Below are 285,101 nucleotides of genomic sequence, written 5' to 3'. Positions count from 1 at the left end.
GTAGCTGCCCAGGTAGCGGGTATCAGTGGAGGGGGTGTGGCACTCATAAATGCCAGCATCCTGGGCCTGCAGGCGGGCAATCTTGAGCACCACGGCATCACCTTGTAGGCGCTGCACCTGCACCTCACCCGCCACCACTCGGGACTTGAAGACAGCATAGGAGAACTGGGTATCCTTGGTACTGACAATGCCCAGTGCAGTATCTGGGGCCTCGGGCCTATACAGGAACCACTCGAAGTTCTGCTGGGCAGGGCCCTCATAGCCGGTCACATTGCAGGAGATGGAGACAGCTGTGCCAGCCACGCGGTACAAGGGCCCCTCGGGGACCAGCACCTCCCGGGCCCAGCATCCCATTCCTGTAGGGAAAGGCAAAAGGAGTTGAAGATGCCTAGTTCCTCATTCCATGCCCTCTGCTGCCACAAGCACCATTCTTGATCTCTGCCTACAAAAGGAAAGGAGACCTGGGGAAGCTTGTCCACAGCTTGGACCCTGTTCTGAGAATAGGAAAGGGATGCTGTGATATAAGACACCTGGATCTCAGGGAGGTGGCATGGGCCCAGAATTGCCTTGGCACCCAGATGCATCCCATTTCTGGCGGACTAGAAGCAGAGCGCCTGAAGGCAGAAAGGGGTACATCTGATTCCTGACCTAACGAGGCCTTGGTTCCAACTGAACCTTGATCTGTCCCTGCCACTCACCCACCTCCATGTCTGCCATTCCTTCCTCAGCACCTGGCAAGGGGAGCCTTCTAGCTAGGGGACTCTGAGACTACATGTCCCTCTCCTTTGCTTGAGGGGAGCTGGCAGTCTTGCTCAGAAGTGCTAGTTGGCTCAGCTGTGTCACCTGGGCCAGACAATGGAGCCAGTGACCCTAGCTGGAAAGGGCACAGGCCCAGTCAGTTCTCACCACACAATGCCCTCCCCCCTCCAGCTGCGCCATGAGCTCACTGCTTCTCTCACCCCACAGGGCTGCCCAGGCAGCTGGGGCTTCTGGGGCAAGATCCAGGCTCTGCCCTGGCCATTGGGGGCAGAAGATCCCCTCCTCCAGTGCCTGCCAACCTTCCGGGCTAGCCCAGCAGACTCACAAGGCGCCTGCCCCAGTTCCTTAACAAAAGCCTTCATTTGCACATGATATGCATTCATTTACATATATAGCTCTCTTTCTGTAGGGAGGCACTAAATCCCCAGCTGCCCCTTCTCATCTCTCTCCCTTCAGAAAGGCCAAACCTCTCTTCTTCACCCTACTCCACCCCTATGCCCAATCCTACCCCAGCAGTTACTCCTGGCAGACTTAGAGGGCTTAGCTCCTCCCTTCTCTCCTTCCATAGCTCCCACGAGATAAGAACACAGAACCTCAGAATGTAAAGAGGGTTAGGCCACCCCTCCCCACCTCTCCCCATTTTACAGATGAGAAAGGTAAGGCAGGAAAAGTATAATATCTTAGCCAAGATCATGCTGTCCCTAGATGGCTTCTACACACTCCTCCAGAGGGGCAAAACCAGAGAGGAAGATGGGGAAACTCCAAGGCCAGGCCTGAAGGGACTGACCTCACCAACCAGAGTGTCACTTTTAGGCCTCCCAGGGGGATACCATGGACTTTCTGCAGGAGCTAAAGGAAAATGCCCAGGAGTCTGTGGTCAAACTCTACCCTCCAGCTTCTCTAGAACGGCTCCTCTGAACTTCCCCACCCCTGCTGCTGTGCTCCTAGCCCCTTCCTTCATCCTCTGGCTGAGTCACAGGGAGAACTCATGGTCTGTTGTTAAGGGCACAGGCTGCCAGTCAGGAAGTGGGATTCTAGTACCATCCCCATGCCCAGCTGTGTGGCCTGGGATCCAGTCTCTTTCTGTCCTAGGCCTCAGTTTCCACACTGGAGGAGAACCAAGAGCTCCAGCTCTGACTGTGTGTGAGTGCGTTAGGTGACTCAGAAGAGCCCTGCCCCAGGCCAGGCAAGTTTCATAATCAGAGTGATGGTGGAGACAGCCAATCTGACACCTTCCCTGACTGCCTCAGGGCAGACTGCTCAGAAGGCCCCCTCCCATCTTCCTGGCTCCACAACTGCTGATGCTTGGAGATGCCCATGGGAAAGTCACCTCCACAGCCTTAGGAAATCAGTTGCCACACAGCTCTCCCTCCCCTCCTCTGTATGAGTCGCAGCAAGGAAAGGGAGAGCAAAGAGGCCTGCTTTGGAATCAGATATGTGTTCAAATCCTAGCCCTAACACTCACTAAATGTGCTCTCTGGGGCAAGTTACTTCATTTTCCTCATTTGTGAAATGAATGTAAGTGCTCACAGGCAGTGGGTGCTCAGACCTCTGCGTGCTCCTTTTTCAAACACAGGCCAGCACTCCCCCACCTCCCTGGGCTCCTCCCTGCTCCGTGCTGCCCACTGGGGAAAACACACCAAGTGCTAGGCAACCCAGGCCCCACAGCGCCTTCTTCTCTGTACATCCTCCTGCCACCTGCCCAGGGACCAGGGAGAGGACTCATCCTAACCCTGCAGGGCTCAGGGACCTGCAGCAGGGGAAGGCTTTGCTTGGTGACACTCTGGAGCTCTGGTCTAGAAACAGGCAGCTGGGGCTACCTTCAGCTTCTGCCTTGACGACAGCAGCTCTGAAGTCACCATCCCCACCCCCACGCTGCACTCTCATTTCAAGGGCTTCAGCCTCATCAACATCTGTACCGGCAGTTTCACTTTCTCCACGCCATACTCTTCCCCAGACCACCTCCTACAGGGATCCCTCCAGTTCAGGCCAAAAACAATTCCACTGTCATTATCCCCACGCATCCATGCAAGATTGGCCCAGAACACCCCACCATGAACACCCACCACAGCAGGCACAAGATGCTTGGAGATCCCAGGATCAGTCTCCATGGAACCTGGTTTCTCCTGAGGCAAGGAAGCTGGAACTAAGCGGTGTGAAAACTGATGGGTGGCTGCAGAGCCAAGTGCCATTTGGGAGAGAGGAAGAAGGGCAAAGAGGGACCCAACCCAGGATGGAGATGGGGGTGAGAGAGGGAACTGCCCCCAGTTGATGAAGTGTGTGGAGCGCAACTGGGAGAGACTTACTTCAAAGATCGTGGGCAGAACTGGCCTCTGGGCCTCCAGCCAACTCTGGGGCAATTATGAAGCTGGGCAGGCACTGCCCACGTAAGGCGGGCACCCAAGGCCAGGCCTGGAGCTGAGTGTGGGGCAGAAAGGAGTCGCAGCATTTGGTGCAGCGACCCCAGGACGTGGGTATGCTAGCTGAGAAGTGGGGCCTGCCCCGGGAGGCCGAGCAGCGCCTGGGGCAGCACCTTAGTGGGTCCTCTCTATGCCCCAGTCCCTGGCTTAGAGCTGGGGAGCCTGCACTCTTCCCAAGACTGGTTCGGAGGGCAGCCACAAAGCGCAGCTGGCCGCCGACTCCGGGGAGGCTGGAGGTAACCCTGACGGAGGAGGATGTGAGGAGCCCGGAAATGCTCGGGAGGTGCTGGATGGCAGGCACCTGCCCGGCAGGGCCGGGAACAGGAACGGGGGCCTGGCTTACCTAGCATTAGCAGCAGCAGCAGCGGCAGCGACGGCGGCAGCAGCGTGGGCCTGAGGGCGCCCATCCTGCGCGGCCAGCTCTGGGGAGGCTCCGGGGGATGGCGCGGGTTCTGGGGGGCCGGAAGGGTGGGGGGCGCATGCCCAGGTGGGGGGCAGGAAGCGGGACAGCGAGGCGTGGGTGCACCGAGCGAGCTGAACTGGAACTGCCGAATCCCCTCCCTCCGCCCCTCCCGCTGCTTTCCCTCCAGCCCTCGGCAGTTCTGAGACCATTCTCGCCCCGGCCCGCCCCGGCACCGCCCCTTCCCCCGCCCCGTCTAGGCCCGCCCCGCCCCGGACCCAGCCCTGGCCCCGCCCGCCCCATCCCGCCGGACTCCGGCCTTTGCTCCGCACCTGGCCCCGGCCCCGCCCCGCCCCTCGAAACTCACCTTTGCGTCGCATCGAGTCCCAGCCCCGCCCCGGCCCCGCCCCTCCCCGCCCCTCCCCGCCCCGCCCCGCCCCGCCCCGCCCCACAAGACTCCAGCCCTGGCTCCGCCCCGGGCCTCGGCCCAGACCCAGTTCCGGCCCCTTCCCCGCCCCGCCCCACCAGGACTACTGTCGGACTCCAATCCTGGCTCCTCCCCGGGTCCCGGCCCCGCCCCAGTCCCAAGCCGCACCCCTTCCCCGTCCCCCTAGAGCTAACGTCAGCCTCCAATCCTGGCTCCGCCCTGGACCCCGGCCTCGCCCCGCCCCTGGCCCTGGCTCCACCCGAGGCCTCCGCAGGAGTGAGCTAACTGCACCTCGGTGCATCGAAATTCCCACCCACCCTCGCACAGAGCGCATTCCACCCCGCACCTGCCAGCCTTTCCTGGAGAATTGGGTGCAGGGTCCCTGGGATTGGCGAGGTGACTGTGACCACGCATTTATAATTCAGTTATTTGCTCTGAGCCATAGTCCTCGCTGCAAACCCTACTGAAGTAGGGGTTGGCGGAACCCAGGAGTTCCTGAATGCGAAGGGTTTGAGCTGAAGGGCGCTTCCAGGATCCAGAAGGTCACTGGAGACCTGTTTTTCACCCCCTCAGAGGGCAAAACCAAAAGAAAAATGGATTAGGAGAGGGGGCCGTCCATGTGACGTCATTTCTGGGTTGGGTGATCCTAGCCCAGTTGTTTAACCTCCTTCAACTTCAGTTTTCTCCTCTGCAAATTGAATTGAGGTTGATCACATCACCCAAAGGGTTATTGTGATGATAGGTAATGTATATAAAGTGTTTGGCACAGGAAACTAACACGAAATGGGAGATAAAGAAGGATTATTTTGTTTTAGGTTTTGAATTATTATTTGAACTGCTTCTTAAGAGGCTTAGTTTAGACCTAGTTTAGACCTGGCATGTAGGTGAAGGAGTCTCTATGTTCAGTGACAGTGGGAAGAGATGAACATTACTCTGTTCTAGGAAGAGTGGGGCTTGCCCTGGAGGTGGGAGAATGGAGGAGGCACCCTTCCCAGGTGCTCTGTCTCTTCCTGAACTGTAAAGATGGGGAGTGGGGAGGGGCAGGAAGGATGAGGCCAGAATGGGGAGAAGAGATGGCCAGGTTTGCAAAGCCAAGGCTGTCAGAGTGGCTGTCAGTGGGAGGTGACCCCAGAGCCCATTTACCACCCTCTACCCTCCAACACCCTCCCTCTCCCCTCTCATCCCCCTTCTCTCCCACTCACTCACCACCCCTTTACAGAAGAGGAAACCGAGGCCCAGAGAGGGTAAGTGGCACAGGCCAGACCAGACCTTCCCTGACAATGTATTCCTCAAGCGTGGCACAGTGCCTGACTCTGAGAAGATGCTCACGGGATTGCCAGTAGAAGCCACATTGAGGAACCCTGGAGAAGCCAGAGAAACTGAGGCCTTGAAGGGAGATCAGAGGTCCAGCCCTCACCTCCCAGGACTGCCAGCACTGGCCCATGAACAGGGCAATAGGGTGCCTGTTTATTCCCACTTTGAAATATCCACAAGGTTGCTCCAGAACCTCATCATCTAAATCCATCCACAGGCATATCGAGCTATGTGAAAACTGAAACTCATAGGGGAAGCTTTTGGAAGAACACGTCTCTCCCTTTATAATGGATTTAATTATCGAGTGGATTTGTTGCCTTCATGATGCTTGAGGGATGAAAGATGTTACCAATTGTAATAATGATAGATGTCATTTATGAAATGCTTACACAAAAAGGCCCTTTTGGATGTTAGCCCTAGTCCTTATAGCATATTTTGCAAGGTGGTGTCATTTAACAGAAGAGAAACTTGAGGTTAGGCAGGTTAAGTACCTTGCCCAAGCCACATAGTTTTTAAGTGGCTTAGGGGTGACTTCAGCCCAGGCTTGTCTATCTGTCCCCAAAGCCCCCAAATATTCCTACACCTCACTGTCCCTCCTCCCAAGCCTCTCCACCCTGTAAACTCAGTCATTCAACAAATACTGATTGTGCCTTGTACTGGGCACTGGAGATGCCATGGTAAACAAGGCGGGCCTGCTCCCCTGCCCTCAGGGAACATAGTTCTGTATGTTAGGGATACATTTCATAAACAAGTCATAACCAACCCCCAGTATGAGCATGATGAGAGGGGTCTTCAGGGAGGTGAGGTATCCTCTCTTACCCCGTGGCCTGGGGCTGGGAAGGAGCTGGGGGCAGCTTGGCGTTGAGAACTGGGTTGGTATCTCCCTCCAGAGGGCATAAGTCCAAAGGAGAGAACAGTGTCTTCGGCAGGCCCGTCCCCAGACTGCGGGTTCCAGAGGCGGCCAGCAGGGGGAGCCCACAGCCCAGGCCTGACGGACCCCTCAGCTGCTTATGTAACGTAGGAAAGCGGGGGGGAGGAGAACAAACCCCAGGCACGAGGCACGTCACACACACAGACACATGTCCCCACTGTAATGGAGCGGGGATCAGACAGAAAGACGGCTCCCAGAAACACACCCCCACAGAGCCATGCGCAAACACACACAAGCTGCAAAACAGCGATACATGGTGTAGATTGGAGAGCACTCATCTCATCCATTAAAAACACACACAGGCCTCCCAGCACCTAGGCTGGTGCCCTAGGGTGGGGTGAGCAGAGAAAGGAGGAAGGAAGCCCTTCAGTGAGTTTTCAGGCCAGACTGAGACACGAAGGAGGAGGGAGCCTGGGTTTGCAGAGAGACCTGGCAGGTATGCAGTAGTGACTGTGAGGGACCCTGATGCCCGGCTGGGCTGTATTGTCACTGCCATCACCAGCTTCCCACCTGCCCTCCATGTACTACCCCAGGCATGGGCCTGCATCTGAGACCCGTCCTTTTTCAATGAAACAGGTTTCATTTCACCTCAAGATGACATATACACAAGACACCAAGGTGACACTGAGGTGTCATGAGTATTGTTAAAGATAATTGAGACCCACACTCTGCCCAAAAGCAGTTTATAATCCAGCTGAGATGTGACACACTGCAGTCACAACCAAGGAGTCAGCTCTCAGAGAGGAGCACGTTCAAAGACAGGACCATTCACATATGCTGACCTGTGTCGGGCACTAAATGTGATCTCATTTATCCTCATGTGCTATTATTATCCCTGTGAGAAAACTGAGGCATAGAAAAGTTAAGAAACTTGTCCAAGGTTAATGGATTAGTTAGTGTCCACACAGGGATTCGAAACGGATCGCCTCACTGTGGAGCCTGTGCTTCCAACTCCTGTTATGTTGCTGCTTAAAGACAAACATCACCAGGGACACAGTTAAATATGGGCTTAGCACACATGAGTATATACCAAGCTGTAGACACAGATACTGCCATGGGGACAAAGTGACAAATACATCAAATACATAAGCACACATGCTTGTCAGACAGTCAGACATATAGAAATGGCACAAGCATACACATAGGACTCAGCTCTCTCTCTTTTAAATGTGTATCAACCCTAGCTTTGTGGGGAGCTAAGGATCACACACAAGAATGTCCTGTGATTTGTGTGTGTTTATAAAGCATTGGCCCATACTGCCCTGATGAGCTGTATTTTCCCACCCTCCCAGAAGGGAAAATTCTCTCTGCTGAGTTGCTGAGAGGCTCAAGCAGAGTCAGAGACAGAAGTAGCGCAAAAACCTACCCTTGCCCTGATAACAAACTCATTCTGAGACACACTGAAACAGAAGTGCACACACAAAGATAAACACAGAGACATGATGCACACCCAAACACCAAACACACTCACAGAACCACAAAGCCATCTCCCCCCGACACACACACCCACACCCACACACACATTCGCTTTCCACACTCTCCCTTCCCCCTTTTCTCCCTGAGCCAGGCATCTGCACCTTCATAGTGGACTGTATGTGTGTGTGTGTGTGTGTGTGTGTGTGTGTGTGTCTACTCTCTGAACCCTCCTCTTTCCCTGGCTAGGCCCACACTCCTGCCCCCATTCTCGAACCCTATGCCAAGGGGAGCAGCACAGCTGTTCAAGAATAGCAGAGCCACGATGCCACTGGGGCTTTGGCACGACCTGGCCCTGACTCCTGAGGGGGCCCTGCCACTTCTGAACCAAGGATTCGTGCCAGCTGCCACCCACACTCGAATGCCACACATGGATTCCTCAGAGCTGGAATCCCCTTGGTCTCCCTCCTGACCTCCTGACAAGTTCTTTGTTCGGGTGGGCGCTGGGAGCCTGGGCTCCGCCCCAGAAGATCACCCATCCCACTTCTCCATTCCCAGTCTGCTAAGAGGGAACTGACAGCTCAGATATATGTCTGGAGGGTAGCGTGGGACTGAAGCAACCCCCACTGTGTGATATTACTTCTTCTCTACCCTGAGCAGCCTAGGGTGGGGTGGGGGTCAGCCAAGGGCAGGAGATGGCAGTGGTTTGGTTAGACAGAGGTTTGTGGGCTGAGTGTTGTAGATGAGCCTCAGGGGGCAGGAGGCGGGTAGCACCAGGTGACTGCCAGTCATTTACGAGTTTGTCTCCACCCAGCTCTGAGTGGGGTGAGAAGGGAACAACAATTGCTAATACCTGTGGAGCACCTACTTCATGCTGGGCACCGTTGCACATACTCTGTGCACATTCATTCATTCAGCTTTCACAACAACCCCATGAGGTGAATACTACGGGTATCTCTATTTTACAGCTGGGAGACAGAGGCACAGAAAGCTCATATAATTTACCTGAGGTCACACAGCTAGCAAATGGTAGCACCCAGATGCAAATGCAAGCTACCTGACTCCCAAACTTCAGTTTCCCAAACATTCTTCTTCCCTTCTTCCTCCTGTTTCCCTAGCCTGCCCACATTGATTCATACATACATGTGCATATATTCAGGCACACACATGCATATCTGGTGCCTATGCAACCCTCTGAAATAACTTTTTCCACTACACAGCTCCAGCTTCCAGCACATAGTGAGTGTTCAATAAATATGTGTTGAATGGATGAATGCAAAATTGAAGGCCCAGGGAACAACGAGCGTTGTGTGTGTGGTGGTATGGGGAAAGAGGGAGGGGAAAGGAGGGATTTCAAACACACACACACACACACACACACACACACACACACACACACACACACAGCCTTTGCTGCGAATAATGTCAAAGACTCACTTCTAACTCTGGGGTCCCAGCCCTTCACAGCTACCTGGGTGGCGAAAAAGCAATGTAACCAGGCTTTACAGGATTCTCTGAAGTGGAAGAAGTCTCAACTCTCTCTTCTAATCAGAACAGAGGACAGGAGATGCAGAGAGAGCTCTGGAAGAGGACTTGAGGCACACAGCCGCCTGGGCCTTTCAGCCAGGCACAGCTCATCCTGTGTTTTCACCTCTCCCTGCTCATGCCTGCCGCACTGCACAAGCTCCCATGGCTCCCTGGGGACAGTCCCTGCTTCCTCTGCTTGTCCACCTGGACTCTCCAGGAACCTGGCACCCCTTGGCTATTTTGGCTGAAGAGTAGACAATTCTCCTTTTCCCTGTTCCAACTGAAACAAGGGTGGAATTTTTCCAAAGGCTCTCTATTAGGAAAGTGAAGGGAAAACAAAGCCAGAAATAAAGACTCTGCAAAAACAAAGAAACAGATGGAACAGTGGGGGTGACCGAGCTGGCCATGGGAGAGAGCGGGGGCCCAGAGTTTTGATGCTAACGCGACCCACCCCCTTGCTCCCACTGCACCCTGTTCTCAGCTCCTTGGTAGAGTTTCCCACTCTGCATTGTAATTACAGGGCTTGTTTATATCTGCCTCTCTATCCTGGCTGTGAGCTTCTCAAAGCCACTGTTAACTCTTTTTTGCCCTTCCCCAAAGCCTACAGAGTTTCCTGGCAAGGAGTAGAAGATCAACAGACATTTGCTGAGTGACTGAGGAAGTGAGGACACGCCGAATGACAAGAGAGGGAATCTGGGCCCTTTCTCTCTGGTGGTCATGTCACCTCCACAGTGGACACTGTTATTTCCTCTGGAGTCCATCATACACTAGTCACTTCCATTTACAGCTGATAGAAAATTCCTCCTCTTATTTCAGAACCTGAATCTTCCACCCCTCAGGAAACAACCCAGGCTGGCTTCCTAAGCAGCCTAGGAAGGGCTGAGTTCTGTCCTGTAGGGCGGGAAGGGCGCTGGAGATCAGATCAAGCTGAAAAAGAAATTACAGTCTGAAGGCCAGGACATTGGAAATCAAGGGCATAAAATAATTGCTAACCTTCACTGGGCATTGTAATTCTCAAAATGACTCTATAAATTAGAGGTGTTAAAAAAATTGAAGTTCAGAGAAGCTAAAAAATTTGCCCAAGCCAGGCACAGTGGTTCACACCTGTAATCCCAGCACTTTGGGAGGCCAATGCCGGAGGATTGCTTGAGCCTAGGTGTTCAAGACCAGCCTGGGCAACATAGCAAGATCCTGTCACTACTAAAAATTTCTTTAAAAAACAAACAACTAGCCAGGCATGGTGGGCACCAACTGTAGTCCCAGCTACTCAAGAGGCTGAGGCACAAGGATTGCTTGAGCCTAGGAAGGTGAGGCTGCAGTAAGCCACAGTTGCACTACTACACTCCAGCCTGGGCAACACAGCAAGACCCTGTCTCAAAAAAAAAAAAAAAATGTGTCCAATTAGTGGTAGACCTAGGATTTCTTCTCCAGGCATTCTGACTCCACAGCACAAGTCTTCAGCCATGTTGCAGGCTGCATCTATACCATACAAATTATTGTCCTCAGAAGGAGCTGGGAGACGACAAAGATGTAGAGGTCCAACCAGCCAGCAGGGCAGGATGACAGGGAATCCAGTTGGTACTGAGGCCCTGAGCACTGGCATGAAGGATCTCAGCTCCTGAACTGGATAGCCCTGGGGAAAGGGGACCGGCCAGAACGAACCTGGAAATCAGGGGATGAGCCAGATTACCAATCAGGAGCTCAGGCGTAAGAAATAAAGCTTCTGTGTTTTCAATTAAGTAAAAAGCTTGGGGGCTGGGATTTCAGAAGCAGACAGCACAGACCTGAATTTGCCAGCTGTGTAGCCTGAATCCTGTTACTCACTTTCTCTAGCCTCAGTGTCATCATCTGTAAAGTGAGAATTACTAGAGTACCGATCTCATTATTTTTTGAGGATTGTTGTGAAGATGAAATGAAAACATGTGTATCATGGTGCCCCATTATGATCAAAGCTAGGGCCCACAGGCGGAGTGGGACTAGTGGCAAAGGAGAGGAGACTTCTAAATGGGTCTCTACTGTTCACTGCTTCTCCCATCTGCTGTCTCAGTTTACCCAGTCTTCTTTCCCCTTCCATCTCCCACAATCCCCTTGGGAGAGGATAACCTACGCCCTGCCTCAGCTTCCTCACCACACTCCTCAACCCTTCACAGGTTTATTTCTAAACTCAACCTGACATGGAAATGGTTTTCCCAAAGGACCCACCAGTGACCTCTGAGTTGACAAAAAAAAAAAAGTGACCAGCTTTCCTTTCCCCCTGGCATCTGAAATCTGAAACTGTTAGTTTTTTGCCCCTTAAAACTTGTTCCTCTCTCAGCTTCCTGGCCCCTGTACTCGGCCTAGTTCTCCATCTCTTTGGCTTCTCTACCTTGCCATCTTCCAGATCCTCTTCCTCTACCGTAGGTGTTACTATCCAGGATCCGCAGACCTCTGTCCTCTAGCTCCCCTGCCTGGGCCATCTCCTCTGCTCTCCTGGCTTAGTGTTCATCTCCATGCAGGGGATTCCCACGGCCCATGGCCTCTCCCAAGCTCCAGTCCCCATTTCTATCACCCACCAAGTGCCTTCATTTGAAGCCCTGCCTGGAGCACCTCAACATTCATATGCCCCCAAGCAAACTTGTGGCTTATTTCCCAATCTCCTTTCTCCCCTACCCTTATTTTAATTAACTTTGCACCAACGTCCTCACCACCCCCACCATCTCCAACTGCTTCCTTCCTTACCCTGATGTCCAGTCAGCTGCCAAATACTGAAATTCTACCTCCCAAACATCTTTTTCATCCATCCCTGTCTCCTCTGTCTTGCTCCAGACCTTCACCACCTATAGCCCCCATCAGTCTCTCCCTTCCAGCCCAACACCCCGTCCACGTACAGGCACACACCCTGGCACCAAATGAGCCTTCCTAGAACACAATTTCAATGAGATTACTCCCCTGCTGAAAAACTTTAAGTGGCTCCATATTGTTTATAGCAATATTTCTCAAACTTGCTTGGTGGTAGGAATACAGGTTCCCACTCTCCACGCCCACCCTCATGAATCAGAATCTTGAAGAAATGTGCCTGTTCTTTTATAGTTTTAACAAGCACCCAGGTGATTCTTATCATCAGAGCCTTTTTAGGAAACACTAGCAATTAGAGTGGCAATTACTCTGGCATTCAAGGCCCTCCATGAAATGGCTCCAACATCTATTTCCAGTATTACCGCCCATATTTCTTCCTTGTGCACTGAGTGCTTCTGCTCTCTGTGCCTGTGCTCACATTGTTCCTTCTCCTTTATCTCTCTGAGTCAGATCCTACCTATCTGTCCAGGCCCAACTAGAATGCCACCTCCTCCATGAAGACCTTTTTGATTCTTCCAACTGAGAACTGTCTCCCCCTTCTCTGGGCTCCCACCACCCTCTAAATGCTATGGTGAGCAACCAGCAGCCAGCAATACCTGGCTCAACACAGATGCACAAGAGTTGGCACTTTTTCTTTCCCTTTATCTTCTGGAGCACTCCTCACTGTCGCCACTGCATCCAGACGGTTCTGGTCATTTACTCCTGGGGACAAGAACCCAAAGAGAAGCTTCAGTGGGTCCTTACAGCGTGGAAGTTAAATGGGCAGGCTCTGGAAACAAACTAACTAGGTTTGAACCCCAGCCCCCCTACTTGGGTAAGCTTAGGATCCATGTGCCTCAGTTTTCCCATCTGTAAAATAGAGTTGTGAGGACTAAGTTAAGTACTACATGCTGTCTTCATTAGTTCTGGAGACTGGGAAGTCCAAGATCCAGGGGCTGGCAGATCCAGTATCTGGTGAGGGGTCCCTTCCTGGTTTGCAGATAGCCACCTTCTTGCTGTGTCCCCACATGTTGGCCAGCAGAGAGAGGAAGCAAGCTCTCTCATGCCTCCTCTTAAAAGAGCACTAATCCCACCGTCATGACCTAATTATCTCCCAAGCGCCCCACCTCCTAATACCATCACATCAGAGGTTCAATCTGTAAATTCTGGGGAGACACAAACGTGCAATCTACAATAAGTGCTCACTAACTGTTAGCTATGATGAGCTACAGATCTTAGGGACAATATAGCTCAGTAGTTCTCAAATCTGCCTGTTGATTCATCTGGGGAGTTAAAAAAAATACTGATGCGGCTGGGTGCAGTGGGCTCACGCCTGTAATCCCAGCACTTTGGGAGGCCAAAGTGGGTGGATCACGAGGTCAGGAGTTTGAGACCAGCCTGGCCAACGTGGTGAAACCCTGTCTCTACTAAAAATACAAAAATTAGTCAGGTGTGGTGGTGCATGCCTGTAATCCCAGCTACTCAGGAGGCTGAGGCAGGAGAATCGCTTGAACCTGGGAGATGGAAATTGCAGTGAGCCGAGATTGTGCCATTGCACTCCCGCCTGGGCAACAGAGTGAGACTCAGTCTCAAAAAACAAAACAAAACAAAACAAAACAAAACACTGATGCCTAAGCCCCACTTTAGATCAATTAAAAACATGGTACCTGAAGATGAGGCCTGGGCATGGGATGTTAACATGCAGCTAAGGGTAAGAATCCTTAGCTAGTCCAACCCTCCACCCCCTACTTTATTGACTAGAGGTAAAGGACTTATTCAAGTGCGCACAGCTGGTTAATTGTAGAGCAAGTCCCACACTGAAAGCCTCTGCCCTCCCTCTAGTCTAATCCAGAGTGATTTCCAGTACGATTTCCAATACGCCATTGCCCAGCCTTTGCTCCCGCGTCATTGGGTTGGGAGAATCATCTAGGCAGGAGGCAGAGCCAGGCCCACTCAACCTCACTTAGCAAAAATAGAGGTAAAGAAGTGGGGAAAATTTGAGGAAATGGAAGTGGGGAGTCCCTGAGAACTATGAGCTTGGGAGGACAAGGTCAAGAATGGGTGGGGGGATTTAGTGACTAAATGGCATGAGATTCTGAGAGAAAGGACAATGAGGGTGGGGATCTTGTTTGCCTTGATTGTAACTGTCTTTCTAGTACCTTGCACAGAATATAGCATATAGTACGTGCTCAACAAATGCTTGTTGAATGTCTAAATGATGCAATAACATCAAAAAGCACATGTTCTGTTTATTAAGTCACCCAGAGGGCACTCACATTCCTCAAGGGGGCAGTGGTGAGAACATCCAGAGGAGAGCACAAAAGTAAAAGAATCTTGAACTTTCAGAGACACTGAGGCACAGAGGAAGCCAAGCTCCCTGAAATTCCAAGGAGAGGCTGCTATGTGGGAGGGAGGCAGTGGCCCTGTGTGCCAGATGTTTGCAGGGCATGCTGAACTCTCTGAGCATACAGAATGCCACAGGGGACAGGCAGATAAACAGAGCTGTATCCTGGGCCAAGTGGAGGGGGCCTGGTAAGGGAAGAAGGAGGTAGGAAGAAGGAGGCTGGGGGCCAAGCCAGCTGCCTCTTGATAGGGGGAGCAGGGAGGCGGGATGCTCTGGGCCAGTGGCTGGGTCAGATCTCTGGCCAAAGCAAACCTGCCTCAGGGGGCGGGGGGGCCTCTCCCTCCCTGCTCAGATGGAATCAAAGGCTAACAGGAACCCTGGAGGGTCCAGCTGTGACCCTTGCTCCTCACACTCAGCAGGGCCCATTAACCCCATCCTCCCCATATCCTCAGCACACTTTTCCCAGCCCAAAGAATCTTTGCAAACAGACTCCACTGGTATTTGCTGATCAGTGCCAGCCAAGAGATGTCAGGTTTTCCCAGTCTCACCACCAGCCCTGCCTTTCTCCCCCAAAGATACCCAGACCCTGTCCCACCTCTCACAGTGATGCTCTGTAAGAAACCAGGGTAGTCTTTGCTCAAACCAGAGCCCTTCCTTTTTTCCATGCCAAGAGTTAAAGAGATTCGATTCATTTCTATGAGTCATAATAATAAACAAAATAGGAGCACCTGCCTCCATGCTAACAAATAAGACAGGACAACCTACCCCCTTGGATCTCCTTCTGAACCCAGGTCTCCAACTGATGGTTCTCACACAGGTACAACCTGCAGGTAACTCCTGCTGTTTACCTGAGCTGAGCTGTGTGCTGAGGAGGAAGTAGCCTGGAATTTGGGGATCATCAGAACTGGAGAGGGATCTCAGAGATTTTCTTTTTTTTTTTTTTTTTTTGAGACAGAGTCTCGCTCTGTTGCCCAGGCTGGAGTGCAGTGGCGCGACCTCGGCTCACTGCAACTTCCACCCCCCAGGATCAAGTGATTCTCCTGCCTCAACCTCCCGAGTAGCTGGAACTACAGGTGCCCGCCACCACGCCCAGCTAATTTTGTGTGTGTGTGTATTTTTAGTAGAGACGGGGTTTCACGCGTTAGCCAGGATGATCTCAATCTCCTGACCTCGTGCCTCCCAAAGTGCTGGGATTACTCACAGATGTTCTAATCCCGTTCCTTGTCATTCAGATGAAGATGCCAAGGTCAGAGTAGAGACGCCTCTTGTCCAACATCACACAGGTGGTTAGTGGCTTCAGCAGGACTAGCCTCAGCTGACTTGACTTTCAGGCAAGAGTCCATTGCATTGGACCACAGTAGGTAGGGACTGTGAGAGGACAGGAGGGAAAGCAGAGGCACAGAATAGCCCGGGGCCTTCATGCTCCTGGGAAGGGTTGACACTGGCTCCCTGGGCCACACCATGGGTCCTTTCCTTTTTCTCCCTTGGGGCTTCCACCTGAGGAAGGCACAGGCAGAACACAACATGGAGCTATCTGAATCCAGAGAGAAGTAAGGACAAAAGGAGGTGGGAATGCAGCACAGGCAGAGACTGGGGAAAATGCTTCTGGGTGCTTTTTCATCCTATTTTCTAAATTCTATACAGTGTGGTTTTAACAATAAAGAGGATAATAAAAATACTCAAGGGGAGTGATTAAAATGACAGAACCAGCTGGGTGTGGTGGCGCGTGCCGATAGATGCAGCAACTCTGGAGGCTGAGGCAGGATGACAGCTTGAGCACAGGAGGTCAAGGCTGCAGTGAGTTGATCATGCTGCTGTACTCCAGCCTGGGTGACAGAGTGAGAATCTGTCCTTTTTTTTTCTTTAAGGGAGAGAGAAGAAGAGTTGTTTTTTTGCTGTTGTTGTTGTTGTTGTTTTTGAGACAGGGTCTCACTTCGATTGCCCAGGCTGGAGTACAGTGGCGCAATCTTGGCTCACTGCAGCCTCTCAACCTCCCTGAGCTCAGGTGATTCTCCCACTTCAGCCTTCTGAGTAGCTAGGACTACAGGCGCATGCCACCACACTCAGCTAATTTTTTCATATTTTTATTAGAGACAGGTTTCACCATGTTGCCCAGGCTGGTCTTGAACTCATGGACTCAGGTGATCTACCCACCTCAGCCTCCCAAAGTGCTAGGAAAACAGGCATGAGCCACCGCACCCGGCCAAAAGAGATTTTTAGAATCTACATTGAGTAGACTGAAAAGAAAGACCATGTTGAAGGAATGGTTTAACAGATAAAGAAAAAAAAAGAAAAGAAAAGAAAAGAAAGACCAAAAAGAAAACAGAGGAGCAGATGTTAAAAGAGAGATGGGGAGAAAATTCAACACCATCCTTGTAGTCCAGTGAGGAAACTGAGACAGCAGAAGGACTGGGACAGCCACTCTGGGGCTCTGAGCCCAACTTTTTATTTATTTATTTATTTATTTTTGAGACGGAGTCTTGCTCTGTCACCAGGCTGGAGTGCACTGGCACGATCTCAGCTCACTGCAACCTCCGACTACCTGGTTCAAGCGATTCTTCTGCCTCAGCCCCCTGAGTAGCTGGGATTACAGGCATGTGCCACCACTCCCAGCTAATTTTTATATTTTTAGTAGAGATGGGGTTTCACTATGTTGGCCAGGATGGTCTCAAACTCCTGACTTCGTGATCCGCCCATCTCGGCCTCCTAAAGTGCTGGGATTACAGGCATGAGCCACCGCACCTGGCTGATCCCAACCTTTTAACAGGACACTATAACCTGAGGGAGTGGGAGGACAGAGGGCTGGAGAGGCGGGGAGAGTGAGAAGTCATCTTTCTTGGACACTTGTCATGGCCAGTCCAGGCATTCCCGGCTCCCCTAATCTCATCCCCCAAGATGGGCTCCCTTTGGAAGCAGAAAAACTCCACCCACACTCCCAGAAGACCTCAGAAGCCTGACAGCAGTGACAAGACCACAGGCCCTAAAGAAAAAAAGAAAAGGAGGGTTAGAGGGAATGGAAGAAGGAAAAGAAGGAGAGACGCCCAGAGCGGGGTTGGCAGCCGAGAGGAGGTCTGGAGGAGCAGGGCTGGAGAGCTGGGCCCAAATCAGGACTGGGGCAGAGGAGTGGGGTGAGGGGGTGGAAGGAGGGATGATGGGGGTGATAAAGCCTCCCAGCTCTTCCTTCCCTCCTACTCTCCCTCCCTCTCTCTCTCTTTCATGATCTTGAAACAACCTTCAAGTCTGGGCTGGAGGCCCCAGGAGGCCAGTCACTTAGGAAACAAAACTGTTTCTTGGAGACCTTGAAAGCCCATCTGCAGCTGAGCAGCGTCCCCACCCCCTCCCTGTGCACACACACATTCTCCCAGGGACTCTCACGTACACCCACACCCAGCTTCACATGAGTTCCCCAATGGCCCACATGCATGCACACACGGACTCCACATTTGATCTTAGCCAAAAGGCCGAGAAGCGATGCGCACTCACGGACTCACACGCACCTCTGTACTCATGCTTGCATACAGACAACCGATTCATAGCAGATTGGCCACGCATCCGAATGAGTGTTGTCCTCTCCCCTGAGGAGCTCCTCCTTTGGAATGTGGTTTGGTACCACCACTCTGTCTCATACCTCACACAGGACCCAACGCTTAGGTCCTCCCAGTCATTAACTAGCACACATCTGTACACAGGCACATGCACACTCCTGTCTCTCTCCAACTCTCTTGGTCTCTCTCTCTCTCTCTCTCTCACACACACACACACGCACACACACACACTTCTTACCAACCAAATATTTGATTCAGGACCACTCCATCTCCACTCTGCCCTTGGTGGATCCCCCTCCTGATCTGTGACTTTCTCTCAGCCCAATCCCCAGCCCAGGCATCTTGGCCTTCCATCCTCCTGCTTTCAAGTCTTTCTTTCTCTCTCCTTTGCTCCTCTTACTCCAAGGGCCTTGATCCAAACTGGTATCGCTGACTGTGTTTGAAGAAACAGTAGCCCAACCCAGGCGCTCCAGATCAAAGGATCAGGTGTCTACACCTGTTAATATCCTAGAGCCTGAGGTTCATGGTGGACAAGAAGGAGGTAGACCACCCCAGAGCCTCAGCTCTCACTGGGCAGGGAGGGTGGTCGGTGATGCACGGTGGAAGTATAGGCCCTGGGTGTCCTGCCCACTCTGATTTCTCTGAGCCCTAAATATGTGAGCAGCAGGGCCCCTCGGGCTGTGCTCTAGCCCAAATGCAGGGCATGGCAGGGAGCCCCAGCAGGCTGTAGGGGCAGAGGAAGGGCACATCCTTTCCGGTATTGAGCTTGGCCACAGGGACCAGAGCCAGGGCCTTTGGAAGGACTGGGCAGTACTGGGAGGTGCCAGCAGGGGTGAGGAGTGGGATGAAAACTGTTAGAGTGCTTGAGGTTTGCACACCTTCAGATTCGGGGACTGACGTTTTCTCTTCCATCTCAGTTTGTGTTCTGGAGAGGACTGGGCAGAAGATTACCCAGGAATTCCAACCCAGGAAACTAAGGAACAGGTGCTTCCTAAATCCCAATTTATGTTGTTCCCACAGCCCCCAGGCAAGGCTGCCCCAGTGTTGATAGCCCTAGCTGCCTCGGGGCCACTCTGGAGTGACTTTGCTTTAGACAGTCTCTCCTGGTGTCTAACCACAGGCTTTCCCGCTACTCCCCTCTCACTCTCTCCTTAACACACAGGGGTTGAACTGGTATCTGTTCCCTTCATTGTTTCCTGCGTCTGCCCATTCTCTCCCAAGACCAAATCTGAGCTCGGTGAAGGGGGCCATGAGAAGGCCCTGTTGGCCCCATCCTACCCACCCTTTCTGACTGTAACCCACAGAGGGAAGGAGCGTGGAAGTGAGATGTGACCTACCAGGTCCCTGTAATGGAAAATCTCAACTGCAGGCCTGGAGGGGGCCAGTTATTTAGGGAATTCAGATGTTAGCCTTGTGCCCTGAGAGTGGATTTGCTAGAGGAGAGGCTGATAATCCCTCTGCAGGGAGTTCCCTCTGGGGCCAGAGACGGACCCAGCCCAGCCAGCAGACACCTTAGGCCTCTGGCCAAAGCCCCCCTTCCCTCCCTCCCTTCCTCTCTGCTTTCTTTGCACTCAGGACACTTAGACCTGCCTCACTCCGCTGGCTTCCCCTCACTCCATCTCTGTGCCCAGAGAAACAGGGGTACTCCAGGGGAATCCTGTCCTCTGACTGTTCCCAGTAGAAGGCGGGAGCAGAATTTTTTCTTTTCTCTCTGCCCCTTCTGGGTTCCCCTTCCTCTCTGTGGCCCTCATCCTTTGGTTTTCTCATCAAATGAGCAGCAACAACACCCCTAGACCAGCTGGTCCTGTCCTGGGTCATCTCGTTGTCCCCAGTTTCTAGCTGATATAAGGTTAAAGATACCCTTTCCATCCCCAGGCAAAGCCTTAGGCATTTCTGGAATTGCTCCTGACTCTGATGGGCATCCTCACTCCTCAGACATTTTCAGTCTCCCCCACTTCACTGCAGAGAGGCTTCTTCTCCAGCCTCAGTCCTGCATGCTGCAGATTTGCTTCCCCTTCCCCACTGGAAGAAGGAAACAGTTGCTCTCCTTTCTCGTTCACATGTCTGATATTTGCTATGATATTGACCTTCACACACATCTTAGAGGTTCTGTATTTTTCTCTTTTGACTTCTCCTTGTCACTACTCTACTCAGGCATAGATTCAGTCTAGAGCTCTTCAACAGCAATGAAACGATAAACGAGGGGTAAACAAAACCAGAGATGTCATCAGATGCCTGCTAGGAGTCCCACCGTTCCCCTCTAGCCCTGGCCTGCCCCTCCCTACCAGAGTCTTGATTCTCTTTCAAAACTTTGGAGAGGTTACACCTGGCAGCATTTGGGAACACCCTCTTGCCTCCATCTCCAAACTTCCCGCTGCCTCCCGAGCCACCTTTGACTCCTCCTGGGCCCCCCTTCCAGGTGCCTCAAGTGCAGAGGTCAGCCTTCAGTTCAAATTCTATTTCTGGGCTTCAGTGTCCCTGCAACCTCTATAATAGAAGGAACAGAGTAGTCTATGTTTCTTTCTTTCTCTGGGAGATTGGATGTAGACTCAGGAGACCTGAGTTCTGGCTCTGTCTTATCAATTCAAATTGTTTAATCTCTCTGAGCCTCAGTTTCCCCACTTGAAAAAGAAGAGTTAGGCCACATGGTCTTTGTCATCCTGGGATTCTGAGTCAACTGCTCCCCCTCAGCCAGATCCTAGGGGGCATAACCCCCCAACCTGGGACCCGGGCCCCCTTCCCTTGCAGCCTCTCTCAGTTGTGAGTGCCACATGACAGAGGGGGTTGAGAGGAGCGGGGGGCGGGGGGGGGGCATGCTGTGGGACAAATGGGCTGTCTAGGACCAGTGGCTAAAGGGGCGGGAGGGGAGGAGTCCTCAGGGATCCTGTTTCAACAAACGTTTCTTTCGGAGGAGGGGAAGGCGGGGGAGAGGGGGAGAAGGACCTATTTAAAGCTACCCTGTTGCTTTGGCTGTCTCTGTCTGCCAGGGTCTCCGACTGTCCCAGACGGGCTGGTGTGGGCTTGGGATCCTCCTGGTGACCTCTCCCACTAAGGTCCCTCAGCCACTCTGCCCCAAGATGGGCCGTGGGGTGAGTATCCCTAAAGAGCAGGGGTCACACTCTAGAGGGTGAGGGAGGCTGCCGAGGAAGGATGAAGTGGGAATGGGATGTGGAAGGAGCGGGAGAGAGGAGCTGAGTGGGATACTTTGAACTTGAAACTAACAGTCTCCAAACTATCAATGCGTGTACAGATCCCACGGCGGTCACATACCCTAGTGCTCTCCTCTCCTCTGCCCGCCCCAGCCCCCTGCCCACAGTTAGACCCACAGCCCACCACACAAGCCCCCTCCATCTCTCCCTCCACCCCACTCCCACATCTCTAGCTCTTCCCTGAGGCAGTCCCTCCTCTCACTGCATCTCCCGGCCTCCCAGCTGAAAGGATGTTTGGCACTGCGAGTCCTCCTGTCTTTGCCACCTCCAGAAAATATCCATTCCTCTGGGAGTCCTAGCCTGAGAGGCTGGGGGTCCATTTTGAGGTTAGAGAGGGGCAGTAGAGCATCCAGCTCCCAGAGTCACCAAGCAGTTCCGGACACCAGCTCCAGGGGCCCTGAGTGCCAAGGAGAGCTGGGCGGGGTGTGGGGAGGAAGAGTGATGCCCCAGCCCCCACCCCAGCACCCCTCCGGATGTCCCGAGCAGCATTGTCTGTGGGTTCCAAGCCATGGGCTTTGAGGACTTTCCCAGAAGCTGGTGACAGTGACCCCCCCAGTCCACCCATCCATGGCATTCTGCAGCAATGGCTACACCAAGAGGAAGATTAACAACCACAATGGGGCGGGCAGGGAGAGGGCTTTGAATTCTTGGAAATGAAATTCCCATATGGAGAAGAGTGGCCCAATCCTTTTACATGCTGTGCCTGGCTGCTTTCCTTTTGTGGAATACTGGCAAAAGAGGACACAGAGGGAAAGGGCATGCTGCGGAACGGGAGGGTGTGAGGAAGACTGTGCCTAGGGGGAGCCGTGGGTGTTTCTGGGCCCAGGAGGAGTCGGGCAAGGACATGTTATTGCACTGAGTTGAGCAGCTGGGAAATCCTGAGCCTGGACACCAGGGTTCCTGAGCTAGGATCGGAGCCATAAATAGAATTGGAGTGCATGCATGTATCTGTGTGTCTGTGTCTGTGTGTGTGTGAGTGTGTGTCCTTGAACACGTGTTCTCCATAGGCAGGGAGTCCTGCAGTTACTCATGGATGAGTACCTGTGTTTGTGTCTCAGCAGGCAAATTTGTAAATGTACAAGCCTTCAAGCCTGCACAAGCATAAATGTCACTGTGTGGGGGTGCTTGAGAGTCTGTGAGCCTGCCCTTAGGAGCTGTGAGGTATGGGCTTCATGGAGGAAGAGGTCATAGCTGCAGGAAGATATACTGTCTTGGGAGCTTCAGCTGCATCTTGACATCTCTGGCTCCCCATGGAAAGGGCATCCCCAGCTGAGATGCAGGGCCTCTGAGAAGAGGCAGGGGTTAAAAGATCAGATAAGCCCTCCATTTCCCCCATCCAAGTGAAGAGAGAAGGAGGGGAGGTAGCCCCCTACCCTGCTCCATCTTAGAGCAAGGTAGACCCAGATCAGGAGGTCTTGCTTGGGAAGTGAGGAGACCTTGACTTTTCCAGTCTGTCTTTTTCCCCTAGCACCCCCAAACTCCCCTTAATCACCATCCTCAGTTGCTGTGGGTGATGCAATAGCAAGATGAGGAGCAGATCTGGGCTGTTTAAACTGAGGTGGGGGTATTTAGGGCCTGGAGCTTGGAGTTCAACCTACCAACGACCCCTGAAGGGTGAAGGCATCTGTTACGCACAACCTGTTCTAGGGATGATTTTTCCTCCAATCCCTTCTCCCCTGCATCTCTACTGCAGAGGCAGGCTTAACTGTCCCCCCATTACCCAGTGGCTGTGAAGGGCAGCGTGGGAGCTGGGGGAAGGGACGACACTGGTGGGAGGGAGCCCAGCCTGCTCCAGCTGCCACGGAGAGGCTGAGATGGGGGGAGCGTTGGCGGATTCCCAGCTGCCCCCACTCTGTCCCAGCCTCTGGCTTTCTCAAAAAGGACTCTCTGTTCTCCTTCAGCATTCAAGACCCAGAGAGGGGGACTTGTGGTTGGGGGAGGGAGGAGCGGAGGGAGGTTGGGGGGGTCCTTGCTTCCTCTCTTTCTTTCTTGCCTGGGCAGCCGCTGGCCCCAAATCTCTGCAGGCTCCTGGCTGCAGAGCCTGAGATCTTTGCCAGGACAGGAGGAGGGGGAAGGGGCAGTGTGTTTCAAGCTCTAAGCCTGCCGGAGAGCAGGGAGGGAGCTTGGGAAAACGAGGCACTGCGTGGAGCTGCTTAGCTCAGCCACAATCCAGCATGCCAAAGTGCATGGACCAGCAAGTTTTTAAAAAGCATGCATTTTATTCCAATTTTTATGAAATTTATTTCACATCTGAATATACAGAAATTCCTCTGCACCCTGCTCTTCTGCCCACAGACCCAGCCCTGCTCCTCTGTGTATGCCCGGGCCCCCTTCTGTCCCTGAAGTTCCAGAGGGTCACACTGAAGCTCAGCCAGCCTGATCTCTTGCCTCTGGTCCCTTGATTGCATTTCATCCTTTTCTCAGCTCTGTCCCACCACAGACAGTTAGTGAATCTAAAGCACTTCAATCCACTCAATTAAATGAATCCTCTTAGGTCACCCGAGAAAGGCAGAGGTAGAACCACTCACAAGCCTTTCCCCACCCCTTCCAATGGGCTGCTCGGTCTCCCCAGGAAGATCTGCCTTTAGGAGGCCAAAATTATACCAGATTCACAGATGCTTCAGGTGGAGACAAACCCATGATTTTACTGGTCACCTTTTCTGAGAAGAGAACTTCTGAGCAACACAGCCTCCAAAAGCTCATATCTTTTTAAATCATTGGTATCTTGGGAACAACAGTGTTGACTTCTGCTTGCATCCCCCACCCCTACCCTTGCTTCTGATTGTACTGGTCAGACTTCTACCTCTCAAGATGCTGAATTGGTGACCTCTTATGAACAAGGCAGCTGCCATACTTCTGGGATTGCTCCTGACTCTGATAAGTAAAAAAGGCATTACCCTGGAGCACAAAAGACTTAGGGCAGTGACGCTATTCCATACGATACCACAATGGCAGATACACGTCACTGTACATTTGTCCAAATCCATAGAATGTACACCAGGAGTGAACTCAAACTTGAACTATGGGCTTTGGACGGTAAAGCTGTATCAATGCAGGTTCATGATTGCAGCAAATGTACCACTCTGATGCAGGGTGTTGATAGTGGGTGAGGCTGTGCATGTGCGGGGGCAGGAGATATATGAGAACTTTCTCTACTTCCCACTCAATTTTGCTGTGAACCAAAAAATTGCTCCAAAAATGTATATTTTTTAAAAAGCAAACAAAACCCCCAAAACTGCATTATCCTGAAAAAAAAAAAAAGGCAAACACCTTGGCTGTGGATCCTACCCAGGTATCCACTCTTTATGGGAAACAAAAATTACATCATAGTGTGGGAAAGCCAATTCCTGAAAGCCTAGTGCAGACTTTGCAGAATCCAGTGGAGAAACAGGCACCAGGTGAAAACTGAGCAGCCCCTCTATGACAAGGACTCTATTCCCTGAGGGAAGTGGGAGGAGAGAAGACTGGGGCAGAAGAGGAAGTAAGAAGGTACCTTTTTGGGAACTTTTCATGGTTACCCAGGCCTTCCTCAGCCTCTATCCTATTCTATCACCCCAAGAGGGCCTCCTCTTAGAAGGAAAGATTTCCCACCCTCTCCCCAAGAAGTTTCCTGTGAGACCCTGGAAGGCTGGTGGTGGTGAGCCCACAGGCGCTGGAGTGGAGGGGAAATCAGGAGCCTCATAAGGCTACAATTAAAATGTCCATCTGCTCAGGCGCAGTGGCTCACACCTAATCCCAGCATTCTGGGAGGCCGAGGTGGGAGGATCACTTGAGCCCAGGCAATATAGTGAGACCTTATATCTAAAAAAAAAAAAAAAGAAAGAAAGAAAGAAAATTGTTTTAAATTAGCTGAGCGTGGTGGTGCATGCTTGTGGCCCCAGCTACTTGAGAGGCTGAGGTGGGAGGATTGCTTGAGCCCTAGAAGCGGAGGGTGCAGTGAGCTGAAATTGCACACTGCATTCCATCCTGAGTGACAGAGTGAGACCCTGTCTCAAGAAAAAAAAAAAGTCCATCTGATTCACCAGATGACCCAGGAATGTCTAGACTTAAAAACTATATAAATTGTAGTTTTAGATGTACTCTCAGATACAATTTCTTATGTTTTGGGACAAACGGGGCTCATTTCCCATGTTACCCAATTGTGCTTTGGGGGTCCAGTCCTGTGAGTTGCCTCCCGTCTAGTAACGGGCAGGCCTGCCCAGCAGGATGGAGAGGGCTCCCAGCACACCCCATGTCTCCACTTCCTGGACATGCCCTGACTCTCCAGCTACTGCCTCCTCTCAGTCCATCAGGCCTGCTCTTTCCATCCCTACCATTCCACCACCAGACCTGGCTCTCCTCTGGAAACGTTCCTGCCTTACCCCCTGGCTCCCCAAAGACTCTTACTCCCCCAAGTTCCTGAGTATTTCTACCCCTCTCTAAGTAAAATTGCCATGGGCTAAGACATTCCTACAGAGTGATTCTACTCCCTCAACAACCCCCCATAAAACCCTGTCCACTCCCTTCCAGAATTCTCCGAAATAGTATAGGATACAGGTTTTCAAAATTTTTGTTTTGTTTTGTATTTAGCAGCAGGGTCCTTTCAACAAACAAAATCTTAGCAGAAGCCCAAGCATTAAACCGCTCAAATGGTGCTTTTCAGTCCTGAGCCCCTCACCCTTCTCTGAAACTCACATGGGAGCCCCTGGTTCTGCCAATAGTCTACAAACTGAGGGCCTAGGGTCCCTCACCCTCCATCCCCCCATCTCCCCCAAGGGAGCCGCTTCTTTTGAACCCACAGCCCCACTGCCTGGGCTCCCTGGCTGAGTGGTGGGAATGGAGGCTCCAGCCCCTCTCTTCCCTGACTCTCCGGCTCTCCCTTCCTCCCTCAGGCTGGCCGTGAGTACTCACCTGCCGCCACCACAGCAGAGAATGGGGGCGGCAAGAAGAAACAGAAGGAGAAGGAACTGGATGAGCTGAAGAAGGAGGTGGCAATGGTGAGGGAACCGCTGGGCCGTGGAGGAGGGGCCCCACGCTGGGAGAGCTGTCCCTGCAGCCCATTGCGCTCAGAGAAACTCCGTGTCCCCCATACTGCTCAACTCACCCCTGTGCCATGCAGTGCCCTCATATGCATCTTAGATACCTCCTCCCCAGAGTAACTCACCCTCCCTTCCCCAGGATGACCACAAGCTGTCCTTGGATGAGCTGGGCCGCAAATACCAAGTGGACCTGTCCAAGGTGAGTGGAGGGGCTTCTAGGGAAGGAACAAAAGAGGCAAGAAAACCACGCAGCATCAAGGTGGCAGGAGCCTTAAAACTGTAATCCAGCCTTCTTTACAGATGAGGAAACTGAGGCCCAGAAACAAGGACTGGCCCAAGGACATGTGGCTAGTTGGTGGCACACCCAGAACTAGAATTTGATCCCCTGCACCCTAGCCCAAAGTTCTCTCCCTGTATACCCTAGAAGCCAGGACTCCCTATGACCCAGGTCCCAGAGGGCCTCCAGGCAGGGCCTTTCCCTATATCCCAGGCAACTTCAGTTGCACACAGCCTTCCACAGAGCTGACAGCTGACACACATGGGCTGACAGCCCATTCCTGTGGTTACAGTGATTTGCTGGGCCCCTGCTACATATGTGACATTGTGATAGACGTGTTACATACATTTCTCTAATCTTTACAACAACCCTTTGAGATAGGTATTGCAGACTTGTTTATCAAACAAAGGAGACGCAGAGAGAGAGAGTAACTTCCCAAGGTCACATGAACAGTAACTGGTACAGTCAGTTGCTAAGCTCTTCAATTAAAAATTTGTTTCAAAGTCATTAATCAAAAACTGCTGGGTGTGGTGGCTCATGCCTATAATTCTACCAGTTTGGGAGGCCAAGGCAGGCAGATACTTGAGGTCAGCGGTTTGAGACCAGCCTGGGCAACATGGCAAAACCCCATCTCCACTAAAAATACAAAAATTAGCTGGGCACAGTGATGGGCGCCTGTAATCCCACCTACTCGGGAGGCTGAAGCAGGAGAATGGCTTGAACCCAGGAGGCGGAGGTTTCAGTGAGCCGACATCATACCACTGTACTCCAGACTGGGCGATAGAGTGAGACTCCATCTCGAAACAAACAAACAAACAAACAGACAAATATTTAGTGGGTGTATATCTCCTTTATGGGCCTTCCCTGACTGCTCTTTCTAAAATTCTATGCCCGTCTTCCTTTACCTTACTTTATTTTCCTTAGTAACACTTTTCACTATCTGGTACTAATATGTATTTGTTTATTGTGTGTCACCTCTCCAGATCATAAGCTCCTCAAGGGCAAGGACTTTGTTGGTCTTGTCCATCTCTGCATCCGCAGAGTGACAATTGTGCCTGGCACTGGATATACATTTATTAAATGAATGAATGAATGAATGAAAAAAAAAAAAAAAGAAATGGTCCCTGCTTTAAAGGAACTCAAAGTCTAGTAGCAGAAAAAATGCAATCATAGGATTCCAATGCAATATGGTGAGTGCAGCTCTAGAATCAAGTATAGAACACCATGGGGAACCAGAAAGAAGCATCTGAACCAGCCTGGGGCTGAGGGAATAGGGCCAGGCAAGGCTTTCTGTGGAAAGTGACAGGTGATCACCAAAGTTGTGTGACACTGATGGTCAATAATGTAGGACTTGAGCAGGGTGTGGAGGTGCCCACCTGTAGTCTCAGCTACTTGGGAGGCTGAGGTGGAAGGATTGCTTTAGCCCAGGGTTCAAGGATGCAGTGAGCTATAATTGCACCACTGCACTCCAGCTTGGGCAACATAGCAAGAACCCATCTCTTAAAAAAAAATCTAGGACTCTCCTAGAATCCTTGATAAAATAATCTGAAGGAAGAGAGATGGGGGAAAAACAGTTGAGGTGTCTTTCCAGGGAGCTTATCCAGACTGCCTCCAGGGGAGATGTTATGGCCCTAACCATAGGTGTTGTCTCAATCCAATATAATTAGGGGTCGAGCCCAGTCAAACCCTTCTCAGCCCTCAAGCCCTCCAAGTTGCATCACAAATGCCACTTCCTCCATGTGGTCTCTCCTGATGGTCCCCCACCCCTTCCAACTAGGTGGGACTTTCCACCTGGGCATTCTTCCCATGCCCAGGAGCTGAAGGGATGGGCATGGTGACGGGCTGGGTTGGCTCTGGATGCGTGCCCCTACGCCTCTCCTTGCTTCCTCAGGGCCTCACCAACCAGCGGGCTCAGGACGTTCTGGCTCGAGATGGGCCCAACGCCCTCACACCACCTCCCACAACCCCTGAGTGGGTCAAGTTCTGCCGTCAGCTTTTCGGGGGGTTCTCCATCCTGCTGTGGATTGGGGCCATCCTCTGCTTCCTGGCCTACGGCATCCAGGCTGCCATGGAGGATGAACCATCCAACGACAATGTGAGCCCACAGGCCTGACCCGGGAACAGCCCGTGACTGTCCTCCAACCCTGAACCCCCAACACAGTGGGGGGTGGGCAGGGAACAAGGCCCTCACTCAACAGTCCTACAGATGCCCCTGCATCTTAGTCTGGAAAGGGGTGAGGCTTCTATACATATCTGTAAAGTACTCCCCCGCAACAGCGCATACACACTCACATACTCATTAATTAATGAAACAATCTCTCCCTGTTCCTCCCCGCTTAAGTGAGCCTGTCTGCATGCCTGGGTCTTCACCCTCTAGCAAAGTCCTAACCCTGGGAACTTCCTAAGACTTTCCCTCCCATTTCTAGTCTTAACAGGCTTGAGGTTGGCAGATCAAGGGGGAGGTTAGTGAGAAGGGCTTTCCCCTACCATCATCACTCTCAGTCACAGACAAAGGTCTGGGCTGTCATCTTGAATGGCACTGCCTGCTCATCCCAAGTGGCAGCTGCACCTTTAGGGTTGGGGGTCCCTGAAACTCTTTCTCCTTACCAGCTATATCTGGGTGTGGTGCTGGCAGCTGTGGTCATTGTCACTGGCTGCTTCTCCTACTACCAGGAGGCCAAGAGCTCCAAGATCATGGATTCCTTCAAGAACATGGTACCTCAGGTAATATGGCAGGGCTGGGCTCTGGGCTAGGGTGTAAGGTTTTGGCAAGAGTCCAGCTCATCTTCTGTCAGCTCCTGTGCTCTAAGATGGAGATGGACAGAAAAGATCCTCCAGCTTTCCATGGCAGCACCTAATTGTTCATGGGGCTTCTCCTTCTGCTTGACGGGGTGGGAGACCAGCAGGAGAAGAAGGCAGGGGCAGAGACAAGCATTTCATGAGCTGCCGGTGGCTCCCCACAGCAAGCCCTTGTGATCCGGGAGGGAGAGAAGATGCAGATCAACGCAGAGGAAGTGGTGGTGGGAGACCTGGTGGAGGTGAAGGGTGGAGACCGCGTCCCTGCTGACCTCCGGATCATCTCTTCTCATGGCTGTAAGGTGAGGAGGTCATACCGGAGCAAGCAGTTGAGTCTAAGGAGAAGGCTGTGTGCAGAGCTGAGAGGGGCCCAGTGAGGTTTAAAGGTGGAGAGACCCAGGTCCAAATGTCAACACCATGCCTATGCCCCTGCTAAACCTTCTCTCAGTGTGGGGTGCTTGTGCAGTGCCTCCTTGCATCTATGTGTTACGAATGCTCTATGCCCCAGGTATTTCTTTGTTGTCCACTTTTTAGCAATCATGTATTGAGTACCAATTATGTGTCAGCTGCTTTATATATGTTCGATGTGCTATCTGATGTAATTCTGAAAGAGTGGTGTAATCATGCAGGGCCGCTGCATGTGGCCACACACGTTGCATCCTGAATGACCCCAGGAGGTACATTTTCATAAACTACAGTGTTACTGTCTCCGCCTGTGGTTGTGCAAGGCAGAGATTCTGCTTACATTCACCATTTTACAGTTGAGTACATGGAGGCTCTGTTGGTTAAGCAAGTAACCTGAGGTCACATAAGAAGTCAGGAGGAGTCAGAATTCCAAACCAGGGCAGGGGCAATAGATGAGTAATGCCATAAATATGTGATGAGGGCAAGTGTGACTTTGTTCCTCGTGTCATGAAGATTGAGCGTGGTTGGAGGTGGTTCAGGAGACAGCTGGGTGCATACAAGTGGCTCTGCCAGTCTGATGACTATGCACTCCTTCCTCCTCAGGTGGATAACTCATCCTTAACAGGAGAGTCGGAGCCCCAGACCCGCTCCCCCGAGTTCACCCATGAGAATCCCTTGGAGACCCGCAATATCTGTTTCTTCTCCACCAACTGTGTTGAAGGTGAGAAGCCAGCCTGCCCCCTGTAGGAAAGAGTCTGAATCCTGAATCCACAGTCAGGATGAAGGGCTCTGGTAGTACTTACCTGGCAAAGGCTCTGCCATTGGTGGGGCAATTGAGGGGTCAGGGGGCCCTGAATATTATGGAAACACCCTCCAGAGAGCAGGGTATTCACTGGGCGCAGCCTGACTCCATGGGAAATGTATCTCCCTTCCCCAGGGAGATCTCTGTTCTGTCCACCCCAAGACTGAGTGGATTCCAAAGCTTTCAGGTATTGGGTTAAGAACCCCTTACACATGCGCACACACAGATGCACATACGCTCAGAACCAACCTGGATTCTTAGGAGTCTTTGGATTTGATTGATGCTTCTATTCCTTGTGGTTCTGGGCCTAGCTGCCTCCTTCGATAACCTTTGCTTTGGCCAGGGCCCCAGGGTCTGGGAGGGCCAAGAAGGCATTCCAGCCAGGTGAACACTTTCAGGCTGCTTCTAAACCTTTGTTACACCAAAAGACATGTTTCACCATGCACAGACTACCCAGTTTGCCCCATCCCTGTTCTGGGTTCCAGAGATAAACAAAGGTCAATAAGAACTCCCAGAGCTGCCATCACTTAACGGCAGGGGTCCAAGCACAACTGAAATCTGTGCCCTCTGTGGTCAAGCCAGTGAGCAATCAGGGCTGAATCAGAGAAGGAGTAGGAGGGAAGAGACAGAAAGAGGCCTCACTAGACCAATGGCCTCTGAAAATAGGGCAAAGGAGGCCTCATATCCCAGTCCACACTTCCCCTATCCATTACTCATTTCTCCTCAGTGTATTATGTTTCTCTGGGTTTTTTTTTTTTCCTTCTTCGACAAGTTGGAATTCCACTGCTTGGAATCCATGAGGGATTGGTTCCAGGACCCTCTTCGTTACCAAAATCTAAGGATGCTCAAGGCCCTGATATGAAATCGCATATTTGCATATAATCTGCGCACATCCTCCCATATACTTTAAATCACCTCTAGATTACTCATAATACTGAGTGCAATGTAATTTTTATACTGTTTTGTTTTTAAATTTCTATTATTTTTATTGTTGTATTGTTATTTTTATTTAGCTCCAAATATTTTCGATCTGAGGTTGGTTGAATCTATGGACATGGACTCTGTGAATATGGAGGGCCAACTGTACAAATAAAAATCACCACACATTACATTTCCTAAGTTTGTTTTTTGTTTTGCTTTTGAGACAAGATCTTGCTTTGTCACCCAGACTGGAGTGCAGTGGTGCAATCATAGCTCACTGCAGCCTTGACCTCCCAGGCTCAAGTGATCTCCCACCTCAGCCTCCAGAGTAGTTGGGACTACAGGCGTGTGATACCACACCCAGCTAATATATATATATATATATGTATATTAGAGATGGGGTCTCACTATGTTACCCAGGCTGGCCTCAAACTCCTGGGCTCAAGTGATCCTCCTGCCTCAGCCTCCCAAAGTGCTGAGATTACAGGCATGAGCCACCGAGCCTGGCCAAATTTCCTAAATTTTTAATGTACTGAGATTTTGAAATTTCCATTTCCCACAATTGATTTATTCAGAAACGCCTAGTAATATACTCCTATTGCTTACTCTGCAATTGGCTTTGAAAAGAGGAAAGGAAATAAATGAGATATTTGTTGAGCACCCGCTATGTTCCAGGCACTGGCCTAAGTATATTAGAGCATGATCTCACCTAAATATTAAAACAGCACTGAGATAGGAATTCAAATAAGGATTCAAACCCAAATTTGGCTGGCTACAATGTGCATACTTTTTTCAATACAACACCCTTCCTTCCTGGAAGACCCCTGTAATGTCACACAAGGGTTAACAATTGCCTGGCTTCCTCTATGGAGATTCATGCCTAATGTTGAGAAAGAAAATCTTAAGACTGAATGGAAAATCCATAATGAGTGCTTTACTTTGTGTTCATAATATACTTTTGTGATTCCCATAATATACAAGTATGGGAATGATTTTACCAAAATGTCACAGGCAATTTTTATTTATCGAATCTCGTCTATTTGACCTTTGAGATTATTTGCAAGCTTCTCCCCCTGCTCGAGTACAAGAGAAAATAATTTGCTGTTGTACTGATTCAGGGATTGGCGATCTATCCAGGGAAAGGAAGGCCAAGTGGGGTCAATCTACTGAATGTGGCCTCCAGATCTGCGGCTTTGGCTCACCTATCCTGTGATGGTTTTCCTTGCTCAGGAAATAGGATGGGACTGCAGTCCCTGGGAGCCACAAGGCACCCAACCTGATGTTTCACGATGTTGCAGGCACTGCCAGGGGCATTGTGATTGCCACAGGCGACCGGACGGTGATGGGCCGCATAGCTACTCTCGCCTCAGGCCTGGAGGTTGGGCGGACGCCCATAGCAATGGAGATTGAACACTTCATCCAGCTGATCACAGGGGTCGCTGTATTCCTGGGAGTCTCCTTCTTCGTGCTGTCCCTCATCCTGGGCTACAGCTGGCTGGAGGCAGTCATCTTCCTCATCGGCATCATCGTGGCCAACGTGCCCGAGGGGCTTCTGGCCACTGTCACTGTGAGTGGGTCAGGCTGAGGTGCCACCAGGGGAGGGTCTCACTACTCTTTCCTCAAAGTGATAGAGGCACAGTTGCTTGTAGCTTCTCAGTACTTTTTCCCCCTAGAGTCACATATTGATGTGATACTCAGAGATCACTTAATACATGGCTTAGGGTGTGAGTTGAGAACATCTCAGGTGGGGCTATTCTTAGGCACTCAATTTCTCTTTTGGAGCTTGTCACGGCTGCCTTTTCTCACAATCTGCCAGCAGTCTGGGTCTCATTCTGGCCAAGTCTCCTGTAGAGGCTGTCTCAAAGGTCACCGGTCACTAGCTAGCAAATACAGTGACCTTTTCTCAGCTCTCCTCCCTAACTCTGCTGCTGAAACAGATACTGCTGTCCACCCTCCTAGCATTCTCTCTTTTGTTGATTGCTGTGATGTGTCGCTATCCTGGTTCTCCTCTCCTCTGTCCCTTCCTGCTCCCCCTACACTGATTCTCAGGCCTCAGCTCTGTTCTTCCTACACCCTGAGCAAGAGCCAATCTCCTCCCAGTTTCCAGTGTCCCTTCTGTGTTGATGACTCGGACATCCCTATGCTCAGCTCTGCTCTGGCCCTCTCTGGAGCTTTCAAATGTCTTAAACCCCCTAATGGGCATTTCATCTTAACAGATACTCATGATCTCAACACATCTGAAATTGAACATTCATTATTTACAGCTAAGTCCCACCTATTCAAGTTAGTGGAGTAGAATCGGGGAGGAGGAATGGAGCCACGGTCTAGGGTAAGGTTATGGCCATCTCTGGCTCCAGCCTTAACCTTTTTTATTCTCCTCTTTCTCTACCAGGTGTGCCTGACCCTGACAGCCAAGCGCATGGCACGGAAGAACTGCCTGGTGAAGAACCTGGAGGCGGTGGAGACGCTGGGCTCCACGTCTACCATCTGCTCGGACAAGACGGGCACCCTCACCCAGAACCGCATGACTGTTGCCCACATGTGGTTCGACAACCAAATCCATGAGGCTGACACCACCGAAGATCAGTCTGGTGATTGGGTGCTCCAGAGGGGGTGGATAGGATTAGAGGACGCTGAGGGCAGTGGCGTGTTTGGGTGGGTGGGTGAGATAAAGGCTCTAAAGGGAGCCACGCTCCTGGTTCTCCCTCATTTCCTCCCAGGGGCCACTTTTGACAAACGATCCCCTACGTGGACGGCCCTGTCTCGAATTGCTGGTCTCTGCAACCGCGCCGTCTTCAAGGCAGGACAGGAGAACATCTCCGTGTCTAAGGTAGGGGGTCAGGACACACAACAGGTATGTTTTGGGGGTGTCTCCAGAGGCCTCTTGCTGGCCCCAGCTTTCCTTCTCACATGACGTGGCTGCCTTGGGGGTTTCAGTGCCCCTTTCACCTGATCCTCCACTCCCTTCCCTCCCATGCTGACACTGAATTCTTGTCTCTTCTGGCAGCGGGACACAGCTGGTGACGCCTCCGAGTCAGCTCTGCTCAAGTGCATCGAGCTCTCCTGTGGCTCAGTGAGGAAGATGAGAGACAGAAACCCCAAGGTGGCAGAGATTCCTTTCAACTCAACCAACAAGTACCAGGTCTGCTAGGGTTGCCAAGACAGAGGAAGAGAGAGGGATATAAATGGGTGAGGGTGGACAAAGCCAAGGGGAATCATCACTAGGAGGAGTGGGGGTGTCTAAGGGTCACGTTCCCTCCCCCTGCTAAGCTCATATGACTGCATGTCTGATTGCAACTAGCCCCAGCTCCTAAACCTTACTCCATCCCTTACTACAATCTGTCACTCTCTCAACTCTTCTTCCCATAGCTCCGCATCCTCTGGCCTAGCCTTCCAACTCTTCTACCCCAGTCAGTGAAACCACAATTCTGTAATTCCTTTATGGTGCCCCTTAGCCTTTAGGCAGCTGTTAAATGCCAAGAATGCAATCTCAGCATTCCTTATTATCCATAGAGGTAAAGCCCCCTGAGGCCAGGTGGTGGTGGGGATGCTGAGGAGGGAGCCGTTCAGCCCCTAGCACAGTGCCTGTCTTAACCTGACCTCAATAAATATTTGTTGAATGAATGACTGTCCTATGGAGGTGGCTCTCAGGTTATAAGTGTTGGAACTGTGAGGTCCAAACACCCCCCTGCACAAGGAGATTCTCTTTGTTGACAATCTTTGGTGGGTTGGGGCTACTTTTCTAAGATGGTTTCCTTACCAGCTGCTGCTCTATGCTGCGCTACCAAGACAAGTATGGCCCTCTCTGTAACTACCTGTTGTCTCTCCAGCTGTCCATCCACGAGCGAGAAGACAGCCCCCAGAGCCACGTGCTGGTGATGAAGGGGGCCCCAGAGCGCATTCTGGACCGGTGCTCCACTATCCTTGTGCAGGGCAAGGAGATCCCGCTCGACAAGGAGATGCAAGATGCCTTTCAAAATGCCTACATGGAGCTGGGGGGACTTGGGGAGCGTGTGCTGGGTGAGAGGCCAGAAACAGGAGGCCCAGAAGGGGATTCCCAAGCCTCTGCGGCATCCCTGGGGTGGGGGACTGTGGGGGCGTCCAGGAAGCCACTCTGTGGATCTCACTGCTCCCTTCTGCCCCCCTTCAGGATTCTGTCAACTGAATCTGCCATCTGGAAAGTTTCCTCGGGGCTTCAAATTCGACACGGATGAGCTGAACTTTCCCACGGAGAAGCTTTGCTTTGTGGGGCTCATGTCTATGATTGACCCTCCCCGGGCTGCTGTGCCAGATGCTGTGGGCAAGTGCCGAAGCGCAGGCATCAAGGTACTGGCCTCCCTTCCTCCCCTCCATCCTAGCCTCCCCCGTGCCAGAGGTCAAGGAGCTGCAGTGGCTGCTGCCATGGAAAGGCCCAGGCCACGGTGGCCTCCTTCCCACTGACTCAGAGAAGAAGCTGTCCATCTGCAAGGAAAGGCCCACCCCTGCCTTAGAGCACTCACCCTCATCCTTTTTTCTCAGAGAGGCCAGTGTCCCATGCCCCCTCCTCTCCCTGCCTGGCACAGCTCATTGTCCCATCTGCATGTGCACCCTTCCATTCTGATTTGAAGCATAATCTGGCACTCCTATCTTGGAGACCTAGTTGTCCTACCCTTCCCAACTACTGCCCACTCTCTCTGTCAACTTAGGGTGGGATTAGCAGGCTCTTGTATGCTCCCAGTGGCTCAGCCCATAACCCCACAGAGTGCCTCCCACTCAAGGTTCTCTTGTTCAACTACAATTGCTTCTCACTGACCACTCCCTCCTCTGTACTATGTTTGCTCTTCATTCAACAAATATTTATTGTTTACTGTGTTTCAGACACTGTGCAAGGTGCAAACTCTAGCACCTTGCACAGTGCCTGATACATAGTAAACAATTTGTGTCACATGACACATCCAGATGGGACAATGAGCTATGCCAGGGAGGGCACATATAAATCAGGCACTATTCTAAGCACTAAACCTGTATGATTTCATTTAATCCACACAACAACCCTGTGAGTAAGCACTAGTATTTTTCCTTTTTTACAGAGAGGGAAACTGAGGCACAAAGTAACATGCCAAGGCCACACATCTAGTGTAAGTCATAGAGCCAGCACTTGAACCAAGGCAGTCTGCTATTTCTTAACTATCGTACCAGGAGACTTGGTGCTGTGGGTATACGTGGTTTCTGAACCCCATAACCACTCTGTCTCTAAGGCAGGCATCATTATCCCTGTTAAAAGTAAAACAAGGCTGGACACAGTGGCTCATGCCTGTAATCCAAGCACTTTGGGGGGTCCAAGTCTGGTGGATCACCTGAGGTAAGGAGTCCGAGACCAGCCTGGCCAACATGGTGAAACCCCATCTCTACTGAAAAAAAAATACAAAAATTAGCCACGTGTGGTGGCAGGTGCCTGTAATCCCAGCTCCTTGGGAGGCTGAGGCAGGAGAATCGCTTGAACCCGGGAGGCAGAGGTTGCAGTGAGCCGAGATTAGGCCACTGCACTCCAGCCTAGGCAAGAAGAGCAAGACTCCATCTCAAAAAAAAAAAAACACAAAAAAGTAAAACAAATGGAAACTGCAAATGGGTAAGTCTTTTTCCCAAAATAAAACCGCCAGTAAGCGATGGACTGGGACTATGACGCATGGTCTGCTTGACCGGAAAGCCTGAGCTCCTGCTTCTTGGCCAGGTGCCTCTCTCTGTGATCAGAACCATCACGGAGGCCTGGGCAGAGGACCTCTATGGGAAGTCAGCTCAGGGAAGTATTAATTCTGCCTCAGAGAACTGGACAATGTTTCACAAAGGGAATGATATTTGAGCTGGGTTTTGGAGGTCAAAGAGTATTCTGCAAGGCAGCGAGGGAGAGGAAGGTATGTCAAGATCAGGGAACAGTGCGTACCCTGGCGTGGCTAGACTGTACGGGGCGTGTGTAGGGGTTGGCAGGGGAGAGGTGGCAAGGAGCACTGGGGGTTGAGACTGGAACATTGGGTCAGAGCCAGTTGGAAGGACTTGGCTTAAATGCCAGACTTGGGCTTTATCCTGCAGGCCACAGAGCCACCAGTGTCACGGGGGACATTGAGCTTTTAGGAGACTACCTGGGTTGAGGGGGGACAGGATTTGGGGAAGAACTGGAGTCAGGAGAGACAGGTTAAGAGGCCATTGCCGTAGTTCAGGCAAGGAATGATGACCTGAACTAGGGAAGAAACAAAGGGAGTGGAGAGGAATAGCCATGTTTGAGAAATGTTTTGAGAACCTGGTGACAAAACTGGATATGGAAGGTGAGGAAGATACAGGAGAGAAGGGGACAGGATGATTAGAGAGGACAACATCTAAGGTAGGGAGCAGTAGCAGGCTTGGTGGGGTGGCGGGAGTAGAGAAAAGGAGTTCAATGTTGACCTTAAGCTTGAAGAGTCTACAAGATATCCCAGGAGAGACAGATGTTCCAGTGAACATTGGAGTATGGTTTAGAGCTCATGAAAGATGGTCGGGACTGGAGATTTGAATCTCATTAGCACAAGGGTGCAAACTAAAGGCTTACAGTATGTTTTATTATATTGCCCAGGAAGAGCAGACAGGTCAAGTGAAGGGAGGAGAATGAAACCCTGTGCCAAACCAACATTTAGGCACAAGAGGAACCAGTGAGGAGGGGAGAGGGTGGTAGGACCCAATGCCATTTAATCTTCATGACCACCTGGAAAGGCAGGAATCATCTCTGCATTGTACTGAGACCTCAGTGCTTGACTTGCCTAAGGTGCTGTAGCTGGAGAAGGTCGATGTTTAAACTTGAGCCCCTCATTCAACTCCAAAGCCACTGTTTCTTCCATCCTACTAGGCTGCCGCCCTGAGAGGCTGGGAAAGAGCATGCAGAGGAGTGGAGGGAAAACAGGAATGCAGGAGTATGTGGAAGCCAGGGGAGGGCAGGGTTTCAAGGAGAAGAGGTCAACGGTGCCAAATGCCTCAGAGGGTTCAAGTAGGATGAGGACGGCAAAGACACTTGTCATTTTTCAATTGAGAGGCCCATATGGCCTTTGGGTGGCAGTTTCAGTGAAGTGGTGGGAGTGGAAAATAAGGCAGTAGGGACCTTGGAGGCTTCCTTTTCAGTATCCATAGGACTTGCCCCACAAGCCCACACATGCAAATGCTATCCTAACCCAACTCTGCTCACCTCATAGCTTCTTAGCCCGTCAGATGCCAGCCACCCTCCCCATCCCAACTCCATTCACTCTGCAACAATAGCAATGAACATTATGGTGAAGGTAGGGACCACCGTGCTCACCAGGGGTGATGTCAGAGGCAGATGCTCAAGGTGGTGGAGGCAGGGGTGTTGTCTCCATCTTATTCCTGTTCTGTCCATTACATTGCTGCAGTGATCAATATTTGACACTAAGAACCTCGTGTCCTATTTCCAGGCCCCTGTGCCTTTGAGCAAATTGTAGCTCCTCTCTAAGTCTTGGTTTCCTCATGTGTAAAATAAAGGAGTTGTTAAAGGGTCCTTCCAGCTCTGACTGCCTTGAATCCCATGAAATCCAAAATCCTAAAATAATCTCCTAAATAATCCTAAAGATTTGAGGCTTCTCTTCCAGGGAATCCTCATGAACTTGTTATTCTGTTATGGATACTTTCCTGCCCTTAAGCAAACTCTCTCTAACCCTCTGAGCATAACTCAACTTGCCATTATCTTTCCTCCTCACCCACCCACTCAAATTCACACACATACACACACAAATCCCCACCTCACATACACACACATCCCACACACACACATAGACACACACAATCCCTACCCCCCACACACACACATCACAGACACACACACACACACAAATCCCCACCCCACATACACACACACACACACATCCCCTCTCACACACACACACAATCCCCACCCCCCCAGGCACACACACATCCCACACAAACATACACACCCCCCCCACACACACACACACACAGACAGCCCCCAGCCCCCCCCCACACACACACACATGCCATTATTTTAGCTGGGATCTGCCAGCCCCAGACATCTCGCTATCTAGCTTTCTCTTACTTTGGGAGAGGAACAGGAGGGGGATAAACCCTTAATACTACTTTCCTTTTGTCTCCTCTCCTTCCCACTAGGTGATCATGGTAACCGGGGATCACCCTATCACAGCCAAGGCCATTGCCAAAGGCGTGGGCATCATATCAGAGGGTAACGAGACTGTGGAGGACATTGCAGCCCGGCTCAACATTCCCATGAGTCAAGTCAACCCCAGGTGAGGTCTCTGCAGGAAGCCCCTGCCCCCCAATCAACACGTCCTCTTGCACAGAAGGCTTGGGTGTCCCCTGGGGGTATTTGGACAGCATTTCTGGGACCTTTATAGGCCTTACCTCTGACACTATTGTGACTGGTTCCTCAGCCCTGAGCTTGTATCCAGGCTGTGCCACTGAATACCCGTGTAACCTTGGAGATGTCACATTCCCTTCCTGAGCCTCCATTTTCTCACCACAAAATTAGGATGCCATCTCCATTGCTGTAGGAGTGGGATGTGAGTAAAGAAGCTAGCCCAGGGCCTAGCAAACTGCACTTACAACTGCGATGATCCAATGGTGAGGATTTAGAGTCATATCCTCAAAGAGAAGTGGGGGAAGTGAGTACTGAGGAGATGAGAACTGAAGCAACAGGGGAAGCAGGCTCAGCAGGGAGCCTGCAGACCTCGGTGGTGAAGAGAGGCAGGGTGCAGGAGGGGCTGGTACAGGTGCCAGGGGTCAGCTGTCTCTGCCCCCACCCACCCTCCAGAGAAGCCAAGGCGTGCGTGGTACACGGCTCTGACCTGAAGGACATGACATCGGAGCAGCTCGATGAGATCCTCAAGAACCACACGGAGATCGTCTTTGCTCGAACATCTCCCCAGCAGAAGCTCATCATTGTGGAGGGATGTCAGAGGCAGGTGAGCACACCCATGGGAGGCAGATGACAGGCAGGGACAGGGGAGGCAGGGACAGGGCCAAGACAAGCATGGAGTGAGGGGCGAGGAGCCAGGCTTGGGCAGGGGTTTCGTCCTCAAGTGTGGCCGTCTTCCCTCCAGGGAGCCATTGTGGCCGTGACGGGTGACGGGGTGAATGACTCCCCTGCACTGAAGAAGGCTGACATTGGCATTGCCATGGGCATCTCTGGCTCTGACGTCTCTAAGCAGGCAGCCGACATGATCCTGCTGGATGACAACTTTGCCTCCATCGTTACAGGGGTGGAGGAGGGTGAGGAGGCTGCATGGGCTGGGATGGTTCGCAGGATACTGAAGCCAGCACCTCTGTTCCCTGTCCCTTTACCCCAGTTGAAGAATCATTCCACAACTCTAGGCAGCCCAGCCCACTGTAGCTTCCCTTGAACACAGAATCTTCCTCTCTTGGGAAGACAGGCAGCCATGCTTCAGGGGCTGGGGGTGGGGAAGAGTCCCTCTGACCTCCCTGATGCCCTCAGAATCTCCCCACAGGCCGCCTGATCTTTGACAACTTGAAGAAATCCATCGCCTACACCCTGACCAGCAACATCCCCGAGATCACCCCCTTCCTGCTGTTCATCATTGCCAACATCCCCCTACCTCTGGGCACTGTGACCATCCTTTGCATTGACCTGGGCACAGATATGGTGAGCGCAGGAGGTGGAGAAGGGGACAGGCAAGGCAATCGTGATGGCACAGTGGCAGGGAGGAGAGGTGCACTGGGGCAGTGGCCCCAGCTGTGGGGGTTACAGGAGACAGGCACAGGCCTGGAAGACAATGGGGTCTGAATACACGCTTTTTTAACTGCATCAAAGATTGTCACTGTCGAAGATCAATTGCTCCTGTCATCTCCTACATCCCTTCAAATGCCCCCCCTGCCCCATTTCCTACCCCACACAGGTCCCTGCCATCTCCTTGGCCTATGAGGCAGCTGAGAGTGATATCATGAAGCGGCAGCCACGAAACTCCCAGACAGACAAGCTGGTGAATGAGAGGCTCATCAGCATGGCCTATGGACAGATCGGTGCGCCAAGCCCTGGGCCTCGGGAGGGAACCCCAACAGGGTTCTTTTCCCAGCTTTCAGAGGAATGAGCCCCAAGTGAAATTCCAGGACAGGGGCCAGCTACCCAAGAGTCAGGGACCTCCATCTCTGGCCCTGAGGGGCTGTGCCCCTTCTACTTCCTGCTCTGACCCTGCCTCTGCCTTTGGCCCTCTACCCACAGGGATGATCCAGGCACTGGGTGGCTTCTTCACCTACTTTGTGATCCTGGCAGAGAACGGTTTCCTGCCATCACGGCTACTGGGAATCCGCCTCGACTGGGATGACCGGACCATGAATGATCTGGAGGACAGCTATGGACAGGAGTGGGTGAGTGGTGCTGTGTAAACACAGTGCACATGTATGAAGGTACAGGAAGCTGAATGCCTGGCAGGAGTGGCCAGTGGTGGCCAACTGGGACTGGGGGTAGGGGGTGGATCAGGAGAAACCATGCTACCTTCTGGTACTACCCTTTCCTCTGGCACTCTCATCTGTCTCTGCCCACCCTCCCTCCAGACCTATGAACAGCGGAAGGTGGTGGAGTTCACGTGCCACACAGCATTCTTTGCCAGCATCGTGGTGGTGCAATGGGCTGACCTCATCATCTGCAAGACCCGCCGCAACTCAGTCTTCCAGCAAGGCATGAAGTGAGTGCCCACCCCCACGGCACCTACCCACCCAGGCTCTGGGCACACTCACCAACCCACACAGGCCAAGCTTCCAACTCAGCCCTGGACCAGAGTTATAAGGAGGGCATCAGATTTTAATCTTCCATCTGTATATCCATAGATAGGTTTCATATAGAAGAGAGAAGCCATGCTTCAGGCTCCTAATTTTGCATTTTGTTATCGTCTCTCTCCACCTTCCTTCTCTCCCTCTCTCCCTCCCTTCTTTCCCCCATCTCCTACTTGAGTGCCACCTGCTCCTATCCTTTGCCCAGCCCTAAATCCAGTGTCTTCTGTGCCCAGCTCTCCCCTGGCCTTCTGCAGGCAGCCTAGTTTATAGCACTTGCACTGTGGTTCTGGAGGCCACATGCTGCCGAGGGTCAGGTTCAGTACTTCTTGCAGTGTGAGTTACAACGTGCCAGGCACTGTGCTAAGTACCTAACACATTGTTTAGCCTCATGATAGCTCTATGAGGTGGGTATTACTGTTTACATTTCATGGATAAGAGGCCCCAAACAGGTTAAATGATGTGCCCAAGGTCACCAAGATGGTAAGGGTTCACCAGATCTGTCTCTAAAACCCAGCCCTGGCTACTACCCAACATTTCTGTGCTCACACCATCTGGCACTGTTTGGAACTCAGTAATGACTGTGATTCTAGTATGGGTGGTGGTTGAGCGCTGAAGGTTTCATGCTGGTTCCTTTTATTTTCTCCTACCATAAACAATGGCCACAATTCCTCACATGAGTTTGTCACAGTTTCTTAGTTTGGGGCTGGGGAGGGTGGGGAGAAGATGCCAAAGTGAAGTTAATAACACTTAAGATCCAAGGGAGAATAAAGTGAAAAGCCTGTTAGATAAATAAAGGAAATATGAAAGAAGGAGATTCCAGTAAGCTAAAAATACTAATGGAAAAAAAATGCAATTCAAAGAGAACAAGGAGCAGAGAGTCTAAGAAATTGGGTATAGTTCTGGGGCCTGGGACTTGCTATGCACTGCAGGGATGACATAGGAAGGTGGGAACATGGCCACAGTGGCTACATCCAGCCCATCTTAGAGGCAAATGGGAAAAATGGCAAATGAAAATTGGGCTGGGTAGAGAGGAAGAGTACTAATACCACCACAGGCCTCACCTTAGGTCCCTGGGCCACTGGGGATCCTCAGAGATGCTATTTGCCTTATTTTGAAAAGCTTTATAAAAATAAAGCACTCACCTATGAGAAGGCAACCAGGTTTACTAATGTGTCATTCTTAGGCAAAAGCCAAGAGCACATATCATGAAGTGGTGATCAGATGCTGATTCACAGTTCTGTTTGGAAGCCATGGATAGTTCTAATTAATTTTAAATGGGGAAACGTATTCAATACTTATTCACAAATGTAGCTTGAGAGACAAACAATTAAATGTGGCCTTTACAGAAGAAAATAAGGAGGTCCTTAGTGAGTGACAATTTGGAAATCATTGGCTTGAACCAAAAAGAGGTACCTTGTGTAAGAATACAAAAGATGGAGTAGCCGGGGACAGTGGTTCACACCTGTAATCCCAGCACTTTGGGAGGCTGAGACAGAAGAATCACTTGAGCCCAGGCATTTGGTACTAGCCTGGGCACATGGTGAAACTCTGTCTCTACAAAAAATATAAAAATTAGCAAGGCATGGCGGCACACACCTGTAATTCCAGCTACTGGAGAGGCTGAGGCAAGAGGATTACTTGAGCCCAGGAGGTGGAGGTTACAGTGAGCTGTGATCGTCCAGCCTGGGCAACAGAGTGAGACTCTCTCAAAAAAAAAGTGGAGTAATAATGTGACTGAACATTTTCCATGTTTCAGAACTTTTCACATGCTATCTCCCTTAATCTTCCCAGCAACCCTATGACAAAAAGGTAAAATCTCCATTTGATAGAGAAGGAACGTGAAGTTCAGAGAAATTCAACATTGCCTGCAACCCAAAGCTAGTCAATGGCAGAACTGGGAATAGACGCCACCTGTCTGACTGCAGAAACTGCCCTCCGAACCTCCTTATTCTATCCTGCTTTTCAATTCTGATAAAGTGAACATATATTAACCACTTATTATGCAGTGATCCCCTTTACATTCTCTGAATTAAATATCTATGATGAAACCACCACCAGGAACTGTGGGAGATGCTGAGACGGTAGAAGACATACATGGGCCCTGCACTGAAGGAGCTTTCAAGCATCTTGCTGGGGAGATGACACTTTCACGGGCCCTGTGCCTGGAGCAATAACAAGATCATGAGACAGGCCCCATGTTGACCACCGTGTCTCCAGTACAGAACACGTCACCCAACACCTAAAAACAATTATTTAATGAATGAATATACGTGCAATAGACAATATTCAGAGGTAAACTCAGTAAGCAGAAAAACAAATAACATCTTCCTTTGGTTACATAAAGCATGAGAAAAGGCTGTTGGAAGAAGACATGCGACTATGTCATTTAGAATTCTCTCTCCTCTTTCCCTTGCACCCCAGGGGTATCCCAGGATCTCTGCCTCCTTGATCCCCCTTCACCTGCCACCCTCCTTTCTTTGCCTTTCAGGAACAAGATCCTGATTTTTGGGCTCCTGGAGGAGACGGCGTTGGCTGCCTTTCTCTCTTACTGCCCAGGCATGGGTGTAGCCCTCCGCATGTACCCGCTCAAGTGAGTGTCTCTTTCGGACTGCCTGAGTAGTCATACGGGGGGCCTTCAGCTCCCTCCAGGATCCAAGTTCTTATCGATTTGAATGCTCCTTTATATGACGGCCACCATGCCAACCTCTGATGCTCCTGACACTCTCCTCCATTGCTTTCAGAGTCACCTGGTGGTTCTGCGCCTTCCCCTACAGCCTCCTTATCTTCATCTATGATGAGGTCCGAAAGCTCATCCTGCGGCGGTATCCTGGTGGTAAGCCCCTCCACATCCGCCCCAGCAAAGTGCAAGCCCCACCACCAGCTTCTCCCTCCAGGACCCACGCAGATCCCACTCCCACTACTGGTTGCTGCTCCTGTTCCTCAACACCCTCAGATCCTGGGGTCCCAGGTCCCAGGAGCCCTGACTCTTTCGAACCTGTTGTCTCTGCCCTCTTCCCATCAGATTCTAAGTCCCGCCTAACTCACAGTTGGTCTCCGAGGCCCTCCACCTTCCACCTGAAACCACAGAACATCAGAATTAGAAGGGCCTTTCCAGGTCACCTAGTCCCACGTCCGTATTTTACAGATAGAGAAGGCTCAGAGGTGAATCTGTTCAGGGTCGTAAAGCAAAGAATAGCAGGACTGGTACTAGAACCCAGACCTCCTGATCCCCACGCATCAACTGACAAGTTATTGGTTTTCCTACAAGCCTTTTTTTTAAATCACTTAGTAGAGGTTAAAATATGATGGCTTACAAACCAAATACTGTCGAGGAATACTGTTTGGTTTGACCTGTCCCATATTTTGTGTATGTGTGGGGAGGAGGGGGGATTAATTGGTCCGATATAGAAAATTTAGGGTCTTTCACATAAAATCTGAATGCGACTTCTCCTGAAGATCACAAGAGCTGTTAATCCCATGTGCACATCTCTGCATAGCAATAATGGACAGCTCCTCCCTTAGACTCTCATTCGTTACCTGAAGAGGCCCTTTGGGCATTTGCATTTTCACCCCCAACCTATTCTGCCACAGCCTCCACTGTGCTAAATACAAGTTTCCCCTAAAGGCAGGTTCACCCTCCCTTCCTTTAACCTATGGCCCCAGCTCACTGGACCTCCCTCTCCTCCCTTTCTCCTTCCTTTTTTTTTTTTGAGACAGAGTCTCGCTCTGTCACCCAGCCAGGAGTGCAGTGCAGTGGCACGATCTTGGCTCTCTGCAACCTCCTCCTCCCGGGTTCAAGCAATTCTCTTGCCTCAGCCTCCAGAGTAGCTGGGATTGCAGTCGCATGCCACCACGCCCCACTAATTTTTTATATTTTAGTACAGACAGGGTTTTACTGTGTTAGGCAGGAGTCTCGATCTCTGCCTGCCTCAGCCTCCCAGTGTGCTGGGATTACAGGCGTGAGCCACTGCACCTGGCCTCCTTTCACCTTCCTAAGCCACTTCCCTCAGTGCCCTTCACCAAGCTTCTCCTTCCACCTGGCGTCAGCGACCCAAGCCCCTAGAAATTAATCTCTTGCCTCCTTTTAAGCTCATGCTGCAATCTTCACTCCCAATCTCTCTAACAGGCTGGGTGGAGAAGGAGACATACTACTGACCCCACTGGAAGAAGAACCAGGCATGGAAAGATGGGGAGCTCTGGAGGTGTTGTGGGGATGGTGATGGAGAGGGATGGAAATAACGGGTGGCATTGGGTGGCAACATTTAGGGAGAGATAATGAGGCAACTCAACAGGCTAAGTTGCGGGGTATATAAATTGAGCTGATGACCCCATAGACCTAACTGTGAACAATCAGATTAGACACTATGTGTTAGAGTCCCCCCCCACACCAGATCCTTTTCCATCCCACTCCACTATGTTGTCTACTTTTTCTGAGGAATTAAGGGTTACCCCACCCTCCCCACTCCCATCCCTTCAACCCCACTTCCTACTGTAATAGATCAGCATCCAAAAGCAGGAACCCATATAAACCAGAAGGAAGCCCTCTCAGATCACCCTAGCCTCACTCCATTTCCCACTTCCACCCCTGTTAGCTTCCTGCAGGACTCTATCCCTGGCTTCCCCTTCAGACCTTGCAATCACAAAAGGTTCTTCGGGTGAGTGCAAGAGCCTAAGGCTGGAAAAGGCTGACTTGTCTCCCAGTTGAGGCTGGTAAGGGACCTGCAGGGAGAGCTGGGCAGACAGGTGGGAGATGGGGGTAGGGCTGGCTGGAGGAAGGAAACAACAAAGGAAGCGAGGTAGTGCCAATGACAGGACATTTGACATGAGTCTCCAGATAGATGTCGTGGACTCCAGCTCTATGTCCCGCCTTTTAGAATACCCCACCAGCAGAACAAACTCAGATCTCATCAGGGTAGCGGCAGAGGCAGGACCAGAAGGCAATCAAGAGCTTCCAGAAATGCCACACTTGTGTGCCACAGAGTTCCCCGCTGACCCTTGGTTAGGGGTCCTCTTAGTCCACAAGGTCCAGATGTCACTCATGTACTTAATAACACTTCACCTTTTGTAATACTAAGTCCTCAGAGCTCCGTGCTGTTCTGAGAGGGATGGCCACAAGTTATTTCCCAACTCCTTCCGTTCCCTTTCTTTTCATGCCCATCCCGATGAACCTGCATCATTCCCCGGCACTGCCAAGCCAACCCTGGAAAAGGAGTTCCCCGGCCATTGGCTAGAATCAGGGTGGAGAAGTTCCCAGAACCTTCCTGTCTCCCAGGGACATGTATGCTTCCAGGGACAAGCTTAGGTCATGAACATGGTCAGAACCTTTGGACAAGAGGAAAAATACTAAGAGATTTGCTTTTGCTGGGCGTGGTGGTTCATGCCTGTAATCCCAGCACTTTGGGAGGCCGAGGCAGGCAGATCACGAGGTCAGGAGTTCGAGGCCAGCCTGGCCAACATGGTGAAACTGTGTCTCTACTAAAAATACAAAAAATTAGCCAGGCATGGTGGCACACGCCTCTAAACTCAGCTACTCGGGAGGCTGAGGCAGGAGAATTGCTTGAACCTGTGAGGAAGAGGTTGCAGTGAGCTGAGATCGCGCCATTGCACTCCAGCCTGGGTGAAAGGGCGAGACTCTATCTCAAAAAAAAAAAAAAAAGATTTGCTTTTGACGTCTTAGGTGGCAGGGCTGTTCCCTCCAGGCAAATGCCCTTCAAACCGACGATCATTGTGCCCACTTTCGCTGGGCTGGAGAGTTGGTTTCAGGTTCCTACAGGAGATACCTTTCTTTCCCTTACTCCCTATCTAACACTTTTGCTCTGCAGGCAGCCTTGCCCATTCTCTAAGCCTGGCTTAGAAGGCACTGGGAATGTCCTGTAGAGAGAGACCTAGATAGGTCATGCAAGTGCGAGAGACATCTGAGGAAAATGGAAGACCTAAGGCAGACAGGAAGGAAGCACAAAAGACAAGCATTGGGTCAGACCCATAAACCACCTCCCAAATGCTGTCATTTCATTGCACTGGAATTTTGCTTTATCAGAAGCACCTGGAAGTAAGGGAGTCATTGCCTTGGGTCTGGGAATCTAAGTGGGAGACCATATTAATTTGGATCCGATTAATTGGAGATTACTAACTGTGGACAAAAGTTTATCTTTGCACAATCAATAAAAATGGCATTTGTTTAGTAAATTAAAAGCATAAACAATATTGCTAGAGGTGGCATGTTTAGTCTACCGAAAACAATACTTTTCAGGCACTTTAGAAATATCCTTTTAGAAGCAGCGAGTGCATGGGCTAATTATCATCAATCTTTATGTATTTGTTAAAGAAACATCTACAGGATCTTTACTGGTGACCTTTTGTAAGACACTAGTTTGAGGTACTACCTATGTACTTGAAAATAATAAAGTTGCATTTCTTTATGAAAAAAAAGAAATTCCATAATTCAGATTTCTACACTTTATACTTGCCTCCCTCCTAAATCGTGATATTGAAATGTGTGCTGTGGCAGAACTTGGCTTGTAGGGAAAGCAACAAAGAGATAGCAAGTGTCAGGGATGGGAGTGAAATGGTCTGGGAGCAGATGATGTCCATGGAGAAAGCAAGAGGGGAAGAAGTTAGGTTGCAAAATAACCTACAAGAAAATATAGTAGGAGCCTCCTTCCTCAGCTGATCCCACCCTAAGAGCCACAAGGGTTTGTCCAGGACAGGGAAGGGCCTGTGAGTCTATTAAGAACAAGATCCTCAGGGGCGCATCTGCTTTTTCTGTTCCAGACCAAAATCAGGCCACTCTTGATCTGATGGGATGGGGGAAGGAGATAGTGGGTTGAGGGGCCCAAGAGTCAACACCAATTCACAATCTGTACTTCACGCAGAGCTTTGTCCTGGGTGCTCTCTCTAAGGGGTGGGGGTAAAGTGGATGCAATCCTTGAAATTCACCTGAGTAGTAGACATCAGAAACCATCATGGACAGAATGTAATGGGCTGTAGGGGGGATGCTTGTGTGCTGGAGATGGAGGGGTGGGTGGGTGGGTGTGCATTGCTCCAGAGGAGCCCTGGGAATGGGAGAGAGAAAGACACCAACTCTTACAACCTATGCCAGGATTTCAGAATAACGGTCAGAAGTCAATTCTTGCCCAGGCCATATTGCAGCCCCTTTATTATGACTCTTAACAGTGTCATTAATGACAGTTATAGTTAGTAGTGATTATAAGAGCATTAACCGCAGCTCATTTTGTGCCATAACTATGCCAAAATTTGATTTGTATAGTCTCTGTTCATCCCACCACGGGGCCTGTATTCTTGATGACCCCTCTGCCAGGAACAGTTTTGCCTAGTTATTCACATGCCTGGCTTTGTCACTTCATTCAGATCACTCCTTAAACATCAGTAAGATCCTCACAGAGGACCTCAAATAAAATGACTTCCTGGAACCTCTTTCTCTGTTCTCTTTGTTTTTGTTCATAAATACTTATTACCTTAAATTTAGATAGAAAGACAGCTAGATGTAATATTTAGAAAGATATACATGTATTTTGTTGTTGTTTATGCTTTTGTTTGTCTGACTCCTCCAGTATAAGTTCCATGAAAACAAGGACTCTATTTCTTTTGTTCAACACCTTTATCCTTAGCACCTAAAACATCTGACACACATTAGACAATTAATAAATATGTGTTGGATGATCCTCACAATAATTCAGTATGATGGAGACTATTATTATCTCCAATTTACAGATGAGAAAACCGGTGCTCAGAAAGTTAAATTATTATTCAAAGTTTCAAAGGTAGTAAGCATCTGAAGCAGGATTCAAACCTAGGCCAGTCTGACTCCAGGGCCTGCCCTCTTAACCATGCCATGCTCTGCAACTGCAAGAACAGAAAGCCCATGGGCATGGACAGAGCCTGACTAGCCCAATGGCTCAGTGAACTGGGGAGGCTGCCAAGGGAGCCAGGAATTTGTGGACAATCAACATTTGAGCAGCAGGGGCAAGGCAGACCCGTGAGAAAGGGAGAAGACATGATCTCAAAGATGCAGTAGGGGGTTAAGAAAAAGATCCAGGCCAGGCACAGTGGCTCACGCCTGTAATCCCAGCACTTTGAGAAGCCAAGGTGGGTGGATCACTTGAGGTCAGGAGTTCGAGACCATCCTGGCCAACATGGTGAAACCCTGTCTTCTACTAAAAACACAAAAATTAGCCGGGCATGCACCTGTAATCCCAGCTACTCAGGAGGCTGAAGTAGAAGAATGGCTTGAACCCAGGAGGCAGAGGCTGCAGTGAGCCGAGATTGTGCCACTACACTCCAGCCTGGGTGACAGAGCAAGACTTCATCTCAAAAAAAAAAAAAGAAAAGAAAAGAAAGAAAGAAAAAGATGCAAAGAGATTTGATGGTCTGCTAAAAGATTTTAGCAAAAAGAAGAACCTTGCTATTGAATGTAATCTGAGAAGCTAAGGCCAACTTTTGACCCAGGCAGAAAGTCTTTCCATGGCATTTTCTTTTTATCTACAGAATAGGAAATGTGATCATGCATCAGAGATAATCAGAGATAGTCACTAAATATTCATAATGCTAAGAATGCAGCAAAAAATAGGAAGAAAGTAGTGAGACCAATATCAAAGGAAGCCATTTAATACAAAGTGAGTCTTTCAAAAATATCCTTGGCTCCAGTGAATTCAATGAAGGATTTTTTGCAAATTCCTCAAAGAATTTCCTTGTATTATTTAAAATGTGCTGGAATATAAAAAATTATTTTGTGTTTTGTGTTGCCCAGCCTATTTTATGAGACAAGTACTATTTTGTTAAAATTTTATATTTAATATAGATAATAAATTGACTACCCCAAATGGTGGAATGCAAGGATAGCATATTACAAGGAAAATGTTACAAACAACTAACATTAACTAGACAAAGCATTAAATAATCATTTCAAAAAAGGTTGAGGAGGCTATCAGTAAAATTCAGTATCTATTACTGATAAAAATGTTGGAGGAAAAAGCGTATCAGAAAATATAATCATGGGCCAGTCACGGTGACTCACGCCTGTAATCTTAGCACTTTGGGATGCCGAGGTGGGTGGGTCACCTGAGGTCAGGAGTTTGAGACCAGCCTGGCCAATGTAGCGAAACCTTGTCTCTACTAAAAATGCAAAAATTTGCGCGTGGTGGCACGTGTGCCTGTAATCCCAACTACTCGGGTGGCTGAGGAAGGAGAATCACTTGAACCCGGAAGGCAGAGGTTGCAATGAGCTGAGATCCCGCCATTGCACCTCCAGCCTGGGGTACAAGAGTGAAACTCGGTCTCAAAAAAAAAGAAAATGTAATCATGTTCAGAGAAGAGAGGAAAGGGTGTAGTAAGTCTGGAAAACCAGTAACAGCAACTATAACAAATAATTGCAATAAAACATTTGAAATCCTCGATAAGGAGTTTGTGTTTAAAAGTTCTACAAAGGCCGGGCGCAGTGGCTCACATCTGTAATCCCAGCACTTTGGGAAGCCGAGTTGGGCAGATCTCTTGAGGTCAGGAGTTTGAGACCAGCCTGGCCAACATGGTGAAACCCCGTCTCTACTAAAAATACAAAAAAAAATTAGCCAGGCATGGTGGCAGATGCCTGTAATCCCAGCTACTTGAGATGCTGAGGTCCGAGAATCACTTGAACCCAGGAGGCAGAGGTTGCAATGAACCGAGATGGTGCCACGGCACTCCAGCCTGGGCAACAGAGACTCCATCTCAAAAAAAAAAAGAAAAAAAAAAGTTCGAAATAAGCCAGGTGCTATGGTTCACGTCTACAATCCCAGCACTTTGGGAAGCTGATGCAGGAGGATTGCTTGAGCCCAGGAGTTTGAGACCAGCCTGGGCAACATAGTGAGACCTCATCTCTACTAAAAAAAAAAAAAAAAAAAAAAATTAGCCTGGTGTGGTGGTCCACGCCTATGGTCCCAGTCACTTGGGAGGCTGAGGGAGGAGGATCGCTTGAGTCTGATAGGTTGAAGCTGCAATGAGCCATGGTTGGACCACTGCACTCCAGCCTGGGTAACAGAGCAAGACTCTGTTTCAAAAAATAAAAATAAATAAATAAAAGTTCTAAATAAAAAAAACTTTGTTTTATAGTGAGCATAACTCCCTAAAAATCCAAGAAATTCGGCCAAAACAAAGCAACAGCATCAATAACAAAAAAATCCTAGAAGCAATAAATTCAAAGTTACAGGGTACATGGTATCAGTTTTCAAAGAATCAAATGTATCCCTAAATATTAGGGAGACAGAAAATACAGCATAAACTTCTATTTACAATAGAATGAAAACAAATTACGCTCAAGGTTTACTGTGTGCAGCATATAGTAATTATTAAAGAAAATTTAAAAGTACAATGAGAGAAATAAAAAAATATGAATTCATGGAAAGCTAAACTTGACTGCCATTTGGGAAGGCAGAATGTAGTAAAGATAAAAATAAGTTACTATGAAAGAGTCAATTCAATATCAATTAAAATCCTCACTGCATTTTTATAAAACATGACATATTGGTTGTGACATTCAGCTGCAAGAGTAATCAGGCAAGAATCTCAGAGATTTTTTCTAAGTAATTATGAAGCAAATGAATAGATCACTGATGCTAACATATTTACCCCAACAGATTTTAAAACACATCAGACCACTGGCCGGATGCGGTGGCTCACACCTATAATCCCATCACTTTGGGAGGCCAAGGTTGGCAGATCATGAGGTCAGGAGTTCAAGAGCAGCCTGGCCAACATAGTGAAACCCTGTCTTTACTAAAAATACAAAAATTAGCCAGACATGGTGGTGCATGCCTGTAGTCCCAGCTACTTGGGAGGCTGAGGCAGGAGAATTGCTTGAACCTGGTAGGTGGAGGTTGCAGTGAGCTGAGATTGCGCCATTGCACTCCAGCTTGGGCAACAGAGTGAGACTTCGTCTCGAAAAAAAAAAAAAAAAATCAGACCAAAGTGGCAATTATCAAAACCTTGTAGCACTAAGATAAAACCTGAAAACTCATCAGTCATTCAACATCTATTCAGGGACTATTTGTGGACCAGCTGCCCTGTGCCAAGTACTATCCTAGGAGCCGGGTATACAGCTGTGAAAAAAACAGGGAAGGTCCCTAGGGTCATGGAGAACCAGATAAGTCAACAAGACAAGTCAATCAGACAAGTCAACAGTTAATGGGCAGGATAATTTCAGAGGGAGAGAAGTGTTGTGAAGACCAAAAGTGACAAAGAGAGGGCTGGCGCAGGAGGGGCTGTTTTGGATTTAACTATGAGAGAACGCCTCTCCTAAGAGGTGGACTTTTGAGCTAAGATCTCTAGAACAAAACAAGGTTTCTAAAAATAATTTCAATTGATTGTGTCTCCATAAAGTTGCTTTTGGGCAATCCCCATCTGCAAGACTGAGCTAAGTGTTATTGTCACATAGATGATGCATAGAAAAACAGGAATTTTAACTTTAATTCTAACCTTGTTCTTAAGAATTTTATGTTCAACTACATTAAACACAAAGACTGGGAGAAAACATTTGTAATATATATGACAAGGGTTTAGTACAAATCAATATAAAAAAGAAAACAATGGAAAATTGGGCAAATTGTAAGAATGACAATTCACAAAATAAATAAATAAAGTCCAAGACCAGGCATGGTGGCTCATGCCTGTAATCCCAGCACCTTGGGAGGCCCAGGCGGGCGGATCACCCAAGGTCAGGAGTTCGAGATCAGCCTGGCCAACATGGCAAAACCCCATCTCTACTAAAAAAATACAAAAAAATCAGCCAGGTATGGTGGCGTGTGCCTGTAGTCTCAGCTACTTAGGAGGCTGAGGCACGAGAATCGCTTGAACCCGGGTGGTGGAGATTGCAGTGAGGTGAGATCGCACCACTGCACTCCAGCCTGTCGAAAGAAAGAAAGAGAGAGAGAGAGAAAGGAAGGAAGGAAGGAAGGAAGGAAGGAAGGAAGAAAGAAAGAAAGAAAGAAAGGAAACCAGAAAGCCAGTAAACATAAGAGAAAATGCTCACATTGACAATTTAAAAATGCAAATTAAAACTACAAGATATCAAAGTTCACTGACTATAATAGTAAAAATCAAGGTCATCTAGCATAATCAAAGGTGTGGAGGGCGGACATTCTTGCATCCTGTTGTTGGGATGTAGATAGATAAACCCTTTTAAAGCCCAATTGGCAGAATCTTTTAAGATTGTTAATGAGTGTACTCTATGATTCAGCAACAGGAACTGATTCTACAGAAATAGAAGCTCAAGGGCCTAATGATATCTGTGTGCAAGAATGACACTCTAGCAATTTTATTAATGGTTAAAAAAATGGAAAATATCTCATAAATCCATCAGCAATGGGAATGATTGAAGAGAGCATGGTCAATACAGAATATGAAAGCCTCACAGCACTGAAAAAAATAAGCTTTATGTACATGACAGGCTGGTAGAGAGTTGAATGATTGTTTAAAAGTTGAAAAATATCTCCTTTTAGATATCTATTTGTATAAACATAGAAAAAAGACTGGAAGGACATGCAGCACATTGTCACCAGCAGTAACTTCAGCAGTAGGGAGAATCTGAGTTTGGAGGGAGGGAAGGTGGGGCTTTCAATTTTTATCTTATACATTTTTAATAGAGAAGAAAAATCCAATCTGTTAAAGAAATAGACGATCATTTATCCCAGCTGGGAAGGGAACATTTCTATTTCTGAATATTCAAGGAGGATTGCATCAGCACCAAGATGAATGTTTCCAGATACAGTCATATTTTTAAAAAGCATGCCCAACCAAAATGCAATTAAATAAATATCAGGCCAGGCTTGGTGGCTCACTTATGTAATCCCAACACTTTAGGAGGCCAAGGCCAAGGATTGCTTGAGCCCAGGAGTTTGAGACCAGCCTGGGCAACACAGGGGGACCCCATCTTTACTAAAATAAAAAAAAAAAATTAGCCGGGCATGGTGGCACACGCCTGTGGTCCCAGCTACTTGGGAGGCTGAGGTGGGAGGATCACTTGGACCTGGGAGGTTGAGGCTGGAGTAAGCCATAATCGCACCACTACACTCCAGCCTGGGCAACAAAGTGAGATCCTGTCTCAAAAAGTAATAAACAAATATCAAACAACAGAATGGGAAAATCTATGTGACATGAATAATTGAAAAATATATATAATGGTTGATAGAAAAGTATAGATGCTTCAGATTATTCTTGGAAGGAGGTAGAATCCTATGGACATGCAAAACATATATACAGTTAATATAGTCAAAGCACTTACTGAGACATCAGAGAAGGTCAATAGAATAGACAAGTACATCATTTTAGAATGAGAAAATGCAACGCTATCACATAGAAAAGCATATTTTTACTCTCACTGAGAAGAGCTGCATATTAATCCACAAATAAAACTACTACTGAATTCAAGCTACCTATTGAGCACATGCTATATATGTCACATAGTGCTTTTTGTAGAGCACCTCACTTACGGTAGAAGGTATCCTCTTTTACAAATAAGAAAAAAGAGGTACAGAGGTTAGGTAACTTGCTCAAAGCCACACAGCTGACAAGTGGAGGAGCCGGGATTGAAATCCAGGACTGGTTCCAAAGCCCAAGATCTGATCTATTCTGCTAACTGATCTCCTAAAATTAAAAGATCAAACCCAATGTTGGTGGAAAAGTGTGCCTTGCTAAAAAATACACTCACACACAGAGTACCTGCTTTTTTTTTTTTTTTGAGTTGGAGTCTCAAAAACAGACTGGAGAATATTAGTCCAAACTGCAACTGCACCATTTTGTAAGCTCCCTGCTATGGTTTTTTGTTTGTTTGTTTGTTTGTTTGTTTGAGATGGAGTCACTCTGTCACCGAGGCTGGAGTGCAGTGATGCAATCTCAATTCACTGCAACCTCTGCCTTCTGGATTCAGATGTTTCTCCTCCCTCAGCCTCCCAAGCAGCTGGGATTACAGGTGCCCGCCACTGCACCTGGCTAAATTTTGTATTATTAGTAGAGATGGGGTTTCACCATATTGGCCAGGAAGGTCTCTATCTCAGCCTCCCAAGTGCTGGGATTACAGGCGTGAGCCACCGCGCCCGGCCAAATACCCGCTTTATTTTTGAGTCAGCTATTTGGGATAACTCTAAGCCTCCAAAGTCTGCAGGACCACACAAGAACTTTGTTCTAGTTCTGCCCTCGGACTGAAACTCTCTCTGTAGCAGGGCCTGCTCCAATCGTCCTCAAACCCAAAGACGGAGACTTCTAGGTTCTTGGTTAAAACCTTCATGAGGCCTTTGTGACAGCAGACCCGGACCATCGCCAAGGCAAGACTTCTGGATTCTTGGTTAGAACTTTCACGAGGCCTTTGTGATGCCAGACCTGGGTCATTGCCCCAGCAACCACAAGGCCTGGGACTGGGGGGTTCCCAGGTCCCTGAAGCTCACTCCGCGTCCTCACTCTCACTGCATTTCCCACCTGCCTGTGGGCCCTGCAGCATCTTCATCACTGAGGCACCTGGTTACGCTTCACCTCCTGTTTCCTGAGGCCCTCACTGCATTTCCTCACATCTACCTTTTCATCCTTCCGCCCTAGGCTCCTCTCCTCCCTCCTCCCTCACTCCTGACTCTTCCTCTTCCCAGCGGACGGTTCGAGGACCGCTCAGTCTCTCCTCTCTCACTTCCCTTCCTCTCTCTCACCTTCACCACCCAACACCTCCCTCCCTCCCTACCTCTTTCTTTCTGCTCCCTCATTCTCTCCCCACCACTCTCTTCTGGTGGCCCCCTTGCCCGCGCCCCCTCTTCCCTTCCCCTTCCCTCACTCTCTCAGCTTTCTTCCCACAGTTGAGCTCGGGCAGCTCTTTCTGGGGATAGCTATGGGGCTTTGGGGGAAGAAAGGGACAGTGGCTCCCCATGACCAGAATCCAAGACGGAGACCTAAAAAGGGGCTTATCAAGAAAAAAATGGTGAAGAGGAAAAAACAGAAGCGCGATATGGCGGAACTGAAGAAGGAAGTGGTCATGGTGAGGTCACCCAAAGTGGGCGCTGACAGCCACCCTCTGAAAACTCTCCTCCACCTATCTTTAACATCTTACTTTGAGAATGAAACACACAGGCCAGAGCCACATCTCTTCTCTGTTAGGCTTTGGAGGGAAGGAGAGGGTTAAAAAAAAAAAAAAGATACACACAGAGAGACAGGGCAGCTCAACAGCAAACACAGGTGTATTGCAGACACCTGAGGAAGTGGGGGACCAGCTTAATTCCACAGTCCACTGCCACTTACAGGCTGGGGTACTTATAGGGATGGGCGGGAGGGGACTGGGCTGTATGGCCTGCTGCCTGGCAGGATATCGATAAGATGTTCTCATGATGAGGTGATTTTTGGCCCTTGTTTCCACAGAATATAATCATGGCATTCCTTGGACCTTTGCCCAGCAGGATGTGATAGGGATGTTTCTTTAGTGGGGTCTTTGTCTTTAATTGGGCCTTTGTCTGCCCTGTGGTCAGGTGGTTAGGCAGGCTGTTTCTCCAACCCAAACCCCCGTGAAATGTTTCACTTTGACCAAGGCCTGTAAAATAGTGGGGAGCTAGGCCGGGCATGGTGGCTCACACCTGTAATCCCAGCACTTTGGGAGGCTGAGGCGGGCAGATCACCTGAGGTCAGGAGTTCGAGACCAGCCTGGCCAACATGGTGAAACCCCACCTCTAAAAATACAAAAATTAGCTGGGTGTGGTGATGGGCCCCCGTAATCCCAGCTGCTTGGGAGGCTGAGGCAGAAGAAACACCTGAACCCGGGAGGCAGAGGTCGCAGTAAGTCGAGATCTCACCACTGTACTCCAGCCTGGGCAACAGAGTGACTCCATTTCAAAAAAAAAAAAAAAAAAATAGCAGGGAGCTCACAAAATGGAGCAGTCACAGTTTGGACTAACATTCTCCAGTCTGTTTCTCCCCCTCTCCCTGGAAATGACCTGGGCCACCCCCTGTCCCTCAATGCCTCTACTGTCCCCTCAGGATGATCACAAATTAACCTTGGAAGAGCTGAGCACCAAGTACTCCGTGGACCTGACAAAGGTGAGTAAGAAGCTCCCTGAGGAGGCAGAGAGTCTCCAACTCTGACTGTGAGGCTGCCAGGACAAAAGCTGAACTAGGAATCCAGCCCCCTAACTTCAAGTCCAATGTTCCCACCCCTCACCCTCTGCCTGGCCACGTTCCATGGACACTACCTGGAAAAAGCTGAAAATGGTAACTACCCCCAAAGAGAGTTTAGGACTAGATAAGAGAATAAGAATGCTTTAGGGCAGTGCTGGTCAAACATCTTGTCCTTAGGTCTCCTTTACACTCTTAGAATTTATCGAGGACCGCAGAGAGTTTGTGCTTATGTGGCTTACGTCTGTCTACATTTACCACATTAGAAATTAAAATTGAGAGTTTTAAAATGTATTTCTCAATTCATTTAAGAATAACAAAAATAAGGTTATCATATATTCATATATAATATGTTTTGACAAATAACTATTTTTCAAAACAAAAAAATTAGCAGCATCTTACATTTTTGCAAACCTCTTCAATGTCTTGCTTTTTAATAGAAGATAGCTGGATTCTCAAATATTTTCTGTATAAAATCTGTTGTGATGTTATGCCAGTTGGCCGTCAGAAAATTCCACTACATACTCTTAAGAAAATGAGAATAAAAAAAGGCAAACAATGATTTAGTATTACTATGAAAATTGACCTTGTGGACCCCTGAAAGGGTTTTGGGGCCCCTTGGGTGTTTCAGGCAGAGGTTGGGGAGTGGCTGGTGGGGATTGGTAGTTTCTACTATCATTTTCATTAACAGGAAAAAGCACATCAGCTTGTGCACAAGAGTGGAATGAGAATCTATGCATTCATGTTTTTTGTTGGTTTTCTTTTCGATTTATGTTTTTTAAAAATTTATGGGCCAGGTGCCGTGGCTCACACCTGTAATCCAAGGCAGGCAGATCACTTGAGGTCAAGAGTTCAAGACCAGCCTGGCCAACATGGTGAAACCCCATCTCTACTAAAAATACAAAAATTATCCAGGCGTAGTGGCACACACCTGCAATCTCAGCTACTCGGGAGGCTGAGGCAGGAGAATCACTTGAATGCAGGAGAATCACTTGAACCTGGGAGATGGAGTTTGTAGTAAGCCGAGATCATGCCACTGCACTCCAGCCTGGGTGACAGAGTGAGACTCTGTCTCAAAAAAAAAAATGGATAAGTAGATGTACATATTTATGGTGTACATGTATTATTCTGATATAAGCATACAATGTGTAATGATCAAATCAGGGTATTTAGGATACCCATAACCTCAAACATTTATCATTTCTTTGCATGGGAACATTCCAAATCCACTTCTCTAATTATTTTGATACCTATAATAAATTATTAACTATAGTTGCCCTATTGTGCTACCAAACACTAGATCTTATTCCCTCTAAGTTGGAGAGTCAAAGCGTGGTGTTAATATGTTATCAACATTAAGTATTATATTTCATCATGACATTGGCCCTGCACATTATAATTATCTGTATGTATTTATCTCCCCACTGGAGCACCTTAAGGGTAGGGACCATTCTTATTCATGTTGGTATCTTCAGCACCTAAGACCCAAGATAGGTTCTCAAGTTCAAAAAAGTTTGTGAATCAATCCATAAACAAAAACCTTCCTATGTAAGCATGCTAAATGACATCCCTCCTCTAATGCAAATTTTGAAACCTCACCTTATCCAGGAAGAACTTCCAGACTGACCTTCTGAAAGCGTCTTTAGTCTCCAGACCCATCCTGGGGCTCCAAATGTCAGGTTCCCCTTTGCTATGGCTGTTCCTCTTTTCACAGCTCTCTATCCAACCCTATTTCTTCTCTACACAGGGCCATAGCCACCAAAGGGCAAAGGAAATCCTGACTCGAGATGGACCCAATACTCTTACCCCACCCCCCACCACTCCAGAATGGGTCAAATTCTGTAAGCAACTGTTCGGAGGCTTCTCCCTCCTACTATGGACTGGGGCCATTCTCTGCTTTGTGGCCTACAGCATCCAGATATATTTCAATGAGGAGCCTACCAAAGACAACGTGAGTCTGTTCAGCTACTACTAGCCAGCCCTATCTCTGCTTAGCCCCAGACACTCTTTTGCTCAGCAGCCTAGCAATCCTGAAGTCCTCTGGCCCAAATCCCTAATTACATTATTACACTAATGTAATAATGTAATAAATGTACATTAATTATAAATGTAATTGATTGTAATTAATTACAATGTAATTGATTAATTACATTGTAATGAATGTAATTAATTGTAAAATGTAATTAAATGTACATTAATGTAATAAATGTACATTACATAATAATGTAATAAATGTACATTAATGTAATAAACCAAAATCCCTAATACTCCACTTTCTAAGTGCCATCTTGGTTCCTCTCACCTTTTATCTAAAAAGCTTCTGGTCCAGTTCCCTGAGATGCACAATGTCCCCGAAAAACTTGCTGTTCTTTGACGACCTTCCCAATTGATCCCCAAAGCATTTTGCAGTCCCTTTCTCTTCTCCACAATTTTAACCTCATCTCCTTCCTCCCAGCCTCCCTCACGACCCACCCCCTCCATCCAGAGATTAGCCTTCCTGGAGAGAAAGATACAGGCCTTCTCTGACCAGGAATTTTGCTGACGGCTCACCATGGCTCAGGGTTCCTTCACCAGGAAGCCAAGTGTACTGGCTCCACCTCAGATTCTTCTCTATCCCTCTGCTCTCAACTCAGTCTTATGGTCTCTTACACCTGGTGAAACTGCTGTGCCCCTTGCAGACTGATTTTCTGAGGATGAAGAAGAAGACAAGGTCCCACTGATAAATGCTTTCTTTCCCCACCCTCAGCTCTACCTGAGCATCGTACTCTCTGTCGTGGTCATCATTACTGGCTGCTTCTCCTATTATCAGGAGGCCAAGAGCTCCAAGATCATGGAGTCTTTTAAGAACATGGTGCCTCAGGTAGGATTGGAGTGGGAGGATCTAGTGGGAGCAGGAGCAGGATGTGGCCAAATACATAATGATGAAGTCCCATGGAAAATTATATCCTACAATAAGTGAGCTGAGTGAGGTTGGTGATGAGGGGATCAAGGTACTCTATCAGTCCTTAAAAGTGCCTGGAAAAGCTGTGAAACCCTGAGAAAGACATAACATCACCTATGAAGTGCTCTGATCTAGAAGGCAGAATCTGAATCTAAAGAAGAAACACCATACAAACCCCAAATAAGAACATTCTATTTTTTTAAAGAGACAAGTGTTGGTGGGGCTGGGAGGGGGGTGCTGTGGGGGGGGCTGGATTCTTCAAATGTCAATGACCTCAAAGACAAAGAACAGCTGTGGGGATGTTCCATATTAAACATACCAGGCATAGTGGCTCATGCCTGTAATCCCAGCACTCTGGGAGGCTGAGGCAACAGGATCACCCAGGAGTTTGAGATGCTATCTCTACAAAAATAAAATAAAATAAAATAGCTGGTCTACATCTGTAGTCCAAGCTACACAGGCAGCTGAGGCGGGAGGATTACTTGAACCCAGGAATTTAAGTCTATAGTGAACTATGACCAACCTGGGCAAGACCCTATCTCAAAAAAAAAAAATAATAATAATAATAAAAAGAGGCTAAAGAGGCATGACAACTATTCCAAGGGTGGTGGCTCCTGCCTGTAATCCCAACCGTTTGGGGGACCGAGGCAAGAGGACTACTTGAGTCAAGTTCAAGACGGGCCTGAGCAGTATAGTGAGACCTTATCTCTACAAAAAAAAATTTAAAAATTAGCTGAGCGTGCCTGTAGTGCCAGCTACTCAGGAGGCTGAGGTAGGAGGATTGCTTGAGCACGGAAGGCAGAGATTGCGTGCCATTGCACTCTAGCCTGGCAACAGAGAGAGAGAGACGCTTTCTCAAAAAAAAGACAGGGACATGGCAACTAAATGCAATATCTAACCCTAGATCTGATTCTGTGCCAGAGGAGGAAGTAATGCTTTATTTTTACTTTTTATTTTGAGCTTTTATTTTAGGTTCGGGGATACATGTGCAGGTTTGTTACATAAGTAAACTGTGTGTCACAGGGATTTGGTGTACAAATTATTTCATCACCCAGGTAATAAGCATAGTACTTGATAGGTAGTTTTTCTATCCTCACCCTCCTCCCACCCTCCACCCTCAAGTAGGCCTTGGTGTCTGTTGTTCCCCTTCTTTGTGTCCATATGTACTCAGTGTTTAGCTTCCAGTTATAAGAGAGAACATAAGGTATTTGGTTTTCTGTTCCTGTTAGTTTGCTTAGGACAATGTCCTCCAGCTCCACTGAAAATAATGTTTTGAAAGATGTATTGGGTCAATTGGCAAAACTGGAATACTGACAGATTAATACAGTAGATTAAAGTATCATTGTGAAACATACTGAAATTGATAACTACATTGTGGTTATTTAAGATAATGTCTTAATTCTTGGGAAATGCACAACGAAGTTTTTAAGATAAAAGATCATGATGTAGGTAACTTACCCTCAAGTAGTTCAGGAAAAGAGTATATACACAGAGAGAGAGAGAGAGAGAGAGAGAGAGAGAGAGGATGAAAACAAATGACAAAGTAACTGGGGTGAAATGTTAATAGGTGAATCTGGATAAAGGTTATATAGGTGTTCTTGGTACTATTTTTATTCTTGCAACTTTTCTGAAAGTTTAAAATTATTTTCAAGTTAAATGTTTTTTAAAGGTACCTGGAAAGAATACGACGATAAATAGAGGTTCCTAGGCACAGGGCTGGAAACTTGCAAAGGAATAGGCTCCACATTTTCCCAATAGTATGATCATGTTCCAGTAGTAGAGCCCAGGATTTCCTTCTCTCTTTGGTATCGCTTAATTCCTTCCTTGGGTAAGAGTTTTGGGACAAAGTGTTTGGGCAGTTTTGGAGACTAGGAGTTTAGGGATGGTCGGTTAGCTTTTGCTACCTAACAAACTACCCTAAAACTTAGTGGCTTCAAATAGCAAACTCCTGTTTCTCATAATTCTGTGGCTGTGCTGTTCTGGTCTAAGCTGACCTCAGCTGGGGCTGGATGGTCTTAGATGACCTCATTCACATGCCTGGGCCCTCAGCTGAGATGACTGGGACAGCTGGGGCCTTTTTCTTCGTGATCTCTCTTTTTATAGAGAGGTTAGCTTGGGCTTGTTCGTAGGGTGGCAGAGGATTCTCAGAAACAGGAATGCAAGCCCCAGCATGAAAGCACTTTTTTTTTAATTTTTTGAGACAGGGTCTTACTCTGTCACCCAGACTGAAGTGTAGTGACGTGATCACGGCTCACTGCAGCCTTAACCTTCTGGGCTCAAGCGATCCTCCAACTTTAGCCTCCCAAACAGCTGGGACTACAGGTGCATGCCACCACACCTGGCTAATTTTTTTTCAATTTTTGTAGAGACAGAGTCTCACTATGTTGCCCAGTCTGGTCTTAAACTCCTGGGTTCAAGCAATCCTCCCACCTTGGCCTCCTAGTGTGCTGGGATTATAGGTGTGAGCCACCAGTCCTGGCCTGAAAGCACTTTTTAAACTCCTCTTTCCATCACATTCATTCTATGGGCCAAAGCAAGTCACATGGCCAAGCCCAGGTTTAGGGGTAGAGAGAGAGACTCCACCTCTTAATGGGAAGAGCGTCAAAGTCACATTGCAAAGGGCCCTGCAAACAGCATCATGGGAATTTGCAATCTGCCGAAGACACCTTCAAGAATGATGTGGTGGGTGATAGTAAGAAAGGGGAGTAAGGAGGAAGGAGACCAGTAACAGAAGGTTTTAGGCTAACAGCGGGATGGGGAAAGCCAAAAGTTTTGGAAATGATCCTGCACTATCCTCCCATAGCAAGCTCTGGTAATTCGAGGAGGAGAGAAGATGCAAATTAATGTAGAAGAGGTGGTGTTGGGAGACCTGGTGGAAATCAAGGGTGGAGACCGAGTCCCTGCTGACCTCCGGCTTATCTCTGCACAAGGATGTAAGGTGAGGGGATGCAGAAAGCTATGTGAGGGACCCAAGCATGATCTCATGGCAGGGTAGACACCTGGGCTGTTAGAGAAAGTGTAAGCTTATTACTCAGAATCTTGAGAAGTTACAAGTGTAGATTTGATGTTAGAGACAACAGATGTGTAAATTTGTTTCTCTCAGTCTGTCAGTGATGATGTTGGTGACCAGATGAAGACATATTATTTTTGTAAATAAATCTGCCTTTTTTCCTATGCTCACCTTACAACGCATCCCCTCTCCCATCCCAGGTGGACAACTCATCCTTGACTGGGGAGTCAGAACCCCAGAGCCGCTCCCCTGACTTCACCCATGAGAACCCTCTGGAGACCCGAAACATCTGCTTCTTTTCCACCAACTGTGTGGAAGGTGAATATCGAACCATAAGTAGCATAGATTCAAAAGCAGGCACCAAAACATAAAGATTTTAATAACTGTCTTCTCAAGGTAGCAGGGTAGGTAAGAGCCAGTAAACAGTCAAGCTTCTCCATCACGAGCTGTATGACCTCTGGTGAAAGGTCAAGGTCATCATTTCCACATTTGCACAATGATGACAGTAAAAGTCGTTACTCCGTAGATTTTTGTGTGAATTGAGGTAATATATGTAAAATGCCCAGCACAAGGCCTAATACATTGTAAGTGACCTACAATTATTAGCTATTATTTTAGCTTGTGAATGGACTATGCTGTTTAGCTGAAAATGGCACAGAAGGGAGGAAAATTGTTCAGCCCTGCTAAGTCATTCTTCTCCTAAGGTAAGCCCTAACTTCTAACTATTCCCCTATCCAAGAGAAGATATTGGCATTGGAAATTTGAATTACCAGAGGTGCCACTTAGACTTTACCACTTAAACTTTGGCTTTGCTCCTAGAATCTAGGAATCCTTGAACTGGGAGACAGTTCTGGCAAAATGGTAATAAAAAGGGACTGAACATCATTCTGTCAATCTCTCCTTTGCCCTTTCCCCTTAAGGAGGCCTGAAGACTCCATGGAGCACACTTGAAAACCATTATTCATGCTTAAGAACAAATGTTTGGTTATCTAAAAATAGTTCTTTTGTTTGTTTTGTGTTTTTTGAGACAGAGTCTCTCTCTGTTGCCCAGGCTGGAATGCAGTGGTGTGATCTCAGCTCACCGCAACCTCTGCCTCCCAGGTTCAAGCAATTATCCTGCCTCAGCCTCCCAAGTAGCTGGGATTACAGGTGCCCACCACCACGCCCAGTTATTTTTTGTATTTTTAGTAGAGATGGGTTTTCACCATGTTGGCCAGGCTGGTCTCGAACTACTGACCTCAAGTGATCCGCCTTCCTCGGCTTCCCAAAGTGCTGGGATTACAGGCGTGAGCCACCATACCCAGCCTAGAAATAGTTATTTTTTTATTTGAATGCATAATATTTGTTAAATATTATAAATATTATCTCTAATTCCCACAATGCGCACAATACCAGATATTATCCCTATTTTACACATAGCAGACTAAGGTTCAAAGAAATTAAGCACCATATCCAAGAGTACAACTCAATAGAAAGGAGGCGGGTCAGGGATTCTAATGTAGGTCTGTCTCCATATCTCATGCTCCTTCCACAGACCCTGCTCTGTGCTGAAAGATTGCTATTTAATTCGAAAATACCTTAAAGAAGAAGAGTAATGTTAAGACAGAATAGACTATGAGAAAGAATCCAACTAGAAAATAAAATACATATATTAAAAATGTTTTAAAATTGATTGGACAGAAGCAAGTTAGCAAGCTTTCCCCCAAAACACTAGATGTCTACTATTAGATTTTAGGAAAAAATTTGCCCAAGTTTACCCTTACAAAGTAGGGTTTTCATCCGCTAAGTATATGTTCAGATAAAGGGTATGGAGGAAAGTGGTGGTGGCATTTCGACTGGGAAGCAAGCATCTATTTAGATAGAAAATAGTTTTGTAGGAGACTAACAAAACCCAATATGTGGCCAAGAAGGTGGAGTTAGGTTGAAGGAGCTGGGCCGAAGGACTTTCAGTTGAGGAATTTCTCAGCAATTCGCAGACCGATAGCATTTACCCCAGACCAATTTGCCCTTTAACCTTTACCCTAGACTTTTAACCTTTGCCTTAGACCAATTTGCAAATTAGTAGCATAACTTTAACCTTTACCCTTGCCTCCCATGTCTCATCACTGTAGACCTTGACATGGCTGTGGCACAGACTTCTGTTTGGGTTCTCATGCATCTTCAAGGGAGCCCAAGCTATTTCTATGGCAATATATGGAAGGTGTATGAAGGAGCCAGTCTGGCCTGGGGTGCCGGATGCTTGGCCTTCTCAGCCTTCCCCAAGGTTGACATCAACTTTAGACACACTGAGACTAATTATTAAATCCTGTTTCTCCAAGAGTGAGGAAACCATAGCAGAAGGAATATAATAGAAGAACTAGACTAAACCGTGACACAAGATATATGTAGGTGACACCATACACTACCCACCCTCCTCCACCCGACCCAAAATAGGAAACTCCTCAGCATCTCTCAAGTATTTCAGCATCTTCATTCCACAGGACCCAATATATGCCTTTGGCAACCAGTTTGAAGCCCATCTATAGAATGCCTCGGCCTGGGAACCTTTTCAGGATTCCTCCTCCACATAAACACTGACCTGACCTGTCTGCTCCTTGAGTAGGACCCTGCTCTCAGACTCACACAGCTAAAGGCAACCTTAGAAAACGGAGACCACCACGTGCAACAATGTTCATGGGAGCTCCCAAATTAGAGCTGCTCCTACTAAGTCACAAGTATGATTCTATATTGGTTCTACTGGAAACCCTAAGTTCATCTAAATGATGAGAAGAAAGAAACTAATTTTCAAGTGCCTATGATGTGCCTAACCTTCTTCTAGACTCTTAAAAATATTCAGTCCTCACAGTTTAGTAAGTGCTTTCATTCCATTTTAAAGATGAGGAAGCCTGACTCTCAGCGTTTAAGTAACTTGCCCCAAGGAAAAGAGCTAGTAATTTAGAAAGTTGAACTTCCAGCCCTGAGTCTTTCTGCTTTTAAAATAAATGCAGTTTCAGTGATATGCTGCCTGTCTGAGTGATTCTGACTCTGATCTTAATGGTAGAAATTTCAGCCATTATGGTAAAGCAGGAAGAATTACTTTAAGAAAAGAATTTTGTTATGCCCCTCATTTCAAGGTGAGTGGCCTGCATCATGTGTGTGTAAAGCTAAACATGATGTCCAAGCTGCCCTTCTGACTGGGGCAGTGCTGGTGGAGAGGAAACAGGGACCTCATAAGTACAGAAGCCCAGCTGTTATGGCCCATGCTACCCAGCAGAGGTCAGACTGGCTCCAGCCAGCAAAGCAGGGAGGGGGCGCAGGTTAGAGCAGGATTTCTCAACCACTCACATTTGGGGCTGGCTAATTCTTTGTTGTGCAGGACAGGAAGGCTGTCCTGTGTGTGGCAGGATGTTTAACAGCATCCCTGGCCTCTACCCACTGCATGCCAGTAGCAGCCTTCTCCCACCCCAGTTGTGACAACCACAAATGTCTCCAAGCATTGCCAAATGTCCCCGGGGAAGGGGGTTGGTGGGTGGGGAAGGGGGTTGGTGGGTAAGGATTGCCTCCAGTTGAGAACCAACTGGGTTAGGGGATAAGGGGATGTTGGAACATAGGGCACTACCAGAAGGGTAACCACTATTCTTGGGATCTAGAAACTCCTCAGCTGCTGAGGGTAAGATGAGAACTATATAGGCAATAGAAGATACTCAGATTAAGTATAATAAAGGCCTTCTTGACAGTGAAGGCAATTAGGCAATAAAATTGGGTATTTCAGGAGAACTGTGAGACCTCTTCAGAGATTTGTCAGACTAGAAGACCTTTATTTGTATAAACTAAATATGAGGAGAGCACAACATAATGACCTCTCAGAGGGCCTTGAGTCTCCACTTTGTTTTTGACCATTGACAGCTTCCTCTTTGTAGGAACCAAACCAAACAGCTTCCTCAATTCAGACATGGCATGTCTTGGGTGACCATCTCTGATGGAAAAAAAAAAAGAAACAGCTTTTTTTTTTTTCTCTACACTTACACTGAACACAGAACACTTCTGTGTCCAACATGTGTAGACAGTTCTCCCCACCAACAACCAGTTCTTCAAAGGACGATGATTGGGTGTCCTATAATTCAATTCAGCTCTGATACAATCCACCTGGAGATAGCATCAGATCTCACAGGTTAGGGCTCAGCCCCACAAGACAGTCCCTAACTCTAGACCCCAATCGCAAGTCCTAGGTTATGGCCTGACTATAAATTGGGGTTCCCACGACTCCCTCTTCAGGTTTGATTAATTTGCTAGGATGGCTCACAGAACTCAGGGAAACACCTTACTTAGGTTTACCCATTATTATAAAGGATATTACAAGGATACAGATGAACAGTCATACGGAAGAGACGCATAGGACAAGGCACGTGGGAAGGAGCATGGAGGAGCGTCTGTGCCCTCTCCTGTCCAGGGTGCCCTCCGGTAACCCTCCACATGGTCATACACGTAGACACTTTCCAAACCCAGTCCTTTGAGGTTTTTAATGGAGATTTCATTACATAGGTATAATCGATTACATTATTGGCCATTGGTGATCAACTCAACCTTCATCCCTCCTCCCCTCCAAAGAGGTCAGTCCATGAACTGCAAGTTCCAACTCTCCAATCACATGGTTATCTGCCCTGGCCACCAGCCCCATCCTGTGGCTATCCAGGAACCCACCGAGAGTCACCTCATTAGAACAAAGATACTCCTATCACCCAGGAAATTCCAAGGCATTTAAGAGTTCTGTGTCAGACACTCATATCACTCAAGAAATTACAAAGGTCTCAGGAGCTCTGTGTCCAGAACTGGGTCAAAGACCAAATATTAGAACAAAAGATTCTCCTGGCACCCCTACCTTTAAGGGTTTTAGAAGTTCTATGTCAGGAAGTGGGGGCAGAGACCAATATCTATACTTCTTATCATATCACAACATCACATTGCCCTCTCCTGCTTCATCCACAGGAACCGCCCAGGGTATTGTGATTGCTACGGGAGACTCCACAGTGATAGGCAGAATTGCCTCCCTGACATCAGGCCTGGCGGTTGGCCAGACACCTATTGCTGCTGAGATCGAACACTTCATCCATCTGATCACTGTGGTGGCCGTCTTCCTTGGTGTCACTTTTTTTGTGCTCTCACTTCTCTTGGGCTATGGCTGGCTGGAGGCTATCATTTTTCTCATTGGCATCATTGTGGCCAATGTGCCTGAGGGGCTGTTGGCCACAGTCACTGTGAGTAGACAGGGTGGAAAATGGCCTCAGGGTGGACAAACCACCCCAGGGAAAAGGGATCACTAGCATCTCTTTTGTTGTTGAACCTTTCAAGTGCAGAGTCTTCCTGATATGTACATAGGTATCAGGAAGAATTTAGTTCTCAATATTATACTGACTCCTTCTGCCCATATATTTTGGTGTCTTCTCTTTCCTCAATGAGAGAGGAAGCAAGTTTCAATGGAAAATGCATTGGATTATCAGTCACTGAGAGTGAGTTCTAGTATTGGCTAAATCACTTAACATCTCCAGACCTCAATTTATTCATCAGTTTATGGAGGAAGATTAATTTGGAATTATAGAATCCTACAGGAAAGGACTTCAAAGATCATATAAATTCAACCTTTCAACCAGTGCTGAATATCCTTTATAAAACCCATGGGAGATGATTATTATTTCTATTAATTGGGAAGCTCACCCCTTTCTATCTCAATTCATTTCATTGTTGGCTTGCTGTATTTAAATTTCATTGTGTTAAGCAGAACTATAAATCCCTGTTTGTCCTAAGTTTCCCAGCTGAAGAAACACAAAATAAGTCAATTCTTTCTCTTCCACAGACTAGCCCTTTAGATTTTTGATGGTAGCCATTATGCCCCCTCAAACTCTTGTGGTAGCAGGTGAAGTAATCCCTCTTCCCTTAGCCATTCTTCCTATGACATGGTCTGTAGGCCACCTGTCTTGATGATCACCTGTTGAGGGTATGCTCTAGTTTGTCAATATTCTTAAAAGAGAAATGACAATAATACTTGGGGTGTGTTTGGACTAGCACAAAAATGTAGGGACTAGTGATATTATGTAAATAAATTATAACCCCTAATCCTATTATTAGAAGTCCATACTTACATAACCACAGCCTAAGAATTCATTAGCTTTTAAAACAATCTTGCCTCACACTTGACTTACATTGTCTTTACAATCAACAAAAGTCTTTTCGTTTAAATGATTTTTCAAGTCCTTTTCAATGCTGTGATATTATTGTTATCTCCTCCACATTCTTTGTTTAAACTATTGGTCTGCCGGGCGCGGTGGCTCTCACCTGTAATCCCAGCACTTTAGGAGGCCGAGGTGGGTGGATCACGAGGTCAGGAGATCGAGACCATCCCGGCTAACACAGTGAAACCCCGTTTCTACTAAAAATACAAAAAAAAATTAGCCAGGCATGGTGGCTGGCGCCTGTAGTCCCAGCTACTCGGGAGGATGAGGCAGGAGAATGGCTTGAACCCGGGATGCGGAGTTTGCAGTGAGCTGAGATCATGCCACTGCACTCCAGCCTGGGCGACAGAATGAAACTCCGTCTCGAGAGAAAAAAAGAACTATTGGTCCAACATCCCCTCCACACCTAGCATCTTATACCACCATAAAAGATTAGCTATCTATGTGGTCCCTGGAAGGATTGGACTTAAAGAGGTGTGGCCTAAACTTGAATGAAAAAGAGACTGCTGAATAGGAAAGATGCAAAGATCCTGAGGGAGCGGAATATTCCAGGGGAGAATAAAGAGGATCCCTGTCTATGATACCCTGGTAAAGAAATACACTCTTTTTTGGCCAGGCACGGTGGCTCACATCTATAATCCCAGCATTTTGGGAGGCCAAGGCGCGCAGATCACTTGAGCCCAGGAGTCCGAGACCAGCCTGGCCAACATGGTGAAACCCTGTCTCTACTAAAAATACAAAAATTAGCTGAGCATGGTGGTGCATGCCTTTAGTCCGAGCTACTCGGGAGCGAAGAATTGCTTTAACCTGGGAGATGGAGTTTGCAGTTAGCCAAGATCATACTCTGCACTCCAGTCTGGATAACACAGAGTGAGACTCTGTCTCAAAAACAAAAACAGAAAAAGACATTTTTTAAAAAATACACTCTTTTTTGAAACTCTTACCATAAAGCACAAACCACAGTCACTTTCCTAATTTCCTTTACCACAGCCAGAAATGAAATGTTTAAAGAGTAGGTGGGAACAAAAGGGAAATAAGTACAAAAAATTAAAATAGCATTAAAAATGATCAAATATCCACAATGCAAAATGGTGTGAGTATTACATCTCCCGTGTGTATTCTCTCCTCTCTTCTTGGCTTTAGGTGTGCCTGACCCTCACAGCCAAGCGCATGGCGCGGAAGAACTGCCTGGTGAAGAACCTGGAGGCGGTGGAGACGCTGGGCTCCACGTCCACCATCTGCTCAGACAAGACGGGCACCCTCACCCAGAACCGCATGACCGTCGCCCACATGTGGTTCGATAAGACCGTGTATGAGGCCGACACCACCGAAGAACAGACTGGTGACTAGTGGTATTGGTGGAACAAGAGTGGAGGGATTTGGGGGATGTGATGAGTGAGCTGAGAGAGAATGGTGAGTCCAGACAGACAGGAGGGAGCCTGAAAGTGGAGTGGAGAAGAGGGAGGTGTGAAGGAAAAGAAATGCTGCTCCTGTGAAGTATCTGGGTGCCAAAGAGGATGTGAATAACCGCTTGCTTAAAATTCTCATTCCCTGCTCACAATTCTTCTTTTCTTTCTCCCTAGGAAAAACATTTACCAAGAGCTCTGATACCTGGTTTATCCTGGCCCGAATCGCTGGCCTCTGCAACCGGGCTGACTTTAAGGCTAATCAGGAGATCCTGCCCATTGCTAAGGTGTCAGGCCCAAGGGGAAGAGGGTACCTCAGTGTCCAGGGTGTAACCTGCCCTCTCCCAAAAAATCCTCTCCTGGAGCTCAGTAATTTCCCCCCAGGTACCCGCCCTCCCCATTTGTCCCCTCTCCATGTTGCCACAGGTATGCCTCATGCCCAGGTAGCATGCCCCTGGGGCTTACTATACAAACCCCATCCTGGCAGAGAGCCACAACAGGTGATGCTTCCGAGTCAGCCCTCCTCAAGTTCATCGAGCAGTCTTACAGTTCTGTGGCAGAGATGAGAGAGAAAAACCCCAAGGTGGCAGAGATTCCCTTTAATTCTACCAACAAGTACCAGGTACAGAACCCACAAAGGTAGGAGAATGGTGGTGGGGAATGGGCTTATCATTGGGAAAAGGGGAGCTTTGCCTCTGCCTTCAACTTCATCTCTGAGCAGCAGAGGAGCTCAGTAGAACCTGCATCCCAATTAACAGAAGACTCGCATCAAGAGAACGTGACAAACAGGTAAAGAGAGGCGAAACAGGTGATAAAGGAAGAGGCATCAGTCAGTCCTATGCAGAGATCTGAGCTGTGCCACTTGGGGAAAAAGCGAGTCATAAAATTCTCTCTGAAATGTCTGTAGATAGCAAAAGCTGGTTGGTGAAAGTCATGTTAGAGTCACATGGGCAGCTGTTAGGAGGCCCCTCTGTGTCTACTAGGAAATTTGCCACTGCGGAATTAGGTTGCATTTGCAGACACTTTATTTCATTAGCCATCAAGTATTTCCTTTCACCCCACACTTGACTTGCAGTTCTTGTGGCTGCCAGTGGTTAGGCGATCAGGGGTCTCTGCCTGCATTGGCACCTGATCCTCTCCCCTGTGTGTCTTGTATCTTCTTTTCTGATAAGGACGCAAATCATATTAGATTAGGGCCTCCCCTACTTCTATGTAACCTTAACTAATTACGTGTGTTCGTGTTTGTGAAGTTTTTCATTTCCCAGGAACATTTTGGTCCACTCTCTGGGGAGGAGTGGACAAGAGCAGGGGAAATGCTGAGTGAGGGACCATGAAGGGACAGGAAAGAGTCTTTCTCTCCAAAGTAGAATCTGGGCAGACTGAAGAGAGGGTTATGGTAGGAATCAGGAATAGTGGCATTATCAGAACTGGAGCTTTGCCAGGCGCGAGCTGAGTTCCACAGGGCAATCATGATTTGCTCAGGGAAGTAGATTCTTCAACTCCATGCATTACTGAAAAGGTCAGATATTCAGGTGTGGGTAAAATGTCTCAGAGAAGATGACAATGAGACTCCCAAGTCTGCTGGTATCTTTTTTTTTTTTTTTTTTTTTTTTTTTTTGAGATGGAGTTTTGCTCTTGTTGCCCAGGCTGGAATGCAATGGCACGATCTTGGCTCACTGCAACCTCCACCTCCTGGGTTCAAGGGAGTCTCCTGTCTTAGCTTCCCAAATAGCTGGGATTACAGGCATGTGCCACTGCGCCCGGCTAATTTTTTGTGTTTTTAGTAGAGACAGGATTTTACCATGTTGGCTATGCTGGTCTCGAACTCCTGACCTCAGGTGATCCACCCCCCTCAGCCTCCCAAAGTGCTAGGATTACAGGCGTGAGCCACCGTGCCTGGCGTCTATATAAATTTTTTTTAACTGAATTACTCATAGTTTTACACTGAAAACTGAGTAAGTAAGGGTTAAATAGATCTATCCTTTTCTGTCTCAACTGGTTTTTAGTCAATGTAATTAAAATAGGTCTCTTAGGCCCAAATGGCAAACTTATTCCCATTTTTTTCTGATGTTTAGTGGCCTCACTAGTCTGACAGGAATTCTGTGGCTTGGCAGGGCCTTTGACGGCAGCATAGCCTTTAACTGGAAAGAATTAGGTACCTCTCCCTTCATGTGATTCAAAATAAAAGCAAAACATATTCACAGCATTTGTTGGGGCACCCAACAAATAGTGACTTTCTCTCAAAGGACTCTGTTGGTGCCTCTTCTGAGCTACTGAACATGCGGCTCAAATGGCAGACTTGTCCTCAGTGGTTCACCGAGTGTGACAGGCTGTCCCACTGGCCACCAAGCTCTGGCAGGCACTTGCTCTGGGAGGCCCTCAGTTTGCTGCCTTCCTTAGCTTGCCCTAAAGGTGGAGACTCCAGTCTTTGCAAGAGACATCTGAGACTGCTGGCGGTTTGCAGAGCTTGGTCTGTTTCCCTCTGAGATAAAAATGAAACGAAGAAAATGCTCTGTTCCAGCATTTCCAGACTTCTCCCTCCGTCTCTTTTATATGTAATTTTCTATCAAGATGTGATTTTCTTCCGTGACCAGATTACTAGTAGGTCTTGCCATCACCTCCTGGGCCCTTCACTTATTCAACACATTTTACTGAGCACTTAGAAAACTGAGCTCTTTAAACGTTTTCCAGCTTTCTGCTTAAGTGAGTTACGGTTCTTCCTCTTAATTGCTTAAGCATATTTTGAATGTAACTGAACAAATGAACAGAACAGTTGTAACCACGTTTCTTGCACTGGTTTCCCACCCTGCTTACCCTGTGGGCAGTACAGTCTGGCCTCCTCTGCACTCCCGCTGTTCCTTTCAATGCGTCGATTTTGTTCTCAACAGGCGACCTAGCGGGCATTTCCTGTCCATCACAAGAGGAACCCCATGGAGAGCTCCTTTTCATACATCAGAGATCAAGAGGAAATGCAAAACCCACATTTCTCTCTCCTTGCTGCGGGTTGTCCCCTCGGGTTCATTTCATGAATGTGCCCTTTCCCTCCCCGACCACAGCCACAAGGACTCCCATGCCCAACCGCACTAGCTAGCCCCTCTCAGGAGACTTCTCACGCTTTTAGGAGACAGAGGCCCAGGGACTAGAATGACTAACTTATTTTTGGATTGTATTTCACAGTTTTCAAAGTATTTTCTACACTATCTCTTATAAAAATCCAATGAAGGGTCAGGTGTGGTGGCTCATGCCTGTAATCCCAGCAGTTTGGGAGGCCAAGGTGGGCAGATCACCTGAGGTCAGGAATTCAAGACCAGGCTGACCAACATGGTGAAACCCCCGTCTCTGCTAAAAATGCAAAAAATCAGCCAGGCATAGTGGCGGTGCCTGTAATCCCAGCAGTTTCGGAGGCCAAGGTGGGTAGATCACCTGAGGTCAGGAGTTCAAGACCAGCCTGACCAGCATGGTGAAACCCCCGTCTCTGCTAAAAATGCAAAAAATCAGCCCGGCATAGTGGCAGTGCCTGTAATCCCAGCTACTCGGGAGGCTGAAGCAGGAGAATCACTTGAACCCAGAGGCAGAGGTTGCAGTGGGCTGAGATCACACCACTGCACTCCAGCCTGGGCGACAGAGTGAGACTCCATCTTCAAAAACAAAAACAAAACACAACAAAAAAACCCATGAAGGAGGCAAGGCAGAGGCTTTTATGTTTTGTCGAAGGAACTAAGATTTTGCAAAATTAAACGGACTGACCTGAGGTCATAATGCATTCTTGCTGGCCCCCAGAACACAGGTCTTTGGATTTTTTTTTTTTTTTTTTTTTTTTTGAGACAGCATCTGGCTCTGTCACCCAGGCTCGAGTGCAATAGCGCAACCTTGGCTCACTGCAACCTCTGCTTCCAGGGTTCCAGCGATTCTCCTGCCTTAGCCTCCCAAGTGGCTGGGATTACGGGCACAAGCCACCATGCCCAGCTAATTTTTGTATTTTTAGTAGAGACGGGGGTTTGCCATGCTGGCCAGGCTAGTCTTGAACTCCTGACCTCAAGCAATCCACCCGCCTTGGCCTCCCAAAGTGCTGGGATTACAGGAATGAGCCGCTACACCTGGCCTTCAGACTCTTTTTCTTTCCTGTCTACTCTGCTTTCTTTCTTTGCCAGCCCTACTGTTTCTGCTCTCTCGCCATCCAGTTGGCAAGGATGCAGGGGAAAAGTGAGAGTGCCTGGTTCTGCCCCCAGGGAGCTTCAGGCTGAGAAGATAATAGAGATTCCTGTGCAAATAATACCAGGCTGCACTTTGCTAGAAAAAGGAGGAGGGGCTGGGCTCAACCTGGGGCAAGATGTGACTGGGGAGGGGAGGGAACAAAAGAAATGGGGGTATGAAACACATTGTCTGTCTTTTTACCTTTGAAACCTTCCCCTTCTTTTTGCCCCTGATCCTTGGTCTCTCCTCCTGTCCCATCAGTGCTCCCTCTGCTCTCCCTAGATGTCCATCCACCTTCGGGAGGACAGCTCCCAGACCCACGTACTGATGATGAAGGGTGCTCCGGAGAGGATCTTGGAGTTTTGTTCTACTTTCCTTCTGAATGGGCAGGAGTACTCAATGAACGATGAAATGAAGGAAGCCTTCCAAAATGCCTATTTAGAACTGGGAGGTCTGGGGGAACGTGTGCTAGGTGAGGAGCTTTGGGAGAAGTTTTTAAAAGAATGGCATCAAAATGGTTATTATCCGTGGGGTGAGAAATCAAGGATGTTGGGGTAAGCAGATAGGAATGTAGAATGCTGGATGACTACTGGTCCCTCCCTCTGTCTCTCTCCAGGCTTCTGCTTTTTGAATCTGCCTAGCAGCTTCTCCAAGGGATTCCCATTTAATACAGATGAAATAAATTTCCCCATGGACAACCTTTGTTTTGTGGGCCTCATATCCATGATTGACCCTCCCCGAGCTGCAGTGCCTGATGCTGTGAGCAAGTGTCGCAGCGCAGGAATTAAGGTAAATACTTGCCCAGCCCAGGAGCCCCTCACCTGTCACAAGTTGAAGCATCTACTAGAAGGCCTTGTGCAGAGTAGATGCTTAATAATCTTAGTTTAATTGAGCCGATTTCTGTTTCCTTGGGCTTATGATTTTTACTTAATAGTAAGTTTCCTCTCTAGTTAGAATTCTACTTGCATTGAACATTAGAATCACCAGGGAGGCTTTAGAAATCGGATATCTAGGACACACCCCAGACCGATTTAATTAGAAACTCTCAGGGTAGGATCCTGGCAACAGTATTTTTAAAAACTTTCCTGGAGATTCCAGTGAGCAGAGAAGTTTGAGAACCAGTGTCCAGCCCAGTGCTTCTCAGACCAACGTGCGTGCAGATCCCTCAGGGGTTGTTTTGAAATGCAGATCTGGCTTCAGAAGGTCCAGGGAAACCTGAGAGACTGCATTTTTAACGAGCTCCCAGGCGATGCTGTTGCTGCTGGTCTGCAGACCACACTAGGAATAGCAAAGTGCTAGAAGACGTCGTGTAAATGTGATGCCGAGATGGGTGGTAAAAGGGTAAGGCTAGGAGGGCTGGGGCTCTGGATCAGGCAATAGTGAGAATGAGATATTGAGAGCTGAAGGATCTTCAATGGGTGTGAGCAGCTGCCCTAAGAGGTATATGCCCAGGTGTAAAAACTGGAAACCAAAAATCAGTCAGAGCAAGAGTGAAAGTTCAGCTTCAAAACAAACCCAGAGGTAGAAAATCCTCTTTGATCAGGGTGGGCCTTGAACTTCATGGGATGGCAGCAATAGAATTCTTCAAATTCTGAGATGTTCTGTGTCTCATGGTTTCCCAGGTCAAATTCTAAGACTCATCATATACATCTTTACAGCTTAGATATAGACACCTTCCTTGCTCATACCTTACATTCTGGATTACCTGTATATTCCGGCTCCTAGACTTGGGGGATTGGAGTTATTTAAGGAGAACTAGGTGTTCTCTGTTGGAACTGGCTTTATGTTAGACCTGTGACCGTTGGCAGTTTGTCCGGGGTCAGTCTGGGCCATGTGTGCTGGGAGGGACTTGGGAACCCTGGGCATTGGTTTCCAGGTAGTGATCATTCCTCCATTCCTTCATTCAGTAATTTGTTTGTTCATGGCTTACTATGTGCTAGGCATTGTGCTACGGCAGGAAACTTTACAAGGAAGCCACCCTTGCAGAGCTGTCAGTCCAGTGGGGAAGAGAGATAAACAGGCAATCACCATACAGAGAAGTGTGGCAAGTGCTGAAATATGGCAGGAACGGAATGCTGTGAAAGCACGCGGCCTGGGTATTCATCTTTGGGTAGAAATGGGACAGGACTAGGTACCAGGTATCCAAAACCAAGCTGAAACAAAGGCGCAGGGTGAGGCCACAGAAAGAAGAAAGGTAGAGTGAGAATTTCAATGCACTGGGCCTTAGATGAAATTTTGCTAGGCAGATGGATTATTCCAGACATTCCTTTATTACCACTTGTTCTATGTGTAGGTGTTTCTGTCTTTGCACTTAAGGAAGCAGAATAGCTTCTGGAGCAATTAAATGAAATTCTGAATATAGTCAAATCTCTGGCTTATTCCTGGTAAATTTAGGACCCAAATTGTCCTGTTTTATGGTCTCATGGTCTTGACCCACTCCCAAGGGTTGAAATCACAGTAGCATGGTTTTTGGTCTACACCACAAGTTCTTGGGAATGAGCGACTAAAACCCTTGTTGAAAAAAGCAGTGGTCTGTCAGTTCTTAGAGGAGAAAAATGAAGGATCCAGGCTCTGAAGATGATTCTGCTCCTCTTCCCTCCCCTTCCCAATGCAGGTGATCATGGTAACAGGAGATCATCCCATTACAGCTAAGGCCATTGCCAAGGGTGTGGGCATCATCTCAGAAGGCACTGAGACGGCAGAGGAAGTTGCTGCCCGGCTTAAGATCCCTATCAGCAAGGTTGATGCCAGGTGAGATCACTAAAGAACTCAAGATCTGCCATGTTCCCTCCATCCCCAGCCTGCCCTACCCAGATGCCACTTTACTAACGTTCTTGGAGTCTCCTTCAATAGGTAGGATGTGTGGGGTTTACACTACAAAGTAAAACATAATAGGAAAATAAAGTGAATATGTCAGTGGGTTTTCAAAGGAAGCAAGATGAAGAAAGAGGTAAAGAGAGGAGTGGTTGGCAAAAGTGTGGGGAGAGAATAGGATGTGTCAATTTTGGGACAATATAGGGCTGAGGACAAGTGAGGAGACTAGGTTGAAAGAAGAAGCAATGAAGCTATAGTCAAGATTGGCACCGAGACCCCTGGTGAATTCTCAACACTCAAAACTAGCTTTTTGAAATTATTTTCCCTCAGTGCTGCCAAAGCCATTGTGGTGCATGGCGCAGAACTAAAGGACATACAGTCCAAGCAGCTTGATCAGATCCTCCAGAACCACCCTGAGATCGTGTTTGCTCGGACCTCCCCTCAGCAGAAGCTCATCATTGTCGAGGGATGTCAGAGGCTGGTAAGGAAGGAAAAGGAGCCCCAAGGAAACTGGCAGAACACCTGTGGCTTAGCCCCGTTCCAAAACAAGCAGAGGAACATGTGGGCTGGGCTAGAGGAGACTCCAGAGAGTACCCCATCTGGAACCTCCATGGTGGCCTTCAGTTTGGGGGCTCCCTGAAAGTTTAAATATCTCAGGAGGAGTGGGAGAAGGACAGGAGCCCTAGACCAAGCATGGTTACATCAGGAAACAAGGGATGTAGAAAGCGTACTGATCTTTGGGACTAGTTCTGGATCTAATGCAATAAATTTTTCACTCCCTCTGTCTGGACTTCCTCAGGGAGCCATTGTGGCCGTGACGGGTGATGGGGTGAACGACTCCCCTGCGCTGAAGAAGGCTGACATTGGCATTGCCATGGGCATCTCTGGCTCTGACGTCTCTAAGCAGGCAGCCGACATGATCCTGCTGGACGACAACTTTGCCTCCATTGTCACGGGGGTGGAGGAGGGTGAGGAGGCAGGGTGACCAGGGTGGAGACTTCAACCTTGGACTCAGGTGGGGGTTGGTGTACATCCCCTCTTTCCGTTTTCCCGTCATCCAACCTCCATGAGCCTGTACAGGCTCAGAAGAAAATCACTGTAAGACTAAATTTTGCAAATTAGATCAGCTGGTACATAGACCATCACTATCTGCAACGCCTTTTGATGAGATTGGAGAAAAGTCCCCTTTATTCATTTTATTTTCCTATCAGGGAGACTGAGACTCTGGTATACACAATATCTTCATTGTCCTCTCACTGGAATTCAAGTAGGCCCACAGCCAATTCCAAGACATAGCCACACCCCTGGGAATATTCCATGCACCGCAATCTTTAGGAGGGTCCCCTAGGAACCTGTTGCCTAAATAATGGTGATACATCAGGATCAGCTGGAGCTTGACCCATGAATTGACTGCATAAGCCCAATTACACACCCTCTTCCCCAGAGAATTGTGAAGAGAATGCCCTCCTGCGAACAGGAGGGACCAAGAATTCTGCATTCCAGGTTCCCTGCTTTCTGCCTGGAGCTATCTTACTAAAACATATGGCAATCCACATCATAATAATGATTACCATTTTATTGAAACCTTGTATAATCCTGACACTTTGCTTGGTATTTTATATCCACTCAATTCAGTAAGTTCGTTTGAACACTGATTATGTGGGAGGCACTATGCTTGATGCTGGGGATACAACAGTAGGGAGAACAAAGACACAAATCCCTGCCCTCATGTAACTTAATTTCTAGTGGGGATGACAGACAATAAAATAAGTAAATTACATAGTATGGTAGAAGGAGATAAGTGCCGTGGGACAGACCAAGCAGAGAGTGCAGAGAGGGATTTGATCTTTGAAAAGGCAGTCAAAGATGGATGCAGCAATCTTACAAGGCAGGAGGAATGAAGCTCACAGAGGTGAGGGTGCCCAAGGTCACAGCTAGCTATGGCAGAAGATGGGATTTGAACACAAGCCTGTCCCAAGCCCTGGATGTTTCCATTTCAGCCTTAATCTTGTAAAGGCTTTTATACTGACATTCTCAAACATTGCAGGATTAACCAGGCCCAACCCTGCTAATTTTCAGAGATCAGATAACGTTAACTAGGGTGAATCTAAGAACAAAGAGTACACAGACAGCATGGCTCTGATTAAAAGGCACACAATTTAGGAATACTGGGACCCTGGAGGTCTAGGACCTCCAGACCCTTTCCTGGACTGTGACACTTCTTTGAGGTGGCCTGTCTGTCCCGGAGCTGGTTTGAGGGAGGCGTGTTCTCCCAGGGCTTCTCACAGGAGGTTGTCCATCCTCCCCAGGCCGCCTGATCTTCGACAACCTGAAGAAATCCATCATTTACACCCTGACCAGCAACATCCCCGAGATCACGCCCTTCCTGATGTTCATCATCCTCGGTATACCCCTGCCTCTGGGAACCATAACCATCCTCTGCATTGATCTCGGCACTGACATGGTAAGGGCCAAGCTGGTGAGAAAGAGATTCCTAGAATTCTGCCTCCTAAGCTCCCTGCTTTCCGCCTGGAGCTATCTTACTAAAACTCATGACAACCCACTTATGACCCGGCTCTCGCACCTCCTGCGAGATGGATTGAGGCTGCATCAAGACAGGATGGTAGAGCTTGAATTACTGCTGGGTTTCCTTCTGAACTTTGTGACCGCTGTCGTCCCCACCCTCCATCCTCCAGGTCCCTGCCATCTCCTTGGCTTATGAGTCAGCTGAAAGCGACATCATGAAGAGGCTTCCACGGAACCCAAAGACGGATAATCTGGTGAACCACCGTCTCATTGGCATGGCCTATGGACAGATTGGTGCGCCCAGAGGAATGAGGGGTGGAGGGAGCAGGGAGTGGTTGCCCCTGCCTGGCAACATGAGCCATCTCAGTTTGGAAGTCAGGGAGATATTTTCTCAGCAACAAACTGTGCTAGGCCGTGAAAACACAAAGAACCACTCATCTCTGATCTCCCCTTGACTTAGAGTCCAGTACAAAAGGAACAAACATACATAAAATGATAGCATCTCCAAGTGCCAAGTAATGAGTATAGACAGAACATGCTACAGGATTACAAAGCAAGCAGGCTCACCATTATGAGGATAGCTAGAGAGGCCTTATGCAGGAAATAGGACTTAAACTTGGTGTGGGAGAGTGGGGCTTAGACTAGTAAGTGTGTGGTCAGGTGTGGGAGACCAAAGGAGTGGGGAATTTCATATGGCACAGTTAGAGAAGAATGAATAATCCTTAGTCTTTATAAAGTAGTGAAAAATAAGACTGTAGACAGAGATATCATTTGTGTTGGGGTCAGCCTTGACAGACATTTGAGAGTCATTAGAAGTCTTTGTTCTTGAGTTTCCAGGTGCAATGATATTTCAGAAAATAGGTCGAGTGATGAACAGAGTAAGATCCTGTCTCAAAAAAAAAAAAAAAAATTGGGAGAGGGAATCAGTGGCCTCTAAAGTCCTTTTTAGTTTTAAGATTATGTGATTCAAAGCTGACTCTGGGTCAGAATTTAGAAACAAATGTCAGAGCTTGAAGGAAAGTCCCACAGAGATGAGAGATGACAGGCTCAGGGAGCTGATGGTAAGATTCTTCCGCATTACTCTTCAGACACACACCAGCCCAGCCAGAAGCAAGTCCCAGCCTCCAGCCCTCCCCTGGCCTACCTTTTGGGGCCCTTCCCTGAACCAGGCTCCCTGTCCTGCAACTCTGTCATTCACAGGGATGATCCAGGCTCTGGCTGGATTCTTTACCTACTTTGTAATCCTGGCTGAGAATGGTTTTAGGCCTACTGATCTGCTGGGCATCCGCCTCCACTGGGAAGATAAATACTTGAATGACCTGGAGGACAGCTACGGACAGCAGTGGGTGAGTAGAAGGGATAAGGTAGGAGCTGAGACCAGTAAGAGTGAGAGTGACAGGGGAGAGTGGGTCTAGCAAATATTTTAAGAGGGAAGAAGGGAAGCACGACACAAACAGAGCTGATGCCTTTTCTTCAGTCCTCTATGAGCCTTCTCACACTTGCCCTCAGTCTTCAGCCACAACAGCAAATCTTCTTCTGTTTAGCATAGGCTCATTCTGATTGGCTCCTCCTGTCTGTTGTCTGGCCCTGCCTATCTGGGTCCTTTGGCTCCTTGGAGTCTTTGTCATATCAACTTTTCTGAGCCGGTTTCTCTTTTCCCAGGTTTCAACCATGATTGCCCCAGAAATAAATGCTGGGTCCTCTCCTCTTATACTCTTCCTCCACGAGAGTTCAAATGATATGGTTTAAAATTTGAGGCTGGGTGCAGTGGTTCACGCCTATAATCCCAGGACTTTGGGAGGCCGAATTGGGAGGATCACCTGAGGTTGGGAGTTAAGACCATCCTGGCCAACATGGAGATACCCCGTCTCTACTAAAAATACAAAATTAGCCAGGCGTGGTGGCACGTGCCTGTAATCCCAACCACTCGGGAGGCTGAGTCAGGAGAATCACTTGAACTCAGGAGGCGAAGGTTGCAGTGAGCCAAGATCACGCCATTGCACTCCAGCCTGGGCAACAAGAGTAAAACTCTGTCTCAAAAAATAAATAAATAAATATAAAATTTGAAAACCAGCTGGGCGCAGTGACTCAAGCCTGTAATCCCAGCACTTTGGGAGGCTGAGGCAGTTGGATTACAAGGTCAAGAGATCGAGACCATCCTGGCCAACATGGTGAAACCACATCTCTACTAAAAATACAAAAATAAGCTGGGCATGGTCTCGAGTGCCTGTAATCCCAGCTACTCAGGTGGCTGGGGCAGGAGAATCGCTTGATCCCAGGAGGCAGAGATTGCAGTGAGCCAAGATTGCTCCACTGCACTCCAGCCTGGCAACAGAGCAAGACTGCGTCTCAAAGAAAAAAAAAACAACCCTGAAAACCTATTTTCTTTCTATATCCCTTCCTAATCATTCTAAACCTTTTTAACCTAGAGGATACCTCTCTATAGTTGTCTTTTCTAACATCCAAGATGAATGAGGCTCCAACCAAAGCCCTCTCCCCAACAATATGTGTTCAAGAATTTTAGTAGGTATGCTTTTTTGGTATCTGTGAATACTCCTGTCCCAATTTCTAAGACAGTGGGACAGGTGACATGTGACAGCAATTATTGCTAGAATTGTAGTGTCATAGAGGACACAGTCAATTATCATCATTCTATAGATGAGGAAACTGATCTAGGAAGATTCTGTAACTTGCTCAAAGTCCCACAGTGAATCCCTAAAAGAGCTGGACTTGAATTCTGGACTCTTGATCCCTGACCAGCACTTTCCCACTTCACCATGATGTCTCCAAACCAAGCCAATTGCAGGTTTCTCAAATTGTGTTCAAATCTGAATTGTTGGGAAGGTGCCCCTCACATACAGTTGGCTTCCACTAGCTGAGTCTTATAAGGCCATCTGATGTCAATATTCCCAGCTGTCAACACTGCTGCAGGATCCAATGACACCCAAAGTTCTCATTGCTGTGCACCCTGACAACATCTCAACTCCCAGCTCAAGCCCTTGTTTTCCATCTTGATACTTCCTCCCTGCTGCCAAGATGCAGCATGACATAAATTTACTGACAATAAATTAAAGGTAATTGAAAGTAATTTGAGATAAAAAGTTAAGAATTCCCCCCTGTACATTGAAGACATCTTGAAGTATCACAAAAATGTGTGGCGAACAGTTGCCCTGAGCAACAAACTATAAAGGCGCGTCTGTGTCTCTTCTATGACTGTAATTTTCAGATAATCTAGTACAGAGCCACCCACCTGAGAAGTGCATGATGCACTGCTAGAAGCAAGGACCGCTCCTTACTTTCTAAATATCTTTCATTAACTCCAGTGATTCCCCCACTCATTTGTTCATTCGGACAATATTTACTGAGCATCTTCTATGTACCAGGTCCTGTTCTAGGGCCTGGGATATGATAGTGAACAAAAATCATCAAGTTATTGCTCTCATGGAGCTTATTTCTAGTTAGAGATGGGAAGACAGATAATAACCAAATATATAATATATTTAATCAAAATATTGTAAGTCCAAGGGAGTCCAAGAAGTGTTGGAACTAGGATACTAGAGTGAGATGGAATTATAAAAATGCTGGTCAGAGAGAAAAAGATGCTTGAAATTACAGAGAAATAATAGGTATTGGAAAGGATAATATCTAGAGTTTAAGGACGGGAGCAAGCAGCCCAGGTGGGGAGTGGAGGACAACATCATTGGAGGAGAAGATCAAGGAACTGTGAGACCACGGCATTGGAAGGATCATCAACATGGACATTTCAATCTCCAAAAACAAGGACAGAAGTAATAGTGGAGTAACAGTGTCAGAAGCTAAAATCTTCAAGAAATGATAGGGAGTGACACAGGTAATGGCAACTGACTGATTGGTCTTATTCTAAGTTCCATGCTCGGCTCATCAATTTCCAGCCTTTGTCTTCTATTGTTTAAGGCTCTATATTGCTCTCCAAGTACAACTTTACCGCATCCCATGGGGTTTGATATGTAGTATTTCATTATTGTGTAGTCCTACATATTTTCAAATTTATTTGATCTACGAGTTATTTATAAACATATTGTTTTGGTTTTTAAAACATAAGCTTTTCTCTCCAGTCTAATTTACGTGCACCTCTTCTGTGTTCCCATAGCCCTCTGCAATCTCTCTTTTATAACCTATCTATTGTGCTGACATGGTTAGCATAATTATTTTCCCCACTAGACTCTAAGTTCCTTATGTGTAAAGTGTGAATGAAAGAACAAATGAATGAATGAATGTCTCCTATCTGATACCACTCTTTGGGGTATTTCTTTCCCCCCTGTATTCACATTGTCCTCTGGCCCTACCATCTTTTCTGACCCATATCCACTGACTCTGCCTTCTTCCCTTTTTTTTTTTTTTTTGAGATGGAGTCTCGCTCTGTCGCCCAGGCTGGAGTGCAGTGGCATGATCTCAGCTCACTGCAAGCTCCGCCTCCCAGGTTCATGCCATTCTCTCGCCTCAGCCTCCTGAGCAGCTGGGACTACAGGCACCCGCCACCACGCCTGGCTAATTTTTTGTATTTTTAGTAGAGACAGGGTTTCACTGTGTTAGCCCGGATGGTCTCGATCTCCTGACCTCGTGATCCGCCCGCCTCAGCCTCCCAAAGTGCTGGGATTACAGGCATGAGCCACCACACGCCCAGCCCTGCCTTCCTTTCTAATTCCACCTTCTTCTCTTACCCTCTCCTTCTTATTAATTCAATCCATATTTATTGAGACATGCTACATGCCATCCACTGAACTAAGCACAGGGAGAGGACATAAAGCTAAATAAGGCAAGTGCTTGTTCTTGAGAAGCTCTCAGTCAGGCAAGGAAAACATAAACAAATCATAATACAACATGAAAAGCGCTAAAACAGACATCTGTGAAGTGCTGTGGGGTCTAAAGAGTGAGGACCTGGCTGGGCACAGTGGCTCACGCCTGTAATCCCAGCACTTTGGGAGGCAGAGGCCGTCAGATCGCCTGAGGTCAGGAGTTCGAAACCAGTCTGGCCAACAGGGTGAAACCCCGTCTCTACTAAAAATACACAAATATTAGCTGGGTGTGGTGGCAGGTGCCTGTAGTCCCAGCTACTTGGGAGGCTGAGGCAGGAGAATTGCTTGAACCCAGGAGGCGGAGGTTGCAGTAAGCAGATACCACACCATTGCACTCCAGCCTGGGCAACAAGAGTGAGACTTCGTCTCAAAAAAAAAAAAGAATGAGGACCTGACTCAGCCCAGGGGTCCAGGAAGGTGGGAGAGGAAAGAAGCCTTAGGGTGTACGGAATCCCCTTCTGACACTGTCTCCTCTCTCCCTGCGCTCTCTAGACCTATGAGCAACGAAAAGTTGTGGAGTTCACATGCCAAACGGCCTTTTTTGTCACCATCGTGGTTGTGCAGTGGGCAGATCTCATCATCTCCAAGACTCGCCGCAACTCAGTTTTCCAGCAGGGCATGAGGTGAACATCCCACCAAACAGCCCCAGCACTCTCCCAAGCCCCACACACCAGGACGTACCATTTCCCCCTGCCTTTTCCTCTCCCTCACCGCCACACCCATGAATGTTTCTTCCCAGAAACAAAGTCCTAATATTTGGGATCCTGGAGGAGACACTCTTGGCTGCATTTCTGTCCTACACTCCAGGCATGGACGTGGCCCTGCGAATGTACCCACTCAAGTGAGTAAGGGAAGGGATGCAAGCAGGGGATGTGCAGGCACGGGGGAGCATACAGAGGAAGGGTGTGTTTCACTAGGATTGTCATGAGCCAGGAGCTGCCTGGATACATAGAGCTACATGTACACTCAGTGATACAAGGAGAGTCATCTGTGCTCTGATAAGTGGATCTTATTTAGGGAGATATTAGAGACTGTGCCAAATGATCACAACCCACTAGACACACAAATTTAGCAGACTTACCAGTGTTTAACAGAGTGAAATCTTTTTCGTGATGATGTGTGCTGTAGTTGTCCAAGGATACATATTGCTTGGAGCTGAAGTAACCATAAAAATAGCCTAATCTATGCTTAGCTAATTCTGTTGTACTTATGCAAATATGTTTTAATGTGTATGTATGTGATCGTGCCTACTGAAATTCTTATTGTCTGGTGCCTTGTCTTGTTCAACTCCAGGTTTTTGCTTTGCATTAACATTAGTATATGCTTGATGTGGAAAAATTTATATTTAAAAATGTACAGAGAAAAAAGCAAATGTTCCATTCCACTCCCATTCCCATTACCCAACCCAACTTGCATAGGTAGCCTCAGTTAAGGATTTAGTATGTATTCTTCCAACACACTTCTTTATTTTATTTTATTTTTTATTTTGAGATGGAGTTTTGCTCTTATTGCCCAGGCTGGAGTGAAATGTCACATTCTCGGCTTACTGCAACCTCCGCCTCCCAGGTTCAAGCGATTCTCCTGCCACAGCCTTCCAAGTAGCTGGGATTACAGGCACCTGCCATCATGCCGGGCTAATTTTTTGTATTTTTAGTAGAGATGTGGTTTCACCATGTTGGCCAGGATGGTCTTGAACTCCCAACCTCAGGTGATCCACCCGCCTCTGCCTCCCAAAGTGCTGGGATTACATGCGTGAGCCACCATACCCGGCCTTCTTCCAACACATTTCTATGCATGGCTGTACTCTGCTCACCTTTTCATCCCTTGTAATGTTTTACACCATGCTTTATACAACGCAGGCACTCAATTAATGTTTAATAGGAGACATTGGCACTGGCCTTAGACACTCACAGTCCAAGGTGGAAATCTCAACTCTACTATGTATTATTCTGTGGCCTTGGACAAGTATGGAACCATTCTGAGCCTCAGCTACACCTGCAAAGTCTCAATAATACGCTCCAAGTATGGACCTTGCAGAGTGTTGTGAGATTTACACGTAGAAATGGGCATAAAGCACCAAGCATGCTTAGGTCATGGTAGATGCCTTGTTACTAGTAGCTTTATTCTTGTTGTTATTAATGCGATTATAGACATAATAACAAATGTGGTTGGTATTATCTATGCTTTCAAACACTCTGTGTACACATTAACCATAAAACTTAGCACCTAATATTGCGATTCTGTATTCTGTGTGTGTGTGTGTTCACCCTCTTTTCTCTGATTTCCCTGAGCTCCTTGAGAGCTACATGAGACCAACATGGTATCATTTTTATTTCCCCAGTACCTAACACAGACACAGAGTACATAAAACAATTGTTTGTTGAATGAAGGCGGGGGGTGGCTGTTTGTGTAGAAATGTTTATATTTGTGTGTGTGTGGAATGAGCCATGGCCTAGGCTTGTACTGTCCAATACGGTGGCCACTATCCATATACGACTATTGTGCTTTTGACATATGAGACTAGTGAGACTGGGGAAGTAAATTTGTAATTTTATTTAATTTTAATTAAAGTCAAAAACTAAAACAATGTTTTTCTATATTATAACTTTATTATTTTGGATGGACTACATTCCCCTTCAACTGTTGAAAATAATTTTGTATCTGAGTTCAGACATTCTGTCAGTGAAAAATATTCACTGAATTTCCAAGACTTAGGATGAGAAGAAGAATGTAAAATATCTTCTTGATAATGCTTTTTTTTTTTTTTTTTTTTTGAGATGGAGTGTCAGTCTGTTGCCCAGGCTGGAGTGCAGTAGCGCAATCTTGGCTCACCGCAATCTCGGCTCACTGCAACCTCCGCCCCCCTGGTTCAAGCAATTCTCCTGCCTCAGTCTCCTGAGTAGCTGGGATTACAGGCACGCGTCACCACACCCGGCTAATTTTTGTATTTTTAGTAGAAACAAGGTTTTATCATGTTGGTCAGGCTGATCTCGAGCTCCTGACCTCATGATCCACCTGCCTCGGCCTTCCAGAGTGCTGGGATTACAGGCGTGAGCCACCGCGCCCAGGCTTGATAATGCTAATATTGAGGCGGGGGCGTAGTGGCTCCAATCACAGCACTTTGGGAGGCCACGGTGGGGGGATCGCTTAAGGCCAGGAGTTCAAGACCAGCCTGTACAACAAAGTGAGACTTCGTCTCAATAAAAAAATTTAAAACTTAGCCAGGTGTAGCGGTGCACACCGATGGTCCCAGCTACTCAGGAGGCTGAGGCAGTAGCATTGCTTGAGCCCAGGAGTTCAAGACTGCAGTGAATTATGATTGTGCCACTGCACTCCAGCCTGGACGACAGAGCGAGTCCCTGTCTCTAAAAAAAACATTAAATGTAATTAAAATAAATAATGTTTATATTGATTACATATTTAACTGATAATGTTTTTGATATATTGGGTTAAATAAAAATATTATTAAAATTAATTTCTTCTGTTTCATTTTACTTATGTTAATGTGGCTACTAGAAAATATTAAATTTTACATGTGGCTCACATTATATTTCTATTGGACAGTGCTGGTCTAGGCCATTTCTTCTGTCATCCAAGGGAACAACTGCTGTCCTGATTCAACCCCTCCCCAGAATCCATCTTCCTGGTCTAATTATAAAAAGAGGTTGAGAAAGAAAACAATGTCCCTATCTTTGTAATACAGAAGCATCAATATATTCGCTGACAAAGTATCCCCACACTAGATGTCTCAGATAGTCCCCTCCTGCTCAGACAACCTCCTGTTTGTGGGCACAAGCCCTAGAGTGTGCAGAGAGCACAGGGGTCTCCCTCAGCGGCTCCACAAAAGTTGGTAGAGAATCTTGTGAACATTGCATGTACCGCTAATATGACATTTATCATATTATATTATCATTGGCTTTTTTTTTCCCGACGAAGTCTTGGTCTCGCTCTGTCGCCTAGTCTGGAGTGCAGTGGTGCGATCTTGGCTCACTGCAACCTCTGCCCCGGGTTCAAGCAATTCTCCTGCCTCAGCCTCCTGAGTAGCTGGGATTACAGGCGCACACCACCATGCCCCGCTAATTTTTGTATTTTTAGTAGAGACGGCGTTTCACCATGTTGGTCAGGCTGGTCTCAAACTCCTGATCTCGTGATCCGTCTGCCTCGGCCTCCCAAAGTGCTGGGATTACAAGTGTGAGCCATCACACCTGGCTATCACTGGCTCTTTATGTTTCTGTCTCCTGCCTCTCCTCTCCACTCCCGATCACTAATCCCACAGGATTTGACCTCCTCAAAGGTAGGGCTCAGGCCGGGCACAATGGCTCATGCCTATAATCCTAGCACTTTGGGAGGCTGAGGCGGGCGGATTGCCTGAGCTCAAGAGTTCGAGACCAGCCTGGGCAACGTGGTGAAACCCTGTCTCTACTAAAAATACAAAAAAATTGGCCAGGCACGGTGGCTCACACCTGTAATCCCAGCACTTTGGGAGGCCGAGGCAGGCGGATCACAAGGTCTGGAGTTCAAGACCATCCTGACCAACACGGTGAAACCCTGCCTCTACTAAAAATACAAAAATTAGCCGGGCATGGTGGCAGGCGCCTGTGGTCCCAGCTACTCAGGAGGCTGAGGCAGGAGAATCACTTGAACCTGGGAGGTGGAGTTTGCAGTGAGCCAAGATCAAGCCACTGCACTCCAGCCTGGGTGACAGAGTGAGACTCCATCTCAAAAAAAAAAAAAAAAAAAAAAATGCAAAAAATTAGCAGGGCGTGGTGGTGCACACCTGTAATCTCAGCTACTCAGGAGGCTAAGGCATGAGAATCGCTTAAATCCGGGAGGCAGAGGTTGCAGTGAGCCAAGATTGCACTCCAGCCTGGGCAACAGAACAAGACTCTGTTCCAAAAAAAAAAAGAGGAGGGATCAACCAGATCTTACTCAACTGCACTGTCTCCAGCACCCAGCACAGTCCCAGGCACACAGTAGATGCAAGCAATGAAACATGCAATTCCTGTGCATTGCTCTCTGCACCTGTCCTCTAGCATCTGTCTCTCCTGCCATGCTGACTGGCTCTTGCTCTCTACAGGATAACCTGGTGGCTCTGTGCCATTCCCTACAGTATTCTCATCTTCATCTATGATGAAATCAGAAAACTCCTCATCCGTCAGCACCCGGGTGGTGAGGCTCCCCTGGGCCCCGCTCTGACTGAGTGGTCACCAGCCCCCTGACTAGCTCTCCCATCCCACCTAGTCCCTCCAGACCCACCACTGACTTTCTCCCTTCCTCGCTGCCAGCCTTGACTGTGCCTGGAGCCCAGACCTCTCTACCCCTTGGCTGCACCCCTCTGTTCCATCTGACCCTCAGTGCCCTGTGTTCCAGACCTCCCGCCTCTAACCTTGTCCCTGCTTTCCCTTCTGCCTGTCTCCCCTGGATGCCTCTAATCCCTTCTCCCAGTTCACGCTGGCCTCTTCTCTTCCACAGGCTGGGTGGAGAGGGAGACGTACTACTAAACTCAGCAGAGGAAGAGCTTCATGTGACACAGGGGTGTCGTGAGAGCTGGGATGGGGCCAGAGATTATAAGTTTGACACAACATCTGAGTCACTAGGATGAATTATCTTGGATGAGAAAGATGGGCAATCCTGGGCTGGCTTGAGGGAATCATGGGCAGAGGATGAGGTGGGCTGAAGGGAAGCCCAGCCTGCATCTAGCTGGAGCCCCACAGAGAGGGGCATGGTCCTGCTGAATCCTGTAGCCAGTCTAGACAGTAAATGTCTGGAAAAGCCCTCACCAGCTGGAAGTGTCAAATCTGATCTTGGGGGAGTGGGGATTACTATGAAGCTCCCTCCACAGGTCTTCATGATGACCAGGCTGGGGAAGTGTTTTAAGGACCAGAATCAAGGCTGGGATAGGATCAGTATCAAGCATCCTTGCCCTTTAAAGTCACTCTCCGAGCCACTGGACAGCAAGGACAGGGCAAATTCCAGCTGAGATCAGAGAAATGGAAGGTGGGGGAGAGAGGAGCAGCTGAGCCACACGTGGGAGAGGGTCCACAGCATCCACACAGGGGGTGGGTGGGGTGGAGTCATCCGACCCCACCTTGCAGTTCCTGAGACCAGCTTGCAGACCACAGCGCTGTGGTGCTAGAAGAGATCAGATTGCATCAGTGAAAAGCCTGAAGTCCAGAGAGGTTAAATGACTTGGGAACAGCCATGTGCTGAGTGTTGTCCCTCATCTGAGAAAGGGACAGGTAGGAGGGACAGTCTCCAGGCATACTGGTGGTCCCTGCTCTCTACCCTCTGTCATCAGGTCTCCTCAACCCCATTCCGACCCTCAGCCTGTTTTCTCTGGTGTAGCCTTGAGATAGAGGCTATAACAAGACTTTCTGAATCCCTGTGGCCTTTACTGTGAAGCAGCCGCCCCTGCTCTGCACGGGGTGATGGACTTTCCCAAGAGCCTGGCCTCTGTGCCTGGGCCCAGGTGCATTCTCAGATGAGTGAAAAGTCGTGGAGGGCCTTTCTCTCCTGCCCACCTTCGTCTCAGCATTTCTTCCTTCCCCTTCACCCACTCATTCACTTTTGCTCTGTGAGCCCCTCCACTGTGCCATGTGGATCAGTTCATTCTCAGGCCTCTTTCGGAGTAGAGCATTGGCTGTGCCCAAATGTGTACAGGGTGGAAGAGAAATGCTAAAGAAAGCTAGGGGAACACCATCAGCTATTTCCAAAACAAAACACATGTACTAGGTGTCTGCACACTACACCTAACACTGGGACGAGGGCTTTATATACACCATCAAGTAAGTCACATAAATGTTTCCCTACCACCCACTCCATGTTACCCAAGAAGAAACCAAGGTCTGTCCATTTTCAGAACGTGGGCCCTTAATCACTTTCAGACTAGTCTTTCAGTGAGGGCTGGGCCAAAAATACACAAAAACAAAACAAAGCAAACAAAAAAAAATAGGCTAGTGATGGGGAAGGACCCCGGGTGGGTCTGGAGGATGAGAGGCCATGGGCTAGCAAAGAGAAGGCCATCATGAGTATTACCCGCCATTTTCCCTACATCAGGTCCCTCCTCAGAGGTCTCTCTCCCTCTTCTCCCTCTTCCATTACAAGGTCTCCTAGGAACAGTGCTATATCAGCCTGGGGTTCTTCCCCAATTGCTGACATGGCTGAACCAGACCCTGGAAGATCAATGGGCCAGGGTGTATGTGAGTGAGGTGGGAAGCAGGAGCACAGAGGGGCCAGCTCCTCGGGTTTCAGTAGCAGGAGCTTCAGGTGTCTGGTGGGTTAAAAATACAGAGGCCCCAACTCACGGTCATTTGATACCAGTGGCTGAGTCTTCTCAAGTCCAAGGGCCTGAAGGGAAGGAGACTGAGTAGAAAGTAGAGAGAGTGAAGCATCAAGAGAGAGAGCAGTGGGGGCGGGTGCTGGAAAGGGGAAGGGTGGGACTGGAGCCAGAAAGGGCAACGAGAGGGAACGGGATGGATGGCAATGTCCAGTAGCTGTAGGAAAGGACCAGGAGATGGAGCAGACTCGCCACCAGAGTCCCATCTCACACTCTTGGGGGTGGAAAAGGTCAGATTCAAGATGGAACAAGTTTTATGTTCCAGCATCTCTGTCCCAGTGTCTCCCTCCTCCCCTGGAATGCAGAAGTGAGAAATCGGGGCTGGACATCACCTAGGTCATCTGCTTCTGGGCAGGCCTCCCCATCTCATCTGGCTGTCTTCGCTCTGGCTGTGGGGCTTTCCCACGTTAGTCACTGTTCAGGGAGACCAGGATATGGGCTTCTGAGGTGTCTTCAGCTCCAGTGTGCTGTGCTTAGGCTAGCTCCGACCTCTCCTGCTACAGTGACAGCTGTCCCTCTTGGCCTCACTCCTGCCATGCTTTTGAGATTTTCTGTGGCCTTTTTTGTTTAGCTGTGTAAGGTCCACGACACAGACATATGGAAAAGTTATTCTGCTAACATAATTACATGCCCCTCCCTGGATGCAAAAAAACACAAAAAAAACACCACTGTCCCTCTAGAATCAGAGATACCTCAGGGTGCGGTGGCAGCATGTGACTTTGATCTGACCCTCTATGGTCTCCCTCATGCCTCAGTTTACCTGTGCATAGTAAGAACCCTGGAGGGCCATGAAGAGGATCCTCCCTTCCTACGTATCCAGAGTTAAACTCACTACTCTGTCCTCACCCCCAAGCTGGATCCAGAAGTTTAAGCCCCTACCCGCCCATCTCTGCTTTGGATCTCGGGTGCACAGAATTAATCATCAGTCTTGGTTCAGGGCACAGGGTTCACCTCTTCATGCTTACCTAATGTTAATTTTTTTTGCCCTGGTGTCAATACCTGATGCTCTTTGTCTTGTCAAAGACATGGGAATAAATAGTAGCTATTCACTCTCCTTGGAAGCATGCAGCCTGGGAAAACCTCCCTTCCCACTGTGCCCCAGAAAACCGAGTCCCATAGGATCAGGGTAGGGAGTGCACACACAGGTGGCAACCAAATGACAGTCCCCTTCTCATTGTGGGCTTTATGGGCAGAGAAACCCCAAACCCACATCTCTACAGGACAGGATCCGGGCCAGCCCTGTCCTTCCCTGCATTCCCAAGTTAGGAGTGCTGAGTGAAGCAAAGGAAACTGGCTGGAGCTGAGCCAGGTCGCCAGTCTTGGACGCGGCTCCATCTTTTATTCAGAGAATGACCTCATCCTTGGTCCTGGTTCTTTAAAAGAAAGTGGAGGGGGCCTCTTTCCTGCAGCCTGGCTTGCACTTTTATCACCCCACTCTCCTACATAGGATCAAAGAATCAGAATCAGACTTCACCTACAGAAGATTCCCAGGCTTTAGGACATAGAGTCAATATCACATTTGTCCCCCTTTTGTCTTATATTATCAACTTAGCCTCTGACCCAGTTAGCTCCTCCTCTCCACTGCATTTAACTTCTAATTACCCTTTCCCTACCCTCCACCCTCCCTAATTACCCTTATACCTCCCCTCCCCCAGCCCCAGCTTCATTTACCTCCGACTCATCTGGTCTTATTTTTAGCTCCGGCATCTCTCCTTTTCCTTTCTTAATATGGCGATGAGCTCTTAGGCCAGCATGGGGACCGGGGCTAAGGTGCCCTGGACACCGGAGGAGGGGAGGGAAGGAGCCCCTGGGAGCCTGGGGGAGAAGTGTAGGAGGTGGGAGGATTCCGGCCCGCATGGAGCTGTCCTGGCCTCAGAAGGTTATCCATCTCTCCTGCCAACCATGGAGACATATTTAGACAGGACCAGGTGGGGACTGAGGGGTGCCAATTTCAGGGGGCAGCTCCGGTTCCCTCCCCGCCCCCTGCTCCTATTCCTCCTCCTGACCCTTTTTCCCTTGGCTCTGTCGGCAGTTTCTCCAGGACTCAGCAGTGTCCTCTGTCCACTGCTCTGGGTCATTCCCCAATCCCCCCTCCCACTTGAGCCCTTAACTCAGAATCTGGGACCCAGGGGCCCCTCCCTACCCCAGCTAACCTCTTCTGGACTAGGAGAGCCAACCCAGATCCCACTACCTCCATGAGCACTACAGACAGGATGGGGCCCAGAGCTGTGCCGGGTCTGCGGCTGGCGCTGCTGTTGCTGCTGGTGCTAGGGACACCCAAGTCAGGGGTACAGGGGGAGGAAGGGCTGGACTTCCCTGAGTACGATGGTGTGGACCGTGTGATCAATGTCAATGCAAAGAACTACAAGAATGTGTTCAAGAAGTATGAGGTGCTGGCACTCCTCTACCATGAACCCCCCGAGGATGACAAGGCCTCACAAAGACAATTTGAGATGGAGGAGCTGATCCTGGAGGTGAGTTGGGGGCACTGCAGGCCTGCAGAGCATGTCTAGCCCCTCTCTGGAATCCCCTATCCTACACCCATGTAGCTCTTTGAGGATGGGATCTGGGGGTGAGGGGCAGTGTGGTAGGACCCCTGTCTTGACCAACAGGACGCAAGTGGCATGTGGCTTTAGTCAAACGAGAAACAGAGCCTCAGGAACCCAAAAGTACTATCATCCTCAGGTAATCCTTTAGCGGGGGTGCTGCAGGAAGAGCTCCCCTCCCTGCTATAGGAGGCTGGTAGTATTTGACTTAGGTTTGGCTAGGACAGTGGGGGTGAAAAAGGGAGGTACTTGGAGGGCCAGGGGAGAACAGCTGTGTATATTGCACTCCCCTACCCCACCCATCTACTTAGCCAGAACACGTCCTCTCCACATACTTCAGGGGCTGCACCCCAAAGAGATCCAAACTGAGTGTAAATGTAAATGTTATGATACTTGCATGCCATGTTTAAATATCTCCTAGAGATCATGCCTCCCATTGGACTCCCAGTCCCCTCTCTCTTCCTTCCCCCTCCCTAATTCCCCATTTGTCTCCATTGGATAAGCTGGATGCCCTCACTGGAAAATTCTTATAGTTGCAGGAGGTGTCAGAATGTCTTCCCCAATCTTCTCTTTGTGGGAAAAGTCTTCTCACCTCCAAAATGACTTCAGGCTCAAAGGAGAAAGGAGTTATCATAAGAAAAGAAAAAAAACCTATGTTTGGGAATGTGGTCATACACACCCACCTTTAGGAGCTGGGATGTGTGAGTTTTCTTGTCCAAGCTCCTGTGGCCCCTTCTCTGGCTTGGCATTCATATAGGCCTCAGCTTGTCCAGAGCTTGGAGCATTTCAGGGTGAGATACCAGAACCACAGGCTCTCATTTTGTGCACCCCTGCTGGGTACTAGAACCTGCCATCTGATTAATGAGCCGAGTATTTTTATCCTGAGTGCTCAGTATCCCTGGCCATCCACCTGCCAACCGCCTCCCTTCCCCGCCCCTCTGAGAATCACAGTGCCTGAGTCTGTGCTGAGTGGGGGTAGAGCTGCAAGCTGTGCCCACAGCAGAGAGAATCAGGGTTGAACGCTAAGCTGGAAGGCTTATGGGGGCAGGGACCTCCAGCTGTGACTGTCCACAGCCTAAGGACAGGCTGAAGTAGAGTGCAAAAGGGGAAAGTTGGGCCCTGATGGGGAGAACTGTCCGGTCGCTGTCAGTCTCTCTCCTTCTGGGGGGTAACAAATGGTGACCTATTATCTCAGCTCTCTGGCCTTCCCCACTCCTCAACAACATGACCAGACCCACCACTACTCTCCCACCCTCCAAAATTCTTCCCATTGGGAGTCACTCTGAAGAATCTCAGGGACTTCCAAGATCAACCCCACAATGAGCTTGGCCCTTGACCAGGACAGGGACCTCCAGGTGTGACTTGACCAGGATGGAATGCAGGACTCAACCCTGAAGGAGGGAAGGGGCCCTCAGTCACTCTGAAGCCAGACTCCTCAGCACCTCTCAGGCACTGGGAAGTATTGAGTGCAGTGTCTTCAAGTCCAACCTAATAAGCACATTGCAAATGAGCAATCAATATTCATGAACTAGTTGAGCCAAAAACAGAACTGTGTGGCTGTAGGGAATTTGGGGGATATTCTGGATCTTAGCAAGGGGTCAAGGTCAACTCTTATACCTCCTGCACCTCAACTGACCCAACTTGAAAGCATGAGAGGGAGAATAGGGGATAATAAAAATTACAGGGGCTAATTTTAATCATAATCCTTCCCTCCAGTTAGCAGCCCAAGTCCTAGAAGACAAGGGTGTTGGCTTCGGGCTGGTAGACTCTGAGAAGGATGCAGCTGTGGCCAAGAAACTAGGTAAGAGAGGGGAGGGCAGGGGAGGGGAAGGTGGCATTGAGACAAGGGGAGGCTTAGGGCGGAGGACCTGTCAGGCAGTCCTTGGGATCCAAGGGGCTTGGGAACCTCTCAGATTTATGTCTATTCTAAAAGACGGGGTGAGAATATATGAGGTTGGGAGGGTTATGGCTCAGAGACTCTGCCTCTCTATTCCTTATGAAGTTCCATGCTCAAATCCCAGAAAGAGGTGGCGGAGGCCTTCTTTATACTTACCTAAAAACATGGCTAGGTGCTGGAGGGAAGGGGAGTCAGGGAATACAGGCTGGGCTGGCCAGACCTCTGCAAACTCCGCTTCCAACCCCTCCCATCCAGAGCCATGGTTGTTACAGAAGCCAGCCACTAGGGGGCAGCACAGGCTTGAGACGGGATTCTACACATGAATGGGGGAGGGGTGGTCAGTAATAATGAAGTCATCTGGTCAGTAATAGCAATTAAAGAGCTTGACTGCGAACCAGCTACTAGAGTCCTCAGAGGGGGTGGCACGAATACTCATCTCTAGTCGTTGCAGTCAGAGAAGGGGAGAAATGCTGCTAGAATCTACACCTCTCTATTCCCTCCCCTCACCCTACCTGATCCCCCAGCTCCTCCCTAGAAAGCTCTGGGGCCAGGCTAGCCCCCTGGGCTTAATCCAGGGGCAGAGACATCAGGCCTGTCGGCCTCTGGGTCAGAGGAGGTGGGTGGGGCAACGGGCCCATGAGGTGGAGCATGTGGGGCCCCGGTGATTATCAAATGGGCTGTGGCCGAGGATTTGGACCTTGGATCTGTGGGAAGCCTGGGATCATGGCTCACCACCCCACCCCTGCGCCCGGCTCACTCCCTAGGCCTAACTGAAGTTGACAGCATGTATGTATTCAAGGGAGATGAAGTCATTGAGTACGATGGCGAGTTTTCTGCTGACACCATCGTGGAGTTTCTGCTTGATGTAAGGACTCCCCTGGACCTGACGCCCTTGCTTGAAAACTCCACTGCCTGCCCCCTAGTCCCTACCAACCCCAACCCGACATTGCACACACACACCACACGCACACACATACACCACACGCACACACACCATACACACACACACACACCACCTGCATACACACCACACATATGCATGCGCATGCACACAATAGGCCACAAATCACCTACACACCACACACTACACATATGCACCACATGCACACCACACACTCCACACACATCACACACCACATGCACATACACCACAAACACCACACACCACACATGCACACACACCACATCCATGCCACACAAATGCACACACCACAAACGCCACACATGTACACACACACTACACACATGCACACACATCACACATATGCCATACATGCACACAATAGGCCACACATCACCTAGATACCACACACTGTGCATATGCACCACATGCACACCACACACACTACACACACCACACACACACACCATCCATACACACCACACACACATCATATACATGCCACATACCCACCAGATATATCACATGCACACACACCATACATGCACACACACACCACATGCACATACATACCTGCACACCATACATGCACACACACTACACACATGCACATACCACATGCACACTCCACACATGTACACACACATCACACACATCACACACATGTACACAATAGGCCACACATCACTTACATACCGAACACTACACATATGCACCACATGCACACCACACACATACCATCCACACACATCACACACACATCATATACATACCACACACCCACCATACATATATATCACATGCACACACACACCACACATGCACACCACACACTGCACACATCACACACTATACACACACACGTGCATGCAACCCCCCCACACACACACACTGTCAACATCTAGCCCCCTCCTCCAGTTCCCCAGCCTTCTTTTCCCTAGGTCCCTTTCTGGTTCTACTTGAGGATAGAAACTCTCTTCCTGCAATGTCCTCCTCTTTCAGGTCCTAGAGGACCCTGTGGAATTGATTGAAGGTGAACGAGAGCTGCAGGCGTTTGAGAATATTGAGGATGAGATCAAACTCATTGGCTACTTCAAGAGCAAAGACTCAGAGCGTGAGTAACCCTCAGACTCCACTGTGCCCCTCTCTGGATCCCCATCTCACCCATCCTCCCACCTCCCCACATCACCCAGTGTCTCAGCCTCTACCTCCGCACTTCCCACCTCTTCCTCTGGCTGTGGTCAGCACCATCAACAGCTCTGACCTCCCTGTACTCTGGGGGTTCCCAGACAAGCACCTCCAGTATTCCACCTTCCCCTCACTCTCGAAGAACTAGAGGGGGTAGGTCTCAAAATGAACCCTGCCTGCAAAGAATTGGGGACAGTAGTGGGGGATGATTCTCGGGCAGACCCTGGTTTCCCCAGAGACCGACTCTGCATTCCCCCCCCAGATTACAAAGCCTTCGAGGATGCGGCTGAGGAGTTTCATCCCTACATCCCCTTCTTCGCCACCTTCGACAGCAAGGTTCTCCTCCCCGCAGCTGCATTGGTTCTGCCTCATGTCCTGAAGCTGTCCTCCAGTTTCCTCTCCCAGAATCGATGGCTGACCTGGTCCCTTCCTACATGCTGGCACTCCCTACCCCACCCCAGCTCCTCCCACTCCATAGATTTAGAGCTGAAGAGGGGCTTTAGATGATCTAACACCCCTCTCATGTTAAACCCAACCCCAGGGAAGTTAAGACACTTGTCAAGTGTCACAGTGGCAGTGACAAGGATCCTGGCTTTCTGACTCCCTTCCTAATATTTGTTCCCCTGTAATACTGCTTCTCGACATGACCCTGTGTCTCCTGCTCCACTCCTCTCCTATCCCCTCTCCCAAAGGTGGCAAAGAAGCTGACCCTGAAGCTGAATGAGATTGATTTCTACGAGGCCTTCACGGAAGAGCCTGTGACCATCCCAGACAAGCCCAACAGCGAAGAGGAGATTGTCAACTTCGTGGAGGAGCACAGGAGGTGGGGACCAAGGGCAACCCTCTGAGCGGGATCGGCTCCTCCATGGGCTAGAACACACTGCGTGAGATGGGCTGGGGAAAGCTTAGCCAACCGGGAAGCCAGTCTTGCCTGGAGATGAATACACATTGGGCACCAGTGCTCTCTGATAGACTGATAATTTTGCACAATATTTTACACCCCAGTACTTAGCCCTGAGCCCTACACAGAGAGGGTCCTTCATAAGTGTGTATAATTCAGTGTGAGGTTGATTGAGACTTAAATAATCTTTGTCAACAAACAAGTGTTGACTGCCTGTGGTGGGGCAGGAACTGCAAGGTACTTTCCATCTCTATGATTATATTAAGTCCTTTTAACCTCAGTGAAAGGTTCTACAGGTAATAACTGTCAGAGCTGGGATTTTAACCCTAAAGCATCCCATGTTTGTTCTTTTTTTCTTCTTCTTCTTCTTTTTTTTTTTTTTTTCGAGACCGAGTCTTACTCTATCCTCTAGGCGGCAGTGCAATGGCGCCATCTTGGCTCACTGCAGCCTCCGCCTCCCAGGTTCAAGGATTCTCCTGCCTCAGCCTCCCAGGTAGCTGGAATTACAGGCACGCCACCACACCTGGCTAATTTTTGTATTTTTAGTAGAGATGGGGTTTCACCATGTTGGCTGTTGGCCAGGCTCGTCTCAAACTCCTGACCTCAAGTGATCCGCCTGCCTCGGTCTCCCAAAGTGCTGGGATTACAGGCATGAGCCACTGCGCCTGGCCCCATGTTCTTTCTAATACAATACCGTATACCAATGGTTCTCTACAAGGTGGGAAGGAGTGGTGAGGTGGGCATAGGTTTTTGCCCTCCAAAGGATGTTTGGCAATGTCTAGACACATTTTTGGTTGTGCGGAATGCTACTAGTATTTAGTGGCTAGAGGCCAGGGATACTGCTAAACATTCTACAGTGCACAGGACAGCCCCCTACTACAAAGAATTATCCGGCTCCAAATGGCAATAGTGCTGAGGTTGAATAACCCTGCTGGGCACTCACACATAATTCCCTTCCTTCATAGTAGTCCACAGCTGGAAATATCCAATCACTCTGTCCCCCACGCTAGTGTGCAGTGGTGGATCACTGCAAGCTCCCTTGCAGTATATACAGTACTTACTCTCTCCCATACTACTGGCTCCCTTCATCAAGGCAGGAACATGCTTGTCTGGTTCAACTGTATGTACCCAGCACCTTGCATAGTGCTTAGAACATATCGGGCACTCAATCATAGTGAGTGAGTGAATGAATGAATAAATTAACGAATATCCTGATGTCCAGTTCTTGCCTTTCTCCCCCAGTCTCTCTTCCAGTCCCTTTGCCCCACCCTCCCCTCTCCCACCGCTTTAACCATGCAATGAGCTGGGCCTGGTGCCCAGAGTTGAGGCCTTGCCAGATGGCTTTGTTCTAGGCTACAAGCTGTCTGTGCCCTGGGCCTGACCTAGAGGCAGCCTCTGCTATGGGACCCTCTGGAGGGGGCGTCCTTCTAACCCACTGAGTAATGACACTCTGTCTGTCTCTTCTAGATCAACCCTGAGGAAACTGAAGCCAGAGAGTATGTATGAGACCTGGGTGAGTGCCCCTGGCCAGGGTCAGGCCCTCAGGGAAGCATGGGTACCAGAAGACTCAAGTCCTAGAAAAACCCCACCCTACTGCTCCTCATGCCCATTTGTAGAAAAAACAGTGCACTGACCGGCCGGGTGTGGTGGCTCACGCCTGTAATCCCAGCACTTTGGGAGGCCAAGGTGGGCGGATCATGAGGTCAGGAGATCGAGACCATCCTGGCTAACACAGTGAAACCCCGTCTCTACTAAAAATACAAAAAAATTAGCAGGGCGTGGTGGCAGGCGCTTGTAGTCCCAGCTACTTGGGAGGCTGAGGCAGGAGTATGGCTTGAACCCAGGAGGCGGAGCTTGCAGTGATCCGCCACTGCACACCAGCCTGGGGGACAGAGTGAGACTCCGTCTCAAAAAAAAAAAAGAAGAAAGAAAAAACAGTGCACTAGTAGCAACTGAAGGATTTCTACGCTGAAGAATGTGTGAGGAAATGGGAGACAGACATAATTGAAGATGACAAGGGAAGAGCCTCAAGCCTGGGGATAAAGGGATTATCAGAGGAAGTGTGGGGCCTTGGAGCTGAAAGGAGTGTCACTTGGGAAAAGGTCACCATCACAAGAATATATCTGGCCAGGCGCAGTGGCTCACGCCCGTAATCCCAGCACTTTGGGAGGCTGAGGCAGGCGGATCATCTGAGGTCAGGAGTTTGAGACCAGCCTGACCAACAAGGTGAAACAATGTTGTACTAAAAATACAAAATTAGCCAGGTGTGGTGGCGCATGGCTGTAATCCCAGCTACGCAGGAGGCTGAGGCAGGAGAATCGCTTGAACCAGGGAGGCGGAGGTTGCAGTGAGCCGAGATCGCGCCATTGCACTCTACCCTGGGGGACAGAGTGAAACTCTATCTCAAAAACAAAAACAAAAACAACCCCAAAAAACAAAAGAATATATCTGGTCCCGAAGCTGGACTTCCACAAAATTGAGGTTCAATGAACATCTAGGATCCGTTCTGGGCTCCTCAACTTCAGGGAGTATAGTAAGGTCTTCTCCAAAACCCTGTTCTCCTTCTTACCCCCTGACAGGAGGATGATATGGATGGAATCCACATTGTGGCCTTCGCAGAGGAAGCTGATCCTGGTGAGGGAGGAATACCGGGTTGGACTGGAGGGAAGGCAGGGGGAGGTGGGTGTGTTTATTGGAGCATGGGCCTCACTAGGAGGCTTTCCTGGGAGTTTGCAAACAGCCTAGGGCTAGACATGTGAAGCTTCGGGAGCAGGGAGGTAGCTCTGCACTCCTGTTTCATCTGGGTCCCTTTCCTCTCTACACACCTCACACCTTGCACTTGTGTTCCCTCCAAGATGGTTTCGAGTTCTTAGAGACTCTCAAGGCTGTGGCCCAAGATAACACTGAAAACCCAGATCTTAGCATCATCTGGATTGACCCTGATGACTTCCCCCTGGTAAGAGGAACAGCTCAGGCACTGCTATCCTAAGGTGGGGCCTTGGACTGTGACAACTTCTTAGTGAGGGCTTTGTTTCAGAGGTCCCATCCCCACCTCCTAGCTGGGGGGCCCTGGGAGGGTATGCATGTTGCATGCTTAAGGGCACTGTTGGCATGGAGGGCATCCTGAGCAAGGGGAAACAGGACGGACATCACACACATTCCCAGAGCAGAGGCTGGACGGGTAGCTCAGGTGCTAGGGCTGACTCCTAAAGAAAACCAATGTTTTGAGGCACAATAGCCCTGCACATGGGTATACACACTCAATCATAGAATCATAGCACAGAGATTCCCTGTTTCAGGAGATGATTTTGTTCTCAGCTACATTCCCAACACCTAGCACTCACTGTTGAATGAGTAACTGAAAGAACAAAAAGAAACGTGAGAAACATTGGCACTTACGAGGTATACTTGTCTTATTTCAGAAATGTAAGATCTGAGGGCCAGAGAGAAGTGACTTGACCTTGAACACAAGGATCTGATCCAGGATCAGAACAGGGTTTCCTATCCAGTTTTCCTCAGAAAAGAGGGGCCAGTGCGCCCGGCTGACCCTCCCGATGCTCTCCCTTTAGGATTTCTCCTCTTTTGCTGTTTAGTTCTACCCTTGCCTTGATGCCCTTGATGACCTGTCCCCATCCACTGCCAGTTCGCGCTGTCCCCTCTCCATCCCTGGGCTGACCCTCACACTCATCCTCCTGGATTCGTGTGCTCCCTAGTATCTATTAAGTTGCCATATTTGGATCTCTCTACAGCTGGTCCCATACTGGGAGAAGACGTTTGACATCGACTTGTCAGCCCCACAAATAGGAGTCGTCAATGTTACTGATGTGAGTTTCCTGTCCTCATCCCTGGTTGACCCCCGACTCTACTTCCTAGCATAGCTAGCTCTCCTCCTGTCTGCTAAGTAGGAGTTGGGCCCTTCTCACAGGATGCAGACATGCCCAGTCTAATGGCTGGATGGAGGGGGAGACTTAGGATCTCAGTGTGGCCCTGTCCCACATGTTGGAATCAGTGGCTCATCCTTCAAGGCCCAGTTCAAATTCTTTCTCCTCTGTGAAGTCTTTCCAGATCTCCCATTTAAAATCATTCCCTCCCTGGCACTCCCAGGGCTCAATAGCCATTGAGAACATGACCTTTAAATGGCTATTTATGTATTATGTGTGTCTCTTCCAGTAGATTTTTGAGCTTGTTCAGGGCAGAAGTCTTCTCATGCACACACAGTAGGTGCTTCAAAACTGCTAAGTTGAACTGAATGAACCACAGTCTCTGCTTTCATAGAATTCTCAGACTAGAGAGGCAGGTATTCCATTAACTACAAGGCCAGATCTGATAAACTTTATAATAACAATACAAATAAGACACAGGAATCACATTGATTTCTGCTTGACAGAATCAGAGAAAAGTTTAAGAAAAAGTGATATTCAAAATGGAGATTCTACAATGTATACGATTTCAACAAGTGATGATTCAGGGAAGTCAGTTCCAAACTGAGGAAAAAGCAAGATCAAAAGTTAAAAACAGGAAAATGAATATCAGGTTCCCGGAAAAGGCAGGTAGACTTTTATGGTTGAGAGTCTAGAGATCACTGAGAATGGTACTAGAAAAGCAGGTTATGAAAAGCCCTGGGGCCGGGGTGGTGGCTCAGGCCTGTAATCCCAGCATTTTGGGAGGCCAAGGCGGGAGAATCACTTGAGGCCAGGTGTTCAAGGCTGCAGTGAGCCATGACTGCACCTCTGCACTTGAGCCCGGGCAATAGAGTGAGACCATGTCTCTTTTAGAAAAGAAAGAAAGAAAGAAATGTCCTGAATGCTGAAGAGTTGCTAACTTTATTCTTATAGGCCATGAAGAGCTACCAGTGGTTTTGCACCAAACGCATAATAGGGAAGTTCAGTGTGGCAAGAGCACGGAAGACAGATTGAAGGGAGAAGGTCTATTTGCCAATCCAACTTTTCTTCCCCCTCTCATCTGTCACTATTCTAACCCATACCTTCACCTGGACAGTTTCCCTGGCCATTGACAGATGAAAGGAAGGGACTGAGAATGTAGGGAAGGATGTACAGAGTCCAGTGAGTGGGAAGACAGATCCTAAGACCTGGGCTGGACTTAGCTTCCATCCCCTGCCTGTGCCATCTCCTAGGCGGATAGCGTATGGATGGAAATGGACGACGAGGAGGACCTGCCTTCTGCTGAGGAGCTGGAGGACTGGCTGGAGGATGTGCTGGAGGGCGAGATCAACACAGAGGACGATGACGATGATGATGATGATGATGACTAGTTGCTATGGCAACCATCTTTCAGCCCCAATGGTCTTTTCATGCTCTCTCCTGCCTTCCCTTGTCCTTCCCTGAGTTCCTCCAGGGAGACTAGGTTATCTCTGCCATAGAGCTAACTGGGGTCTATATGCTGGGTGCTGAGACCCTGATCCCCCTCATTTGATGAGGAAATGAGCTACTTTTCTCTAGACACCAGCCCAGCTCTCTCTTACCTGACTTCTGTTTCTTATCCCATAACTTACTTGTATCTATTATGTGTCTCTTCCATCACTCTCCATACTCTTTCTTGTGATTCTCCTCTAGCCATATATATGGGCCCCATCTCTGTTCTGTTCCCTCCATCTATGCACAGCTTTCCCCCACTCTCTCTAATCCTGTATCTTTCTGACTGTCCTGTCCTTGACCAGAAGGAAGGGAGAATACTGTGTTTGGGACTGTATCTCAGCAATCACTTGTTAATGTATTTGGGTCAAATGAGAGGCCTCAATAAAGACATCTGGGGCAGCATGAACAAGTGTATGTTGGTGAAGTCTCACTCCTGTGGCAGGAGGAGATGGCCACTGATGGGGAATTCAGATGTGGGTGCCTTGCTAGGGATGAGCTGGGGGACTCTTATAGTGGGGGCTGGGGTTCCTCCAGGCAGCTTTCCCAGAGAAGCCTGGATTGTTTATCTGCTTCAAGTCAACAAGCCTTTTCTGAACACACGGTGTTTGTCCAGGGCCACTGTTAGGCTCTGGGAGAACAGAGAGTGCCAGGCCTGTCCCTGATCTTGAGCTGATTAGCCTCACCGAGAAGTCAAGACAAGCATACTAAACAATCGAAGAAGAATACAAAGCAATATGTAATTAAGTGATTATGTGCTGCTCGATAGCACCCTCTCTGCAGCTCTTATTTAAACATCAAGACAGAGCTCCAATTATACTTCCTTGGTGAAGCCTTCCCAGAGGTGTCCTCTCCAGCGATGACCTCTTCTGAGTTCCTGCTGCACTTCCATTCCAGTACTCAGCACAGTCTATTATTGTTCTTCATTTACATGTCTGTCTTCCCCACTCAACTGTGAGCCCCTTGAAGGCAGGAACCCAAGCTTTTTCTTTGTGTCTACAGGGTCTGACACTCAAAAGTTGTCCCTAATAAATGTTTTTTAAAGGAAGAACAAAGGAAAGAACAGAATGGACTCAGAAGAGAGATCAGAGTGGGCTTGATGACTTCACAAAGGAAGTAAGCTTTACTAGGCCTTAAATTGAAGAATGGGATTTGGTTGGAGACAAAGGGGCTGAGGAGGAGACATTTCAGTCAGTGGAAAACACCAAGTACTGGCAGGATGTGTTTATCATATTGGGGGCATAGAGACCAGAGAGACAAGAAGAAAAATTCAAGTTGTGGCCATGAAGTTGGGTAAGCATAATGGGGTTGGGTTGTAGAGCTGTTTGAATTGAATCCTGCCAGCTGAGGAGACAGGGCAAAATTTAATCTGGTAGTGATAAGCAGGATGGGGAGGGGAGATGATGGAGATGCCAGAGGTAAGGAGCCCAACCCACAATCAGTGACTGTTATAATAATTGGAGTGATGTTGGGAGAACATGGACCCAAGTGGTGGTCTTGGGAATGGAGAGGAGATATTGTATACAATGCGGATCTCCCAGACCTGGGCCTACTGGAAGTCTTGGCAAGAAGGACTCACAGTCTTTCCAGAATAGGCCCAGGCTGGGGTAAGCAAAAAGGAGTTTAGGGGGTTGGGGATGGGAGGGCCAAATAGCTAAATAAGCCCATAAATAATAAACATATATATATATAGTTTTGAGATGATGCCCATAAATAATGAACACTTCATATATATATAATATATACAAATAGCTAAACAAGCCCATAAATAATAAACATTATATATATATTTTTTAGATGATGCCCATAAATAATAAACATTATATATATATACATATATATATATATATTTTTTTTTTGAGATGGAGTCTCACTCTGTTGCCAGGTTGGAGTGAGTGGTGAGATCTCGGCTCACGGCAACCTCCGACTCCCGGGTCCAAGAGATTCTCCTATCTCAGCCTCCCAGGTAACTGGGACTACAGGTGCCCACCACCACACTCGGCTAACTTTTTTGTATTTTTCGTAGAGACGGGGTTTCACCATGTTGGTCAGGCTAGTCTTGAACTCCTGACCTCAGGTGATCCACCTGCCTCAGGCTCCCAAAATGCTGAGATTACAGGCGTGAGCCACCATGCCAAGCCAGCATTATATTTTTCATGGATCAGGTGTAAAGTTGTTGCTGAGAGACTTAGAGGATTTCTAAGTATGGAAAGATGAGACCTGAGATTAGATATATTTTCACTCTCCACAGACAAGTCCAGGAAGTGTTCCTAGAGAATGTGGCAGGGGTGTAGAAAGCAGAAACTATGTATTCATTCCAACTTGTAGCTATTTAATAAATGTTCAATAAGTAGTATGGGCACTAAGCTAGTATTACAATAATATTGTGGAGCTTACTGTCTAGCATAGGTCAGTGGAAGGCCCCGGTCTAAATAATAGCTCCTATTTTTTAAGCACCCATCTGTGCCAGTCCCTAGAGACTTACTATTTCTGAATCTCAGAAGAACCCTCAGAAATAGACATTGGCACCCTGATCTGACCGGTGAGGACACTAAGGCTTTCAGGCATAACTTGCCCAAGGAATGGGTGGAACTAGCACGTAGCCCAAGGCCCCTGTGTCTTGTTGCCTCCAGACCTGAGCCTTTCACTTAGAAACTACATGAGACTCAAAGATGGGTCAGCGAAATAGGTTTTGTCCCTACAACACAGAGCAAACATGATATATACAAAGGCAAATGATTAGGGTGTGACAGGGAATGCTGGGAAGAGGAAACAGCAGAGAAATGCTATGAAACCCAGAGCAGCAGGAACTTGGGCCTCTTCTAGGAATGGTGTAGACCCAAGAAAGGAGGGGCTCATTTGAGGTTTCTGGAGGAGTCTCTGCCAGGTAGGAACTGAGGCGAGATGGTGATCCTGGAAGTGGCACAAACACTGAGGGGAATCTCCCAACCTGGGCCTGCTGGAGTTCCTGGCAGGAAGGACCTACCCAAGGTCAGACTTCTTTCCAGGGCGAAACCCTGCCCAGAGCTGAGGCAAGACCCCTTAGGCTATAGAGATGGGGGAGAAAACAGATGCTTCTCCAATTCTTCCTTTCCTCTTTTCAGTCTGGCTGAGAATCTGGGGGAGGAAAGTCCCTGGGGTAGAGGGGAAGTGAGAGCTGCCACATTGGGCCTGGGCAGAGGGGCAGAGCTAGGAGAGATGGAGCTAAGTGTGGCTTTGCAAGTTGTCTATATTTGCATGCTGAGCTCACTGCTGCTCTTTTTCTCCCCAGAAAATAAAATTACATCATGGTAGGGGGAAGGCAGGAGTGGGGCACGTTTGGGAAAGGTGAGAGGAACGCAAGAGGGCCTGCAGGCATCATCCTGGAAAGAGAAGATCCAGGGCTCCTCAAGTCCCCATGTGGCCCCAACCCCTCACTCCCAATGTGGATAAGTCTGATCAGTCATTTACCACTGCGCCCCTGACCCTTAAGGCAAGGCAAGAAGTTTTTACAAATTAATTAAAGCCAGCAGCTAAGAGAATCCAGCCCCCAAAGGCTTTCCAAACCCCTAAACCAAACCTACTCTGTGCCTCCCAGGGGTCCTAGGCACCGTGGTCATCCAAAGGTCAAAAGGGGAGCAGGATGCCCTACTGGGTAAGAATTAAATATGAGAATTGTTTCGCAGTTCAGGGGGAAGAGACCGTCTCCGCTCCAGCCCTCCGCCCAATTCTGTCCCCCATCCTAGGAGTCTTCCAGAACCCCAGCCCCTCGGTCCCCCGCCCCCTTCTGCCTCTCCATCCCTCCCCCTCCTCCCGCCATTCCCCGCCCCCCGCCCCTCCCCGGCTCTGACATCACCGGCCAGCCGGGTGGAGTGAGCGGCGCTGGGCTCGGGCTCCGGCTCCGCGGGCGGAAGAGGCGGCGGCGGCGGCAGAAGCGGCGGCGGGAGCCGAGGAGGAGGTTCCGGACGCTGCTTAGGAACCGGGGACTCAGGAGTGCCCGCGCCCTGAGCGCTCAGCTCCAGAGGCGGTGAGAGGGGCGGAGAGGAGACATGTCGCGGGGAAGGGGCAGATTTGGGGGTCTAGGCTTGGAGGGGCAACGATCTGGGACACCGGGGGCCAGACGGGGAGTGTGGGGACCCCGGACGAGTCCACTTTGTGTCAGGCCCCACGGGGTCCGTCCCTCTGTCGGTGCGTCCCGAGCGCCGAGCGTGTGCTGGAGGCGGCGTGGCTCCGGCCAGCCCATTCCACGCTGAACTGCAGTTTGGGAGTCGGATCGGGGCCTGTGGATTAGGATGTAGCCTGCTTCCCGCCCAGCCGGCTCGGCCAGGCCAGCGCCTGCCCCTCCCTCCCCGCTCAGGCTTCGGACTCGCCTCCGCTGGCGGTCTCCCGGCCCAGCCCTGTCTCGGTTCCGCGGGCGGCTGGTACCATGTGCCCTCACCCCCAGCTCACTGCACCTGGGGAAGAGGTGGGCTTGGCGGAAAGCTTGTCCAGAGGGAAGGAGGAGCTGGGGGTGTAGAGAAGTGATGTATCTAACGTAAAAACCCTTATTAATTTCATATAATCCGTGTCAAAACTGACAGGGAAACACGCACACCTATAAGGCACGCCAGCACACACAGTGACACACACCCATGTGACTTACACACATAGTCTAGCACACTCCAAATCACAAACGTCCCTGCACTACGCATCCGGCCGCCCACCACACCCCCACTCTGTGGGGTGGGGCATCCCATGAGGAGTCTTCTGAACTGCAGGCTCCAAGTCATCAGTCCGACAGGACAGCTGAGTGGACAGAAAGGGCCACTGTCCCCAAATCCATCCTGATTTTCTGGCAGCTTTTCCCAGCCCCATGGCTTCAGATTGTTCCTCTTTAAAACTGTGGGGAAAGATGGGAGAAAATCTTGGCCTCATTCCTCTAAAACAAGGAGACAGGATTTTGCGGACTAATGAGGGTAGGGGCTTCTGGTGGTTTCTCTTCCTGGGTCCAGTTAGGGCTTAGGGTGCTGGGAGTGGCTAGTTTCTGGGTAAGAGTGGCCAAGGGATGGAGGAGGAGGGGGTGGAAGAAACGGAGAGGAAAAAGAATGGGTATGAGTCAGCCAAGAATGGAACCCAAGTCAGAGAGAGAATGAGAGGAATGTGTGTGAGAAGCAAACAGACATCTCCAGAGAGGTCTAGAGATAGTCAGGGAACCAGGGAGAGGGAGGAAGTGAGAGAAAGAGATGGTCAGAGAAGTGCAAAGTGTTTGAGAGTGCACTAAACAAATTAGGGAGGATGAAGGTTGGGGGAGACCACTGGGAGTTAGGGAAAGCGGTATGTGTGTCTGGGCCCCAGGCTGTCAGAGTGATTAGCTTTAATTGCTCTTCCCTTTGTGGTTAAATACTCCATTGGGGAAATTGCCAGTGATGCCCTAGGCTGCAGGCTTCCCTGGTTGCCTACTTCCTCAATTCCATGCCCATCATGTGTGGATGTATTATCATGCATGAAGAGCGCCACAGAATCACAGAGCGCCTCACTCTCTCACACAGATCCTCACGCACAATGTCATGATGGATATCTTCACCAGCTGGTAGGCAGCCAACCACTGAATCTCCAAGCCACTCCCACCAAACTTACTCTGTCTTTTGTAGCAGGGATGCTCACCCCTTCCTAATTGCAGCTCTGAGTATTCAGATGGGGACAGTGAAGCACAGATCTCAGGAGTCCTAAGTATTCATGGCTACCACTAAGTTGGATAGGTGAGTAGGAAATGCTAGAAGGGGTGAAAGCCTATAGAAAGGAGGAAAAGAGAGACTGAAAGATGAAGTAGAAAGGAAATGGATGACAAAGAGTGAGAGAGATGGAGAGAGACAGAAATAGAAGCAGGGAGTGCCACACCAGAAGAGTGGAGGCAGAGATGGGCTGGGGAGAGTCCTAGGCCCCATTCCCCTCCTCGCCATCAGCCGGCCCTCCTCTGCTCTGCCTGATCCAGTGCCAGCTATCTCCTGATGCCCCATCTTGGGTCTGGCTCCTTCTAGACCAAGGGCTGAAGGCTAACCCTTGTCCCCATGCCCAAAGGTAATCCATTTTGCTTCTTCGACTGAAGTGAACATTTTGGGGCCCAGATGTCCTGCCTCTCGTCACTTCCAGGCTGACCCTGGAGCCTCAGAACCCTCAATTTCCTTGTTACAGGAATAAAGACAATACCCTCCTCCCCCGCAAAGCTGGAAAAAAAGCTTAAAGAAGAAATCAATTGAGAATGATATTAAAGGAAATAAACTACAGGACTGCTTGAATTTGGGGCCCAGTTATAATTTAAAATAGGAAAGCTGGACCCCTACTCTCTCCCTTCCAACCCCTCTGCCTCTCCGTGATTACTTCCAACTTCAGGCAGAAGACTGACAGACTTGAGTGCCTGGGAGTCCCCTCCTGCCCAATACAGGGACCTCTAGGTCCTTGCAGCTGTGTGGGATGGCCCCTCCCCTCAGGCTTAGGCAGCTGCAACAGATGTGGAAGAGGGACGGGCAGCAACTCTTAATCTTCAGGCTTCCTTCTCGAATTTACAGAGGATTTGGAACCAAACGTTAGAGAGAAGGGATAATCTACCACGACTTAATGTCAAAATGCACAGAAATTCTTTTGGTGCTGCCACCTCCTCCACAGGTGGTTATCCCAATTGCCAGGCTTCTCAAAGCACTCCCAGGGCCTGGCTCTTCTTACCCCAGTGCCCATGGAGCTCCCACCTGTCCCACCCTAAAAGGTCAGTATATAATGGTCCTTACCTCCTGCCCCTCTTCCCCAGCATCCTCAGTTGGTTTGACCTTTGTCAGGGCTGTGCCTGGGGCCAGCTTGGAAGGAGAGGGAGGCAGGAAGGAAGGAAGGTGTGAGGAAGCGGTGAGCCTAGCACAGAAAGCTGGGAGGGAAGAGGACTGACTTCCTGGCAGCCGGGGCTCCGGTTCCTGATTCCTGCCCTGGTATCCTGTCCCAAGAATGGCCTCCGCCCAGACTGCCTGGTGATCCCTGAGCAGCTCTCTGCACTGCTCCAGAAATCAGGAGGATTTTTCAGAGCCCAGAGAGCAGATTTCTCCACGGGCCCTAAGGAAATCTGAATCTCTGGTGAGGAAAGTGACATGGAGGATGAAGGAAACAAGCTCTGCCAAGCCCCACCATGGCCAGGCCAGACCAGCCCAGGTACAACTGTTGATCAGTGAGAATTGAGAGCAGTTCCCCTAAACAACACTCCATTTGCTTCTTCTGCTATACTAAGGCCTAGGCAAATGGATCTCTCCAAGAAGGGAGGCAACAGGGCTGCCTTTCCTTGTACCCTCAGGGGGCCTTATTCCTATCCTTTCTGTCCCTTCTTACTCACCATTCCCCACACTCCTCCCATCTAGTGGTGTCGTCCTAATGACTGGGGGTGGGGGCACCCAGAACTGAGGTTGCTATAGTAACAGATGAGCTGAGGCTACAGCCTTCTATAGTTGTGGACTGTATGCTGTCCTCCCCCTCGCCCCCCATGCCTCATTTGCAGCCTTAGTCTCTTTCTGTCTCCCAACTCCAGCTCTCTTCCTCCATTCTGTAGGCTCCGCTCACTCCTCTGGATGTGAGCCTGTGGTTATATGCCTTCTTACACATGCTCTTGGCTGGTTTAGACACATACAAACACACACACGACAGATACAGCCAGTGCACCCACAGCCATATATCCAGTGCTGGCACATACACCTCCATTACCAGAACATCCAAACACACCCACAGATACCCAGCCACTGCTTCCTCCAGAGCTGTGCCCACAACCCAGGGATTAGCATCCATAAGATCTGAGCACACACACATTTCTCCTCCGCCACTTTAACATTCCTACCCCCATCTCTCTTAGGGGCCTCCTTGTATCTTTCACTCTCTTAGAAAGCTCCTACCCACTGCCCCCAAGTCTTTGTGGGTGAGTGTGTTACACACATTAATCTCTTCCCGCCTACCTCCTCTGTAGATCTGTTTTAGATTCAAAGCCCTAAATCTGAACTCCTCCCGACACACACACACACACACACACACACACACAGATGCACTCTTTCCTCCCGCAGGATCTGTAATATTTACAAACTCTCCTTCCATATGAAAGCAGGGAAGTATAACCCCCAATCCTGCCCCCTTTTCCAGCTGAGGGCTTGGCCCCAGATTTTCCTCCATTGGGGCAGGGTCTTCTTGTCTCCTGCTGCGCTTTCCCTTCCAGTTGTACTCACGCCCCCCCACCCATTCTTATCTCCATCTCTAGTCCCCTTCCCATCATCCCCCTCACCCGTACCCCCCTCCTTCTGTCCTTGGATTATCAGTGAAGTGAGGGGGGTTGGGCTCCAGAGCTTGCTGCTGTGACCTAGATTTCAAGGCAGAGACAGTTCCTGGTGCTGACAGTCAGAGAGCATTGTTCCTGGCCCGGCCTGGCAGGGCCACTGCTGGGCTCTTCTGTCTGGTTGCACCTGGGTGTGCAACTGAGCATGCCTATGACTGCCTGTTTCTTGCGGGGGTCATGGTAGCCCTGCTGTCTGGCTCATTGTCTGCCTGTGTCACGGTGCCTGCCACCAAGGGAGGCTTGTTTATTCTGGTCCAAGTAGGGGGCTGGGAATGGGGACTTCTGGGTCTGCATCTCTTATTTTGTGACCACCATGCCAATCTCAGTTCCCCTGCAGTAGAGCAAGAAGGAAGGAAAATGTGAGTGTGTCAACCAAGCCCCTTTGATCTGCCACATTCCCAGCCTAATGCTGGGGTGATTTGCGGGCAGCCTCAGTCAGGGACAAGGTCATCTTGCTGCTTGCCCACCTCTTGGTCTAGTCGCATACAGAGTGTTTATGATACAATTTACTTTTTAAAACATGCTTTACTTTTCTGACTAAAAGGAAATAGATACTCATTGTGGAAATAAGTTCCATTTTTGAGCTCACCACTAGTGTCACATTTTATCAAATCCAGAAAGTTCATTCAAACATCTGACCTTCTTTCTTCTGTCTCAGCCACAGTTCCTATCTTAGTGGAAGGAAGGCCTTGAATGTTCTCTACTTCTCACCTAAGGATCACGAAAGAGGGATGGGGTGAAAGCCTAGGTGAGATCTGGCCTTGCTGATCTCATCAGACCATGCTGAAGGTAGTGCCAGTAGGATGTTGATATGAGAAGAGGGGGCAGTCCCCTTTTGCCATTCTCCCAGAGCCGCATCTAAAGTCCCCTCCCCCCACCACCCAGCCAGCCTGGGAACTGGGCAGGGCGCCAGAGCCAGTTGCTTGGTATTCTTGGGCACGGGGGCTGCAGGCACAGCACAAAGGGTAGGAGAGAGAGCTGAGTGGGGGCTTGGTAACCATCAAGGGAGAAAATGGGCTCCACAAAGGTGGGGGTGGTCCATTGCTTCCCCCACCTCGAATCCTAATGACTGAATACAAGGCTAGCATGGAGGGGCCAAGGAACCATCAGCCCAAGCAACTAGGCATCCATCCAAAATGAGTCATTAGTGGGGTGGTGGGGAGTTGAAGTGAGGGACCCCTTTGCCTCTGAGGCAGAACGGGGAAGCTAGAACACATGAGCTCCTACCAAACCCTCCAGCTCCTTCTCAGCTTCTCACTGCCACAGCAAGCCTCGCCCTGGTTGTTTTGGAGTTTTTTTTCCCTGACATGGGGAGGGGTTGGAAGTGGGTGGGGCGATTCTGGGGGGGGACTTGGAGAGAGCGGGTGAGAAAGTCGGGAGCAGGTTGCTATGGTAACCGCCTCCTCAGTCAGGGGAACTGTTGCCAGGGTTACTGTTAGAGGGGGAAAACAGAAGAAAAAGATGGTGGGGAGAAGGAGGTATGACTTGTCACTCTAGGCTCCAGCCTGGCTCCTAGCTTCCCGTCTACCCTGACCGCCTCCCCTAAGTCTTACTTTTCTCCCTCCAGCCCTAGCCACCTCCAGCCTCCATGTTCCAGGCACATGCCTGGTAGGGCAGAGTGGGGAGTAGGAGGGTAGTGCCAGTGAGTAAACCAGACTCCATACCTTAAGCTCAACTCCTATCCCTTTGTTGCCTCCCAACCCCAGTCATGGCTGAGTACGGGACCCTCCTGCAAGACCTGACCAACAACATCACCCTTGAAGATCTAGAACAGCTCAAGTCGGCCTGCAAGGAAGACATCCCCAGCGAAAAGAGTGAGGAGATCACTACTGGCAGTGCCTGGTTTAGCTTCCTGGAGAGCCACAACAAGCTGGACAAAGGTGGGGGAGGGGAGCACAGGAGTCCTGTCATCAGTCATTCAGGCTTAGTTCATTCAGCAAATAGAGATGAGCTCAAAGCTTTTACATCCACAATGTGTACCCCTCTAAAGCAAGGCAGAAGAGAGGTGCTCTAAGAGTATGGGGGCCTTAGACATTTTTCATTGTGCCCCTCATCAGTAAAAAACGTTATTCAGATACTCCTGTGCTATTATCACATATACAACAGAACACAAAAACAATCTAAAAATAGTAAAATTTTAAGTGGCAAAAATTGGGAAGAATTCTAGACAATAAAAATGGAAGAATACCTGAATGAGGGGAGAACTCGAAGTGTAACCTAATCTGGTAAATAATAATACTAATCTTTGTTAAGCACTTTTTAAAAACTGGTAAAATTTAAAACTACAAGTTCTATCATTTTCTTATCCACTTTGAGAGACTACTGCTTGGGGAGTGGGATCTATGGATTAGAGTAATCCCACACAGCTGGAGGCTTTAGGGAAGAATTGGTGTTTAAGATGGCCCTGAAAGGTGAGTGGGATTTCTAAGGCAAGATCCAAAGGAGGGCACGCCAGGCAGAGGAACACTGTTACAGAATATCTAGTGTGTTTGGAAATGCAAGCAGTCCTGCTTGGCTTGACTAGGATGTAGGGTGTTTAGAAATGGCTGGGAAGGTAAGGTAAGACTGTGTTGTAGAGAGCCTGGGTATTGGATAGGTGAGGTGAGTGAACTCAGGGCCCTTCAGATATACTATTCTGACTGCTGTGTGGCTGGCAGGGAGAATGTATAAAGGAGGACGTGTTACAGTTAGACTATGGCAACAGTCAGAGGGAAGGAGCCAAGGAAGAAGGTCGAAGGGCATCTATAATCTCCTGGAATTGGCCAAGCCATGGACATCGTCCTGGTGGTGTCCATACCTTCTCTCATTTAGAATAACCTTTCTCACCAGGCCCAGAATCTCTCCTGGGTTGCCTAGAGATTCCACCCTGCTGGTCCTACACGTGCTGTCAGCAAATTCTGATACTTACTTGGATGGAAAGTGGAAAAGGATGGGGGAGGGGGTGGGGTATCTGGAAGTCAAGTTGATTTTTCTTTTGTCCCCTCCCCACAACATATGGGAGCTAGTATCTAAGCTAAACCCCTCATTCTAACCACAATCTAGAAACTTCACTGACCAACTATCTGCCCTTCCTGCGAACAGTCCTCTGTATTGTTGTTTGGGTGCCTTAGCTTTCTTCTCCTGGATTAGTAGCCCCTCTTCCTCCAGTGTTGTACCCTCCCATAACCAATGTTAGCAACTCAGCTTTGGTTCTAGGTCACTAGTCTGGTGGAGTAGGGGAAGCTGACCTCTACAGCCTAGCTCTGACCCTATCTCCTGCCTTCCTCCAGACAACCTCTCCTACATTGAGCACATCTTTGAGATCTCCCGCCGTCCTGACCTACTCACTATGGTGGTTGACTACAGAACCCGTGTGCTGAAGATCTCTGAGGAGGATGAGCTGGACACCAAGCTAACCCGTATCCCCAGTGCCAAGAAGTACAAAGGTAAGCGGCCACTCCTTTAATTAGCTGCACCTCTGCCTCGTCCCATTGACTATCATTGGAGTACTTGAGTTTTGGGAGAGTGGAGGCAGATGCCCAATGGGCCTGCCTGGCATCTCCCACACTGCTGTCCCTGGACACATCCCTTTTTGCCCCCAGACATTATCCGGCAGCCCTCTGAGGAAGAGATCATCAAATTGGCTCCCCCGCCGAAGAAGGCCTGAGCAAGGGGGAGGAAGAGGAGGAAGGTTGGACCTTCATCAGACCACTCCCTTTCCCCATCCTCCAGGAGAGGGGGCAAGGGCAACCCACCATCTACCCACTTACTAACCTGGTCCTAACCCCCTTACTGTGCGCGTGTGTGTGCGTGTGCGCACGCTCTGGCTGTTTGTCTATATGTCTAGCTCATCTAGTTCCTCTTCTTAAGGGGATGGGGGTCAGGGGCTAGGGGAGGGGGCTGAGTTTCCCCACTTTAGGAGGAGGTGGGGGCTATTTCTATGCAAATAGAAATCAGCACATTCCTCCTACTTCCCTTTCCTCCACTATCCCCCCATATCTTTAAAGTGTGGAAGCAGAAAGGACCTGCATTTTCCTACATTGAGGAGCTGACATAGGGGTAAGGTATGGGAGAGGTAGGTGGATCCAGGGAAAAGCAGTGGGGAGGGAAGGCAAAGAGACCACTCAACCCCTACCTGGAAGGGGCAAAGAAAAGCCAGAGTTCCATGTTTGTACTCACTCCTGTGCTGGACTAGCTGTTATCCTGAGTACCAGCAGGTCCCTTTTTGCCTCTCATGGGCCTAGCATAGGTATGAGCCAGGGATCCTTTCCTGGTCCCTAAGATCAAACCCCATGGAGCAGCCAGCATTAGATGCCCCTACCCACCTGTACTCTGGAGAGACTGTGCTGGGAACATGTACCACTGAGCCTGAGATGGGGATGAGGGCAGAGAGAGGGGAGCCCCCTCTTCCACTCAGTTGTTCCTACTCAGACTGTTGCACTCTAAACCTAGGGAGGTTGAAGAATGAGACCCTTAGGTTTTAACACGAATCCTGACCCCATCATCTATAGGGTCCCAACTTGGTTATTGTAGGCAACCTTCCCTCTCTCCTTGGTGAAGAACATCCCAAGCCAGAAAGAAGTTAACTACAATGTTTTCCTTTGCACCGATCCCCACCCCAATTCAATCCTGGAAGGGACTTAGGAAACCCTTCTTTACTAGATATCCTGGCCCCCTGGGCTTGTGAACACCTCCTAGCCACATCACTACAGTACAGTGAGTGACCCCAGCCTCCTGCCTACCCCAAGATGCCCCTCCCCACCCTGACCGTGCTAACTGTGTGTACATATATATTCTACATATATGTATATTAAAACTGCACTGCCATGTCTGCCCTTTTTTGTGGTGTCTAGCATTAACTTATTGTCTAGGCCAGAGCGGGGGTGGGAGGGGAATGCCACAGTGAAGGGAGTGGCAGAATCAAATTGCTACATAGTCCAAACAAAAAAGAAAGCTTTTTCAAAAAACATTAAATTCACATGCAATCTCAGAGACTATTTAGAGAAAGTTCAAGTTAGGAGCTTTTAGGATGTGGGAGTAAAACTTTAATGGGAGGGGAGGGCTGGCTGCTGGAAGAAGGAAGAAGCCAGACTGGTTAGACAGTACTCTTAACTCCTAGCCCAGCCTAGCGTGCCCTGCCCCTCTGGCCACTGCTGCAGACACCTGCCTTAATACACACACCTCTAGGACTCCACAGTTTTGCCTTAAAGGACCTTCCCAAGTCTCCCTTTCCCTGTCTGGCTTCTCCCTTAAGAAGAGAGAGAGATACTTGTAGAATTGGGTGGAGGGAATGAGCATGAACTGTCCTTCCATTTGGGATATGTTACATTAGAGTGAGAGAGAGAATAAAGAGCCTTTCTTATGGAAGAAATGGGAGAAGAGAGACAGGGTTCTTTTCAGCAGTCTAGTAGTTTCTCTGTAAGGCAAAATAATCTAAAAAGACTAACCTGCCCACCCACTCCTTATATTGCTGTGAGATTGCCCCTATCTTGTGCTCTTCTGTCTGCAGTGTGCACGGCCTTGTTCTAACCCGGAATAAAGGTGATTGATTGTATTGCAACTAACTGATTTTAAAATTTCTGTGAGTGACCAGGATTTTGCAGCCTTTGAATCACTGGGAAGGGAGGGGGAACAATATTTATGCCCCAGAACAAGGACTGGGAAAATACCCCAAGTGTATACCCTCACCCCACCCAATCTCCTAAGTATCACTGAGCTAAATGGAGTGTATCCTACTTCCAACAGTCTCCAATTGGAGCCTAAGCACTGGAAATACGGGTCTCCCAAAATGGACTTTCTAATGCTGTATCATGTGCAGAATGAGAGGGGAAGGCTAGGTACCTACATTAGTAGGAGCAAAAACCATCTATTGTGAATAAATGGACCACATACCACACAGAGCAGCAGTTGGGAGAAGAAAAGCTTTACTGGGAGAAAATACAACAAATTCCAGAGTGCATGGTTTTTAGCCCACCCTATCACCCCACCAGCAATAGGAACACAGACCACTCGATCACCACACATTCCCTACCTCAGGGAGTAAGTACAGCAGCCAACATCTGGTCTGAGAGCTGCTGGGAAAAGGGGCAGGAGGAAGAAGTATCTGGGAATACCATTCTCTCACTCTTTTCCCCTCCTTCCTGGCCTGATTTAGTAGAATCTGACTGTCCCAGGATACAGAATTCTTGATTGGATCTTGTGGAAACTGGGGGCAAAAAAATAGCAGCAAAAGCACTTAAGGGCAAGAATTCAGCTGGGACTTTCAGACTCAGTGACCAGTGATAAGACAAGTGCCCAAGCTCCAGCCACTGTAATCAGTCCTTAGATTAATGACTTATTCCTCAATCCTAAAATATCAAGAGGTGGACAAGGTTTAAGTCAAACCCAGGAAGTCTTTCCCTTCACTCTTCTATAAAGAAGGGAACTGGCATGAAGTTGGATGGCTTAAAGATCAAGCAGCTAAAGGTAAGAGAGACAGAGTGAGAGAGTGTGTATGTATATGTGTGTGGTGTGTGTGTACATGTCTTCTGTCACAAAGTACCACAATAGTCTGCAGTGGTGGTACCACCCTAAAGTAGTTAAGTTTTAAAGACAGGCCAGCCTCTGGTTAGGACAGCCATCCTTGGAACCCCCTACAAGACTTAAGGAGAGGTAGGAGATCTGAGGCAGAGCTGAGAGGAATTTCCTGTTTTTCCCAACCCCTACACCAAAGCAGGGAACCAGGAAGGGCAGAAATGAGGATCCTTCCATTCTCGAGCCTCCTAAAACCTAAAGGGTAAGTCCCAATCTCTAGTGACCATACATAAAGGTAAACTGACCCCAGGTGTCACCTCCACACCATTACTCTTGTTCACTCTTAAGTCCCTTTATTGCATTCATAAAGAATATATAGGTAAACTTTGACAATAATTTTACCTTGATACATCCAAGTTTGACTTGCTTTTTAATATATTTATAGATATAAAATTAGGCCTCTAACAGTGATAGGGACAGGGAGATTGCTGCCACCAAACAATGTTTTTTAAAAAAATAACAGAAGAGGTAATAGCCTTCCTATTCTTCCTTCACTTCTGCCCCTCCTCCCACCTCTTCCCAACCTCCCTCACCTGACCTATTTAGGGGGTGATGGGATGAAGAAAAGACAGTGAAGGATATGTAATCAAGTGCAAAACACTGTGATAAGTACAGAGAATGAATAAGGTGGAAAGGAAAGTGAAGAGTGTGGGATGGTTAGGGGCTTTAAGGACTTCCCAGGAAAATAGGATTCTGGGATGGGGTTGCTGAGGAGGGGAAAAACCAACTGTCATATACTTTTAAAAAACAAAGGAAGAAAAGGTCAAAAACCTAAACCAAAGAGAGAGTGGCACTCCTACCCTCCACTCTGGCCCCTTGGTACTGAATAGCCAGTTGTTCCTCCCACCCCCACCCTGCCCAAGAAACAAGGGAGATTAAAGAAAAAGAAACCCCATTCCCTATCCCAAACAAGTTAACAAAATAGGCTTCCCTCTCCTCTCAAAAAGAGGCTTTGGGGAGAGGCCATTTCTGCTGAGTCCTATGCACCTCTCCATGGAGCCCCATTCCAGGGCTCAACTCCCATTCCTAGGTACTCTTTGTTGGTTCACTCCTCTGGTTTGTCCTTCTCCTGGGATGTCTTTCTTTTATCTAAAGCAAAAAGTCCAAAGTGCATTTCTGCTGAATGTAGGGCCTGGGACAGGAAAGGGTTACCCAGGCAGGATCAGGTTGGCAGCCCCAGCCTGCCCCACCTAGGTATGAGGCCTCAAGATGGCATGCACTGCACCCGGTCAGGGCCCTCCTCCTCGTCCGATGTGTCTGAGGAGCTGGGAGACTCATCAGAGTCCGCGTCTGTGGCCCCAACCCCAGGTTCTCGCCAGCGCTGTGGATGGGAAAGGCTTGTTAGTAACTTCCCTGGATGGAACAAGGACAAGCCTGTTAGGTCTTAGCTAGAATTTAGATGCTTTAGGCCAGAGATCAGCAGAATTTTTCTTAAAAGGCCAGATAGTAAATACTTTAGACTTGTGGTCTATATGGTCTTTATTGCAACTATTCAACTCATTGTAGCGTGAAGGCAGCCACAGACAATAAACAGAATGGGTGTGGCTGCAAGCCAATGCAACTTTATTTACAAAAACCAGCAGCAGGCCAACTGCCAGTTTGCCAACCCCTGAACTAGGCCTCTTTTGGCATAAGAGGAAAATAGAAGGGTCACACTGAGACTTGTTATTTCTCCTCAATTCCCTCCTCCACCCTCCAGCTTTTGCCTTTATGAAGATAGCATTACACATGGACGGCAATGGACAAAAGTAGATACCACCCTTTTCTGCTGATGTCTCTTCCAAGGCTATATCAGGGATCTGATGGGGATAGAGGACAATGGATAGGAAATCCAACCAAGATCACCTGATTACTCCTTAAAGTCACTACTCTGGAACTTTTTAGCCCTCTTAAAAGGGTCACTCCCTTGGGAACTCATTTCCAACCCTAGCTTACCCGGTGATGGCGTCTCTGTCTCAGGTGATGCATAAGGAACCACAGCATGTGACTATCAAACAGGTCAGTGTGGTGCAAGCTATCTTCATCCCGCTCCCGCTTGTTCTTCTTAATCACCTGGAACCCAAAAAGGTTGTGAAGAGGGGGCAGCAATGAAGAGGAACCTGGGACCTGATCAAGAAGGCTGATCTCCTATTCCAATAAAAGCTTCCCTTAAGTTGAAGTGGAGCTACATTAGATTAGGAAACGATGCCCTAGGTTCAGCTGCTGCAAAGGTGGCAGGCTTTAATACAGAATAATGCTTAAAGATGCTCCTTATCCCCATCCTATTACAAATTAGTGCCACTTCACAGCTGCCCCCTGGAGCAGGACTATTCCTACAGATGAAATTACAGGAATGTGGGGGAGGGTGTTAGAGCAGTGCCTTTAAAGAACTGGGCAGCAAGTTATTCCTCCCTATGACAATAAGAATCAACAGTATGTGGATAAGCAGAAAGAAAATAACTTCTGCAGTCAGCCACTTACATCTTTTAACCCTGTCAGCTCAGTGGAAGCTTCAGCTGTGGGTGCCCAGATCTTCACATCATGGTCTAGGCCACTGGTTGCCAGCACAGGCAGGTGAGGGTGGGGCTCAAGACAGTTTACCTGGTCAGGAAGAAAGGAAAACACAGACTCAGCAGTGTGTGGGAGTAGGGTTTAAAAACCACTACTCACCTTGAGCCAAATAATTGCCCTTGATCAGGGCTGAGGCAGCTGCTGGGGAAGGGAGGCCCACCCATCCTGAGCCTAAGCCAAAGGGCACTGGGGGTAGAGAAACCAGACACAGACTGGGTATAAGACCAGGCACATCAATCATTTCCTATGTATAGGTCAGGGGTGGCTTCATCCCCAGATATGGCCCTAGGGGTGGGTGAGTGGACTGCCCAAGCTTACTGCTGGCTTCGTAAGAAGACAATGAAATCCAGATGACCTCATTCACTCCAGATTCCAAAGCTCCAACTTGCCCAAGGCTGGAAAAAACCATCTCAGTGGCTTTCACCAAGTGGCAAATAAATTTTAAAAAATGAAGAAAGCAGCAGCTGCCAATGAACCCCCAGAGAAGAGTCGGAGAACAACTATATTCATTTGGCACTGTTTACTAGAACTGGAGGAAGGCACAGGCTGAGAAGAAGAGGCTGAGTTGCAGGGAGTGGTGGGAGTGATGGAGGCTCATGTCTGTTTGAGAGAACCTTGCACATCCCAGGGGGAACATCCTACTACCTGCCCTGAGCACAACAGGCTCAGCTATAAGGCAGCACATTAAAATCAAGCAGCTTCTTGGGGCTCCCAAAGCCTCAATCTAAGCCACCCTCTGGGTAAACTCACTGAACAAGGCAAAAGAAATAAACTACAGCAGGCAGGCCTTCTAGCTTAGGCAGCTTCCTTCTGTCTGAAAGGCACCCATGCCCCCTGCTGTCTGACTTGGAAACATGAGCTTCCCTAAGGGAAGGGCAGGGAAGTTCCTACCCCATCCAGAAGAGTTAGTTCCAGATCTAGCTGCTAAAGCATTTTGAGTCTTTTAGTGAAAAGAGGAACACAAAGGAAAGGCACCCTGCCTTGCAGCTGGACCTACAGTCCAAGAAAACAACTTCTTTTAGTTCTCTCTGGACCAACCACCTCCCCTGCCTCACCTGCACAGGCAGAGAACAGCTGAGGAGAAGTCAAGGGCAGGCATGGAAAACAGAGCTGACCTACAGACTTCCCACTTACTTTGACTTCCATCTTACAAATAAACAAATGCTCAGAAAAGACTGAAGCTAAGACTGAGCTTATGAATAAAACAGAAACCCCGTTCTTTATCTCCTCCTCCCATTCCACATATCAGCCTATTGTGAAGTTTATCTTTGGGCTCTTTTAGGCAGTGCAGTTAAACTCCAATGCCTGGAATAGTATCTATCTATAGTAATGGACAACTTACACATACAAACCTGAACTTTTTCATCTATCTCCTAATAAGCCCTTGTTACAGACCTGTACTCTGAGCTAGCTCTGCTTGAATAAGTCAGCAAAATAAAAAAGCACAGGGGAACAATTCCTTGGAACTTAAGACTAAGGAAAAAGCCAGTGGCAAGAGGAACAAGAGAATAACATACAGTACCTGAATTGGAGCCTGCAGGGGGAGCCGACAGAGAACTTCTGGGCCAGAGTACCTGGTCACTTCACCAGACCTGTCTGAATGCCAGGACTTATCCTGTCAATAATGCCTGAGCAGAGAAAAGAGCTCTGGCCTTAGATGACTGGGCTGGGGGAATGTAGAGAATGGGATCAAGCATCAAAGTGCTCTTGGGAGACTAAGGGGCTGTCCTCTGATACCACCCCCCACCCTTGTCCCTGTGAAGCTGAATGGGAACAAAGAAAAGATCCTCAAATCAGAGTCAGGAGATCTGGGCAAGGTAGAAAATAACTTCTAAGATCTTTGGTTCTAACATTCTACATTACAATTACATTCTACTCTACATTTACAATTTGCATGATATAGAACTGCTGAGTCTACTACATTGAAACTAGTGCCTGGTAACCCCCACTGCTGGAAAATTAGGACCAAAAAACAGAACAGAGGGAGCCAAGTAAAAGACCACATCGATCATTCAGCTTACAGAGACAAGAATATGTAAGGAAATTTGCTTCAGGAGTAGCCTCTATATCTCTTATTCTACTCATTTACTCTTAGGACCACTAAAACTTAGTCCTGGGGCCCACCCATCCCAAGTAGATGCCTTCCTCACCTGGGCAAATGGGTTAATCATCAAACCCTGGCATTGGCTGAGCTAAAAGCAAACTGGCCTGCAGAATGCTTTTGGAGAATGGACAAATGCTGGCCTGGGAGAGGGCATTCAGCCCTGCATCTCTCTGGAACAGAATGCAAGGCAATAGCTTATGTCAAGAAAAAATTCACTGGCCCCTTCTGACTTCCTTTCTCTAAATGCCTATTGCATAATTCCCATTAAGACTCAAGTGTTTTGGGTTTGTTCACTGCAGATGACACAGGGGGACCTATGGAAGAGTTGGAAATGAAGCAGGGAAGAGTGAGACACACCTTGAACTTCTAGACTCCTCTCCATTTGTATTCAAACCATAAAAACCCTAGATCTATGCAGGTCCCAGGTCCCCAAAATTTGGAGGAAACCAGAAGAATATTTGAAATACCCTTTTACCAGGGCAAGAAAAACATAAGGAATGGGGTCCTGATTGCAAAGAACCATTCTAAATTCTAAAACCACTCTCTGAAAAAACCTCATCAAGAGATGGCTAGGCTCTTTGAAGTTCCCCACAGCTAAGAAGGAATAAAAAGGAAGAGAGACTAAGCTGTCTCAGTCATTCCTTAGAGGCCTTGGGTAACCAGACTATTCTGGGCAATCAGTATAATTTAGTCTTCCAAACTGTCTTTTTCCCATCTCCTGTGGTCCAAAAACCTTGTAACAGAAAGCGATTGAACTCTTTCCTAATTCTAGGTCTCAAAAAAAAAAAAAAAAAAAAAAAAAAAAAAGATAAGGTTAACCAGATATATCTTAAGAGCTGATCGCTCTTCATTCCCTAACTTGATTCTCACTCTTCCTTTTTGCCCTAACTCCACAGAGGGCTGCAGAACTCAAAGGACAGGCAGACTATGATATGATCATGGGTTATACAGCAAGCAGACTGCTCAGCTACTAAAAAAAAATTGCCACATTTGCTTTCTCCTTATATGTACACATTTATATGTGTTTGTTATCTACTTGAATGTAAACATGACATTTCACCCCTAAATACTTCAACATGTATCTCTTAAGTACAAGAATATTCTCCTAAGTAATCAAATCAATTTAATATTGAATACCATGTTATCTAATGTATAAACCATATTCTAATTTTCCCAGCTGTCCAAAAAATGCTCTTTATAGCTTTTATCTGCTGATCTAAGATCCAGCGAAGATCACTACTTAGTTTAGTTTAAAGGGAAGAGACATGGAGAAATCTTTAGCCTTGTGTAGGAGGGTACGCCCTGAACACTAACGCTTTTTCATTTGGAAAAGGTGCATGCCTAGAGATAAGTTACACCACTCAGGACAGGACAGAGGTTCTTCCCTAAGATCCCTTTCTTGTCTCAATAAACTGTGCTTTACAGGGACAGAAGATAGGAACAGGAAGAAAATACTCCATCAAAAACTCAGCACTCCCAGGCTAACTAGTCTTTTATGGCTGGCTGGACCTCTAAAACATGGTATCATGTAGTCACAGTGAGAATTCAGTGTCCCTGCTAAAACCTACCTTAATGACTGGAGAGATTAGGGAGCCAGCCAGCTCAGCACACCATACTCACCACGCCTCCCTTGTCCCCCTCCATGAACTGAATAATCTGGCAGGATGATTTCTCCCAGAGGAAGATGTGCCCACAGTCACTACCGCTCACCACAAACTCACTCTTGGGGCCATAGAAATTGACGCCTTTTACTGAAATGATAAATGAGGGAACAAACCACATGAGGGCTGGCATCAGGCCTACATATATTCATCTCAAAGGGAATTTAGTTATTCACAAACTCTAAATCAGCTGAGGGCCAAAGATTTTCATTTGCTCAAAACACATCAAGAGATTACGCATGTTTAACAGATAGTTATAAGAATCACACCAGTCCCAGAGATGATTTATATTCTCCCAAAGACCTCGTTCCTTAGGGCAGAGGAATCTGCAGTCCTTTAGCAGCAGCCTCATCTCGTAAGTTTATACCCTATCAAGTAACCACAGGCCTCTCTAATCCCTTACCTGTCCCACCCTGAATCGTCCCAGCTCTGCCTACTCTTAGGCAGCACTGTCTTATGGCCTAGGATTATCTTTGGTATGTGGACTTCATTGGTACCTTGTCAATATTTCTGGGGTCATCAGCTGATCTGAGGCTGATGAAGGTATATGCCACAACTGCCTCAAGAAGCAAGTGATCTGTGTTCGCTACCATTAACAGGGCTCCAGTCTCCGGAATCAGTAAAAGAAGCCAAGAGTTCCAATGACTATGGTCAGTACAAAATTGGCCATGAGACTGGCACCCTTCCTTTATCTGCCTGTGTACTGAGATTCAAGAACAGATTTTTCCCTCCCTTCTTACCAGCTCAGGAAAAAAAAAAAAAAAAAAAAAAACTAATCTCTAACTGCTATCTCCAAGACAAAATCATGACAGGTATCTGTTAGGAGTGGTAACAATAGAGTAATGATTCCTCAACCTTTCTGGACATTAGAATCATGTGGGTAGTTTTTAAAAATCTCAGTGCTCAAGTTGCAGCCCATCCCTATTAAATCAAAATATATGGGGTTAAGGCCAAACTGTTATTTTTAAAAGAACACCAGGATTGGGATTGGTGGCTCATGCCCAGCACTTTGGGAAGTCGAGGCAGGCGATCACTTGAGCCCAGGAGTTAGAGACCAGCTTAGGCAACATGGTGAAACCCCATCTCCACAAAAAATACAAAAATTAGCCAGGTGTAGAGGCATGCACCTGTAGTCCCAGCTACTCAAGAGGCTGAAGTGGGAAGATCACCTGAGCCCGGGAGGTTGGGGCTGCAGTGCCTGGGAGGTTGGGGCTGCAGTGAGCCATAATTGCACCACTGCACTCCAGCCTGGACAACAGAGTGAGATCCTGTCTCATAAACACAAAACAAAACAAAAAACATCAGATGATTTCAATGTGCCCCAAAGTTTGGGAACCACAGACATGGAACAAAACAGGCCAGTCTTGGGCTAGTTACTACTACCATTCCTCCTCTTCTGCCTCATCTAAAAGAATCATTTACTCTTCCCTCCTAGAGGTATAAGGTCACTTCCTATTTTAAGCAATTCAGGACCACTGACTAAAGAGGGCTTTCCCTGACTCCCTAACAAGGCATCTGTGCTTATTTTGAAGTTGCCTGAAATCTTAAAAACCATTAGTGTAGTCTCCTTATGTCCAAACCAATTAGAAGCAACATTATTGGAGTGGCAAGAGATGCTCTTGAGCGCTTTCTCCTCTAGCATAGCAGAGAAAACATGAAAACTCCAACCCAATTCAGGGTAACCCCTCAGTGCCCATGGCAACACAGGCAGGTAGTTTCTATTTGTATAACCTGAGTAAGACACTGTGGACCTCCAAAGCCAACAGGCTTGGGCCAAAGAAACCTAGGAAGACAGTCTCACCTGTGGCATTATTTCTGTGGCCCTTGTATCTCTTAACATACTGGGCCCCATCACTGTGAGAGGAGTTGAAGAGGTAAATGTCTTCATCATTGTAACTGGCCAGGAGCTCTGCCAACAACAAGAACATAGCAGTGAAGGCAAAGGCTGAAAAAAGCAGGGACCAGGAGTTGGGGGTTGGGGTGGGGCTTCTTGCCAGTAGTGCCCCCTCCAAATACCCAGGTGTAGCACCCATCTTATTTGGAACGCCAGGCAAGTCCGACTGTACAGGGTAGACTAAGAACACACTGCCAACCCAGGGGCAGCAGAATGCTCAAAAAGGTCATACCCATTAACTCAGGAATGAGTCAAAGGCATAAGAATCTGCTCAGGCAAGCAACCTGGGCTTCAGGACAGGCCCTGCCAAATATCATCTGCAGCATTCTGCAAATGGTACCTGGCATCTCCAAGGGTCATCTACTATATCCTCCCGCTATGTGCTCACCATCAGCAGTTACTCCCCAGCTGCTCTACTTGGAGCTATAGCACAGTGGTGAGCACTGGAGGGCACATGCCTCACTGGCTCAGCAGCTCCCTAGACAGAGGGGGCATGCCAGCCTAGGAGCTGGGCCCTGCTCACGTACCTGTGCCGTCGTGGCTGTACACAAGACAGGTGATGTTTGCTTTGGACTCACTGTTCACCTGCAATAAGGAGCAGATACTGACTGATGCCCCACCCCCCCATTTGTTACACCATCTTCAGGAAACAGCTTTTCCTTCAAACTCCCCTATATCTTCTCCCAGAGATTTGAGAAAGACAGACAGAGACAAGAGTACAACTGATGAAACATGACCACCTCAGGGGGTAGCATCTTGGGGCTTTCTTTTGGTTGTCATCCATGTGCTAGCCATTTTACGTACACTGTCTCATTAGGCCTCACCATCAAGGTGCAAGGCAGTTATTTTTATTTCTATTTTGTCGATTAAAAAACTGAGGCTATCAGAAGTGAAGTGACTGCCAAGATCACAAAGCTGGTAAGTGGTAAAGCCAGGATTCAAATCCAGATGACTGACTTGAAAGTCCAAGCTCTTCCCACCATACCAACAAGTTCAGGTGCAGCCTTGGGGTTGAGTCAGGGAAGCCTGGAGCAACTGGCCCTTCATGAATCTTACCAGGTGATGAGGACAGAACTTCTTGAGTACTCCATTGTTCTCATTCTCATCAATTTTCCTCTGGTCATAAATCCTACAGTTGGAAAGGCAATGAAAATGTAAAAATGTACAAACGAATCCCTTGAAGAGCTGCAATTTGATGTAGTGGCGGGAAACTGCCAGCTGGATGCAGATAACATTTTCCAAACCAAGCTTCTGGTTTGTGCTCTTCCTTAAAGGGCATCCCTTTTCCAATCCATTTCCAAACCCTAAATCTTTTTTTTGTTTGTTTGAGACGGGGTCCTGCTCTGTCACCCAGGCTGTAGTGCAGTGGCATGACCCGGGCTTACTGCAACCTCTGCCTCATGGGTTCAAGCGATTCTCTTGCCTCAGCCTCCTAAGTAGCTTGGACTATGGGCACACACCACCACACCCGGCTAATTTTTGTATTTTTAGTAGAGACAGAGTTTCATCATGTTGGCCAGGCAAACCCTAAATCCTTCATCCACATACTTCCCATTTTAAGTGGCAATCCTCAATTCTGTCAGTTTGAAGTGGTTTATCTCTCTCCTCAAGTTTTATATCACATACTGCTAATTTTCACTGAAACAACATTAGTATGGAGCTTTTTACATGTACGTTACCTACCGAAAAAGGTTACTTATGGGCAGAAACCATGCTTAATGTTAAGTCAATGGGTCTGTAATCCCTCCTTGAAACTTTATTTGGCCTGTTCTCCCTCTCATACCCCACAATAATTATTAAAAACTACCACCCATATCCTCAAGACTCCCTCTCCTTTCCTCATTCTTATCAAGCACACTACACCTTCACCTTCCTTCCTCTGTCTAATCCAAGCTTTAAACTCAAATATTTAGGACACACATATTATGCGTCAAATATTATGCTAGGTGCTAGAAATACAGTGAGGAACAAGACAGATCCAGTATCTGTCCTCACCCAGTCTCTTCCAATCTCAGAGCCAATCTCTTGAAAAATGCTCTTCATTTCATCCTTCCAGGGACCTTGTTGATGATTATCTAATTTCTCAACCTCTTCCTCATCGCCAGCTGGCCACTTTCTAAAAATCCTTCTGCTGACTGTCCTTTCCTACTATTGCTTTTTTTCTCCTTCCCCTTACAGTTACACTACTGAAAACAACAATCAACATTCAATATTTCCACTTCCTTACTTCCTATTCACTTCTCAGTCCATCCTAATCTGGTTTTGGTCCTCAACTCACCACTGAGACTTCTCTGGCTGAAGTCATCAGTTAATTATATCCATTTGTTAAGCAGGTGTAAGTCTAGAGTTCAGAATAACTGTGGTCTGCAGACACAGATGTAAGTCATATATCCGTGTGTAAGGTGGTAGTTAAAGCATTGGAATTAGATCTCCAAGGGAAAACACAGAGGATTTTCCCTTCCCCCTTTAGAATCTCTGGCCTCTTTCAGAATATAATGAAAACTCTAGTCCCTTCTCCACAGAAAAATGCACATAAGCATACTTTCTGGAGGTTCACATAATACTTGTACTTCAAGTTAAAATTCCCTGGTATAGAGTAAGATGAGAGCTGAAAACTGAGCTACTGGAGAACATCAGCATTTAATGGGTGGAGAAAGGAAGACACACCCATGAACAACACTGAGGAGTGGTTGGACATCAAGGAGAGGTGTTTCAGGGAAGGAGTAATAATGTCAAGAGTAGAGAAAAAGACTTGAAAAGTACATTGTTTGCTTTGGCAGTTAGGTTACTGATGACTTAAGCCTTGACGTCCCCAGCTCACATGATCCTCCCGCCTCAACCTCCCATGTAGCTGGGACTACAGGCACACACCACCATGCTGGGCTAATATTTTTATTTTTTGGTGGAGACAGCATCTGCCCAGTTTGGTCTCAAACTCCTGGCCTCAAAAGATTCTCCTGCCTCAGCCTCCCAAAGTGCTGGGATTACAGGTATAAGCCAGTACACCCCAACTAATTGTTTATTAATAACCTACTATATTCTACATATGATGTTAGAACAGAGTTTGGCAAACTTTTTCTTAAAGGACAAGACAGTAAATGTTTTAAGCTGGTAAACTGGCAAACCATCTAATCTCTATTAAAACTGTTGAATTTTGCCATTGTAGCATGAAAGTGGTCATAAACTACATGTAAAGGAAGGCCATGGCTGTGTTCCAATAAAACTTTATTTATAAAAACAAGCACTACAGTTTGTCAAGCCCTGTGATAGACAGTAAGCATAGAAAGATTAATACAAACTTTCCTACTACTTTCTGAACATATGATAGGCCCTTGATAGTTTATATTTTACTTTTAGTTATTTATTTTTTTGAGACAGGGTCTCACTCTGTCATCCAGGATGGAGTGCAGTGGTGTAATCACAGCTCACTGTAGCCTCAAACTCCTGGGCTCAAGAGAGCCTCCTCTGCCTCCCAAGTAGTTGGGACTACAGGAGCATACCACCACACCTGGAGATATTTAATTAATTAAAAAATTAAAATTTTTTCTCAATTTTTTTTTTTTTGGTAGAAACACAGTCTTGTTATATTGCCCAAGTTGGCCTTGAACTCCTGACCTCAAGCTATCCTCCAGCTTTGGCCTTCCAAAGTGCTCTAGTTTTATAGTCATGAGCTACCACACCAAGCCCCTTGATATTTTAAGTCTCGTAAGGAATCGTTTTAGCATCCTCTCCACACCTTTACCACATCTCTTCCCACATGCCTTCAGGTACCCACTAACTTGTTACCCTAAGTCTCTCTTCTGTACCTGCCTTTAATCTAATGTTCTCTCAGTGTTGCTGATGTTGGCTTAAGAACTGGGGAATGAAGAGATGATTTACTGACTGTGCTTCATCAATCAGGGCCTATACCTAACCCTTTAGCAATAAATTTTCATGTCAGCCAAATTTACCACTAAAGGATTCATCTGATATATTCTCTTTTTCTTTACTCCTATAAATTCTTAAAACTAAGCTAAGCAGGAATTAGCTTAGCTTAGCAGGTGTAGTAGGGACTCACACCTATACCTCCTCTACTTACCTACTTTTTTTTTTTTTTTTTTTTTGGCCACAGGCCAAAAAGCATGTCTCCCCAGAGCTTCCCTTAAATACTTTTTAATAACCCTAAACTAAAATTCAGTATTAATGATGCAAAAGCCTTATGGATGAGTAAGCTATTTCTCTGTATTCCCTTGAAGTAATTCCTTTAGGCTAGGAGCAAAAGTTAATAATGTTATGATATATAATATTCAGCAAAAATGTTTTCAAATTTATACCAGAAGATGAGCTGTTTGGGTTCTTTCAAAGGAAGAATAAGAAAGGAGAAACCTCAAAACATTCAGTTGGCTGCACAGGAGAGGTGCCAGAGAAGTTGAGTGTAACCTAATGTCAGAGAAGAGCTGGAGTGCTGAAAGGGCTACCTGCTTGTGTAGGATCAGCGTGCCTCAAAATCTTCACATAGCCAGGCGCGGTGGCTTCACAACTGTAATCCCAGCACTTTGAGAAGCCGAGGTGGGTGGATCACTTGAAGACAGTTCGAGACCAGCCTGGCCAACATGGCAAAACCGTATCTCTACTAAAAATACAAAAATTGCCAGGCAAGGTGGCACATGCCTGTAATCCCAGCTACTTGGGAGGCTGAGGCATGAGAATCACTTGAACCCGGGAGACAGAGAGTGCAGTGAGCCGAGATCGAGCCACCACACTCCAGCCTGGGAAACAAAGTGAGATTCTGTCTCAAAAAAAAAAACAAAAATCTTCACATAACTTCTGCCAAGTAAACAGCCAATAGAGGATATTGAGGCTGATAAGTGACAGAAGATTTGAGTATTTCTCCTTGTGTTGAAATGCTAAAACTCTAAGCCTTACTCTAACCCTGGGAAAGTATCAGCTTTGGGTTAAGGCAATACGATATACATATCATATGAATACATATGAATACATACATACATATGAATACAGTTCTCAATACAGCAAACTACTACATTCCCCTCCAAACACCTTGGTCCTAGTGGTGGAATTCGTTAGAGACACAGACTTTTCAAGTAATCTGGAACTCTAACTAGGAACTCTCAACTCGAAATTTCAGTGAATGCTCAACTTGGAGGAGGCAGCAACCGAAAATCTGTACAAACTACAACCCTTTTTGATCAACAGCTTCTTATCTAAAAACAAAAAAAATCGGCCGGGCACGGTGGCTCACGCCTGCAATCCCAGCACTTTGGGAGGCCAAGGCGGGCAGATCACCTGAGGTCAGGAGTTCGAGACCAGCCTGGCTAACATGGTGAAACCTCGGTTCTACTAAAAATACAAAAAATTAGCCAGGCGTGGTGGCGTGCGCCTGTAATCCCAGCTACTCGGGAGGCTGAGGCAGGAGAATCGCTTGAACCCAGGAAGCGGAGGTTGCAGTGAGCCAAGATTGCATCATTGCACTCCAGCATGGGTAATAAGAGCGAAACTCTGTCTAAAAAAAAAAAAAAATCTATGGCTACACATTTAAAGACTGTTGGTGACTAGAGGAAATGAATTTTGAAGGCATGGGAATAGGGTAAGAAGAGAGAAATATGGTTTTGTCCAGGATTCTTGAACAAGGCAAAGTCATCTCATGTATTTTCTAAAAATTTACCCTACTCCCCATGATTCTTACTAATAAAATGAATCTGGAAATACAGCTATAAAATGTGCTCTCATTTCAAAAGAAAGATGATGCTTTTCACTTACCATTAGGAAAGCAAAAAAGTCACTCATTTTTCTAGTGATCTTGTCCCTCTCTCTCCTTTCAAACTGATGAGCCCAAAGAAACACAGTTAAAATAGGCCAACTGGATAGGGATGGATACAGCTTATTACTAAGGGTCAGAGGAAATTAATACATATGAAGACTGAATCCACAGTGTCTGTTTTCCTTAGGTCATGTCTCAAGAGCCAGTGTTAACAAAAGGTGTTCACGGTAACAAAGATATCACTATGGATAAAAAAAAGTGGTAGCTCAGGACAGTGAGAGCCAAAAAACCCTCAGTTCACACACTAAGTGCTCCCAAGTCAAACTATTTCTGAATTGAAAACCAGTATTTAAAATTTCTAGTGCACGTTTATTTATATATGAAAAAGGTAGAAGATTTTTTACTAATATAGTACTTGCTGGTAAACCTAAATTTATGGCTTAGCTGCCATGTGAGGACCTTGGTCAATTCATCTAACTTCTTTTCTTTCCTTTTTTGAGACAGAGTCTCGCTCTGTCATTCAGGCTGGAGTGCAGTGGCACAATCTTGGCTCATTGCAACCTCTGACTCCTGAGCTCAAGTGATCCTCCTGCCTCAGCCTCCTGAGCAGCTGGGACTACAGGCATGTTCCACCATGCCTGGCTAATTTTTGTATTTTTTTTTTTAGACAGAGTTTTGCCATGTTGGCCAGGCTGGTCCCAAACTCCTGTCCTTAGGTGATCCACCCGCCTCACCTCCCAAAGTGCTGAGATTACAGGTGTGAGCCACTGCACCTGACCATCATCTAACTTTTTTAAAACTTGATAATCTCTAAAATATGTAAAGTCACCCCTCAGAGACTGTTACATTAGAGAACAGAACATTTCCAAAGGCATGTAAGATTTTTGGAAAATGGTAAAAAATTCAAGGTAATAGTTAATGGATTCCTAAAAAATTCATAACTCTCCATAAAGGAGCACCTGGTAGCATACAATGCATCAGTCTTATAAACTGTCAAAGACACAAAAGAGCCACAAACTCACCTTACAAACTGATCTCGTCCACCCACTGCAAACTGGTGGGTATTGGCAGGATTCACATAGATCGTATACAGCCCCACTTTCTTCTCTTTCTCTTTTGTCACCACCAGTTTCCTTTAAGAGTAGAAAAGCACAGAAAGTTATATACTCCAAAAGATCCAGATGGTCATGGCAAAGGAGAGCCAAGAGAGTAACACGGCTAATAAGAAACCAAAGAGATTCTCATTTGGAAAGAAAGAAGTGTTGTGTTTTCTCTGTTTGTTTTGTACGTAACAACAGGAAAAAAGCACATACATTTATTATATGGGACTTTGGGGATTGGGGAAAAAAAACATGTAGTGAAGTCACTTTCTAGTGTTCCTTAAGAAGTATAAACTAAAGGTATATGAATGTACCACTCTTCAGGAAGCCTCAGTTTAGCTGGAGTCCAACACAATAACAGCCAGTTATTAATCAGACAAAACTACAGATACCTTCCTACCCTTTATTTATAAATACATCTTCCCTATCACCTGGGAACAAGGAGAGACGTGGAAGAAGAATCCCAGAAACAGTAGGCTAAAAAAGACCTTAAGGTCAGAGACTATTGCTCAGATTCCATTAAAATGTAAGTTATGGCCAGGTATGGTGGCTCACGCCTGTAATCCCTACACTTTGGGAGACTGAGGCGGGTGGGTCACTTGAGGCCAGGAGTTTGAGACCAGCCTGGCCAACATGGCGAGACCCCATCTCTACTGAAAACACAAAAATTAGCCAGGCGTGGTGGCGCATGCCTACAACCTCAGCTACTCAGGACAATCCCAGCTACTCAGGAGGCTGAGGGAGGAGAATCACTTGAGCCTGGTAGGTAGAGGCTGCAGTGAGCAGAGATCATGCCACGGTACTCCAGCCTATGCAACGGAGCAAGACTGTCTCAAAAAAAAAAAAAGTCTCAAAAAAAAAAAGTCATTTAAAACCTAACCCAAACCAACCCAAACCAGGCACTGGCTCATGCCTATAATCCCAGCACTTTGGGAGGAACACTTGAGGCTAGGAGCTCAAGATCACCCTGGGCAACATAGCAAGACCCCATCTCTATAAAAAATTATTATAAAAAGCCGGGTGCAGTGGCTCACGCCTGTAATCCCAGCACTTTGGGAAGCCGAGGCGGGTGGATCACGAGGTCAGGAGTTCAAGACCAGCCTGGACAACATGGTGAAATCCCATCTCTACCAAAAATACAAAAATTAGCCGGGCATGGTGGCATGCACCTGTAATCCCAGCTACTTGGGAGGCTGAGGCAGAAGAACTGCTTGAATCCAGGAGGCAGAGGTTCCAGTGGACCAAGATCGTGCCACTGCACTCCAGCCTGGGTGGCAGAGGGAGACTCTGTCTCAAAAAAAAAAAAAAAAAAAAAAAAAGTGTTATAAAAAATTAGCCAGTGTGGTGGCATGCACCTATAGTCCCAGCTGCTCAGGAGGCTGAGGTGTAAGGATTCCTTGAGTCCAGAAAGTTGAGGCTGCAGTGACCCGTGGTCTTGCCACTGTACTTCTGCTTAGGTGACAAAGTGAGACCCTGTCTCAAAAAGTAAAAAAATAAAAAACCCAGCTTAAAATATGCACACTGAAAACTGATAAATTTTTCACTAAAGAAATCCAGAAGAATCTGTCTAAAACAGCCATAATTTGTTCCAGGTTAAGGGTGGCATGATGAATATTCTTCTCAGATCTAAGCATTCAATTAGTCAAATATGACATAATGAAGGTTGGTAAATTTACAGGAAAGGTAAGACTTCAAGAAACTATAAGAAGAGGCTTGGCTTTAGTTTTTGTTTTTAAGTCTAAGGTTTTATTTATTTCTGATGCTATGGAAACATAAAGAAATATAACCATGACAACAAGTTTCTTTGTAAAGAAATGATTTTAGCATCCTTTCTGCACAGCCAAAGTCACTTCAGCCTAGAACTGTTCTAGGCAAAGTGGAGAGATTTTACTTAATATCTCTGCAGCTTTTCATTAAATGAATACAGAGGACCAGGTGTAGTGGCTCATGACTATAATCCCAGCACTTTGGGAGACTGAGGTGGGAGGATCGTTTGAATCCAGGAGTTCAAGACCAGCCTAGGCAACATAGTGAGCTCCCATCTCTATTTATTTTAAAATTAAAAACAAAACAAAAAAAATACAGAGGGCACTGAAAATGAATGTCATTAGGGGAAACCTCCATCCCCTAATGGTGTCCCCCACACACCTCAAAAACACAAGGCAGGAAACATGTCAAAAGAATAACAGCTTCAGGGACAAAACTAGCTAAGAGACTGCTCTAATATGAGTTTTAGACAGGGAAAGAGAGTAGGAGCTGATGCTGCTCCTTCCCACAGGACCATCTCATTTCCTTAGCAATTTGAAATTTCAGAAGGACAAGGTCAAACAAATACAAAAGTTACCATGTGGAAGCAAAATGAAGAAATTAAGGAATAGATTATGAAGTACTGGCTCCACAGTTATGTAATCCTGACGAAGAGCTCAATCTTTCTATGCCTCAACTTAATCCCATAAAACAAACATTTCTCCCTCCTGATGGGTAAATGCAAAGTACCTTGAACTCTGCAGGGGACATGCAGAGGTGCTATAAAAATGATTATCATGGCAATAGGAGGAAAAAATGTTCACATTAGAGGAAACATTAAACAAATTCACCAAATTTTGCCTTAAAATTAATGAGCAAGTATGTCCCAGCAAAAAGGGAAAAATAATTACAGATGAGACCAAAGGATTTCTTTGAAGAATACCTCAAACTGGCTTCCACTGGCTAAAGGAATATTCCATCCACAGTTTCAAATCAAACTCTTTTCCTAAGATGTTAGTCAATTTCATTAGCTTTCAGAGACTTAGCTATCATCATATATATACAAAAGAAAATCTCCCTTATGCCAACTTCACACAAAAATGCCTCTGACAAGATCATGCCACTGTACTCCAGCCTGAGCGAAAGAGTGAGACTCCACCTCAAAAAAAAAAAAAAATGCCACTGACATAAGCAGATGTTCAGCTTTTCACCCCATGCCAGCCTGTAACAGTACTTTAACCCTTACAACAAAAACTTTAAAGACTCACTGTCTTTATTACTCAAATCTAGATTTGGGCCTCCTTCTACTCTTCATTTTCTCCTTGTACCCCTCTTTAGAGTCTATCCCACCTATCATTGCTTATGTTCAGATTCATGGTTAACTCTCAGCCAGACTTTCTGCCTATATAATTTCATTCTAAATTCAATAATCTGCCAAAGTCATTCGCTCTATTCATTCCTTGAACCAGATTCAATTCCTGGTGGCCTAACAGTAGTTTCCCTCTGAACCTGATCCACAGGATAAGATCTCATTCTGTTTCACAACTCTTTAACACAGCATATTAAATAAACTTACTATCATTTTTTGCTTTTTTGCTCTTCCTTATGAAAAACTTGCTAATCTTCCATTACCATTACAGAACCCTGGAACTTTAGAACTGGAAATAACAAACATCACATAGTTCAAAAGATTAAATGATTTCCTCAAAGTCAGATAACTACAAAGCTAGTACTAGAAGGCAGAACCCTTGTCATTTAGGCTTGTTCCATTTCCACTATAAATCTCCCAATCTTTGTCCTCTTGAAGGTTATATAAACAAGCAACATATCTTTTCCCCAAGCCTAAAACATTTCTATCTTTTAAGCTGTTGTAGAAATTCTTCTACTATCCAAACAGCTTTTTCTGGACTTAGCTCTCCAAAAATAAGTCTAGTAATAATCAGCCTTCATGTTATATTCCCCAATATAAAATAATTTATATTTTACTTATGACCTATGTAAATCATTGCCATCCCTTACTCAATACTGGTACTGACCTATAAGATCTGTTATAATAATTTTTTTTTTTTTTTGAGACAGTCTTGCTCTGTCAACCAGGCTGGAGTACAGTGGCATGATCTCAGCTCACTGCAACCTCCACCTCCTGGGTTCAAGCGATTCTCCTGTCTCAGCCTCCTGAGTAGCTGGGATTATAGGCATGTGCCACCACACATGGCTAATTTTTGTACTTTCAGTAGAGACGAGGTTTCACCACGTTGGCCAGGCTGGTCTCGAACTCCTGACCTCAAGTGATCCACAAAGTGCTGGGGTTACAGGCATGAGCCACTGCACCCGACCAAGATTTGTTATAATAATCTTTAAGACAAACAAGACAATAAACACTCTAGATATCTATCAATACGGTAAAGGTTAAATAAACTGTGGTACACCAATGCTATGACATTTCTCTCATGGTTAACAACAAGGTAGCTTTTATGGTCCAACACAGAAAAATCTCCCACATTGTAATATGAAAAAAGCAAACTGCAGAAACATACATATATGTTTATATATACATACAAGTATACTTATGGGGAGAAAGGAGAAAGTGTATATATGTATTTAGGTGCAAAATGTATACAAAAGGGACTAAAAAGGTGTTCAAAATTACTTACAATGATTTTTTTTTTTTTTTTTTTTGAGATGGAGTTTTGCTCCGTCACTCAGGATGGAGTGCAGTGGCACGATCTCAGCTCACTGCAACCTCCACCTCCCAGGTTCAAGTGATTCTCCTGCCTCAGCCTCCTGAGTAGCTAGGATTACAGGCACACGCCAACATGTCCGGCTAATTTTTGTATTTTTAGTAGAGGTGAGGTTTTGCCATGTTGGCCAGGCTGGTCTCAAACTCCTGACCTCAAGTGATCCATCTGCCTTGGCCTCCCAAAGTGCTGGGATTACAGGCGTGAGCCACTGTGCCCTGCCCACAATGGTTTTCAATAGCTAGAAAAATGGTGGGGGGGACTGAGGGAGCATTTACATTTTGTCTGTATACTTTATTATTTGAATCTCTTAAACAAGAAGTATTTGTTTATTATAAGAGCAATAAAAATGAAAAAAGGAAACTAAAATAATTATTAGCTAAAACTTAATCAATTTCAGCCATGGTGTTAAACATTATGCTGAGGCATCACACACACATACACACACACACATATACATATACATACATATATATACATGTGTGTATATAAATATATGTGTGTGTATATGTGTGTACATATGTGTGTATATGTGTGTATATAAATATGTGTGTATATATGTGTGTACATGTGTATGTGTGTGTATATATGTATGTGTATATATATGTGTTTATATTTGTGTGTGTATATATATATATATTTATAAATCCTCATAGAAACTACTAGAGAGGGAAGGAGGGAGGGAGGGAAAAAAATATGCCCATAGCAAGGCTGAAGAAAATGAGGTTCAGAAGGTTATGTAAGTCATAACTAGTAGTGCCTGATTTGAGATTTGACCTAGGTCCGCCTGGATCCAAACAAGATGCCGTGTTTTTTCTATGATACCACACAGTTAAAAAGGAATAAAATTTATCGATGAGTCTCAGATTCACATACAAATGAACTGTGATAAAACAGAATTCAACTACAGCTACCAGTATTTTTGTCCAAATTTTATCACGTTTGTATGTTTCTATAAATAACTAAATTTAAAATTTATTTAAATTTAAAACTTACAGGACTGTACCTCTACATGAGTTTGTGGAATAATGTGCTTTCTGTGGGTAAAATGAATGATACCCAAGTGAATAAAGAGCAAAAGATCATCAAATTATTAAAGGCCACATATAATAAGTAAACTGAGAAATGAAGGTAGACTGAATAGTATTTCACTACTGAGAAAGACAGGAAGTAAGGAATTCCCCTTAACCTTAAACTACCTCTTAACCATAGGCACAAAGGTACTATTCTGATGAACCAGAGTTAGGCATTGCCAAGACATATGGAATATGTTCAAGGCTAAGAGATACAGTTCTGTAATGATATTACTGCTACACTTACGACGCTGGGCGGTCTTGTCTCAGGTCAATGGTGAAAACAACTGCATCTTCACCTGCAGATAAGAACGTACAGGGAGAGTCTGGTTCCAGTGCCAACTGAAGAAGAAAAAGGAAAAACATGAGGTTTCTAAATATTAGAATTAGAGGTCATCTAGTTCATTCCTATAACTTTAGGAAGGGCTGCACTTAAAATGTCCCAAAAAGAGAAATGTCTACCTTTTTGTCATAAAATCCCAGGAAAGGACATAATCTAAGCCCACTTACTCTTGTTCTATGCGAATTATTTATAGCTTTGTTTATTCTGTACAAGTCAAAGGACAGTTGATTTGCTATTTCAACTGAGTCTCCAAGAGATATGAACAGAGATACCAAAGAAAAACATCAGCCATTAGAGTTCATTTTCTTTTTTTCCAGTCAGGGTCTCACTTTACCACCCAGGCTGAAGTGCAGTGGCATGATTATGGCTCACTAAAGCCTCAACCTTGTGGGCTTAAGTGATCCTCCCACCTCAGCCGCCCAAGTAGCTGGGACTAGAGGCACAAGGCACTATATCTGGTTAATTTTTTCACTTTTTTTTTGTTTTCCACAGATGAGGTCTTGCTATATTGCCCAGGCTGGTCTCTAACTCCTGGCCTCAAGCAGTCCTCCCACCTCAGCCTCCCAAAGTATTGGGATTACAGGCATAAGCCACCACACCCAGCAACAGTTCATTCTCGAATAAAATCAATTCCATACCCTTAAGTGCAGAGAGAAATGGTGTCCAACTTCATTCCTTACATCTTAGTTCCTTACGACTAAAAATCAGTTTACTAGTGGGTTAGGAATAGACTTAAGAATCAAATAAATAGGTAATTTTCACATATCCTGGGCCACCTTGGCTAGAAAAGGATACTCCAGGTCCACCTATATTTTTGCTTAGGGTTTCTAAGAGAGTACCAACCTCTTTTCATGGCACAAAAGACCACCACCATGCCTACCTTAAAACTGGCAGCTCTTAACTCCTTGTTAGCTGCCACCATGGATTATCTGGCCTATATTCCCAGCTTTAAATAGGGCTTCCAGAAACAGTGCTATTTGTGAACTGAGAGTTTGAGCAGGTAAGCTGAAGCTCTCACACATGAGGAATCAACCACTAGCACCTTCAAACTGTCAAAATACCCTAAAAAATCAGAATAAATGTAAAAGGTTTAGAGGGCAGAGGAGACCTCAAAGATCTCCAAACCAACTATGGCTTAGCTTAGGAGCCAAATACTATAAGTGCACGATCTAGGGACCTTTCAGATACTTGCCTTCCTAGGAGTTTAGGGTGGCTGCTTTTGCTCCTTTCTTAACTACAAATCTTAGGACTGAAAGAGGTGAGGCACGTGACCACAACAAATGTGACACAATGGGCAGAGATAAGGGAGAACCTTGGCTGAGAACCACAGAGGATTTGGATTGCATAAATTTTGGAGCAAGGTCTTACTTACCTTGTGGGATGCTCCCTTGTGCTGGGCCACACGTTTTGTATTCTTGCAACACTGTGTGGCAGACAGTTCTGCTACCCGAACCTGCCCGTCACGGGCACACATGGCCAGAGTAGAATCACCACTGTTAGGAAGAAACTTGGCCTGGGGTGTTAAGAATGAAAAAAAGGACACACAAAAGAAATGAGAGAGGTAAACTTGAGAATGAAAAATACGATGATGACCTCAACTTACCCCCTTTTCTTACATGACAGCTGGAAACTTAGCTTTCCTACTCTTGTACAGCTGGCTAAGCCCAATTTCTTCCAGGAGTTAAAGGAAAGGGAGAGAAAAAACTTCCTTTGATGTAAGAGAGCATTTCAGTTGGCTCTGGAAGATTGAACTGGCACATGGTAAGAGCTCAGATGAACTAGGACTGTACCTAGCAGGGGAGAAAAGGAATAGAGGAGGAAAAAATCTACCTTGATTCAGAAAGCAAATATAAATTTGCCACAAAGAAAAAGGAAAATAGGGGGAAGGTCAGGGAAGAAAAGAGAACACCCTTAGGATAAATGGCTGGTACCAGTACAGTAGATGGGGCCAAGGAGTAAAATCTTTCCGGAATAACAACAGTATAAGCTAACATTTATCAAACGTTTATTAAGTACCAGTCACAGTTCTAACTGCTTAGCTTCTATTGTTACTTAATCCTCATAACCCTATGTGTTATTAGTCCTATTTTACAGATAAACTGAAGACAAAGATAAAATAACTTGTCCAAGATCACTGAGCTAGTAAGCAGAAGGGCTAGGATTTGAACTCAGGCAGTTTGGTTCAAGAGCCTGTGCTTATACTACACTGCCTCCTACCAGCACACATTTAATAAGCTGCATGCACCCTACCTATGAGGCTTCCAACAGTCCATATGCTCAAGGAATCTAGGGTTGCCAAGAGTCTTTCAGTGTATTTAGGTCATTATGGGAGCCAAAGGAGGGCCATGTCCCGATACCTAATTCCTACAATAACTCACTATCAGCTCCCAATCCATGCTGCAGTTCAGATTTCTTTAACTCATGCCTGATTTTCTCAGTTGCTATTATGTTCCCTTGCCTCACCTGGAACACATTACTTTTGTGGCCACTCTCAAAGTCCAGTACTGGCTGCCGCCGCACCCAATCCCACACCACCACCTTCAGGTCATCGCTGCCACTGGCCAGCCAGGTGCCGCGCTGGTTAAAGTGCAGGGTATTGACACAACCAGTATGGCCCTCAAGCCCATGCTGCAGGCGGAAACGCTGCACAAAGACTCTTGCCCCACAGGCCTCATAGACAAAGCGGGCACTTGAACCCAGCTCCCGCTCCCGAAGGGCAGGGAGGGCTTGCCAGCGAGGTCGGGGTAGAGCTGATGTTTCCGAGGACACCCAGTCCTCTAGGGCCCGCTCATCATCTGATGAGTCCTGGTCACGGTTAGCCCGCTTGCGCTGTACACGGCGCCGAGGCTGCTCTTCTTCCTCCTCTTCTTCCTCCTCTTCCTCTTCCTCTGAGCGGTCATGGACTCGATTTTCATCATTAATGGAGTAATGACCAGTGTCCTCCATGCTATCAGAGTCCTTATCTTCACCTGAGCTCTCTGTGTCTGTGCCTCGACTTTCTGTGCTGGTGCGGTTGGGGCCACCATCATCCCCAGTCAAGCTCAAACTCAGGTCTGAGGCCTCCACTTCAATGCCTGAGGATGTCTCCCTCCCCTCTTCAGCTCCAGACATCTCCTCTGGACTGCTAGACAGGCTTCCTGCATGTTAGTGAGGAATGGGTAGAGGAGAGGGAAAAATAAGAAAACAGGATAGTGATCAGAAGGGCTTCCCACCTTAGTCTAAGAAATCATCACATCAAAAGACCAAAAAATGAACTTTGGTCCAAGTGTTTTCATTACAAATAATTACAGAGAGTACCCTCTGAGGAGAAATCTTGTAAAGGACAAGAAATTGAAAAGATTAAGATCAAATCCACACACATAAAGTACTTCAACAAAAGCAAAGAATCTCAGGACAATCTAAGATTATATTAAGTTCTCAAGAGGCAAAACATTGGCATATTGTATAAAAGTGTGCCTGATACATCTACCATTGGCTGTGTTGTATTGGATGGGCATTTATTAAGTTATAGCAAATAATTAACAGAATACAAAAAGAAGAGCCAACTCCAGCAAGAGCTAGCATAGCCATCTTCTTAGAGAAAGACGGAAACTAGCTGATAAAAATCACTCTTGACTTATGGATGTGGAGTTGCACCATTTCCTACTTTAAGAAAGTATCAGGCCAGGCACGGTGACTCACGCCTGTAATCCCAGCACTTTGGGAGGCCGAGGCACGTGGATCACGAGGTCAGGAGATCGAGACCATCCTGGCTAACATGGTGAAACCCCATCTCTACTAAAAATACAAAAAATTAGCCGGGCATCTGTAGTCCCAGCTACTCAGGAGGATGAGGCAGGAGAATGGCGTGAACCCGGGAGGCAGAGCTTGCAGTGAGCCAAGGTCGCACCACTGCACTCTAGCCTGGGCGACAAAGCGAGACTCCATCTCAAAAAAAAGAAAGTAGCACTACACCTTCTGTCACCTAAATCCTAAGTTTCTTCCCCTAAGTTTCTAAAATTCACTAAGAAAGCAAGCTGAAGGGGTAAGTGGGAATTGTGATCATTTGAGTGGGTTCTTGCTCACCTTTTGCTAGTAAATATATTTTGACTTACTTCCATTAGTTTGAATTTTTTAATATAATTTTTAGTCACACATTTTTAGTCTCTCTATTGAGACAGTTTTATTAGGAAGCATATACAAAATTGATAAAAAGCTGGGCTACTATAGTGGTGCCTACGAAGAAAGTTCAGTATATTCTAGGTCTGCTATGCTGATAGTTAAATAACTAGGTCACTTTCATTGATCTTATCTCCTATAACTACATACTGCATTCTCTTATCCCACAACAGTCAAGTCAATTCCAATGAGAACTTGAGGAATGTTCTAGAGCCAATACAACCACAACTTCCAACCTAAGTCAAGGTGTGAAGAAAAAAGGGGAGAATAAAGATTTTAAATGCTGCTCATGGGCCTCCTTTCCTCAGGTGGCTATAAATTTTATCCTGCCAGAAGTAAAAGCTGTCAGGAAAGGCAGACCATCCTGTATGAGCTATTCAACTCCAATACCACACTGATGTTTAAGAATTCAAAGGTGGAGCACCTTATTGCCTAGTCATGTGGATTACAGCAGTACTTTGTGAAGATCTCTGAAGCAATGTACTCTTAAGCAAAACCCAATACTGAAAAAAGATCAACAATACAAGTGCTTTGATTCAAGCAGTAACAGAAGGCCAGAAGACATAAACAGTTCTTGCAGGCCGGGCGCAGTGGCTAACACCTGTAATCCCAGCACTCTGGGAGGCCAAGGCGGCTAGACCACCTAAGGTCAGGAGTTCGAGACCAGCCTGGCTAACATGGTAAAAACCCCATTTCTACTAGAAATACGAAAAATTAGCCGGGTGTGGTGGCATGCGCCTGTAATCCCAGCTACTTGGGAGGCTGAGGCAGGAGAATTGCTCGAACCTGGGAGGTGGAGGTTGCAGTGAGTCGAGATTGTGCCACTGTACTCCAGCCTGGGTAACAAGAGCAAAACTCTGTCTCAAAAAAAAAAAAAAAGCCTCAACTAAGAGCACAGTATAAAACAACTGGGCTAGGGGCTGGAAGAAAAAGTTACGAAGTACAGAAATTTGAACCCAAGAACCACATTTGCTGAGCCTGTTATATATGCTACGAAAGTTTAGCAGTTACAGTTTTTTGAAATGCAACTGGGCTTGAGCTTGGGAGTGATGAGCAGGGACTGAAACACCACACCTAACAGGTCTGTAGAAAAGAAAAAAGAAAAGAAAAAATAAAACACCAAAACATCTAGTGTTTATTGTTAAAATTATGAGTAACAAACATAGACAATTTTGGAGGCCTTACCACATTAACATAAGGGCCAGAGGGTATCACAAGCTCATCAAGAAGGCCCCAACAGTAAATCACCAAGATCTAAAGTAGGGGTTTGCAAATTTTTTCGGTAAAGGGCCAGACAGTAAAAACTTTAGGCTTTGCAGACCATATGGAGCTCCACCACAACTACTCAACTCTAGTATGTAGAACAAAAGCAACTCATAGACACTACATAAACGAACAGGCATGACTGTATTCCAATAAAACTTTACAAAAACAAGTGGCAGGCTGGATTTGGCCTGCAATTTATAGTTTGCCAATCCTTGACCTAGCTAATGGTCAAGCTCCAAATCAATAGTATACTTTAACTCCTCTAGAACCCTGTGCCTTTCAACTAAACCCAGTGAAAAATATGAACCACTTTCCTTTACAAAAGATGCATGAATGGCAGTGATAAGAACATATGGAGCGATAAAAAAGCATGTTGAAAATCTCACTTATCCTTCCTCCAATCACATCAACTAGAATTTAGCCTGTTATCCTGACCTTCAAGGTGCTAAGGAATGCTGGACTCTGTGCTGTCTAACTATATCCATTTAAAGGCAAGCTTCTCTAATTTAAAAGTTGGCTCAGAGGTGAAGCGCTGGTTAAATAACCCAGGTGGTAGTTATACTCTATTAGAATTTTTATATTCTGCCTTCAAATCTGCCGTAAAGCCAGTGATTTGACACTTGGCAGCACTGGTCCTGAAAAGAAGGAGGGAAAGGAAGGAAGGAAGGAAATAAATGGAAAGAAGGGAGGGGAAGTAAGGGAAGGAAATAAGGAGGGGAAAGATGTCCCACTCCTAGTTGGGTTGTAACTTCATCCCTTATGTAATCACCTTTTTTTTTTTTTTTTAAAAGACGGGGTCTCGCTATGTTGCCCAGGCTGGTCTCAAGCTCCTGGGCTCAAGCGATCTGCCTGTCTCAGCCTCCCAAAGTGCTGAGATTATAGGCATGAGCCACCATGCCCAGCCATGTAATCTATCAAACTACTACTTACTGTGGAAAGGGACCTCTCAATATAACTGGGAAGCTCATCTTCCCTTGTTCCTACTAGCCATTAGATTTTATTTTTCTCCTTTATTAACAGCATTTCCTAGGTTCTGCCCATCCTTATAGCTTTATAGAACTCCAAACCACTTGACCTCTTAGAAGTACAGCTCTGTTATTGATATTTTGAAAATGATCAGATAAAATGAGAAGAAGCAAAAGCACAATATAGTCCAAGGTGTTTCCTGTGTAGTTTCCTACACTCAGAACAACACAGGAAAGTTTCCCTCCCTCCACTAAAATCCAGGCCTCCACTCTATCTTGCAGGCAGGAGGAGAACCTCAGTTGATAGTAAAAATAGCTTCACCTTCATTTTGGCCCCTTACCATTAGCTAAGTCTGTTCTGCCATCTGTGCTGCTCCCTTTGCTGGACATCTTGAATGATGTTTGCTGTAGCCAGCCTGGGTTTGGGAGAGGAAGAAACCAAAACAATTAGGAAACCACCTGGGAAAGAAGACAATAGGGACAAGGAGATTTAACAATGAACAGGTTTTATCATTTTTATAAAAATGATTTGTGTATGCATGCTTAACAGGGCTTCTCGGCTTGTGAAAAGCACACCAGAAATTTTTTCTTCCCTACGTTTAAAATCCATATAATGGCATATTTTTGGGGAGGTCAAGTGCCATCTCTTTACCTCACTCACTGAGTAACTGGCAGTGATTTTTCAACTGAGAAAGTGGGAACTAAAATAAAACCTGGAACAGGAGGCACATATCAAATGACAGGTACTGCAAGCCAAGAGTCTCAACTCAATACATAAAGCTAACTTCAGCATTGCCCCCTAGGCAAGAATCTTCCAATGTAAATAAGTGACATATGTATCCCCAAACTTCGTACAACACTTGTTTTCACAACATAAAGAGGTGGGTCAGATTCTGAGTATCATTTTACACACAAATCAACAGAAATCAACCTCTTGGGGGAAGAGATTGAGCTTTCTGTTCACTCAGATGACTGACTTCAAACCTATTATTATTATTTTTTTTTTTTTGAGACAGTCTCACTCTGTCGCCCAGGCTGGAGTGCAGTGGTGCAATCTAGGCTCACTGCAAGCTCCGCCTCCCGGGTTCACACCATTCTCCTGCCTCAGCCTCCCAAGTAGCTGGGACTACAGGCGCCCGCCACCACACCCGGCTTTTTGTATTTTTAGTAGAGATGGGGTTTCACTGTGTTAGCCAGGATGGTCTCGATCTCCCAAGTGATCCACCCGCCTCGGCCTCCCAAAGTGCTGGCATTACAGGCATGAGCCACCATGCCCGGCCCAACTAACTTCAAACTTATTAAAGGCACAGATACTAAGGATTATAGAGCTGAAACTAGAAATGCGGAGCACCCTATCCCTAGGAAAGAAGCTTAAGTTGTTTTGTTTCTCTTAGGACTAACAGTCAGAGTCTCTAAGCACAAAGACAAAGGTGGGGAAGAAAAAGGCAACATTTCCATTAAACCATCTCATCCCATTTCATATAATGGCAAACACTGTTTCACCTAACAGCACCAGCTTTCACCAGACTCATCTTTCCTTAACAAGGAATCAGGGTATCTAACTCATTTCCTTTTATGCCACTATAAAACATTCATATTTTTTTCAGAGCCTCACTGCCACCTCCAGTAAATTCCAAAGAGCAAAGAACAATATTATTCAGATCAGAATTTTGTTAAGCCCTTTCAGTGACTTGGACAAAAGGCACTAGTAAAAGACAAAGTATAATTATGACCCCAGTCCTTGTACCCAGGCACACTGGCCTCTAATCTTTCAACAGCCCTTTCATTCCCATGACAATTATTCCAGAAGCAGCCTCATCCTTATCCTTTCCCCCGCTACCCTCTACAGAAATCTAAGCTGCTTCATTAAAAGTATCCTCTGTCAAGAGACAGTAGCCCAAAGATTGTTCATAATAGGCCAAGGTGGGAATAGAAATACTGCAAGAGTGGGGCTGAAGCTGACTGAACTTCAGGAAAGGACACCTGGAAGGGTGATGATGAAAGACAATGGCAACAAAAAACAGATATGTGAAGCAACATGAAGAAAAATAGTGAGAAGAAAACTTAAAGTATAATAATAATAATAAAATAAAGAAAAATAGTGAGGAGCTGTTTGCAATGCATTTTGTTTTCCTCCTTTTTGAGGTAGACAGTTTTGTATAGCATTCCCCACACAGCACTTGTTTTTCCCTCTCAACAGTCCTTATTTATATTCTTTAGAATAGGAGCCTATCTTCTCCATCTAGAGTTTAAAATTATATTAATTCCTATCAAGTGGGGAAAATGCACCACTTTGTTAAGATGAATCCCAGCACTTTGGGAGGCCAAGGAGGACGGATCACCTGAGGTCAGGAGTTCGAGACCAGCCTGAACAACATGGAGAAACCCTGTCTCTACTAAAAATACAAAATTAGCTGGGCATGGTGGCACATGCCTGTAATCCCAGCTACTAGCGAGGGTGAGACAGGAGAATCGCTTGAACCTGGGAGGCGGAGGTTGCGGTGAGCCGACATCACGCCATTGCACTCCAGCTTGGGCAAGAAGAGCGAAACTCCGTCTCAAAAAAAAAAAAAAAAAAATTAAACACTAAGGTAATAAGCAGACCAGTGTAACATGAAGAACAGATTTGATGTTTTCCCATCTCCATAATCAAAACTCTTTACCGTACGTTTCACCCCACTATTATCCACTCCCAGAGTATTAAAAAGCAGCTCCAGAGAACCTCTCTCAAAACCAAGCATCAACTCCTACAGGAGCCCAGACTGCCTGAACTTTTGACTCATAATTGCTCTAGAAAATACATGTATACAGATGATAAAGGTAAGTAGAATTAAATGTCAAAATCTCTGCAGAAGGATACTCTAGAGCAGTGGTCTCCAAACTTTGATTATGAACCTCTATGAGTGAAAACTTTGAGCAGGAACCTGATGCTCACAGGTGTGGCATGCACCTGTAATCACAGCTACTCAGAAGGCTGAGAAAGGACTGCTTAAGCTCAGGAATCCAAGACCAGCCTGGGCAGAACTGTGAGACCCTTGTCTCTATCAATCAGTCAAGGAGGCAGAGATGCTGTGCCCTAGGTGTCAAGTATAGGAGCCACTGAAAAATCTTTTCCAGCCAGGCACGGCAGCTCATGCCTATAATCCCAGCACACTGGGAGGCCGAGGCAGGAGTTGGAGACCAGCCTGGGCAACATAAGAAGACCCCCGTCGCTACAGAAAAGAAAAAAATCAGTCAGGCATATGCCTGTAGTCCCAGCTACTTGGGGTAGGGCTGAGGTGGAAGGATCACATGAGCCACAGAAGTTGAGGCTGCAGTGAGCTGTGATTATACCACTTCTCTCCAGCCAGGATGACAGAGCAAGACACAGTCTCCAAAAAAATAAAAAATAAAAAATCTTTTCCATCACCAAAGAATACAGTCTTAACTTTATAAACTGAGGTCTGCAGAGAACATATTTGATCCAAATCCAAACTATCTTCTTCACTTTTCACTGTATTTCCAACAAATCCACTATTTTTACTTTGATCAACTTTCATGTAAAATCTAGTCCAAAGCTAATCTTGCTGAGGTTGGAAAAGCTGATGAGCTCACTGTCCCAGGTAGCTGGAGGAGTTTAATTAGATTAGCTCCACTGCTCCTACTCTAAAAATAACCATAACCCCCGACAAACTGAAGGTTAAAGAGTAACCCACTGGAGGGTGAGGAAAAAAGACCCAGGTGCCATTTTAATTTCACTAAGAAATTCCAGTGACCTAGATTTTTCTTGTCTTAATAAGAATAAAGCCTTAAATTTTTAACCATTACATGACAAAATATTAACTAAAAACCAGGCAGAAAGACTTTAATACGCTGGATAAGAGTACTTTGTAAAAGAGATACCAAGTGTCTCTTGTTTAAAACTACTGGGGCTGCTCTTTTCCTCTGATATGATGAAAGATCTGCATAAGAGACTACGTATCCCTTGTCCGGAGTCTCCTCTTACCCAAAATGCTTGGGGCCAGAAGTGTTTCAAATTTTTGAATTATTTGCAATATACCAGTTGAGCATCTCAAATCAGAAAATTCAAAATCCCAAAGGCTCCAACGAGTATTTCCTTTGAGCATCAAGTTGGCATTCAAAGTTTCAGATTTCAAGGTATTTTAGATTTCAGATTTTTTAATTTGGGATGCTCAACTTGTACCAGAATAACTGAACATTCAACTACCAAAAGAAAAAAACTAAAGAACCTCAATCCATACATTGTACAATATACAAAAGCTAACTCAAAATGAATCACAGACCTAAATATAACTTAAAACAATACAACTTCCAGAAGAAAACAAAGAAAATAACCTCTGTGACCTTGGGTTAGGCAACAATTTCTTAGGATAGGACACAAAAAGCACATACAAAAAAATTGTCAGTTGGATTTATCAAAATTAATAAATTCTGATAAATCTGAGCAGTGGTTCAGGCCTGTAATCTCAGCACTTTGGGAGGCCAAAGCGGGTGGATCACCTGAGGTCAGGAGTCCGAGATCAGCCTGGCCAACATGGTGAAACCCCGTCTCTATTAAAAATACAAAAATTAGCCGGGTGTGGTGGCACATGCCTGTAGTCCCAGCTACTGGGGAGGCTGAGACAAGAGAATTGCTTGAACCTGGGAGGTGGAGGTTGCAGTGAGCCAAGATAGTACCACTGCACTCCAGCCTGAATGACAAGGAGAGACTCCATCTAGAAAAAAAAAAAAAAATTAAAATATCTCCAAGAGATACTGTTACAACAATGCAAAGACAAGCTACAGACTGGAAGAAAGTATCTACAAAACACGTATTCGATCAAGGACAGTAACCAGAATATACTTTAAAACTATCGCAATGGGCTGGGGCTGGGCGCGGAGGCTCACGCCTGTAATCCCATCACTTTGGGAGGTCGAGGGGGGCAGATCACGAGGTCAGGAGATCGGGACCATCTTGGCCAACATAGTGAAACCCCGTCTTTACTAAAATACAAAAAAATTAGGCAGGCGTGATAGCGCGTGCCTGTAATCCCAGCTACTAGGAAGGAGGAGGTTGCAGTGAGCTGCGATCGCGCCACTGCACTCCAGCCTGGTGACAGAGTAAGTATCCATCTCAAAAAAAAAAAAAAAAAAAAAAAAAACCTGTCACAACTAAGTAATTATCGCGAGCCGGATGTGGTGGCTCACACCTGTAATCCCAACACTTTGGAAGACTGAGGTGGGAGGATCACTTAAGTCTAGGAGTTCAAGGCTGCAGTGAGCTATAATCCTGCTACTCACTGCACTCCAGTCTAGGCAACAGAGTGACACCATCTCAAAAAAAAAAAAAAAAGAGGGCGGGTGTGGTGCCTCACACCGGTAATCCCAGCATTCTGGGAGGCTGAGGCGGGCCGATCACCTGAGGTCAGGAATTCGAGGCTGGCCTGACCAACGTGGTAAAACCCCATCTCTATTAAAATACAAAATTAGCTGGGGGTGGTGGCACATGCCAGTAGTCCCAGCTACTCGAGAGGCTGAGGCAGGAGAATCGCTTGAACCTAGGAGGCGGAGGTTGCAAGTGAGCTGAGATCGCACCATTGCACTCCATCCTGGGCAACAGAGAGACTCCATCTCAAAGACAAACAAAAAAAAGTACTGTAAATAATAATCCCTTGAAAAGATCCTCAACATTATTAATAATTAGGAAAATATAAATTAAAACCACAATGAGAATCCACTAAACGCTTATTACAATGGTCAAAAATTGTTTAACAAAAATTTACTTTATTAAGTACTAACAAGAAGTAGAGCAACTACAACTCATATACACTGTTACTAGAAATGCAAAACAATATAGTTATTTTGAAAAAAGCAATTTGGCAGTTTCTTATGAAGTTAAATATACACTTATCATATAACTCAGGAATCCCACTTCAGCTTCAGGAATTTATACAAGAAAAAAGAGGCTCAGACCTGTTATCCCAGCAATTTGGGAGGCTGAGGTGGGAGGATCGCTTGAGCCCAGGAATTAAAGACCAGCCTGAGTAACACAGCAATACTCCATCTTTAAAAATAAATAAATAAAATAAATAAGAAGGAAAATGTATGTCCACAAAATTAAAAATATCCTGTAGGTGAATGTTTTAATAGTTTTACTTGAATTCATCAAAAAACTGGAAACAAATGTTTTTCAGCTGGGTCATGGATAAACAAATTGTGGTAGGTCCACACAATGGGATACTACTGAGCAATAAAAAGGAATGAACTACTGATACAAGCAACAACATGGATAGATCTCAAGTATGTTATGGTAAGTGCAATAATTCAGACTCAAACAGCTATACAATATATGATTCCACTTATAGTACTTTCTGGAAAAAATAAAACTATAGGAATAGAGGGATCAGGGATTGCCAGGGCTTGGGGGTAGGGGAATGAAACTGACTACAAAAGGGCATGAGAAAACTTTTTGGAATGATGGAAATGTTCCATGCGCCAATCACGGTGGTGTTACATAACTATGCCTTTGTCAGAATTAAAAGAATAGGCCAACTCAAAAAAGGATAAATTTTACTGTATATAAATTATACCTTAATAAACGTGGCCTAAAAAGAGAGAATGCAGGCCGGCGCGGTGGCTCACGCCTGTAATCCCAACACTTTGGGAGGCCAAGGCAGGCAGATCACCTGAGGTCAGGAGTTCGAGACCAGCCTGACCAACATGGAGAAACTCCATCCCTATTAAAAGTACAAAAAAATTAGCCGGGCGTGGTAGTGCATGCCTGTAATCCCAGCTACTCGGGAGGCTGAGGCAGGAGAATCGCCTGAACCTGGAAGGCGCAGGTTGCAGTGAGCCGAGATCGCGCCATTGCACTCCAGCCTGGGCAACAAGAGCGAAACTCTGTCTCAAAAAAAAAAAAAAAGAGAGGATGAGAGAAGAGTGATGGGGGAAAATCATGCAAATTGTTAAATGACATAATAGTATTAAAAACACTAAATTCTCAAGGCTGTGATTAATAGAAGTTGACAAAAATGGTCAATATATCATAGCAAATGAGAGCATAATGTCCAGACGTCTCACTTGAAAATGAAAGTGCTGAAAGGATTTTTGCTGCAACCAAGACTGCCTGTGTGATTTATCAGCGACCACATTAATGGCAAGATGAATCCTAAATACATAAGAAGTCTACAACCCTATTGTCTTGGTGATAACTAAGAATAGCAGAAATTTAAGTAGCTCAAAGTTGTTCTTATGGTTGTACTATTAATTTGTATGTTTATGCTCTTTTTTTTTTTTAATTTCTCTGAAGTTCATTTTAAGGTGTCTAGGGTGTATGAACACTGGTCTGACAACTACCTTACCTTGAGCCCGATCGAAACATCAACATGTAAATATTATCTTTGTCCTTGATCCCTTTACTAAGACCTGAACTCAGTCTGTCAAATCTCATGGTTTACATAATCCCAGCATTCTCTCAAACCAGTGCCTGTCTCATTCTGCTACTCAAGTGCCCAACTCTCCTACATAAACACCCATATTTAAATGAGACAAGGTTTTAGAATTTCCTCTGAAACTAGAAGGTGATAAGAAAATACTTCAATTATTATTAAGACAGAGAGCCACACAGTCCCAAGTTTCTCTTGGGAGGACAGATGTCTCATACCACTCATAAATGAGCAGCTGTTCAGGGTTGATCTCCATCCAAAGTACAAATTTGCTTTTCTAGGTCCCACAGTCCATCTGGTATCAACTAGTTCTACTTTCTCCACCTCCAATTTTTGTTTCCAAGATGAAATGGCTCATTTTAACTTTATTTTACTTTTCTTAATATTTCTCCTTCACAAGAAACACTTACTTCTCCAAGCCTACTTGCCTTCCACACTCTAATAGCACAGTGGTTTTGCAGATTTTTTTTTTAAGACAGGGTCTCGCTGTTGTCCAGGCTGGAATGCAGTAGTGTGATCTCAGCTCACTGCAGCCTCGATCTCCCAGGCTCAAGTGATGCTCCCACCTCAGCCCCTCCAGTAGCTGGGACTACAGGTGCATACTGCCACACTCAGCTAAATTTTTTGTAGAGATGGTGGTGGGGAACATGTTGCCCAGGCTGGTCTCGAACTCCTGGACTCAAATGATCCACCTTCCTTGGCCTCCCAAAATGCTTGAGAATACAGGCATGAGCCACTGCACCTGGCCGTATAGTGTTTATTAATAAGAGAACCTCAGGCACTGAAACTCAAAGGATGACCCCAAAGAGGCTGAAACTCATTATATAAAGCATGTTTATGGTAGGTAGGACTTTAGTTCTGGGCTATTTTCTATTAAGTACTTGGAGGGGTCGAACATATGACACTGTCTCCTCTGGTAGGCTGGACAGATGAACAGAAAGAAACTGAATGTTTCTGTAACAGAAAAATTAATCTCTATTCCTACTGTGCTGAAGATATGACAGTACAAACAACCCAACTGAAGAGAGGCTCTAGCTGGTAGACTCTAGCTGGGAGTCTAGGCTACTCATTTTCATACAAATCACAAGCCTCTGGCACCACCCAGTGGCCTATCTGTAAGCAAACATGCTGTTACACAACAGCATTAGTACCAGGCAATATAGAAGCCACAAATATAAACAAGGCAGTCACAATCCCCTTTGTAGCCAATTAATCAATTAGGAAAAATGAGTGATACAAGAGATAAAAGTATCAATATCATTTTTTAAAAAGATAAATAGAATGCTGTTGTGGTTGAACAGAGGAAAAGATTATATTTAGTTTCAGTGAAAAACGAAATGCTTCCATGGAAAATTCGCTTTTAAGATGGGCTTTAAAAGACAGGCAGGATTTCAATGGGTAGAGTTGAGAAAGACATTCCACAGGACCAGAGCAAGAAAAGATATGGAGGTTAAAAACCTGACATGGTCAAGAAACATACATGGGTAGTCTACTTTGGCTAGATGGTAAGGTATAGTTGATTAGTTAAGAAGTATAATAAAAGCTTTGTTGTTGGGGTGGCAGGCTGTCAGGCATCAGAGAAATTATTTTGTCAAAGATAATAAGATGGACTGAAATGAAGGAAAAAGAAAGAGAAACAAGTTTAAAAGCTATTATAGTTGCCAAGATAAGAAGTAATGAGGGGCTGTCTTGGGTTGATGGCAAAGGGAATTAAAAAGGGATCAACATGAGAATCGTTGTAAAGGTAGATAATGTTTAGCTCAATAAGCAGTTACAAAGCTGAGTTAAGAAAGACAAGTTCTTAGTCGGGCGCCCAGAGAAAATCAAGTGACACAAATGAGAAGCTGGCAGGTGGGATGAGAAATTATTCTGAATAAATCTAAAATCCAAGCCAATATGTTAGGAAGGTAGTGACAAATTTCAGTCTGGAACTTAAATAAAGTAAGGCCAGAGATACAGACTTGTGAATTATCTGTACAGAGAAACTTCAAAATCAAACACCTTGTAAATCATACCTCACTAAAACAAAACAATTAGGTACCCAAGAAGGCTCTGGGAGAGGAAGTTCAAGGGAAGAATCTTGAGGAATACCTACCCTTAGAGAAGAGAAAGGAGAGCAGAGAGAAAAATTGAGAAGAACGAATAATCAAAATTAAATCTCTGGAAGTCAAGAATAAAAAGGTTTCAAGGTGAGGACAGGCTGGGCGCAGTGACTCATGCCTGTAATCCCAGCACTTTGGGAGGCTGAGGCTGGAGGGTTGCTTGAGCCCAGGAATTTGAGACCAACCTGGGCAACATCGGGAGACCCTGTCTCTACAAAAAATTTAAAAATTAGGCCACGCACAGTGGCTGACGCGTAAGTGACGCTGGTAATCCCAGCACTTTGGGAGGCTGAGGCGGGTGGATCACCTGAGGTCAGGAGTTTGAGACAAGCCTGGCCAACATGGTGAAACCCTGTCTCTACTAAAAATACAAAAATTAGCCACACGTGGTGGCATATGCCTGTGATTCCAGCTACTCAGGAGGCTGAGGCAGGAGAATCACTTGAACCTGGGAGGCAAAGGTTGCAGTGAGACGAGATCGTGCCATTGCACTCTGGCCTGGGCGACAGGATGAGACTCCATCTCAAAAAAAAAAAAAAAAAAAAAAAATAGCAGGGTGTGGTGGTGTACACCTGTAGTCCCAGCTACTTGGAAGGCTGAAGTGGGAGGATCACTGGAGTCCCAGAGGTCGAGATTGCAGTGAACTGTGATGGGGTCACTGCACTCCAGCCTGGGTGACAGAGCAAGTCCCTGTCTCAGAAAAACAAACAAAAAAACCAAGAAGGTAAGGAGGATAGTCCATGCTTCCAAAAAAATACAGAGAACAGTATACTGTCAAAAGGCTGTAAGAGTCAGAACAGCTTTTCCCCTGGGATTTTCTCAGAGGTTGAATAGAATGCTGATTTTCTCTCTAGTAAAGAATCATAAAACACTAGGATTCAGCTATCTCTTAAGTCTATAAAAATTATTTCCTGGGATGGGTGCAAGTGGCTCATGCCTGTAATCCTAACACTTTGGGAGGCCGAGGCAGGTGGATCACGAGGTCAGGAGTTTGAGACCAGCCTGGCCAACATGGTGAAGCCCCATCTCTACTAAAAATACAAAAATAAGCTAGGTGTGGTGGTGCATGCCTGTAATCCCAGCTACTGGGGAGACTGAGGCAGGAGAATCGCATGAAACTGGAAGGCAGAGGTTGCAATGAGCCAAGATTGTGCCACTGCACTCCAGCCTGGGCCAAAGAATGAAACTCCGTCTCAAAAAAAAAAAAAATTGTTTTCTTAAAAAACTCATTAGCTTACCAACATAGCATAACTATGTCTAAACAATGAAAAAATGTTTTTATTCCTACTCTCATTTGAATAATTTATATACATATGTTTATAAGAAATATTTAATTCTACCTTTCAGCTTCATCACTTGGCTTTGAAAAGCGCTGCTTTTTTTTTTTGGCCAGGTACCATGGCTCACACCTATAATTCCCACACTTTAGGAGGCCGGGCTGGGCGGATTATGAGGTCAAGAGATCAAGACCATCTTGGCCAACATGGTAAAACCCCATTTCTACTAAAAATACAAAAATTAGCTGGGCATGATGGCATGCGCCTGTAGTCTTAGCTACTCGGAGGCTGAGGCAGGAGGACTGCTCGAACCCGAGAGGGGAAGGTTTCAGTGAGCCAAGATCACACCACTGCACTACAGCCTGGTGACAAAGCAAGACTCCATCTTAAAAAAAAAAACAAAGAAAAAAGAAAAAAGAAAAAAAGAAGAAAAGTCCTGTTTTTAAAGACAGCATGTGTTATGAAAGAAAGAAAAGGGCTTTGGTGTCAAACAGACCTGGGTTTGAATTCTACCTCTACCACCTGCTTTTGAGTTTTTCTTTTGTAAAATGGGATAATATTACCACCCTGCAGGAATTTAGAGGATTAAAAATAACATATGTTAACAGCCTGTTTGCACATAGTAGGCATTTATATTATTTTTCTATTTTCCCATCTCTATACCAGACTACATTTCCTAGAAAATCCTGGACTTCTTTACCACTCAGCAATGATTCTCCAAACATCGTATATAATATAGGACACAGTTCCAAGTCTATGAAATCTGCTTACCCTTTCTCTCTGGCGTTTTAAAGAATTCAGAGAGCTCCGTTAATATCTTCTTTCAAGTATTCATGTTCTACAAACTGCAGTAAGGCAATCTACCCAGGAACCCACAATATAAGCCTCCCTAAGTTTTTCTCCCTCTTTTAATTTTTAAAATAGATTTTTTTACTATTATTATTGTAGAGACGGTGTCTCACTATCTTGCCGAGTGGTCTCAAACTCTTGAGCTCAAGTAATCCTCCTACCTTGGCCTCCCAAAGTGCTGGGATTATAGGCATGAACCACCACACCTGGCCTCTTCTCCCTCTTGAAGGTTCTGAGGATACCCAAGATGGAAGACTGCAAAGCAATCAGCATGGATAATGATGAGGATTCAAACTATGAATAAGGAACTTTGTTCCTTCTTTGAATTAATGCCTTCTCTCCCTATTGGTAACATAAAATGCCCAGTGTTTATAGTTTACTGGCTTTAATTCTTTTTTTTTTTTTTTTTTTTTAAAGACAGGGTCTCACTCTGTCACCCAGGCTGGAGTACAGTGGTATGATGTTGGCTCACTGCAACCTCTGCCTTCTGGGTTCAAGCAATTCTCCTGCCTCAGCCTCCCAAGTAGCTGGGACTACAGGTGCATGCCACTGCAGCTGGCTAATTTTTGTATTTTTAGTAGAGACAGGGGTTTTGCTATGTTGGCCAGGCTGGTCTCGAACTCCTGACCTCAGGTGATCTGCCCATCTCGGCCTCCCAAAATGCTGGGATTACAGATGTAAGCCACTGTGCATGGCCTCTGGCTTTAATTTTAATAACAGTATTTCAGACTATGTCAGGAATGCACTCTAACCCTTAAGTGTTAATTTCCAGCAGCAGAACTAAGCAACGTTTTTGTTTTTTTTTTTAAGAGACAAGGTCTTGCTATGTTGCCAGCCTGAAACTCCTGGGCTCAAGCAGTCCTCCCAACTCAGCCTCCCGAGTAGTTGGGATTACAGGTACATGCCACTGCACCTGGCTAAGAGAACTTTCTATAAAAACATCCAAGGCCATTTATCTTAATTTAACTAATTCTTAGGGAAATCTACTTTTCATTTTGTTTCCATCTCAATTTACGTTTACATCAGAAGTCTGTTGCCATTAATAGTTTTTGCCATTTATATTTCAATTTTTTCCTAAAATGGAGAGGATTTAAGATGAAAAAATGATGCTCCCAAAGTACAACTTACAATAAAACATTAAAGAGAGGCTTAAAACATCAAGAAGTGCCTTCCTACAGGTTAGGTTAGAAGAAAGGGTCTAGCGTTGGATCCTAAGTAAGGTTAACAAAATATACTTGGTAATGTGGCAATGATTAAAGTACACCAGAGGAATACAGTCACTTGACTACCATTAGAGGTAAACCCTATAGTAGCTTTCCAGATGGCTAAGAAAAAGCCAGGGAAGAAAAAAAAAAATGGCACGTGAGGCAAATATGTATGCTTCACTTTAGAACTTGTCAGACTTCCTTAAACAGTATCTTCAGAGGATGAACAGCAAATATCTAATCTAAAATGTTTGCAATGACCCAATCCACTAGCCATACTATTAATACATTTCATTAATAAGATGCCATCTTTGTCATATTAATTACTCCCCAATGCCCTATTGGCAACCTCAAGGCAGCCTCCGTTCATTAATTTATCTGTATAACACATTCCTGGGGTTAGGTGGTACTTGAGAAATCTGGCTTCTGGCCCAGGAACTATGTCCTACAGAGGTAGAGATAAAACTGCTGCAAAGTGACTAATTCATAAAATTCATCACTCACTAATTTTTGAAAAGCTTTCAAAGACTTTCTACTCACTCCAAGAGCAGAATGACTAAATCAATAAAGAGCAAGTAGCCTCCTTTTCTGACTGATGTTAACAGCAATGACATTTCTTGGGTACATTTGTAAAAATAAAAGATGAAGTTTTTAGTATTACTACAAAGCTAATCTAAAACTCACTGGCTTTTGACTCTAAAATGAAAATATACAAAGTCACTACCCCATGCCAATTGCTGATTCAATTAATTCAGTTGCCTGCGTTCCCAACAGGTGAGGGTAAACAGCAGATTATCTTAGCTCACTGATAATCTGCTTTAAAAAAAAAAAAAAGCTAATTCAATCTCAGAGACTTAAAAACTAACTCTAACACCAATGTTATGCAATAAAAAGTCTGGTTTGGATACCGTTATTTCTCTTGTACAATCCGGATATTTCCTAGACATGTTTAGAATAAACTTTTATACAGTAGAAATAATGGAGTAATGAATCTATCTACTGAAAGCATTTTAATAGTCACTTTATGATTTTAAAAGCCTATTGCTCACCTGATAGAATACAAGACTTAGAGCACAAAACTCAAGATCCCAGTCTTTCACAACAGGGTGCGCTTCTATACAATGTATCCTACTAGAGTCTGTTTGCTTTTAAAATGCCAGTATTGTTTTAAACTGGCAACAAAGAGGCTGCTTTCTTTCAGCTCTCTGTAGACAAGCTTCTGTCTTAGGTTGGTCCTACTCAACACTAAGGACCACGGCACTGGGGCTGATTCTTTTTTTTGAGACTAGGTCTCACTCTGTTGCCCATACTAAACTGCAGTGGCGCAATCTCAGCTCACTGCAGCCTCTACCTCCTGGACTCAAACGATCCTCCCACCTCAGCCTCCCAAGGAGATGGGACTGCAAGTACATGCCCCATGCTTGGCTTTTTTTTTTTTAAACTTTTTGTAGAGACGAGGTCTCAATATTGCCTAGGCTGAACTTGAACAACTAGGATCAAGTGATCCTCCCGCCTTGGCCTCCCAAAAGTGCTGGGATTACAGCCATGAGCCAGCTGCACTCAGCCTGGCAGATTCTTATACATTTAATTGACTGCACTTAGCAGGGTGCAGTGGCTCACGCCTGTAATCCCAGCACTCTGGGAGGCTGAGGCAGGAGGATTGCTTGAGCCCAGGGGTTTGAGACCAGCCTGGGCAATATGGTGAAACCTCATCTTTACAAAAAATACAAAAATTAGCCAGGTACGGTGGCGTGCACCTGTAGTCCCAGCTACTCAAGAGGCTGAGATTGCAGAATCACCTAAGCCCAAGAGGTCGAGGTTGCAGTGAGCCATGATGGTGCTACTGCACTCCACTCTAGGTGACAGAGTGAGATCCTATTTCAAAAATAAATAAATAGACTGCACTTTAAGAGGTTGGTGGTGGGAACTAAAAGGTCACAAGCATTCTTAGCCTCCCACTCTAACCATCCTAGGAAATACTACCTAATAAGATGTCACAATTCTTAAGTAAACACCTAAAACCCTGGAAATATAAAAATATCTTCAAAGCTGGGTGCTGTGGCTATGCCTGTAATCTCAGCACTTTGGAGGCCAAGATGGGAGCATCACTTGAGACCAGCTGGGCAAGTAAGACCTCATCTCTTTAAAAAAAAAAAAACACACACACAACCAAAAATTAGCTAGGTATGGTGATATGCCTGCGGTCCCAGCTACTCAGCTGAGGTGGGAAGATCACTTGAGCCCAGCAGTTTGAGACCAGCCTAGGCAACAAAGTGAGACCCTATCTCTACAAAAATAAAAAATAAAAAAAAAAATTTAGAAAGATAAAAAGTTTATAGTGTGGTCCACAGACTAGAAATACTGATTTACTATATATAGATGTCACCTGGGGATTCTTACCCAGCACATAAGGAAATAAACAGTCCAAGTTATCCCTCTTTCGAAGTATTTCCTTTTCTCCTCCCATCCTTTCCTTCACCCAACATGGATCTTCAGAGTTCATAAAAACACAAATGATACAAATGCAATCTCAACCCACCTCACCACCACCCTGGAGAATCCTTACCTTACAATGGAGAATTTAGACCCTGGATGATGGTAATGAAAAGTTCATCAAACCTAAAATGGTCAGTGGTCTGAATGACACAGCTGCTTTCATTGTGATATTATCAGTACTTAATTTTCATGTGCCCTTGCCAAAAAGATATGAAAGAAAAACCAACAAAAGGTTTAAAACTCTTCATCTGTGCTGTCATATTATTAAGATGGTCCAGCTGTGGAGCTGAAAAATGAACTCTTCGGCCAGGCACGGTGGTTCACACCTGTAATCCTAGCACTTTGGGAGGCTGAGGCGGGTGGATCACAAGGTCAGGAGATTGAGACCATCCTGGCCAACATGGTGAAACCCCTCCTCTACTAAAAATACAAAAATTAGCTGGGCATGGTGGCGCATGCCTGTAATCCCAGCTACTCGGGAGGATGAGGCAGGAGAATCGCTTGAACCAGGGAGTCGGAGGTTGCAGTGGGCTGAGATCGCACCACAGCACCCCAGCCTGGCGACAGAGCAAGACTCGTCAAAACAAAAACAAAAACAAAAACAAACAAGCAAAAACCTCTTCATTCCTAACTCCCTAGCCCTGATTCACTTAAAAAAAAAGAGATCTTTTCCTCATACAGTTCTTTGATAATTTGTTGATGAGGATCACTGTACAGCCCAACAAGAAGGAAAAAATGTATTCCCTTTCCCTTCATGGCAAAAAAGGAAAATATAAAGAGTAGTTGCAGTACAGGTAAACAACACTGTAGCAGAAAGGGGAAGAATCACAACACGGCCAACTCTGATCAGGTGTGCTAACAGAGAGACCAAGAAGAAGGAACCAATGAACAAAAAAATTTACTGATGTTTAAGAATACATTTTGAAGTATACATACACCAATATCTAATATTCTCTGACCTCTGGTTATGAACCCCCACCAAGGGGTTCATGTTCAAAAGACAACTTTAGGTGGGCACTTACAAAGGACACGTCTAAGCTGACCAATTAAAAATCAGTTGGGAAAATTAACCAGAAAAACGTGTTCTAAGGCAAAATGTAAAAGAAGCATAAATTAACGTATAACTTATTCAAAGCTATATCAATGATGTGCAAAAAAAAAAAAAAACATTTTTTGAGTGTGTACCATGTGTTCTTAGATTACTAACAGCTTTAAATAGATTCGCTATAATACTAACAATGACCCTGGGAGGTAAGTGGTATTATCACACTTTTAGAGTTGTGGAAATTAAGAGTCAGAGAAGTTTAAGTAACTTGCTCAAGGTCACATGGCTAAGAAATATTAGTCTAGTATTTAAACCTTAAAATTAAATTAAAAGTCTGTCCAATCTCTAAAAACTGTACTTTTCTCTTTATATCTTACTGATACACATATACACCATCACTAATAATTTTATTCCAGTCCATAATGAGCATTTTCTAATTCAGTCATCAGATGGAATAAAACTCACCAGTGTCACTCAATCTTTTCCTACTACAAACCATAAAGATACTAGGAATCGGCCAGGCCTACCTTCCAGTCACTTAGCTTTTCTGTCACATGCCATGAGCCTCTAGTCTCTGCTACCAGAAACCTGAAAGCCTCACGAAAACTGCATTTATAAGTATGTTCTGACTCCCTTTTTGGCACCAACCCATGCTGCTGAATGCCCAGGATGTTTCTTCTGCTAACCAAGAATTCTTCAGACCAGCTACAAAAGAAAGAGCAGCCACTATTTTTTTTTTTTTTTTACAAAAAATTTCCCACTATATCCTAAAAAGTCGGAATTCTGAAATAGACTGGACTCAGACACCAACTAAAGGCAGCATCACTCATCACTCCCCAGCTTTTAGTCACAAGCAGCTAAATATTCTCATCTAAATACCAAGGGATGACAACCCAAAGCTGTGAGAGGGGAAGAGACCTGATTTGACAACAGGCTGAACAGAACTCAGGCAAACTAAGTTCCAGTTTTTAACAACGTAAAAAATATGATCGACACAAAGACAAAATACAAGGAAAATGAATAAAGAAGAAAAGAAGACACGGGGTAGGGGGCACACATTCACTTCTAGGCTTAAGTCATTTGGAGATATACAGCAATAGTTTAGGACAGAAAGAAAAGAAGCCCACAGACAATTAAACTTGTAAAAGTAATTCAACCAGAGCTGGAACAAAGCCAAGAACAACACTCAAACTCTTTGGGAAACTGGCAGGAATTTTATGACTTTAGTGGTCAGCAGTTGAGCATCAGCGCAGTCTGTCTTGAACTCAAGAATTTTAATGCCTCCAACTCCCACTCACCTTTCCTCCTTTTATCACTGAAGTAAGGCCAGGCTGAGCTCCTGAGAAAATAGGTCTGTAGATTCACTGAAGGACTGAGAAAAGTTAAAATTTACATGGCAAAGGTGTGTCTTCTACTGAACATAATAAAAATATTATGAATACACTTTAGTATTTTTAGGCCTCCTCAAAACTACTTAAAAGCAGAATACTTTATCTAATTCTAATTACTGAACAAATAACCCACACACACATGGAAATAAAATGAACCAACATGAAGATTAGAAGCCAGGCAAGTAATCTCCCAGCTCCACTAAAACGTAGTCATTTAAAAGGATAACCTGAATCTTTTCAACGCTAAACCATAACCAAACAACCTCTCAACAAGAAGCCACAGAACAGGGGGGGAAATCCCGGAGAGAATGTGATAGCGCTAGTGCCGGTTTGTTTACAGAGACTCCAGTAACAATCATGAGTCAGAAATTCAAGCCACCAGATGCTTTCCAACTAACAGGGACCAAATGGGACCGTTCTAAGATATCCTAAAAGATTTGGGAGTTAGAGGAAGTAAACTAAGAGAATTATATTACAAAGGGTACAAGACCACAAGACAACAACCGACTCCGGAATTCTTGGACCTCCGCCTTCCGTACAAGGTGCTGGGCCTGGGAACTTGGGATGGGGGAGGGGGACACATTGCGCGGTGGCCCTGAGGTGACGGGGAGACGCAGGGCGAGCCGTGTCCCTCAATCTAAGGGGAGAAATAGGAGCGCACACATGGGTCACCCAACGAAGCAAGGCGTCCCTGTGAACTGTGCGGCTGGCTCTTGGGGGCAACACCAGGGCTGACCTGAGGAAAGGGCAACCAGTACTCCCAGCGATGACTGCGGGTCGGCGGAAGGAAAAGACCTGAGCGCTAAGAGCTTGGGAAATGGGTCAGGCCCATCCTTAGGGGAAACCGGCTGGGAAGCGAGGGGGGGCGCAGGCCGAGCCGGAACGAAACACAGACCGGGTAGGTCAAGGGAGGGGGGGTGTCCGGCTGGGGCAGTTACAAGCACGGGAATCGGCGAGGCTCAGCAGCCCGCTTCCCGTCTTGGGTCATCCTTCTGCTAGCGGCTGCTCCGACTGTTCCAGGCCCAGCCGCCCCGTCCACTGCCACCACCAACGCCGCCGCCATCTTACACTGGCCAGCGGCCGCCACCACCACCGCCTCCGCTCTCTGCGCTTGCGCCTGCGCTGCCACGCTTTCCGGCCCCGTTTGCGACGATGTGCTCGAGAAGACTAAGGGAAGAGTGGTCGCGCGAGCTCACGGCTCGCAACCCTCCTCGAAGGACGCACAAAGGGCGGGGCTTAAGGCCAACGGAAAACAGAGCGAGGGGCGCCTGCGCATTACGGAAGAGGCAAAGTTGTTTTTGTAGTTTCTTTGGGCTTGCTTAATCTTGTGATACTCAAAACAAATGCAAGTTAGGGGCTTCCCAGAGTTGTGATAGAAATAAACTAAATTTCCAGGGGATTGGCAGGCCACTTCCTGGATGATGGCCAGTTTTGCCGTTTTTGAACACCGGGAACGAGCAATGATTGCCACAAGGATTTCTTCTGAAAATCCCCGTTTCCTTTCAGGACTTTGTTTCCTTAAGTGGTTTCTATACTATCGAGGCCCATTTTCCCCTGAGAGTCTCCATTTACGTATTTTTAAAGAAGGGGCTCAGTAGCTTGAGGTGTAGCTATTCCAGAGGCTCTTTTCTGAAGAGGGATGGTGTGGGTAAAGGTTCCCAAGAGTGGGCCGGGTGATGTGGGGTGACTTTTGAACTCTGTTTCGTTATGACACCTACAGTAACCCTGCAGAGGATTACTCCCAGCTGCCAGGCTGGGGTATTTTTTTTTTTCTTACCAGAAGCCCAGGGTGCAAAAATCTGACCCTTTCTCACCTCTCCTACCGCTAGTCTCCAAGTCATTACATATTACTTAAGACTACCGCAATAGAAACTTACCTCGTTTGTCTACTTCCATTATTGCCATTACAGTTAAACATAAGGCAGCCAGAGTGATTTTTAAAAATGTAAGGTCTGGCCGGGCGCGGTGGCTCATGCCTGTAATCCTAGCACTTTGGGAGGCGGATGTGGGCGGATCACTTGAGGTCAGGAGTTCGAAACCAGTTTGAAACCAGGCCAACATGGTGAAACCTGTCTCTACTAAAAATACAAAAAAAAAAAAAAAAAAAAATTACCCGGCATAGTGGAGCGCGCCTGCAATCCCAGCTACTTGGGAGGCTGAGGCAGGAGAATCGCTTGAACCCGGAGGCGGAGGTTGCAGTGAGCTGAGATTGCACCACTGCACTCCAGGCTGGGTGATGGAATGAGACTCCGTCTCAAAAAAAAAGTAAGGTCGTATTATTTCCCCAGTCCCCACCCTGCTCAAAACCTCCAATAGCTTCCCATCACATAATAAAAGTCAAAAGTATGATAGCCTTAGAGGCCATCAAAAAATGAATTGCCTCTAAGGAGGGCCCTACATGATCTGATCTAGCACCTGCCTATTTATCTGATTCATCTCCTCCCACACTGCCTAGCTCTGCTCTAGCCTCACTAGCCTTACTGTCACTCCAGTCAAAGCATGTCTCAGCCCTAGGGTTTTTTTCCTTTTCTTGGAATGTCCATCTACTAGATCTTTACTAGACTTGAGGTGTCTATTGAAATCCTACTTCTTAACACAGGCAGCTCTTGACTATTGTAACTAAAATGGAACCTCATGTCATCCTCCTCTATCTATCCCCTTACTCTGCACTGTTTTTTTAATAACTTTTTTACCTATAACATTTAATCTAAAATTACATGTTTGTAATCCAGCTATACTACTAGAATATAAATTCTTGAGGGCAAGGACTATGTTTTTATCATCTTTGTAATCTCAACACCTAGAAGAGGGCTACGGCACAAAGTAGCTATTTAATGCCCCACCATCCTATTCATTCTTTCATTCATTCAGTCAACAACTATTTATTGAATTCCTGCTCTGGAAGGCCCTGTTCTATGTGCTGGGGCTGCAACAGTGAATACAACCAAGATTCTTGCATTCATGGAACTTATTAGTGCAAGGGTTGGGAGCATAGGAGGAGGGGAGAGACACACAGATAATAAAGTTATGAAGAGTACTATAAAGGAAAATAAAGCAGAATAAAAATGGGTTATCTGGATGGGTGTGCTCTTTTACATAGGGGGTTCAGAGAAGGCCCCTCTGCTGAGGTGACATCTAAATAAAGGTTTGAAGTGAGACAGTAAGCTATACATACTTGGGAAAGAACATTTCAAGCAGAAGAAACAACAAGGTAAAGACTCTGCAGCTTGAGTGTGCTTGGCAAGGAAGCCACTGTGGCAAAAGAATAGATAGGAACTTAGTTTGGAGAAACAAGATGGGAGCCAGATCACTTACGGACTTATGGACCAAAGAAAGGACTTTGAATTTTATCCTAAGAATGCTAGGAAGCCATGGAGGGTTTTGAGTAAAAGAGTGGCATGATCTGATTTATAATTGAAGATGTTCACTGTGGTTGATTCTTTGAGAACTTTATAGGGAAGCCAAATAGAAGCTAAAAGACCAGTTAGGAAGCTATTGCAGAAGACCTGCAAAACTAGTGTTGCAATGAAAGTGGTAGGATTCAGGATGTACTCTGAAAGTGGTGGAGAGGTGATGTGTTAATAGATTGAATGTGGGGTACAAGATAAAGACAAGAATCAAAAATCAGTAAAAAAGTACAAAAGTCAAAGTACAAAAATCAGTTTGATTTGAGTAACTGGATAAACAGTGATGTTGTTTACTGAGATAGTGCATGTGAGGAGACAGGAGCAAGGTTTTTTTTGGTGGGGGGGAATGTCCAATTTTACTTCAAACATATTAAACTGGAGATCCCTATTAGATTTCCGAATGGAGCTACTGAGTAAACAATTGGAAATATGAACCTGGGGCTCATACAAGGGACAATGAGAAGCATAAATTAAGGATTAATTAAGTTATAAATGGCATACATAGCCATCGGGTGGAGAGAAATCAATGTGGAAGAAAAGAGAAGCAGTTTAAAGACTGAGACCTCTAACCCTGAGGCATTCCAACTAATAAAGGTCAGAGAGGAGGAACATACAGCAAAATTTATTTAAAAAGAGTAGCCAGGAAATAGGAAGAATAAAACTCAAAAGTGAGGGGTCTTATAAAACAAACCAAAAAAAAAGCTTCAAGAAGGGGCTATAATCTCCATCATTCCTGCTCACAAAACAGGTTAAGATAACTGGAAATTGACCACTGCATTTGGAAAATGGAGGATCAGACCATGGCAAGTCATCTTAGTGGAGCTATAGGGATAGAGGCCTCCCTTTCTATGATCTGCTTTTTGTACTCACTGTTTTGTGGACGCCACGGTTATTACCACCAAATCAATAGCTATTACCACTGAATTCTCCCTTTCTTATTTGGGCTTTCCTACTGAATTTGAGGTTGTGATGATTATTATCCCTTGTGTATCCATCTTGTGATAGATACTCAATCCCACTGGTTTCCGTAACACTATATTCCACGGTTTTGTTTTTATCTCTCTAATCAGTTATTTAATTAGCTTCTCTTCCCCTTCATTCTACGTGTTCTTTCAGTGATTGTATGCATTCTTACATTTAAACTACAGTCCAGGGCCGGGCGCAGTGGGTCACGTCTGTAATTCCAGCACTTTGGAAGGCCAAGGTGGGCAGATTGTTTGAGCTCAGGACCAGCCTGGGCAACATGGCGAAACTTCATCTCTACAAAAAATACAAAAATTAGCCGGGCGTGGTGTTGTGCACCAGCTACTCAGGAGGCTGAGGTAGGAAGATCTCTTGAGCCTGGGAGGCAGAGGTTGCAGTGAACTGAGGTCACACCACTGCACTCCAGCCTGGATGACAGAGTGAGACCCTGTCTCCAAAAAAAAGAAAAACTACCATCCACGTAATGATGACTTCCAAGTCTTTTATTTTTATTTTTTTATTTTTTAGAAACTGATGTTTATTTTCCATCAACCATTTCTCCATGTTGCTTAAGAGCCCATGCAAGAACAGCTTAAGACCATTCGGTGGTTGCACCTACCCATTCAGTGGCCTGAGCAGTGGGAGCTGCAGACCAGTATTCCGTGGCAGGCTGAGTGCTCCATTGTTCAGTAGGGAACTGCTGAATAGGCACAGAGGGCACCTGTACACCTTCAGACCAGTCTGCAACCTCAGGCTGAGTAGCAGTGAACTCAGGAGCTGGAGCAGTCCATTCACCCTGAAATTCCTCCTTGGTCACTGTCTTTTCAGCAGCAGCTTGCTCTTCTTTTTCAATCTCTTCGGGATCTCTGTAGAAGCAGAGATCAGGCATGACCTCCCATGGATGTTCATGGGAAATGGTGCCACGCATGCGCAGAACTTCCCGAGCCAGCATCCATCACATCAAACCCACTGAGTGAGCTCCCTTGTTGTTGCATGGGATGGCAATGTCCACATAGCACAGAGGAGAATCTGTGTTACACAGAGCAATGGTAGGTAGATTAACATAAGATGCCTCCGTGAGAGGCTGGTGGTCAGCCCTGGGGTCAGTAACCATAAGAAGCCGTGGCTCCCGGAAGGCTGCCTGGATCTGGTTAGTGAAGGTTCCAGGAGTGAAGCGGCCAGCAATTGGAGTGGCTCCAGTGGCAGCAGCAAACTTCAGCACAGCCCTCTGGCCAGTATTCCTGGAGGATATAACACTGACATCAGCAGGGTTTTCAATGGCAACAATAGCACGAGCTGCCAGCAGAAGCTTCTCCCAGGTCCTCTTCAGATTTATGATCTAGGTGCCATCACTTTTCCTTTTATAGATGTACTGTTCCATCTGGAAGTCAAGATTGGTGCCACCTAAGTGGGTTCCTGCTGCAAGGAACTTAAGGACATCCTCCTCCTTCATTTGCAGGACATCAAGGGCTCCGGACATTGTGAAAGTTTCCCTTTAAGTTACAACGGGCATCCAGAACAACGCCATATGGACCCCTCTGTAGGTAGCGTGGAAAGGGACTTCCAAGTCTTTATTTCCAACTCAGGCTTTAGACTCACATACCTGATGGCCAATGGCACCTTTTTTTTTTTTTTTTTTTTACAGCTTTCTTTCTCCTTTTTTCTTTCTCTTTTCTTTCTTTTTTCCTTCCTTTCTTTCCCTCCCTCCCTCCTTTCCTTCCCTCCTTTCTCTCTTTCTCTCTCTCTTTTTTTATTTCTCTCTTTCTTTTCCTTTCTCTCTCTCTCTTTCTTTCTAGACAGAGTCTCTGTCAGCCAGGCTGCAGTGCAGTGGCACAATCTCGGCTCACTGCAACCTCAGCCTCCCAGGTTCAAGCTGTTCTCCTGCCTCAGCCTCCCAAGTAGCTGGGATTACAAGCACCTGTCGCCACACCCAGCTAATGTTTGTATTTTTAGTAGAGACAAGGTTTCACCATGCTGGCCAAGCTGGTCTTGAACTCCTGACCTCAAGTGATCCACCCACCTTGGCCTCCCAAAGTGCTGGGATTACAAGCATAAGCCACCGCACCCAGGCTTTAACAGCTTTATTAAGACATATAATTCACATACAGTTCACTCATTTGAAGTATACAATTGGCCAGGCACAGTGACTCACTCCTGTAATCCCAGCATTTTGGGAGGCTGAGGCAGGCAGATTGCTTGAGTCCAGAAGTTCGAGACCAGCCTGGACAACGTGATGAAACCCCATCTCTACAAAATAAAATACAAAAATTAGCTGGGTGTGGTGGCATGCACCTGTAAGTCCCAGCTACTTGGAAGGCTGAGGTGGGCGGATCGCTTGAATCCAGGAGGCAGAAGTTGCAGTGAGCTGAGATCACACCATTGCACTCCAGCCTGGGCAACAGAGGGAGAGGCTGTCGCAAAAAGAAACAAACAAATAAAAAGTATAAAATATACTCATTTAAAGTATATACTTCAATGGCATTTTTTGGGGAAAAAATGTATTCCTAAGTAAAAAAAAAAAAAAAAGTATACATTTCAATGGCTTTTTGTATACTCATAGATACATGTGACCATCACCACAGTCAATTTTAGAGTATTTACACCACCTCAAAAAGAAACCTAGTGCCTTTTAAGTTAATCCCCATTCCATCTTCCCATTCCCTCATCCAGAACCCTAAGAAACCATTCATCTATTTTCTGTGTCTATAGATTCCTGTGCTCTAGACTTCCATATGAATGGAATCATATAGTATGTGGTCTTTTGTGACTGGCTTCTTTAACTTAGCACAATGTTTTCAAGGTTCATCTATGTTGTAGCATTAATCAGTACTTCATTTCACCTTATGGCCAAATATTCCATAGTGTGGATGAGCCACATTTTATGTGTTCATCTGTTAATGAATATTTCAGTTGTTTCCACCTTTTGGCTATTATGAATAATGTTGCTATCAACATTAATATACAAGTTTCTGTGTGAACGTGTTTTTGGGTATATACCTAGGAATGAATGGAATTGCTGGGTCATATGGTTAACTCTATATTTAAACATCTGAGGAACTGCCAGGCTGTTTTCCTTTTTTTTTTTTTTTTGACGGAGTCTCGCTCTGTCGCCCAGGCTGGAGTACAGTGGTGCCATTTCGGATCACTGCAAGCTCCGCCTCCTGGGTTCACGCCATTTTCCTGCCTCAGCTTCCCAGGTAGCTGGGACTACAGGTGCCTGCCACCACGCCCGGCTAATTTTTTGTACTTTTAGTAGAGATGGGGTTTCACTGTGTTAGCCAAGATGGTCTCCATCTCCTGACCTCGTGATCCGCCCTCCTTGGCCTCCCAAAGTGCTGGGATTACAGGCGTGAGCCACCACGCCCAGCCTGCCAGGCTGTTTTCCAACACAGTTGCACCATTTTACATTCACAGCAGCAGTGTATGAAAATGCCAATTTCTCCCCATCCTTGACAACACTTATCTCACTTTTTGATTCTAGTCATCCCAGTGGCTGTGAAGTGGTTATCTCATTGTGGTTTTGGTCTGCAATTCTCTGATGACTGATGATGTCGAGTATTTCTTCATGTGCTTACATAGGTCACTTTTATGTCTTTTCTGGAGGAATGTCTATTCAGATCCTTTGCCCACTTTTAAATGGACTTTTCTTTAAAAAAAAAATTGTTTTTTAGTCAAAATCTTGCTCTGTCACCCAGGCTGGAGTGCACTGGTGTGATCGTGGCTCACTGCAACCTCTCCGCCTCCCAAGTTCAAGCAATTCTCTTGCCTCAGCCTCCCACGTAGCTGGGACTACAGGCGCGCACCATCACACCCAGCTAATTTTTGTAGAGACTGGGTTTCGCCATGTTGGCCAGGTTTGTCTCAAACTCCTGACCTTAGGATATCTGCCCACCTTGGCCTCCCAAAGTGGTGGGATTACAGGCATGAGCCACCACATCTGGCCAAAAAACAATTTTTCAAGGAGCCATGTCTCACTATGTTGCCCAGGTTGGAGTGCAGTGGTTATTCACAGGCACAATCATAGTACAATGCAGCCTTGAACTCCTGGCCTCAAGGGATCCTCCTGCATAGCTAGGACTACAAGTGCATGCCACCATGCCCAACAGATTTTCTTTGTTCTTTTTCGAGACAGGTCTTGCTCTGTCGTGAACACAGCTTATTGCAACCCTGACCTCCTGGGCTCAAGCAATCCTCCTGCCTCAGACTCCCATGTAGCTGGGACCACAGGCACATGCCACCATGCTCAGCTAATTTTTTTTTTTTTTTTTTTAGAGACAAAGTATCTTTGTTGTCCAGGCTGTTCTTAAATTCCTGAGCTCAAGCAATCCTCCTGCCTTGCCCTCCCAAAGTGCTGGGATACAGATGTGAGCCACCACACCCGGCCCAGATTGTCTTTTTTTTTTTTTTTTTTTTTTTTTTTTGAGATGGAGTTTCGCTCTTGTTGCCTGGGCTGGAGTGCAATGGTGAGATCTCGGCTCACTGCAACCTCCACCTCCCAGATTTAAGTGATCTCCTGCCTCAGCCTCCCAAGTAGCTGGGATTACAGGCACCTGCCACCACATCCAGTTAAATTTTGTATTTTTAGTAGAGATGGTGTTTCACCAAGTTGGCCACGCTGTCCTCAAACTCCTGACGTCAGGTGATCCACCCGCCTCAGCCTCCCAAAGTGCTGGGATTACAGGCGTGAGCCACCATGCCCGGCCCAGATTGCCTTTTTATTATTAAGTATATATTCTAGATACAAGTCTCTTATCAGATATCAGATATATGATTTGCAAATATTTTCTCCCTTTCTGCGGGTTGTGTTTCATCATGATGTCCCTTGAGGCACAAAACTTTTAAATTTTGATGTGTTCCAACTTATATTTTTGTTGTTGCTCATGCTTTTGGTGCCATATCTAAGGATCCTTTGCAAAACCCGAAGTCATGAAGATTTTACCCGTGTTGTCTTCTAAGAACTTTAGTTTTAGTTCTTTCTTTTACATCACTCATCGATTTTATCTTTTGTAAATAGTGTGAGGTAAAAATCGAACTTCAATCCTTTGCATGTGGCTACCCAGTTGTCCCAGCACCATTTGTTGAAAAACTATTATTTCCATATGGGATGGTCTTGGCACCCTTGTCAAAAATCAATTGACTATAGATATATGAGTTTATTTCTGGAATCTTAATTCTATTACATTGATCACTACATCGATTCTTGTGCCAGTTCCACATTGTCTTTTTTCTTTTTTTTAGGACAGGGTCTCACTTTATTGCCCAGGCTGGAGTGCAGTGGTGTGATCTTGGCTCACTGCAGCCTCAACCTCCTAGACTCAAGTGATCCTCCCACCTCAGCCTCCCAAATAGCTGGGACCATGCCTGGCTAATTTTTTAAAATTTATTTTAGGTAGACACAAGGTCTCACTATGTTGCCCAGGGTAATCTTGAAGTCCAGGGCTCAAGGGATCCTCCCACTTTGGCATCTATAAGTGCTGGGATTACAGGCATGAGCCACTGCACCCACCCTTAAATTTTTTGTAGAGATGGGGTCTCACTGTGTTGCCCAGGCTGGAGGATTTTTTGTATGCAAGATAATGCCATTTGTGAATATAGTTTTATCTCTTCCTTTCCAATCTGGATGCCTTTTATTTCTTTCTCTCGCCTAATTGCTCTGGCTAGAACCTTCAGCACAATGCTGACTTGAAGTGGCAAGAGTGAATATCCTTGTGTTCCTGATATTGGAGGAAAAGTATCCAGTCTTTCACCATTAAGCAATGATGTTGGCTATAGGTTACTCATAGGTACACTTTTATCAAGTTGACCAAGTCCCCGTCTATTCCAGCCAATGGCACCTTAACATTCCAAAGCTGAACTCACTTTTGCTCTAGCTTCTGTCAAACCCAAACTGTTCTGATTCTTGATATTTCTTAGTTGGCACCACTATTAACCTGTCTTAGATTGGATTCTCTAAAAGCAGAGCCTGAGAAAGTGATTCCGTACAAATGGTTTATTGAGGGAGTGCTCTCAAGTAAAACCTGTAATAAAGTGAGGGAAGCAATATAGGACGGGGGGGAAGGTTAGCCAAAGATATAGATTCAGATGGTAAGTTTAGCCTCCACTAGGAACTCTGGAACATAAATGGCACCACATTTGTCCTACTTTGAGGAAAGGGGGAGGAATTTTGGAATTTTTTTTTTTTCTGAGATGCAATCTCACTCTGTCGCCCAGGCTGGAGTGCAGTGGTACGATCTTGGCTCACTGCAACCTCCGCCTCCCAGGTCAGGATAAATTTTTGCCTTTTCCAGTTCAGTGTAATCAACTCACCATCAAGTGTCTGGTTGTTCTCCTTGAGTAGTACTGAACTGGGGGCTCAGCATTGGTCTCTGTTGCTGACAGGTTGAACACTCAGCAACAGCAGTAGTTAGGTCAGCTTTGGGTGAGAGGAGTCCATGTCTCTAGGTCAATGAGTAGCCTCCATCTCTGCCACCATGGTGATTCTATTCATGAGTACACTGTGCAAGCACTGGGATAGCTGAGGTAGTCCTGATAAATTCACCCTGTCCAACATGGTGAAACCCCATCTCTACTAAAAATATAAAAATTAGCCAGGTGTGGTGGCAGGCGCCTGTAATCCCAGCTACTCGGGAGGCTGAGGCAGGAGAATCACTTGAACCTGGGAGGCGGAGGTTGCAGTGAGCTGAGATCTCACCATTGCACTCCGGCCTGGGTGACAAGAGTGAGACTTTGTCTCAAAAAAAAAAAAAAATCATCCTGTCCATCTGGTTACTTAGTCCTTTGCTGGCAATGCTTTAATAGGCTACACTCTCACTGACCCATCCAAATGCTCTTCATCCAACCTTTTCACCCATTTTTAAATCTTGTTTCTTCCAGGCCCCTGACCAGCAAAGCCACTGACCATGAGTTCTTGTATAACTATCTCCAGCCACTTTTTTTTTTTTCCTCAAAGGAAATGATCAAGTACATTGCCTGAAGCCCTACACATTAAGATTTCCCTCATCATTGTCTTTCAGAACCACCCCAGTAGGTCTCAGTGAGAGGCTGTAGTCCATCTGGCTTACCCCAACATAACAGGGCAGTCTACCCATAAACCAGGCCTAGATTTTTCCCTCCTCTGTGAGGTGGTTGAAGGAATTTTTGTATGGCCAGAGGCATGAGCTAAGAAAAAGGAATCAGTGCACCAGAGGTAGGTGACAGGGGAGTGCTGGAGCCCCTTGCTCAATTTAACTTACTTATGCCACCAAGTTTGCTTGGGCTTCTTCCCAAATGTACCATTTCCACTGTAAGATGGCTTGCTGCTGTATACACCCAACCTCATGACTTGGAGGGTCTAATGATAACCAGCTGGTTATATGGGCAACTGGTCACATGGTCACTTGAAATCTCATGGTCAGGCACTGAGTCTCTTCCAGGGCCTAACAGCAAGCCAGAAAATGCATTTCAAATGGTAAAACTTTTTCTGCTAAAAATGGCATCACCTTACTCCAGAATCCTGGAGGTCTGGGCTGGAACCCTCCCTCCTACTGGGTATTATCAAAGAATCTACAGTCTCTTTTCCTACCACACATACCTCTAATACAATGGAATTTTCTAGGTGATATGGCCCCCCTGGACCTGTTGCAGAGCTGTTTCTTGCATCCCCAAGTGCAGAATATGCTGCCTCCAAAACCATAAGAGGCCTGCAATAACCTGTACTTTACTTTAGAGGTGATGTTCCAGAATGCTTCAGACCACTGGACCACTGAACTAAAAATTTCACCAATGTCACAGGCCCCTGCATCTTTGCAGCATTTATCCCCCATCACCTTGAGTATATATATCTAACCAAGCAATCCAGAGTACTTGAAACTGCTTGGTTTTTGGGTCTGATTAACATATCCATAATACCTAATTTGTATAACTTTTTTTTTTTTTTTTTTTAAGATGGAGTCTTACTCTGTCGTCCAGCCTGCAGTGCAATGGCACAATCTCAGCTCACTGCAACCTCCACCTCCCAGGTTCAAGTGATTCTCCTGCCTCAGCCTCCCAAGTAACTGGGACTGCAGGCATGCGCCACCATGCCCAACTAATTTTTGTATTTTTAGTAGAGACAGGGTTTCACCATGTTGGCCAGGTTGGTCTCAAACTCCTGACCTCAGGTGATACAACCGCCTCAGCCTCCCAAAGTGCTGCGATTACAGGTGTGAGCCACCACGCCAGGCCAGATAGTAAGTATTTTCAATTTTGCAGGCCATATGGTCTGTGTTGCAACTACTACATTCAGCCATTGTAGCACAAAAGCATCCACAGACAATATGTAAATAAATGATAGTTGCATGTTAATAAAACTTTATTTGCAAAAACAGATAATGAACCAGATTTGGCCTGTGGGCTGTAGTTTGCTGATCCCTGTGCTAGATTAGCAGCTACATACCTATACAAGAGGCTGTTACTTTGTCCAGTAAAGAAAGCATATCCAACACAGCACTGCATTTGGGACTACTACTTGCTTAAATTTGTAGTATTCCACTGTTATTCACCATAGGCCATCTAGTTTTTGCACAGGTCAAACAGCTGAAACTGAATTTGACTATAATGGAGACAACACCCCTACAACCTTTAAGTCTTTAAGGGTTGAACTCATCTCTGCCATTTTCCCCAGAATACAGTATATTTACTATCTTGGCAGAGGTGGGAGTGCAGTTTCAGGAGCATGGCCTTTCTGCCAAAACTGCTAAACATATTCATTCTGATTATACATTTGGAAACGGGGGAAATGATCATAATGTGGGTTTTTGGACCCACTGTGAGAGCAGGGTTGGGGGTGTTGAGAGGGGAAGACACTGTGGTGGTACTTCAGGTTCCTGGGTATCAATGCCAACTCAGACCCTGTAACCCTGTTTCCCAAGTCAAAAACAACTGCATATTCTTTTCCTAGTGTTTGGTTGTGATATTGTAAAATATGTATTTGGTCTTTAACCCCTTTTCCTGAAATATAACTTCTAAAATCCTTAAAATCTTCAAAGTGATGTCTTATTGTATTCCAATGAGTTGACTGATGGTTGGCATCCCCTAGGTGGCTTCAGGATGGGGGTCAGTCAACAAAAAGACCAAAGCAGTATTAGAGGGTTGGAACTTTCAACCCCACCCCCAAACCTCTAGGGAGGACAGAGGGGCTGAATTTTAAATTAATCACCAATGGCCAATGGTTCAGCCAATCATGCCTATATATAAAGCCTCCATAAAAACCCAAAAAGACAAGATCTAGACAGCTTCCAAGATGCAAAACGCATGAGGGTTTCTAGAATGAGGAGTCCCCAACACCTGGGCCATGAACCAGTACCAGTCCACGGCTTGTTAGGAACTGGGCCTCACAGCAGGAGGTGAGTGGCAGGTGGGCCAGCAATACCGCCTAAGCTCTACCTCCTGTCAGATCAGCAGTGGCACTAGATTCTCCGAGGAGTGCAAAACCTATTGTGAACTGCACGTGAGGGATCTAGGTTGTGTGCCCCTTATGAGAATCTAGCTAATGCCTGATGATCTGAGGTAGAACAGTTTCATCCCAAAACCATCCCCCCACCCCCGTCTGTGCAAAACTTGTCTTCTATGAGACTGGTCCCTGGTGCAAGAATGTTGGGGACCACTGTCCTAAATGGTGGCATACCCAGAGAAGGAACGGAAGCTCTGCAACCTTGCCTTATACATCTTTTCATCTTTTTTTTTTTGAGAGATGGAGTCTTGCTCTGTCTGTTGCCCAGGCTGGAGTACAGTGACACAGTCTCAGCTCACTGCAACCTCCGCCTCCCCGGTTCAAGAAATTCTCCTTCCTCAGCTTCCCAAGTAGCTGGGACTATAGGCATGCACCACCACACCCAGCTAATTTTTGTATTTTTTTAATAGAGACAGGATTTCACTATATGTTCACCAGGCTGGTCTCGAACTCCTGACCTTAGGTGATCCACCCACCTCGGCCTCCCAAAGTGTTGGGATTACAAGCGTAAGCCACTGGGTCCAGCCATGTTTTCATCTATATTCATTGTAATATCCTTTAAATAAACTGAAATATGTAAGTAAGTGTTTCCCCAAGTTTTGTGGGCCACTCTAACAAATTAATCAAACCCAAGGAGGGGGCTGTAGACACCCTGATTTATAGCACAGGCAAAATAACCCAGGAATTGCAATTGACATCAGAAGTTGGGGGAGATAGTCTCGGTGATTGACTGGTCAACCTGTGGGATCTGACACTGTCTCCAGGTAGACAGTGTCAGAATTAAAGTAAATTAGAGGATATCCAGCTGTTATCCACTGCAGAATTGCTTGCTTGTTGAGGGGAGGGAATTCCACACATGTGATTACAGAAGAGTTCTGTGTTGCTCATTGTGGTATGAGAAGAGAGGATGAACAGTGCTTTTCCACTCAATGATTAACTGATAAATGGCTCTTTCCATTGATAGCTTATGAGTCTAAGAACTATCTCAGGCTTAAAAACTGGACAAGAAATTGGGACTTTTCTTTGAAGTTTCTGACTTCAGCCTTCTATTCAACCATTCTTGATCTCCCTTATATATAAGAAGGCAATACTCTTCTTGGTTGCCGATCTATCCTGCTCCTAGGACCACTCACATTCCGTTAGCCATCTCCACTTTGACCTTGCTACCCTTAAGGAAATTTACTCACCTTGCTTCTGAGAGTTAAGTGTTGCCATCTGACCTCTGCTATGTCAGGATCCTATCATTCCCCCACTGCTACTAGGAAACCAGTTTCTTTTACATCTTGTATCAGCTTCAATCTACAGAGACAGCCACTTCTAAATTTCTCAAAGATGTTGGTAACCCTTTATCAGTGCCTTTCCCATTGTCTTTATTAAAAAATAATTCCCAGGTCTTTCTGGGGTATATAGTCAGCTGGTGGGCTTACCAGTGTTATATAATATTCATTCTTGCATACCCATTTCCTCTAAGTCTTCTGGTCCTTTTTTGCATGGTCTGCCGTCTCCACTTCATTCAATATGGGCCAGTGTTTTCTCCTAGCTCCCCAAAGCCGTCTTAACATCATATTATAACTGCCTCGTGGGGCTTTGACAAAACTTTCCAGAGTCACAGGAAAATGTCCCAATTATCACAAAGTTTGTATGAATTCAATTCTTAATTCATGAAGCCACCCATACAATCACAAATTTATCTAACACATTTAATTTTGGAACAAAGGAGCAACTCCTTTAAAGTTTGAGAGTCGCATAAATATTTCATATACAGCTTAAACCTATGCCTTGTAATGATTATTTTTGAGCAGCAGAAAAGGAAGGCTAGAGAAATGCTAGAGATGTCCTTACTAGTGACACATTCTTGCTGAAGAACAAGTTCTCTGGAAGTGAAACTCAACTAGGAGAGAACAAGAGGTACAGATAGATATCAGTTCGGCTAGGGTCTTCAGAGAGACTGAGGGCCCCAAAACTGCTACTCAAAGGTGATTTGCAGACTTGTGCTGGTCAGTGAACACTTTTTTTTTTTTTTTTTTTTTACCAGTCTGTGACATGGTGAATTAGAAATTGAGAGTGTTTAAAAACTTTTTAGCATTTTAATGTTGCTGTGATATCCAAGTACATGATCAATGGACTTAACCTACAGAACAGTCTGGCCAGTTTGGGTGCTGTCAAACTTGCCGGGTTGGCAGCACACAGTGTGAACTCCATACCTGTCATGGGCAATAGGAATGCATATTGATAAGTGAAGGACTGGAAAACAAAAAACCTGGTCCTTTACCATACATAGTTTGAGAAAGACTGCCCTAGAGTACCATACCTCCACCACAAGTCCTGGAATAATTCCAAAAGTTTTTGGAACAAAGTGTGACCTGAGGTCAACTTGCTCACATTCAATCAAAATAAAAATAAAAATGAGTGCCTTGGGAACAAAGATAAAGTGGACTAGGGCATCTATTTAGATTCCTGGAGTAAGCCCTGGCTAGGCTAGCAGAAGTGAGAATCTGTAAAAGAAAACTGGTAGGACAGAAGGCACAAGGTTCACAGAGAAGGGCTCTTTTGTTCTTCCCTCCTCCTCTCTATCCTTGTCCAGTTTTTGGCTGGAGCTTTAAGGAGAAAATAGTGACACTCAAGCCCCATGACTACATCACAAGTATACCTGTACTTTCTCCATCTCTGGCAGAACAGAGACATTTTACATTCAGATCTGGGCTCTTCCATGCTCTGGTAAGGTATAGGAGTTGGAGTTTCTCAAATAGCCTGAGGCCTTAAGAACATTTCCTTCCTCACCAATACCATAAAACATGTAAGGTCTTCAAGGGGTGAAAAGTTTTAACCTCGGGGCAAGTGACATGTCAGAAGCACAAAGTGACTCATAATGAATGTGAATTTGCTCTGGAGAGACTTATCTTCTGAGTGAACCAGGACAGCCAGCTGGGCTGACCAGAATATCTACCAACATATGTCAGCCAAGGTCCATAGACCCACTGGGAGCCACAGAAAAAAAGCCACGTCAGCTCCAAGAAAAATAATTTAGAAAACATAACAATATATTACTAACATTAATAACAATAATATAAAAGGTTAAAATATAATACCACTTGAAGGGCTTTCTACATTGAAATACTCAAGGGAACATGAGGAAAGATGGCCATCCAGTCTCCTTTGCCAACTGAGGTGCAGACTGAGTTGTGGAAGGTGGGTGTTGATGGAACCCAGCATTACAATATTGTGTAGAACTAGTCTCCTAATATACCTCACTCTGCAACTTATGGAAGCTGAGGAAGATCAGAAAAAGACCTGAATGAAAAATAGGCCACACTCCTCACTCAGAATATTTATTATATTCTGCCCCATGGGGCCTTGCAGGAAAAGGAACCCAAGCTATACCCCTACTCCTTTTCCAAGCTACTTTCCTGAACCAAGGGACAGGATTCTAAGAGAATCATGTATCTCAAATAAGCCAGAATGTATCTGGGGAAGAATAGCCATTAATTTCCTAGACCTGACACTGGGTTTATTTGTGTCTGCCAGGAAGACGGGGAGTCAGTGAGAATGGTAGATGGACTAGATGAGGGGAAATAGGATGGGCCCTTCTTTATCACAGCTTGAGCTCAAAAAGGTTGGGATAAACAGGTGTTTCAAAAAGAGAGGAGGTAAGAGAGAGGACCGGCAGGGGATAGAGGAAGGTCAGGGGCTGGGTTCACCCATATCACATAGCATTGTAGGAAGAAGCAGGGTAACCATTTGAGTTCTCAGGCTGGAACAGGGAGGTGAGGGCTAAGCACCTAGAGAGAGGAGAATCCTAAGGCCTCTCTTTCAACTCTATTGTGATTAGATGCAAAAGCCCTTTCCCTTTAGAGAATTCAGAATGGTCTGTCTGAAGGCAAGAGAGCATAGTGACAGACCTGTAGCCCCAGCCCAGGCTGTTTCTCCCCATTCTCAAAGGCTCTGCCAGGAGAACTATAGAAATACAGAGTCCCTGGACTCTGCCCCTCCTCCCCAGATCCAAGAGAGGGAGTAGAGACAAGGCACAAAGACCCTGGGCATAAAGGTGAACATCAGTGTGGCCACATATAACATTATTTTGAGAAAGGAAAGAAAGGGCATGCCCCAAAAGGGATGCCTTCCTTCACCTGGCAGGTAGCTGGAACTTTGATAGTGGCAGAAACCACAATGAAGTAGGGTTCACAGAAACGGCCTGTGAAACAGACCCTATTCTTAGAGAGACAGAGGAAAAACCTCAGCTGGTATGGCACAATCTTGAATGGGATGAGAGGGCAGCGGGCAGACTTCTCCCGCAGGTGACACTCCTGCCTCAGGTCCCAATGGTTCTGCTGACTCCAGATGTTCCCCATAGCTGGGACTCAGAGAGGAAAACGTGTTGTGTTTCACATGATCAGACACTGTTCGCCACTGGCACCTGGTGGGCCCGAAAGATTGAGGGCATCCAGGTCAAAGTTGAGGCCAGGAGGCTGGGGAAGAGATGAAGGGACTCAGATAATTGCTCATTTTTTAGGACAGACGTGAAGATCCATCCCCAGTAGCCACAATTATCACCTTAGGTGGAATCCTGAGAGGTTAAAGAATTCTGGAAATTGGGGGCTCAGATTAAAATGTGGAAAAAGAAGACATACTCACCATCTCTCCAGCCAGCTCCTTTGGAGGATGGCCCAAATCCTGTAGCTAGAAAATAAGGAAAATGGAACATGAAATAGAGAAAAGCCCAGAAAACAACAGAGGATCCAGAAGAGGAATCTAATGAATGATCTCTCTATCTCTTCTGACAGAGATCACAAGAGAGGATCCCTCCTCCACCTAGGTCTAGCAGTATTGCATCCTTCCCAGATACCTCCTCCACTGAACACCTAAGTGGACAGCACCAGTGGGCAGAAGGCAAGAGGCCTTACCTGCTGCATAAGATCCAGCACCATCTCAAAACGAGCCTTTTGAGTGGTTTCACTGTCTGTGGGGGTCTCTGCCTCGAACTGCTCACATATTTTGCACATGACGCTGTGCTGCTCCTGATATTTTTCAAACTGCTCTGGAGGTAGAGATTCCCGATGACTCTGCAACCATTCTGGATACTAAGAAAAGAGAGAATGGGTGGAAAACAATTAAGTGAACAATGGATATGGATGGGTAATCAGAACAATGTGATTAAAATGTGAAAGGGAAAGGCACGTAGAAAAACGAAAAGCTAAATAAGTAAGTTCATCATGAAAAGTGGCACTGACTCCAACCAGATCACCTGGCCATGTTAGCATTTATGGTCACCAGAGATTGGTAAGCTTCTGTAAAGGGCCAGACAGTGAATATTTTAGGCTTCAAGGGCCACATATGATCTCCGTTGTGTTTTTTCTTCTTTTTTTTCGAGACAGAGTTTTACTCTGTCACCCAGGCTGGAGTGTGATGGTGTGATCACCACTCACTGCAGCCTCGATCTCCCCAGGCTCAAGCAATCCTCCCACCTGAGCCTCCCCAAGTAGCTGGGTCTACAAGTGTGCACCACTGTGACTGGCTAGTTTTTTTTGTATTTTGTAGAGACAGGGTTTCATCATGTTGCTCAAGCTGGTCTTAAACTCCTGGGCTCAAGCAATCTGTCCACCTTGGCCTCCCAAAGTGCTGGAACTATAGGAGTGAGCCACTACGCTCGGCTATTGCACATTTTCTTTGTAGTTTTTTCAAATGACCTTAAAAATGTAAAAACCATTATTTGCTAGAGAGTTGGATTTGGCCCACCCAGGTCTTGGCCTGCTGACTCGTGGTCTGTACTATTCATTACACACTTACCCACATTTCCCCGTGTCACTGAAAAGCTATTATTCCTATATTTTATCTCTCCAGTAAAACTATACACTCTTTAGCCAGGTGTGGTGGCTCACACTTGTAATCCCAGCACTTTGGGAGGCTGAGGTGGGAGGATCACTTGAGCTCAGAAGTTTGAGACCAGCCTGAGCAATATAGTGAAAGCTCATCTCTACAAAAAATTTTTAAAACATTGGCCAAGCATGGTGGCACACACCTGTAGTCCCAGCCACTCAGGAGGCTGAGATGGGAGAATCACTTGAGCCTGGGATGGGGAGGCTGTGGTGAGCCAAGATCGTGCCACTGTGCTCCAACTGGAGCGAGACCCTGTCTCAAAACAAAATGATACAACCACACATATAAGCTCTTTTATGGCAGGGACCATCATTTAAACTACTCTTACTCTGTTCGCATCACAAAGCCAGTAAGTAAATCCTCAGTTAATTCTTTTTCTTTTTGAGATGGAGTCTTGCTCTGTCGCCCAGGCCGGAGTACAGTGGCACAATCTCAGCTCACTGATATTCACAATACTCACAATACTCAGCTCACAATCTCAGCTCTGCCTCCCAGGTTCAAGTGATTCTCCTGCTGCCTCCTGTGTAGTTGCGATCACAGGCATGAGCCACTACGCCAGGCTAATTTTTGTATTTTTACTAGAGACGGGGTTTCACCATGTTGGCCAGGCTGGTCTCGAACTCCTGACCTCAGGTGATCCACCTGCCTCAGCCTCCTAAAGTGCTGGGATTACAGGCATGAGCCACCATGCCCAGCCGAATTCTTGCTGGAGAAATAAAGTCAGAAATGCAAGATTGATCAGACAACAATCCCAGAGTCTTGAACCAGTTTATAGAAAACTAGAACTGAAGGATTTCCTCTTAGACCCCAAACGTTATACCCCTTATACCCCAACGTATAGTGTGACAGCTTTATTCTCTCAGAGACACAACTCTCCCCACCCCCCAACTCTCCCTGCCTCAAATAAATAAAGAAGGAAAAAAAGCACACTCGAGTTACTCCTTCTGGAGGCTCTGAGTAGACAAAATAGCCCACATCAGTTGATGTGATGGAGAATGAAGAGAAAAAGCAGAAATGGAAGTTCACAAACCTTTTCTGTGATCTCCTTCAGTGATGGGTACAGCACATCCTTGGAGAGTAGGTTCTGCATAATACTCTGCATGATGGGGAGGATGTTCCCCTCCCCATCCCCTTCGTCCATGCCTAGCCCCTCCATGGCCTTGGTCAGCTCTTCTTCTGACATGCCGGAGTTCTAGATAGGACAAGTAAGAGGTGAGCAAGGATACTACCTTCTTGGGATGCTCACCACTCTCTCAGGTGACAAAGATAAACTATCTAAACTTGCCTGTAACAAAACAATAAGACAGCAACAGACTTGGGATGATACTCAAAGCATCTGTCTTTTGAGACTCTGCTGGAGAAATGTCTGGGAGTGGACCCCTTGTGGGCCTCTACTACTTTCTCCTCACCTGAAGGTCAGTGGCATTTTTGGCTAATCCACTTAGTGTTTCCTTTAGGCAAGAAGTGAATTCTTGTTGGGAGGTCATATCACTGCCTAGGAGAGATTAAAAAAGCCAACATCATTTAGGAGTTTGTTTCCTTGCCTAGACTGAACTGGTTACCAGCTTGGATATGAAGCATTTACTAGTGAATCATTATCACTCCCAATCTTGGAAAACCCTATGGTTATCTTCATAGTCTTTTCATAAATCTATTTAATACACGGACTCTGCATCAGTTTATTCTCCATGATGATACCCACAATAACACTGTGACCTTTCAAATGGTCAGTTTTGAATAATGTTTTCTATTACTTTCCAACCTATCTCACCCCTTTTCATTAACAGGGATTCCCATCCTTTCTCTCATTGCCTTTACCCGTTCCTTGGCTGTGACATCATGATTGCTATCAACTTCATTAAGAATTCTGGTGTTTTCAGGCAACAAAGACTTAAGAGTCTGTTCAGATATTTCCGTGTATCTGGGGTCTCCTCACCCACTCTCCCTGCAGCTTCCGAGAGCTTTTGGAACTGCTCCACCAGGTGGGGCTCTTCCTCAGCCAACTCCTTCATTGCCTTCTCGAACTCCGCAGTGGCTTGGGAAGCCAGTTCACTGTCGAATAGTTCCTGGAAAAACTTCTCTTGGGAAGCGAAGAGGGAATCCTGCGGGGGAAGGATGGCTGAAATGCGTCTCTTACTTAGGACTACACTGCACCTGGCCTCTGATAGAAGCCACAGGCAGTGGCTATGGGAAATGCACCTCCCTCCTACCCACTTCCACTGGACATTCTAACTACTGCTCCTAATGAGGATAGCAAAGAAGGTATCTAGTCATTGAAGGAGGGTATGGGATGGCATTCCAATCCAACCATTTAAACCTACTATTTTTTCAAGGAACTCTGAGATTCCCCCACTCAACCTCAAGTCCTTATTTTACAAGGACTGAGGCTGGCAAGAGCACTCACCAATGTGAGGCCAAGGTACCCTCCCCCATTCCCCTCTGGCCCATAGGGGCCTGCCCAACCTCTGCTCAGGGCTGCATGCCCATCCCCTCCCTATCCCTTAAGGGGGTGGAATTTATACTTTGGCAGTGTCTCCTGGCGATCTCTTCTGGGGCCCCGAAGCATCAGGGGCCGTGGTGGTAGAAGGGGGTGCTGGGGAGGGTTTGGCTTTATCGAAATCATCAAGAGCACCTTCAGAGACAAGAGACATGGTGTGTGTGTTGGCAACAGATGAGAATGCAAGCAAGACTGGGTGGTTTCTGGGCAAAGCATTAGGAATATGATTTTTCAAATTGCCAACTTTCCTCAATTTTCCTCCTTGAGTCCCCCACCTCCCCAGACCACCCTCAATGAGCCCCCTACTTCCTTCTGGATTACCTAATTTATTGTGAGCAAAGGCAAAGAAATCCCTTCAGGTGGAACAAGTGTCCATCGCAGAGCTGGGAGGAGAGGATTAAAAAGTTCTGCAGAGACATCTCCATCTATAGTGTCTCCCTTACCACATCCTAATGATTCCCTGGAAATCCCATACAAATACCCAACAGGAGTAGAGAACACAGATGTCCTCATCCCTCTGAACTCACTCTGGAGCTCTAAAAGGAATAACTTGGTGAGAAAGCACAAGACATCCCACCTAGCTTCCTGTTGGTACTGGTACCAGCACAGACTGAGGGACTACATACCAGACTCCATGGTAAGGCATTAAACTATCTTCTCTTATTCTCCAGTTTAGTGCTCCCCCACAACCTTCTGGAGCTCCTTTTGGCCTGATCTCTGCAGATAACCGTACGCTAATTTACACAGTCACTTGGCACTCCTCAGGGTTTCTGTTCACTTTTCTGCCTGCCCACATCTCTGTGATTGAGCAAGCGATTACAAATTCACCTCTGCCCTGAAAAGCCTGTGTCCTCACCACCATTCTGCTTGCCAGGCCTAGGGAGAAAGCACTAGCCCCACTCTGGGCAGGAAGCCAACAGGGGAGTGGAGAGTAATGCTAAGAAAACATCCCCCGTCTTTCAGGAGGGTGAACTGCTTTCCCCTGAAATCGCCACATCCTCAGTTTCTCAAAATAAGGGAAAGGAGTCCGCTTGAGCTACTGACAAGATGAAAGAACTGTTAAGGGGCCTAACGAGAGAAAGAGAAAAGTACTAGGAGGAGAAAAGTGTCTTTCGTGTTAAGGAAGACAGGACGAGGCACAGAAGGACCGGCCACGAGCTTGCTAGGAGTTAATGTAAGCAATCAGTGAGTGCGTGGTTCGCTACCCATCAAGAACCAAATGCTGCTGCTGCTGCTGCTGAAGTCGGACTCTAAGAACTTAGTAACCTAAAGAGGAGTTTGGAGAGGTATCATGAAACGCCGTCCTGCAGAAACATCCACAATCTGGACCACTGAGGGACCCCAGGTGAGCTCCCCAGCTCCAGTCGCCGGGGTGGGGCAGAATGACCCAGAGATTTTTGGGGGGCTCGGGGGTCAGACTCTTCGCCCCCATTTAACCTTTGGAGAGCCTCTCCCGCCCCGTCTCTAATATCTCAGGTTCACTTAACCCCCGGAATGGGTCCTCACACCTGCCCTCTTCGGGCCTTTCCCATTATGGGCTCTTACTTTCCAGAAGCTCCTCCAATTCCCTGTCCGCTTCGGCCCCGACACCATAATCTTCCTCAGCGGCCGCCATCTTGCTACCTCCGACTTGCCGTAGGAGGCGGGACCCTCTCGGTGCCGCCACGCCCTCCACCCCTTCGCTCCCGCCCTCTTCTGCCTCGGGTAACCAATGGTATTGTTGGCCAGTGCGGAACCGCCATTTTTAAAGGGCCAGGAAGCTTTCAGTTTTTGTGTTTTGGGTATTTTTCTCTTTTCTCCTGTGAAACATAGAATTAGGGATAAGACAGGGTTATTTTCTGTCTGTTTTTAGAGGCCCGGACTCCTTTCTTTCAACTTCCCAAATTACCTGGCGAAGCTCTTTCATTATTTCTTCCTGAGCTGTGAGTAGGCCAGATTGAGACAAACTGCCTACAAATAACCAGAATCTGTACATATATAATTGAGATGACAATTATGGTATATAACATACCACTTTCTCTCACTTCTTTTTTTTTTTTTTTTTTTGAGAAGGAGTCTCGCTCTGTCGTCTACGCTGGAATGCAGTGGCGCCATCTTGGCTCACTGCAGCCTTGGCCTCCCGGGTTCAAGCGATTCTCCTGCTTTAGCCTCTCGTGTAGCTGGGATTACAGGCGCGCGCCACCGCATCCGACTAAATTTTTGTAGAGACGGGGTTTTACCATGTTGGCCAGGCTGGTTGGCCAGGCTGGTCTCGAACTCCGGACCTCAGGTGATCCGCCCTCCTCGGCCTCCCGAAGTGCTGGGATTACAGGCGTGAGCCACTGCGCCCGGCTTCACTTCATTGTCTCACTCAAATATTATATTTTCTGAAACGCTTTCCTTGGCCATTCCCGTTCCTTTTCTTCCTAACACTGAACAGTATCTGACATACTATCTACCGTACTTGTTTATTCTCCGCTCCCCACCCTGCAGAATGTAAACACCATGAAGGCAAAGATTTTCATCCGTTGTCTTTACTGCTGTAAAGCCCAACTCCCAGGCTAGGGTTTAAAACTTGGTAGGCACTCATTGGCCACTCTGCTCTCGCAGTCCCTAATCAGGCACATCTGTCTGCCCAATCCAGTGGCATCTCTCATTTCCTATTCTCTATTAGAACTGTTTGATTAAAGGACACAGGGCCAGCCAGGAACTTAGAACTCAATGTTATTAAGAGAGCCTCTGGGACCTTGGACTGAGCAGGACAATTCGAATGTAGTAGTAATAGACTTACTTTCCCTGACCAATCTCCTTTTCTCCACACAGAACCCAACCTCCAACTGAGTGAACACGGGAGATGCTCAGATAGAGGTTAACTCTAGAGGTCCCTTTCCTCCTTTGGAATTGTTGTATTCAGATGTCAGAATGTAGCAACTGTTTCACATACAAATCTGTTTTCGCACTTAGAGAGCACCTATTACTAAGGTCTCGTTCTGGGCACAGCGAGGACAGAGAGATAAATCAGGACCACCCCCTGCTGTAAGGTAGCTAAGTGGGGGTGAGCCGGAGGTATGATGAGATATACACACAGTAAGTAAGATACAAGGTAAGAATTTTAAATGAAAAAAAATCCTGTGTTAAGTCACCTCATCACTTTCATTCTTAGCTTCCTAAACACACATTTGAGTACTGCATCAAGCACCAGATCAAACACTTACTATGGCCTTCACAGATAGGGCATAGACTTGTAAAATCATATCTGTGCAAAACCTGTTTTCTTCCAACCACAAGTAGTGTGTTTTGGGATAAAAATATTAACTGTGAGTTAGAAAGCCTAAATTCCAGCCCCAATTCTGCCACTAAATCACTTTTGAAGTCCTTTACAATTCTAAACTTCTGTAATCAAATCCTTTCCTGATAAACCTGTTTCCCCAACACCTGCAACATAATTTATTCCAGACTTTCTCATTCAAACTGCTTACATGTGTATCTCCAATATGGCTATAGTTGTAACAAGCACGTTAAAAAAAAGGAAACTTGTCTATCAACAGGCATCTCTATTGGTTTTATTTTTTGAGACAGAGTTTCACTGTCACCCAGGCTGGAGTGCAGTGGTGCAATTTTGGCTCACTGCAGCCTCCACCTCCCAGGTTCAAGTGATTCTCCTGTCTCAGCCACCTGAGTAGCTGGGTCTGCAGGCTCACGCCACCATGCCCAGCTAATTTTTGTATTTTTAGTAGAGACAGGGTTTCACCATGTTGGCCAGGCTGGTCTTTAACTCCTGACCTCAAGTGATATGCCCACCTTGGCCTCCCAAAGTACTGGGATTATAGATGTGAGCCACTACACCTGGTCAATTGGCTTTAAACTAATGTAATATAAGCATGTTAATTAAAAGATAATAGATGATAATTAAAATGGAGTAAAAAACAAGCATGATTCTTTGCATAATTTCTTAAACTTCTTTCTGCTTTTCTATTTTTACTGCTAATATTCCTAACATCTCATCTCAGTATTTGCTGACCTACTGACTGCTCCTTCTGCCTTTCTAATGTATAGTGAATACTGTTGAATAACAGTATTTTATAGCGCTTTCATATCACTCTGTTCCTTAAGGATTTAATGGCTCTCCACAGTTTATCAAACAAATTCTAATTCTTGCCTGGGAGTCACAATTATTTCACATCTTGTTTCCCAATTATGTAAGATTCAAGAGGCAGGAATTGTAAAGTTTTTCCATATTTCTCAGTGATAATGTTTTTGTGTGCAAAATTAATTTTGTAATTTAATTTGCAAATTATAAATCTAAAAAATTTGCCAAAATTTACCACCAACTCGTCTATGTTTATAGGGATAATGTTTGTAACTTGGGAAAGTGTCGTCAAAGTAGTATGTACTTTTTTTTTTTTTTTTTTGAGACAGAGTCTTGCTCTGTCGCCCAGGCCGGAGTGCAGTGGCATGATCTGGGCTCACTGCAACCTCCGCCTCCCAGGTTCACGCCATTCTCCTACCTCAGCCTCCTGAGTAGCTGGGACTACAGGCATCCGCCGCCATGCCTGGCTAATTTTTTGTATTTTTAGTAGAGACAGGGTTTCACCATGTTAGCCAGGATGGTCTTGATCTCCTGACCTCGTGTTCCGCCTGCCTTGGCCTCCTAAAGTGCTGGGATTACAGGTGTGAGCCACCACGCCCGGCTTTTTTTTTTTTGAGACAAAGTCTTGATCTTGTCCCCTAGGCTGGAGTGCAATGGTGTGATCTCAGTTCACTGCAACCTCCACCTCCTGGGTTCAAGCAGTTCTCCTGCCTCAGCCTCCCGAGTAGCTGGGATTACAGGTGCCTGCCACCCTACCCAGCTAATTTTTGTATTTTTAGTAGAGACAGGGTTTCACTGTGTTGGCCAGGCTGGTCTCGAATTCCTGATCTCAGGTGATCTGCCTGCCTCAGCCTCCCAAAGTGGTGGGATTACAGGCGTGAGTCACCACACCCGGCTAATATGTACATTTTTTTTTTTGAGACGAAGTCTCGGTCTTGTCCCCCAGGCTGGAGTGCAATGGCACAATCTCATTAGTAGTATGTACATTTTTAAGAAGGCAGCCTTAGTTTAGGGATGCTGTTTAAAAAAGCAACTCTTAAAGCTAAAAAATACAACATATAGTATGAAGAGAAGTAAAAAACAAAGTGAAGCTCCCTAATATATTGATACGAGAAAATACCAAAAATGTTAAATGAAAAAACAAAGGTACAAAATTGTTAAATAGTATGGTTTCATTTGTGTATAAAGGGAGATAGAGAATGGCACAGTCATATCAGCTTGTGTATATGTGTGTGTGTATATATATATATATATATAAAATTTCTGGAAGGATGTAAGAAAGTTGGTAACAGTGGTTACCTGTTTAGGGGAAGATGATAGGAACTGGGTGGCTGATGAAAGGGTGGAAAGATTTGTCACAGAATAGCTTTTTATATTTACTGATTTTTGAACTATATGCATTTACTATTTATTGAAAACATGAATTTAAAATGCAAAAAAGTACATATTTTAATCAAAGGCACAGTAACGTCACTCTACCCAATTATTCTTAGCATATGACAAGCAAAATATTGTATTGTTAATGTAATCATTGTATCATTATAATATATATAAAGTACTATTCTTTTATCTGTATATTACATGTAAAATATCTAGAACAGTGACAGTCACATGGCAGGTGCTCAATAAATATTGCTATAATTAGCAAGAGATAAAAGGCTGCAATCAAAAACAGAATAAGGGAGCTACTTGCTTTCTATCATTTTCACAGCAGTTTAGGTCCTCATATATATCCTATGAAAAATATGTGCTTCTTTTTTTCTTTCTTTTTTTTTGAGACGGAGTCTCACTCTGTCGCCCAGGCTGGAGTGCAGTGGCGCGATCTCGGCTTACTGCAACCTCCGCCTCCCGGGTTCAAGCAATCCTCTGCCTCAGCCTCCAGAGTAGCTGGGATTACAGGCACCTGCCACCATGCCCGGCTAGCTTTTTTTTTTTTTCCCAATAGTAGATGTTTATTTTGTAATTAAAAATTATTACTGGAAGGAAGATATGTACTTTGGTGGGGTGCCTGCATGGGTGAACAAGAACATGAGAGTGTCCAAGAAATAAATGACCAAGTCAAGAAGCTCTCATAGAGATTTATTTAGTGTGAGAAATATGAGAACAATAGTTGTAAAGAACAAATCAATAACCCACAGTGTGCATTTTGGAAAACCAAATAACTTCTTCAAATTTCTGAGTACACAGAGACTGCCTGGGAATTTAAATGTCTAAGGAAAATGGGAGATGATTAAGAGTTGGTGTGGCCTAGTCACACCAACATGTATTTATTACATCCCGCTCCTTTCTAGTTGAGGAAAGAAAGCTGCTGTGGGGAGAGGAGGGATAAATACTGAAGGGATTTACTAAACAAATGTCCATCACAGAGTTTTCTTTTCTTTTTTTTTTTTTTTTTTGAGACAGAGTCTTGCTCTGTCACCCAGGCTGGAATGAAGTGGTATGATCTCAGTTGACCGCAACCTCCACCTCCTAGGTTCAAGCGATTCTCATGCCTCAGCCTCCCGAGTAGCTGTGACTATAGGCGCATGCTACCATGCCAGGCTAATTTTTGTATTTTTATTAGAGACGGGGTTTTGCCATGTTGGCCAGGCAGGTCTCGAACTCCTGGCCTCAGATGATCTGCCCACCGCAGCCTCCCCACAGTGCTGGGATTACAGGCATGAGCCACTCCACCCAGCCCAGAGTTTTCATTTGTTCCTTAAAAGAATTAAGCTGGAAAGGCAAGGACAATTATGAGCACAACTATAGTCAAGTTGAGAAGACCTCAAAAAAGTCAAGTTTAGACTTTCGGATTTTCCATAGAAGAGAAAAAGATACTAGGTTTTAGGGTAGAGACAGCCAAATCCAAAGAGTAGCTGCAGGGGGAAGGTGCTGTTAGAAGGAGGATATAGACACATTCTCTGGGGGCAACATACAGTGACTGACCCATGCACACAAAGGGGGCCTTAGCGAAACTGCAGAGGACTGATCCTTAAACCAATCACATCTTTGCCAATCTCTGTCACCTGTGGAAAAACAAACAGAGGAACAAGTTAGAGATTTGTAAGGTTGAGAACCCTAGAAAATGTATTCCCTATACCCCTCAGTGGGCATAGTAGACAGGTATTGGGGTGTTCATCACTGACTGGCCAAGAGCAGTGGGGAGACGCTCTAGCTTTCTCCAGTGTCACTGCCTCAGGGAGCAGGGGACAAGCACAAGATTTTTCCCCTTCGCTCAATATCCCAGATACATTTATTGAGGACAGTACTTACTGTGGTGACCCTGCAGATTTGACCTTTGAACTCAGGGGAATAGCAGGCCCCACTGAGTGGACACTTTTCTACTGGCTTTCCACGGTAGATGGGCCGATATGATGCAGCACAGATGTCAAAGGGGTTGTGCATGTCATAATTGAGCTGGTAGGCATCTGTGGGATTCTTCTCACAGGCAGACAGGATTTTTCGGGTCTAGGGGAAGGAAGGAGTATTTAGGAGGACAGAAAGCTGCAGACAACACCTCAAAGGATCCCAACACCATGGTTTGGTAGTTCCGTTGATGTGAGATACAACTGTACTGGGTGAAAAGAGGTCCCAACCTCTGTACTGGATGTATGTGAAGGGTTAACGATCACTATTCCTATTGTATCAAACTTTCCCCTTCTCAATACAAAAGTGGCTCCATAATCTAGACCCACATTCTTCCACCAACTCTAGAGATTATCAGGGTCAGGTCCTAGAAAGGGTTAAAACAGACTTCCATCACCCAAAAATAATGCATTTGGAGGACACAAATAATGAGATGTGTATGTGAAGCTTTGTGGTGGTTGTGATGGGATATCTGGAGCTTAAGGACAGGACTAGAGTTACTTTCAGCTGTAGTGGAGCTATTCTAGGTTGCACGGCACTCTTAGACGAGTGCCATGTCTCAATAAACTATTAATTTTCCAGGAACAAAGGAAACACCAAGTCAGGAAGTAAAAAGAGGGTAGCATTCTGTTGGCTCTTTTTGTTGAATGTTGTTATTTATTGCTTTGTTTCAGAGGCAAGGACCTTGGTCTGCTCCCTCCATGTAAGAGCTGATCTGGCTTCCCTATGGTCACTGAAGGAGTTCCATCTACCTGTTGGGCCACCTCAGGCTTGGGCCCGAGTTCTAGTAGGCGCCGAGCAAAGGTGGCAGCTGTCTTGAAGTTCTTGAGCTTGAAGAAGAGATTGAGGGCTGTACGCAGCACCAGGATCATGTGCACAGGCTGCAGGTTTGAGTGGGTAAAATAGGCTGCCATCTGGTGGACAGAAAAAGGAACACATGCCAGGTTGATGTTACACCTGGTAGAAGTCACTTCTAAGCTGCTACACATGCATAAAAAACACAACACAGGATGATGGGCTATAAAGCTGAGAGGTCTTCTACCTCCTAGGTATGGAGGACTGGTGAGATGAGGAAGTAGGGTGAAGAAATGTATCCTCCCCTCATAGAAATGAAGGGCCTAAATTTCTCTTCGTCCCCACTCAGATCTGGGTTTGAAATTAAAGAATTCAAACCTAGTGAAGGGTGAAGGGAAGGACGTCTCTGTTGTGCTCAGGGTCCTATAGATCTTACCTCACAGATGCGCTTCTGCTGTTCTAGAGTCTCTTTGGGCAGCTTCTTCCTTTCTATCTCCATGGACAAACCCACAATGTATTCACGGCAAATGGTGATGAGCTGCTGGGCCTGTAGAGGGGGCAGAAGGTCAGGATACAGAGACAAGAATGTGGAAGTGCCCAAAACTGGGAAAGTGGCTAGACCCTCCTACCTCTGCAATCTCTTGTTTATTGTCCACAACAAGAAGTGGCACACTGAGAAGGATGGAACGGAATTTTTCCACAGCCTCCTCAAATTTGCCAACTGTGGTGAGCTGGTAGCACAGCTGCAACCGTTGGATGAGGTCATTAAGCTTCAGGCCCACAGCTGGTACACCATTCTTCAGCCCTGCATCCTTCCTGGAAAGGGAAAAGTAGGAAGAAGACAGGACAGTCAGTACCCAACTAGGACCCGATTTCCTTTTCTGGCAAACATCCTCATAGCTACCCTTCTGTCTCCTGTCAAAGTAGCTGGGGAAGAGGATGACAGCAGGTGTAAACCAACCCCATAGAGTAACAAGCCAAAGATCTTTTTCTACTGGGAAACCCTAGCTCTGAGAGAATTCTGACTATGTCACTGAGGCTACCATCTGAAATATCGACCACAACTTGGAACAGATGAAAGCAAAGAGCAAGGGGCCTTACCAGTTGCGATTAGGATAGCCATACATGGAGGGTAGGCAGGGCAGAGCCTGATAGGTTGTGCGGCCTCGGGCGTATGTCTGTAGGAACAGTTGCTTGTAGGGGCCAAACTGGATTACCCCTACTTGGTCATGAAGGAGCTGGAACAGAAGGAAAGAAACAAGGATTTTGGCCCTGCTGCATAAAAAGCTACTTTTCCTTGGGCAAGGTAATTAATTTCTCTGTTCATGTTTCCTCATCCGTAAAATACACTTAATTGTAAGACCTACCTCATTTAATAATACCTATTAAAGTGTTTAGGATACTGCCTGGCACACAGTGAACATTAAATAAACATTAGCAGTTATTGCAGTGTTATCATTATTGTTGTTACTATAGCAATACTGGCTTAGTGTTCAAAACAGACCCCTGCTTGGAAAGGGGTACTTATCTCACTGATGTGAGCCAGAAAGCAAGCTATAAATGGGTGGAAGATGACTGAGGGATCTGCCCTAAGAGATTACTAGGCCAAGTGGAAGGCAGATAACAGGAAGGCAAGTGTACTTAACAAAGATAAAGAGTTTTCATGAAAAATACACACCTTTGCCCTTATGGGTAGGATAATTTCACTTGATTAAAATGAGTCAACCATCTCCCTGGGACCCTGGGCTAGGCACACTCAAGAGGAAAAGCCAAGGTTACTTACCCGCATGGCTGTTTCAAAAGAGCCTGCCAGGATGTGATCAACTGGAAGCTGAGAGTTATTACACCAGATCTAACAAGAAACAAAAAAACCCAAGCCAAGTGAAACTTTGTCCCTTCTCTATTCTCCTCTGTAACTATAGTAGAAAAGTAGCCAACACCTGTTATATACTAATCGAGTATTAGCCACTCATCCCTGCCGTGCTGGGTTTCTTTCTGCTTACCTGAGTTGGACTTGTTCCCTTGGTTGGGGGCACAAAGAAACCATCTTCAGCCCCACCAGCTGCCCCAGGGGATATATCCTAGGGGAAAAACAAAAATTGAGTATTGAGTAATTTTTTTTTTTTTTTTTTGAGACAGGGTCACACTCTGTCACCTAGACTGGAGTACAGAGGCATGATCTCGGCACACTGCAACCTCTGCCTCCCATGCTCAAGCAATCCTCCAACCTCAGCCTCCCGAGTAGCTGGGAACGCAGGCATGAGTCACCACACCTGGCTAATTTTTGTATTTTTTTGTACAGATGGGGTTTTGCCATGTTGCCCAGGCTGGTCTCCAACTCCTGAGTTCAAGTGATCTGCCTGGCTCAGCCTCCCAAAATGCTAGCATTACAGGCGTGAGCCACTGTGCCCAGCCAAATTGAGTAATTTTTTAAGCCATTCAAGCACTTTCTTCTGTTGAATCTAGAACACAACCATTTACATTGTTCCCTGCCCCCACTGAGGAAGAGGGGTGATAGTTGTGGGAGAAGGCTGCCAAAATAGGAGCCACCTCACCAGTGACAAAATGACATATCAAAAACTCCAATTCAGATGAAACAGCTTGCTACCTTCTCATAAGCTGCTGCTGGCAGAACGCTGATTACCTCATTCTTCTTTCTTTCAAATGGGAGTTAAGCATCAAATTAGAGATAAGTCCTACATCCTCTCCTCTTTGAGCATATCAGGAGAGATGGAAGTGACAAGGCCACTAATGTTGACTCTCTCATTCTTCCTGCTTCTTTTACTTTTTAAAATAGAGACAGGGTCTTGCTATGTTGCCCAGGCTGGTCTTGAACTCCTGGGCTCAAGCAATTGTCCTGCCTTAGCCTCCCAAAGTGCTGGGATTACAGGCATAAGTCACCGTGCCCAGCCATCTTCCTTCTTTGAAATGGGAGATAAGCATCAGACTAGAAGGAGGGTCTAGTCCCCTTCCCAGAAGGGCTGACCTTAGGATAGTGGTAGGGGATAGGATAGGAGAACTTAGGATAGTGGTAGGGGACAATAAGGCCTCTGGCTTCCACAGGGAGATATGGAGAGAACCTTCTAAGAGTACGAATTCCACATACCAGCTCAGGAGGGAGCTCCAGATCTTCTTCTACATCCCAGCCACCTCCTTCTTCCTGTCCCTTGCCAAGAGCATCATCCCCCAAACCTTCTGTAGCCTCCACAAACCCATCTGTAAGGAAAATTCAAGCTCAAAGCAGATTTGGGCAGTGGCATAATCTTAGCCAAAGGAAGTAAAATCAATCCTAGTTCGTTTCATGGCCTGGAAGTCTGCAGAGCTAGCTACCTACAACCCAGTCCCAATCCAAGGTGTCCATCGCCCCAGAACAGTCTTAAAACAGCACTTTTACCTTCATCCAACTGCAGCTCTGCATCCTCTCCCCAGCCCTCTGTACCAACGGTGTCAATGTCAATGTCAGCAGCCAGTGCTCCTCCCTTCCCTACAGAGGGAAGGAACAGAACGGAACTGGTTATAGTCCAGCAAGTCTGAGATACGGCCTTTTCTGTAGGCAGGTTAAATCCTTTCAAAAACAGGTGCCAAGCTTCTGCCTACTTACTATTTATTTTTGTGTATTATTTATTTTTGTGGTATATATGTTATGCTAACTTGCAGTAGCTTTCACAGAGGGAGGGAATAGAAGACAGATGGAAGGAACTGGCCTTCCTGCTACCAAAAACTGGCTCTTAAATAATTTGTACTTACCAGCCTTTGGCTACCAACTCTTGAATTTCTTCCTGAGCGCTTTGCTAAGCTACCACCACTGCAATGTGTACAGGGCATCAGGCATAGGGTAGATAGAGGAGGTGGAGGAAAGAGTGGGGTTCGGCACAAAATGCTCAAGAGTCTGTTGACACATGCTCTTACTCATGTGAATGAACTAGGAGACCCAGAAAACAGGAGGAGGTTAAGGGTGGAAGTGGTGGAGGGTGATAGCACACATCTGCCTATACCCACATACCGGAATTACAGGTAGTTGAATTAGTACCTTTAAGATTGTATGTCATGAATGATAAAATACTGAACAAAGAACATGACTACATATATAGTAAAACCTAAGAAAATACACCAAAATATTAACCGAAGTTACTGATGGTAGTAGAGGGATCCCTTTTCTTCTCCCTATTTTCCAAATTTTCTTTAATGACCTGAAAATGCTATTTTAAGTTTTTAAGACTGCACCATAAATGACTGGCATTTCAATATTCCATTAGGCTTCATGCAGAAAAAAAGGACAGATTAAACTAAATGCTAATGGTATTCTCTAGGACAGTTCTTCACAAAACAAACAACAAAAGTGCCATGGGAGAAATAGGAACTTACCTTTGCTGGCAATGGTGCCTTCAAAAAATCCTTTGGATACAGTCAATAAAGGCCAATTGGTATCCAAGGGCATGATAGGTGCAGGTGGCTGGAGCAGCTTGGCATTAGGGTCAATGTCTGGGATCTGAATAGTAGAAGAAAAGAGACTAAAAACAAATAGCACTTGGAAGTCACGTAAGGAAAGTTATGGAGCCGCCTTTGATCTCATTTGTTTCTCTGCCTCTCCTGGTAACCAGGTGGGAGAGTGACATTCATAATTTTAAATTGTTCTAAGATCTTAGAATTCATCCTGTAATAAGAGACAATCGTGTAAATAAAGACTCACAGTCTCCTTCTCTGGGTCGAATGTCTCCTTTAGGCTCTCAGCTTCTTCATCTAAGCCATGGGTAGCAGCTGTGAGATAGGCCAGGGATTCTGTAGAGAAAACAGACTTTGTGGTATAGGTACATTTCCAAATGCATGTTGCTGTGGTAAGCAACCTCTGAAATGGCCCCCCAGTGATCCCTGACTCCTGGTATTCAAGTTATGGCAAAATACCCACCTCTTAAGCGTGGGCTGGACCTACTAAATAGCTTCTAATGGATGGAACACGGCAGATGTGATGGGATGTTACTTCCTAGATCTGGTTACAAAGATTGTGGCTTCTATCTTGGGGTGCCCTCTTTTGCTCACTTGCTGTAAGGGAAACTAGCTACCACGTTACAAACTCTTATGGAGAGGTCAACACGAAAAGAAACTGATGTTTCTTAGACAACAGGGACCAAGGACATGGGGGCTGCCAATGGCCATTGAGTGAGTGCAGAAGTAGATTCTCTCCCTGGTGAGTCTTCAGATATCTGCAGTTCTGGCCAACACTTTGACTGTAGCCTCATGAGAGATCCTAAGCTGGAGACACCTAGCTAAGCCATGCCACAGATTGTGAAATAATAAATGTTTGTGGTTTTAAACTACTAAATTTGGGGATAATCTGTTACACAGAAATAGAGAACTAATATAGCTGCTTATCTTTGAGACCTATCTATCAGTGCTGAGAACCTTGGATATCCCTGACTCCTCTCTGTTACATCTCAAATCTAGTTACTGCAATAAGTCATGTTTCTACCTTCAAAATATATCCTGAATCTGACCATTGCTCACCCCTCCACTATTAGCACCTTGGTCCAAACCTCATCTTTCACCTTGCTTGTTACCTAATGTATCTCAAATGCTAATATAATGCTTGGTATATAGTGGGTTCTCAAAAAATATCCCTTGACTATATACATGAATAAATAAGTGAAACCTCCAAACTGAAAATAAAGAATAAAATTCTAATGGCATCCAACCAAGTGCATTTACTAGGGCGTCCGCTCAAGACCTTTTAAAACCTCCTATCTCCCCCATGAATAACTATTCTCCTAAGGGTGTTTGACTGGACTGAATTTTCTGGCTGCACCTCCCTTTGGCTTTGAAGAAAATCTTCTAAGCACAGTAGAAGCATGTTGTCTCTCCTAAAAAAAATGCACAATAAAGAGAAATCCCTCACCACTATACACGGATTAACTCAACAAAAACAGAAAAATACTTCCTCAGATCCTAAAAAAGCTGGCAAGTCCCGGATACTTACTCTGTCCACAGTTCTTCAGGATCCGCACACGCTCTGACACATCACCCAGGTATAGGGCATTCTGATAATGGCCACTCATGTCCTTTCTGATCTCAGCTGTACCAAGTAAGTAAGAGACACCAAGTTAGGTCTTTTCTCTTAAGTTATCTTTCTCCTTTATTCACCTTCCTCCTTCCCCCAAGAACCCCTCTTCCCATCCTTAGTTTGAGGGCCTCACCAATCTTCATCATCTTGCGAAGTTTTTCTAAGTTGCCAGTGATAAGATACAGGAAGGAAAGTTTGTCAAAGTTTTTGGTACGCTGATAGCACATTTCCACAATCTGGTGGTTCCCCTGCAGCAGGGCCACTTCTCCCAGCTTTTCCCAGCAGTTCTTGTCATCCAATGCTTTGGCTGCTTCCAGAGCAATCTAAAGAATCCCCAGGGTTGTGTTAACAAGTTGAAGGACAACGTGACTCAAAACCAAGGACTCTGCAAAGCATCTGCGTCTATATAAATTTCCCAAAGAACTTCCTATACTTTCAATTACTCCTAGCTTTTAGTCTAATTCCATTGAAAATCGGCTGGGTGTGGTGGCTCACATATGTAATCCCAGCACTATGGGAGGCCAGGGCAGGCGGATCCCGAGGTCAAGAGCTCGAGACCATCCTGGCCAACATGGTGAAACCCTGTCTCTACTAAAAATACAAAAAAAATTAGCTGGGAATCGTGGTGCGCACCTGTAGTCCCAGCTACTCGGGAAGCTGAGGCAGGAGAATCGCTTGGACCCGGGAGGCGGAGGTTGCAGTGAGCCGAGATCATGCCATTGCACTCCAGCCTGGGCAACAAGAGCGAGACTCCGCCTCAAAAAAAAGAAAAAGAAAATCCAGTGAACACATAGGACTCCTTTGGATACAGAGATGGAAATAATCACATCACATTATCCTTTTCCTCCTCAGAAATTTACTTTTACAACAAAACCACCTAGCAGTTGCTGATTCCATAGAGCCAGTTCTTGCTTAGCTACGTTACTTCCTACCTGCCAGGTTTGAAGATCCACAGGGGCTTTAGCAAAGACAGAAGAAATACTACTAGGAAGAAGTTCAGAACTGGAAAATGTTTTCCTAAGCCCTTTTCGCCTTAGAAAACAATGCCTATACATTCTAGGCCCCAACGCTTAGTAGGTACTCTTTCATCTAAGTAGCCAGTCAGCAAGATCAAATGTCAAGGAAATAATAAGATTTTCAAATTCCATGCCATCTTGCTTTTATCCTAGAAGTTACTGAATTCACACTAATTGAGGTTGACAAAAATAGAAATGCTGTGGCAGAAGCAGAGGCAGGTAAAAGTAGAGATGGGCAAATAGCAACAGGAAGATAGCTCAATGTAACAACTAAAAAAATCCCAAATTTCATTATTCTGGCTAAAGAAGCAAGCCGAGAATAATGCCCTCCCAATGGCAGTCTAACCCTCTCACCTCTGAGACAATATGGGGCTGATGACCATATTCCTCTCACCTCAATGTTTCCACACTCCAGTGCCAGACTAAAGCGAGTTTTCTCATCCTTGACAAAATGCAGTGCCACTTCAGGATAGCCCTTCTTCTGGAGATAAGCAATAATAGACTGGCCAACTAGTTTGGCATTCCTCACCATGTGCAGTACCTAGACATTTGGGGTGGGGTTGGGCAAGAAGTAGACATCACTTACAGGAAAAGAAAAAAAAAGAGTGCTGCCTCTCTTAATACTCTAGTTTGCATCCTCACTTCATACCTCATCATATTTTCTGTTGATCAGGGCCAGCTTGAATTTGAACTCAGTGGGATCAATGGTGAGTACCCGGGGACGACACTCCCTGTCTAGGCAGTATACATTGTTGCCTTTCACCCGTGTGACATAGATGGGTAAATCCAGAGTTCGAATGATCCCGTGGTCCCTAAGAACAGACGGTAGAGGGCACAACTTTCAGTAAGTCAGAGGGAAAATCCACCCTGTGAAGAAATGGAACAAACCTAGGAAACGGTCTTTTGTCAAGTGCCATTTGAACAATGATATAGATGGGAAGTGATTCAAAAAAGAGCAGAACTAAATGCCAAATTTATCGTATTCTTTCTACGATGGGGTAGATGGCATGATCTTTATATGCTATTATCCTAGAAGATGAGTAACAGACGTGGCTATAGGAATCAAGACCTAAAAGTTAAATCTTAAGTTCTGATATATAATCAGTAGGTGATTATGGACAGGTAACTCCTTTATAATCTATAACTGAAAGTAGAAGAGAGGTAGATGTGAAGAGTTCTGACAAAGAAATAATAAAAAACAAAGTATTTTGAACTGAATAATAATAAATAGATTGCAAATTGAAGTTTGTCAATATAGCTAATGCAACACTTGACAGATAATTTACAGACTGCATTAGAAGAAATACTAAAAATTATTGGGTTCTACATGCATATATTAGGAGAAACTAAAAATTAACAAGCACTCATCTTAAAAAATTTACTGTTCTTTTTAAACCAAAGAAAGTACTTAGAAGAAAATAATGAAGCCAATAGTAGAAATTAAATAAAAAACAAAAATACAGTAGAGAAGTTCAATGAAGGCAAAACTTGAATAAAATTGATAAGCCTCTCATGAGGGTAATTCAGAGAAAAGAAAACAATAGGGATGAAAAAGGGGATATCACTACAGATCTTGCAGAATAAAGATGTAACTTTTTAAGAGAATCAAACTGGCCAGGTACAGTGGCTCACATCTGTAATCCCAGCACTTTGGGAGGCCGAGGCGGGTAGATCACATGAGGCCAGGAGTTCAAGACCAGCCTGGCCAACATGGTGAAACCCTGTCTCTACTAAAAATACAAAAATTAGCCAGGCGTGGTGGTGCATGTCTGTAATCCCAGCTACTCGGAAGGCTGAGGCAGGAGAGTCACTTGAACCCGGGAGACGGAGGTTGCAGTGAGCCGAGGTCGCACCACTGCACTCCAGCCTGGGTAACAGAGTGAGACTCCGACTCAAAATAAATAAATAGAAGGATCAAACTCCTAAAAAATAAAATTTGCCAAAGTTGAATCAAAAATAAATAGAAAACACCTATAGTCCTATAATAGCTAAATAAACTGAATCAGATTTTTAAAATCCTCCCATAGAGAAAGTCCTATGTCCATATGACTTCAAGGGCAAATTCTAACCAATATTCAAGGAAGAATTAATTCCAGTCGTATGCAAACTCATTGAGGGAACAGAAAAAGATACATTATTTTGCTTTATGAAATTCATACAACCTTGATACTAAAACCTAACAAGGACAGTAAGAAAAGGGAAAATTACAGGTAATCTCACTTATAAATATGTGAAAACATAAGCAAAATATTAGCAACCTAAAGCTAGCAATATTTGAAAAGGGTAAAAATATCAAGACCAAGTTAGGTTTACATCAGGAATATAATGTTGATTTAACATTTATAAAAAATCAGCTGGGCACAGTGGCTTATGCCTGTAATCCCAGCACTTTGGGAGGCTGAGGCAGGCGGATCACCTGAGGTCAGGAGTTCAAGACCAACCTGACCAACATGGCAAAACCTCATCTCTATTAAAAATTCAAAATTAGCCAGGCATAATGGCTCACGCCTATAATCCCAGCTCCTTGGGAGACTGATGCACAAGAATTGCTTGAACCTGGGAGGTGGAGGTTGCAGTGATCTGAGATCATGCCACTGTACTCCAGCCTGGAGTGAGATTCTGTCTCAAAAAAAAAAATAAAAATAAAAAATAAAAAAAATAAATTTAATTCACTACATTAATCAATGAAAGGAGAAAAATTGTATGACTACCCCAGTGCAGGCTGAGCATCCCAAACAGGAAATCTGAAATGCTCAAAAATCCAAAACTGAGCACTGAAATGACAATCAAAGGAAACGTTCATTGGAGCAGTTTGGATTTCAGATTTTTGGATGTGGGATGTTCAATCAGTAACACAAATATTCCAAAATCAGAAAAAAAATCAGAAATATAAAATAATTCTGGTTTCAAGCATGTCAAGTAAGGGATACTCAACCTGTATATGCAGAAAAGTTATTTAATAAAATTCAACATTTGGGCCGGGCATGGTGGCTCATGCCTATAATCTCAGCACTCTGGGAGGCCACGGCAGGCCGACTGCTTGAGCCCAGGAGTTCAAGACCAGCCTGAGCAACATGGTGAAACCCCATCACTACAAAAAAAACAAAAATGAGCTGGGCATGGTGGCATATTCCTGTAGTCCCAGCTACTTAGGAGGCTGAGCTGGGAGGATAACTTGAGCCCAGGAGGCAGAGGTTGCAGTGAGCCAAGATTGTGCCACTACACAACGGGCAACAGAGTGAGACTCTCTGCCAAAAATAAATAGTTAAATTACATTAAATTAATAAATAGATATAAATAAATAAATTCAACATTCATTCAAGATAAAAAAAAAACTCTTAGCAAAAAGAAATAGCAAAATTCCTTCATAGAAAAGGGATATACATTTAAAAAATCTACTGTAAGCTCACATAATTCTAACACACTGAAAGTTCACCCTTTAAGTTAGGAATCAGACAAGAATGTTTGCTGTCATCATGTTAATTCCACATTGCTGGAGATCCTAGTCAGTGCAGTAAGCAAGAAAAATACAGTAATATAAGTACTTGAAAGAGAAACTAAATTGTCATTACCCACAGATACTATGATTATTTGTAAAGGAAATAGAAATAAATCCTAGAATTGATAACAGTCTAGCAAGATTCCTTAAAATCAATTTTAAATTGATTTTATTGTATTTAAATTGAATTAACTGTATTTCTAAATATCAACAAAATTAGAAAATTAGAGATGGGGTTTCACCATGTTAGCCAGGATGGTCTCGATCTCCTGACCTTGTGATCCACCCGCCTCAGCCTCCCAAAGTGCTGGGATTACAGGCGTGAGCGACCGTGCCGGGCCTGGAATTTCACAAGTTACTTTAAAAACTTATATGAAGGGCTGGGCATGGTGGCTAACGCCTGCAATCCCAGCACTTTGGGAAGCCGATGCGGGAGGATGGCTTGAGGTCAGGAGTTTGAGACCAGCCTGGCCGATATGGTGAAACCCCATCTCTACTCAAAATACAAGTATTAGCTGGGTGTGGTGGCACGTGCCTGTAATACCAGCTACTCAGGAGGCTGAGGCAGGAGAATCACTTGAACCTGGGAAGCAGAGGTTGCAGTGAGCCAAGATTACGCCACTGTACTCCAGCCTGGGCAACAGAGCGAGACTCCATCTCAAAACAGCAACAACAACAAAACTTACGTGAAAAGGCAAAATTTACTTGAAAATACCCTAACAACTTTTAAAAAATAAACAAAATAGGATCAAAGGAAAAGTTGTACCAGATGTGAAGATTTATCATAAAGCTACATTATTTAAGACAGTGTGGAATTAGAGCAGAGACAGACAAACAGACCACAGATCCTTGCACTTTTGAAAACATGATTTATGTATGACAAAGACGAGACTGCAGAACAATAGAGAAAGAGTGGTCTTTTCAATAATGCTGCTGGGCAATTGAGTGTCCTTATTGAAAAAGTGGGATTGAGCTTTCTATACCTCACACCATACATAACAATCAATGTCAGGTAGACTATAGACCTAGATATAAAAAGCAAAGTTACAATGTTTTTACAAAAGAATATAGAAGAATGGCTTTATGATTTGGGAGTCAATAAATATTTTTAAAATAGGATGAAACCTAATATCCATAAAAGATAAAGATTCATAAACTCAACTACATTGAAATTAAGACTGTTCATTAAAGGATACCATAAAGAAAATCAGAAGACATGCTACAAAAGAGGAGATACTGATATTTGCAACATGTAGCTCTGACAAAGGACTGACATGCAAAAAAGAAAGATAATATAAGATAGATTAAAGATTTGAATAGAATTCACATAAGAGGAAATCCTACTGGATGGTCAGATGAAAAGGTGCTCAATCTCATTAGGAAACAGAGAACAGCAAAACAAAATTACAAGGAGATACCATTACGCATCCATCAGATGGACAAAAATAAGTCTCACCAAACTTGTCAAGAAGACAAGAAAGGAAATTTTTTGTTCTTTTTTTCTGAGATGGAGTTTCGCTCTTGTTGCCCAGGCTGGAATGCAATGGTACGACCATGGCTCACCGCAGCCTTTGCCTCCTGGGTTCAAGTGATTCTCCTGCCTCAGCCTCCGGAGTAGCTGGGATTACAGGCACCTACCACCACACCCAGCTAATTTTTTTTTATTTTTAGGAGAGACAGGGTTTCTCCATGTTGCTCAGGCTGGTCTTGAACTCCTGACCTCCAGTGATCTGCCTGCCTCAGCCTCCCAAAGTGCTGGGATTACAGACGTGAGCCACCACGCCCAGCCCAAAAGGAAATTTTTATACCAAGCTGGTGGGCATGCAAATTGGTACAATCACTTTGAAAAGCAGTTTCACAGCTGGGCGCAGTGGCTCACGCCTGTAATCCCAGCACTTTGGGAGGCCAAGGTGGGCAGATCACAAGGTCAAGAGTTCAAAACCAGCCTGGCCAACATGGTGAAACCCCGTCTCTACTAAAAATACAAAAATTAGCTGGGTGTGGTGGTGTGTGCCTGTAATCCCAGCTACTCGGGAGGTTGAGGCAGGAGAATCACTTGAACCCAGGAGGCGGAGGTTGCAGTGAGCCAAGGTCACACCACTGCACTCCAGCCTGGGCCAGACTCCGTTTCAGAAAAAAAAGAAAAGCAGTTTCACATTGCCTAATAAATGTGAAGATATGCACACTCCATGGCCTAGCAATTCTATTCTGGGGATACACTCTAGAGAAATGTATGTACATGTACCCCAGAAAACAGGTAAAAAAGAATGTTTAAGAGCATTGTTCATACAAGCCAAAAACTAGAATTCACTCAAATATTCCTTAAAAGAGTAGAATTGACAAACTGTGGTATAATCATATAATTACACAAAAATGAAAATAAATACATTGGAGCTACAAGATGGATGAATCTTACAAACAAAATATTGGGCAAAATATGAAATAATATATTCAGTATGATTTCATTTATATGAAGGCAAAACCAGGCAAAACTAAATCATATTAAGAAACAGGGCAGTAAAATTACAAAGAAAAGCAAGGAAGAAATTACTGTAAAAACTAGAATGTTACTTTTGGTGGAAACAGGGAGGGTTGTGACCACATGGCAAAGGGCTTCTGGGGTGCCAGAACTGTTCTGTTTTTTGACTTGGGTGGTAGTTATGCTGATGTTCACTACATAACTTATTTGTTTTTCTATTTTTTTATGTAATTGTCTATATTTGTTTTCGATTTCTCAATTTTAAAAAAGTTGAAAAAAGAATGTTCTGATGCCCCTTGCACATATATGCTAGGTAAGGCTTTTCCATGAAGAAAATTCATGGAGGACTTCAGTTACATCTCAAGACAGGACAGTGATTTCAGGAAGCTGCCTTCTCCCATTCTGTATCCCAGATAATTAACTTACCCAGTGGTGACAGCATATTTGATGTGGTTGCTTGTGGTATAGATAAATACCCCACTCTCATCCCAGGCCCCACTCTTGACGCGGATGTTCTCATGAATGTTACATAAAGCATCCAGTTTGCGGTTACAGATCACAATGGCTGTAAGAGGCAAAGGGGATGAGTGTTCTGTTGGATAGGGTAAGTGCCGTAGACTGGCAGGGATGGGGGTGGGAAGGAATGGTTTCTAAATCAGGGTGGATATAATGAAGACTCACCGTGTTTGGCTAGTAGTGCTACATGTGACATGTCTGCTGACCAGATAACGTATTTCACTTTAGAAATCTTCACAGATGCCAGAGTCCTGAGATAGACAGAGATGTGCAAACACGAATGAATCTATTTCCCTTGTCTCAGGCTTTGATCTACGTCAACTGCACCCTCTAATTAATGTAAACCCCAATTTCTTAATGTAATACTAATTACATAAAATACTTAATGTAATTCCTACATAGTAGCTCAGTGACTTAAACATTTTGGCTCACATTGTGCACTTACCCTTCCTCAACCCCCTCTCCTTCATTTCCTTGTATTATTAGGGAATCTGTGTATGTCTGTTTTCACCACTGGACTGTAAGCTCCTTTAAATGTAGGAACTATGTCTCTGTCTCTCTCTCATTCTAAGCTCTGAGAACACACTTTGTTCAGGTAAGTACTGTAAAAACAGATAAATAACCAAGAATCTCAGTGTAATGCTAGTGTGGACGTGCAGAATGGAGAGTGACCACAGAAGGGAAAAGTTACTACAAAGAGTCTTGGAGCACAAGAAGTGGCCAAGCCACAAGACAAACTCACTTGGGGAAAAAAGGTTCCCACTAAAGATGTCCACTCTCCCCAACTACATGGCTGTCTGCTTAGGGGCACCTGATATGTTACCGCTTCTGCTGTACGTCAAAGAGTGTGATAGAGTCCGCATCTCGAAGCAGGAGATTGCCTGTGCCAGCATAGAAGATCTCATCACAGTTGGGCACCTGTACCTTTTTGGTGATCTCATTCTTCAGATTCTTGATCAGAAGCTGCAATAAGTATTAAAGATGGGGTTAAGAGAAGAAGTGTGTATAGATGATGATGACAACTGATGATGTCCCTCAGCAATTGTTCCTTAGCTTCAATTAACTATTTTTTGTCCTGTCCATGTCAATTACCACTGCAGACAGACCACGCCAACCAAGATCTTCTCTAAGGGCCTTAATACATATTTTTTCTCCTCCAACTAAGACATCCTGAGAAGTCCCAACTAAAGTGTGAATTTCTCAATGAATGAGAGAGAGAAAACACTGTTTCTGGGGCTTAAATTTTGTTAAATATTTTCTTCAGAGTGCTTTATCTTGTGCTGGACCTATTACATTTCAAGTAACAATGGAGGCAGCAGAAGGAGGGAAATCTTATCCAGCCCACGCATTTCAGATTTGATGCGTTTTGGGCTCCTGTAGTCAAGAGTGACTTTAGCTTGGTTCTTAAACCCAGAGCCACAGCGATCATCAACCCAATCAAATCAGTTTTAATGCCATTCCCCCAAGAGGGCTTAGCGTAGGGCTAGAGACAGAGGTACAGCCAATACATGAGAATCATGGCTGCCCAGGGGAGAACAGAAAAAACAATGGTCTTTATTTTGCAATACACAGGCCACTGCCACCACACTCCCCAAATTAGTTTCTACTTTTAGTCTTAACTCACCGAATGCATCCGATCTAGGACAGCAAACCGATTTCGAGCGACCCAAACAGCTGTCAGGCCTGAGGATCGTTTCCCTTCAGGCGCTGAGAAGAACAAAACCAAAGGGTGGGAGCATGTGGTGAGTCACTGGCAGGTGACATAGTCGGGTGCCATGGAGCTGCCAGTCTTGCTGGATGCCATCTTGGCTTTGCCAGTTGAGCTACTTCCTAACTAATTCAGCCATAACCTGGGGCTATTACTGAGTGACTTTTCCCCACCAGTCCCCTCCAAACACCAACCACCACCCCTGCCAAGGCTCTTTTCTCTAGGCCAAGTGGTTGCATTTCAGCCAACATCATGTACTGGCAGAAGGGCCGCCCATCTTGGGAGACAGCACACTCCATCAAGCTAACGAGCAGGGCCTCCCTGGCCAAGCTGCGGCAAAGCAAGCCTGTGTCATAGGACCCCCTCCCCAGGATGCAGCTGCTCTGCTGCTTTTAACATGCAAATGCAGACTTCCTAGTAGGGCAGGGTGGGGCAGAGCACTCCCAACTAAATCTTGACAGGAGAGCTTGGTGCTGGGTGGTATTTAGAACCAAGCTGTTGCTCTGTAAATGTCAACTGACCATTCTTATCACCCTGAAGAGAGTTACAAAATGTTCCTCAGTTCAGTGGCTTATTAGAATTTTGAAACGGACACTCCATTCTCTGGGAAACTTGTAGAAGGATAAACATAAGGGTGCATCAAAATACTCTTTTACCTATTAGACCAGCAGAAAACTGGAGAGAACATGCTGGCCAGTCTTGCCCCTGGCATCTGGAGTGGCAGGCAATTTATGAAACTAATTATTATCAAAACCAACACTCCCATTTTCCAGGGGCCAGGAGTCTGCATTATTCAAGCCCATCTCTGTTGCCCACCATTGGGCTGCTCCTTTATTATTATCTCCCTCAAAAAATGAAGTACAGAAAATAAAAGTGGTAATAAAACAAAACAAAATATTTTAAATTCTATTAATTGTAAACACAGATGGGGAAAAAAAAAAGCAAAAAGCTGAGTTGGGAGGTACCAAACCATAAGATTTAGTCAGAAATGGCTTAACTGACTAATTTATAAGGGAGACTTTGACTCATGGATACCAAATAAATATCTTTTCTTTCTCTCACTATGAACACATTTAAAAGAGAGGAGATTGATTAGCAACAATAATAACCCAGTGGCACCCACAAAAGAAACAGAGATAGAAAATTATTTCTCAGAAATCCGTTGATGGGGTCTAAAATATCATTAAAGTATGCCAGTAAGAGTGGGCATCTGCAGAATAAATCTCTGACCTGGTACTAGCCATAAACCCGCTGGAGGAAGTGCACCGAAAGGACCATAGGCAATAGTCAAATCCATTCTGAGAATGTTTTGTCAGCAAGTTATAATCACAAGGACATCAACAAGGGATGGTGGTGATGGAAGAGGTAGGCAGGAGTCTCAGCTGGATCCTGGGATCCCAGATGGGGTGTGGGGCTGTTAGCAGCCTCATCTTTTTGACATGCAAAAGGAAGCAAATCGGATCTGGATGTGGATGGGACAGTATAAATCCCTAGTCCCAGGATGAGGCATTATAAGATTGGAACCACATTTTTAAATAAATAAAACTACCAGGGTGAAAGTCATATCAACTGATAATAAACTAGGATAACATGCTGTGCTGAAAGAGAAAATGGAGAGTTTCTAATAACCAAATTATAAAATATATATATCTAGCTGGGGTAATAAAATGGAGGAGGAACATGAATATTTCACACCATGGTCGCCTCTGATGCAATTGTCAGCAGCACCTGCCAACAGACATGAGTGACGTGGCCATGGCTTGGGGATGGAATGCGAAAAACTTGAAGAGGAGTTATGATGCGGGTGAGGAGAGCTGGAAGCAGAGTGGGGTAGACAAAAAGAACACTTACCATCAGGATTCTGGGAGTCAGCATCTTTAGGGATGGTGTACAGGTCATAGGTACTATTCTCTAAATTGCTAGCTCTCTGTAGAAGAAAAGGGGAAATTAAAATGTTAGTGAGAAGCACCCAAGATACCAGTTTTCCAGTTTACTCTGACAGAGAAAACAGTTCCATTGCACAGACACCAATCTGAAACCATACTTTTCTTACCCTTTACCCAGAGGGCATTTGACTGTTTCTACATCTATGAATTATAGGGCTCTTTGCCAAACACCTCAGCACTGATGTCACTTTATTTTCTTTATCCTCCAAAGATGCAGATATTATCTGAATGAAAGTAAGAAATGCTCTCTACTCCACAAATTAACAGACTAGGACCCTGATATTCTGGTACCCCACCCTGAGGACTCATCAACTGAGTACTCAACTGCTGGAAAGGAAAAAAAAAGACATCAAAGAAAAGACACTATAGGAATGCAAATGTTTATTGGAAAAAGAAGAAAAGAAAAAACACTCAAGAAAACTGTCAGAGTACGGGACTGCTAGATATTAAAGAAGAACAGATTAGACAATATAGTTATATGAGGAAAGACATATAACTTCATTCCTTTTCACTTGGCCACCAGGGCACTAAAATTAGAATGTCATTTCTTTTTTTTTTTTGCAAATTCTGTTGCAAGAAACAGGAGTCACTGATGACTCTGAAGCCAACCCCACTGACACGAACTCCCTCTCAAAATAATAGTTCTTCTATTTTCACCCAAAGGAAGAGATCAAGGTAAACATTTTCTTTCCATAGGATATATATATATATAGTCTAAACATTCTCTCAAATTATTTCTAGTGATCTGGGTCATTCATCCTGATGCTCCATTAAGTTCAGCTTTATGAAAGATACGCAGTTCACAAATGCTCAATATGTTTATGACAACTGAAACCTACCTGATTTGAGTCTCTGAGTGATCACTGTGTCAGCTCTCACAAAATGACCATTAAATAGTTTCTAAGAAGCCATTAAAGATTCCCTAAGGGCATAAGAAACAGACCTATGGAAAATGAGGAGAACCTAGGAGGGCTCCACAGGTTACTTACCGTACAAAGCAGGACTGCATTTTCTGCTGGATTGTATGACATATTGAATACTGGAAACTTGGAACCACTAGAGATATATATAGAAAAACGAGAAAACAGGGAAGAGGCATAAGAATAGAAGGAAGAAAGGAATCACCCCCACACTTCCTACTTATCCAATCTTTACACTATATACTCATCACTTTTATAATCAGGAATAAAATGAGTAAATATTGTATTCTCTTCCTTTAAGGCTTGACAACTTCCCTAGCTCAGTTTTGAACAAACAGTTTTAAAAAGTAAGCCATAACAGAAGTCAAATTATTCAACAGAAGGTAGGTAGGGTTAGCACTAACTGTAGTGAGTGGGACTGGTCCTGCTTGGATACAAATTCCTACACGTAATTGCAGTGGACACCACACAGTAACATAATGTGATTTGTCTCTGGCTGGTTTCTCCTGTCCCTTGGAGTGTTCACATAAACCCATTTTTTTATTGTAATGATGCTAAAGGGTGGTTATCAAAACCTCATGCCAAAGTTTGCCACCATGAATGTTTCAGCATGCTGATGCAGCTGGCTTTTCAAAAGGACAGTTCCTTTTGCCAGGCATCCCAGAGGTTATCGTATCTTCAGAATTAAGAGTTTCCAGGGACATATATTCTGGTTCAGAGTTGTGCGCTTTTTGCTGGAAAGCAAGGGAGAGTTAAAGAAAAGAAATGACAAATAAAGGCAAAAAGTTCTGTTACCAGTTTGGGTCATACTCTATCAAGAAACTTCCTCTGGCTTGCAAGAGACCCAGCAAATTGTGGCAGAATGATTTTCCATCCACACGGTCACTAGCATTCTCAAGAAGGGAACTATCATTCTACTCATGACCACTTCCTTGCCTCCCTCACTCATTGGGTTTAAACTGAGCGGGCTCATCTAATGCGGATTCCATCTGTGACAGAGTACGAGATCCAAAATGTCATTTAAAAGAAGAGTCTTGGTCGGGTGCGGTGGCTCACGCCTGCAATCCCAGAACTTTGGGAGTCCGAGGTAGGTGGATCACAAGGTCAGGAGTTCGAGGCCAGACTGACCAACACAGTGAAACCCTGTCTCTACTAAAAATACAAAATTAGCCAGGTGTGGTGGCGCACGCCTGTAATCCCAGCTACTTGGGAGGCTGAGGCAGGAGAATTGCTTGAACCCAGGAGGTGGAGGTTGCAGTGAGCCGAGGTCGCATCACTGCGCTCCAGCTTGGGTGACAGAGTGAGACTCCGTTAAAAAAAAAAAAAAATTAAAAATAAATAAATAGGTTGGGTGCGGTGGCTCACGCCTGTAATCCCAGCACTTTGCGAGGCCGAGCCAGGCAGATCATGAGGTCAGGAGATTGAGACCATCCTGGCTAACATGGTGAAACCCTGTCGCTACTAAAAAATACAAAAAATTAGCCAGGCATGGTGGCGGGCGCCTGTAGTCCCAGCTACTTGGGAGGCTGAGGCAGGAGAATGGTGTGAACCAGGGAGGCGGAGCTTGCAGTGAGCCGAGATCGTGCCACTGCACTCCAGCCTGGGCGACAGAGCGAGACTCCGTTTCAAAAAAAAAGAAAGAAAGAAAGAAAGAAAGTCTTGTTTGTGGGAGTTGTATCAAGGTGACAGATGAGAGGGTTTGGAGGAAAGAAACAAGTCCGATTTACCTCCGCAACTGCATCACAGCTACATCTTTGGAGCTGTTGAAATCCAGCTGTCGTAAGAATCGGTCCTTGACATAGTGTAGCATATTGCCATGAACAGCATAGGCTGGCCGTTCCCGTTCCAGCTTAAACACAATCATACCACCATCATGGCCTGGGGGACAGGGAGAAGAGGAGAAAGAATTAAGCTGTAGGCAAGAAAAAAACCTGGAAATTGGAGATACATAAGGATGAAGATTATATCTGTATGCTATTAATAAAAGACACAACACCTGAATGCATCCCTTATTTGCCTAAATTCTCACAATTCTTGGAATCTTTATTTAAATAATTTTCTGCGAATCCTTTCCTAGTACTATTCACACTGCCACACTTAGTGACACTATCCACACTGCCCTTTTCTGTGTTCCCCTAATGCTTTGTACAAACCTCCATTACAGTACTTATCATCCTGCACTGTAATCATTTAGGTCTATCACCCACATTATAACATGAATTCCCTGAAGGCAGAAATTATAATTTCCATCCTTCCTCAGTCTCTAGCATATAAAAAGAGTATAAAAAGTATTTACTGAAAAAATGAATGTTAGTTTAAAAACCCTTTATGATTCTGTTTTTTAAAATGTTTTGCTCTTTCCCTACTAGCACCATCATCCCTTAGAAAACCCTTCCACTCTTGTTCTCCTACTGTCTGCTCTCCAAATATAAACCAGATCATGTCACTTTCCTGCCCAAAACCTTCCAATGGCTTTCCATTTATTCAGAATAAAATCTTAAGTTCTAACCATGGCATAGAAGGCAATACACAATCTGGCCAGACCTCACCTATTACTTAGTCCCTTACTCACTGTACTCCAACTGGCCTCTTTGGTGTTCCTTAGCACGTGATGGTGACATGCTAAGCACCTCTCACAACACAGTCTCTGCATTTGCTGTTCCCATTGCCTCATACCCTTTCACTTTTCTAAACCACCCAATATAAAGCGGCAGTCCCCATACTCATCCATCTCTATCTGCCTTACCTTTAATTTTTCTTCCAAGCATTTTTCACCACACATCATTTTATGTACATATGAAGTGGAGGAAAAAAAAGGAGAAAAGCTTCAACTAAGTGGCTCTGAGAGTCCTTCTTCTTCTTGTCATCCTACTATACATTTACTAGAGACAAAACTAATAATCCCTTTCAAGACTTATAAACTTTGAATTAAGCAAAGAAAAAAGAGAGAAAATGGCCCTTTACCTGCTGCAAAGAGGTTAAGGTTAGGGTGAGCAGCTAGGACCCAGAAACGATCATGGTCTCTGCGGAAAGTCTGAACCCCAGTCCTGGAAAAGGTACACAAAAAGAAAAACATTAATTTCCTAGGAATCCTCAGCCCATCCTACACAAGAATATTAAATGGTAAGCCAGCAAGCTAATTAAAATGTAAATCAAGGAGAGTAAACTGCATATCCTAAGTAACAGTAGTCGTGATAAATTCTACCAAGGAACAAAAAGAGGAGACTTCAAAACTGACCATATTATTATGATATATAGATCTCCCCTTTTCAGCATAATTTTATGGCTTTCATTCTGCATTTCTTTTTTTTTTTGAGACGGAGTCTCGCTCTGTTGCCCAGGCTGGAGTGCAGTGGCACGATCTCGGCTCACTGCAAGCTCTGCCTCCCAGGTTCACGCCATTCTCCTGCCTCAGCCTCCTGAGTTGCTGGGACTACAGGTGCCTGCCACCACGCCCGGCTAATTTTTTGCATTTTTAGTAGAAACGGGGTTTCATCGTGTTAGCCAGGATGGTCTTGATCTCCTGACCTCGTGATCCACCCGCCTCGGCCTCCCAAGTGCTGGGATTACAGGCATGAGCCACCGCGCCCGGCCTCATTCCACATTTCTTACTTCTCTAGCTACAGAACTGGGGAAAGGGGGAAGAAGAAAACATGTTTAAATTTAGAGGCAAAAAATAATACACACGGAGATTTCTACTTGATGGAAAACTTATAAACATTGACTGATCTCTAGGTCTCTTCAAATTTTCATAATATATGATTTGATTTGTCTACATGCTGAAGATGATGACAGACATAAAGAAGTATTCCAATCTAATTTTAAAAGAGAGAGTAAGAGAAAGTTCACACAACACTGATGACTACCTTACCGCTTAGACATATCCCAGACTCGAATACTCTTGTCCTCAGAATTGCTGAGGATCAACTCTTGGCGAGGGTGGAAGACGGCACAAGATACATTGTTGTAATGGCCCCGGCAGGTATCAACCTCCCATGCCTTTGATTCTGAAGGACAAAAAGAATCAGGTCATCACAATTCCCTACTACTATAACTTTAGGATTTGGAGATATGACATCCTCTTAATCAAGAACTAAGTACTATTACAGAATGCTAAATTGCCAACTTCTTTCTAATATGGCAATCTTCTTCACTTAAGTCTCTTAATCTTTACATGTCTTGGTTCTTTCATTCTGACCCTTTTATTGATTATAAAACCTCTTCTCTTGGCCAGACATGGTGGCTCACACCTGCAGTCCCAGAACTTTGGGAGGCTAAGGTAGGGGGATCACTTGAGCCTAGGAGTTCGAGATCAGCCTGGGCAACATTGCAAAAAACCCCATCTCTACAAAAAATACAAAAATTAGCTGGGTGTTGTGGTGCATGTTTGTAGTCCCAGCTACTCAGGAGGCTGAGGGGGAGGATCGCCCAAGCACAGAAGGTCAAGACGGCAGAGAGCCGTAAATGCGCCACTGAACTCCAGGCTGGGCAACAGAGCAAGACCCTGTCTCAAAAAACAAACACCTCTTTTTCATCATTCTCCATCCCTTTATCCTGTTTTATCTGTCCTGATAACAACTGTCCTAGTTGCCCTTACAATTTTTGTTATTTTTTCTTTTTTTCAGGGACCTGCCACTTCAGGAGTTGCCATTTTATAACAAATATGAGCTCCTTAAGACAGGGGTCTTATCTGTTTTAGTCACCACTGTATCTCCAGAGCCTTAAACAAAGTCTAGCACAAAGGAGGTACTCAATAAATATTTGTCAAATGAATGGATGAATTCTATGTTCATACTCCTCAAAATAAGGGTACCACCCCAGGAAAAAAGGGAAAGAAGGAATACTTTCAGTTCCAAAACAGTGGTAGAGAAGCAAGCTGGCTTCACTCCCCTCCACAGAAAACCCAAAACAAATATACAGTGCTGAGATTTTCATCAGCAACAACCCAGAGCTCAAATATGACAATAGGACAGTTCCTGGGGCCACAGAGAGATGAAAAAACTCTGAGCAGATGGTAAGAGCATCTGATTTCCACATCTGCAATGCCCCTCCCCCAACTCATGGTTTCTACACTGGAAAAAGTGAGACTGAGGTGGTCAACTACCTTCCCCATCTTCCTGGGTGCCCTGGCAGGAGACCTAACCTTGACTTAACCCATGGGAGGCATTACAACTGCCTGAAAGGGGAAATATCCCTGAGGACAGGCAGAGAGAAAGGGGGGAGGCAGGACTATCACACCCAGCCCCAGAAACTCTGCTCTGTTACTTGGCCAAAGGAGACGCCAAATCAGAGTGGCTGCTCAGCAGCACTGCGTTGCAGGAAGTATGTTCCACAGGTCTCTCCATACACGAATCTCTAGCCAGCCTTGACACACAGCTGGGATAATCCCTTTGGGACCTCCTCATTCAGGACAGACAATGCTCTGGTCATTTACTAAAGCCAAGGTGAACCTGGGCTTAAGGTGTCACCTAAAGCCAAAGAGGAGGAAGTGACCTAGCAGTAAAGATTTGCTAAGCAAATATATCCAATAAAAACCAAAGCAAGCCAAACAGAGAAAATTGGAATAAGTAACTCATCTTTCAATACAAAGACATAGGTATATACCCAAAATAAACAATAGCAAACAGGGAACCATAACCTCCCCACAAGGACAAAGCAAAAATACAATGACTGACCCTAAAATGACAGCAATTTGTGATCTCTGACCAAGAATTCAAACTGGTAGTTTAAAGGAAACACTGTTATCTCCAAGAGATGGCTGGAAAACAATTAAGAAATTTACCAGAGAAGTTTAACAAAGAGATTGAAACAATGAAAATAAATCAAACAGAAATCTTGAAACAGAAACACATTTGCTGAAACGAAGAGCTCATTAGAGACTCTGAATAGCAGACTGGACCAAGTGGAGGAAAAAAATCAGTGAGCTCGAAGACTGGCTATTTGAAAAATACACAGTCAGACTGGGCGTGGTGGCTCACACCTGTAATCCCAGCACTTTGAGAGGCCGAGGTGGGTGGATCACAAGGTCAGGAGTTCGAGACCAGCCTGGCCAACATACTGAAACCCTGTTTCTACTAAAAATACCAAAATTAGCCAGGCATGGTGGTAGATGCCTGTAATACCAGCTACTTGGGAGGCTGAGGCAGGAGAATCACTTGAACCCGGGAGGTGGAGGTTGCAGTGAGCTGAGATTGTACCACTGCACTCCAGCCTGGGTGACAGAGCAAGACCCTGTCTTGAAAAAAAAAGAAGTCAGAGGAAAAAATAAAAAGAATGAAAAGGAACAAAGACCACCTACAAGACCACAAGATACAGAAAATTGCCTCAAAAGACCAAATTTAAGAACGATTGGCTGGCGTGGTGGCTCACGCCTGTAATCACAGCACTTTGGGAGGCTGAGGTGGGTGGATCATCTAAGGTCAGCAGTTTGCAACCAGCCTAACCAACATGGAGAAACCCCATCTCTACTAAAAATACAAAATTAGCCGGGTGTGGTGGTACATGCCTATAATCCCAGCTACTTGGGAGGCTGAGGCAGGAGAATCACTTGAACTCGGGAGGCGGAGGTCGTGGTGAGCTGAGATCACACCATTGCACTCCAGCCTGGCCAACAAGAGCGAAACTCTGTCTCAAAAAAAAAAAAAAAAAAAAAAAGAATGATTGGTTTTCAAGAGGGAGCTAAGCAAGAGCAAGGGTAGAAAGCTTATTCGAGGAAATAATCACAGAAAATTTTCCAAAACTTGAGGAAGAAAGAAATATCCAGGTACAGGAAGGCCTGAGAACATCAAACAGGTCCAACCCAAATAAGACTACCCTAAGGCATATAAAAGTCAAACTCTCAAAAGTCAAGGACAAAGAAAGTATCCTAAAATACACAAGAGAAAAGAAGCAAAGAACACATAAAGGAGCTCCAATTTGTCTGGCAATAGATGTTTCAATGCAAACCTTATACAGGCCAAGAGAGAGAGGAATGACATTTTCCAAGCGCTCAAAGAAAAAAAATCTGACATCTAAGAATACTGTACCCAGCAAGATTATTTTATTTTCCAAATATGAAGGAGAGATAGTCTTTCCCATACAAACAAAAGGTGAGAATTTACCACCACCAGATCCATCTTACAGTAAGTGTTAAAAGTAGTTCTTCGATCTGAAAGAAAAAAACACTAATGTGGTAGCGGAAGTTACTGCAGGGGCGGTGTTGTGCTGTGGGGAAGGGAGAAGGATTTGTAAACCCTGAAGCGAGGTTCTGCTTACCCGAGGCCGCTGCTGTGCGGAGACCCCCGGGTGAAGCCACTGTCATCATGTCTGACCAGGAGGCAAAACCTTCAACTGAGGACTTGGGGGATAAGAAGGAAGTGGAATATATTAAACTCAAAGTCATTGGACAGGATAGCAGTGAGATTCACTTCAAAGTGAAAATGACAACACATCTCAAGAAACTCAAAGAATCATACTGTCAAAGACAGGGTGTTCCAATGAATTCACTCAGGATTCTCTTTGAGGGTCAGAGAATTGCTGATAATCATACTCCAAAAGAACTGGGAATGGAGGAAGAAGATGTGATTGAAGTTTATCAGGAACAAACGGGGGGTCATTCAACAGTTTAGATATTCTTTTTATTTTTTTTCTTTTCCCTCAATCCTTTCTCATTTTTAAAAATAGTTCTTTTGTAATGTGGTGTTCAAAACAGAATTGAAAACTGGCACCCCATCTCTTTGAAACATTTGGTAATTTGAATTCTAGTACTCATTATTCATTATTGTTTGTGTTCATTGTGCTGATTTTTGGTGATCAAGCCTCAGTCCCCTTCATATTACCCTCTCCTTTTTAAAAATTACGTGTGCACAGAGAGCCCACCTTTTTCAGGACATTGAATTTTCAGGCTTGTGGTGATAAATAAGATCGACCAATGCAAGTGTTCATAATGACTTTCCAATTGGCCCTGATGTTCTAGCATGTGATTACTTTACTCCTGGACTGTGACTTTCACTGGGAGATGGAAGTTTTTCAGAGAACTGAACTGTGGAAAAATGACCTTTCCTTAACTTGAAGCTACTTTTAAAATTTGAGGGTCTGGACCAAAAGAAGAGGAATATCAGGTTGAAGTCAAGATGATAGATAAGGTGAGAGTAATGACTAACTCCAAAGATGGCTTCACTGAAGAAAAGGCATTTTAAGATTTTTTAAAAATCTTGTCAGAAGATCCCAGAAAAGTTCTAATTTTCATTAGCAATTAATAAAGCTATACATGCAGAAATGAATACAACAGAACACTGCTCTTTTTGATTTTATTTGTACTTTTTGGCCTGGGATATGGGTTTTAAATGGACATTGTCTGTACCAGCTTCATTAAAATAAACAATATTTGTAAAAAAAAAAAAAAAACACTAATGTGCAAAAATAAAATTTTTCAAGATATAAAACCCAAGATGTAAAATTAAGTTCATAGACAAACCCAGAATACTATATTACTATAATGGTGGTACGCATCCACTTATAACTTTACTATGAAGCCCAAAAGACAAATCTATCAAAAGCAATAATAGCTATAGCAACATGTTAAAGAGATAGTCAAAAAGGCAGGAACAGAAATGGAGTTAAATGTATAATTTCTGAGTGTGTTTTTGCCTTTGTTTTTGGTCTTGTGTTTGTGATATAAGATAAGCTGTCATCTCTTTAAAATACCTTACTCTATCTATAAGACTTTTTTTGTGTGAATCTCACGGTAATTACAGCACAAAAACTATTAATATATACTCACTAAAAATAAAAAGCATTAAATTAAAACATATTACCAAAGAAAATCACTTAACCACAAAAGAAGGCAGTAAGAAAAGGAAGAGAGAAGCCTCAAAAAAAAAAAAAAAAAAAAAAAACAGAAAACAAGCAAAAAACAGCAGTAATAAGTCCTTGCTTATCAATAATATCACTGAATGTAAATGCTCTCAATTCTTCAATTAAAAGGCACAGAGTGGCTAAACCGATAAAGAGAGAAGACCTGACTATATGCTGCCCTCAAGAAACCCATTTACCTATACAGACACACACAGACTGAAAACGAAGGGGTGGGAGATATTCCATGAAACTGGAAACCAGAAAAGAGCAGGCGTAGCTATACTTATATCAGATAAAACAGACTACCAAACCTAAGATTGTAAAAAGAGACAAAGAAGGTCACTATATAATGATAAAGGGGTCAATTCAGCAAGAGGAAATAACAATTATAAATATCTGTGCACCCAACACCAAAGCTCCCAAGTATATAAAGCAAACACTAATAGATCCAAAAGGAGAGATAGACTACAATATGATAATAGTAGCACAGCTAATACCCCACTCTCAAAAACAGACAGATCATCCATACAGTAAATTAACAAAGAAACAGTGGAGTTAAACTACACACTAGATCTAATAGGCCTAATTGCAATTTACAGAACATTTCACCCAACGGCTACAGAATATTCTTTTCATCAGCACATGGAACACTCTCCAGAATACACTATACTTTAGGCCACAAAACAAGCTTGAAAAAATTGTAAAAAATAGAAATTATATTAAGTATCTTTTTTGAACACAATAGAACTAGAAATCAATAACAAGAGGAACCTCAGAAAATACAAACACATATAAGTTAAACAACATGTTCCTGAAAGACTAATGGATCAATGAAGAAATTAAGAAGGAAATTTAAAAATTGCTTGAAACGAATGAAAATGGCAATACAATGTAACAAAATTTATGGGATATGACAAAAGCAGTACTAAGAATGAAGTTTATAACATAAACACCTACGTCAAAAAAAAAAAAAAGGAAAGACTCCAAATGAACGATCTAATGATGTACCTCAAGGACCTAGAAAATAAAAAACAAGCCAAACCCCAAATTAGTAAAAGAAAAGAAACAATAAAGATCAGAGCAGAAATAAAATTGAGACTAAAAAAAATAGACTATCAATGAAACGAAACACTTGCTTTTTGAAAAGATAATATCAACAAACTGTTAGCTAGACCAACTAAGGAAAAAGGAGAGAAGATCCAAATAAATAAAATCAGAAATAAGAAAGGAAACATAACAACTGAGACCTCAGAAATACAAAGAATCATTAGAGACTATTACAAGAATGACATGCCAACATACTAGAAAACTCACGAGAAATGGATATATTCCTAGACACATACAACCTACAAAGACTGAACCATGAGGCCAGGGATGGTGGCCCATGCCTGTAATCCCAGCACTTTGGGAGGTGGAGACAGGTGGATCACTTGAGGTCAGGAGTTCAAGACCAGCCTGGCCAACATGGCAAAACCCTGTCTCTACTAAAAACATAAAAATTAGCTGGGTATGGTGGCACAGCCTGTAGTCCCAGCTACTTGGGAGGCTGAGGCAGGAGAATTGTTTGAACCCAGGAGATGGAGGCTGCAGTGAGCTGAGATTGCCCTGCTGCACTCCAGCCTAGGCAACACAGCAAGACTCCAACTCAAAAAAAAAAAAAAAAAAAAAAAAAAAAGATTGAACCATGATAAAACAGAAAAACTTCTAAAAACCAGTGCCTAGATCAAAGCTTTAATAAAAATTCTCCCATCAAAGAAAAGCCCAGGACCTGACTGCTTTACTGCTGAATTCTACCAAACATTTAAAGAATTAATGCCAATCCTATTCAAACTCTTAAAAAAAAAAAAAAGGAAGAGGAGGGAATATTTTCAAACAAATTCTACGAGGCCAGCATTACTCTGATAACAAAACCAGACAAGGACACCACAAAAAGAGAAAATTACAGGCCAATATCACTGATGAACATAGATGCAAAAATCCTCAACAAAATATTAGCAAACCAAATTCAATAGTATACTGATAAGATCATTTACTAAGATCAAGTGGGATTCATTTCAGGGATGCAAGAATGGTTCAATATACATCAATAAACATGATATATCACATTAACAAAATCAAAAACGAAAACCATATGATAGTTAAATAGACGCTGAAAAAACAGTGGATAAAATTCAACATCCCTTTATAACAAAAGTTATTATCAATATAGGTAGAGAAAGAGCATACCTCAAAATAATAAAGGCCATATATGATAAACTTACAACTTAATGGGAAAAAATTGAAGGCCTTTTCTCTACAGACCAGAAGGCAAGGATGCCCACTTTTACCACTTTTATTCAACAAAACACTAGAAGTCCTGGCCAGGTCAAGTAGGTATGAGAAACAAATAAAGGACAACCAAATTGGAAAAATTACCCTTGTTCACAGATGACATTATCATATACTCAGAAAAACCTAAGATTCAACCAAAAAACTGTTAGAAATGATAAATTCAGTCCAGCTGCAGGATACAAAATCAACATACAAAAATCAGTAGCATGGACAGGTGCAGTGGCTCATGCCTATAAACCCAGCACTTTGGGAGGCCAAGGTGGGCAGATCACTTGAGGTCAAGAGTTCGAGACCAGCTTGGCCAACATGGCGAAACCTCGTCTCTACTAAAAGTACAAAAATTAGCCAGGTGTGGTGGTGTGCACCTGTAGTCCCACCTACTCGAGAGGCTGAAGTATGAGAATCACTTGAACCTGGGAGGGGGAGGTTTCAGTAAGCCAAGATCGAGCCACTGTACTCCAGCCTGGGCAACAGAGCGAGATCCTGTCTCAAAATATCAGTAGCATTTATATATGCCAATAGTGAATAATCTGAAAAAAATATCAAGAAATCCCATTTATAGTAACTACAAAAAATATAAAATGCCCAGGAATCACTCTAACCAAAGAAGTGAAAGGGCCATACCAGGAAAACTATAAAACTCTGATGAAAAAAGTTGAAGAGGACCCCCAAAAATGGAAAGATATTCCATGCTTGTGGGTTGAAACAATATTGTAAAAATGATAGGGTAAATTACTACCTAAAGTAATTTACAGATTTATTGTAATCCCCATCAAAATATCAAAGACATTCTTCACAGAAACAGAAAAAAAATCCTAAAATTTATATGGCAGCACAAAAGACCCCAAATAGCCAAAGCAATTCTGAGCAAAAAGAACAAAGCTGGAGGCGTCACACTACCTGACTTCAAAATTTGCTACAAAGCTAGAGTAACCAAAACACTGTGGTACTGGTACAGAAACAGACACATAAACCAATGGAACAGAATAGAGGACCCAGATATAAATCCACAAATCTATAGCCAACTCATGTTTAACAAAGGTGCCAAGAACATACAATAAAGTGTTGGGAAAACTGGGAAACTCCTGTCCCTCACCACACACAAAAATCAAATCAAAAAAGGATTACAGACTTAAATCTAAGACCAGAAACTATGAAACTACTAGAAGAAAACATTGGGGAATGTCCCAGGACATTGTCTGGGCAAAATGCTCATCACCAATTATCAGAGAAATGCAAATCAATGTGTCCTTAACATAGAGGCTGAAATATATATACATATATATAGAAAAAAAGACATGCGAATCAAATCCACAATGAGATATCATTTCACCACAGGTAAAATGGCTTGTATCAAAAATACAGGCAATAACAGATGCTGGCAAGGGTATGGAGAAAGGGGAACCCTCCTACACTGTTGGTGGGAATGTAAATTAGTATAGTCACAATGGAGAATAGTATGGAGGTTCCTCAAAAAACTAAAAATAGAACTACCATATTATCCAGCAATTCCACTACTGGGTGGATTGCTGGATAATTTGGATGTATATCCAAATAAAGGAAATCAATATATCAAAGTGGTATCTGCATCCCCATGTTTGTTTATTGCAGCACTATTTACAATAGCCAAAATATGGAATCAACTTAAGTGCTCATCAAGGGATGAATAAAGAAAATTACATACGCACACGTGCACACACACACACACACACACACACACACAATGGAATATTATTCAGCCATAAAAAAGAATGAAATCCTGTTATTTGCAGCAAAATGGATGGAACTGGAGGCCATTATGTCAAGTGAAGGCAAGAACAAAGAGACAAATATGGCATGTTCTCACTCATATGTGGAAGCTAAAAAGTGGATATTATTAAGATCGAGAGTAGACTGGGAAGGAGGGTGAAGGAGGAAATGAAGGGAGGAAAACAGAATATAAATATATTTATTACCACTTAACTGTACACATAAAAATTGTAAAGATGATATATTTTATTTGTAAAATAAATAATTTCTATGCTCCTGGGATTAGCATTAATTAATCACCTAAGGTAGAAAAATAAGTCAGAGTCCAGAAGACCTGGCTACTTTACCTTGCTGGCTGGCAGTTTCTTAGATATGGTGATAATGTAACCGGTTCACTCACCATTCATGCGCCAGATCTTCACTTGACGATCATCTGCCCCAGATACAATAAGGGGCATAGTGGGGTGGAAAGCAGCCCAGTTTACTCCACGATCGTGACCCTGTAGAAAAAGAGGGGTTCTTCTAAAACATCTTTATAGCCATTACTCAAAGCAAACCAATGAATCAAGCTACTCGTTGTAAAAAATGTCTCTGATTTATTCTTCATGTGAACAGATTCAAGAGACTATGCTGCTCTAAAATTTTGAGCATCAGAATTACCATGTCTGTCCTCCAATATTACCCCAAATTCTCATGTGAATTTCCAAATACATATTTCTAACCCCTAAACTCAGCCTCATTTGCATTTAGGATATTCTGCTTTGTTTTTTACTTGCCTATTTTTATCTTATTTCTACAAATAATTATTAATATCTCCAGACAAATTTTATTTTTTATTGTTTTTAGATGGAGTCTCACTCTGTCGCCCAGGCTGGAGTGCAATGGCACGATCTCAGCTCACTGCAACCTCTGCCTCCCGGGTTCAAGTAATTCTCCACCTCAGCCTCCCAAGTAGCTGGGATTACAGGCACCCACCACCACGCCCAGCTAATTTTTTTGTATTTTTAGTAGAGATGGGGTTTCACCATCTTGGCCAGGCTGGTCTTGAACTCCTGGCCTCATGATCCACTTGCCTCGGCCTCCCAAAGTGCTGGGATTATAGGCGTGAGCCACCACGCCCAGCCGACAAATTTTATAACTTAATACAGAAATCTCAGTCCGGTCTTGAAGGAGCTCTAAGATTATTTTAAGAAGTTTGCAAGGTAAAAACTATTTTCATAATATTACTAAGACTTTGTCTTCTTCATTTTTTTTTTTTTTTTTTAAGATGAGGTCTTGCTGTGTCACCCAGGCTGGAGTGTAGTGGTGTAATCATATTAATTGCTCCCTGAAGTCTCTAACTTCCAGGATCAAGTGATTCTCCTACCTCAGCCTCCCAAAGGACTACAAGTGAGCACCACCACGCCCAGCTAATTTTTTTTTTTTTTTTTTTTTTGGTAGAGACAAGGTCTTGCTACATTGCCTAGGCTGGTTTCAAACTCCTGGCCTCAAGTAATCCTCTAGCCTCGGTCTCCCAAAGTGCTGAGATTACAGGTGTGAGCCACTGCACCCAGACTATTTATCTTCTTCATTCTTATTCTTTCATGAGTATACAATAGAGTTTCCCAGCACATGATATGTGATATCATCGCTCTGACAGCTAATAGAATGTGTGCTGATATATTTCATGTTTTTAAAAGTTGTTTTAATCTAAAATGTGGTAAAAAAAATTGACAGATATAGCCCACATAAACAAAAACTCTTTGGGGTCCTCAATAAATTTTAAGAGTATAAAGAGATCTTCAGACCAAAAAGTTTAAGAACTGCTGATTTTAAGATACTGTATACCCTATTTATACAGTTATATAGTATATTGTGACAGAATCCTGGATAAGGCAGTTTTGAATTAGCAGTATTATTGAGATGTATCATGGTGCAGCGAAAAGCACCTGGGTTTTGGAGTCAGATCCAAATTCAAATCTTAGTTCTTACATTTATTTACTAGATATATGTAGATTTTGGTAGACCGCTTAATTTCTCTAAATCTCTTTTTTTTTGTCTGCTAAATAGGGATAATAATATCTACTTCAGTGGGTAGCTATGAAGATTAGATAATTTTTTAAAAGAAAAACTAGTTTCTTTCCCTTATGCTTTTGTTTTCCCACCTGCACAAAAGTTACACATGGCTGGTTCTCAATAACTGATTAAATTTCCTGCTGCCCTGCCTTACAGAAAGCTTGAGAATGGGCTCTGCTTTGGGATGGTTATGAAGTCTACACCTGGCTTTCTCCCTTTCCCACTGGGTTTATAAGGTAATAAGACTCTCCCTCAGGTGGCACATAAGCTTCATTTCTCTGTTGGTTCACGCACAATTTGATTTCTAGTACCTCAAACAGTGCCTGGCACTTAATAAGCACTCTGTAAATATTTGTTGAAGGAATGAATAAATGAACAGCATATTGTGACTTTCCCAAGATGACAGCCCATATTCAGCCCCTGGCTATAAAGATAAGTACCTCTAGTACATGCTTCACCACTGCATCTGTAGTTCCAAATAGATCAACCCCAGTTATTCCTCTCACATCCGATTCCACCGCACCAGGGGACAGGTTTTTTTTCCTCAGACCTTTGAAGGGATAAGGAGTGGGATGAAAGATGTAAACATAATGTTATCTATAAAACAGCACAGTATCAGAAACACAGAAATTACAGTGAAAAGAGAAAAAGAAATCAAAAAGACTGAAGAAAGAAAAGAGACTCAAGAATTCCTATTTCCAAAGATGTTCAAAATATTGAAGTACATTCACTATCTTCTCTTCTGCTCCCTTAACACGTAAACAGATCCATTACTGGAATTTCTCTCTAGAGGAGGGTAACCCAAATTTCTGGCACACTTTAACCTCTTCTTCCACAAATCTTACCTCAAGAGGTGTCTGCTTCAGTTAATGCCCACTTTCCATTCTTCAGTGTTCTTGAAATGTGGCCCCAGATGGTAAACATTCAATTTCTACTCTCAACTTCATAAAATTTATAGCAGCTTTTCCCTGATCATTTCAGAAATTTTTTTCTTTTTTTTAAAGAATAGTCAAGTGCAGTAGTGAGAATGGGGAAAAGAGTGGAACAAGGAGTTCAATCTGTAACTGACTGTGAACAATCAACTGAGATAACTCACTATCTTCGGACTAGGCTCAAGAAATTTTAAAGGAAAGCCATTTGAGGTAAGCGTGGTGGTTCACGCCTATAATCCTAGCACTTTGGGAGGCTAAGGCAGGTGGATCGCTTGAGCCCAAGAGTTAAAGACCAGCCTGAGCAACATGGCAAAACCCCGTCTCTCCAAAAAATATAAAAATTAGCTGGGTGCAGTGGCGAGAGCCTGTAGTCCAAGCTACTTGGGAGGCTGAGAGATAGGGGGATGGCTTGAGCCCAAGAAGTCGAGGCTGCAGTGAGCCATGATGGCGCCACTGCACTCCAGCCTGGGTGACATTGAGACCCTATCTCAAAAAAGAAAAGCCATTTGAAGAAGCCACAGTGCCGTGTTTCTCAACTTGAAGCCTTTCGACAGCTGATGGGGGAGGTTCCAAATGGGTTACAGAAACTAGGCCTATTAAGTACAAAACAGCTATTTGGTAGAAGATAATGTAAAACCACAAGCCATGTAAAAAGTGTACTCATGCCTACTACTTGACTCTTGGACGAAGAACAAGATAATTAAAACTGTCATGTCATTTTAAGTTCCTGCTTAAAAGGCTGATTATAGATTTGAATACCTGGATTTTGCCATTAAAACTTTGGAGGTAGTTTTACTGGGAGGAATTATCCTGTAACTTAAAAACGATGGAAAAAGACATCAGAATAATAACAGTCTTATTTGTAGAGGACCCACATATATGGCTCAAGTAAATCTATCTTTAAAAGCTATTTGTGCTATAGTCAGAACAAAAATTATGATAGCACTGCTACTATCTCACATTCGGAAAGTACTTTGCGGTTTTCAGAGCGTATGTTATGTAACTGGACTCTGATAACAAACCTTTGGAATGAACAAGCAGGTAAAATTATAAGTTTGTAGATGAGAAAAAATAAATGAGACTAAAATCCTATATTTTGAAGTATTTTTGGGGAAAAGTGGAAGATGAAATTACCTAGCACTTGTAAATATTTTTTAAAAAGACAGTTATGTGTAATGGAAAATAAAAACTCTCAGTGAAAATAAAACCTAAAGGCTGAGCGCAGTGGCTCACGCCTGTAATCCTAGCACTTTGGGAGGCCGAGACAGGTGAACCACCTCAGGTCAGGAGTTTGAGATCTGCCTGGCCAACATGGCAAAACCCCGTCTCTACTAAACATACAAAAATTAGTTGGGCATGATGGCGCACGCCTGTAATCCCAGCTGCTAGGGAGGCTGAGGCAGGGGAATTGCCTAACCCGGGGGGCGGGGCTGGGGGGGGCGCAGCACGGAGGTTGCAGTGAGCCAAGATTGCGCCACTTCACTCCAGCCTGGGCGAAAGAACGAAACTCTGTCTCAAAAAAAAAGGAGGCTGGGCACGGTGGCTCACACCTGTAATCCCAGCACTTTGGGAGGCCAAGGCAGGTGGAATAACTGAGGTCAGGAGTTTGAGACCAGCCTGGCTCAAATGGTGAAACCCTGTCTCTACTAAAAATACAAAAATTAGCTGGGCGTGGTGGTGCATGCCTGTAATCCCAGCTACTTGGGAGGCTGAGGCAGGAGAATCACTTGAACCCGGGCGACGGAGGCTGCAATGAGCTGAGATCCCGCCACTGCACTCCAGCCTGGGCAACAGAGTGAGACTCCGTCTCAAAAAAAGGAAAGAAAACCTAAGTCATTTTAAGCCTAAATTTTGCCATCTGTAGGAAAATATAAGAACTTAAGTTTAATAACTGCATTTATATTTATTGTTTTAAAATTATAATATATCTCTTCTGTTATGGTGGCACCTACATGTTAACACTGGAGAAGCAAGAGCTTAGAAGGCCACAACAATTTTAATTATCTTGTCCTCTGTCCAAGATGAGCATTTAGCCAGTAGGTAGACAGAAATAAAGCTGATGCTTTACAATATACTCTCCCAAAGGTTCATAAATACTTTATTGCTGGGATGCCTCCTTTCACTTATTTCACTTGTCCCTTTAATAAGATCTGTCAACTTTTTCTAACGAGTCTGGTATATGAAACAGACTCAAAGGAAAATACAAAGATAGACAGCTGTGAGAAACTTCACCTCCAATAAGCTTCAACAAACACATTAAAAGGAAAGCCTTATGACAGAATGGAAGGCTTTGTTGCATTTGCATGTAATGATCCAGGAAAAGGGGAAGCGCAAAAACAGACAGATGAATGGTGACAGGCAGTGAAAAGGTACTTAGAGAAGAAATATTTGAGCCTTCAACAAGCCGCTCGCTAGGACTGAACGACAGATGGGAAATTTCTACAGCAGCTACCCAAATCCAGAGGGAGGAGAGGACACTCTCAGAATGGACCAGTTTGATGCACACCTCCCAATACGGACCAGGGAAAGCAGGAAAAAGAGAGGGACGATAACAGGATTTGGCAGCAAATTAATCCTTTTTTAGTAGCCATTTCAAAGACTGAGCCTGAATTACATGGGCTTGACATGCAAAGGTATAAGCATATTAAAATAATTTAACTGTCAGTTTACTTGGAAGCTCAAGTTAAGAAAGTAACCTTTTATATGTAGGTTTGTAAATACATTCCCTTTTAAACAAATAGTTTTTGCCAGGGTAACACAAAAGATTCAGGTTAAGTGAAGCCCTGTGGGGTTCAATCCCCATGGGAGAGGTACCAAGAGATAGGTTTTCCTTTAAAGATCTCTATATTCTCTTATTGCTTAACTAACTCAGAGACTGTCCCTTTCAAAAAAAAATAGTCAAAAAAATTAGAACTAGTCCTCTAAATTTGGGAATATTCATACTCTCATTCAGAACTAACTTCTCCCTTTCGGAAATATAAGCACTGGTCTTCAACAGATCGGAAAGCTAATTCCTCTTCCTGTTTTCAGACTTATTTGAACCCAATAGCAAAAAAGAACTCTGCTGAAAAAGAATATGCTGACTTCCAGAGAAGGAAAATATAAAAGTCTAACCCAAAAGCTTCTTGCACTTTGTTAAATACCAAAGCATCTCCTTCCACTCTGGTTAAGGGGTTACTGGAAGTCAAGAGTTGTGGGTAAAGAACAACACTTAGAAATGGTAAAAAGAGCATTAACATTAGTACAGCAAGTTAGCACAAAATTCTTACTACCACATAAAGTATAGCAATTGCAAGGTTATTATATAGTAATCCATGCACTTGACACATTCAAGAGCAAGTATAAACCCCATGGGGTCACACTCTCTCTCTCTCTTCTCTGATCTAGGGCCCTTAATTTTGATGTAAAAATGTTCTCTGTCTGCAAAAGGTAAAGAAAAGTATTTCATGCCTTGAACATTTCATGACCATCAAGAATCCAACCACCTGATTGCCCCCAAACTGCATTGGCTAGACTGCAGGGAACATGCTGGGCTGGCATCAGGTGGCACAAACATTACTCTTACAGTGGAGTCCTTCTCAACCCGGCATTCTGGAAAAGAATTAAGTCTTAATGCCCGAAAGCATCAGTTTAGGTATGTAACAAATTCTCTATGACCTAGAATAGCATTAGCTATATACCATTCTTAGAAGAACTACGAAAACAGCCACTGAAAGTACTTTCTATAGCACTTAATTCTCTCACAGAATCCAGGTTGACAAAGGCTATTCTGAATAATTGCCAGCCAGGGGCAGTGGCTCATGCTTGTAATTCCAGCATTTTGGGAGGCTGAGGCAGCCGGATCACTTGAGATCAGGAGTTCGAGACTAGCCTGGCCAAAATAGTGAAACCCTGTCTCTACTAAAAACACACAAAAATTAGCTGGGCATGGTGGCACGCGCTTGTAGTCCCAGCTACTTGGAAGACTGAGGCAGGATAATTGCTTGAACCCAGGAGGTGGAGGTTGTAGTGAGCTGAGATCATGCCACTGCACTCCAGCCTGGGTAACAGTGAGACTGTCCTCCCCCCGCCAAAAAAAAATTGCCCCTGATCAGCTGGAACAGCATGAATTGGGATCCAAGCCCATCAGGCACCTATATCCTGAGACAGAGAGAGTGCTTTGAATGTGTGCACAGTGAAAAACCATGGAAAGCCATAGCAAGGTTACTGTGAGAGTAGATGCTAAGCTCCCTGGTACTAGCAGTGAGGAGAGGACACAGGTTCACAGTGCCTGTGTCTAGCTCCTCCTGTTGGCATGGCTGGTCACATCTGGGTGTACTTCAAAAAACCTTGTCAGTCTGATGGAAAACTGCAATGGCAAAGCCCTAGGGAAAGAGAGTACAACTGCCTTATCTCCAATACCTCTTGTTTATACTACTGCCTTTCATTCTAAGCCTTTGAAAACTACGAAGACAGCATGATCTAGAGGTTCTACTCTACAATTGTCCCCATCTCCTCTTGTCTTGTTTCTATGCTACATTAACCTAAACAACTGCTATTGCAACATTCCAAATGCTGTATCCCAGAATCCAAATTTTCAGCTTGCTGTTCATTAATGGTCTATAAGAACAAGTGCCATTATTGCCCCAGTCCCCCATGCCACAATGGAGTTGGGAACAGTTATCATCTCAGCTGTACAATGCAGAGGATGACTCCTTTATTACAAAGAACCAAACAAAGATCTATGAGAGGGGCCTTCCTTTCATAGAATGAAACATGTTTTGTAGTCCAGTCACTGACATTTCAAAGAACTCAAATCTCCAAGAATTTCTAAGGAAATGAATAGAAAGAAACAACAGGCTGGGCATGGTGGCTTGTGCCTGTAATCTCAGCACTCTGGGAGGCAAAGGTGGGTGGATCACCTGAGATCAGGAGCTCGAGACCAGCCTGGCCAACATGGTGAAACCCTGTCTCTACTAAAAACACAAAAATTAGCTGGGCATGGTGGCACATGGCTGTAATCCCAGCTACACGGGAGGCGGAGGCATGAGAATCGCTTGGACCCAGGAGGCAGAGGTCGTAGTGAGCTGAGATCACGCCATGGCACTCAGCCCAGGTGACAGAGTGAAACTATCTCAAGAAAAAAAATAAATAAATAAAAGTTAAAAAAGAAAGAAACAAACAAACAACAAATACTAACTGGTCAGAGAACTACAGCATTTAGTGTTTGAAGATTTCCCTATGCCAACACGAAGCGCTTCCATCAGTCTCACAGGTACAGTCCACTCTTTACATTTAAATTCTCTAGGTAGCACTTTCTTAGATCTCCTCTATATAAGACTAAACATTTAAATCCTCGTCTCAAAATAAAGATACGTAAACTGTAAAAGGAGGAATTATCCCAACTATCCATAATCTATAAATTATTTAATTTCTAGTCCTAAATCTGTCCATTAAAAGGTATTCTGGGCCAGGCACAGTGGCTCACGCCTGTAATCCCAGCACTTTGGGAGGCCGAGGCAGGCGAATCACCTGAGGTCAGGAGTTCGAGACCAACCTGGCCAACATGGTGAAACCCTGTCTCTACTAAAAATACAAAAACTAGCTGTGCGTGGTGGCACGCACCTGTAATCTCAGTTACTTATGAGGCACAAGAATCGCTTGAACCCGGGAGGCAGAGGTTGTAGTGGGCCGAGATTGCACCACTGCATTTCAGCATGGGTGAGACAGAGTGAGACTTTATCTCAAAAAAAAAAAAAAAAAAAGGCCAGCCACGGTGGCTCACACCTGTAGTCCCAGCACTTTGGGAGGCCGAGGTCGGCAGATCACGACGTCAGGAGTTTGAGAGCAGCCTGGCCAATATGGTGAAACCCCATCTCTAATTAAGATACAAAAATTAGCCAGGTGTGGTCACATGCGCCTCAGGAGTCCCAGCTACTCAGGAGGCTGAGGGAGAATTGCTTGAACCCGGGAGGTGGAGGTTGTAGTGAGCCAAGATCATCACACCACTGCACTCCAGCCTGGGCAACAAAGCAAGACTCCCTCTCAGAAAAAAAAAAAAAAAGGTATTCTGGACATAAAAGTCACCAACTCCTAGAACCCAATCATGCTCCCTGCACTAGAAGAAACAAAATAAAGAGATTTTACTATTTTTAAATAAAGCGATAGGGTCCAAGAGTCTTGTTTCCCTGTACTAATCCATTCTCAAAATTTCTTTTTGTCATAGATGTATTTTTTCTTATTTGAGTGGAAAGCATGATTCTTAATCAAATGTCGCAACACTATACAGATTTTAACAAAAGCTGATATAACTAGAAAGTTAAAATTTCTTCAAATCAAATGAATTTTCTAGAGTTACCTCTTTTCTTAGAGAAGACTTCCAATATGAAGCACCATCAAAGCAGATTCAACACCCTCAGAAACAAAGATGCTATTATAAAACAGAATATTCTAAATTTTCCAGTTCTAAGTCAACTCTCCTCACTATTTTAAGCAATTGCAGTTTTGCACCAGACATGACCAGGTTGTCCCATGAACTTGGGCAGCTCACCAGAAATATCCCAAACGCGCACAGTCTGGTCCAGGCTGGCTGATACTACCAAGTCTTCTGAGGGGTGGAATTGAGCACACATCACATAATGGTTGTGCCCTGTTAACACACTGCAAGAAAAAAAAAAAGACAATACCAAATTAGAGGTGGAAGTCAACAGACTCCTAAACTAAATACCTTTCTCCATATTCAATAAATGCTTATCCAATTTTACTTTTATGGAGACAAAGGCAGGTCATCCTACCAATTCTGAACTAATAATAATAAGCCCAGTCAGCTATTTTAACAATAGTTCTCTTCTTGCCTCTAATGCTTTAGTATTTAAATATTACTAATTTCAGGAGGACTGAGATTGCATAGCTCTTCTCTCAAAAATATTTTAAAATATCAAAATAAATGTAATCTCAGTAATCCATACTGTAAATTATCTGTGAGATTTTAGTAGGGTATCCCTTTTAAAGGTCATCACTTTATTTTTGATTATTATTAATTTTTTGAGATGGAATTTCACTCTGTTGCCCAGGCTGGAGTGCAGTGGCACAATCTTGGCTCACTGCAACCTCTGCCTCCCCAGTTCAAGCAATTCTCTGCCTCAGCCTCCCGAGTAGCTGGGACTATAGGCACACGCCACCGCGTCCAGCTTATTTTTGTATTTTTAGTAGAGATGGGGTTTCACCATCTTGGCCAGGCTGGTCTCGAACTCCTGACCTCAGGTGATTTGCCTGCCTTGGCCTCCCAAAGTGCTGGAATTACAGGCATAAGCCATGGCGCCGGGCCAAGGCCATCACTCTAAATGGTCCCTAACTCTTCATGGAAAGTTCTATGTAAGGCTCCAGCTCCAAACACAAAATAAAACAAAGGTCTAAACCTTGACTCAGCTTTTATGGGAAAATAATTGAAAACCAGCTAAAAGCTCTCATTCTAAAAGGCTATATGACTTCTCTTCCTGGTAAGAAATTATTGGAAGATCCAGATTCATATATGGGATTGCCTCTACATTTATTATTTTGCACTTAAAAGCATCCTACAAATACAATCAGTAATTAATCAGCTGACATAGTCCATTTGAGAAGGGAGAAGAGTGTTCTAAGAGAAGCTCATTACGAAAAACTAGGAAAAATGAAGAGGGCTCTTTTCGAGCCCTCTGCCTCCTGCTTTACCAAACACAGGTTCTAGATTGCCAGTTCCACACTCGGATGGTCTGATCATCGGAGGCACTCAGAATCCAGGGATATTCCTGAAAGATAGTCCAGACAAAGGCTTTAAATATTAAACAAATCTGTTCTATCAGGCTCTTGTAATCATTTTTCTCTAAAGAACTGCATTGCTTAACGGCTCAGCTACATGAGCAAAGGGACCGCTGCTTTTGCTATCAGGTTAGCTGTCTCCTTTTCTCTACCACTCTAACAGCTTTTCTCAGCTTCAGCACTTTCACCTATAAGACTTAAGAATGGAAGCCAGTCAGAGGCACAATAGATTCTCAGAGGCAGATAGTGAAACATACATTTACATTTACTTCTATATGTGTGTATGTATTTATATACAGTTAATCACATAAATTAAGATCCTATGAAAGACTCTTCTACCTTTAACTCTAGGATGGGAATATTATTTTATTGTCTGACTTCTTTCTGTCCAGTTTCAAAAAATTCCCAGGTCTCAGCAACCAAAGCAGAAAGTAACATGTAAAGACAATTTAGCCTTTTTGGAGTCTATAAGATTGTTGAGAAAAAGAAGTATTTCTTATTTACACTTCCTTCTTACTACACTTGCTAAGCTTTGTGTTAAACACTGAAGATAGATGGTATTTCTATCTTCAGTAGAGATAGTATCTCTACCTGCAGTATTTAGCACAAAGCTTAGCAAGTATAAGGCACACACATATTTAGTGAGCTGGTAAAATGAAAGAAAACAAGGTCTTTCATAACTTTCCAGGTAGATGGCAACTTGTTCTAGGCAAGGGTCTTCAGGAAGTCCTTTATGGCAATGACAAATAATTCCTACTTAATAAGTTATCTTATTGAGTGGTTATCATTCTCAAATGTTTAAGCTGTAATTTTCTCATTCTCTCCTATCCTAGAACTGTTTAATTAAAAAAAGAAATAATATATACTCAACCAGTAAATTGTTTATTTCATCATATTCTTTCTAACTTAATTCAAGAGACTTAATTTACTGGCAATCAAAGAATAGTGTAAGTTAATGCTAATACACAGAACTATAAGGAGATCCTGTCAGGTTGCAACTGGATTCAGAGGTTGGGAGTCTGTAATCTGCACCTCACTATCTAAATCTACTATGATACCTGGCAGATCAAAGAAAGTAGTAAGTCTGGCTAAGGGAACAGCCTCCACCAGACCCAAAAATCCTAGGAGAGAGGGGTATGATCGTTAATACTTCAAAACGTTTGTTAGCTCATCAAAATGGCATCTTAGTCTGACCTTCTTACAGACACACCTACTACTTACTAATAATACCCTACATGGGATTAGCCGGCAAACTTTTGTTTTTTGGTTCAGCAAATCTGAAATCAAATCCCTACTTTTCCCTACAGAGAAACAATGACTTCCCATAGAATCCACTGAATCCAATAAAATTAAATTCAATATAATCCCAAGTGCTTCCTCTTGCAGAAAGAAACAAAGCAGAAAGGTCAATACCACACAGATGTAGAAGAGCCACTCCAAAAACAACTCTATTATTAAAACACGGGTTCTCAAGGATCAAATAAAGATTACTATAGGGAAACTAAGAATGCTCCAAAACTAGCGCCACCATGACTACTTACATGATGAAAAAACGTGGTGCGAATATAATCTAAGTGCCCAAGCAATGTGAAAAGACAGCGCCGAAGCTTGTAATTCCAAACCTGCAAAGACAGAAATCAAACTAAGAAACAGAAATACAGTTATTGAGCCTCTAAAAGGCTCAGAGAAATTGATACCTTTACAGAGATAGAAATATGTATATAAATATAGGTTTATATATATTATTTGTATTTGGCATTTCTAAATCGGTAGGAACCTTGGTAGGAAGCCCTGTTTAAGATTTGAGATGAAAAGAACAAGAATGAAAATATAGGTCAGATAAACAACGTGGGGTGGGGGTAGGATTAGGGAAAAGCTAAAGATAAAATTATTGAAGTTTTTCAGGCTGGGCACGGTCGCTCATGCCTGTAATCTCAGCACTTTGGGAGATCGAGGCGGGTGGATCACAAGGTCAGGAGATCGAGACCATCCTGGCTAACACAGTGAAACCCTGTCTCTACTAAAAATATAAAAAATTAGCCGGGCGTGGTGGCATGTGCCTGTAGTCCCAGCTACTCAGGAGGCTGAGGCAGGAGAATCACTTGAACTCAGGAGGCAGAGGTTGCAGTGAGCCGAAATCATGCCATTGTACTCCAGCCTGGGTAACAGAGCGAGACTCAGTCTCAAAAAAAAAAAGTTTTTCTTTCTTTGGGAAGAAGCCATCTGCATTTAATAGCAGAAGATATTTATCCAGGGCTTGATTTGGAACTCTTTTTTCTACTGCATAATTGTGCTCTTGGCTTGAATAGACCCCTTAAGTGCTTTACCCATCACTTTTAAAAAGTATGACAGGCCGGGCACGATGGCTCATGCCTGTAATCCCAGCATTTGGGAGGTCAAGGCAGGGGGATCACCTGAGGTCAGGAGTTTGAGACTGGCCTGGCCAACATGGGGAAACCCTGTCTCTACAAAAATACAAAAAAAATTAGGCGGATGTGATCCCAGCTACTTGGGAGGCTGCGGCAGCAGGATCACTTGAATCTGGGAGGCGGAGGTTGCAGTGAGTTGAGATCGCTCCAGTGCACTCCAGCCTGGGCGACAGAGAGAGGCGTGGTCTCAAAAAAAAAAAAAGTAGGACAGATAGATAGCATGACTCCAAGGGAAACAATAATATAGGGCATCAGCTTCTTAGACTCCTAACTTGACGGCAAACAACGCCCATACATATGTGATCTGTACTCACATGTCAAGCAAACAGACTTTAACTTATTACATGGAAAATACTACATTGCTCAGTAAGGCTGAGCTAAGTAGAGAAACAATATCATACTCAGATGTGAAGTTGAGTCAACTACCAAAGTACTAGGCATCAATGAACACAACTGAAGACATGAAAACCAGGATCATAAATATAAAATAGCTTATCTTCCTCATTCAGAAAATCCCCTAAAATGTACAAAAATAACAGACCAGATGCATTTTTCTTTTTATTTAATTTTTTAAAATTTCTTTTTAATATTTGTTTATAATCAATCTGGGCCAGCTTGTTACTATTTCTAATTTTTAACTTTTCTTTAGTAAATTATAAAAATATCATTTCCTGTAACAAATTCAGACAATCTAAAAGTATGATCTTCCAAACAAGAATGCTGAGTTCCTTAGAGGCAGTGTTCTTGTCCATCATGCTTAACACTATACCCTTACCACCTAACATAGTGCCTGACACTAGGTAAGTGCTCAGTAAGCATTATGCATGGAAATAAGAATAACATGAAAAGTTAAGGTATTCCAATACCTTCACCTCTACCTATTCAATCAGCTACATATAAATACACATGTACACAGTAGAGTTTTACATAAAAATTAGACCATACCATAAACACTATTCTTTAACTGACTTTTTTCCCCTTATAGAGTTCAGTGTTTTAAACTTTCATATTTCTAGCTTCAAAATGTCTTGACTCCTTTAATGGCCTAAGTCAAGCTCCAAAACTGTAAATCCTTAAAAACTTATAGGGGTTTTAGATGAATACTCTGACCATTTGCTGGGCTCCTTGTCTTACTCTTTGTAAATGAGGATTATACTAATGCTACATTTATCTGGATATAGCAAGCAATAAGATGGTCCACAGACATGACTTTTCTAGATAATCCCCCTTTTTATGAAAAAATGTTCAAATTTATTAGTCATCAGAGAAATTAAATTAATTAAAACCACCGAATGGGCCGGGTGCGGTGGCTCACGCCTGTAATCCCAGCACTTTGGGAGGCCGAGGCAGGAAGATCACCCGAGGTCGGGAGTTCGAGACCAGCCTGACCAACATGGAGAAACCCCATCTCTACTAAAAATACAAAATTAGCCAGGCTTGGTGGCGCATGCCTGTAATTCCAGCTACTCGAGAGGCTGAGACAGGAGAACCACTTGAACCCGGGAGGTGGAGGCTGCAGTGAGCCGAGATCACGCCACTGCACTCCAGCCTGGGTGACAGAACAAGACTCCATCGCAAAAAACAAACAAACAAACAAACAAACAAAAAACAAACCAAAAAAACCCGCCAAATGATAGCACTACACACCTACCAGCTAATAAAGAATTCCTTTGTTTTAATAACAGCTTTATTGAGATACAGTTCAAATACCAATTTATTCATATAAAGTATAAAATTCAATGGTTTTTAATATACTCACAGTTGTGCAACCATCCATTTTAGAACATTTTTATTCACTCCCCTAAGAAATTCATACCCATTAGCTGTCACTTCTCATTTCCTCCCAACCCCTCCAACCCTAGACAATCACTAATCTACTTTCTGTCTCTATAGATTTACCTATTCTGGACATTTCATAAGTGGAAGATAATTTCTTTTTCAAAATATTAGTCATTTTGGGAAAACTTTTTCTTAATTAACACCCAGTTTTTCCTTTTTAAACAGATTATAAGAATCCCAAGGTAACCATTCTTGATACTCAATGTTCGTCACTATAAATAACAAATACAAAAATATTATAATGAGGTGATATCCTTATGGGCTTTTGAGATCTATCAGGTGGTTTGAGTTTTGATTGCCCCAGGATGTAGTGCCTAAAAACTAGAAAACAGAAAGAAATGTCCTTCCAATAATTCTAATAGCTCTTTTCTCTGTAGGCAGCTGTCACTCTTTACTCTCATCACCTGAGTTCTGTGGTATAATCACAATATATAACTTCTTGAAGTTGCTTATGAAAAAGACTTTACCTTTTTATGAAGTAAATTTCACTGGTTTGGTTTGATACATAGACTTAATGAAAACAACTAAAGGAAGTAAACAGAGAATATTTTGATTTATTTTTATAGGTTGCTAGTCTGTGGCTCTAACTTTTGCTATTATGATAGTCAGTTGTCTTTAAAGAATTGCCTATATTCTGTCTGCTTCCTCATTTCACACTAAGGCCTTCCAAATTAAGCAATTCAAAGGTTATTTCTCAATCTTGATCTTATTCTAAACGCTTTCTCCTTCCCAAAATTCTCTTCTTCATTGGCATCCAAGAGGCTTCTTCTCCCTCTTGGTTCATCTCGAACCCCTCAAATCACTGTTTCCCATGCTAATTCTACTTCCTCTCTCTCCCTTAAATGATGGTCTGTCTTCTTATTCAACGTACTCCTTGAACAATATCTTCTACTGCTTCTCCTTTGGCTCCTCCCTTCATGATGACAAATCACAAATATATTTCTAGCACAGACACCTCAACTAGACTGTCCCTTAGGTCCCTCAAAATCACCAGAGACAAGATGGAATTCATTATCCATTCTCTTCCACTCCAGAAAACTATCTCCTCCTGATTTTCCTTTCCTAGTTAATGACACCCCCTTTACCCAGTGACCTAAACTAGAAGCCTGAAAGTCATCTCATTTATTTCTCCTCATTGGCCCTTATTTCTCTTTATTGGCCATCATCCAACAGACACACTGATTCATTTCCTTAAATTCTCACATCCATCTCCTTCTCTCCATTTCAAATGCTACTACCTAAGCTCAGGTTTCCTAACTGGTATTTTTGCCTCCAGTCTTGCCCAAATCATCCAATCTTTTCTTTAATTACCACCAAGTAATCATTTTAAAAACATATAAATCTGGTATCACTTCTGTATTTAAGTTCCTTAAATGGCTCCTTGTTACCTGCACGATAACATCTAAACTCCTGAGCGCCGCAAACAGGTACTCCATGATCTGGCCCCTCTCATCTTCTGCCCCTTCTCTCACTATTTCTCCAGGTTTTCTCCATACAAAACCAGTAAGAGCTGCCCTGTATCTAGCTGTGTCATGCCTTTTGTCTTTGCACCTATACTGCTCTTTCCTATTTCACTGTGAATATCTCTCTATTATATCGCTTACCAAACTGTACATGCTATTACTTGGATATATGTTTATCTCCTCTATTAGAATAAAAGCTCCTTGAAAACAGAAGCCATTTCTTATTTATTTTTGAATTCCCACAAAAGAAAACAGTGTCTGGTATACAGTAAGCATTCAATAAATGTCTGCTGAGTAAGTTCTCCGGATAATGTTGTCAAAAGCCTGAGCTCTGTATGAATGAAATTTCCTGTCTTTCAGTCCCTTTCATGATTCCCAAACCTTCCCACGTCCTCTGTCCTTTATTCTCAGTTATGACAGACCCTCTGTACCTTAATCTTATAGTCATCTCCTCCAGAGACGAACAGTGGCTGCTGCTTATGGAAGTCAATGCCTCGCACTGGACCTGGTGGAGAAGGCAGGCAATGTATGTTAGACAGAGCTATCCTTTCTAATCTCTAAGGTGATTCCTATTCAGGATTTTTCAGTTCTATCATTTCCACATTCTTTAATCATAGAGGAATCCATGTCAAACAAGGCTTAAAATACCCCAGGATATTATAAATACTTATACTCCTTTAACTTCCTCCTAGAAATATCTCACCATCATGTTCATCAAACTTGTCAATGAGAGTGCACATCCGATAGTCCCATAACTGGATGACCCCATTATGTAAACTAGTCAGGATCCAAGGTCTTTTGGGGTGAAAGCTGAGCCCTGAAAAAAATAGAAAATGACACAATGAGCTAACTAAGCCCCATGATGTCACCTTCTGTGAATTCTGATAAGAAAAAGAAATATCAAGGTTAATCCTAGGTTCATTCATTCATTCGACATGCTTGATGATTTTTTACTGGATGCCAGACATCGTGAATTTTATGTTTGGTACTAGATTTTTGTTATATTCCTTTACATATTCTTGGGCTTTGCTCTAGGATACAATTAAGTTACTTGGAATCAGTTGATCATTTCAAGGCTTGCTTTTAGGTTTTATTACAGGGGGGCTACAGCAGCCTTCATTCTAGGCTTAATCTGGAACCACTATTAAAGCAATAGCCATCTGAGGTCTCTATTTGAAGCCCTGTAATATTAGGAAGTCTTTCCATTCTGGCAAATAGGAACACAAACTAGTCCCAGCCCTGTGTGAACTCTGGGGATTGCTCTGCTTTCTCCTTTCCATTGGTCCTTTTTCAGGTTTTGAATAGTTTTCTCACATGCAGATCAGTACTCAAACAAAAAGACCTGAGAGGACATCCTGCAGATCTCTAGTGCTCTCTCTCTGCAGCTCCCTCTCCTCCGGTATTTTGCCCAACAAAATCTAGCCATCTTTGCTTCCCCACACTCTAAACTTATGTCTCCTCAGAAAAACCAAGGGATTCCCCTCTTCACTGAAGCCTAAAAACTCTCAGGCAGTAACCTATGACAATCATAGGACTCACCTTGTTTATTTCCCTTCTCTGGAGAATTATTTTCCTGCACTGCCTGTTGCCCAATGTCTGTGAGCAATGTATGAACCTTTGTTTCATACATTTTGTTCAGTTGTATAGTTAAGGTGGGAAGGTAAATCTGGCCCTTGTTATTCTATCATGACTGGAAATGGAAGTCCCCAGAGGTAACAACTACTAACAGTTTGAAGTGTATCCTTTCAGATTTTTAATGCAGTTACACATAGACATAGGCCTTAGTATTTTATGAAAGTGGGGATCACGTTATGACGTTGTTCTGCAAACTTCTCACTTAACTATATAATATGGATCTCATGAAAGTACATATAAACATAACCTCATTCTTTTTAACTACAAGGGACAAATGTACTACACTTATATTATTCTAACAGGCATTTTGTCGCCCAATTTTTGGCTATCAGAAGAGCCTACTGAAGATACTTCTACACATCATCTAGCCTATTTGCATTATTACTTACTGCTCTAGGCTAAAGACCTGTGAGATTGCTCAGGAATAGAATATGTGCACTTAACATTTTAGTACATATAGTTTAAATGTAAAAACACTGTATCAATATACAGTCTCATGAAGTTTATGGAGGTGCCCATTTTGCACACAGGCTGTTATCAGCTATTTGTTGTTTTGTTTTATAAATCTAAGACCCTCCCCCCCAAAAAGTAACTTCACTTTTTTTTTTTTTTTTTGCATTTCTTTCATTACTAGTGAGGTGGAACTATTTTAATTATTTATTGAACATTTACAATTTTTCTTCTAAATTGTCTATTTTTCCATTAGGTTCTTTTTTTTAAATTATGCTATATAAGTACACTCAACAATGGATGTTTGCCCTCAAATATTATGACATCTTTGTTTTTCCTTCTGTACTGCCCAGCAAGAAATTAGGAGCAGAAAAGAAAACTGAAAGATTATGAAGACCCATTTCACATTTCACCTATACAGGTCTCAGAAATTCTTAATGGTACCCACCTTTCAAGGTCACGTTTCCCAAGAGACTTAGAAACTGCTCAGAATATATTCACACATTGATAACAACCTCCAGTTTTTGAGCTACTGAGTCTACACCAGGCGCTGTAATAAATACACTCCATATACTTTCTCATTTTAATTCTCTCTATAAAAGCCTATTTTACAGATGAGGAAATACAGACTTAGAGACCTTAAGTAAGTCACCCAAGTCATACAGCTTGTTAGTGGATGTCTCAGGATTCCAAGGCAAGCCCATCTGACTTCAAAGACCAAGTTTAACCACTTTGTTACGCTGCATCTTACTAAATATTCTAGATACTATTTTTTCCAGGTCTCCGGAGACCTTACTTCTCTGCCTTTCACAGTCTAACATTCTGAGGCTAATACTGCGATCTCAGTATTTGCCCTCCACCCCCAAAGACCCACAATCGAGCTCTAGAGCTGCCATACTTAGCAAATAAAAACACGAGATGCCCAGATAAATTTGAACTTCTGGTAAGCAACGACAGACTAAAAAACTATTCATTGTTTACCTGAAATTCAAATTTAACTGGGTGTCCTGCATTTTATCTGGCAACTCTATCAAGTTGAGACTTTATTGGGGTTATAAGCCTCAAGTACTATTTCCGGGTAGTAATTAAAGCCGAATGGAGGCACTGATGTTGAGATGCTGCAGCCAAGGCCTCCTTAAGTGAGGTAGCCACTACTCGTCTCCAAAAGAGCTACTGACTCGGGTGCGAGTAACAGAGATCGAGACTCAGTCCCCAGGGCCACTCCATATAACACAGTCATCAAAAAGCCAACAGATCACAGGGCCTTTGCAGCAGAACAAATCGGGAGCACAGCCAAGAGGGAAATGGAGAAGAAAGAATAGGGAGGGGGTCTAAGGAATCCCCTGCAGTGTGGGAGCCACTTTATAAGTAAATCGAAGCCCAAGGACACACCAAAGAAGAGGGGACTGGAGAACCGCTAGTCAGGCTAACCTCTCTCCCACCCTCCGTCTTCCCCCGGGTCCGTCTGGTGGGCCCTTTTCGACCAGCACCTCTACCCATTTTCTCTTCCCTGGTGTCAGCGCCGCTCCTGACATCCAACCTCCATGTTCCCCCTTTTATTCTCCACTACCTTTGACCCGCGCGCTCTTGGTCTCGAATTTGGTTAGCATCTCTCAGGTCTCCGACTCCGATGTCTTAATCCGAGCCCCGACACACCCTGCTGCCCTTCCTCCACGTCAGCGACCCTCTCCCGCGGTTTCCGGAAGCGCCTGGAAACACGAACTTCCGGTCTCTTGGGCTCCGGGCCACAGAGACGGTGTCAGTGGTAGCCTAGAGAGGCCGCTACCCGACAGGAGCCGAACTGGGGCTTCCGCTCAGCGGAGAGGCAAGATGGCCACTGCAGGGGGTGGCTCTGGGGCTGACCCGGGAAGTCGGGGTCTCCTTCGCCTTCTGTCTTTCAGCGTCCTACTAGCAGGTGAGGCCTCCGCGCCCGTGAGCTCCGTTCTCTAAGGGGAACTCTCCGGATCGGCCCAGCCGCGACCGCCACTGTCTCCCTTCTGGTTCCTGCTGCCCCTCTGTCCCCTCACCCTGTAAATCCTCTTTCTTTTTCGTTCCCACGACAGAAGTTCCCCTTTTGCCTGGACCTGAAGGTCCCTTCTCCCCTGCAGCACGTCGTGTCGCTTCACTCCCTTCTCTAGGCCTCTTCCTGGACTTCGAGCCTGACCTTCTCCCACTTTGTCCAGATGTCTCGTTTTTCACACAACCCCAGCCACCCACCCCACAGTCGAAAGGAACAGGTGTGAAAGTTAGCTTTCTTCCCCGCGTTTAGACTTTTTGAGACGAAAGCAATCTTGTTCTGTGGGTGCTGTGCGGCGCTTAAAAGGTAGATTTCTTATTTCTTCCTCTATTGATTACACCCTAGGTCTGTGTCCCTCTGCCTTGCTTCAGGTTTTTTTTTTTTTTTTTTTTTTTAAATCAGTAAAGCAAGAATAAGGTAGGATATGGGTACTCTTAACTGTGAAGACCCTGAAGTAACGATTCAAGGAAGTTTTGGCATTTATAATGTACTTAAGTGTTTGCTGATACGCGTTCATTTACTGATAACATGGCTTTTTAGTTGGTCACGCCCTAAAATGCAAATGCCTGTATATAACTATGACTGTGCCTTCCCCCAGTTCACATTGTTTTTAAAGATCCTCAAAGGAGAAACTACAGCTGCCCCACACTGTGGGCACACACATGACCTACTGATGTTAAATTAACTGACCGGTGTATGTCATAAGGTTTCTCTCAATTCTGTTCACACTCTTGGAAAAATGTCTCAGAAAGTTTTCTTAGCCCAGCACCTTTGTATTAACCGATTAGTAATATACATACAGGATATACAAGCAGAAGTGTGATCACCTGTGCAACCAGAATCTGGCAAATCTAAGGTGAAACACTTTCCTTTGACCAAGTTTTCTCTCTTTTAGTGTCACTGTCAATGGCGCTACATGGACTTTGTAATAACCCTTTGAGGCACATAGCTGGGTGCCATGTAGAGCATGTATCTGTTACGATAATGTGCCCAAGAAATAAGAAGAATGGACTTTAATCTCATTTTAGAAAGTATGATATTAAATGATTTACCCAAGCCATACATCAGATTAATGACACGATAGAAGCTAGTACCTGTGTCTCTCAAATTTTTCTTAACACTTTTTATCTTCCGATCAGGTTTGTGCAGGGGAAACTCAGTGGAGAGGAAGATATATATCCCCTTAAATAAAACAGCTCCCTGTGTTCGCCTGCTCAACGCCACTCATCAGATTGGCTGCCAGTGTGAGTTGAGACGGATTCATGTTTGTGGACATTGATATTTGTCTGTGCCCTAGATACTAAGTAACATCCATGTCCTCCTTAGGAGTTTTGACACTCATGTTGGACTGTGTGTAGGCAGTTACAGAGAACCGTCTGTCAAGCTAGGCTAGATAATTAATAAGAACTAACATTTAGTAAATGCTGCATACCAAGCTTTTTACATGTGCATCTCATACAACCCCCACCACAACCCCACAAAATAGGTCTTACTGTTATTGTCACTTTATAAATGATGAAACTAAAACTTAAAGAAGTTGAGTAACTTTCCCAAGATCATACTGGTAATAAGTGATGACGCCAGGATTTGGTGGCCCAAGCACTAAGCTGGGAGGCCTTTTTTTTTTTTTTTTTTTTTTGAGATGGAGTTTCACTCTTGTCCTCCAGGCTGGAGTGCAATGGCATGATCTCGGCTCACTGTGACCTCTGCCTTCTGGGTTCAAGCAGTTCTCCTGCCTCAGCCTCTTGAGTAGCTGGGATTACATGCACCTGCCAGTATGCCCAGCTAATTTTTGTATTTTTAGTAGAGATGGTGTTTCACCATGTTGGCCAGGCTGGTCTTGAACTCCTGACCTCAAGTGATCCACCCACCTTGGCCTCCCAAAATGCTGGGATTACAGGCGTGAGCCACCACACCCAACCAAGCCAGCACTCTTAACCACCCTATTATACTGTTTTTTAAGGAGAAAAAAGTCTCATATTCTATGGTGTCCAGTCATCACTTGCACTCTGAACTTTTTGGAACCAAAATGGGCTTCTTAAAGGCAATGAACTATCTGAAGAGAAGGCACTGAAAATGCCAAACAGGCTGGGCGCAGTGGCACATGCCTGTAATCCCAGCACTTTGGAAGGCCAAGGCGGGTGGATCACTTGAGGTCAGGAGTTTGAGACCAGTCTGCCAGCATGGTGAAACCCCCCCATCTCTACTAAAGATACAAAAATTAGCCGGCTGGCTGCTGTGGCATGCCTGTAGTCCTAGCTTCTCAGGAGGCGGAGGCAGGAGAATCCCTTGAGCCCAGGAGGCGGAGGTTGCAGTGAGCCGAGATTGTGCCACTGTACTCCAGCGTAGGTGACAGAGTGAGACACTGTCTGAAAAAAAAAAAGAAAGAAAGTGCCAAATAATTGCAAGAGGAATTAGTGAAGCATTCTATTTATCCTTTTTTAAAACTTTTTTTTTCCTTAAATTCAACTGACAGGCCATTTATTTTTATGCTTTGTGTGTTCCAAGAAAAGGTGCCATGACACTGTGGCTTTAAAAACTGTCAAAATCATAGGGCAGGAAAAGTAGTAATCTAAAGGCTAACCTGCTATCTTCAGATTTTGTTTCCCATGGACAATAGCTCTGTCAGAATGTAGTTTTGCAGATAAGCAGGAAACTTGGGGTCTGATACTGGCTTCTTCATCATCAAATTGATCACCTCTGAATTTCAGTTTACCCCTGGAATAATGGTTGGAATACTTGCATAAAGCTGAAAGTCAAATACCTCTTAATAGTTGTTTATTGATGATGCTAGGTAAATAGGGTGGTCTCAGAAGTGCTGTATAATTTCCTGAAGACTTCTTCCAATTTGGTAAGAGAAAACTGGGACACTGAGAAGTGAAGGACTTGTTCGTGGAAGCAGTTACTACTTTTTTAGCTATCTTTCCGTGAGCTATAGTATCTGTTAATTGTCCCATGTCCCTGCTATACAAAGCACTGGGAGTAGGTTGACTGGTTCCAAACAGCCCCAAATAAAGTTTTTGTTGTACTTAGTTTCTTTTTTTTTTTTTTTTTTTGAGATGGAGTCTCGCTCTCTCGCCCAGGCTGGAGTGCAATGGCACGATCTCAGCTCACTGCACCCTCCGCCTCCCAGGTTAAAGCAATTCTCCTGTCTCAGCTTCTTGAATAGCTGGGATTACAGGCGCGTGCCACCGTGCCCAGCTAATTTTTTGTATCTTTAGTAGAGGCGGGGCTTCACCATGTTGGCCAGGCTGGTCTCGAACCCCTGACCTCGTGATCTGCCCGCCTTGGCCTCCCAAAGTGCTGGGATTACAGGCATGAGCCACCATGCCCAGCCTTCTGGACTTAGTTTCTGAACTGGTTTGTAGGTAGAAGAGAGCTAGGTTCAGGGTGGGCTGAGATCAGACTGCTGGTCTTGCTGGAACCTCACTATAAAGTACAGAAGGCCAGGACTCCATCCTCTTGTAACTGGGCTCTAAGAAAACTCCTTTGGGAATGAGTCATTCTACTCTATGTTCTTAAAACAGCTCTGTAGGAAGCAAAGCCTCTAGAGGTAAAGCCAAGTGCCAATACAGAGAAACAAGAGGGGGTAAGTGGGACTCTGGCCACTTCCTCATTAAGATCTTGGTTCCTTTTTAACCTACTTATTTCCAGATCTTACTTCGTCATATCTGTCTTTTCTGAGCAGGCTATGCCCTTTTGAATTAGTGTAGCTAACATGATAAAACTAAGGAGAAAAAGTGATACCCAGATTTGATTTCTGATTATAATGCTCTGCTTCTCTTGGACACTTTAAAGTTCTCAAAGGGGGCTTTAAATAGGTTTCTTTTCCCTCCCTCCTTCTATCCTTTCTTCCTTCTTTCATCTGTCCCCACAGTATGAGATCAGTAGAGGTAGTAAACCTCATTGAAGGCCCAGAGAAAATAAGCAAGACTACAAAATAAGACTACACCATTACTAGTTGGAACCCAGATTAGAATCCCGGTTTTTTTCAGTCCAGTATCATAGTTTGTCTTCTTCCTGTCCTCCCTGGAGTTGAAGTTTTGGTGTGTGTGTGTGTGTGTGTGTGTGTGTGTCAGACTCTCACTATGTCACCCAAGCTGGAGTGCTGTGGCACAATCTCAGCTCACTGCAGCCTCTGCCTCCCAGGTTCAAGCAATTCTCCTGCCTCAGCCTCCTGAGTAGCTAGCATTACAGGTGTGCGCCATCACACCTGGCTAATTTTTGTATTTTTAGTGGAGATGGGGTTTCACCATGTTGGCCAGGCTGGTCTCGAACTCCTGACCTCAAGTGGTCCACCCACCCACTTCGGCCTCCCAAAGTACTGGGATTACAGGCATGAGCCACTGCGCCCGGCCGAAGTTATATATGTTTTAGTTGCCACCCTACCTGTTCCTTTTCCCATGTTTTAAATGCTGTGGCAAGGGCCGGGCATGGTGGCTCACTCCTGTAATCCCAGCACTTTGGGAGGCTGAGTGGGCATTTAAAACTCTAAAGTGATTCTGATACACAGCCAGGGCTGAGAACTACTGGTCTAAAATAATTTATGAATAACATATCCAATTTTCTGTGGGGAGAAGACTCACAGGGAGACCCTAGGATATCTCCACTCAGATCACTGGGGACTTAAGGAGTAATACCTAATGCCTTGAATTATGTAGAATTCAAAGTATTCTGGACTCTGGGTCATCCATCCTCTAATACAGTGCTTCCCAATCTTTATCATGTCATGAGACACATAGAAAATGTTATTTGTATGGCATCCTGGCACATAGAGAAATGGGTGATATTTTCAGGGCATCCTGGGATAAATGATAAGTAGGCTCCTGGCTGGAGGTGACTTTGGAAACTCCAGGTTTCCTGGAATAAGGAAAACCAATGAGAGCACATCTCTGTTCCATTCGAAGCTTATCAATTGGGAAGCTCTGTTTTAGAAACCTCAGAGTTCTTGATTAACCTCATCTAAAACCAGCCAGAAGCAAGTAAAGTCATTCCCAAAAAGGGCAAAAGGAATGACGATCCAGGAAGGCTCCTGAGGCCAAGGGCATGTATGCATGTGTTTTTACAAAGGAAGATTCAAAGCTAAAACCCTGAGCTAGAGATTTAGTGGCATTTCCTAGAGAAAATATCGGTTTGAAAACTTTGATGTCTATTGTTGTAGAATCTTATGTATATGGCTAAATAAGGTTGAGGGCAGAGGGCAAGAAAATGAAGTTCACAGAAACTTTCTGGCATATAATGAGTCCTCTTGTGCTCTTTTGTATTCCATTCCCTCCTTATAACCTTCAGATGGAGCTGGGGCAACAGCTTTTCAGTTCAAATCTAGAGGTGCCTGTATTCACCCAAATGTGTTGTGACATCTTTAGGGGATAAAAGATACGCAGAATCAGTGAGGCAAAGTCAGAATTGTTAACTATGGGAGCTTTAATTTGACTCATTCTGTCCTGGCAGCTTCAATTAGTGGAGACACAGGGGTTATCCACGTACTAGAGAAAGAAGAGGACCTACAGTGGGTATTGACTGATGGCCCCAACCCCCCTTACATGGTTCTGCTGGAGAGCAAGCATTTTACCAGGTAAGAACTAGATGTATCTGCTGGGAAAACATCCATAGAGGGAAAGTTTCAGTAAACAGTCCTCCCACTTATTAGTGAAAACTTCCCTTGGCTGCCCTGGTCTGGTCAGGGTAGAGGGTGGGGTGGTCCTCAGAAGGAAAGGTATACCATCAAAAGAAATGATCTTGAGCTTAGGGCTAAATTTCACCTACCTGTCCCTGAGTAACCCTGGGCATCCCTCCCTTCCCTCCCTGGGGTCCTTACTCACTAAAGCTCTACTTTTTAGAGCAGATCATTGTCCAGGCTCAGAATTTAGAGACTGAAAGGGAAGAAATAAGTCAACAATCTGATTCCCCTAGTTCCCCATTTGTTTACATCCTGGAGGCAGGATGTCAGGCTGTCTGACACCTTCCTGTGTTCCTTCATGGAATTCCTTTCCTATTCCAGGGATTTAATGGAGAAGCTGAAAGGGAGAACCAGCCGAATTGCTGGTCTTGCAGTGTCCTTAACCAAGCCCAGTCCTGCCTCAGGCTTCTCTCCTAGTGTGCAGTGCCCAAATGATGGGTTTGGTAAGTGTCTCAAAGGATCAGGAGAGCCTGCTGTCACCTAAGGCTCACTGTTGCTTCAGTCTTATGTCTTTGTGAGGGATGTATGTGTGTTTGTGTCTGTGTGTAGTGTCAGTAACTGACTCCCAAACAGGAGGTAGTGCTTGTTTGTCTTTGCTGCTCATCCCTTCCCTCTCCTGTTTCCCCTTCCTTTGCCTTACCTGGCATTATCTCTTTTTGTCATGTGTTCACATCCCTAATCTTACAGCCTAAGATTCCCTGATACCATTGTCTTTCTATTTTAGTGTGGATGATAATAGACTTCATGCCTACTTCTTTGAGTCACCACCTCCTTTTGAACTCTTAGTCCCAACTGAAAGATTCTTCCGCCCTCACCTGGTTCCTAAGTACTTGGTGTCCCAGTAACCAGTCCCCCTATTCCCCATCCTTCCCTTCAGGTGTTTACTCCAATTCCTATGGGCCGGAGTTTGCTCACTGCAGAGAAATACAGTGGAACTCACTGGGCAATGGTTTGGCTTATGAAGACTTCAGTTTCCCCATCTTTCTTCTTGAAGATGAAAATGAAACCAAAGTCATCAAGCAGGTAATGATGCTGCCAGCTCCTAGCAATTCCAGTTAGAAAGAAGATTATTTTTCTAGCCAGGTGTGGTGGTGTGTGCACGTAGTCCCAGCCACCCAGGAGGCTGAGACAGGAGGATCGCTTGAGGCCAGGAGGCAGAGGTTTCAGTGAGCTGAGATGGCACCATTGAACTCCAGCCTGGATGACAGAGCAAGATCCCGTGTCACCAAAAAAAAAAAAAAGAAAGAAAGAAAGGGGATTATTTTATAGGCTGTCCTATTTGGAGGGTGGCTCATTCTACTGGTACACCTGCTGAAAGATGGTTGCTCCGAAAAGAACCAAGATGTTTATTTTTCTCACATTCTTTCCCCACATTTTGCTCCTGCCTGATATTACAACATTAAAGCCTTTTAGACTAGAAGAAAATATAAAGAATATCTGAAAGAATAATATGAAACAAGGTACACAGCCCAGGTTAAGAACCACTAGTATCATAAAAAAAAGCATTGGACTAGAGATTGAGAAATTCAATTTGGTAATTTCTGAGCTTCTTTTTACTTCTAATGTGCCTTAATTCTGATCTAGTATTTCCATTTTGACTCATAGAGTAGTTAAGAGATTTGTCCAAAGTTGCATGGTGAGTTGATCTCCAAGCTGTGTCATATCTGATTTCCTATCTCTAGTTTGGTGCTCTTTGTATCGGATCACACTGAATGTTTTCAGTGGCTGAATCTTCAAATTGGGCCAGGCCATCTGGAATGGGATGATTTCATCTCCAACTAAACCACTGAGTCTGCAACCCTTTGTAACTCTTGATGAGTTTCTCTCTTTGACCTTGTAGAACCTATGGTTGTACCAGGATTACTATAGCTCAGGGATAAATGTCTCCGAAAAGGGTGTGGCTCCATCCCAAAAGGATGGAACTGGGCCCTCCTCCTTCTGGGATGTAAGGGAGGGCCTCCACAAACTAGCTGTCTCAGTGGGGTCCATTTCCCCTTTCAGTGCTATCAAGATCACAACCTGAGTCAGAATGGCTCAGCACCAACCTTCCCACTGTGTGCCATGCAGCTCTTCTCACACATGCACGCTGTCATCAGCACTGCCACCTGCATGCGGCGCAGCTCCATCCAAAGCACCTTCAGCATCAACCCAGGTAGGGCAGATCCAAACCATGAGAGTAATGGAATAAGGGGCAGAGGGAGAGTGGAACCAGGCCAGGGAATGTTAGAGAGACTGTAACAGGGAAGGAGTAGACACCATGAAGGAGCTCTGCATGGGAGAACTAGAAACAATTCTGAAAAATTTAGGCAGCTTGTTCCTAAAGTGGATGGTGGCAGAGAAGCCAACTTCGGACTGTTGGAAGTAGAGAAAACGACTTAGAGTCCGTAGGGCACTGATCAGAGATTTCCAGTGTTGCCTTTATAGCTGCCCTCTTCTTTAGCCTTGTTGATCTCTCATTGTTTGTGTCCTGCTTAGAAATCGTCTGTGACCCCCTGTCTGATTACAATGTGTGGAGCATGCTAAAGCCTATAAATACAACTGGGACATTAAAGCCTGACGACAGGGTTGTGGTTGCTGCCACCCGGGTGAGTGTTGGCTTCTGATCAGGATGGGCAGGGCTGGCACAAAAAGAGCTGGGAGGCCCCGCTGTAGCATATCAGATTTCAAAGTTGCTAAATTGGGAAGCCTCAAATGGGGAGGAATCTGGGCTGTGGGACTCCTGGGTTGTCTCCCTTGCCACAGGACAGGTATATTCTCTTGACTGGAGCAAGAAAGGAGGTTTGGGGCCAGTTTTAAAGTATATATCCCCTGACTTTTCTTCTGTTGTACCTAGCTGGATAGTCGTTCCTTTTTCTGGAATGTGGCCCCAGGGGCTGAAAGCGCAGTGGCTTCCTTTGTCACCCAGCTGGCTGCTGCTGAAGCTTTGCAAAAGGCACCTGATGTGACCACCCTGCCTCGCAATGTCATGTTTGTCTTCTTTCAAGGGGTAAGGGCTCTTTGGCTGGAGTGCAGTGGCAGGGAAGAAAGAGGATAGTAAAGATGAGAGTGGCTACTGGTTGGAGAATACCTCAGCACTTGACCTAAGTTGTTAACCAGCACAGAGCTTCTGGATGTGTCTACATGTGTCTCCCCTTTAGATTCCTCCATTTTAGGAAGCTTAGATTCCTTCTTTTTAGGAAGCTTTTACACCCTGAATTGATATGTAACCAGCCTTCTCTTTCCCCCCGATAAGATATATTGGAGGTGGCCTTTTACTTTTATTCTCTGGACTCCTTTACTGCTATCTCCATCCAGGAGCCCTTAGGCTCCTGACTCTCATCGCTAGGACCACAGCCCTAGAATAAGGGAACAGCATCTGTGGCTGAGTCACTGGAGGTGGAAGCAGACACATAATAGCTGATGTTCATCTTAGGCCTTTACTAAGGCTACTTTCCCCATTTCTGGGCTTGAGAAGTCTTGTAATACATATATATGAGGGATAGTCACAGCTGGGAGGTGGGGCCAAGAGAAGCTGAAAGTCACATGACTGTAAGCTGACTAGCAGTTGAGGTGACCTGAGACAGTTGTCTTGCCTACAGCTTTGATGATCTGGCCTTCTTCGAGGCTCTCCTAACCCTTTGGAATCTCTGTTCCCCCTCCCACCTACCTCCATCTCTCAGGAAACTTTTGACTACATTGGCAGCTCGAGGATGGTCTACGATATGGAGAAGGGCAAGTTTCCTGTGCAGTTAGAGAATGTTGACTCATTTGTGGAGCTGGGACAGGTATGTGGCATGTCCCCCAGCCCCTTCATTTTTAATTAAATCTTCCTCCTTTGTTGTTCTGCGGTCTTAACTGCAGGAACCACCGCCTCTTCCCTTGACTTCTATCCCCTAGGCATAGCCCAGAACAGGAGACTGATTCTAAGTGTTGTTTCTTCATCTTCCCCCCAGGTGGCCTTAAGAACTTCATTAGAGCTTTGGATGCATACAGATCCTGTTTCTCAGAAAAATGAGTCTGTACGGAACCAGGTAACCTGAGCATCTCCCCTGATTTCCTGTTCCTACAGCTCAGAATCCAGACCTCAACCCCTGCCCTGTTTCCACCAACCCCTGCCCTGTTTCCACCAACCCCCAGGGCCTGTGAGACAGGGTAAGAGACAGGATTGGATTGGGTGTTGGCCAAAGGATGAACACCAGAGCTGTTGTTGCTGCTGGGAAGAATCAGGAGCTCAGTGGCATTCCATTGGTTCCCTGGACTGGGTAGTTCTCTGATCATTTGTTGCCTAGCAGACTACCACTGCCCATTAAGGATAGGTGAGTGACTAGCTCCCTTCTTGCCTTGCTGCCCCATGGATCCAATTGTCAAGGCTGCTCTGCCCAAGTCCTGGCTGTGTCACACTCGCTGCCCAACTTGTCCTCCACTTTCCTCATTGCTTGTTCAAAACCTTCCCTTCCCTCTAGGTCCACCTTTAGGTCTGCTTTTTTCCAGGTGGTCCTCTTTCTGCAATTCCAGCCTTCAGCATCATCCCTGCTCTGGACTCCTGTAGCATTTAAAGAATTGGTTATCTGTTTGGCATTCAGCACGCAGTTTTCTATTATTATTTGCGCCCTCCAATTCTGCACAATAAATAATAAGTGAAGCATCCACTGAGGATAAATCAGAGTCTTGAAGACAGTAGAATTTACTTATAAATATGAAAAAAAAAGGTCTCTTCTTTATGCCCCAATTTTCTAACTCTAAAAAGAATGGTGGAAGCTACAGGAAATTCAGAGAGCCTTGGTCCCAAAAGGCTTGAGGGATAAAGGTCTACTAGAGATAGGGTAGCTCCCCAAGCAGGGGACTTGAAGTATAGAGCATTTCAGCCCTAAAAGAGACCTCCTGCTTCCCATCCCCCAGCCTCCCATCAGTTAATCTCCCTCGTACCCCCCAGGTGGAGGATCTCCTGGCCACATTGGAGAAGAGTGGTGCTGGTGTCCCTGCTGTCATCCTCAGGAGGCCAAATCAGTCCCAGCCTCTCCCACCATCTTCCCTGCAGCGATTTCTTCGAGCTCGAAACATCTCTGGCGTTGTTCTGGCTGACCACTCTGGTGCCTTCCATAACAAGTAAGAATCACTTGGCCCTGCACCCTCTTCATTCTTGAAGAGTCTATTCTGCAGTCTGGGAGGAAGGTCACTGCCCTCCACTTTCCCATACTACCCCCTCCCGAACTTCAGGTCCATCTGTATTCTTTGTTCAGTGGCCTGTTCACATCTGAACTGAAACCCTTATTTGTTTGACTGGATATTCATCTTAGAAACTCATCCTCACCCTTAGCCCTTTCCTGTCAAAATCCACGGTTATGATTCCACTCCTCCCTAGCTCTCTAGGGTCCTGAGTTCCTCAAGGCTGCCAGCAGAGGGCATCATCTCAAACGCAAGCATGGGAAGGATGGCGGGGGCCCTTTGGCTAGAGGACAGAAAGCAGTCCTTCTCTGGAACTCACCCAGAGGTGCCAGAAACAGTATTCATACTCTGTGAAATGTACCATGTTCTTGCCATGTGGTAGGTGGCCATGGTTCAGTGCGAGGGTAAAAGTGCCTCCTATAGCTGATGGGGCTCCAGAGATACAAAGTAAGGCCTTGTTAGTCACCTCTTTCTTGGTCTGTGTTACCCTTTAACTGCTCCTAACTTGAGGCCTTGGATAACAGGGGACTTCTTACTCAGGCTGGATTGCCAAGCTTCCCTAGGGCCAAATGAGTTTTGAAGTGAAAATGCTTGAGCTCTATTTCTGACCCCAGCCAAGTAGCACCTTCTCATTCATTTAGGGGAGTGACAGTCCTAGCACTTAGGGTCAGCTGTCTTCTCTAAAGCTATCCTTGTACCACTTTGGGGCAAGTGAGGATTCATCATTTGAACACATTTTGGATTTGATTATGTAGCTGACTTGACTTTGTGTGGGACAGGGATTTACTGATGGTAAAGACTGTGGAACTCAGCCTCTCTTTTAAGATCTATCTCCTTGGGGCTCCATAAGGATCATCATGGTGATTTTATCAGTGTATTCTTACATATCTATGAGCAGACCTGATCCTAAGACCTGCTAATCACCTCCTGCGCCTAGCCACCCTAAATATAAATGTTCATTGTAACAGTTATACAGTTGATCTCATGATATATGGTAGAGTTCTCTGAAAATCATCTTAGCCATCCGCCATATCTCCAGCCCAAATGATGTAGAAGAGTCTCTCCTTTGTTTAAAGATCTGAGCTCATTCAGCTTTTCTGCCTTGTCTGTCAGGAAAGTCTTTAATTTTCACTAACCACCTCACCCTCCCTCCTACCTCCCTGTTCTCCACACCTTCTGCAATATGGGATCCTGATTGTCTCTCACCCCTTTCTTCTGGATGCTGAAAATGAGATACTGAGTTTCTGCATAAGGAGCATTTGAGGGAGGAAAGGGGCAGAGCCCTGGCTAAATGTAGCCAAGGCTCATGCCGGCTTTCCTGGCAGATATTACCAGAGTATTTACGACACTGCTGAGAACATTAATGTGAGCTATCCCGAATGGCTGAGCCCTGAAGAGGACCTGAACTTTGTAACAGACACTGCCAAGGTAGCACTGAGCCAGGCTGGGTGGGAGCCTGGGGAACACAGTGAAGATGCTAGCGTTTGAGGATAGGAGAGGTGGGCCATTCAGCCCCCTCCTCACCTACCACAGGCCCTGGCAGATGTGGCCACGGTGCTGGGACGTGCTCTGTATGAGCTTGCAGGAGGAACCAACTTCAGCGACAGAGTTCAGGCTGATCCCCAAACGGTAAGCAGATGGGCCCTAACTCCTTCTTTCTGTTTACACAGCAAGCTGCCCGTATCCTCCCTTGCCCTAGTGTCCCAAACCTTGGAATTCCACATGACTGTTGATGCCGGTGAGAATGCCTCATGCCCCAGAGAGCTCTTGGGTGGGCCTCATCTGCATCTTATGAGCCAGCCACTGTCTCCCAACTCCAGTCTATCTGGCCAGTCTGGTTCCTGCCCCATGACTGGGTCTCCACTGATAATTCTTTCCCTGGGCTCCCTTCAAGTCACAGGGTTTTCTCTCTTTACTGTTCCAATCCTAGGTTACCCGCCTGCTCTATGGGTTCCTGATTAAAGCCAACAACTCATGGTTCCAGTCTATCCTCAGGCAGGACCTAAGGTCCTACTTGGGTAAGCATCTGGTGTGGGAATGGGACCCCTAGCTGAGGAAAGGGATAGAGAAAAAGTTATTTTGGTTTAACCTTTATTTTTTTTTTTCTTTTTCCTCTCTGTTTTTCTTACCCCCTGTTTTCCTTTCTTTCTTCTCATATTTGATGGATCCTTTTCCATTGCCCTTCTTTCTGGCTGCTGCCAATCTTGGGCTTTTCCTGTTTCACCCACTATCCACCCACCAAATCTTCCCTTCCCTTTGGTCTGCGATCAGGTGACGGGCCTCTTCAACATTACATCGCTGTCTCCAGCCCCACCAACACCACTTATGTTGTACAGTATGCCTTGGCAAATTTGACTGGCACAGTGGTCAACCTCACCCGAGAGCAGTGCCAGGATCCAAGTAAAGTCCCAAGTGAAAACAAGGATGTGAGTGGTGGTGGGTGTTGGAAGTGCCCTGGGGCCCCTTTCCCTTGGGAAAGTTGGAGGTTCTTCTAGACCTAGTTAGACCCAGGGGATTGGGATGGAGAGGTAGAAAGATGCATTCCTCAGCAATTGGGTGTTGAAAAGCCTGGATGAAAATGGACCATCTGAAGGGTAAAGGGACAGCAGCCAGTTAGCTCAATTGGTTAGAGCATGGCACTGATAGAGGGTAGAGGGAATGAGTGAGAAGAGGATCACCCTAGCCGTGTGTCGTGGCCCATCTTCTCTGCAGCTGTATGAGTACTCATGGGTCCAGGGCCCTTTGCATTCTAATGAGACGGACCGACTCCCCCGGTGTGTGCGTTCTACTGCACGATTAGCTAGGGCCTTGTCTCCTGCCTTTGAACTGAGTCAGTGGAGCTCTACTGAATACTCTACATGGACTGAGAGCCGCTGGAAAGATATCCGTGCCCGGATATTTCTCATTGCCAGCAAAGAGCTTGAGGTGAGATGGGGCAGGAGGGGAGGTGGCAGGGATCTGTTTGACTTCTTTCTCTGCTTTCTTGTGTCATATAGCCCCTTCCATCTCCCATTTGCCCCACATTTGTAGCAAAAGCCTACTGCAAATCTGTCCCTGGTCAGCCAGCATGTTCCCTTAGGAGGCGTTTCTTTTTTTTTTTTTTTTTGAGATGTAGTTTCGCTCTTGTTGCCCAAGCTGGAGTGCAATGGCACGATCTCGGCTCACTACAACCTCCGTCCCCCAGGTTCAAGCAATTCTTCTGCCTCAGCCTCCCGAGTAGCTGGGATTACAGGCATGTGCCACCACACCCAGCTAATTTTTTTTTATTTTTAGTAGAGATGGGTTTCACCATGTTGGTCAGGCTGGTCTTAAACTCCTGACCTCAGGTGATCCACCTGCCTTGGCCTCCCAAAGTGCTGGGATTACAGGCGTGAGCCACTGCACCCAGCCAGGAGGCCTTTCTTCACAGATGGTTTGAGTAGGTGTTCATTCTGGAGAGCGCCTGTGGATCCCAGAACTCCTTCACAGCTTCAACTCCCATCTGGCATTCCCCATCTGGCACAGCTGGGATGAGTCAGTCTAATGTACTGAGCTCCTGTCACAAGTCAGTAATGTAAGTGCCACAAGAGAACCAAAGCCATGGGCCCTCCTTTCAAAATGCCTAAAATCTAAGTAATACAAGATGAACGCAAGAACAGAGATACTTTACTTCTCTTTTCAAATGGGGAGACAAAGTCTGTAGGCTGGAGAGATGTTGCCCATGATTGTTCCATGCTTGGTGCTTAGAGCCAGCATCTGAATTCCCATGGCTCCAGACCCCAAACAATATCCAAAAAACTGCACTGAGTTCTGAGAATGCCTTTCCCCTTTCCTGCCCTCCCTCCCCCTGCAGTTCATCACCCTGATAGTGGGCTTCGGCATCCTCATCTTCTCCCTCGTCGTCACCTACTGTATCAATGCCAAAGCTGATGTCCTTTTCATTGCTCCCCGGGAGCCAGGAGCTGTGTCATACTGAGGAGGACCCCAGCTTTTCCTGCCAGCTCAGCAGTTCACTTCCTAGAGCATCTGTCCCACTGGGACACAACCACTAATTTGTCACTGGAACCTCCCTGGGCCTGTCTCAGACTGGGATTAACATAAAAGAGTGGAGGAGAGATAAATAAGTTGCCTCCCTTCCTCCGCTCCCCTTTCCCATCACCCCTCCCCCATTTCCTCCTCCTTCTCTACTCATGCCAGATTTTGGGATTACAAATAGAAGCTTCTTGCTCCTGTTCAACTCCCTAGTTACCCACCCTAATTTGCCCTTCAGGATCCTTCTACTTTTTCCTTCCTGCCCTGTACCTCTCTCTGCTCCTCACCCCCACCCCTGTACCCAGCCACCTTCCTGACTGGGAAGGACGTAAAAGGTTGAATGTCAGGGTCAAACTACATTGAGCCCCTGAGGACAGGGGCATCTCTGGGCTGTCTACTGTCTCCTTCCCACTGTCCTTTCTCCAGGCCCTCAGATGGCACATTAGGATGGGCGTGCTGCGGGTGGGTATCCCACCTCCAGCCCACAGTGCTCAGTTGTACTTTTTATTAAGCTGTAATATCTATTTTTGTTTTTGTCTTTTTCCTTTATTTTTTGTAAATATATATATAATGAGTTTCATTAAAATAGATTATCCCACACGACTTGTACTGTTAGTTATTCTTCCCAGGCCACCTTGTTCAGCGAGCCTGGACTGGAAATCATGAAATTATATTTTATGCTATCATCTTGGGCTCCAGAGGACCCAAGGAGTAAGGCTCTGTCAAAAACAGTTGAAGTCCTTTCAAATTGCAGAGCCCTGGTTCTCCTCTTGTAAGAACAATGTTAACATAGTTTCTTCTCACTTTGTAATGAACAGGCATTTCTTTTTTTTTTTTTTTTTTTTTTTTTGAGATGGAGTCTCGCTCTGTCACCCAGGCTGGAGTGCAGTGGCGCGATCTCGGCTCACTGCAAGCTCCGCCTCCTGGGTTCATGCCATTCTCCTGCCTCAGCTTCCCGAATAGCTGGGACTACAGGCGCCCACCACCACACCCAGCTAATTTTTTTTGTATTTTTAGTAGAGATGGGGTTTCACCATGTTAGCCAGGATGGTCGCGACCTCCTGAACTTGTGATCCACCGGCCTCGGCCTCCCAAAGTGCTGGGATTACAGGCGTGAGTCACCGTGCCTGGCCATGAACAGGCATTTCTATTCACTCTGAGACACTGGCTGGGGTACAGAGATGAAGAGCATATAACCCTAACTCTTGAGTAGCTCACAGTTGGGATGAGAAGAGAGACAGACACTCTCACAACTACACGTAATCCAGTGTAATAAAAGGAATAATCGCAGTATATCCCAAGTGCTCTGGTAGCACATAGTGAAATTCAGGACCATGTCAGAGGTGACATTCAAGTGATGATTTAAAGCGTTCACCAGGTGTGGAAGCACAGAATCAAGAAAAGGAGTGAGTCATGTTTGGGAGATGGTAAGTTCAGTGTGTCTGAGCCATAAGCATCAGCAGGAGGCGAGGCTGGGCTAAATCCCGAAGTTGTTGGCTGGCATGCTAAGGAGTTTGGGTTTCTGTTAATGGTGGGCCTTTTGTAGGCCAAAACAAGTTTGGACTGTTTTAGAAAAAGAACCTTACCTCTGTAGAGATCCTCAAATTCCCTGGGTCTTCACGGAGGCAAAATTCTGGAGTATAGCAGCACTGCTAAATCATCGTGGGCAGCGGCTGAGTCAGCCAAGGGGGAAAGAGAACCTGCAGGAGCAGAAGCCTAAACCCAGCCTTCACTCCACTGCTGGCCAGGAGGCTGCCTCTGATACGTGCCTGAATACCCGCAGCAATGGAAAGGGACTGGCTGGCAGTATTCACAGAGTCTCAAGCACTCCTCTTAGTTCCCTGATTGGACTACTTACCTTTTCAAATCCTGCTGAGAAGAGGTGATTTTTCTCCGGGTTTCTCTCCAAGTTCCCCTGGGGGGAAGGGAGACATGTTTGGAGTTTGAGAGATGAAATATACCCTGCTACTTCTCCCCCACCCCAACCCTCCCAGTTTGAGCTGGAGAGGCTGTGTGATGCTGGCGGGAGTCGAGCACAGCTGCCACCATCGACTGGGCCGGGCTCCACACCTCCCTCGGCCAACAGGTCTCCCAGCGGACAGAGCAGTAAACTCCCTCATCCTGCTGGCAGCTTCAGGAAGCAGAGAAGTGGCTGGGTACCAATGAGGGGGCTGAACAGGGAAACAGGGTTGGGCGGAATCGTGATCAAGGGGTAAGTAAGAAGTTACAAGATGTAGGACTGTCACTACTTCAATCTCGTCTGCCTACGGAAGCATCCTGAACACAAGCTTGTCTGCTGCCTTCCATGCTCCCTTACCTTCCACCTCCTAAAAAACCAGCTTAGCTTTTTCCATGGCTCATGGAGAGGCCAGGCCCCATAGAAGGAGCACAGCCATCCAGATGCCCCACTGGGCTCTCACACACCCTCCCTTTCTGAGACCATGGTTCTGGCTTCTTACCAGGTATCTCCTATGCCCTGAAGACCATGTGTGACTGGCTGGAAGCATCTAAGGGGCCATGTACTTCTCAGTTCCTTAGCCTCCACCTCTCCCTTGATCTAGGCCTTGCCTACCCATGCCTTCTGGAATGTTTCGTTTTCCAGCCCCTTTCCTTTCCCTGAGGGCTTTCCTCCCTACCTACTCCTGCCCGTTGCTAGCTGACACTGTACCTTCTCTTCCTCCCAACCCATACCAATAATTGAATAACTGACCACTCGTGCCCCAAGACCCAGCCTGCCTCTTGCCTATTGTGATATCTCGTCCCTCAAGACGAAGGCTTTCCTACCCACTGGTGTTTCTTGCCCAGCTTGTTCGAATAAAGGGATTTTCTATTTTTTTATTTTTCACCTCTGGGCCACTGCTCTCAAAGGTACATCCTGGGATGAGATACTGTTTACCTAGAGTACTCTGTGTCACCATTATTCAGTAGGACTTTTGTTTCTTCAAGGGACCTTAGAAATCATTTGCATAGTCTAACTCATTTGAAGAGAGAAACAGCCCAGAGGAGTGATGTGGCTTGCCCAAGGCCACACAGCAAATTAGAGACAGAACTAGGATTAGAACCTTCTGTACCTCTGCACGGGCAGCCACAGCAGTAATAAGCATTTATTGAGCATGGCTCTGGGCAGGGCATTCTGCCCAGCATGGATAAAGGGGAAGAGATAGAGTACCTTCCCTTGGAGATTTGGGACCTAGAGTCTAGATGGCAGGACAAGACATAAGATAAATAACAGGCAAGGCAGCATAGGCCCCATGCAAAATCAGTGCTATAAACAAGTTCTACAGAGAAGTTCAGAGGATGAAGGGTTTGCTTCCCAGGCGAGGCCAGTATGGAGGAACATCGTGGGAAAAGCTAAGGACCAGGACTCTGCCACTAATGCTCTTTGTGACCTTGGAAAGGGCATTTCCTCCCTCTGTAAAATGTAGTTAGATAAGGGACTGCTCTCAGGTCCCCCCGGCTCTGTCAGTCTTGTTCTTTGAAGAGAGAGCTGGAGTTGAAGCCTCTTCCTTCTCCCTTCATCTGAAAACCCAGAGCAGGGAACGTTTGAGAGGTTGATCAATTCCTGAACTCTCAAAGGTAGCGGGAGAATCAACTCTAGGGAGGAAAGCCTGAGGGGCACTATTGCCCTATAACCCAGGGACAGCAGGAATATGGGGAAACTGTGGCATAACACCATAGAAAAGACCCTGTCACCCAGCATCCCATTCCCAAAAAAAGTTTGGCAGGAATTGAAGTTAAACTGGGGAAGCAGGGACCCCTGGAAGGTTGGGGTCCCAAAGGGCCTCAGATTGCATTTTTATTCCTTGCTGAATTCAAACTCCAAAGCTAGAGGAGCTCTCCCACTCCTATTGTGGAAAAGGGCAGCTGTTGCCCCTGTCCCCAATCAGGGGAAACTTGGAGCAGGAGTGGAGAGGTCATCTCAGGAGGCCTAAGGAGAAGTCATTAGTCCGAGATGATGCAATTGTGAGTAAATGTTACAGCCTCTGGCTCAGGCTAGTTGGATGCTCAGGGGCTGGGGGCTAGGACCCCTAGAGTCCCCACTATCTCTCCCAACTCACAACTGAGAAGGAGTTAGATAAACTGAGGGAAGAAAGAAAAAAAGTGAAAAGAGAGGGTATCCAGAAAAGGATAAGCTAGTGAAAGGAAACTAGGGAAGTAGGGGGTTCCTGGAAGGGCTGAAGGCAGAAAGGGAGGCTGAAAGCTGTGCTGTGAGGGATCCGAGCCTGAGGGGAGAAAGGCCAGGTGGGCGTGGCCAGGAGGGGAGTAAGCCCAGAGCTGGTGGTGACAGATGGGTGGACACAAAGAAGAGAGCTTCAGGGAAGACAGATGGATGGGGGAGGGAAGAGAAGAGATTGCGGGGGTTAGGGGGGAGCCCAGTGGTTGGAGGCCATAATGAGATTGGAGATGGACTATGAGCTGAGGAGAGGTGAGTGGAGAGGAAAGAAGAAAGGGGAGGCCGCCTTAGGAGACAAAGGCAATACAGCCTAGAGGGCCGGGACGAGAGGGCTCAGTTGGGTGCTGAGAAGGGGGGGCTTCCAGCCGGGCTGGCAGCAGAGAGAGTGACAGATTGTGTAGTGAGCCAGAGTGGAGACCCGCTGTCACCTTCCAGAGGCACAGAGAGGTGGAGACAGAGAAAGACAGACTGACAGAGACCATGCTGAAAAACACAAGGAAAGAAGCTAAGACAGAAGACATCCAAGACAGGCTGTCCCTTCCCAGAAACAACAGCTCCTGCCCAGGAGGAGCAAGCTCTGCCTGTCTTGCTCCTGTGACCCAAAACACTGCCACTGTTACAAAATAACACCCTAGCCATAGGCCACTCCTGGGAAGGGTCAGGCAGTGTGGCACAGCGAGGGTTAATGTCGTCTGCTCTCCCTGCCAGCCGCTTGCCTGGTTGGGTCCCCAGGGCTCCCCACATATGTCACCCCTTCTCCTGCCAAACCCACTGCTTCCCAGCTCCTCCAGGTCCTCCCCCCACCCTCAAGGACAAGGCCCAGGCCCCTGTGTCTTCCCTACACACCAACCTCCCTCCCCTCCCACGACGATCTACCTCTCAGGCTATGGGGAAAGATTTGTGAATCATGATCTGAAAAAGTGAATGCCTATAAAATGTAAAATAGCAGGAACACTCATTCTATTGTATCAGGTTTTGCTTGATTATCAGATTATAGCAAATAAAAGCTAGTGGAGATTTTTAAACAACAAAAAGAAAGTAAAATAACAACAAACTATAAAGCCATAATCATCCTCCTTATCCCCAGGCCCTGGTCTTCCTGTCCTCCTTACAGCAAAGACCCACACACAACTCCAAGGGTTCTCCCTTCCCCTGGGGCCAGAGGCCAGACAACCTGGGTTGGCCTCAGAACTCTCCCCAGCCTCCATAATCGTAATGCCTCAGATATATGTGTGTATGAAACTTCTTGCCACTTTTAAATCACCATAGGAGGTTGGGATGAGCACTTTAAACAGTTACCTAGCACTTTCCCATGCATTATTTCACCTGGGTGTCACTGCTCTGACAAAATAAAACTCAGTCAAGGTTAAGTGACTTATCCAAGGTCACCAGGACTTAGACCCACATGTAACTGCCCCCAAATTTAGTAGATGTAGTTCTTCCCACCATTTCATGCGTTTATGTCCTCTTTATCACAATTGTGTTCTTTTTGCTCCTTAGCTACTCCCCTAAGGAGCAAAATCTGAAATCCTAAGTGAAAACTGGGGCAGGAGGCCCCAGAGTCCAGGATCCTGGGATGCCAGATGCAGAGGAGGAGGAGCAACCCCCAGAGCACTCTTTCACCCTCCTCTCCCATGGAACCTTGGCTTGAACTGGGATGGGTTGAGGCGGGGTGCTTCAGGGATGGAGGTTGCAGAGCTTAAGTATCTGAGCAAAATGGCCTGAAAGGAGGGAGCCCTGCAAGGGGTTTGGTTTCTTCCTGCATTCTCTATGCCATCCTCAAGGTTCCTTTCTGCTTTGGGGGTCTCTCTAGATTCTGCTTCTCTTTTCCTCAATGTCTTACTTTTTGGGATCTGGCCTCCCTGTTTCAGTAATAGTCCCTCATCTCCCTCATTCAGTTTATCGCCTTTCCCCATCTTGTTCTCTTTGTCTCTGGTATTTTTTGTTTCCTCCCAACTGTCTGCTCTCTGCTTACCCTGTGCCTCTGTGGCCCCACCTTGCCTTGGGGCCTCCCTCAGGACTCTGTCTCATGGTGTCAGTATTTCCCTGTCGCTGAATAGCTGTTTCCTCCACATCTGTATTCATCCAAGTCTGTGTCTCCCTAGCAGCCTCCTTTTTTTTTTTTTTTTTTTTTTGACCGAGTCTTGCCCTTGTCACCCAGGCTGGAGTGCAAGGGCACAATTTCGGCTCACTGCAACCTCTGCCTCCCAGGTTCAAGCGATTCTCCTGCCTCAGCCTCTCGAGTAGCTGGGATTACAGGCGCCCGCCACCACGCCCAGCTAATTTTTGTATTTTTATTAGAGACAGGGTTTCACCATGTTGGCCAGGCTGGTCTTGAACTCCTGACCTTAGGTGATCCACCCGCCTCGGCCTCCCAAAGTGCTGAGATTACAGGCGTGAGCCACTGTGCCCGGCCGCAGCATCCTCTTTTGAAGCCTCTCCCCAAGTCTCTATCTCTCCCATAGCTTGGGTCTCCAAGTCTTCCACAAAGCCTTGGCAACCTGGCAATTCTGTTTCCATTCTTTTTTTTTTTAAAAAAAAAATCTTTTTACCTCCTTTGTGTCTCGATCTCCCCATGAGACCGTGTCTTCCCATTTCCCTATGTCTTCCCCATGTCTGTTACCCAATGACTCTGGTTTCTCATTTTTTTCTCTCCCTGAGACTCGGTATCTTCCCGTGTCTTTCTCATCGTTTCCCTCCCCTTCCCCGTCTCTGTTCAGCTCCCCTTCTTTCTGTATGTCTCATCTCCCCCATGGCACTCTCTCCTGAATCTCTTGGTCTCCCCATTTCTTGGATGGGGTGGAAGGCAGGAGAGTGGAGGAGGTATATTGTTGTTGCTGGGGGCTCATTAGGTGGAGATTGGTTTTTAATCAGCACCATGGCAATGATGATGCAAGAACTGAGACGCCACCTGATCCCCTGCCCCCCAGCCCCCCTCCTCAAGCCTCCTTTCCCCTCCAGCTCAGCCCATCTGCTGGCACCTGGGCACCTGTCTGGGCCTGCCCAGGTGGGAGTTGGCACCTCCCAGACTCAGGGGTGGGGGCAGGTGGGGGAGCTTGGGGAGGAATTATGGGACTCCCCTCAGGGAATGCTTCACCCTGGAGAAAGCCCGGAAAAGGTTGACCAGCAACAGGGAAATGGCAAGTCCCTCCAGCCTGAAGGTGGGATGTGCTCCTACTAAGCTCTAGGCCCGCTACACATATTATCTCCCTTAATTTCCATGGCAACCTAAGAAGCAGCTATAATCAACCCCATTTTACAGGAAAAGAGGTCCAGGCTCAAAAGGTTGTTATTTGTCCAAGGTCACACAGCTGACAGAGCCTTTTTCACTGTACCACACTACCTCTGGAGTCCACTCCAGCCATGGTTCTTTTGAATACTCTCAAAGGTTCAGAGAAGACATCCAACAGCTGAGTGGGGAGAGAACTTCAGATACTGAAACCCTCTGTGCACTGTCTCTCTATGCACTCTGGTCCCTGTGCTGCCCCTCCTCAATCCTGCCACTCGGCAACACACACATATGCACACACACTCACACTTAACATTCACATTCACACACACTTGCATATACATGCTGGAGGCTGCTGAGCTATTGATGGGAACTTAATCAGTGCCCATTTGCATATAATTTTGTATCTGGTTTTCTTATTGCTGATTTTATGCCCTCAAAACACACTCAGAGCCTGCCTAGGCTGCCCTGCCCTCCTCTCCCAGTGTCCTTTCAATCCTGGTTCTTCCTGTCTTGGCACTCCTCCACTCCTCTCCTTTTAGCCCTTACCTCTTTCTTCCTAAGAGCCCTCTAATTCCCAGTGGGTCAGGTTGGGCTGGCCAGCCTAGAAAAACTCCCTGTGGGGTCTGTGTCCCAAATTTGATCCTGCTCCTCCCCTTGGTGATGGGTTAGGTAGGAAGATAGGGGGTGGGGTAAGAGGGTATGGGGGTGATTGAGTCTCAGGGTGATGAGCGTAGGGGCCTGAACAGTTGCTACAGGCAGTCTGGCAAGCAGTGGGTACCAGCTTTATGAAGGATAAGAGCTTGAGGGCCAGGACCCTAGGGTCCTCTTCTGCATTTTAGTGCTGTCCACTTGCTCTTTTCTCGGTTTCCCTGTTAGTACCTTGAAGAGTCTTCCTCTCAGGAAAAAAGAGACACCAGGAAGGGGCTGTCCAAGTCACGCTGGGACTCAGAATGGGGCCATGGCACCTAACCATAGCTAGCTGGGAGCCTCTGCCCTGCTGCCTCTGGTGTGGGAGACTGAGGGGGTTCATCTGTGGTCCTGCCCTGGCTCTCGCCCCAGCCCCACCCCTTCCCCAGCTCTCCATTTCTTGCTTATGAAATATGCATGGAGAACAGATGTCCCTGCTCCCCCACTCCCTGCCCCCCCCAGGGCCAGCCCCCGCCCCCAGCTCCCAGGGGGTTCCCAGATCCCTCTGCCAATGGCTGCCTGGCCTGGCTGTTTAATATTGATGAGGGGGAGGTGGGCCTGGGCCAGCCAATGGAGAGCTGGGGGTGTGTGTGTGTATCTCCATATATATACATAGGGCTGGGCCAGCTCAGGTGTGTATGTGTCTGAGGGTGTGTGTGAGTGTGGCTGGCCCCAGTACCTGGCCAAGCCCACCACTTCCACCTGGGCCCTACACCCCCACAATGTGTACCCCTCTTATCTGCCCTGGAGCCTGTACAGCCATGCCACGCTGCCCCTGAGAGTCTAGAAAGCTGGTCACTAACTTTGCAGACGGATGAGCCCTGAGCACCCAGAGGAGACTGGGGCTGTCAACGCTGCCCCTTGTCCTGCCGGCTTGGATCCCCTGACAGGGTCCTTCTAGGTAAAGGGGAAACCATGGGCGGGGAGGGATGGGCGTGTCCCTCCCATTCTCTGGCTCAAGCCCCTTCCTAGAGCCTCCCTCTAGTTCTCTCCCTTGTGCGCTGTGTCTCTCCCTCTCTCCGCATGTCCCTCTTCTCCACTCCTCCCCTTCGACTCTTTGTGCCTATCTATCCTCAGTCGGGTTAGGGCTGGCAGAAGTGGGGTGGGAAGTCCTGTCCTGCAGGCTTGGAATTGCTGCTCCCCTGATCCTTGGACCCTGGAACTTTGAGACCAGAAGTGGATTTGGGGGTGAGGACTTGATGGGTAAATAGAAGCTGCTGCTGAGACTGGAACTGGGGAGGACAGTGGGACCAGGTGGAGATGAGACTGGGGCCAGATGGGGAGCACAGAGAGGGGAAGGAAGGGCATGGCAAAGCGATGAGGGATGAAGGAACATAGGGACCAGGCAGAGAGAATTAGCCTGTGATAGATGTGATAAATGTGTTGGGAACCCCGCAGCTGAACTCCTGCTCGCAACCCCAGCATGGGGGTGGGCAGTTGGGGGCACTAAACATGTACTGGGAGGTGCTGACTTTGGGGCCTCCCACACTATTGCCATCCCCCCATAGTTCATTTGAACCCCAGAATATGGAATGTGTTCTCAATTTCAGCACTAACCACCTTCTGTTTCCTGTTAAGATTGTGTGTGTACTTGTCATCAGATGTGGATGACCTTGCATCCCTCCAGAGCTTCATAGCTGTTTGTTGGCTTGACTTGAACCTATCTTCTCTGTGGTGGGGTGGGGCAAGGCTTGGGAGGATCCTAACCCCTGTGAGAGTATCTATCAAGCAGGAAAGGCAGGGCTGCGGAGGAAGGGGAGATAGCGACGGTGCAGGCACCTTGGTGCTTCTGTTTCTAATCATTCTTAGTTGAGCTGATGGTGAGTGGCCCACTGTTCCCCTTTAACACTGCACACAAGCAAAGCCCTTTCCCCAGCTTTTCCCAGGCCATGTTTGTGCTGCCTTGCCCTGATCTCCTCTGGTCCTAGGACAAGCAAACCTTAGCTGAGTCCCATAAGGGTAGCCCCAAAAATCTGTCTGTGTCCTCCTCTGCAGGCCATGTCTGAACCTTCCTTGGGCTATGGGAGAGTATGGGGGTAGAAGGTTGATTATATTCCCTTTCCCCAATCTTCCTTGCCGAGCCTCCAAAAGGGCCAGGGAATGGCAAGGGCTGAAAATTTCGAGGACAGAGGTGGAGGAAGGGGCTGGTTGTGCATAGGGGGGTGGTGGTGAGAAGAGATATCTTCCCCTGGTTTTAGTGGACAGGATCTGATATCTACAATGGTTCTGCTGGGGAGGTTTGGGGAACTGGGAGGGGAGCTGTGCAGAGCTGGGGCAGCTGTGCAGAGCTCCATATGTCCTAGTCTACTCTACAATGGGCAATCTGTGTGTTTATCCGCTCTCCACCCCAGGCAGCAAGGGTGGAGAGGGGCCCTGAAAGGGAGGGGACCACAGGGCCAAGGCTTGTATTCTCCCCTCACAACTGGGAAGCATCTAGAGTCATAGCTAACTTCTGTTGGAGCTGTGGCTGCCGTCTTGCTCAGATTTTTTCCTCCTTTTATTTATTCATTTAGGTAAAAAACAACATAAAATTTATAATCTTAACCATTTTTAAGTGTACAATTCAGTAGTGTTCAGTATATTCACATTGTTGTGAAACAGATCTCTAGCACTTTTTCATCCTGCAAATGTATAATTCTATACCCACTAAACGACAACTCCCCTTTACCCCCTCTCCCTCCAGCCCCTGGCAACCGCCATTCTACTTTCTGTTTCTATGAATTAGACCACTTTAAATACCTCATATAAGTGGAGCTATACAGTATTTGTGTTGTTACTGGTTTATTTCACTTATCATCATATCCTCAAGGTTCATTCATGCTGTAGCATGTGACAGAACTTCCTTTTTAGGGCTGAATAATATTCCACTGTATGTATATACTACATTTTGTTTATCTGTTGTCTATTGATGGACATTTGGGTTGCTTCTACCTCTTGGCTATTGTGAATAGTGCTGCTATGAACATGAGTATGCAAATATCTCTTTGACACCCTACTTTGTTTGTATATATACCCAGAGGTAGGATTCCTGGAGTATATGGTAGTTCTATTTTTTATTTTTTGAGGAACATTTATACTGTTTTCCATAGTGGTTGCATCATTTTGCAATCCCAACAAGGCATAAGGGTTCCAATTTCTCCACATCCTCGCCAAGACTTATTTTTTGTTTGTTTTGTTTTTGTTTTTATAGTAGCCATCCTAATGGGTATGAAGTGATATTTCATAGTGGGTTTGATTTGCATTTTAATAATTAGTGATGTTGAACATTTTTTCATATGCTTGTTGGCCATTTGTATAACATCTTTGGAGAAATGTGTATTCTAGTCCTTTGCCCATTTTTTTTCTTAAAAAAATGTTTATTTATATAAATTTATGGGGTACAAGTGCAATTTTGTTACACGCATAGATTGCATAATGGTCAAGTCAGGGCTCTTAGGATGTCCATCACCTGAATAACATACATGGTACCCATTCTGTAATTTCTCATTTCACCCCCCTCCCAATCCCTCCTTTGCCCATTTTTAAATTGGGTTATTTGATTTGTTGTTGTTGTTGAGTTGTAGGATTTATTTATATGTTCTGGATATTAACCCCTTATCAGATATATAATCTGCAAATATTTTCTCCCATTCCATAGATTGCCTTTTCACTCTGTTGATTACATTCGTCAATAAATTAAAGTCTGATGTGGTCCCGTTTTTTCTATTTTTGCTTTTTGTTGCCTGTGCTTTTGGTGTCATATCCAAGAAATCATTGCTGAGTCCAACGTCATGAAGGTCTCTCCCTATGTTTTCTTCCAGGAGTTTTATGGTTTTAGGTCTTCAATCCTCTCGTTCAGTTTTAACCTGCCTGGTGTATCCTTCTCATCACTTCTGTTTCTTTCCTGTTACTCGTTTTCTCTTCCCTTCTTGCTACCTTTCGTCCTCCTCTCCCTTTCACCCTGTCCACCTGCCTCTCTGTCTCTCGGCCTCTCCCCACCCCGACCCCCACCCGTTTCTGCTGTTCTTCCCTCACACTCACAGTTCCTTACCCCTCCCAGCCCATCTCAAACTTGCTTTCCTACCTCTGAGCTGAGCACTCCCTCCTCCCTCCGCTGCTATCACTTCTCTCTTTTTCAGGCTTCAGACCGGAACCCTGACCATGGAACTCTGAAGTGGCAGTGACTTCTAGAGCTCAGTGGCAGACCCCACGACCCCAGGCCCTTCCTCCCCCTCCCACCACCAGCTTTCAAGCTCCCAGAGGGAGGGGTGGGGAGGGGATCCTGATCTCACAGGGCAGGGGGTTTCCATCATGATGCTCAACTCAGACACCATGGAGCTGGACCTGCCACCCACCCACTCAGAGACTGAGTCGGGCTTCAGTGACTGTGGGGGCGGGGCGGGCCCTGATGGTGCTGGGCCTGGGGGTCCAGGAGGGGGTCAGGCCCGAGGCCCAGAGCCGGGAGAGGCTGGCCGCAAAGACCTGCAGCATCTGAGCCGCGAGGAGCGCCGGCGCCGGCGCCGCGCCACAGCCAAGTACCGCACGGCCCACGCCACGCGAGAGCGCATCCGCGTGGAAGCCTTCAACCTGGCCTTCGCCGAGCTGCGCAAGCTGCTGCCCACGCTGCCCCCCGACAAGAAGCTCTCCAAGATTGAGATCCTGCGCCTGGCCATCTGCTATATCTCCTACCTGAACCACGTGCTGGACGTCTGAACTCGGCCTGTCTCCCACCTCCCGGGCCTCTCTGGGGCCCCTTTCCACCGCTCACTGCTTAGAAAGGCCGCGTCCTCCCCGAGCCCTTATACCTTGGCATGGAGTCCCAAAGGCCCTGGGCACAGGCAGAGAGCCCACCGGCTGGTCATGAGGGCATCTTCCTTTCTCTGACCCAGGCACCTCGAGGGCTATTCTCCTGGGTTCCTTCCGGGGTTTATTGCTGAGGCCCAGCTGTGCAGAATTGTTTGCTAGTGTGGTTGGTATGGAATCCTTGCTGGCTTTACTAAGCCAGCCACACTTGGAGTCTGCCCCCAAGCTCTCTCACTGAATGCTGCGTCTTCTACCCCTATGTCCAAATTTTCAGCGACCACAGACCCCAGCTGTGTATCCTATCTGTTCTAGCTTCTCCTGCCCATGGTGGGGATGGGCTGTCAGAACTGCAAGGGAGGAAGGCTGGGGTTAGAGTGGGGAGTGGGCTTCTTCCTCCAAGATCTCAGTCTCTCAGTGCTTGGCAGAGGGGTGGGGCCCTGGGGAGGCAGGGGTTGGTGCCCTGACTCCTGTGAGGGGAATCTCAGTAGCTGGGAATTATGGAAAAACTCTTCCTGTTTCTGTCCATCTTGTTCCTGTGGCTTAGCACATACAGACCTCAGATCTTACTTGGTAGTGAGTGCCTTGCCCTCTTTGAGCTGTTTGGCCACTTCCCTGTGCCTCTGACTCCTACTGTCCCAATTTTCTCCTTCCCTGTGTGTCACTAGAGAAAAAAAAAAAAAAAAAAAACAAGAAAATCTAGATCCCGGATTAGGGGATGACATCCCAAACAACCTGGAGTATTTGCAGAAGGCTCAGGCAACGAGTGGGCCACATCTCGCTTCTGCTTCCTCATCTCAGCCCATCCTGAAAATGTGCAGCACCCTCACTGGTTCCTCCCCCCGACACAAGGAGGATGCCCAATTGTTGCCTGAACTGGGAATGCACAGTTCTCCTGGCCCTAGGACCTACTTATTACATTTTTTTTCTCTTTCCTTGAGCTGCCTTTGGCAAGGGAAGAGACCCCCAACTCTGTGCCCCTACTCCACGTTGCTGATCCCCACCTGCACACTATAGCCCAGGGTCAGCAGTAGAATGAAGGGTCTTAGAACCTGCATAGAAGAAATGAACTCACTGCATTTCTGTGCTCCCTCCTCCCTCGCACCAAACTCCTAGCTCTACAAGTATATTTATTTATTTATGTATTTATTTATTTATTCATCTATTTATTTACTTATTTATTTATTTATAAATATTGCTATTTATTGCCGAGTTGTGCACTTTGGGGTAGAGTGAAGGGCTCCCAGCAGCTCTAGCTGGGTCTCTCTTGCTTCCTCCCTGCTTACTCCTTTCCTTTTCTTGCTCCTTCTTCAACTCCTGGTGTGTGTGAGCATGCCCTTTGCTCGCCACACCATATCCTTTCCCCAGATCCACCTGTCCTGACACTCTAGTCCTCCAGGATAGTGCTCCTCTTCCAGCTCCGGGGCTCCTGGATGTCCCTCCTCAACTCCCTCCACCCCTAGACAATCCTACCCGGTCCCATCTGCCTCTTTTCTCTCCCCAGCCTGCCCTGTGACCCTTGCCTCTTCCTGATACTCCCAAGAGCAGGCCCCAGGGGTCTGTGTCGTATATCTCTGTGTGATTCTTTCTGATTGCATTCCCAATTTCATACAAAAAGAAAAATAAAAGTGACCTCGTTGTAGCACCAGGTATGGTTGTGGTTCATTCAGTTGGGTTAGGAAGCTGGCCTGCAGGTTATGGTAGGGTGGGCATTGAGGGTCCTAGGCTTCATACTTTCTTCTGATGGGGTCAGGAGAGCTCAGTTTGGGGAACAAATGAAGACAGAGAGAAGGAGCCACAGGGAAAAGAGGTGCAGGGGAGAGTATAACATACAGGTCCAAGATCTCCTTACCAAAATCTGGGTGCCAGATACTCCCTTCTTGGCACTCATTTAGTGACACTATCTGACTTCTCTGATGTTGTGCTTCCACTTCTGCTCTCTATGGCCTGAGAAGGAGGTGAGTATTCCAGTGGAACCCAACTTAAACATGTGTCTGTGGGTCCATGCTGCTGGGAAAAGCTATGATATGAAACTGAGATGTTGCCTTCCCCTTTATTGTCTCTAGGCTGGGTCAAAATTCCCTGCATTCTCAGTTCTTGGCCTATTTTGTGTTCCCCAGCCTTAGGATACTGGGGAAAACAGATGGCAGGCTTGGACTCAGAGAAGAATATGGACAGGGATTAAAAAAAAAAAGAGTGCTGAAGGGACCCTCAGATGAATTTGTAGATGGGGACACTAAAGCTCAGAGAAGGGCAGGGTCTTACCCAAGGCCACACAGCTAACTGGGGGCACAACTAAGGCCCAAATCCAGGTTCTTTCTACCATATGCTGCCAACTCCCCTCTGCCTCCCTAAAATGACCCAGCCTGACAGTTAGCCCTCTTTTGGACCCCGTATTTTCATAGGTGCATTGATAAACTAGAGAGGATTTAGGGTTGTGTGACAAAGAAACCAAAAGGTCTGGAGACCACTTTATAGAAGAAATAGTTGAAAAACTGAGGATATGCGTCTTGATAAGAGTAGACTTGGGGGTAATATGACACCCATCTGTAAATATTGAAAGAAGAATCAAACAGGGATATTCTGTGGGGCCCCAGCAGGCCAAACAAAACCGGTGAGTAGAAGTTAGAGGAAAGCAGATTTTAATTCGAAGAAAAATTTTGCAACACCTGGAGATGTCCCGCAATGACACTGACTGCCTCAAGAGGAGAACTCCAAATAGAGAAGCTGGAGAATCAACCACACGCAGAGAAATCATAGAGCACATTGTTGCCTCAGATGGAACACTGGCTAGGTTCATTAGAAGATCCTCTCCAAACTTAAGGTCATACGAGAAGGCTGAAGGCAAACAGCAGGAGGGAAATGCAGAGACAACTTTCAGTTCTGAAAGGTTTTCTTTTTTTTTTTTTTTTAATCTTTTTGAGACAGAGTCTTGCTCTGTTGCCTAGGCTGGAGTGCAGTGGTGGGATCTTGGCCCACTGCAACCTCCACCTCCCCATTCAAGCCATTCTCATGGCTCAGCCTCCTGAGTAGCTGGGACTACAGGCGCTGGCTGTCATGCCCAGCTAATTTTTGTGTTTTTAGTAGAGACGGGGTTTCGCCATGTTGGTCAGGCTGGTCTCAAACTCCTGGCCTGAAGTGATCCTGCTGCCTTCGCCTCCTAAAATGCTGGGATTACAGGCATAAGCCACCGTGCCCGGCTATGGGTTTTCATCTTTGATGAACAAAGAATGACATAAGCAGCACCAGGGGCTTGAGTTAGACTTAGGGAGGAGCTTCCTAATACAGGAGGACTTGACATCTTCCCCTTCCCATGTGAGTTAAATGACATGTGCTCTGCCCAGAGCCTGGCAAAAGGGAGGGCTGAACTGAGATCAGGGAGAACTTCAGGACTCCAAAGGACCAGAGTTGGACGGGAACATAGAAATCACTGAATCCAACAACTTTGTTTCAAAGGCAGGTAAACTACTGTCCAGACAGGTGACGTGACTCACTCATGATGATGGCCTGGGATTAGAAGCCAAGTCTTCCATTCCTGGCCCTGAGAGCTTTGTGCTTCCTGTGCTCAGCAGCCACAGTCCTCTGGGCTCCCTGCCTCCCTCTCTTGTCTCTTTGCCTGGGCTGGAGAGCAGAAGGGGTTAGGGGGCCCCTCCCCTCAGGGATCCCTGAGGGCCTGGGGGTGGTGAGAGGGGGAAGCTGCAGCTGTTCTACTGCTAGCTCCGAATTTCTTCAGATAATCAATTGGACTCGCTGCCGCTGTCGCTCTTCTTGCTCTTCTCGCTCTGGGCAGGACAGGAGAAGAAGGTGGAGAGTGGAAGGAGGAGGGAGCAGGGGACCAGGCACTGGGGGAGGAGGGAGAAGGCAGGGAGATGGAAGTCCCTGGGCTGAGGGGAAAGTGAAAGCTTTGGGGCTAGCAGATAGGGAGGATGGGGAAAAGGGATTGTTAGAAGAGGATCTGCTCTGCATCCCTCATTCCACATCCCGCTAAACCCAACTCGTGGGTGGTGGGGTGGGGGAGGGGCAGTTTGGAGGACCCCAGAATGGGACTCTTGCACTTCACCCCTGCTTTCCTCCTCCCCTTGCCAAGTATCCCATGCATGGCCATAGCTCCCCCAGCTGTCCATGCCCTCTTCCATTCCTAGTGACCACAGGTGCCTGACCCTCCAGTCCTGTCTTCATCAGCGCCCTGTCCTGTAACTCAGCAAACCCATCACCAGTGACAGAGCAGAAGGCAAGGCCCCAGGGGCTGGGTGGGGGTTGCCTAAAATATCTCTCTCACACACACACATGCACACGCACACACACACACACTGTCATAGGCTGCCAGGCATATGGCCTCTTTGTGTCCACACAATGGAGGCCCTGTCTGTGCCCTTTCCCAAGTCTGGGCACAGTGTGGAGGGTGCTCCGCTCCCTCATTCCACCCACCTCCCTTCCCTTTCCACCCCCAGTGCAGGCCCTGCCTTCTTTGCCTTTGCTTCTTCCTCTTTCTGGAAAGCCCTTTCTACCACCCAGTTCCTTTATCTTTCTGCTTTTTTCTTGTGTTTTTTCCTGAGCTTTTGACCTCTCATTGGATGAGGATTATGGGCAGAAGAAAGAGGCTCACAGTGCCGGGATGTCAGCGCAGGGAGGAGAAGGGAGCAAGCAGAGATGAGCCTGAAAGGCTGAGAGGGAGTGGAAGAAGGGAGGCAGTGGTGGCAGCGCAGCAACACTGTGCTAGAGGGGAGAAAGCCCGCACCCGGCAGCCAGAGGACCCGTGTCCCTGCTCTGTCTCCACCTTTCCCCTTTGTGCCACAGTGAGCAAACCGCATGCCCTCCCTGAGTGACAGCTTTTTCATATGGAAAGCAGGAAAGACAACAAGACCCACCAGGGTGTGATGAGGATTAAATGAGATCATCGTGAAAGTGTTCAGCACCGGAAACGCTCATCAGATGCTATCTCAGGGGCAGTAAGTAGCAGGGTCAACTGTACTGTTATACAGTTTGTGCACTATACAAAGCACCAGGCTAAGGGCAGTGCAGGGGCCTGACACCCAACCCCACTTCTACTAGACCAGCTGTGTACCAGGATGCAAGCATCCCCTGAGAGGTGGCCCTGGAACTGAGCCCCTCATGTGGGTGAGCATTGGTCAGGAGTCCAGATGAAAACTCCAAAGTCCTGACCACCTTGGGAACCAAGACAGAATGGAAAAGGACAAGAGGCTATGGGGGATGCCTCTCCCTGAGGGGGAAATTCCTGAGCTCAGTCTTCTCTGAGCAAGTGGACAATCCATGAGATCTACTAAACGAAGGATGGAGAAACTGCAGCTGAGGGGAAGAAGAGGGCTGAAGAAGCAGGAAAAAAAAAGGGAGACATGGGTCGAGGGTGTGACAGAGCAATGTGTTGGTCTGAGGACGCTTTTCTGGTTCCCTCCGCCTCCATTCCCTCCCTTCAGCAAGTTGAAGTCTGATTTGATTATTGCTTGTTGAACACTGTCCCCTGCTGGCTACTAGCAGAAACGTTTTCCCTCTTCCCTATCCCCAGCTAGGAGCTGCTGAGAACCTGAAAAAGAGAAGAAATGACCTGACTGGGGACAAAGGACGAAGGAAATGCAATTCTGCAATCTGGAATTCTCTACTTGTCAGAGATTTCTGGAAGGTGAAGGAGGCTTGAGGGCTGACTAGGGATAAATAGAGTTTAGAATTCGTAGGTGGTTCATTTACATATGTTATGGCCTATAATTTTCAGATTGATTTTTTTCTGGTCTGTGCCTGTTTCATTTATTGTGTGTCTGTGTTATGTGTGTGTTCTGTATCTGGGCATGCTTACCTGATTCTTTGGTTTTTGAACACGTCTATATCTGTGTACTTTTTTGTGTCTGTGCTCTTTTTAATGTAGGAGTCTCAGTGACAGCTGGCAGGTATGGAGCAAGGACAGGAAGCTGTCGAATTTCCTCTTTCCTAGAAGCCCGTTCTCCCCTTGAAGTTTTACCTTTGTCTCCCAGCTCCATGAGCTATAACCTATGGCTATTTATAGGTTACAGGTTTTGCTCTGGCTCTTGCCCCTCTTTGGACATCCCAAGCTCAGAGCCTTGATTTGCTCTAACCTGGGACTCTTGGGCCTCCCAAGCAGGGCCTCCAGTGTGGTTCCCAAGTGAGAATCTCTACTGCCTACTTCCCTTTTATCCTTTCTAGCATTAAACTCCAGCCTCCTTCTTTTATAAGCTTGTAGCTACCTCTTTCATTGGTTGATTTCAATTTATTCAGTGCAACATGCCTTTATGGAATAGCCAATGTATACCAGGCACTGTTCTGGATTCTGAAATACAGGATCAGGCCCTCCCCGCCATCCACTTGGGAGGGAGTATGGGAGACAGGCATGTAAACATGTCAATTTCCCAACAGTGAGAGGCATCTGCAAAGAAGCGAGTGATTACCTGAGAGAGGGTGTTGGTGAGGGAGGCAGCCGGTAAACTCTGAGCTGGGTTTTGAAGACCATGAGATGCATACAGTGAATTCTGTGGTGTGCTGCCAAGACCATCCTCACAGATTTCCTCCTTCACTAGACAAGCCACTCACTTCTCCAGCTGTGGAAGTGTTGACTCACAGCTGAGTCCTTCTCCAGGAATTGCCTTTGGAGGAAGAAAGCCACCTTGCCTGAGGTGTTGCTCTTTCCCTAGGGCAATGACTGGTTGATGTAGGGTTACAAAGTTATCCCAGCTTGAGAGCCCCCATGGGATGGACAGAAGCCTCTGTTGCCACGGTGTTGCTTTTCAGTTTCTCTCTCAGCTTATTGCAGCTTCCCTCACACCTCACAGGTGTTCTCAAGAACTCTCCCGCTGGCACTCTCCTGTATACGATCTCAGAGTTCAGGAATCCACTTCCCAGGGAACCCCACCTAAGATGTAAAGGCACTGTAGGTATGAAGGCATGGAACCCTGAGAAGCTCAGGTGAGGAAGAGCACGCTATAAGCAGTGTGGTATTGTTGGGACATTAAGTGCAAGGGGCTGGTGGGACAGGAAAGTGACAGAATGGTCTGGAGAGGTAAGCAGGGGCCAGGTCAGGAGAAGCATAATAAGGAGTGTGTGCTTGGCCACACAGTGATGGGAAACCAATGAACATTCTTTAGTGGGGTAAACACCATCATCAGATGTACATTTTAGAAATATCACTTTCAGAACATTTCTTTTTTTCTTTTCTTTTTTTTTTTTAAACAGAGTCTTTCTCTGTCACCCAGGCTGGAGTGCAGTGGTGCGATCTCGGTTCACTGCAACCTCTGCCTCTGGGTTCAAGTAATTCTCCTGCCTCAGCCTCCTAAGTAGCTGGGATTATAGGTGTGCACCACCACACCCAGCTAATTTTTTATTTATTTATTTTTTGAGATGGAGTCTCCCTCTGTCGCCCAGGCTGGAGTGCAGTGGCGTGATCTCGGCTCACTGCAAGCTCCGCCTCCCGGGTTCCCGCCATTCTCCTGCCTCAGCCTCCCAAGTAGCTGGGACTACAGGCGCCCACCACCATGCCTGGCTAATTTTTTGTATTTTTAGTAGAGACGCGGTTTCACCGTGTTAGCTGGGATAGTCTTGATCTCCTCACCTCGTGATCCGCCTGCCTCGGCCTCCAAAAGTGCTGGGATTACAGGCGTGAGCCACCTCATCTGGCCCTGTAAAGGATTTTATTTCTCCTTCACTTATGAAGCTTAGTTTGGCTGGATATGAAATTCTGGGTTGAAAATTCTTTTCTTTAAGGATGTTGAATATTGGCCTCCACTGTCTTCTGGTTTGTATGGTTTCTGCCAAAAGATCTGCTGTAGTCTGATGGGCTTCCCTTTGTGGGTAACCCGAACTTTCTCTCTGGCTGCCCTTAACATTTTTTCCTTTATTTTTAACCTTTGTGAATATGACAATTACGTGTCTTGGTGTTGCTCTTCTCGAGGAGTATCTTTGTGGTGTTCCCTGTATTTCCCGAATTTGGATGTTGGCCTGCCTTGCCAGGTTGGGGAAGTTATCCTGGATAATATCCTGAAGAGTGTTTTCCACCTTGGTTCCATTCTCCCTGTCACTTTCAGGTATACCAATCAAACTTAGATTTGGTTTTTCACATAGTCCCATATTTCTCGGAAGGTTTAGTCATTTCTTTTTACTCTTTTTTCTCTAACCTTGTCTTCTCGCTTTATTTCATTAATTTGATCTTCAGTCATTGATACCCTTTCTTCCACTTGATCAAATTCGCTACTGAAGCTTGTGCATGCGTCGCAAAGTTCTCGCGCCATTGTTTTCAGCTCCATCAGGTCATTTAAGGTCTTCTCTACACTGTTTAATCTAGTTAGCCATTTGCCTAACCTTTTTTCAAGGTTTTTAGCTTCCTTGCAGTGGGTTAGAACATGCTCCCTTAGCTTGGAGAAGTTTGTTATTACTGACCTTCTGAAGCCTACTTCTGTCAACTCATCAAAGTCATTTTCCATCCAGCTTTGTTCCATTGCTGGTGAGGAGCTGTGATCCTTTGGAGGAGAAGAGGTGCTCTAGTTTTTAGAATTTTCAGCTTTTCTGCTCTGATTTCTCCCCATCTTTGTTGTTTTATCTACCTTTGGTCTTTGATGTTGGTGACCGACAAATGGGGTTTTGGTGTGGATGTTCTTTTTGTTGATGTTGATGCCATTCCTTTCTGTTAGTTTTCCTTCTAACATTCAGGTCCCTCAGCTGCAGGTCTGTTGGAGTTTGCTGGAGGTCCACTCTAGAACCTGTTTGCCTAGGTATCACCAGCAGGGGCTGCAGAACAGCAAATATTGCAGAACAGCAAATAATGCTGCCTGATCCTTCCTCTGGAAGCTTCGTCCCAGAGGGTCACCTGCCTGTATAAGGTGTCTGTCGGCCCCAACTGGGAGGTGTCTCCCAGTTAGGCTACACAGGGGTCAGGGACCCACTTGAGGAGGCAGTCTGTCTGTTCTTGGAGCTCAAATGCTGTGCTGGGAGAACCACTACTCTCTTCAGAGCTGTCAGACAGGGACATCTAAGTCTGCAGAAGTTTCTGTTGCCTTTTGTTCAGG

The 285,101-nt window shown here is 45.7% G+C and overlaps 11 protein-coding genes and 1 pseudogene across 28 annotated transcripts in view; 7 read left to right on the top strand and 5 right to left on the bottom strand.

Moving 5' to 3' along the window:
• Nucleotides 1–3,993, bottom strand: part of IGSF8 (immunoglobulin superfamily member 8) — a 7,546-nt gene extending 3,553 nt beyond the window's left edge. Inside the window, exons 1-3 of one of the 2 annotated variants that reach the window (XM_024234890.3) lie at nucleotides 3,947–3,993; nucleotides 3,523–3,631; nucleotides 1–356 (exon numbers count right to left, since the gene is read on the bottom strand). The exon at nucleotides 1–356 is cut by the window's left edge and continues 22 nt beyond it. In XM_024234890.3, coding sequence (XP_024090658.1) covers nucleotides 1–356; nucleotides 3,523–3,586 — 420 coding nt within the window. In that variant the 5' untranslated portion in view covers nucleotides 3,587–3,631; nucleotides 3,947–3,993. Of the gene's footprint in view, nucleotides 357–3,522; nucleotides 3,762–3,946 lie in introns of those variants that run through there. The other variant, XM_054527056.2, reaches the window with a different exon arrangement.
• A 16,880-nt stretch (nucleotides 3,994–20,873) lies between these two features.
• On the top strand, nucleotides 20,874–47,751 carry ATP1A2 (ATPase Na+/K+ transporting subunit alpha 2). The gene is given in 23 exon segments (NM_001131832.1): nucleotides 20,874–20,983; nucleotides 25,975–26,079; nucleotides 26,261–26,320; nucleotides 28,290–28,493; nucleotides 29,009–29,122; nucleotides 29,362–29,496; nucleotides 30,203–30,320; nucleotides 32,621–32,889; nucleotides 33,715–33,913; nucleotides 34,043–34,152; nucleotides 34,330–34,464; nucleotides 35,153–35,342; nucleotides 35,473–35,648; nucleotides 39,459–39,595; nucleotides 40,120–40,270; nucleotides 40,409–40,577; nucleotides 40,814–40,968; nucleotides 41,222–41,345; nucleotides 41,545–41,690; nucleotides 41,877–42,007; nucleotides 44,584–44,685; nucleotides 44,837–44,928; nucleotides 46,222–47,751. Coding segments are annotated over 23 exon segments (3,063 nt in total). The 5' UTR covers nucleotides 20,874–20,971; the 3' UTR covers nucleotides 46,251–47,751.
• Nucleotides 47,752–56,452: 8,701 nt separating this feature from the next.
• On the top strand, nucleotides 56,453–91,739 carry ATP1A4 (ATPase Na+/K+ transporting subunit alpha 4). 4 transcript variants are annotated; one of them, XM_024246403.3, is made up of 22 exons: nucleotides 56,453–57,099; nucleotides 58,089–58,148; nucleotides 59,971–60,174; nucleotides 60,970–61,083; nucleotides 63,968–64,102; nucleotides 64,375–64,492; nucleotides 69,140–69,408; nucleotides 71,524–71,722; nucleotides 71,964–72,073; nucleotides 72,274–72,408; nucleotides 76,263–76,452; nucleotides 76,597–76,769; nucleotides 78,595–78,731; nucleotides 79,125–79,275; nucleotides 79,594–79,762; nucleotides 81,104–81,258; nucleotides 81,491–81,614; nucleotides 82,521–82,666; nucleotides 86,648–86,778; nucleotides 86,895–86,996; nucleotides 91,233–91,324; nucleotides 91,628–91,739. In XM_024246403.3, the coding sequence occupies exons 1-22, from the start codon at nucleotides 56,953–56,955 to the stop codon at nucleotides 91,654–91,656; spliced, it is 3,090 nt and encodes a 1,029-aa protein (XP_024102171.1). In that variant the 5' UTR covers nucleotides 56,453–56,952; the 3' UTR covers nucleotides 91,657–91,739. The 4 variants fall into 4 exon arrangements, 3 of the variants coding, with proteins under 3 accessions (XP_024102171.1, XP_054383009.1, XP_054383010.1); XR_008511874.1 differs by lacking the exons at nucleotides 86,895–86,996; nucleotides 91,233–91,324; nucleotides 91,628–91,739 and having other exon boundaries at nucleotides 56,483–57,099; nucleotides 81,491–81,574; XM_054527034.2 differs by lacking the exons at nucleotides 56,453–57,099; nucleotides 58,089–58,148; nucleotides 59,971–60,174; nucleotides 60,970–61,083; nucleotides 69,140–69,408.
• Nucleotides 91,740–93,058: 1,319 nt separating this feature from the next.
• Nucleotides 93,059–106,717, top strand: CASQ1 (calsequestrin 1). Of its 2 annotated transcripts, XM_054527044.2 has the most exons (12): nucleotides 93,059–95,965; nucleotides 97,754–97,838; nucleotides 98,699–98,799; nucleotides 99,838–99,949; nucleotides 100,286–100,359; nucleotides 100,716–100,846; nucleotides 102,392–102,437; nucleotides 103,504–103,558; nucleotides 103,780–103,880; nucleotides 104,674–104,748; nucleotides 105,760–105,849; nucleotides 106,059–106,102. In XM_054527044.2, exons 1-11 carry the CDS (start codon nucleotides 95,687–95,689, stop codon nucleotides 105,838–105,840), a joined length of 1,140 nt encoding a protein of 379 aa, XP_054383019.1. In that variant the 5' UTR covers nucleotides 93,059–95,686; the 3' UTR covers nucleotides 105,841–105,849; nucleotides 106,059–106,102. The 2 variants fall into 2 exon arrangements, with proteins under 2 accessions (XP_054383019.1, XP_002809967.1); XM_002809921.5 differs by lacking the exon at nucleotides 105,760–105,849 and having other exon boundaries at nucleotides 106,059–106,717.
• Nucleotides 106,718–110,121: 3,404 nt separating this feature from the next.
• PEA15 (proliferation and apoptosis adaptor protein 15) lies at nucleotides 110,122–120,143 on the top strand. Of its 2 annotated transcripts, none has more exons than XM_009241877.4 (4): nucleotides 110,122–110,302; nucleotides 116,311–116,418; nucleotides 117,874–118,029; nucleotides 118,186–120,143. In XM_009241877.4, the coding sequence occupies exons 2-4, from the start codon at nucleotides 116,313–116,315 to the stop codon at nucleotides 118,248–118,250; spliced, it is 327 nt and encodes a 108-aa protein (XP_009240152.1). In that variant the 5' UTR covers nucleotides 110,122–110,302; nucleotides 116,311–116,312; the 3' UTR covers nucleotides 118,251–120,143.
• A 347-nt stretch (nucleotides 120,144–120,490) lies between these two features.
• DCAF8 (DDB1 and CUL4 associated factor 8) lies at nucleotides 120,491–168,376 on the bottom strand. 7 transcript variants are annotated; one of them, XM_063720660.1, is made up of 14 exons: nucleotides 167,370–167,464; nucleotides 160,326–160,419; nucleotides 148,854–148,928; nucleotides 144,587–145,260; nucleotides 143,496–143,636; nucleotides 142,028–142,122; nucleotides 136,146–136,256; nucleotides 130,422–130,494; nucleotides 129,893–129,950; nucleotides 129,273–129,380; nucleotides 127,431–127,561; nucleotides 123,617–123,736; nucleotides 123,092–123,208; nucleotides 120,491–122,477 (listed from the first exon to the last, which is right to left on the bottom strand). In XM_063720660.1, exons 3-14 carry the CDS (start codon nucleotides 148,900–148,902, stop codon nucleotides 122,361–122,363), a joined length of 1,794 nt encoding a protein of 597 aa, XP_063576730.1. In that variant the 5' UTR covers nucleotides 148,903–148,928; nucleotides 160,326–160,419; nucleotides 167,370–167,464; the 3' UTR covers nucleotides 120,491–122,360.
• A 1,677-nt stretch (nucleotides 168,377–170,053) lies between these two features.
• LOC100441117 (small ribosomal subunit protein uS2-like) lies at nucleotides 170,054–172,208 on the bottom strand (annotated as a pseudogene).
• Nucleotides 172,055–190,305, bottom strand: PEX19 (peroxisomal biogenesis factor 19). 4 transcript variants are annotated; one of them, XM_054531905.1, is made up of 8 exons: nucleotides 190,057–190,305; nucleotides 188,537–188,646; nucleotides 187,951–188,116; nucleotides 187,424–187,509; nucleotides 187,045–187,206; nucleotides 185,042–185,218; nucleotides 184,773–184,817; nucleotides 172,055–172,918 (listed from the first exon to the last, which is right to left on the bottom strand). In XM_054531905.1, the coding sequence occupies exons 1-8, from the start codon at nucleotides 190,124–190,126 to the stop codon at nucleotides 172,820–172,822; spliced, it is 915 nt and encodes a 304-aa protein (XP_054387880.1). In that variant the 5' UTR covers nucleotides 190,127–190,305; the 3' UTR covers nucleotides 172,055–172,819.
• Nucleotides 190,306–194,638: 4,333 nt separating this feature from the next.
• On the bottom strand, nucleotides 194,639–248,151 carry COPA (COPI coat complex subunit alpha). Of its 3 annotated transcripts, none has more exons than XM_009241836.4 (33): nucleotides 247,924–248,151; nucleotides 244,972–245,085; nucleotides 244,700–244,773; nucleotides 240,079–240,159; nucleotides 238,451–238,527; nucleotides 237,291–237,400; nucleotides 230,270–230,379; nucleotides 228,175–228,274; nucleotides 218,731–218,866; nucleotides 217,824–217,906; nucleotides 216,587–216,737; nucleotides 214,929–214,995; nucleotides 213,845–213,920; nucleotides 211,910–211,992; nucleotides 211,109–211,248; nucleotides 210,451–210,536; nucleotides 210,196–210,334; nucleotides 204,441–204,603; nucleotides 204,186–204,332; nucleotides 202,909–203,098; nucleotides 202,692–202,787; nucleotides 201,411–201,499; nucleotides 201,086–201,209; nucleotides 200,115–200,204; nucleotides 199,827–199,936; nucleotides 198,724–198,801; nucleotides 198,504–198,572; nucleotides 197,822–197,958; nucleotides 197,350–197,536; nucleotides 197,157–197,267; nucleotides 196,678–196,839; nucleotides 195,833–196,027; nucleotides 194,639–195,585 (listed from the first exon to the last, which is right to left on the bottom strand). In XM_009241836.4, exons 1-33 carry the CDS (start codon nucleotides 247,961–247,963, stop codon nucleotides 195,526–195,528), a joined length of 3,675 nt encoding a protein of 1,224 aa, XP_009240111.2. In that variant the 5' UTR covers nucleotides 247,964–248,151; the 3' UTR covers nucleotides 194,639–195,525.
• On the top strand, nucleotides 222,040–223,244 carry LOC100440756 (small ubiquitin-related modifier 1). Its single transcript, XM_054527023.2, has 2 exons — nucleotides 222,040–222,466; nucleotides 222,916–223,244. Exon 1 carries the CDS (start codon nucleotides 222,161–222,163, stop codon nucleotides 222,464–222,466), a length of 306 nt encoding a protein of 101 aa, XP_054382998.1. The 5' UTR covers nucleotides 222,040–222,160; the 3' UTR covers nucleotides 222,916–223,244.
• On the top strand, nucleotides 248,130–263,806 carry NCSTN (nicastrin). Its single transcript, NM_001132115.1, is given in 17 exon segments — nucleotides 248,130–248,268; nucleotides 249,510–249,614; nucleotides 253,822–253,945; nucleotides 254,372–254,493; nucleotides 254,928–255,073; nucleotides 256,052–256,202; nucleotides 256,526–256,635; nucleotides 256,884–257,036; nucleotides 257,710–257,814; nucleotides 257,983–258,060; nucleotides 258,963–259,135; nucleotides 260,521–260,623; nucleotides 260,729–260,824; nucleotides 261,126–261,213; nucleotides 261,467–261,621; nucleotides 261,908–262,120; nucleotides 263,028–263,806. Coding segments are annotated over 17 exon segments (2,130 nt in total). The 5' UTR covers nucleotides 248,130–248,183; the 3' UTR covers nucleotides 263,151–263,806.
• Nucleotides 263,807–271,872: 8,066 nt separating this feature from the next.
• On the top strand, nucleotides 271,873–276,776 carry NHLH1 (nescient helix-loop-helix 1). The gene is made up of 2 exons (XM_002809919.5): nucleotides 271,873–272,200; nucleotides 275,418–276,776. Exon 2 carries the CDS (start codon nucleotides 275,590–275,592, stop codon nucleotides 275,989–275,991), a length of 402 nt encoding a protein of 133 aa, XP_002809965.1. The 5' UTR covers nucleotides 271,873–272,200; nucleotides 275,418–275,589; the 3' UTR covers nucleotides 275,992–276,776.
• Nucleotides 276,777–285,101: the final 8,325 nt, after the last annotated feature.

This window comes from Pongo abelii, chromosome 1 (genome assembly GCF_028885655.2).
Source record: "Pongo abelii isolate AG06213 chromosome 1, NHGRI_mPonAbe1-v2.0_pri, whole genome shotgun sequence".
NCBI classification, from domain to species: Eukaryota; Metazoa; Chordata; class Mammalia; order Primates; family Hominidae; genus Pongo; species Pongo abelii.
The sequence above is the reverse complement of the archived record's forward strand: the minus strand, read 5'-3'. Positions and strand labels throughout refer to the sequence as shown.

Coding starts and splice junctions, on each gene's coding strand:
- LOC100440756 (XM_054527023.2), top strand. CDS start 222,161: ATGTCTGACCAGGAGGCAAAACCTTCAACTGAGGACTTGGGGGATAAG.
- DCAF8 (XM_009241840.3), bottom strand. CDS start 148,902: ATGTCCAGCAAAGGGAGCAGCACAGATGGCAGAACAGACTTAGCTAAT. Junction 145,261..148,853: donor CAGAACAGACTTAGCTAATG/GTAAGGGGCCAA, acceptor ACTAACATGCAG/GAAGCCTGTCTAGCAGTCCA. Junction 136,257..142,027: donor AGACAAGACCGCCCAGCGTC/GTAAGTGTAGCA, acceptor CTACTCTTAAAG/GAAACTGGTGGTGACAAAAG.
- NHLH1 (XM_002809919.5), top strand. CDS start 275,590: ATGATGCTCAACTCAGACACCATGGAGCTGGACCTGCCACCCACCCAC.
- CASQ1 (XM_002809921.5), top strand. CDS start 95,687: ATGAGCACTACAGACAGGATGGGGCCCAGAGCTGTGCCGGGTCTGCGG. Junction 98,800..99,837: donor TCGTGGAGTTTCTGCTTGAT/GTAAGGACTCCC, acceptor CTCCTCTTTCAG/GTCCTAGAGGACCCTGTGGA. Junction 103,559..103,779: donor CGCAGAGGAAGCTGATCCTG/GTGAGGGAGGAA, acceptor GTTCCCTCCAAG/ATGGTTTCGAGTTCTTAGAG.
- PEA15 (XM_009241877.4), top strand. CDS start 116,313: ATGGCTGAGTACGGGACCCTCCTGCAAGACCTGACCAACAACATCACC. Junction 116,419..117,873: donor AGACATCCCCAGCGAAAAGA/GTGAGGAGATCA, acceptor GCCTTCCTCCAG/ACAACCTCTCCTACATTGAG. Junction 118,030..118,185: donor CAGTGCCAAGAAGTACAAAG/GTAAGCGGCCAC, acceptor TTTTGCCCCCAG/ACATTATCCGGCAGCCCTCT.
- ATP1A4 (XM_024246403.3), top strand. CDS start 56,953: ATGGGGCTTTGGGGGAAGAAAGGGACAGTGGCTCCCCATGACCAGAAT. Junction 76,770..78,594: donor GTCGCAGCGCAGGAATTAAG/GTAAATACTTGC, acceptor TTCCCAATGCAG/GTGATCATGGTAACAGGAGA. Junction 81,259..81,490: donor TTGATCTCGGCACTGACATG/GTAAGGGCCAAG, acceptor TCCATCCTCCAG/GTCCCTGCCATCTCCTTGGC.
- COPA (XM_054533731.2), bottom strand. CDS start 247,963: ATGCTAACCAAATTCGAGACCAAGAGCGCGCGGGTCAAAG. Junction 217,907..218,730: donor GTCTGGGATATGTCTAAGCG/GTAAGGTAGTCA, acceptor TACCTTTTCCAG/GACTGGGGTTCAGACTTTCC. Junction 197,268..197,349: donor ATAAACAAGAGATTGCAGAG/GTAGGAGGGTCT, acceptor CCCCCTCTACAG/GCCCAGCAGCTCATCACCAT.
- PEX19 (XM_054531905.1), bottom strand. CDS start 190,126: ATGGCGGCCGCTGAGGAAGATTATGGTGTCGGGGCCGAAGCGGACAGG. Junction 188,647..190,056: donor ATTGGAGGAGCTTCTGGAAA/GTAAGAGCCCAT, acceptor TTGTCTCTGAAG/GTGCTCTTGATGATTTCGAT. Junction 185,219..187,044: donor TGAAGGAGATCACAGAAAAG/GTTTGTGAACTT, acceptor CTCTTTTCTTAG/TATCCAGAATGGTTGCAGAG.